This window comes from Myxocyprinus asiaticus, chromosome 13 (assembly GCF_019703515.2).
Source record: "Myxocyprinus asiaticus isolate MX2 ecotype Aquarium Trade chromosome 13, UBuf_Myxa_2, whole genome shotgun sequence".
NCBI lineage: Eukaryota > Metazoa > Chordata > Actinopteri > Cypriniformes > Catostomidae > Myxocyprinus > Myxocyprinus asiaticus.
This window is the reverse complement of record NC_059356.1, coordinates 3303431-3591788: the sequence shown is the minus strand read 5'-3', so window position 1 is coordinate 3591788 and position 288358 is coordinate 3303431. Positions and strand designations below refer to the sequence as shown.

The following is a 288358-nucleotide window of genomic DNA, read 5'->3' as shown; positions in this document are numbered from 1 at the left end:
GAAATCAGAGTGGCTAAAAGGAGATACTCTGAGAAGCTGAAAAACAAGTTTTCAGCTAAGGACCCTGCATCAGTGTGGAGTGGCATGAAACAACTCACAAATTTCAGGACTACTACCCCCAACCCTGTAGGGAACCAACAACTGGCTGACAACCTGTATGTGTTCTACTGCTGATTTGAAAGGCCCAATCTCACACCCCACACCCACTCTGACCTTCACTTCACACAAACACCAACACCTCCTGCAACCCCCTCCTCCCCCTCCTGCTACTCAACCTGCACTTAAGGTCTGTGAAGATGATGTGAGCCGTGTCTTTCGGAAACAAAAGACGAGGAAGGCTTCAGGCCCAGATGGCATCTCACCAGCGTGTCTTCGATTCTGTGCTAACCAGCTGGCCCCCATCTTCACACAGATCTTCAACAGATCACTGGAGCAGTGTGAAGTCCCATGCTGCTTCAAACGCTCAATCATTATTCCTGTCCCAAAGAAACCAAAAATCACAGGACTTAATGACTGCAGACCTGTTGCCCTGACGTCTGTGGTCATGAAATCATTTGAGAGGCTAGTGTTGGCCCACCTGAAGAATATCACTGGACCCTTTCTAGATCCCCTTCAATTTGCTTATCGTGCAAACAGGTCTGTGGATGATGCAGTCAACATGGGATTGCATCATATCCTGAAACATCTGGACAGACCAGGGACATATGCAAGGATCCTTTTTGTGGACTTCAGTTCAGCTTTCAACACCATCATCCCAGCTATACTCCAGAATAAATTACACCAACTCTCTGTTCCCATGTCAAATCAAATCAATTAAATCACTTATATTGTCACACAGCCATATAAACAAGTGCAATGGTGTGTGAAATTCTTGGGTGCAGTTCCGATCAACATAGCAGTCGTGACAGTGATGAGACATATACCAATTTACAATAACATCAAATTAACACAACACAATTTAAAGTCTAATATACACATAATTACACACAACACAATATACAAATAATAACACACTGTACAGTATACAATACACACAATATAGATACAAATTATTCAATAAAAAAAGTATATATAGTATACATAGAATGTACGGTAGGTTGTATTGTACTGTATTGACATTCAGGCTGTCGGTTGATAGTAAGTTGTTAAGAGAGAATATAATATAATAATAATATAATTTATGACAGTCCGGTGTGAGATATAAGAGTAAAAGTAATAAAGTGCAGTGCTGATGTATTTAGATCGTGGGAGATCAAGAGTTCAAAAGTCTGATGCTTGGGGGAAGAAGCTATCATGGAGTCGGCTGGTGCAGGTCCTGATGCTGCGATACTGCCTGCCTGATGGTAGCAGTGAGAACAGCCCATGGCTCGGGTGGCTGGAGTCTCTGATGATCCTCCGAGCTTTTTTCACACACCGCCTGGTATATATGTCCTGGAGGGAGGGAAGCTCACCTCCGATGATGTGTCTGGCAGTTCGCACCACCCTTTGCAGTGCTTTGCGGTTGTGGGCTGTGCTATTGCCGTACCAGGCGGAGATGCAGCCAGTCAGGATGCTCTCTACAGTGCAGGTGTAGAACCATGTGAGGATATGGCAGTTCATTCCAAACATTCCTCAGCCGTCTCAGGTAGAAGAGACGCTGATGAGCCTTCTTCACAATAACTTCAGTGTGGATGGACCATGTGAGTTCCTCAGTGATGTGGACACCCAGGAACTTGAAGCTGCTGACCCTCTCCACTGGTGCTCCATTGATGGTGATGGGACTGTGTTCTCTGTCTTTTCTTCTGAAGTCCACCACAAGCTCCTTTGTCTTACTGATGTTTAGGGAGAGGTTGTGCTCCTGACACCAGTGTGTCAGAGTGTGCACCTCCTCTCTGTAGGCTGTTTCATCATTGTCAGTGATCAAACCTACCACCGTCATGTCATCAGCAAACTTAATGATGGTATTGGAGCTATGTGTTGCCACACAATCATGTGTGTACAAGGAATACAAGAGTGGGCTGAGAACACAGCCCTGTGGGGCTCCAGTGTTGAGGGTCAGTGATGAGGAGATGTTGCTGCCTATTCTAACCACCTGGCGCCTGCTTGACAGGAAGTCCAGGATCCAGCTGCACAGTGAGCTGTTTAAGCCCAGAGCCCGGAGTTTCTCATCTAGCTTGGAGGGCACTATGGTGTTGAATGCTGAACTGTAGTCTACAAACAACATTCTCACATAAGTTTACTTTTTTCCAGGTGGGAGAGAGCAGTGTGTATTGTAGATGCAATGGCATCATCAGTAGAGTGGTTGTTGCGGTAAGCAAACTGCAATGGGTCTAGAGAGAGAGGCAGCACAGAGCAGATGTAATCTCTGATTAATCTCTCAAAGCATTTGCTGATGATGGGGGTCAGATTTTTGATTGCTTTGGAACAGGCACAATGGTTAATGTTTTAAAGCATGTGGGGACTACAGACAAAGAGAGGGAAAGGTTGAAAATGTCCGTAAAAACACAAAGCTGGTTTGTGCGCTCTGATGACGTGGCCCGGAATACCGTCTGGGCCCGCGGCTTTGCGGATATTCACCTATTGGAAGGATCGGGTTACATCCGCTACAGAGACAGAGAGTGAACTAACCTCTGTAGCTTCGGCTGCGAGAGCTCTCTCCATGAGGGTGGTGTTATTTCCCTCAAAACGAGAATAAAAAGTATTTAGCTCATCCAGGAGAGAGGCAGCAGTGTTCATGGCGGAGTTTTTATTCCCTTTAAAGTCCGTGATGATGTTAATTCCCTGCCACATGCTTCTAGAGTTGGTGGTCTTAAACTGTCCTTCAATCTTGTTCCTGTACTGGCGTTTTGCTGTTCTGATAACTGGCTTGTTTATGCTCCTCCGAGTTCCCGGAATTAAAAGCGGAGGTCCGCACATTAAGTGCCGCGCGAATATTGCTATTAATCCATGGCTTCTGGTTCGGATAGATCCGTATTGTTCTGGTCGGAACGACGTCCTCTACAAACTTTCTGATGAAACACATTATGCTATCAGCATAAAGCTCGATGTTGTCATCAGAGGCGGAGCGGAACATCTCCCAGTCCGTGTGATCAAAACAGTCCTGTAGCGTAGAGTCTGACTGGTCCAAACAGCACTGGATCGTCCTGAGAGTGGGTGCTTCCTGTTTCAGTTTCTGCCTGTAAGTGGGCAGAAGCAGAATGGAAGAGTGGTCCGATTCGCCAAATGGTGGGCGGGGGAGGGATTTGTAGCCATCCCGGAAGGGAAAGTAGCAATGGTCCAAAACGGTCCCCTTGTGTGTTGAAACTAATGTGCTGGTGGTATTTTGGTGCGACTGATTTGAAACTGGCTTTATTAAAGTCCCCGGTCACAATGAACGTGGCCTCAGGGTGTGTGGTTTCCTGTTTGCTTATAATCCCATACAGTTCCTTGAGTGCCCGGTCTGTGTTGGCTTGTGGCGGGATGTACACAGCAGTGATAATGACCGCTGTGAATTCCCTCGGTAGCCAGAATGGTCGACACAGAAGCATGAGAAATTCCAGATCAGGAGAGCAGAAAGACTTGATAGAATGTACGTTCCTCTGATCACACCAGGATTTGTTGATCATAAAACATACACCACCACCTCTGCTTTTACCTGAGAGGTCTTTTGCTCTCTCCGCTCGGTGCATGGAGAACCCCACGGGTTCAATGGCTGAGTCTGGAATCTCCGTAGACATCCAAGTTTCCGTAAGGCAGATAATGCAGCAGTCCCTCGTCTCTCGTTGGAAAGAGATCCGTGCTTTCAGCTCGCAGAGCTTGTTATCCAGAGACTGAACATTTGCCAGTAGAATACTGGGTAGCGGGGGTCGATTTGCGCGGCGTCTTGCTCTGATGAGAACGCCAGCTCTGTTTCCCCTTTTCCTCCTGTGTTTCCGCGGCCGTGCAGCCCAGACAAAGGGCTCCGCTTGCGTGTTTGTAAACAGCGGGTCGGCATTGAGGAATTTGAAATCTGGTTTACGGTGTGTAATTGCTGAACCAATGTCCAAAAGTGTTTGTCTGTCGTAGACAATAATGCAGACAACATCCAAGACAAAAAACATGAGAATTGTAAACAAAACAAACAAAACACTACCATGTTGTGTTGGAGCTCGCAATGCAGCAGCCATACTCAGCGCCATCTTGAGTCCAAGTTGTCTATCTGTCAGTGGATTACCAGCTTTCTGACGGAAGCTTTCTGCTCTCCCCAATACTCTTCTCCCTCGACACCAATGACTGCATCGCCAAGGACCCCTCTGTCAAGCTCCTGAAGTTTGCAGACAACACCACTGTCATCGGCCTCATCCGAGATGACGATGAGTCTGTATACAGAAGGGAGGTTGAACAGCTGGCTGTCTGGTGCAGTCAAAACAACCTTGAGCTGAACACGCTCAAAATGTTTGAGATCATTGTGGACTTTAGGAGAAACACCCCAACACTGACCCCCCTCACCATTCTAAACAGCACTGTGGCAGCAGTGGTGTCATTCAGATTCCTGGGCACTACCATCTCACAGGACCTGAAGTGGGAGACCCACATTGACTCCATTGTGAAAATGGCCCATCAGAGGTTGTACTTCCTTTGCCAGCTGAGGAAATTCAACCTGCCACAGGCGCTGCTGATACAGTTTTACTCAGCAGTCATTGAGTCTGTCCTCTGCACTTCAATTACTGTCTGGTTGGGTTCAGCTACGAAATCAGACATCAGAAGACTACAAAGGAAAGTTTGGACTGCTGAGAGGATTATTGGTTGCCCCCTGCCCCCCCTTCAAGAACTATACACTTCCAGAGTGAGGAAAAAGGCTGGAAAAATCACTATGGACCCTACTCACCCTGCCCACTACCTTTTTGAACGGTTGCCTTCTGGCTGACGCTTCAGAGCTCTGAGCACCAGAACCGTCAGGCACAGGAACAGTTTTTTCCCTCCGGCTATCCATCTCCTGAACAGTTAAATTGCCCCACTGAGCAATAACTATGTGCAATACACAGTTTAGTCTTTTTTATATTTATCCAATACATCCAATCTCTTCTGCCATTTCATTCCTCTGAAAAAACAAAAACAAAAAACATTTGCACTGTACATAACAGATTTGTATTTGCACTGTACATAACAGATTGTATTAGATTTACACTACCCATGTGTATGTGTGTATGTATGTATGTGTGTGTCTGTACATATGTGTAAAATTAGTTTTATTTTTTATTTTTTATTATTATCTATGTCTTGATGCTGTTACTGTATTGTTTTTGTATTGTTGTACACTGGAAGCTCTTGTCACCAAGACAAATTCCTTGTATGTGTAAGCATACTTGGCAATAAAGCTGATTCTGATTCTGATAAAAGGAGCTGGTATGCAACCACTCATTCAGATTTTCTCTTCGGAGCTGAGCGGTTGTATTCAGTGCACTGAATTCAATTTCCCTCCAAAGACGCACCTCAAACTGCTGGATTTAGGGCGCATTTCAGCGGCTTCTCCCCCTCTGCACCCGGCTGCGTTGGCACATCAATTACCTAGAGTTGTTGGCAGTACTGCTCACCCTGCGGAGGTTCCAGCTGTTGATCCAGGGCAAGCACATATTGGTCCTGACGGACAACACAGCGATGGTAGCGTACATAAACCATCAAGGCGGTCTATGCTCCCGTTGCATGTCACAACTCGCCCGCCTTCTCCTCCTCTGGAGTCAACAGTGCCTCAATTCACTACAAGCCACTCAGGTGTACACTACAGGTGTATGTAGCTGCTATTTTGTCTCATCATGATGCAGTAGATGGTAAGTACTTGGAGAAGCACGACATGATCATCAGGTTCCTGAGAGGAGCTAGGAGGTTGAATCCCTCCAGACCGTGCCTCGTCCCCTCATGGGACCTCTCTGTAGTCCTTCAGGTTCTACGGGGAGCTACCTTTGAGCCCTTGGAGTCAGCTGAGCTTAAGGCACTCTCTTTGAAGACTGCCCTCCTGACTGCACTCACTTCCATCAAGAGGGTAGGGGACCTGCAGGCGTTCTTTGTCAGCGAATCGTGCCTGGAGTTCGGTCCGGGTTACTCTCACGTGATCCTGAGACTTCGACCGGGCTATGTGCCCAAGGTTCCCACGCCCCCTTTTAGGGATCAGGTGGTGAACCTGCAAGCGCTGGCGTTGCTGTGTCTGGTGCGAGCTTTACACATCTATTTGGATCGCATGCAGAGCTTTAGGAGATCTGAGCAGCTCTTTGTCTGCTTTGATGGACAGCGGAAAGGAAGCACTGTCTCCAAACAGATGATCGCCCACTGAGTCATTGACGCCATCGCGATGGCATATCAGGCTCAGGATGTGCCACCCCCTGCGGGGTTACGAGCCCATTCTACCAGGAGTGTGGTGGCCTCTTGGGCCCTGGCCAGTGGCGCTTCTTTGGCAGACATCTGCAGAGCAGCGTGCTGGGCAACACCCAACACCTTTGCGAGGTTCTACAATCTCCGTGTTGAGCCGGTCTCGTCCCGTGTATTGGCAAGCACAAGCAGGTAAGTTCTGGGACGGCTGGCCGGGTGTACCGCTTGCACATAGCGCCTTTCCCCTCCCTTGAGGTGAAGACGTTCACTCTTGACTCCCAGTCGTGTTCACAGACTGTGATCCCTGAATGACTTTCCTCCTTAGCCCTCTGGCAGTTGAGTTTGCAGAGAATCTCACTGCCGGCCCAGTACGTGCGCTAATGAGGCCCTGTACTGAGGTAAGTGCTCCACATGTGCTGGTTCCCCAAAGGCAACCTCATGTGATATCTTCTGCAAAATCGTTTCCCTGTCGGTAAACTGCGTCTTCCTTGGGCAGAGGCCCCTCTGCCCCCTGTCGCCATGCTTTTTAGAAACTCCTCCCCCTTCAGGTAGGACCAACCATGGGACCTCTCCACATGACATACTTCCGACAAGACTCGGTAAGACCATGCGACGTATTCCACTCAAAATATCCCCCCACCCTCCCTTTTTGGGCGGGGTGTGGTCTCCACTGTATCTTCCCCTTGGGAGGGATACCCCCCGACGTAGACACTTATGGCTCCCAGTCGGTTAACAAATTCCACTCTTTTTGGGGAGAAAAAAGAGGAAAAGAGGCCTCAGCTGGGCTAGCCTGTCCCTATTGTTGGGCAGTCGACTTGTTCCTGAAGGACCGTTTGACGCTCATAAGAGCGTTGGGGGAGGTTACGTGACGGCCTGGTGCTCTGGCTATGAGGCACACAGCGGTATGCCCGTCACGCACCGCCAGTTCACGTAACACAGTTCAGATAGTCGTGGCATTTTGTATAGGGACCCCTAGTGTCACTACATCGACACAACGTCGAGTGAGTGACAGATAGGGAACGTCATGGTTACTTTTATAACCTCCATTCCCTGATGGAGGGAATGAGACGTTGTGTACCTCTTGCCACAACACTGAACTACCCGCTGAACTGGCCGGGACCTGGTCTCGGCTCCTCAGCACAAAACCTGAATGAGTGGTTGCATACCAGCTCCTTTTATACCCATATGTCCGGGGGAGTGGCATGCAAATTCCACTCGCCAATTCCCATTGGCCTTTTTTAAAAAAAGCAGAGGTGTTTGGGGCTCCCAAGAGTGACTTCTAGTGTCACTGCATCGACACAATGTCTCGTTCCCTCCATCAGGGAACGGAGGTTACGAAAGTAACCATGACATTAAATCTACACAAAGAAATCTACATACTTTCACATGCTGACTCAAAAAGTTTTTTTAATCACTAACATGTAGCCTACTCCTGAAAAGACCTTTTGAAATGATTGGACAAATGTGGTTTTCTTTTCTGTGATTTCCTATTAACGGGGCAGGATATATCAAAATAACATGTCTCTTCTTTTTACTAGTAAAAAGCCTTTAGTTTACATCACAGCCCAGAAAAAAAACAACAAAATAACACATTGGACATTTTGTACAATGAACAAAAACAATGAAGACACTGTCAAAATTCTAGTCACGTCCTTCTCAACCAGTTGGTTGGGAAAGAAAAGAAAGTAAATAAAAAAGTATGTAGTATTGAACAAGAGTGAGTTTTGATTTTGAACAATAGGTTTGATAGATATATGTATATAAAAAGGTGAATATTGTTTATAGTTATGGAATGATACAGCCACTGAAACTTAATTCAATTGGCAGTTTTTGGGAGTTCTGTTACAAAAGCTTCATCTGTCTAATGAAGAATTTGCATGACTTAGAGGGACATCTAGTGGCTACATCAACCAAATAAAGTCAAACAGCTAGTTAACTCTGCTCCAAAGAATTTGACCCTGGATAGCTTAAAAAGCCTCCAGTTACCAACATAAGACCAAAACAGACACAAAAGGTTTGAGTCAATAAATAAGATCATTATTGACTGTACTTGTGAACACAAAGCCATGAAGCCCACACTGTAGATAGAAAATAAATGAAAAGGAACATTTCCACTGTAAATTAAAATCAACTTCTTTTGACCTTAAGATTTCTGGGCAATCTGGAATACTTTTATATATATATATATATATATACCATGAGAATTGTATATTTTGTTATGAGATCTTTTATTGATTCCATGTGGGAAATTGTGGAAAACCAAAGCATTGATATTTAACACTAATCTTTGTTTCTTGTTGAAAATAAGATGTTGTGTGCTGAATGTTGTCCTTGTCATGTTTAAATCCACTGCAATTACACTTTGAAATTGTGAAAGAACATGGACTTTATACATGGACCTATACTTTAACAACCAATACAAATCAATGGCTGTATTTATACTTCATCATTAAGAAAAAACATGTGTCAAGCTCTCAGATCTGTGCATTAGACCTTGCAGTTTAAATTCAGCCATTTATTAATATAAGTTGTTTTAGAATATCCCAGTGCCAATATTGTTTCACAAGTTCAACTTCATAGGCTATTACATGCCTGGACCTGCCCATTGAAGGCACCAGAGAGCCTCATTACAGGTGAAATATACAGTCACCAACCACTTTATTAGGTACACCTGTACATCTACTTATTAATGCAATTATCTAATCAGCCAATCGTGGGACAGCAGTGTAATGTATAAAATCATGCATATATGGGTCAGGAGCTTCAGTTAATTTTCACATCAACCATCAGAATGGGGAAAAATGTGATCTCAGTGATTTCAACCGTGGTAATATTTTATTGCCAGATGGGCTGGTTTCAGTATTTCTATAACTTCTGAACCCCTGGGATTTTCATACACAACAGTCTCTAGGAGGGGGTCGGGCGATCTCACCCTGGGCCCTATTGTGGCTACCCACGCTGCCCTCCCATTACTTACGCCCCTGTATCTCACTCATTCATGATTCAATTTATTGTTCATTGTAGAAGAGGTGTATTCAAATCACTGTCTGCATTAATTGCTTTACGTAACAAAAACATAATGAGTGCTATCATTGTATTCAGTGATGTTCAAATTGTACATATCTGTTATCATCTCAAATTTTTTATTTTTATTTGTTCAGACCCTTTAAGTTGAGGTCTAAAAAGGAGCTTGAGTTGAGATTTTACAAGACTTTGACTTCTTCGTTAGTACCAAAGTACCTTGTTTTTTTATACTTTGCATTAAAGTAACTACATTTGTTCATTATATTCTTCTATGCAGATATTTCAGTGAAGGAAAACTGTGTTGAGCACCCATTGTCCACAGAGGCGGACTGGCCATCAGGAGAATATGGACTTTTTCCAGTGGGCCGATCACAAAACGGGTCCATGATATGCCAAAGTATTTTTGCCATCATAATATTCTTCCCTTGTTTTCAGTGTTTGTACTGCAGCACACAAGGACAGGTTTTTGTTTAATAGCATCTCTTGTTGTGAATGATGCTAACATGTCCACACAGCACTGACCAACTGCAAAAGGGAACTAATGAGAACATATGACTGACCTGAAAGCACACTTCACTGCTCACTGACTCATTCACTGTTTTTCTCAGATAAAACACCCATGTAGTATGCAAAGAAATCATGTTAGCGAGCTTCACCTCATGACTGAATTTAATAATGTCTATATAATTAACTTCAGGGTGTTGAGAGCTCAATCTCTTTAATAATGTGACCATCTGGCATTATTTAAGAGCTTCACAGAAAGGATTTATAATTATGTTATTCATTATTAATATGAGTAAAACAGCTTTTTCTTCTGTCATCTAGTCATGTGAGTTTACATAATTTTAAAGAGATTTGTCAAAAGCATCGTTCATTTCTTTACGTGTGTCTGTGTTTTCTTTCACTCAAGTTCATTATTAATAATTAATAATGGAGAGGGTGAACAGGAGTGTGTGTGTGTGTGTTTGCAGACAAAAGATTCATTGTGGAATATAAGAAAACATGATGAACATGATGTTGCTTCACATATGAAAATAAAATCTAAAGGTGAGTCTCCTTCTTCAGTTCAGTTTATTCAACATTTAAATGAATCATTTCATCAGAGAAATGAATCACCCTCACAACTGTATGAATCACTCAAACAGTGATTTAATTCACCTAGTGCTCAGGCGTTTATGATATTAAAAACATATGAAAAGATCTTTACAGTGGAGCAGTAATTAGACGCAAATGAAAGGAGTGAATCTGGAGCGGGAAAACCCAGAGTGGAGTTGGAGCGGAGTGATTACAGAAATGTTGAAAGTGCTGCCAGTATAATCCACTCACATACTCTGTGCACAACTCATATTTACTACAGTCAACAGTTTGACAACTAGCCCCAGACTCACCCGTTATACAAGTTGTCATTTAAAACTATGAATATGAACAAACACTGATCAACCACAACATTAAAACCACTGACAGGTGAAGTAAATAACATTTATTATCTCGTTACAATGGCACATGTCAAGGGGCGGGATATATTAGGCAGCAAGCGAACAGTCAGTTCTTGAATTTCATGTGTTGGAAGCAGAAAAAATGGGCAAGCGTAAGGATCTGAGCGACTTTGACAAGAGCCAAATTGTGATGGCTAGGCAACTGGATCAGAGCATCTCCAAAACGGCAGGTCTTGTGGGGTGTTCCCGGTATGCAGTGGTTAGTACCTACCAAAAGTGGTCCAAAGAAGGACAACCGGTGAACCGGCGACAGGGTCATGGATGCCCAAACTCATTGATGCGTGTGGAGAGCGAAGGCTAGCCCGTCTGGTCTGAACCTACAAAAGAGTTACTGTAGCACAAATTACTGAAAAACTTAATGCTGGCCATGAAAGAAAGGTGTCAGAACACACAGTGCATCACAGCTTGCTGCGTATGGGGCTGCGTAGCTGCAGATTGGTCAGAGTGCTGACCCCTGACCCCTGTCCACCGCCGAAAGCACCTACAATGGGCACATGAGCATCAAAACTGGACCATGGAGCAATGGAAGAAGGTGACCTGGTCTGATGAATCACATTTTCTTTTAGATCACATGGACGGCCGGGTGCGTGTGTGTCCTTTACATGGGGAAGAGATGGCAGCAGGATGCACTTTGGGAAGAAGGCAGGCCGGCGGAGGCAGTGTGATGCTCTGGGCAATGTTCTGCTGGGAAACCTTGGGTCCTGGCATTCATGTGGATGTTACTTTGACATGTACCACCTACCTAAAGATTGTTGCAGACCATGTACACCCCTTCATGGCAATGGCATTCCCTGATGGCAGTGGCCTCTTTCAGCAGGATAATGCGCCCTGACACAATGTGTGTGAAAATCCTGTTCAAGTTATATATTTGATTTTGTGTCTGTTGTTTAAATTGATAAAGAGACACTGATGAGTCATAATAAACCCAAAATCCAGCATAGAGGGATTCAGTGAATGTGTGTGTGTGTGTGTGTGTGTGTTAGAGAGAGATACAGTGAGTGTCATTCAGTTGTGTGTGTTGTTCACTCTGACACAGAGACACTGACGTGTTATCAGAATGAAGTCTAAATCCAGCATAGAGGTTTTCAGTGAATGTGTGAGTGAGTGTGTATAAGTGTGTGTGTGTGTGTGTGTGTGTGTGTGTGTCAGAGATGCAGTAGAAGGACAGAGTGCCAGCCGGACAGTCCAGATACACTACTCTATTAGAGCCACGTGAAGGAGCAGATGTGTCAGTGCTGTTATTATTGTGTCTGACAGTGAAACGATCAGTACAGACCACCAGACTCCAGGACTTTTCATTGCGTCCAAACTCACAGTCATCACTCGCTCCTTTCCTGTTGATTCCTTTATATGTCACTGATATTTCAGCCCATCCACTCCATTCAACCTCCCAGTAACTCTACACATAACCTGAGACCAGAAATCAAATCTGCCTGGATGATCAGGATAGGACTGACTCTTTAATACTCCCACATGTGTCACCTTTCTGTTCTTCTCAGACAGAACGAGACGATCATTTACCGTGTTTGGATCCAGTGTGAGATCACAGGCATCTGAACACACGAAGAGAACATTTTACAACACATTTAAACTCTCCCTCATGATCAACACTATAAAACATAAACACACGCAAACATGAACATGATGTCAAATTCTGCGCCAAGGAAAAACATGAGTCAAACTAGAGTTATACAAATGCATGGATCTCCTGACCTCTTCACACACATGTTCTTGACGTGCACATCCACTGTTGTTGTTTTTACCTTTTTCTATTGTTGTTTACCAGCAATTACATCTTCTTTTGCATTTCTTAGTGACAACAATGGCACAAATGTGAATACTGCCACCTTCTGGATCCACTAATAGTGGTAATAAATCCAGGTGCATGCGCATTCTGCTCATTCAAAGATGCGCGGTTAGACAAACCGGGCTGCACACGTTCTGTGCTCGAGCAATCTGTGATGATGAGATTTGTATCACACTTCCTGTACGCGAACGCTCAGCATTCACGTCTGACTGAAGTATACTATGGGCTTTACCCATATAGTGTGGCAACTAAGCTTGGGGTCCATACCTTTTTCAAGCATCCATAGTCAGAAAATGTTCCCTAGATATAAATAGGGCTGCTTGTTGCACAATAGTCTTTGTCATTTCAAACATTTTTCTCAACACAACTTTAGTAAAGTGTGAGTGGCAGGGTAATATAAACGCATCTAGTGGATGGCATGATGCGTTCTAAAATTCTAAACAATTATTTTCTTTGAAAGTACGCACACATACGACACACCTATGACACACCTACGACTCCCAGCAACTCGGTAGTCTGCTGAAAAACTGTCAACTTCCGTCATGATGTGTTTTGTGTGACAGTAATCCCTGTGCCTTGTCCTTCCCGTGACCAGCTTCAGTAAATGTTACATCACCCCCTTTTTGTCCCCCAATGGTATTACACCAGACTTTTTAAATGGAAGACCAACTGACAATGAATTGGAAAGCACACAAATTAGGCTTCTAATTTAAATGTCGGCTATTGTAAATATATAGATGCCTCAAAACGTACTGATAAAATAACTAGAGATCGACGATAATCGTATTTTCTGATATATTTTTTCAAGCACATTTCCTTAATCAGATATCGCTTTTGTAATATCGGAATAACCAATAACTAGAGTCATCTGGCGGGAGTTTCTAAAATTGCTCTCAAAATCACCATTACAGTAGTGCATGTGAGAGGAAACAATGCTGAGTGTTGTCCACAGCTAAAGTAACTTGCTTTAGCAATGTTTTGTTTGAATTAATAACTTTTATTCAATGCAACAGCTATTCATGCTCTAGTGAGATGTGTTACATAAATGCTTGATGTGAAGTTTAAGCGCTAAAGAAATGGACACAAACTCACGTAAAGACGAATCCTGCAAAGTCCCAGAGATGATACATTACTTCGCATTAACTCGAAGAGCCTTGGATGTTGGTAATAAAGCGGTCTGGTCTGCATGTCGAAAATAAAATGGTTGAATTTAACAGAGTGTCTATTTACACCAAGTGCAAATAGCCCATTTTGTTGGCAGAGGCTATTTACACTAACTTCGCCCACCACTGCTCACACCAAACTCAAGACAGTCACAACAGATTTATTTGGGTTCAACTGCTGATCAAATGTAGGCAGGCATATTTGAATTTTTCATGATGGGGCAGAGACATTAAACTGGTTAACGGGCAGTGTTGGGAGGGTTACTTTTGAAATGTATTCCACTACAGATTACAGAATACATGCTGTAAAATGTCAGTTGTAATGCATTTCATTAGATTACTCAAGGTCAGTAAAGTATTCTAAATACTTTGGATTACTTCTTCAGCACTGGTAGATTTTTTCACTTGTTTTAACTATAAAAACTCTGCCAGTACAGTAAGACAATATACACATGTTAAAAATACATTCTCTGAAAAACCGAAATATCTTGTGCAGTGTTGTTTCTAAAACAAGATTAATCTAATTGATCTTGTTTTAAGGATTTTTAGACATTTTTACAGGAAAAAAATAAAAAAATAATTATCAAGAATACGATTTTTGCCCTAATATCAAAGGTCTTACTAGAAAAAAAGAAATTATGATCCAACGTGAATTTTCTTGATAAAAAAAATATGATCGTGCTTGGTAATGTGCATGTAAAATGGCTAGAAATAGCATTTTAGCTTAGCGTAAAGCTGACAATTTCCACAAGGTTTATTTCTATTTCTTCTGCTCCAAACTTACTTCAAACTTACTTCTCTGTCTGCTCGTATGAATGTAACACATCATAAGAAAGTGTTTCACCGCTGTTCAAATGCACTTTGGATCTCTTCATTTATATGTATAAATGTTTTCCATCTGAAAGGACTAAATATTAAATGAAACAAATGACAATAAAATGCAAAGTAATCTCTTCAGTAATCAAAATACTTTTTGAATGTAACTTTATTCTAATTACCAATTATTTAAATTGTAACTGTAGTGGAATACAGTTACTTATATTTTGTATTTTAAATACATATTCCAGTTTACTTGTATTTCATTACTCCCCAACCCTGTTAACGGGTTAGACATTTAGTGGACTATGAGATTGGATAACGAAGTGACTATTTGCGCACCACAGGATTTTAAAACAAACAGCATCCTCATGTACAGCTGTAGTAGCTCTGGGTGTAACTTCAGTATTTGTGTGTGTTGTCACACTGGAGTTCTGGGTTTGAATCCCACCCCTTGACATACTTTTCCCATGTCTCTACTCTTAATATTTCCTATAGTACTACTTATAGTAATAAATAAAAGAGATTCCTCGCAGTGATTTGGTCACAGTGAAGGTCGAGGAGTTGAGAGAAGGACTTGATCCGGATGAAATTAACCACGGATTTACTGTAGTAATATTGTTGTAAACATGTGTTTTGGTGGAAACTATATTTCTGATGTTCTAGCCATGGTGTTACTGCAGTAGCATGATGTTAATAGTAGTTAATAGTAACCATGTTTAATTTTGTGGTTACTATGATTTTACTAGAAAAATCCCATAGTGATAATATGGTTAATGTAGTAAAACCATGATTCATTTTTGTAAGGTAGAGTTAGGGGTTGGTGTAGGGTGTCTGTGAGTCTCCAAATAAACACAATAAAAATGCTGAAGTATACACTATGTTAGTATATAAACAGGGGTTAAGAGTATCTGCCTCAATTTACACTAGAGTGCAAAACCAATGCTATTTGCACTTTGTGCAAAGAAGATGCTTTTTTATTTTTTTGCTTTGCACACTAAGTGCAAATAGCCTCTGCCTTAATTTAATTCTCTGTTGGCTCTAGCTATGCTCTTTAGTCTTATAAATGTATAGATCATTAGGTTGATTCTCATACAAGTTCCAACAGAAAGACCACCATATACCAGTGAAGCTTTAAACAAGATTCACTTGTTTATAATTCCCTAAATTATTTTAACATTTACTATTAAAACATTATTTTGCTATGAATCATCTACATAAATACAGCTCTGTAGAAATGATCTCCACAACACCGTTTGAGCAAACGTTTTGCATAAACACAGAGATATTCATGAGGTAAAATACTCATGTCACAATAAACGTGTCTAAAATTGCTTTGTGTCAGATTACAATAAGAGCATTGATGAGATATGCATGTCATTTGCTGCGAGATAAAATGCAGACACGCTGCTCACTGTAAAACACAATACATGTCAGCTCTGTCAGCATCTGCTATAATCTAGAGACTGGCAAAACATCATTAACAATTCTGATGCCATTCAGGATGGATTCTGTTTTTTTTTTTTTTTCACTTTCCTGAGAATGTATACTTATTCCAGCAAACTTTAGCCTATTAAACAACACCTTAACCTTTTAAAACTGTAGTTTAAAATGGAAGATTACATTCATGCAATGTTAGTAGACTCCCTTATTGTTTATTCATGTTCTCTGTTTGAATTTCAATTTATTTAGCCTATTATATATTAAATAGATTATTATTGTTGTAGTTATTATATAAAAACATGGTATGTTGAAAGTCAGCTGCAGTGCCCCATTTCAGGAGTGGTGCATGGAGATGGGGAGGGTGGCGGTGTATGAGGAAGTGGTATTTAGTAGATTAAGTAATTTGGATTTGTTTGCTTAGATATGGGGCAAGTGTTTGGCGTTCTTGGAGGGCTCTCGGGGAGAGGTAGCGGAGACAGAGGTTTAGATGTAGATGTGTGTGATTATTATATGTTTCTTTTTTTTTTATTATTATTATTATTATTTTTATTTTATTTATTTATTTTTGTGTGTATATGCTCATGTGACCACGGGAGTTTTTGTTGGGGGTCGGGGTGGGGGTTAAATGATAAATGTTGATTCCATGTATATATGTTTTGCTTTTCGTGTTTTCTGTGTGAATCAATAAAAATCACACACACACAAAAAAAGGTATGTGATTATTATTGTAATATAAATTTTTGCAAATTTTTTTCTCTGTTGAATATTTTCTCTGTAAAAAAAGATGAAATTTTCATCTCGTCTTGGTTTTGCATATCGGTTAAAGGACATGTAAACATACAAATAAGCATACAGTTGTAAAATAATCGATATTGGTCAATCTCTAAAAAAAAAAAAAAAACATGTCAATCAGTATATCAATATTTTATGACATGCCTAGTGACAACATTATTACAACTATGACAACTATTAGCTTTATCTTTTTTAAAACTATGAAAATCTTCAACAGCTTTTTTTGTTGCCAAGATTTCAAAGCAGAGGTGCTCACACTTTTATGGCATGAGATCTGTTTTTTCATAACGCTATTACAGTAAGATTTACCGTGCACAATTTAAATGTACATTGTAGGCAGTGTTGTCATGATACCAACATTTCCGTAGTCGGGACCTATTCCAATGAAATTTGATGATTCTCGAAGCAAAAACTAATACTGACAAATTTGTTAATTGGGTAAAGATTGTTTCAAGTTCTCAAGTAATTATTTAGACAAGGAAACAGTCAATAATACAATAAGAACAAAGAAACAAATTAAGAAAACTTACAATTTCTCACAGCAGTATCAAGTATTCAAGGAAACATTCTTACATTATCATGGATTATTGGCCTTCACTGCATGATTATAATACATTAATATTTTATTTTAAAACTACTAAAGTACCCCCATATCATGAGGCCTGGCCCCCCCAGTGGCTCCCCTAAATTGGTGTCGTAGAATGGTAAGAGTGGTATTCTCATTTTACATCCTACAGAGAGTTCAGTGACCCCAAATCATTATAAATAGACCATGTTTAAACAAAAAATCAATGCATTATGACTGCATAATAATATTTAGTGGTGTAAAGTTAAACATTTATTAAATATTTGCTTATGGTTCATAAGAGATCGTTTATCACACTGTGCTAAAACATTACTGGTGTCCAAGATTTCAATGCAACTGCCTTGCATGTTCTGTCTTAAACACTATTATTAAAAAAAAAAAAAACATCTACACATTCTAAAGATTGTAAATTGTATGCATAACTTACACTTTAATTTGATTAATTAATTAATTAATACTTGGACATCTCTGACGTTTTAGTGCTGTGGGTGGAACTTTCAGACGGTCCCTTACAAGCTCTAGTCAATGAAAGCTCATTGGAGCATTTTTAGGCATAATTCTCCAGCTACAACAAGCATTGGCCATTTGAGTTCAATGTTTTATGCCTATATGATATAGACATATGTTCTTTTTTCTAACCTAATTGTATTAATTATATAATTGTAAAATTTTCAGCTCCAGAGAGCGCGTGTAGGAGAAACTGAATGTCAAACGAATAACAAGCCAACAACTTCTAGAGATAAGGTAGAAGTTCAGGGTTAGTTTCGCATCTTTGGACGTGCCAGCTCCAGTTTCAGTTCTACTTAATGTGGATTATATGTGCTGTTGTAAATGTAAGTGTAAGTTAAGTTACTTTTATAGCACAATTTCCCACGTTATCATGAAACCCGATCTGGATCTGATTTTCTGACTTATTGAATGCACCTGAGCCCAACTTGTTAGAGATCGCTCTTACTTGGCAAGCATTCATTATTAAATATGTTTTGTATGTGTATCTGTCGGGTTTTCATTTCTGGAACAATATTCAGTACACACGTATGTTATTTATAATGAGTTTTTTTTCCCACTGTCTTTAATTTAATGTTTTGCACTGTACAATGCAGAAACAAGACAAATGTACTGCAACAAGTTTAGCAAAACAAACGATGAAGCGACTGATGAAACAGCGTGCAGGAACAGATGTAAAGAAACAGGTATGAAGAAACCGAAGCTAGCATTAAAGAAGGCCACACCACACCTGCAATGGCAAATTTATTATGAATACACTTAAAAACATAAAATTGGAACCCTTATAAACCACCCCACTAAAGCCCAAATAAATGTCTTACCTTCAGTGATAAAAGCTCTTATACACTAAGCTCACCACATCAACACACTTCAACACTTCAAATAGTGGTCATATTGGGTTCAGATGCAAGAATAAAAAGCAAACGTGCAACTCACTGGGAGAGAGAGAGAACAAAGCTGCAGTGTTGATCCTGTTGTGCAAGAGAAGCACTAAATAATTTACAGGGAAGATGACAAACACAACATCCTCTTTATAAACACCATTTATCATCAATTTATCATCATATACTTAATGCGCAGCACACCAATCTCAAGGGAGAGGCACACATGCTCAATAACAGAGAATTGAGTGTACTCAGCAAGGAATGCGCATAGACACTGACAGACATAATAATGATGAAAAAATTTAAATTTAAAAAATAAAAACACATTAAATGCATCTTTTTGGTTACTTATAATTACGATGCATGCAACTTGTTTAAACTCATAGTAATTGAGAGAGATACATGCATTTGAAAATTCACTTGTTACAGTGGACCATTTAAAATGAACTAGTGAATTTAAAAATGTGCTCAAAAATTCTTTAAAAATCTTAAAGGAAATGGTGACCATTTACAGGACCTGTACATGCTGATTATAGCCTTCTGATTAAATTCTAACCTAAAATCTTGATGTGTAGCCTATCATTCATTTTACCCAAGAATATTACTGCATTAGTCATTCTAAAGAACTGCATGGAGAGTAACGTGACGCCATGCGAGGTTCGGACGTGTGAACGGCAAGCTCTGTGCGCTTTGCTGGTTTTAATACTTTTTATGTCATAAACAGGTGAGATTCAATACACTCTGATCCTTAACTGTTCTAGGAAGACAATATGTCAAAGAATTCAAAATCCTCGGGCTCTGAAGACGTTAAAAGACACTTACATGCTCAAGCTGATGCCCCTGACAAGGCCGCGGACCAGGGAACTGATTTGGCCGGAGAAGTGAGGGAAATTTGGCGAAAATTGTTGAACTTGTCGGCAATGCTGACGATGGTCATTGCTGACTTGGAGGATCTTGCTGTAATACGTCGATCGATCACTGCCATGGAGACGAAATTCACTGAGGTGGTTAAAAGAGTGGGGGATGTCGAGAAACGGATTGATTATCTAGTGTCATCGGAGAGGGAATTATCTGCTAATCCGCTAGAGACCAAGGTGGATTTGGAGTGCATCTGGGAAAAGTTGGAGGATATGGAAAACCATAGTCGCCGGAATAAAGTCCGGATTGTTGGAATTCCTGAGGCTGAAGAAGGTCGGGATATGGTGAAATATGGTGAAGCTGGAAAATGAACGAGCTCACAGGGTTGCAGTGGCGCATAAGCTTTTGCTTTACGCAGATGATATTTTATTATTCGTTTCCGTCCCTACTAGATATATGCCTTGCCTCCACAGAATTATTAATTCCTTTTCTAAATTCTCAGGATACAGAGTTAATTGGTCTAAATCCGATGCTTTGGCTCTGACAGCGTATTGCCTGGTAACAGCTTTTCAGCTGGGCACCTTTCAGTGGCCCAAACAGGGCATTAAGTATTTGGGCATTTTCTTCCCAGCATATTTGTGTGATTTAGTTTTGACCCTTTAATAAAAAGGTTTTCGAGCGATGTGGACAGGTGGGCTTCATTACATTTATCTATGATTGGGATGGTTAATGTTTTTAAAATGAATTGTAGTCCAAAATTCAACTACCTGCTATAGTCTCTCCCTGTAGATGTCCCCCTCTCTTATTTCAAGCAATTTGATAGCATAGCGAAGCCCATCATTTGGAATGGTAAACATCCCAGATTACATTTCAGTAACCTGCATAGGCCGATTGACAAAGGTGGGCTAGGCCTACCCAAGATTTTGTTTTATTATTATGCATTCGGGCTCAGACATTTGGCTAATTGGTCGCTTCCACCTGAGAGAGCCCCTCCCTGGTTTTGTATTGAACAGGAAGTTCTTGCCCCTATTTTGCCATTGCAAAGCCTTTCTATTAAACTAACCAGAGAAGTTAAGTTACACCCCGTTATCTCGCATATGCACTCGGTATGGACAAAAGTGTCCAGAGTGTTTAATTCAGACATTTATTTAAATGTTATTTAAAAATTATGTATTTATAAGTCCCCTTCTGCTGATCAGAGTGGATTGTGAGAGGGGTTACTACACTCGGTGACCTATATAGGAGCAGAGTGTTAAGATCCTTTGAAAATTTCCCAGATCTCCGTTTTTTAGGCATTTACAGCTGTGCCACCTGCTCTGTACTATTTTTGGGAGTAGCGGTCATTGATGTAGAGAATAGACACATAAAGAGTTGGGTCCTAACCGGTATCATGATTGCCAGACAGATGGTTTTAAGGGGATGTTGTCAGTTGGAGCACCCCCATTTCAGGAGTGGTGCTTGGAGTTGGGGAGGGTGGCGGCTTTTAAAGAAGGGTCATCTAGAAGACTGGGGAAACTGGACTCGTTTGTGGGGCAGATATCTCACATTTTTTGAGGGCTCTTGGGGAGAGGCCGTGGAGAGGGAAATATTGGTGTTAATATGTGTGATTTTATATATATATATATATATATATATATATATATATATATATATATATATATATATATATATATATATATATTTTTTTTTTTTTTTTTTTGTGTGTGTGTGTGTATGTGTGTGTGTGTGTGTGTGTGTGTCTATAGTCATGTATGACCACTGGGATGTTGCTGAGGGTCAGGGTGGGGTTGGGGATTAGGCGGGGGAGGGGTAAAAGTGGGGGTTAAATATTGATTGTGTGTATATATGTTTTTTTCTGTGTTTTTTCTGTGTTTAATATATGAATCAATAAAATTTTTTAAAAAGGGTGTGTTGACTAATTGAAACATTTGTCATGGGCCTGTTTGTTTATATATTTTAAAATTAAAATTTTAAAAGTTTTACTAAAATTTGGTGAATCTTTGGTTGTCCACAAATATTAAAACAGTAAATGATGTTTTATTTGTGTACAGGGGACATTTAAGGTATAATAAAGTTGCCCCCCCTATAAGCACACCTGGCCCCACCCTGGATTCCCCCCCCCCCAATTCCACCCGAGAGGCTGTGTCTTTAGCCTCTTTCAAAAAAAAGCAAAAGACACATCTTTTTTGTGAACACCTAACCCATTCATTCTAACGCACTACCTTCATGCTCTTTAAAACAAACAAACAAACAAAAAAACTTTCCTTGCTACACTATAGTGCCAAAAGTATTCGCTCACCTGCCTTTAGACTCATATGAACTTAAGTGACATCCCATTCTTAATCCATAGGGTTTAATAAGACGTCGGCCCACCCTTTGCAGCTATAACAGCTTCAACTCTTCTGGGAAGGCTTTCCACAAGGTTTAGGAGTGTGTTTATGGGAATTTTTGACCATTCTTCCAGAAGCGCATTTGTGAGGTCAGACACTGATGTTGGACGAGAAGGCCTGGCTCACAGTCTTCGCTCAAATTCATCCCAAAGGTGCTCTATCGGGTTGAGGTCAGGACTCTGTGCAGGCCAGTCAAGTTCTTCCACACCAAACTCGCTCATCCATGTCTTTATGGACCTTGCTTTGTGCACTGGTGCGCAGTCATGTTGGAACAGGAAGGGGCCATACCCAAACTGTTCCCACAAAGTTGGGAGCATGGAATTGTCCAAAATCTCTTGGTATGCTGAAGCATTCAGAGTTCCTTTCACTGGAACTAAGGGGCCAAGCCCAGCTCCTGAAAAACAACCCCACACCATAATCCCCCTCCACCAAACTTCACAGTTGGCACAATGCAGTCAGACAAGTACCATTCTCCTGGCAACCGCCAAACCCAGACTCGTCCATCAGATTGCCAGATGGAGAAGCGTGATTCGTCACTCCAGAGAACGCGTCTCCACTGCTCTAGAGTCCAGTGGCGGCGTGCTTTACACCACTGCATCCGACGCTTTGCATTGCACTTAGTGATGTATGGCTTGGATGCAGCTGCTCGGCCATGGAAACTCATTCCATGAAGCTCTCTACGCACTGTTCTTGAGCTAATCTGAAGGCCACATGAACTTTGGAGGTCTGTAGCGATTGACTCTGCAGAAAGTTGCCGACCTCTGTGCACTATGCGCCTCAGCATCCGCTGACCCCGCTCTGTCATTTTACGTGGCCTACCACTTCGTGGCTGAGTTGCTGTCATTCCCAATCGCTTCCACTTTGTTATAATACCACTGACAGTTGACTGTGGAATATTTAGTAGCGAGGAAATTTCACGACTGGACTTGTTGCACAGGTGGCATCCTATCACAGTACCACGCTGGAATTCACTGAGCTCCTGAGAGCGGCCCATTCTTTCACAAATGTTTGTAGAAGCAGTCTGCATGCCTAGGTGCTTCATTTTATACACCTGTGGCCATGGAAGTGATTGAAACACCTGAATTCAATTATTTGGATGGGTGAGCGAATACTTTTGGCAATATAGTGTATGTGTACTCCTCTAAGCTATGTAAGACCTTGTATAACATCACTTATATTGTTGCCACTTTTGTTGGGTGAATTGCTTCTATTGTTCTCCTCATTTGTAAGTCACTTTGGATAAAATTGTCTGCTAAATTAATAAATGTAAATATTTGATACACCTTTTAACAAAATATACTTATATTTCTCATTTACACAATGGGTATGTTCCAAAACTTATTGAGCTGCCTCGCTGTCTCCTGCATACATAGGCAGCTGTCTTCTATGGCAGAATCTTTACTGAACTGGTGCCTCATAAGAGAGCGATTTGGAACATTCTACATAGGCGGCAGCTCCGCGCATCATTCAAATAGCGTTCCTCATGCACAGCAAATGGCACGCTCGACTCGCAACTGATTTCAATACATGTGACAGGAGAGGAACGACATGATCCTCTAATGAGCATAAATAACCGCAGCACACTCACTTTTTGGGTAAAATAATCAGTTTTGTATCTTATTAAACTGTTACTTATCAATATTTTCAGTATTGAATGGATTATAAGTATTTCTCTCACTTTGTCTGTCATCTTGGAATAATTTTTCCGCCGAGCTCATCATGGTGCATTCTGGGATTGCCTACCTGGGGAGACTTGTGGAAGTTATTAGTACATATTCCCTCACATGATCAAATCCTGCTTTTCTTATCTTGTTTGTTTGTTTGTATGTGTGAAAAAGTAAAATGCAACCAGCCTTTATTGCATAAATACACATTTGACCATGTATAAATAGGAACATTTGATATTGTTTCAGTTAATTTCAACATTCAAGACAATTGTAGACATTATTTCAGCACTGCATGGTTTTTATTTGCATTTCATTCCATTATGCGCTGTGGCTTGTACTGACACTGTGTCCTTTAAGATTACTGTTGGTCATTTGGTTTTATACTGTATATAATTTATACATTTACTCCTATATTTGTTGCCACGATTGTGTTTTAAAAGGTAAAACTGTAGTACAATAGCATAAGGTGGCAGCGTTCATGGTTACATGATAAAGATTATGGTTCAGCTTAATTACATTAATACAGAACAATAGTGTGAGGGTACCCTCACTTGTATTTTTCCAAAGATCCAGGTGAAAATCTACACGTACAAATCTCCTTTAATCTTTTGGAGTGTCACAACTCCCCACTTCACCTTTGTCTGTGTTTGCATGGGGGACGGGAAACACCCAAAGTAGATAATAGTCACCTTTAACACCCACCTCCAGCGTTCGATTGTGTCATCAGAGAGTGTTACCTCATCTTAACTTGAAGTAAAATGTACCCAACAGACATGTGACATATGCCTTTATTGTATATACATATTTATTCATATAAATATTCATATTTGATATAGATGTCTTAAAAGTCAATTAAAACATTCAAAACAAATGCTAAGACATACAGTATTTTCAGCATTTACAGGTTTTTATTTATTAAGCCATATTTTTGTTAATGTTTATCAAAGGAAGGGCGTTTTCCAAATGGCATTTTTGCACCCTTGAATGGCACTTTGGGAAGGGGATGCCACTCGAAGGGTCATTTCAAACAAAAGTAAGAAAGTTCTTTTTTTCACAAAGGGCACTTTCACAATACCCACATCAAGAGATATGCCCTTCGTAGTTAGACGTTAAAGAGAAAATAAGGATAATTATAAAATAATATATTGAAATAAACGATATTGGGGAAGTAAGCCCCATTATCCTCTGGGAAGGGACTAAGGCAGTTAAATGTGGTGAAATTATAGCAATTACAGCATATAAAAAGAAACACAGAGATAAAGAAACAATGCAAATAGAAAAAAATATTAACGATTTAGAATTTAGTCATAAGACAAATGGAAATTAGTAAATATTGAAAAGATTAAAAGAACAAAGGAGCAAATTAGATAAATTATTATCTGAAAGAATACTGATATTTACTAAACAAAAGAATTATGATAGTGGTCCCAAGGCACAAAAGTTACTAGCATACAAATTAATAAAACAAATAAAAAAGGCAACCGTAGTAAGAGTTAAAAATGGGAATGGGAAAACTGTTAGTGGAGGAGGAATTTGTTCATTATTATAGAAAATTACACTACCGGTCAAAAGTTTTGAAACACTTGACTGAAACATTTCTCATGATCTTAAAAATCTTTTGATCTGAAGGCGTGTGCTTAAATGTTTGAAATTAGTTTTGTAGACAAAAATATATTTGTGCCACCATATTTATTAAAATTTAATAAAAAATAAATAAACATTAAAAAAAAGAACAAAGAAATTGATGACTTGGACCAAATAATAAAGAAAAACAGCCAATAAGTGCCCAACATAGATGGGAACTCCTTCAATACTGTTTAAAAAGCATCCCAGGGTGATACCTCAAGAAGTTGGTTGAGAAAATGACGAGTTCATGTCTGCAAATTCTAGGCAAATGGTGACTACTCTGAAGATGCTAAAATGTAACAGTTTAGTCACAACATAATTCACATAGTTCCATTTATGTTATTCCATAGTTTTGATGACTTTACTATTATTATAAAATGTAAAAAACATTTTTTTTTAATAAAGAATGAGTAAGTGTTTCAAAACTTTGACTGGTAGTGTATAAACACTGGAAAATGGAAGTCCAAATGGAAAAGAGATACAAAGTTTTTTACAAAACCTTTATTTACCTGAAATGAGTGAAAGTGAACAAAATATAGAGCTTATTAAACCAATAACAGAAGAATAATTAAAATGATCCATAATGAATTAGAAAAATAGAAAATGTCTGGGTTGTGATGGCTTTACAAATAAATATTATAAAGAGTTTATAAAAGATCTTATACCTAGTCTTTGTAAAGCCTTTAATTTGGCATTAGAAAATAATGAATATGCTTCCACCTGGAATTCCTCCATCAATAATACATAAGGAACAATTTCAGAAGAATGTGCTTCATACAGAGCAATATCTTTATTAAACACAGACCAAAGGTTGTTAACATTATCAAGAGGAAGATGGATGGCTCAGTATTTACAAGTGCACAAGTGAGTTTTGCTACATGTCTATCGCAAAAGTAGTTGCAAAAGTCAAGGCTTGAAGATATAAAGTTGCAGTGCCAGATTTGAGAGGTTGTAAGTGCTGATTTGTGGTTGTACTGCGAAAATGAATGAAAGTACAAAAGTTAAGTTGTAATACAAATTTGTGTCTGTAGTTGTATTTATGTGAATGTCATTTTACACATTTCTGACTACTTTTCTGCAATTGTGAATTCAGAACACAAGCTTTGAATTATTATCAGTGAGTGCAGATTGCAACATTCAATTTAACATTTTTATTTTACAAGTTTTCACATTGGTGCTGTAAGTGTAAGTTTCAACTTACAAGTACAAATATTTGTTGTACAAGTTATAAAATCCAAATATGCAAGCTCTCGAGTTTTGCTACTGATTTACCTTCATAGCACTCCATCATAGGGGGCTCTTGCAGAGCTCTTTTGAGGCTGTTTGTTTGCCACGAGTCTCTGATTGGTGGATCTTTCATCCGCAGGATCATGGGCAATGCAGTTCTTAACCAGGAATTGTGCTATTGAACACAATTTTTAAACAACGAAGTGAAAATAACGCAGACTGATGACTTCAGCAGAAGTATATACCATCAATTAACTACCTCAGAGCTCATGGTAGGTCTGTCTTCAAAGGTTTATAAAGTACTTGTTAAAAAGCTATGGAAAAAATGAACGGGATTTTTACTTCCAGAACCAGACTGTTGAGCTCTATTTGCTGTTATTCCAGGTAATTCATTTCTTACATACAGTAGCTGCTTATTTTGTGATAATGACTGGTTAACTGTACATTATACTTTACTTATTATTCATTGAAGATCACTAACTCTTGAGATCTATAGGGCTGCAACAACAAATCGATAAATTCAGTAATGGAAATAATTGACAAAGAAGTTCATTATTGATTAGTTGAGTTTGTGCTCTGTGCATTGAGGACCTGCATCAGTGATGTGACTTTACACTAATGGAAAGATAATTTCCATGATAGAATATCATTTGAAAAATGGCAGTGGTGAATGTCAGTGGAAAAAGAGAATGACACAAGTTGTCCAAAACATGGGAGCTTTTTATATGATAGGAATTATAGAAACAGTTCACCCAAAAATTAAAATTCTCTCAAAATGAACTCACCCTCATGTTGTTTCAAACCTTTATGACTTACTTATGCAGAACACAAACATTTTAATGTCAATCATCGCCGTCTTTTCAATACAATGGCAATAGATAATGCCTGAATAGAAAGTTTAAACAAGGACAAAAGTATCATAAAAGAAATCCATGTGGCTTGTCGTGCATCATATTTAAAGTCTTCTGAAGGCATACGATACTAAATCATTTTTCAGTGAAAATCTTAATGTTCATGAGCGCTGTAAGAGAAGCTTGTTCACAGTGGCTTACATATTTATGCGAGAATGTCATGGTTACTTGTGTAACCTCCGTTCCCTGATGGAGGGAACGAGACGTTGTGTCGATGTAGTGACACAAGGGGTCACTCTTGGGAGCCCGAGACACCTCTGGTCTTTGATAAAAGACCAATGAAAATTGGCAAGTGGTATTTGCATGCCACTCCCCCGGACATATGGGTATAAAAGGAGCTGGTATGCAACCACTCATTCAGGTTTTATGCTGAGAAGCCGATATAAGGTCCAGCCATTTCAGCGGGTAGTTCAGCGTTGTGGCAGGAGGGACACCACGTCTCGTTCCCTCCATCAGGGAATGGAGGTTACTCAAGTAACCATGACGTTCTCTGTCTGTCACTCACTCGACATTGTGTCGATGTAGTGACAGTAGGGGTCCCTACACGAAACACCACAATTGGCTGAACTGTGTTACATGAACTGGTGGTGTGTGGTGGGCAGACTACTGTGTGCCTCATAGCCAGCACACCAGGTCGACACATAACCTCCCCCAACATAGTTATGAGTGTCGAATGGCCCTTTGGGTACAAGTCGACTACCCAAGAGATAGAGACAGGCTTAACCCAGTCGTGGCCTCTTTTCCCCTTCTTATTTCCACTCCCTAAAAAAGAAGGGGGATTATCCGACTGGGCCGCCAGGTCTAGTCGGGGGATGTCCCTCCCAAGGGGAAGACACCGCGGAGACCACACCTCGCCCAAAGAGATGGGGGGATATTTAAGTGGAAAAATACGTCACATGGTCTTTCCAACCATGTGGAGAGTCTTCAAGGTAGATCCCACCCAACGGGGGAGGAGTTACTACAAACATGGAGACTGGGGCAGAGGGGCTCTGCCCAAGGAAGACACAGTTTGCCAACAGGGAAACGAATGAGCGGAAGATATATAATCGCATGGGGTTAGCCTTCCAGGGAACCACCACATGCGGAGCACCTACCCCAGAACAGGACTCTTAGTTAGCACGTGTACTGGGCCAGCAGCGAGTCTCTCCAAAAACTCAACTGCCACAGGGCTCAGATGAAGTCAACCAGGGAACAAACTTGTGAACACTACTGGGAATTAATGGGGCACATCTTCAGCTCAAAGGGAGGTGGAAGGCGCTATGTGCAAGCGATACGCCCGGCCGGCTATCCCGGGCTTATCCGCTTGTGTTGCATGCCACTACCTGGGACGAAACTGGTTCCACCCAGAGGTTGTAGAACCTTGCAAAGGTGTTGGGTGTTGCCCACCCCGCTGCTCTGCAAATGTCTGTTAGAGAGGCACCCCTGGCCAGGGCCCAGGAAGCCGCTACACCCCTGATAGAATGCTGGACGTGATATGCCATAGTTATTGCGTCAATGAGCCAGTGGGCGATCCTCTGCTTGGAGACAGCGCTTCCTTTCCGCTGTGCACCAAAGCAGACAAAGAGCTGCTCAGAGATTCTAAAGCTCTGTATGCGATCCAAATAGATGCGTAAAGCGTGCACCGGACACAGCAACGACAGGGCTGGGTCTGCCTCCTCCTGGGGCAGCGCTTGCAGGTTCACCACCTGGTCCCTAAAAGGGGTGGTGGGAACCTTGGGCACATAGCCCGGTCGGGGTCTCAGGATCACGTGAGAGAAGCCCGGACTGAACTCCAGGCACGTTTCGCTGATAGAGAACGCTTGCAGGTCTCCTACCCTCTTGATGGAAGTGAGCGCAGTCAGGAGGGCAGTCTTCAAGGAGAGTGCCTTAAGCTCGGCTGACTGCAAAGGCTCAAAGGGGGTTCTCTGTAGACCCTGAAGAACTACAGAGAGGTCCGATGAGGGAACAAGGCACAGTCTTAGGGGATTCAGCCTCCTGGCACCTCTTAGGAACCTGATGATCAGGTCGTGCTTCCCTAAGGACTTACCGTCGACTGCATTGTGGTGTGCTGCTATGGCGGCAACGTACACCTTCAAGGTGGAAGGGGACAGTCTCTGGCGGTCTTCCTGTTGGGAAGAACACCACTTAGCGAACAGACGCCACTTGAAGGCATACAGGCGCCTCGTAGAGGGGGCCCTAGCCTGAGTGATCATGTCTACCACTGCAGCTGCTCCGTCCCTGAGATAGAAGGTCCTTCCTCAGGGGATTTTGCCAGGGGGGGGGGCTGTCACGAGGAGCGTGAGGTCCGAGAACCATGCCTGGGCGGGTCAGTAGGGTGCTACCAGGACGACCTGCTCCTCGTCCTCCCTGACCTTGTACAGGGTCTGTGCAAGTAGGCTTACTGGGGGAAACGCATATTTGCGCATGCCAGGGGGCCAGCTGTGTGCCAGCACGTTTATGCCGAGGGGGGCCTCGGTCAGGGCGTATCAGAGCGGGCAGTGGGGAGGATTCTTGGGAGGCGAACAGGTGCACCTGTGCCTGTCTGAATCGACTCCAAATCAGCCAGACCACCTGAGGGTGGAGTCTCCACTCTCCCCTGAGGGTAACCTGTCATGACAGCGCGTCCTCTGTAGTGTTGAGGTTGCCCGGGATGTGAGTGGCTCGCAACAATTTGAAGTGCTGCTGACTCCAGAGGAGGAGACGGTGGGCGAGTTGTGACATACAACGAGAGCGCAGACCACCTTGGCAGTTGAGATATGCTACCGTTGCCGTGTGTTCTGTCTGAACTAACACGTGCTTGCCCTGGATCAACGGCCGAAACCTCCGCAGGGCGAGCAGAATTGCCAATAACGCCGTCCACAAGCCGGCGGCTGTGTGCCCATTGCAAACAGCGCCCCAGTCCGTTTTGGAGGCGTCCGTCATGACCACGACGCATCTGGAGACCAGTTCTAGGGGAACACCTGCCCGTAGAAACGAGAGGTCGTTCCAAGGACTGAAAAGATGTGACAGACCGGCGTGATGACCACACGATGTGTCCCACGGCGCCATGCCCATCTCGGGACTCGAGTCTGAAGCCAGTGCTGAAGCGGTCTCATATGCATCAACCTGAGCGGGGTGGCCACCGCTGAGGATGCCATATGCCCCAGGAGCCAGCAAAATGGAACGGGAGATCTGTTTACTGTTTATTGCAATGGACGTTCCATGGTAGATAGCATCATTGATTATAATGGACTCTATTGCTTTTGACATGACGCGCCTCTGTTGTCCGGTGTAGACAGGGTGTGAGTGTTAACAGTTGTGCTTGAGATGAACGGTTTAGTCTATTTGGATACAATGTGTTGGATCTGTGTTATGTGTTGTTCATTCTCTTCCGATTGAAATTCAAATATGGCTGTATTTGAGGGCTGCATGATGTTAGCCTGTCAGAACAGTGGCCGCTTACATTGAAGTTTAAAGGAGGAGCTGAGGCCAAAACTGAGCGTTTCAGACAGAGGGCCAGAGACAGGGTGGAAGATGATCATATATTACGAAATGATGACTGTTTTGGTGAGGAAATACTTCACTAACATTATCAGTGGACCTCAGGGAAGATAATAAAACTATATATATATATAAAAAAGAGCATTTCATGACCCCCTTAAATGATTATTGTATGTACAAACGAATGCCTGTGGAAGAAATCTTTATTCACGTCAAAATTTTGTCAGAGTCACATTTGTTCTGCTATATGCGGCATCCAGTGCTGCTTCGGAGATCATGCTCATAGGGAAGGTCCAGCACCAAGGGAAAGCATGGTAATAAAAACTTTGTAAAAATTCATTGCAACAACTTCTGTGCAGTTAACATTTGCCAACTATGTCTGATCTCTGTGGAACAGTCAGTCTGTGTTTTTATATAATCTAACATAGATTACGTTTATGTTTTTGTTTGATCGATTGCTGTTCACTTACTTTAAATGCTGAAATGCATTTGACAGGTTTTGCGGTGTCTTCCCAGATAGCACACGTACATCGTGGAGACGTCTGTGCGATGTCGTCATTTTCATCTAGAAGATGTATATATTAGAGCCAGAGGTGGGCCATCAGGGCTAGCAAGGCCTTCTCTGCTGGCCTAGAGATTGTCAGAATCAGAAAATTATATTTTTATAATTTAATATATATTTCATTAATCCTATATGTATTTTACAAAGTTCGTTCCCATCAGTCTATTAATAGTATTAACATAATTTCATTGCTACTCTCTCCCTCAGTTGTGCAGCTCATTTAAATTAGAGCTTTTATCCAGTCAGATTTTCCACTGTGCTGTCTCCGGGTGAATGTGCTTTTTGGAATACTGCAGATCAAAACACTCGATGAACAATTCTGTCTGGCAAGAATGGACGAGTTTTGTGACACTATTGAGAGGGAGAGAGGGCAATTTGGTGAGATTTATTAATCTACTTTGCACGAAACAGGTGCGCCAAGCACATGGAGAGGCCAAGCGCAGGGGGCATTCACACAAGGTACCAGAAACTCCATAGCGATATTTTGGACAACATCATTGCCTAGATACGGAACCGGTTTAAAGACCACGAGAAAGTCATGTTTCTCTCCCTCCTCGACGCTCAGCAGTTTCAGACATACTGGAAAAAATTCCCGGTTGCGGCCTTCTCCAGCTTAACGCAGAGCCACAGAACTCTCTTCGACCTGCCCTGGCTTAAAACAGAACTGACTGTAATGTATGCCATGACTGATTTTGAAGGAAAAAGCCCTGCTGACCTCCTTGCTTTCCTTCAGCAGAAAGATCTATGCAGGATCATGCATCAACTTTACGCATTGGCATGTTTGGCGGTGACCATCCCAGTATCTACTGCCTCTGTCGAGTAGACATTTTCAGCCCTAAAACGCATTAAAACATATTCAAGAAATAAGACTAGGCAGGCTCGACTGTCAGCACTGGCCTCCATGGCAATCAAGAAGGACCTTTTATTGGAACTGAAAGGCACCGATGTACTGTACAACCGTGTCATTGAACTCTTTATAAAGAAAGAAAGGAGGATGGACTTTGACTTCAAATGATGAGCGGCTTTGGTAAGTTTGATGGATTTTTATGTATCGTTACTAGGCTGGCTGTAAAGTTGTAGGTGCTGTCCATAGGACTGAAATGCAGCAGAGCATATCGATAGACAGACCTAGTATTTCATCCTGGCACTGGGCCTGTTACTAGCTATTTATTATTATTATTGCTTGCTTTAGATAATTGCTGCTGGTATGAATGATGTTCAGATTCAGTGGCCTGTCTATGCCTTTGAGTGTGTGTGAGTGTGGCATGTGTGTTTAGGCACAGCAGCTTGGCTGGAATTTGGGAAGCCTGTTGAATCCTGATTGTGTTATTTGTGTTCTGTGGCATTTTTGCTTGCTTGGTGGTTGTATGAGTAAATGTGACTAGTTGTTACTGGTAATTACATTGATTTGGGCTATGTGATGTCTATTTGTGATGCAGCATCATTTCATACTGCGTAATAGTGGTACATCCTTGATGGTTTGATGGTATCCTCCCACAATTAAAATTAAAATAGCGGCTTTGGGGTGGTTACGTCGAATGACAATAGCGGCTATTGATTAGGTTATTCGAAGGCGGTTTAATTGCAGGAGGATAGCACTGAAGGCCTAGGTGTAAAATGCATGGCCCGCCACTGATTAGAGCATTTGCTCATCGTCCATACGTCGCCTAGATGTCCCTGCCAGCTGTCAGAGCGACGTCCAGCGGACATATTCCCGACGTTTATGATTTAGAATGTTAGCGATCCGCTCTTTAAAATATGTTTAGCAGATGTTCAAACAGCTGCGAGACATCTGATGTATGAAGCTCAGATGTCTTTTTATTATGACATCCCTCCCATTATTGCCATGTGACAAAAATAATTGATTGCTCTAAAAATACAGCCACTAAATATAATCTTCCATGAAGGCACTTTACAATTACCAAATTTGGAATAATCATCAAGTATACAGAACACGCAATTTTTGTTTTGATCAAATACATTTATTAACAATATACAAAGAAATCTATCAATTTATTCTAAAAATGCTATATTAACGTAATACTATGAAAAAAACGTACAACATACTTTTATAAACAAAACATTAAAAACATTCAAATAAAACTAATTACACCCTCCCTGGGGCCAAACGTAGGAAATCTTTAATATATTTCTCCACCTCTGCTTCAGTGGGAGAAAGAGGGATGGGATTCTTCATAGATGAAGCTGCATGTTAAAAGATACAATTACAATAAATTAATCAGGAAACAAACCAACTCTTTTCCACTTACATTGAAAATAACGTCAAGTATTGCTTTTTCCACCTGGTGCTTCTGAATAACTCGGACAAGCATAACAAAAAAGAATAAAAGTCATCAGGAAGTTTATACATGAGGTCACTGATCAGACAATCTGCGCATGTGCGTGTAAAGGTGCGTAAAGCTCTTCCGGCGTGATCATAAGTAACACGTGCTGTTTTGCCATCGAATCGAATCGAGAAGGATGTGGAAGACACCTGTTCTAATGAGTTGTGAGGGAAACTTTGCCATATTTGGCTTAAACTAGGTATCAGCTACAAATATATTTTAATAATAATTGTTTGATGTGTGATCGGTTAGAAATATAATAACTTTGGGTTGATTGGGTTGCTGATTGGCATCGCATGTTTAGAAAACTAGCTAGTTTGCTTAGCGCACGTATCTTTGGTTGAACTAAGGAAGCTTTAAAGGTTTTAACTGATGGTTTAGGCCTACTTTAAGTTCTTAACAAGCTACATTTGCTAATATTTTTTGAAAACAGCATGTGGCTGCTGGTATTAGCACATGACTGGTAATTAATTGTGTAACCTCATTTGTAAAGCGTAGACTGAGTAGTCACGTACTTGACTTAGACTGTAATGATGCGGTTATACTAACAGTTTCACCATTAAATTTAGTGCATGCATATTATACAACATTTGAACTTACCTATTAAGAGTGCTCCGATATTTGTTTTTTTGGATTCGTCGCTTTTCTCTCTTCCCGCACCAGTTCAGTTGTCTGGCTAGGTTGATGGCGAAGACCTTGGAGCAGATTCTCCATACTGTTCTTTTTTTTTTTTTTTTTTTTTTTGTCCGCCACTGATGGATAATCTGTTCACCTTAAACACATACATTTACGGTAATATCTATTTTAACCTCTTCAACATAAAAAAAAAAAATGAAAAGAAGAGGCACGATTTATGTTTACATTTTATTTATAGTTGTTGGTTTGGCATTTCCAATGATTCTTGCCACTGTCTGCAGAACTGCTTTGTCTGACAGACTTTGTTCTAGCCTGTCAAAATCTTGAAAAGATGTGAGAGGAAAGACACCATCCTCTTCCTCGCTCTCCATCTGGGGAAAAAAAAATGCCTGTTTCCCACAAGAGACTGGACCTTTCTTTGAGTGAGGAGATACAGCGTAAACTTGTCATTGTTATCTCGGCAAATGTCATTGCCTCGTATGCAATCTACTTATTTTAAATTAATGTTTGTTACGTTAGCTACATCTGTTTCTGTTCGAAACTTTACTGTTTTTCATTCAGATGTTAAAGTAACATAAGCATGTAACGATGCACAGATTTCTCAATACGATACAAAGCAAAAGTGTCCACAAATGTTCCAGTTAAACTTTATTGAAACATTTGAACATAAATTAAATGTTTAAATTTAATTATTTATGTATGTTTACCAGTTTGATGATGTCGTATCGAACGCTACGATGCAATTCGATTTTTTACATCCCCAATCTGTCATATGAGCATGCTTTATTGCAGCCAGTAAAAACTTGTTAAAAAAATATGGCCTTTGTCATTTTTTGTTTGATGACGTGTTTTATTATGTGTTTGATTTATGGCATGTCGGTTAACCGGTTAATGATGCCGGTTAATCAGTTAAGTAAATTTGCCAAAATTTGCATCCCTAGTTAACACACACTAATACTTAAAGTAGGCTATTTTAATTTTAGAAAAGCATAAAACATAAGAGGGAAAAATATTTTTTGTTTCACTTATAACAGTAATAACAAAATGCTTTCAAAATACAACAGAAGCTTCTTTGACAGGTTTTTATTTATTTTATTTTTTTTTTACTTTGCGTTCTTCCTTGATAGGTACTGGGGGATCTCAAGTCTGGATAGGGCCTCAGGACGGAGAATGTGTTCTCTATTAATTGTACAGAAAATGTTGTATTACCTTGTGTTAGGCTGTGATTTGTGCAGTGAATGTGTTTCTGATTTCCTCCATATGCTAATTAATGCCCTTTTACCGTGAATATTAGGTGGCTGTTCACTCCAAGAATGTCCTTGCTCTTCTGCCTGAGTGAAGCCTACTGGGGCAACTGGAGCTGAGAAAGGTGGAGTTCACACACACATTAAAAGATACATTTCAGAAGTTGTACAGGATTGTACATAAAATGTTGTATTACCTGTTGTGGTCATGTCCAGTTAATAATGTTTCTGATTTCCTATGTTCATTTACCTTGAATGTTTGGTGGGTGTTCACACCAAGCATCCCCTTGGTGGTCAACCTGAGAGAAGCTCACTGCAGCTAAGAATAGAGGAGTTGGTTAGATGAGCTTGCTTGATGACATAAAGCCACTCATTCTCCTGCTGCAGCTGAATTGTGCTGTCTAGCTTTGCATTTTAGCTTATTTAGCTTTGTAGTCCTGATGAGCCAAATGACTTATGATTTGAGTCATTGGCTTTAAAATATTAAACACATTTTATACAGTACGACTAGATAGAATCATAGTCGGTAGTGCTGGGCAAAATTTTATCTTAATATTTTTCCAAATTTTGACGATATTTGATATATATCTCGATATTTTTGCATTTGCTCTGAAATAATAATTATAAAAAAATTAAATCAAACACGTGATCAAACAAAAATGACAATGACCATTTTTTTCAGCAAGTTTTTACTGGCTGAAATAAAGCAGGCTCATATGACGGATGTACATTAGGGGTGTTACAAAAAAGCTAATTGCATCATATAGTTCGATATGACGTCCTCAGTTCGGTACACCATTCGATACATGAAGTACTTGAAGTGTTTAAAACCAATGAGCATTAGGACACTGCTAGCTGCGCCCACCAGGTCCTCTCAGCGGAGTGGGAACACGCTCACAGGAGAACAGAGCAGACATCCTAGTGTGAGACACAAATTCGTTTGCTAGCCAGGAAGTCTAGAGAGACAGTTTAGATGGCAAGTAAGCCAGAACTAGAAGATCCCCGATACATTGTTGATCGGGTGTTTGGGAACACTATGGTTTCCATGTAACCATTGATCACGATGGCAAATGGCACATCCAGAATATGCTCATTTTTGTGATTCTGATGATCAGATTGCCTAAATTAAGTTAATGCTAAAAAAACTGATGCAGCAGGAAACTGAACGCAGTAATTTACACTTTTCATGGTTTATTATTTAGAGCTATACCTTAGTAATTACCAAAAGTGAGACTTATAACTTATGTTGTGTTCTTCCTTGCTGTGAACCTGAGGGTCTCAGGACAGAAAATCTGTTCTCTAATGGAATGTACAGAAAATGTTGTATTACCTAGTGTTAAGCCGTATGTAAATGAGGCTTTCGGCTTAAAATTGGCTGAAAACTCGGCTGTTGAGACACAGGCTTTAGGCTGTCTTTCATGTGCAGTGATTGTCTGTCTGGTTTCTTCTTCTAAATGCTAATTAATGCTCTTTAACCTTGAATGTTAGGCAGGTTATCACCCAAAGCATCCTCTTGCTCGTCTGCCTGGGAGAATCTCACTGGTACAACTGGAGCTGAGAATGGTGGAATTGGTAAGGTTTGCATGTAATTAAGTAATTTTACATGAGATGTAATTTATTTTTAAAGACTGGTTTAAAGTTGATTAATTTATTAAAGAGGTCTGCAATTTTCTAACATCAGGCAGAATGTTAGCACGTGACTGAACACATGTATATGTCAATGATGCCTATTCTGTATTCATGGAGTCAACCTCACTTCTGAGTAATCATAAGTGCTGTGTGTTTACAACTTTTACATGTGGTTAGATTTGTATTCTTGTAGAGCCAATTACCTTGATAGCTGGGGAGAGTCTCCTGATGTTGCTGTTCCATGGCCCTTTGGTGGTGATTAACAAATGCTGTTGAAAGAATTGTTATGTAGATGTGTGATGTCTGCCTCCATCAAAACAAGATTACTTTGTACTGCACAAAGCCCTACTGGTAACCAAAAGCTTGAGAGTGCAGTTGTCCCTGATTAGCAATCATATGTTTGTTATGCCTGATGTTTAATTTGTTAAACTTAGGGTGGGTTGCACCAATAAGGATTAATCTTAAATCTGGATTAAATCAAGGTTTATCTAATAATTATGTTTCAACAAACTTTAAAAAACAACCAGGCTTACATTTAAACCATCATTTTGATCCTGGTTTTAATTTTACAGTAAACCTAGATTCACTTTAACCCTGTTGCTCCATTAAACTCAGATTTAAATATCAGTTAGGGATTAACTTTAAACTCGCATCTAAGGAGGTTTAAAAAAATAAAATAAAATTGGACCTCCAATTAAAACATTTGGCTGACTGAGCAAAGACAGACATGGTGGGTGTGGCGTCAGGTCTCAAAGTGGTGTTTATTATAAATGAAAATGAAAGTGCATCGGGTCAGTGGCGTGTAAGGGTCATGGTGGCTCATCAGTCCAGGTGCAGATGCGTCGGCTTGTCTCGGTGCACTACGAAAAAAGTGGTCTCTCGCGGAGAGGCATATGCAGCATTTAACGGCAGCTGTGCTGAGGTGATCATTACGACGCTTCTCCTTTCTCGTGCCCAATCCACGCAGGACTCATGAGCAGCCTGGCTACAGGGCGGCACTGACGTGAGCAGAGGCAGTCACTCTGTGAACCATGCCTGTTCTTACCATCACAGTATCTGCCTGTTCTTATGCCATAATTTATGCTGCCATATTACTCTATTAATCTATACTATAAATATTTTCCTGTTTTATGAAATCTGTACGCGCTGGTGCAACATTTTCTCTGCCTGCTTGAACAGCCATTTATACTAGCAGTCTTTATACGCTGCAGCTTATGACAATTTTACAATTTGAATTCCTTAACTTGCAAGAGCTACTTATGACAGAGCCGGTAGTCAGTTAAAAGGAAGGGAAGTCGTAACATTGCTGCTTAGTTACAATGGCGAATCCATCATGGCAGACAAAATGAACTGCAGGTGAAGGTTTTAGTCATAGGTTAAAGTTTTAATCCCTGATTTGTTAATCCGTGTTTAAAATAAAGTGGTGCAACACAACTCATATTAAAATAAAACATGGATCAACAAAACCTGGATTAGCTCTTTGCTGCTTTATTTAATCCTTGTTGTTGCATCCCACCCTTAGAGTTATGAATTTAATAAGAGTAGCTCTGTCCAAACTGTTAAAATAACAAGTGGAACAGAATTGGGCCTAGTGTGAAATTGAAAAGGAAAAAATTTTACTAAACCAACAAGCCATGGAAGCCTTTGCATTATGGTGATTTTACCACAGGTAAGGAGTGTTCTTGGGCATGGCACGAAGTGCTCAAAACATCCAGAACTATTGGTTTTATAAATTCAAACTCACATTTGCTGAAAGAGTTTACTGCTCTACTTTTTAGCACTTAGCAGTTCCACACTTATGTATAGCAGTCATATAACTAGTTTTATTGTACTGTTACCTTTTGTCTTGATGTGTTTTGGGGGTGGTGGAGCTTTATGGGGGGTATCTTGAGGCTCATCATCTGATGAGTACATTTTCTTTCTTAGAACAAAAGCAGGACATTATGATTTAAGTCTTTAAAAAAACCTCTTGTTTAAATCTGGTGTGCTTCTTTCTTTGCATATTGCAAGAAGAAGAGCACAACTGATGGCACATAAGAAACCAAACGTACTTTGTTTCGAAGTGTGAATGTGATGTGGAAGCTAGGGCCACTTATTCACTGATATGCAAGATTATCAGTGAATAATGAAATTTCTCTGTGCTCCTCACACAAACTTATTGTATGGCTTTAGAAGACTAGGAATATTGCTCTTTTTGTATTATTACTTTAACAGTGCTTTTATTGTACTTTTTTGTTGTTTTTGGAGCTTGACATCCACCCATTCACTTTTGTTGCATGAAAAGCAGCAGCCCAGAGATACAGAACTTACTTGGAAGTAAGTTACAAAAGAAAAAAGATTTATTTTTCCAGGTGTTTCCGATTCTGAGTTTATGTCAGAAGTGTAGCATGCCTTTTTCCATTTGTTGGCAATATTGTCAAATGATGCTGAAAGAAATGAAGTGCCTGAATTTCATTAAAAGCATTAAGCCATGAGAGGTCATGTATTAGTGACTTTACTATCTGTTTTATTAATGTTTATTTACAGTGTAATTTACTCTGCTTACCCAACCCGTGCAGAATTCTGGCCTGATGTTTGGTCCACCCTTTCTCCGTCGTCCTGACACTCTTCAGCAACCGGTCCAAGTCTTTGTATGGAGGCCACCATGAGTGGCCGTCCGAGTACCATGATTTTGAAACAGGTCCAGTTGTCCCTTCTCCCACAAACTCCACTATCAGGTACATGTCAACTACAAATTAAAGTGCAGACTGACCAGAATTCATCTGAACATTTTTTTTACAGGGTTGCTGTAATTTGTCACATCGCCAGAGCAATTTCATGCCAGTTTGCAGCTCTTAAATATGAGGTATGTGGGGGTTAGGGTGGAGTTGGTGTTTGGGGAGGGATATTAGTGGGGGTTAAAAGTTAAATGTTGATTTGGTGTGTATGTGTTGTGTTTTTTCTTTGAATCAATAATAAATTTTTTTTTTAAAAAATAGGTGAGGTATCTCACAAAACTCCATAAAAGGAAGCAAGTAAAATCTGGCATACAAACAACCACATTTGATACATTTAATATAATTTACAAGTAATATTGTTGTGGCTTTTGACCAGTGGGTAAGACAAGAGTTTGAATGGAGTACCATTATGAAATTGCAGGTGTTTGTGTTACATGAAAGTATTGTTCAATTAAATGAAAGTAAAATTAGAAACAAATGTTTATTATTTTATTTTCCCCACAATTGCCTAAACAAATGCAGTTTTATCAGTCATATAGCTAATATAGCTGTAGATACGGGTCATGTACTGGGGGTTTAGTTTCGGGAAAGCAGGTCCGTTCACTTCTGGTATCCTGATTAGAGGCGACACACAACAGACTTCGTAAATTTTATTACAGGTAAAATAAGTGCATTCAGTTTCATAGCATTGTTTTCCTACATAGATGGCTATAGTCATGGTATGAAACCATAATTATTATTGAGTCTTTTATTAATTCGAGTGAACGGAAAAGGCTGATGCGCTTCCTCATAACACGTCCCACAATGATTACGTGTAACGTGGGTGGGCAGAGAGTAGGGCGGATAGCGTTCCCACACTGCACAGGTGTGGTCACATGCGACTACCTGACCACTCCCTCCATATGTGGTTTCAGTGATCTCACATAAAAACATTTTGGACGCTGTTTCCACCAGTTTTCTGCGCTGACCACTTGTGATCGGATCACCAAATATGCATCTTTAATATCAGGTGGAAACGGGACAGCAAATGCGCGGTCATGGGAGTTTTATCTGAAAGGTAATCATTTGAACATGACCGGTTTACTATGCAGTTTAACAGTACGAGTGGGTCTTCGTAATGATTAAAGTATATTACTATTGTTAGTTCAGTGCTTATTAAACTTAATCAATGCAAGCCTTTGTCATCCAGGCCGCTGCTAAAGCTCCTGTACGGAGCCGCGTGTACATGTTACTTTTCTCAGCGCTGGTGAGGCTAAACCAATCACCATTGTTTGATTTTCTTGAGCGCTTCAGATTTTCCTGCCCCGAGATGTAGTTGGTGCATGTCGGTAAAATGACTAATCCCTTGTGTAAATGCAGTGATGTCAGTCAGTTTTTTATCTCAGGGAGAATTAAACCATAAATGGTTTTTAGTGAGTTGGTTAGATATATGATTATAATACTATTTAGTTGTATCTATTACATAATTCTTGCTTTGAACATAAATAAAACATATTCAAAATAACAAAAAGTGTCAAAGATAATAGCTGCATTAATACTCACCAACAACACGACTTACTAACTTAAAGACGACTAGAAGTAAAAAAGAGTAAATTTATAGCTATGAATGAACAGGAAATTGATATGTACAAATGGTAGTATTTACAGGTTATTACTGAGGTAAATTACAAAAAAATGACTGGAAAATAGGTCAATCGTAACGGACATCTGATAAATGGCCAACGGTCACTTGACTGTAGTGGCCTCGCGACATGTCACACTGATCATGTGCTCTCATGAGGCCATCATTCATGCACAGATCCCAATGTGATGTAATGAGCCTATGGTAAGACCGTTTATTAATATTACTACATTGATTAAAAGAGCATATGTTTCTTCTCCACAGATCCCCTGGGAAAACCCTGGCTCTATAATTTTTGTAGTATGTATGTATGTATGTACACTATATTGCCAAAAGTATTCGCTCATCTGCCTTTAGACGCATATGAACTTAAGTGACATCCCATTCTTAATCCATAGGGTTTAATATGACGTCGGCCCACCCTTTGCAGCTATAACAGCTTCAACTCTACTGGGAAGGCTTTCCACAAGGTTTAGGAGTGTGTTTATGGGAATTTTTGACCATTCTTCCAGAAGCGCATTTGTGAGGTCAGACACTGATCTTGGACGAGAAGGCCTGGCTCGCAGTCTTCGCTCTAATTCATCCCAAAGGTGCTCTATCGGGTTGAGGTCAGGACTCTGTGCAGGCCAGTCAAGTTCTTCCACACCAAACTCGCTCATCCATGTCTTTATGGACCTTGCTTTGTGCACTGGTGCGCAGTCATGTTGGAACAAGAAGGGGCCATCCCCAAACTGTTCCCACAAAGTTGGGAGCATGGAATTGTCCAAAATCTCTTGGTATGCTGAAGCATTCAGAGTTCCTTTCACTGGAACTAAGGGGCCAAGCCCAGCTCCTGAAAAACAACCCCACACCATAATCCCCCCTCCACCAAACTTCACAGTTGGCACAATGCAGTCAGACAAGTACCATTCGCCTGGCAACCACCAAACTCAGACTCGTCCATCAGATTGCCAGATGGAGAAGCGTGATTCGTCACTCCAGAGAACGCGTCTCCACTGCTCTAGAGTCCAGTGGCGGCGTGCTTTACACCACTGCATCCGACGCTTTGCATTGCACTTGGTGATGTATGGCTTGGATGCAGCTGCTCGGTCATGGAAACCCATTCCATGAAGCTCTCTACGCACTGTTCTTGAGCTAATCTGAAGGCCACATGAACTTTGGAGGTCTGTAGCGATTGACTCTGCAGAAAGTTGGCGACCTCACCGCACTATGCGCCTCAGCATCCGCTGACCCTGCTCTGACATTTTACGTGGCCTACCACTTCGTGGCTGAGTTGCTGTCATTCCCAATCGCTTCCACTTTGTTATAATATCACTGACAGTTGACTGTGGAATATTTAGTAGCAAGGAAATTTCACGACTGGACTTGTTGCACAGGTGGCATCCTATCACAGTACCACACTGGAATTCACTGAGCTCCTGAGAGCGGCCCATTCTTTCACAAATGTTTGTAGAAGCAGTCTGCATGCCTAGGTGCTTCATTTTATACACCTGTGGCCATGGAAGTGATTGGAACACCTGAATTCAATTATTTGGATGGGTGAGCGAATACTTTTGGCAATATAGTGTATGTAATTGTTTTTAACCTTCTTAATAGGTAAAAAAAAAAAAAATGCTTTTTATTTTATTTTATTTTTTTTACATAGATTTTTTTCAGAATGATATTAATGTGTCCAGGGAGAAGAGTAGTGGAGAGAGTACGCATCCCTGGGGGGCACCAGTAAATGTGACCGATGTTACTGAATATTACTGTTCATGAAGTGTATATATAAGAAAATGAAGTGTGAATTATAATAAAGTATAGAAAGAGTTGTTGTCAGAAAGCAACACCAAATGCATGATGTCCGATTTCATCATAATTTACTAACTAAAATCAGATAGCACACGTAAGTATCTTGTCCACTGACATTCATTCAAAAAGAATGTCCTCTGGTCTCCTCGCCAGTTTACGGCCACGTTAGACATTATTTTGCTAACCTTGATGGCTTCCCCTGGAGGAGGGACTCTGATATAGCCCCACTTACACCTTGCATTAACATGTGTTTCATAGCCGGATAGTATCTGGATATTCTTTAGCTGGATTGTATTTACACCTTGCAGTCAAATACATCTCCACTGTATTAGGATAAAGATTCGATCAAAATGATCCTGCAAAATGGAAGATGTAACTTACATATTATATCAGAGGCTGTTGTAACTGAAAAGTCTCTATCTTTTAGCAAATTTTAAATATATTGATGGATAATTCAAATGCTTTCCATCACTTTGACAGTCAGGGTTTTTCCTTTTTTTAGCAGTCTCCAAAGCTAAGTTTCGGGTCACCAAAGCAAATTTTATGATATTTGTCTCATGTTCTGTGCTTTTTCAGTGCTAAATATGCTTCTCATCTGACTTACCAAAACAAAGCTTTTATTTACTGCTGTTGATACTTTCAAAGAAATTGTGAGTAAAACCAAAGTCGTTCTAGCAAGTCAGTCCACTGTGGGCCATCTTTGGAACACTCTCGGGAGGCTATTTCCAGTCAAACCAGTGCAGCTCCTATCTACTTGAATGGAGAAAGATCAAAATCTCAAAAATAGTTGGTCAAGATTACGATCAAAGAATATATTTCAAATCAGAAATTAAATTCGATAATATTGGAATCATAAATTGTGCTTCTTTATCTCATATTACGCAAAAAAACACGGCTTCCCGGCTTGTAAGAGTTGATTGACAGGCGATGTCTATATCTAAAAGGTGATTGGCTCTTTTACCTGTAAGGTGGAACTTCCTTTCTACATCTGTTGACCGTTGGGCGCTCAAAGCTTCTTGGTTGGGCGTTCCAATCTCTCCCATTCATTTAAATAGAAGTGGCCCATCTCTGCTAAATAATCTCTGGTAAAACTGACCTAAAATCTTTTGCTTTCAAGAGACTTAACACATGTTCAGTTCACACTTTCTTTCTGATAATATAATTAAAAACTATTTTTTTTTTTTTTTTTTGTGTATATGATAACAACTGTATTTCAACAAAGGTTTTCATATTCAAAGTGTTTTTCTGTATTTCTGTTTTTTTATTTTTGCCACCATAATATTCTTCCCTTAACAGTGTTTTGATAGCTCAATCTCTTTTTAATAATGTGACCATTGGACATTATTTGAGAGCTTCATAGAAAGGAGCATTTCATTATTTGATTATTGAGTAAACAGGCCAATTATTTAATTATCACCATTTTTAATCAAATATAAATAATTAAGAAATACATGAAGTATTTCTGTATTCATCATGTTATTCACTCTTGAACATATTGTAAAAGTAAACTTACAGAAACACACACACCTTCAGACCACAGTTGAAGTTTCCTTTTTTTGCTCAGTCTAAACCACAATAAATGTTTGAAAAACTAGTAGCATGTCATATGTTTAGGGATTTAAAATGTCAATCATTCAAATAAGATACATTCAATGTAGCTGTCAACATAGACAAAATTTGCAATAATCCTTTAAGGATACAGGAAACAAGAGACAAATATGAGGGCATGCTGGGAATTAAAGCCTCTCAGGAGGTTTACACAACAGCACACAGTTTCATTTATGGGATGAGGTTTACAGAGCCATTATTATCCTTTTTAGGAGTTTATAACCACTTTTCCAACATCATACTTAATGTTTACTATTGCAGAATTGTGTTAAGTTGACACGAATTAATGCAGCATTAGAAACATAGATAAAAATCACTGCTATTTCACATGGAAAAAAAAATCAAAAGAATGAAAGTGAAAGAAAAAAGGTATTGTTAAAACGTCAGATTTTAACAGGTGTCATCATGGGGACTCTTTGTCTGTCCATCAGTCTGTAGCTGGTTGCCAGTGATTGTGTGGTCAGCGCTTAGTGTTCCCACAATGAATTGACATCCACACTGAGGCCATCACCCATCAGTGTGCCTCCCTGATCTCCACGCAGGTACCTGCCATTTTGAGCCTTGATGGCGACCCGCCCGTTCTCCACAAACTCAAAGACAAAATCCTCAGGCTTGTCTCCATCTGTGCACACCAGACCGCTGCTGGAAACATACCAGAATTTTCCATTTCCACCTATAAATAGAATTAAACTGAGAAATATCAGGAGTTTCCGACTAAAGAAATAGAGCGCATCCCTCAGTCCCTTACCAGGGAAAAATCAGTACTATGGCACATTCAGGGAACTAATGTTATGTGAGTATCCGAGATGTTCTCTTTTAAGAAGGTAACTTCAATGCTGCGACAGAAGCTGACACTATGGGAGCCATATACCAAACCGCCATAGCTCTGATTAGCAATACCTACTATCCATTACATGGTTGTCAAAAGCATTGCTGTAGTCACTAGTGTTGTCATGATACCAAAATTTCAGTAGTCTGTACCGATACCAGTGAAATTTCCTGGTTCCCGATACCAATTTCGATACAACAGCAAAAATATGATAATATGCTATTGAACACACCAGTTTAGTTATTTTTAATAATTTAATACTAATTTTAATAATAATAGTTTAATAACAATTATTTTCCAGAACTCTATGTTTTAAAGTTAATTTTCATTTCATCATCAAAATGATGTCTAATCAATTCATTCTTAAAACCTTTTTTTTGAAAATCAAACTTTTCATCTTGTCATTGCATTTTTGATTTTCCAAACTTTTATTTAACAGCAGTCTTGCTAGAGATATATTGCTTTATTATTATTATTATTATTATTATTATTATTATTACAGTGAATATTACATTTTACTATACAGGTGTAATATATTTCTCTCACAATTTCTTACATTTCAGGCATCTAGCCTTTATTATGAATCATGCTTTTATTATGAAGTGTGTTTTTTGCTGGAAGCTTCACTGTTCCGGATAAACAATTCATGACACAGCCCAGTGTGTTCATTGAAGAATTTTAAATCATGTCTGAAATCTCATCTCTTTACACTGGCCTTTTGAGTCTGACAAATGAAATGTAGGATGCAGTTTTGGAGTGTTTGTATTTTAGATTACTGGTGTTTTTGTATGTGGTAATTTTGAAATGTTATGTTTGAAATTTTATTACGGTGAACAGACTTTGCTGTGAAGCACTTTGTTCAACTCTGTTGTTTATAATTCTATATAAATAAAGTTGAGTTCAGATTAAAGTGCAAATGTTGTGATTTTATTAAATAAATATATAGTTTACATGTGCTGCGTGGTTTACAGGGGTGTAGTGCTCTGCTTTGTCATCTCAGGCAACATGAATGATTCTCAATGTATGTGGAGTTTCCAGTGAATGAGCGGTCGGATTTATACATTCATTTAAAGTATGCAGCTCATCTACACTAAGATTGCAGCCTTTAGCAGTTTAATAAATCACACTAGGACATATCACGATTTTAATTAGATTAATTGTCCATTTCAGTGTAAATAAGCCTGTGAGCTGTCATACTGCACGCTGGTAACGGATAGAGTCGGTGCTCAGTACTACCGGTACTGCAGAAACACTGGTATAGTTACATCTTTTTTTATTTTAGTAACGACTTGGTACCGAAATACCAATACTTTTGACAACCCCTTTGTATTGAGAAATAGGAAGGAAAGTGGGGACAATAAACCAACGGGCAACGGATCGATGCCCAGACAGAGAAACTAGCCATGCCAGGTAATGGAGCAATGTCTCAACACATCTTCCAGGTTAGCAGGAAGGAGAGGAGCAAAGCGATCACTTGGCCAAGAGCTTTGGCACAATGACAACAGCCGAAAGGGTAGTGTAACATTGCACAAATGCTCCCTTTCATGGCAGTGGGAATGGAATATCTGTAAAGATTTGGGAAGAGAGTGAAGATAAATGCAGGTTATAAAACCTGGCAAAGGTGTCAGGGGAAGCCCAACCTGCAGCCAGATATGTGTTATATAAGAGATACGCCCTTTGCCTATGCCCAGGAGAAGGCTGTACTCCTGGTAGAATGAGCTTTTATGCACACTGTATGTCTTGCAAATCACATGCTAGCTCAATTGAATGCATGACACACTGGGTGACCCAGTCTTTGTTTGGAGATGGCAAATCCCTATGATTTGCCTCCAAAGCAAATAAAGAGTTGTTCTGATACCCTCAGTTGACCTCATTTTTTCAGTGAAAGCAAGCTGCAAGCGCAGCATCCTGAGCTTTCACAATGTCATGGCAGACACACCTATGTATTGTTCACAAGGTGGAACACATCTGTAAAACATTGGCCTACTTTAAAAAGACATGTTTCAGCAAATATAACTCTTATTTTACATCAAATTTTCTCTTTTTATAAGTGCAATATAACACAGTGCAAACACGGAAGTGCTTTTGAAGCAGTGCTTCTTTTGCTGGAACAGGGAGAAGAATATAGCTCATTCTCACTGACTGGGTGCAGATCAACAATGTGTTGGTTTAGGGTTCCAGAGCACGAGAGATTTCTACGCTGCCCTGAAAAAGGGAAATTCTGATGACACTGGGCTCTGGCTTATATGCTCACAATGAAGTCAGCATAGGCCAGCCAATAATACTAACAGAAGCTAGGTTTCACCAGCCAATTAAATTGCCGTGATGGTATAGGGTTTCGAAGTCAATGACTCCTGAAGGCTGCTCCCATGGCATCACATTTTGAGGTAGCATCGAAGTTACCTTCTTGAAAAGGAATCCCAATTTAACCTGTGGCTATGGGTTATGTATGTGTTGTATCTTGCATAATTCCACCATAAGGTGGCTCTCTAAAATTGACTGCTAGATGTAATAAGAACGCTTTAATCTTCAAAGCACTTTGATAGTTTTATACAATATTACCAAAGTATCAATACACATAGTGACAATAAAATAAAATAATGATTAGTCATAATGCCAAAAACAGAAATAAAATAAGGCGCAGATAATAGTAATAAATAAAATAATAAAAATACAATATTTAATCAAATTAACATTTCATATAAAGAATCATTATTTTAGGATGAAAATCACACTAGGTATTAAAATCACACTGGTTACACACTAGAGAAAGCTCCGATGGAACGTTTGACGTGTGGGACTGCGAAAGGTCCGTTAGGAAGGTATATACCACAGAGGATAGAGGTGTTCTTGGAAAGAGATGTCTTTTTAAAAAATATATTTTTGACAATGTGCTAGTAAACACTGAAAATCTTCTCCAGGCTCTCTCTCTCCACAATTACCATCTTTTTAGCCAGACAGAGAAAGATAATTGAGGACAGGGAATGAATACACTGCATATTTGAGTTTGACCACCATGTTTTTGGGGGTTTTTTTTCGATTTCACAGCGCAACTAGTCCCACCTCTATGAGATTCCCATTGGTCAAAGGATGACTACATCAGAGTGTGTTGCAGCAAAATGTGAAAATGTATCAAATTTTGGTCACATGAGGGAGCTTCACTGTCGGAAACCCTTGCGTTTTCCCTCTCCATCCTTCCGACGCACCATCCCCTTTGAAATCAATGCATTCGCAGCATTCTCTGATGCAGCGTTAACTCTAGTGTGTATGCGCCCTGAAGCATCCATTGCGTAGCATCACGGTGACAGTAAATGGGTGTCCCGTTCCATTTTGTGCTGCACGCACTGGTGCTACTCCTGCCAACAGCTAGTGATGGCCGCTTTCGAAACACTGCTTCAAGAAGCTTCAAAACCTTTACAAATCATTTGTTTTGAACCAATGCTTTGAACCATGTATCAAACTGGGGGGAGGGTTCAGGCTGTAAGACCAAAAAGTGACTATTCTAAAGAGGTATGATGATTTTCTATAGGCACTTGTATTTGGTCACAGATTTCCATCGGAAACATTAGAGGGGTGCTGTGGGGTTCAGGTGGGCTGCAGATTCTCTGCCCCACACGCACGTAGCTATTGTTCAAAGATGCACAGATGTTTCATCTTCATTATGTTTTCAAAATGTAATAAAAACTTTTAATAGGCCTACTCTTTAATGCATTTGTCATTACTTTGAACACATTTACAGTTTAACAAGTTTATAGTAATAATCTATGTTTTAAAGAGGGTGAATATTTTGGTATTCCTGACCTCGCTACTAAATGGCACGTAAAACATAAACAAACTGTGGTTGGTCGCTGTACATGTTATTTAAATGACATGTGTCTAAGTGGTAGAAGTCTAAATTCTTGGACAGAATTAACAGCTGTGAGGACTTCATGAGACAAAAGCTGTGTCCGAAATCGTTCACTCATTCACTATTTCCTATACAGTGAATGGCAGTGAGTGAATGAAATGAGTGAATAAATTCAGATGCTGACGTATACACCAAGTGTTGGTGCTCTGGGGCTGTCGCAGAAACAATGTCACATATAAACTTTTAAAATACTTGAGCCTTTACTTGTTATTCTTATTAAATAATAAATTAATACAATAAATCTTCATTCTGTTTTTCATTTTTAGTATATACAGTGCATCCAGAAAGTATTCACAGTGCTTCACTTTTTCCACATTTTGTTGTGTTACAGCCTTATTCCAAAATGGATTAAATTCATTATTTTCCTCAAAATTCTACAAACAATACCCCATAATGACAACGTGAAAGAAGTTTGTTTGAAATCTTTGCAAATGTATTAAAAATAAAAACGAAAACAAAATCACATGTACTTAAGTATTCACAGCCTTTGCTCAATACTTTTTGAAGCACCTTTGGCACCAATTACAGCCTCAAGTCTTGTTGAGTATGATGCTACAAGCTTGGCACACCTATTTTTGGGCAGTTTCTCCAATTCTTCTTTGCAGGACCTCTCAAGCTCCATCAGGTTGGATGGGGAGCGTCGTGCACAGTCATTTTCAGATCTCTCCAGAGATGTTCAATCGGGTTCAAGTCTGGGCTCTGGCTGGGCCACTCAAGGACATTCACAGAGTTGTCCCGGAGCCACTCCTTTGTTATCTTGGCTGTGTGCTTTGGGTCGTTGTCCTGTTGGAAGATGAACCTTCGCCCCAGTCTGAGGAGTGCTCTGGAGCAGGTTTTCATCAAGGATGTCTCTGTACATTGCTGCATTCATCTTTCCCTCGATCCTGACTAGTCTCCCAGTTCCTGCCGCTGAAAAACATCCCCACAGCATGATGCTGCCACCACCATGCTTCACTGTAGAGATGGTATTGGCCAGGTGATGAGCGGTGCCTGGTTTCCTCCAGACATGACGCTTGCCATTCAGGCCAAAGAGTTCAATCTTTGTTTCTCATGGTCTGAGAGTCCTTCAGGTGCCTTTTGGCAAACTCCAGATGGGCTGTCATGTGCCATTTACTGAGGAGTGGCTTCCGTCTGGCCACTCTACCATACAGGCCTGATTGGTGGAGTGCTGCAGAGATTGTTGTTCTTCTGGAAGTTTCTCCTCTCTCCACAGAGAAATGCTGGAGCTTTGTCAGAGTGACCATCGGGTTCTTGGTCACCTCCCTGACTAAGGCCCTTCTCCCCCGATCGCTCAGTTTGGCCAGGCGGCAAGCTCTAGGAAGAGTCCTGGTGGTTCCAAATTTCTTCCATTTACGGATGATGGAGGCCACTGTGCTCATTGGGACCTTCAATGCTGCAGAAATTTTTCTGTACCCTTCCCCAGATCTGTGCCTCGATACAATCCTGTCTCGGAGGTCTACAGACAATTCCTTGGACTTCATGGCTTGGTTTTGCTCTGACATGCACTGTTAACTGTGGGACCTTATATAGACAGGTGTGTGCCTTTCCAAATCATGTCCAATCAACTGAATTTACCACAGGTAGACTCCAATCAAGTTGTAGAAACATCTCAAGGATGATCAGTGGAAACAGGATGCACCTGAGCTCAATTTTGAGTGTCATGGTAAAGGCTGTGAATACTTATGTACATATGATTTTTTTAGTTTTTTATTTTTAATAAATTTGCAAAGATTTCAAACAAACTTCTTTCACGTTGTCATTATGGGGTATTGTTTGTAGAATTTTGAGGTAAATAATGAATTTAATCAATTTTGGAATAAGGCTGTAACACAACAAAATGTGGAAAAAGTGAAGCGCTGTGAATACTTTCCGGATGCACTGTATGTTAATATAAAGAGTAAACACATTTTATCAAATGTACATTATTGTATTTATTTGTTATACTTTAGTATCTTTAAACTCCAATACAAGCTGGGTAGCATTTCTGGGCGCATAGCACCCTCATCTGACCATAAACAGCACCAAAGTTATCATGACCTACATGTTATAATGGAATATTTAAATCATCCACAGAATTATCATTTCCACTTTGTGCAGTCTACTGGGTTAAAATAATATCACCTGTTATTATTATAATTATTTAGTAAATAAAGAATTCTTCAGCATAATGGCAAAATACATGTAAAATGTATCTGTATGTTTTGCCTCTCTATATGTTATAATGTTATTTTAATCAAGTAATGATTCGTCAAAAAGTTATTTAATATATTCAGCATGAAATAAAACATTGCAGGAGTGAAGGAAGCAGTAAACTCCCAGCTCGTAAATCTTCCCCGCAGTGGATTATGGGCAATTAAACGTCATCAAGTGTACATTGAACGTACACTTGAAATTAGAGTACATTATGGGTAAGAATGAGTGAATAAAAGTAGGGAACGAGTGGCTCACTAATAATTCGGACACCACTACAAAATGGCTGACACCTGAGATAGTGCACTATTAAGTGGATAGGGGGCGGTTTCGGACACAGCTAAAGACAAACAAACAAAACTACAGCTCAAATCCCTTACAGAAATGAACTACAGTTAAACTGCAGCCTGATTGCAGTATTACTGCAATCTATGTAGTAAAAAGTGCAGTTTTGTGTAGTACAATGATGTTGTACTGCACAATGATAAACTGTCCTGCACATACAATGCCTTTTAACTGCAGTACTTATATAGTGCACTACAGTACAACTGCAGGTCAGTGAAGTATATCTGCATTCCACACTAGTTTAACTGCAGTACATTGCAAAATAATAGCAGTTCAGTGTACTGTCAAATCAGTGCAGTAGAGCTCTAGTTCCCTATCTGTCACTCACTAGACATTGTGTCGATGTAGTGACACTAGGGGTCACTCTTGGGGGCCCTGAGACACCTCTGGTCTTTGATAAAAGGCCAATGAAAATTGGCGAGTGGTATTTGCATGCTACTCCGCCGGACATACGGGTATGAAAGGAGCTGGAATGCAACCACTCATTCAGATTTTCTCTTCGGAGCCAAACGGTCATGCTTATTGAGCTGAATTCTACTGTTCATTCACCTCTGCTGGATCTGACAGCGCATTTCAGCGGCTTCTCCCTCCTCTGCACTGGTGCACTGCAGAGAACACCCCTGGGCGCTTCGGTAGAAAACAAGAGAGTATATTTTCTGAAAGAGCTTTTTTCCTCTAAAAGAATATATATTTCTCTAAAAGAGCAGCACACACGGAACGTCTTTTTAAAGATGCGTCTTTTTAAAGATGCCTTTCCAATTGTGTGTTATTCCTGGTTGCGGTCGTTATCTCTCAACTTCGGATGGTCATGATCGCTGTCTTTCATGTCTGGGCGCGATCCACACGGAGGCAGCGTTTGTGGATGGTTCATGTTCTCATTGTGAGAACATGACCATGGCAAAGTTGCGGTCGCAGCTTTCTTTTGTAAGAACCTCCCATTCCCCAGCACGCTCGTCTGCCCCAATCGGGCTTCCGGATGAGTTCGCCGGTTCGTCTCAGGCGAATCTGGCTTCTTGTTCGGAGCCTGTGAAGATGATGAGTCAGCCGAGCTTAAGGCACTCTCCTTGAAGACTGCCCTCCTGACTGCGCTCACTTCCATCAAGAGGGTAGGAGACCCGCAAGCGTTCTCTGTCAGCGAAACGTGCGTGGAGTTCGGTCCGGGTAACTCTCACGTGATCCTGAGACCCCGACCGGGCTATGTGCCCAAGGTTCCCACCACCCCTTTTAGGGACCAGATGGTGAACCTGCAAGCGCTGCTCCAGGAGGAGGCAGACCCAGCCCTGTCGTTGCTGTGACCGGTGCGTGCTTTACTCATCTATTTGGATCGCACGCAGAGCTTTAGAATCTCTGAGCAGCTCTTTGTCTGCTTTGGTGCACAGCGGAAAGGAAGTGCTGTCTCCAAGCAGAGGATCGCCCACTGGCTCATTGATGCCATAACTATGGCATATCACCCCAGGACATGCCACCCCCGGTAGGGCTACGAGCCCATTCTACCAGGGGTATAGCGGCTTCCTGGGCCCTAGCCAGGGGTGCTTCTCTAACAGACATTTGCAGAGCAGCGGGCTGGGCAACACCCAACACCTGTGCAAGGTTCAACAACCTCCGGGTGGAACCGCTTTCGTCCCAGGTAGTGGCACGCAATACAAGCGGATAAGCCTGGGATAGCAGGCCGGGTGTATCGCTTGCACATAGCGCCTTCCACCTCCTTTTCAGCTGAAGACGTGCGCCATTAATTCCCAGTAGTGTTCACAGGTTTTGTTCCCTGGTTGACTTCCTCTGAGCCCTGTGGCAGTCGAGCTTTCGGAGAGACTCGCTGCCGGCCCAGTACACGTGCTAACTAAGAGTCCTGTTCTGGGGTAGGTGCTCCGCATGTGGCGGTTCCCTGTAAGGCTAACCTCATGCGATATATATCTTCCACTAATTTGTTTCCCTGTTGGCAAACTGCGTCTTCCTTGGGCAGAGCCCCTCTGCCCCAGTCTCCATGTTTGCTGTAACTCCTCCCCCATTGGTTAGGATCTACCTTGAAGACTCTCCACATGGTAGGAAAGACCATGTGACATATTCTTCCACTTAAATATCCCCCCTCTCTTTGGGCGAGGTGTGGTCTCCACGGTGTCTTCCCATTGGGAGGGACACCCCCCGACTAGACCTGGCGGCACAGTCGGATAATCCCCCTTCTTTTTTAGGGAGTGGAAAAAAGAGAAGGGGAAAATAGGCCACGACTGGGTTAAGCCTGTCTCTATCTCTTGGGTTGTCGACTTGTCCCAAAGGGCCGTTCGACACTCATAACTATGTTGGGGAGGTTACGTGTCGACCTGGTGTGCTGGCTATGAGGCACACAGTAGTTTGCCCACCACACACCGCCAGTTCACATAACACTGTTCAGCCAATTGTGGCATTTCGTATAGGGACCCCTAGTGTCACTACATCGACACAGCGTTGAGTGAGTGACAGATAGGGAACGTCATGGATACTTGTGTAACCTCCGTTCCCTGATGGAGGGAACGAGACGTTGTGTCCCTCCTGCCACAACGCTGAACTACCCGCTGAAATGGCCAGACCTTGTCTCGGCTCCTCAGCATAAAACCTGAATGAGTGGTTGCACACCAGCTCCTTTTATACCCATATGTCTGGGGGAGTGGCATGCAAATACCACTCTCCAATTTTCATTGGCCCTTTATCAAAGACCAGAAGTGTCTCGGGCTCCCAAGAGTGACCCCTAGTGTCACTACATTGACAAAATTTCTCGTTCCCTCCATCAGAGAACGGAGGTTACACAAGTAACCATGACATTTTCAGTACTGCAGTAGAAGTGTGGTAATTTGGACGCAGTATTCCTGCAATTTCCAGTATTGCAGTAGAATTTTGGTGATTTGGACGGGTTATTCCTGCAGTTTTCACTACTGAAGTAGAAGTGTGGTAATTTGGACATGGTATTCCTGCAGTTTTCAGTACTGCAGTAGAAGTGTGGTAATTTGGACATGGTTTTCCTGCAGTTTACAGTACTGCAGTAGAAGTGTGGTAATTTGGACATGGTATTCTTGCAGTTTTCAGTACAGCAGTAGAAGTGTGGTAATTTGGACACAGTATTCCTGCAGTTTCCATTACTGCAGTTCAAGTGTGGTAATTTGGACGCAGTAATCCTGCAGCTTCTAGTACTGCAGTAGAAGTGTGGTAATTTGGATGCGGTATTCCTGCAGTTTCCAGTACTGCAGTAGAAGTGTGGTAATTTGGACATGGTATTCCTGCAGTTTCCAGTACTGCAGTACAAGTGTGGTAATTTGGACGCCGTATTCCTGTAGTTTCCAGTACTGCAGTAGAAGTGTGGTAATTTGGACGCAGTATTCCTGCAGTTTCCAGTACTGCAGTACAAATGTGGTAATTTGGACTCAGTATTCTTGTAGTTTCCAATACTGCAGTAGAAGTGTAGTAATTTGGATGCAGTATTCCTGCAGTTTCCAGTACTGCAGTAGAAGTGTGGTAATTTGGACGCAGTATGCCTACAGTTTTCAGTACTGCAGTAGAACTGTGGTGATTTGGACGTGGTATTCCTGCAGTTTCCAGTACTGCAGTAGAAGTGTTGTAATTTGGATGCAGTATTCCTGCAGTTTCCAGTACTGCAGTTCAAGTGTGGTAATTTGGACGCAGTATTCCTGCAGTTTCCAGTACTGCAGTAGAAGTGTGGTAATTTGGATGCAGTATTCCTGCAGTTTCCAGTAATGCAGTTCAAGTGTGGTAATTTGGATGCAATATTCTTGCAGTTTTCAGTACTGCAGTAGAAGTGTGGTAATTTGGATGCAGTATTCCTGCAGTTTTCAGTACTGCAGTAAAAGTGTGGTCATTTGGACCCAGTATTCCTGCAGTTTTCAGTACTGCAGTACAAGTGTGGTCATTTGGATGCAGCATTCCTGCAGTTTCCAGTACTGCAGTACAAGTGAGGTAATTTGGATGCAGTATTCCTGCAGTTCGCAGTACTTCATTAATACTGTGCCCAATTTATCACACTTGTACTACAGTTAAAAAAAACTGCAGTTATTTTTTGTTAGGGATACCTTCAAGAAACACCTGAAGATGCACATCTTCGGTGAGCACTTTAAAAATCCATAACCAAACAAAGCTATTGTGGTACTAAATGCATGGTCCACATTCAATATTACATTTTCATGACCAATAACAATTTGTCTCCACAATGATTCTTTGATGAACTTTTTCGAATATACTTTCCCAGCGTAATGTGCAGAGACAACAATAAGCCAGATATTCATATGTTGATATCCCTGGATTGTGTCACAGCTGTGGCTTTGTGGATCTGTTTGTTTTACCAATGGAAGACAGGGGGAGTGTTTGGGAAACCTGACTGAAAACAATCATTACTCTTGCAATTCCGTTTGGTGACACTAAAGGCACCTAAGTTTCCAACTTGTAACGATGACATTGTGGTGTCGTTTTTGTGCGTTCATCTCATACATATATAAAAAAATGCTTCAACATTATTTAAGTAAATAAATAAAGCAATGGCTCACTTTTTATCTGGTATGCTCCATCGCTGAATACCAATGAGAAGATGTCATAAACAGAGCGATTGGCGTCCAGTGTGTTGGAGCTTTTGTGGTGACACACAAAGCCATTCTCTCCACGCAAAACCAGGATAGGACGATTAATCAGCTTTAGCACAAACATCTCATCCTCCCCTGCAGAAAAGACAACAGAGCATTAATCTGACTCATGTTACATGGGCACCATTAGTGACACTTGAGGAAAATAATATGCAAAAGACTAGAAAAGTAAACTGATCCCTTTGCACTCACCTAAAGTATCACTGACAGCAGCGAGCTGCCCATTTTTCTTCGTGCAGACATATTTTCCATTACTTGCCCTAAAAGCGACACTCCGACCCAGCCACTCAAAATCAAACATGGTATTTTCCTCTCTATTGGATACAAGAACACACGTTGCATCTTTACTAAGGATTTTTTTATGTATCATTGCTAAATAGTTTGATTTGAAAATTTGAAAATGTAGGAGACCACTAGTGAAAGTGTCTCTATTTTGCTTTTTTTTAATTAAATACAATTGTACAGTTATTTTATTAGAATAATAGTTAAAAAGTTGACTTGATATTTAAAAAAAAAACAAAAAAAAAAACATTAATTTCAGAATTTTCTGCAACTGGCATGGATAAAATCTGATGATCATGATATGATTTGAGAATGTTACAAAGATCATCTTGTGTGCTTCAATGGAAGTAAGGAAATCTGAGTTAAAATGGTCAATGTCTCAAATTCACTCACATTTGATTAGTAACTTTGAAATAGTACAGAATCTATTTCTTCCTCATCCAACAATATATTTTGTTTTAATTTGTCAAAATCCTAAAACTGTTTATTTCCAGTTTTGGATAAATAAATAAAGAATCCATGATTTTCAATGTGGTCCCATACTTTTGAGCCCCACTGTATTTCTTTCTCCATTTCTCTCCATATCATATATTTTTTTTAGAATAATTTTCTTTTATTATGAACGTTTTGTCTGGCTGACAAAAAAAGATCTTCAATGTGGTCTCATATATTTTTAAATCTTAAATTTTTTTATAGATCATGCTTGATTTTTATTATGAAAGTTTTCCGCTGCAGATTTCTCATTTTATTTAGTTATGTAGATTGAAGAATGAACTCCTTACGGTTCTGTGGCCGTGGACAGAATGCCTCCGTGTGTAACAAGTGTCCAGTAATTTCCACCATTGGTTCTGAACATACACTTCTTACTGTCTTTGTCAATCTCCATCAGAAACGTCTCTGTGTCTGTCTCGTCATCCTGATTTGCAGAGATGCTAACACCTAGAAAGACAAGTCATCTGTCATAGCAAATAAAACCATCTTAAGCTGGTCTAAGGTGGTTTAACTTAGTCTCGCTGGTCTTCTGTCCTGGTCAAGATGGTGTTCAGCTAGTTCAACAGTTCAAGAAGCTGGTTTTCCAGTTCAAGAAGTGTTCAAACCCCTCTAAAAACAGTCAACAGACCAGCCTGGCAAAGCTGCAAGACCAGCCAAGACCAGCACACCATTTTTGGCTGGTATAAGCTATTTTTTTCTCATTTTTATCCCTTACAAAAATTGAGAATTCTGGCAAACTTGCTGCAAACTTGTCACAAATTCAAGTTGGTCAGAACTCTAGATATTTTTGTGAGGGCTTTTAGTTAATTTTTTTTATTTTTCTCAATTTTATCTTGACATCACAAAATAGTGTCCAGGATATTGCTCTTGCTGTGTACAGTAAAACTTGCTTGTAGCAATAGCAATATTTCATTTGTCAGCAAATGGTTCTTTAGAGCGGGTTCTTTTCAATGAAACGGTTGATCCAGATCAGAAATTGGTCTGAATGATTCATTAGCAAATTGAAACGAGTTTGAATATTTTTAAAATATTCTTAACCATTAGGTCTACCATTACAATCAACTGCAAAGGTCATGGAAATTAATCACAACCCTGCTTTACCCACTATTACCACCTGATCCAGTTTTAGCTGTACCTGTGGTGCGACACTCCTGTTCAGAGTCTCGCTTAACTAGTAATTGCTCTTTTGTCTTCGTCACGTTCTCTGAATCTGTGGTTTAAATAACATAAGCATCAATCAGACGTCTATTCCAACTAGTCAAAGTGACCAGACTGTGTGAGCTAAGATTCAAATGAGATACTTTAGAAATATCCTTCAACCGTCTTTAGCTGGAGTAATCCCTAACACTCACCCCAACAGCCTCAGGATTATTTGCCTGCTGGCTTAATTCCTTGAGTGGTGAAATGCAATTCTGCATGTAGTGGCCTAATAAACAGCTTTTGATGTCTTGCTCTAGCCAACAAATTTTGTTTTTGGTCACACTTTTGCTGTATTTCAGTGCAAAATCTGTCTAGATGTCCTGTAATGCCGTTTCATAATGTGGCCATTTGTGTTCAAGTTCCAATGGTTTGTACTAGTTTGTTAATATAAAGCATGAAACATAAGGAGAGGAGATTGTTTGAGATGGCCAGTATGTTTGATTGCATATAATCTAATTTAATTTTATTTATTTATCACACATTATACATTTGCACATATACAGTGAAATTCTTTTTTTTTTTCACATATCCCAGAGTGCAGGGTCAGCCATGATACGGTGCCCCTGGAGGAGATAGGGTCAAGGACCTTGCTCAAGGGCCCAACAGTGGCATCTTGGCAGTGCTGGGGCTTGAACCCCCAACCTTCTGATCAGTAACCCAGAGCCTTAACTGCTATGCCACCACTGCCCCTTTTTTTTTTTTTTTTTTTTTTTTTAATTAATTTTTTTTTTTTTAAAGTTAACAGCAATTTTTTACTGCATCCTAACACTAGATCACCATAAAGCTTCCCTCCTAAAAATACATGAATTTCCATGCTGGTCAAAGCTGGTTAGCACTGGTTTGGTGCTGGTCTAGCTGATGGACTATGGTTTTCACCTGCAAAGTTGCTGGTTAACCAGTGTGGTCTTTCTGGTCAAAGTGGTTGACCATGGAATTCTTGCTGATTAAGATAGTTAAGAAGCCAGCACAACAGCATCCAAAAACAAGATATGCTGGTGACCATCAATATGGTCTTTTTAAGCGGGTTTTTATTAGTTTTGAGCCATGCAGCATGGCCGGGCGCTCCCTGGATTTTCCTTGTTCCCCCCCCCCCCACCCCTCCAAGAAACTTTTTGACACCCCTCACTATCCCCATCCCCACGAATAGTTGGCCACCCTAAAGATCAAAATGTCCCCCACAAAGTTTGCATCCTAGTACCATGACATGTCAAACACATGCAGACTAATTGCAGAAGCATTGGTTACCTTGCCGAACTGACACGTATCTTTTGTTGGCTGCCTGGAAAACAACTTGTGGGTGACTCTCTTCCAGATCAAACAGCTCATCCTTCCCTGGCCTCGAACAGCGCCCAGACTTCAGGGTACCTGTGGGTCCTGTTGGGGTTAGGTACTTCCCCTCACAGTCCTTAAAAGCCAACTTGCCAGACTTGAGCTCCAGGGTAAAACTGATGTTAGGCCCATTGTCAATCACCAGCTTGCCATCGTTGCTGAGAAAGCGGTTGTCACAGGTCTTCAGACTGTATTTCCCATCCAGGTAGACCAAGGTGACCAGGGAATCCACACCCCAAGGTATGTTGCTGTCCATGCAAAGCTCGTCAACTTCGGTGGACAGGTGAGCATAGCGTTTGCGAGCTACACTAAGCAGGCTAGCTTGAGGGTGAAGTGCAAGATGCATGGACCACAGCTCAAACTCCCCGATGGTCTGGGCAAAACAGGACAGGTATTCTGCAGAGCCTCCAAAATAACGCGAGTATGGCTCGGACTGCAAAGCCCAGCGTCCATCTGACTGGATCACAATCAAAAAACGGCAGTCAGTGTCTGGCACTTCCGCCTCGCAGCTTACCTTGCCATCTTTATCTGAGGCCAGATAACGTCCAAGGTGACTGCGCAAGAAAACCACCTGGCTGTCCTGGTCCTGCTCCAGGGTCCAGATCTGCTTCTTCTTCATGCTGGTTCCAGATGCATTTACCTTGTAACCAAATGCCTCTGCGGTGAGGTAACGATTTCCATGATTGATAAGTCCAAACTGAAGCTTTAGAGCTGTGTTTACTCCATTCGTGGACATTTTGACTATGCAGTTCCCAAAGGATTCCCAAAGGATTTTATAGCAGAATAAAAATAGTAAAAAGGTTAAAATGCTTGATAATAAGAAACTATGACCTGAAGAAATGAGAATCTCGCCTCAGCTGCTATTAAAAGGTCATTTGAAGTTCATATAGTCCTGTAATTTGAAAATTACCTTGTGACGTATCTCCACTTGATGTTGTTATCCTTCAAGATTCCTTGTTTTGAATTATTTTGCATTAGACCAACAGTCACACCAAGTTACCTTTACCTACTTCTTGGTATTCACACAGGTGACTGCTTGCTGTTTCCTAATCAGCCGGGATTAAATTTAGCAGGACTCGGCAGCTCAATCCAACAAGCTGGTGACATCACACACTAAATCCCTGACTCCGCCCCTTCGTCCCCTCACAGATTTATCTTGCATCTCCTCTCTCTCTCTCTCTCTCTCAACCCAACCACCCCACCCTTGTCTCACTCTCTCTTTCTCCTAATTCCTTACACATATTATGGCTAGTTTTTCCTGGAGCATCCCTTCCCATTATATCTTGATATGTTTAGCAGATGTGCAGTTAGATAAAGATTCTGTTTCTCCTTACCTTTAAATGGTATTGTCACAGCCTCTGAGGAGTTTTTCAAATGTTGCTTATTTGACACTCCTAATTTGCCAGTCAAATGTGTGTTTTGTAGCCCTTAGCTCAGGTAAGTATGATAATGACAGATTACTTCTCTTATAGCACCTGCCGTTCTCTGCCCCTATAAGGGCATTACTGACCTCACACTACTAGGTTTCAGGCATTTCTGCAATTAGGGTACAAATTTCCATCCCATTACTCTTATTTTATACTGCACTACCGGTCAAAAGTTTTGAAACACTTGACTGAAATGTTTCTCATGATCTTAAAAATCTTTTGATCTGAAGGCGTATGCTTAAATGTTTGAAATTAGTTTTGTATACAAAAATATAATTGTGCCACCATATTCATTTATTTCATTATGCAAACTTTTGCAATGGATGACTTGGACTAAATAATAAAGAAAAGCAGCCAATAAGTGCCCAACATAGATGGGAACTCCTTCAATACTGTTTAAAAATCATCCCAGGGTGATACCTCAAGAAGCTGGTTGAGAAAATGTCAAGAGTACATGTCTGCAAATTCTAGGCAAAGGGTGACTACTTTGAATATGCTAAAATACAACACAGTTTTGATTTATTTTGGATTTTGTTTAGTCACAACATAATTCCCATAGTTCCATTTATGTTAGTCTATAGTTTTGATGACATTACATTTATTCTAAAATGTGAAAAAGAAAAATTAAGTGTAAGAGTAAGTGTTTCAAAACTTTTGACCGGTAGTGTATATAGCTGCAACTCCCAAGTTTAAGCAATGAAAGTATTAGAAATGTTACATAAATTATTATGTAACCCTTAAAAATTATGTTTTTAGCCTCTCCAAACTCACTGGTCCTGTCCTCCTCAACTGTACCCAATAAATACAGTGTTCCTGTAGCTCATGGCACTAACAACAACAAGGTCTGATTCCCGGAGAGCACATGCTGAAAACATGTGTCCTCTGAATGCACCATATAAGTCACAGTTTTGGCATAATCTGTTGAATTGTCATTCAATTATTTGTAGTTAAAAATTAGTTAAAATATTTTCAAATATTAACAGACTTTAAAAAATGTTTATATTTAGCTGTGTCCCACATTGTGTGCAACCCTGTTACTGCATGATTAATACAGTTTGATTTAACTTTGATGTTAATTATATGTAATGAGTGTTTACTGTCAGAAATTATTATTATTTTTTTTTTTAATTATTTTATTTTTTGCAAACATGCTTTCATCCCTATTACCCATTTGTTTTTATTGTGGTTTTATTATAACCCTTTGACCTTTAAGTAATGTTTTTTATTATTATTATTTTCATATTTATGACATTTTTATTTGCTAGAAAAAAATTTTAAATCACACAAAGCAGTGTTTTGTAATTAGCCTGAATTCAGCCATGTCCCATGTTTTGGTAACAAGTTTGCAAAAATTGTGAACCGCATACAGAATAAATGTAAAACAGCATATACAGTATTTAATTACAACACCTTGGGAAAAAAATACTATGGTCAGTGTTGGGTAAGTTACTCTAAAAAAGTAATTAATTACTAACTATGAATAGCATCTTCTATAGTGTAATTAGATTACTGTACTAATTACTCTGTCTGAAAAGTAACTGCATTACTTATTACTAATTACTTTCTAAAACCCTGATCAACCTCGACCAGATGAACAATACAAGGATAGACATGAAACTGTTCTTTTAATTCTTTCAAATAAATCATATAAAATCAAATAAATGAATCATGAACTGGCCAAAGAATTTAAGGGGGCAGCGTTAAATTAGAAAACAGATATTTTAACATTAGATTTTAAATTCACTATTGTTTTATATAGAATTGTTCTAGAGTCTGTACAGTATTTAACACAATTACATCAGAAGTAACTAATTACATTACTGAAAAAGTATGAGTAATCCCTTACTTTACTTTTTTCAATGAAAATGTAATTTAATTACAGTAATTCATTACTTAGTTATGCATTACACCCAACAATGACTATGGTAAAGCAAGGAAAGGAACAACAAACATTATGGTAATATCTGGTAAATAAGGCAAAGCAACTCCTTTCACTAATACTTTGAAAAAGAGCAAACATTTGAAATCGTTTACATTACTTAGCATTTCAAGTCCTATTCTGTACTCTATTCAGGGAAAAAGCCACCTGCTGCCATTAAGTGCATCTTTACAAAAAAAAATACTGACAGCAAAAAAACAAAGATAATCATGGATAAAAGCAAGACCTACTATAGGTCAACACAGACAAATTCAAAAGCAATGAACAAAAAAGAGGATTTCTCCTGAATAAAATGATCAAATATTTATACATAATCTATGTAATATAATCCCCCTGGAAATATATTACATAAAAGCAATGCATTTGTAGCCTTTCTTCAGCATTGTCCTCAACCTTTGTAGTCTGATGTCACTTTACCAGCGCCCTTCATTTTACTGTATAACCTGTGAATTATTCTGATAATCAGATAGCTACGCATCCCATATATAATCTGGCTAAAACTTCTTGTATTATATTAAATAAGGAATACTTATAGGATTATTCCGGGTTCAGTACAATTTCAGCTCAATCGAAAGCATTCGTGGCATAATGTTGATTACCACAAAAATTAATTTAGACTCATTCCTCCTTTTCTGTAAAAAAAAGCAAATATCTGGGCACTTACAATGGAAGTGAATGGGGGCCAATTTTTGAATGTTAAAATGGTCACTGTTTCAAAAGTATAGCCACAAGACATGAACAATATGTGTGTAAACATTATTTTAATGCAATAAAATCACTTATTACACAGCTCTCTAGAATACTCGATTCTGATTGGACAACGGCGCCATCCAGTGGTCAGATATTGCTCTGTAACTATCGCACATCTGGGGATTTAGACGTATCAGACTGCTCATCCGGCTTCTGCGAGTCATCTTTCTTGCTTCTCAGCTCACTGAGCAATCTCTACAAGCTAATACAATAATTAAAATAATTATGTCCATTTATTTATTTATTTGGCAAGTAGTCTCTGTAACACTGCTGGCAGCAATGACAGGCAGACAAAGACTATGATGATGTGAAGAACCCAAGTGCAGTTTATTTACATAAGTGATAACCAAAAACGTGAATTCAAAACATAACAAACATAAACGACTTGACTTGACAATGTTACATTAACAATACCTGACCAGAGACAATGGCAAACATGAGGGCTTAAATACACAGACATGGGTAACAAGACAACCAATGAACAGACAGAACTATAAACAAGATAACAAGACTAATAAACTAAACCTATGACAAACTAAAACTGATAACAAGTTAACGAGACAATAAACCAATGAAAACAAGACACATGAACATGGAGGGAAACATGAAATCACATGACCAGGGGACCACATGACAAGATCACCTGACAGGAACAAACATGACATGGAACAAAACACATACAACCCTGACATAAGCTGGATAACGAGGAGTCAGACGGTCATTTTTACAAAATAAACACCAACAGAACTCTTGATGCAAACCGGAGGTGGATTTCAGCTGTTCAGTTATTTCTTCTCACATAATTACATAATTTAAATGCATATCAATATTTTATGTCCATATATTTATTTATTTGGTTAGTAGCTGTGTAATAAGCTGGATAATGTACAGTCAGTTGGTGGTTATCGCAAAATAGTGATGCAAGAGTCCTCTGCTTTACGTCTGGGTCTTGATCACCCTGTCTGGGTTTATTGTGCAATAACAACCGGCTAACTGTATATTATCCCTTACATACAAACCATTTCTGTGTAAAGTTATAGCCAATTTTACATCTTCGTTACCATGACGATGTAATGTCAACAAACCCTAAAATGACTATAAAAATGACAATTTAAACAACTTTACAGCTCAAATAATACATCAATTTTAACAGAAGAATGAATGTAAGTGCTTTTATAAAATAAACTTCACATTGACTTCAACTGTAAGCGCCTCACTAACCTCAATTTTTGCTTTTTTTTAAAGAAAAGCGATTTGAAATAAATTTTTGTGGTAATCAACATTGTGTCACAAATGCTGTCGACTGAGCTTAACTTGTATTGAACCAGGAATATTCCTTTAAAATCCATTTACAGTAATATTCAAAAATTTGGCCTCATTTCAGTGAATTTAATTTGAGTTTCAGATGATCTTAAAATCCATTTGATTTAAAGGTTTACGCTTAAATGATTGAAATTAGTTTTGTAGACAGATATACTGTAAATTGTGCCAACATAGGAATTTCTTTACAATAATACAATTTTAATTTTAAAGAAATACAATTATAACCATACATTCATTTGTGCAATTTCATGTTTTGGTGACTTTACTGTTATTCTGAAATGTTGAAAATGCTATGTCCAGACAGTTCACTGGTCGTGTATGTATGCTTACCAGGACAGATAGCAAGTAAAATTACATTTATTTATCAAGAGCACAACTATACACAGTGTTAGGTAGTAACAGATTACATGTAATCTGTATTATGTAATCAGATTACAAAAATTAAATTCATAATCCAATTACAGTTACTTTTTATGGACTACATGATTATATTTGTGAGGCCTGAGGGTTTGAAATGACTGCAGACACACAAACGCATGCTGTCTCACTGTTTTATTGTAGAAATCACACAGCTTTCAAGCACTGTCTACACAATGACATGAATGTTTTGAAGTCATGATGGCTGCAATGTGTAACTTTCAAGAGTGCACTGAAAATATTGCAAAGGCTTTATTTCCCTGGTCACCACCCAGCATGTCTGAAATCCTTGTTCGGTTTTACAAATGCCACCTTTGCATACTTTGCAGCTCAACTGTGACGAAGCATTCTAGCCAAAACTGCACAGAAAATATCCACGCCTGGCCATGAATACCGAGTGTTTTTGTGGCCTTTTTTTATTTATCTACAACCTCAAGCTAATGTTATATAGTGTCTTCAAGGGTCATGAAACACTGAACCTCATTTTCTGAGATGGTAACAGAGATGGATGTGTTGCACATGAAAGAAGACAGTGTTAGCACCCATTCATTAAAATTTTAAGAGGAAAGTCAATAATTTAGGGATTTTTTGCACTATTTTTGTCTTAAAATCAACATCGAGTCAACAGCACAGGATGTGACGTTTCCCTGTTCAGTGCATCATCTTTCTGGACATCAGTGTCTCATAATTATTCATGAAACTGCATGGCTTTATTCAATGAGAAGACGCTATCTCATGATTATTCATGACACCACATGACATTCTCAGAAGACGAGCGCTTCAAATAAGGGTGTTCGATTTCAAGTTTTTTGGAGTTGACTCTGATTCCCAACTCAAGCCATTGGAGTCCATTGATATCATATGCCTCCATAATATTCATAAAATATGATGCACGAGTCACATGGACTACTTTTATGAAATATTTGGGTGCTTATTTTAAGCTTTAAAGTGAGTCACTATCAACTGCCATTGTATGGAAATCAGGGATTGGAACATTAGTGATGTCTGGCTCGTGAACAAATCGTTCTTTAAAACCGCTTCTTATACAGATCAGACTGAATTGGTTAAAACAGTTCAAGTCTTAACACAGATTCACAAGTCACTGAATAAATGAACTGGTCTCTCGGATATGACCGACACTTGAGAAACAAACATATTATGATCCTAAGATTATGATGTCTGCTTTTGCTAATGCTTCTTTGCAATGAACTGCTTCCACCAGTTCATATCCTCATGACATCTCGTAATAATTCATACCAGATGATGAAATTGGAAGATATCATACGACATGTATTGTATGAAAAGTTACGACTTTTAGACCAATCAATCAACAAACAGAATTTCAATTCGATACAATACAGGCATCACATTTTCTCTAGTCTCCTATCCAACATCTTAGTTTTAGAAATAAACATCAGTGAACAAATTTGGTTACTCATTCGATATTTATTTATGCAATTCAAATGAGTGATTTATGTCAATGACCTGTAATACGCTTCACTTGTCTTGTTCCAAACCCCAATGTTTTCTTTCTAAAGTGGTACACAACAGTTATTTTCTATTAATTGTCAGGTTTGGGATTTGGTAAGTAGTTACACTTTATGGTTGTGTAGGTTTGAGTTACAGGTTACACCTAAAAATAAAAATGTTACGACATTGTCCATTGTTCTTTATGGGAGTTAAAGTTGTAGGTTTTTGTATAAGGCAACTCGTACGATTTTGCCATCTCGTATTATTATCGTCTATATTCTTGTCATTACTTGTTTGACTGAGAGGGCAGATCTTTATGTTTCTAATGCATGTAGATGAACAGCAGAAAGTTTATTTTGATTGTTTGACAGTTTTATCAGCACGCAATCGAAACTGGTTTTAATAAATAGCATTTTATTAAAACATGCAAAAAAAATTCTGCAAAGTGTTGTTTTATTATTGTTAATTGTAAATGCAAATCATATTTAGGTTCTGACTTTAAGTTGTTGTGAGCTGGATCTTGGCTGCTGTAAAAAGGGTAAATTGATATCCTTATATGTTTTAGGGTGTTTTCACATTTGGGCCGTTTCAGGGGTCTAGGCGCTGTTCGCGGGATTTTGGGCCCATACACTCCAAATAATCTCAAACCCCTTAGACACATAGCCTAGACATTGTATGATTTATTTAGACAGAACATATATCTCCACATTTGTGCATAACTGTCAAAACTGTAATGTAGTGTCCAAGACCTGATTTATGTCAGTTGTGTTTAACGTGCAGGAAAATCATTGAATTTAGCACTGGTGACAGTAAACACCCTTATGAAATTAACTTGATAAAAAAAAGTGATATACAGCAATATGTGCCAACATATGACTTTATTTGAATGTGGTTGAGAATGTATGCCATGATACCGTTCAAGAAATCACAGGTGTTTGGAACAACACGAGGGTGAGTAAATTATGACATAATTTGCATTTTTAGGTGAACTATTCCTTTAAGATTTAGTTAAAACTGTTAGATTTAGATTTTACATTTAGAAATAATTTATATAATTTATAATTAAAGAAAAAGTCACTGTATTATTAAAATATATTTTAATAAAATCTATCTTTAAATAACTACTGTAACCAAAAAGTCTAAAAACTTAAGTTAATTTGTAAGCAGTTCAGTGACTAATGCCCCATTGACATTGTAGATGAGGTTCTGCCCAATACAGATGCAGTGTGTTTTTAAAAGATGTCCATATATGGCACTAGAGGCTGAGAGCTCTCACTCTGTCATTGCTATTTCACACATAGAAATGGAAACATTGAAACATCCTCCTAATTTACCCCTCAACCCCAGAGAGTCCTTCACAGGTGACCTTTTATCCTTCAGTCTTATATGTATATATATATATATATATATATATATATATACACACTGGCGGACAATAGTTTGGAATAATGTACAGATTTTGCACTTATGGAAATAAATTGGTACTTTTATTCACCAAAGTGGCATTCAACTGATCACAATGTATAGTCAGGACATTTGTAATGTGAAAAAGTACTATTGCAATTTGAAAAAAAAAATAAATAAATACTTCAAAGAGTTCTCATCAAAAAAATCCTCCACATGTAGCAATGACAGCTTTGCAGATCCTTGGCATTCTAGTTGTCAGTTTGTCCAGACACTCAGGTGACATTTCACCCCACACTTCCTGTAGCACTTGCCATAGATGTGGCTGTCTTGTCGGGCACTTCTCACACACCTTACAGTCTAGCTGATCCCACAAAAGCTCAATGGGGTTAAGATCCATAACACTCTTTTCCAATTATCTGTTGTCCAATGTCTGTGTTTCTTTGTCAACTTTTTCTTTTTGTTTTTCTGTTTCAAAAGTGGCTTTTTCTTTGCAATTCTTCCCATAAGGCCTGCACCCCTGAGTCTTCTCTTTACTGTTGTACATGAAACTGGTGTTGAGCGGGTAGAATTCAATGAAGCTGTCAGCTGAGGACACGAGAGACTTCTATTTCTCAAACTAGAGTCTCTGATGTACTTATCCTCTTGTTTAGTTGTACATCTGGCCTTCCACATCTCTTTCTGTCCTTGTTAGAGCCAGTTGTCCTTTGTCTTTGAAGACTGTAGTGTACACCTTTGTATGAAATCTTCAGTTTTTTGGCAATTTCAAGCATTGTATATTCTTCATTCCTCAGAATAATGATTGACTGATGAGTTTCTAGAGAAAACTGTTTCTTTTTTGCCATTTTTGACCTAATATTGACCTTAAGACATGCCAGTCTATTGCATACTGTGGCAACTCAAAAACAAACACAAAGACAATGTTAAGCTTCATTTAATGAACCAAATAGCTTTCAGCTGTGTTTGATATAATGGCAAGTGATTTTCTAGTACCAAATTAGCAATTTAGTATGATTACTCAAGGATAAGATGTTGGAGTGATGGCTGCTGGAATGGGGCCTGTCTAGATTTGTTTCCTTCCGAAACAGCAAAATCTGTACATTATTCCAAACTTTTGGCCACCAGTGTATATATATTATGCAAACAGAAATCTATGGATTATCTTAAATGAAATAGATCCAAACTCTTTGAAATTTTAAGAAAGTCTTAAAAAGGCACATTATCAAGCTTATTGGTCTTTTTTGTAGACATAAAAAATAAAAGAACCTTTATGGAATAGAATGGTTCTAATAGTTCTTATTTTATCAACACATTTATGTGAAATTGTGCATTATTGGAGGTAATGGATACATGTGCTTGTCCAGATGTTCTTTGGTTTGAATCTATTTCGAGAAAGAGCAAAAATTATCATTGAGTCAAAAATTGGGCCATGGGGTTGTGGTGTCAGGTTGCAAGAAGCTAAGTGGATAAATTATGCACAAATTATTCTTGAATTGCAAATCGACAGAGTGCTCTGGTCTGGGCTTATTTTCCTGAACTCAAAGCACATGCAAAAAATAAAAAATAAAAACAGCACCAAGACAGCACCATGGTCCATTGATTATATCAGAGGGTAAGGATATATATTGTACAGTTTACTGAATGATCTGGATCAACAACCCCCAAGAGTGCTGATACAATTTAAACACTGCAGGTGTCCACATGCCATGTTGTTTAGTATTTCCCTCTGGTTTTTAAGTGCAGTAACTGGTTAGGGTTTGATTTAGGGTCAAGGCTGTGTTTGTTTGACAGGAATGCTATTCCAGGGGAATAAAGGGTATTGCTTCAGGAATATGACCTACTTGGCAACATCACGGTCCAATGTACTAATTTCTTCTTTCTTTTAGGGTGTAATGGTGGGGATGGGTCAGAAAGACAGCTACGTAGGGCTCAGAGTAAGCTTGGCATACCCACCCTCAAGTACCCCCATTGAGGATGGTATTGTCACAAACTTGGATGACACTGAAAAGATCTGGCATCACAGCTGAGATAACACAGGTGAGACGCGAGCATTTAGGACAATGCATTTAGTTGTCTTTGACTATAACAGCACGTATCCACTAGCGTGGAAGAAATCCACACAATGTAATCCACACAGGAATACCGCCTTAAAACACCAGTGATTGGCCGCTTCGGGGGTGTGTCTGTAAAATGAACAAGTGTTGTCTTCATTGTGGTCTATGATTGTGTTCAATGCAAAGTGAAGAGTTTTCAAAAGTTTCATTGGTATGCAGAGTTACTGCTGAAAAATCCTAATTGTATTTCTGAATGCCCAACAAATACAGAGAAATTTTTTTACAATTTTGTGAACTTACAGCCAAGCAACAACAAAAGAATACAAACCAGGGATTTGGCCTGTATTGTTTCTCAATTTGGTTTGTCTGGCTTCCGGCATTCCGTGGCCTCTTTTTGGTATATATACTGGAAAAAGTTTCAGTTCTGGAGAGACTGTTTTTACAATTTAGGATTTGTTGCTGCCAAACTGGAAATTTACAAAAAGAAAGACATTCCAAAAAATGCACATTGCTTTTATCCTTTCAGAGCTTTACAAACCATATTGGTCACTGAAATAATGTAACTTATTATTGTACGGACCTTTGCTGTGAAGGAAATGTAGAGAACAAACCTCCTGAAAATGTATTTGAATATAGAGTACTCCAAGATGCTTTAAAGAATACCATGGTATTAGTATGGTACCATCTCCAAAGAGAAAAAAGGGCTATTAGCATGTTTTTTTTATTTGTTAGTTGGATGGATTTTTCTCTGCAGGTCATGGGTTGTTATTCACCACAAATCCTAATTGTATTTTAACCGTGAACATGATTTCTGGCTCTCACGCTTATTTAAGTATAACCGTATATGATATTAATGAGACAGCAGGCAGAAATTATAGCCAGCTTGCAAATTGTTGTTAATTTTCAATATAGGCTGTGTCTACAGATGACAGCACACTCACGGCGTGAGTGCTTCTTCATTCTTCGCTCAGTCAAATGAAGTTGAGCACTGGCATACTGTTTGCAAACATTCAGACACCAGCAACGCTGCTTGTGGAGGCATTTAGATAAGCATTTAAATAAGATGCACAAATCATGTAAAAACGTAACTAATGTGACAATAAAATGTGTTATCAATGACTTCATGCCTCATTCTACGAGTAGAATTTACATGAGATCAGTAAAAGTTGTTTTAACCACTTGATGATGATTTAAAGTCATATATATGGAGTAGATAATATGTAATTTGTCTTGTTTACATTCTGAATTCATGGAGCTAATGAGCTTACATGATATTTGTGGCCATAATATGGACCGATTAAACTTTGTTATTGTAACTTATGATGATACTGATATTACTGCAAAGATGGGTGTATAAAAGATTGTTAATGGGTAGAATACAGATAAAACCACCAGTATTCTATTAATAAAACACTCACAGTGGCTACAGTTTCTCCAGAAGGGACGATTTCATTCTTTTGAACACCCTTGGATGGAAATGCGCACATTGTTTTTGTGAAAATATAGTTTTTCGCATAAACTAAATTCTTGGATGGAAACATAGCTATTATCTCTTGCTAGGGAAAACTAGATGCCATCTCTACCAAGGGTTCACTGGCTGCCAAGGGGAGTATTACAGTAACCCACCGTGTAGGGAGAGCAGCTCAGCAGTAGAGCATCATAGATGTACTGCTCAACAACACTCACCAACGAAACAGCCACAAGTGGACAAACTAGACAAGGAATCCAGGAGACAAGAGGGCTTAAATACATGTGAAACTAATTGACTAACCAGACACACCTGGTAAAATAACAACAGGAAGCAGGAACAGGAAACACAAGACTTCAAAATAAGAGTTCATGAACAACACTATCAAAATAAGAGTTCACACAAAAAGGACACCATAAACATCACAGGGTGTTTCTTTAACTTTGGGCACTTATAGCACTTTGAATGTCTAGAAAATCAAATCTTTTCCAAACTATTTTACACTCTCACTTGTTTATTTAATTTGACTACTTATAATGTCCAACAATGTCTGTACATGCATCAGAGATTTATGTCATTTTCGACATGAAAATTCCCAGCACAGTGTCATTTCCAAAATCTCAAATTCTGTTTTGTGTTTAATAGAATTCTGTGCTGGAAATGACGCTGATGGAAATTACATTTTTAATGTTTTTTAAATACAATGGCCAACTCCTTTATCTTGCTAAGGCTAAATAAACAAACAATCAATTATATTTTCACACTTTTTTCAAAAACTTTATTAGGGTTAAAATTTTGGGGGTGGTGGAAATGACTCCCGTCATGCGGGACAGTCGTAAATTTAGAAAAATGGAGATAAATCATTTTCATACAATAAACATTGAAATGGTTTGTTTATTTCACTTTTTGTTAAGATGATCATAGTTTTAATCAAGTAATCATTTATATTTTTATAATGGTTTAATACTGAAAGTCTGGGAAAGGCTAAAATAGTCAAATCTATTTAAAATTGACTGGTAGAGAAATTTGATTGAGATTGACATTTCTCTGGCCTCGGTTACCATCTTGTATGAGCTTGTTGTATTGCATTATGCCTTTTCAGCGAAGGATACCTGTGATGCTACCTTAGAATTTGGCCAAAATATGGTCTTAGGTGGCAGCATAATTAATTATTAATTCAGTATAATTATGCTGCCCACCTTTTGGAACAGCCTATCCCCATCTCTCTTCTGACATGAATAGTAAAGCTCATTCCTTTTGCAGATCATTGATCCACCTGAGCGGAAATACTCCATGTGGACTGGTGGCTCCATTCTGGCGTCTCTCTCCACCTTGTGGATCTGTGGATCTGTACGTCTGAATATGACGTGTCCTGTCCTGCAGTTGTCCACCATAAATGCTTCTAAAAACACACTCTCTCATAACAACACACTGTTCTATTTTTCAGACAAACAAATTGTCCTGCTCGAAACTCACGCCATTGGTTGAGCTAATGTTGCTGTGAGAGGATGTTCAAACAAACACAGCAATGTTTTGATACCACAGTCTTTACACTTTTTTATTTCAGGATAATTAATGTCCAAATAGTTTACTTAGCTGTCTCTGTATATTACGCTGAGGTACAAGAAAGTATTTTAACAGAAAAAAAAAAAAGAAAAAAATACACATAAGCTTTAATATACAGTATGACTACAGATGTTGGACATTTTATGAACATAAATTGAAGCTAGAAATCGTCTTATAAATATGTAATAGGTAATAATAGGTAATAATATTCAGAATATAGCATGTCCTCGAGTGCCTCATTGCTTTTGTTAAATGATTACTTTATTATAAACATATTAAAGATACTAACCCTTTAGATTAAGTTGATTTGGGAACAAAAACACTGAACTTATTAAAGATGCAAGAAAAAGAAAAAATCTGAAACGTGATTAATGGTTCAATATGTGGAGCGCTTGTCATGTGGCTAGCAAACAGCATTTTTTTTTTTTTTTTACACTATCCTTTTAATTCACAATTAAATGCAATTTCTTGTGTTTTCAAAATAACAACAAAGTGAAGTAGAATGACATGTTGCCATGCTGTACTCTTAACTTAATATATATATATACACATAAACAGACTGACATACATTATATTTCAGTGCAGGCTTAAACTAAGATTCTGTGAGCTCCTGCACTCTGGCAGTGGGGTTTGCACCTGTTCTGAAGTTTTCATTCACACTGGAGAACTGAACAGTGAAGCACCAGTAGATGGCAGTGCTACTGCTTACATGTTTCTGCTTAATTTCTCAAATGACCACTTGGGGGGAGTGCAGCCTGCAGATACTTTTGATTTATAACAAAAGCCACAAAATGAATCATTTAATAAAATAAAAAAAAGAAGGTGAATTTGATATGAATGGTAAGAGGATTTAGAGCAGGAGAACTCAAAAGGCAATTAAACTTTGGCATATATATCTTTTCTGTATTGACATATTTCCTGAAACAGGAAGTAGGTGCAGTAGCAGCAGTAGGCGACATGTGGAAGGGCTTGGCACTGTTTTTAAAGTGTTAACTCCCCCAAAATGAGCCCAGCTTGTCATGGTTTGTTGCCATCCAAGACAATTTATTAAAATTAATATATTAATTAAATATTTATTAATTGCATTAATTTATTAGGAATTATTTATTCTAAATATATTAATTTATTGAATTTATTACAAATTCATTTATACTGAATACAACTAGTCAATATGAGTCAAAGAAAACAGTGATAAAAAGCTGCAATTAAAAATTTTGCTTAATAAAAAGATGAAATGATGGGCTGAAGTGAATCAGTGAATCGGTTATTTGAAAAGTTTTACAATTGTACAAATTGAATTGTGTAAATATTTCAGCTTCTGTATAGCTACTGTTACTTCCCAAAACTGATGTGGGACACGGCTCATCTTGTCGAGCTCGACCGCCATATCAATCCATCCACCACTGGCCAATAGACATTAAATAAAAGCATTCAGATGGTTTAGAGCAAATATGAAATAAATTAATGACAAATGTCTTTGAAACAAAAAGCACACAGAATTGCACTAATTGAAAAATAAACTATTGGGATGCAATATCATATGGTTGTATACTCAAGCTGTGAATATTTCAATTGAAGACATTTCACACAAAATGTCATCATTAAAAGTTCAATAATAAATATTCACATTCCAAAGTTCAATTCCAATATGTATATATATTTTTTTACTATTTCATTTTATTTGACAGGTAATATTCAGTCCATTATCTTTCACTCTAAAATTATAGTGGTTCAAATTAGTTTGAAAATTCAACCTTGCACATCCTGGCATTGCAGTAAAAGTAGTAGTGTCGATGCACATCCTCACGAATTTAAACCACTGAAATTTTTGAGGTGAATTTGCAAAGCGAACTATAATGGACCGAATATTACTTGTCGAATAATAAAGATCGGAAACAATATATATATATATATATATATATATATATATATATATATATATATATATATATATATATATTATATGAATATTTTGGAACTGAACTTTGGAAGGTGAATATTTATTATTGAATTTTTAATGATGAAATTTTGTGCAAAATGTTTTCAGTTGAAATATTCACAGATTAAACATTCAACCATATGAAAATGCATCCCCCAAAAAAGCAAGCACTGTAATGCGTTTATTTTTAAATTAGTGCAATTCAGCGTGTTTTTTTTTTTTTTTTTTTCAAAGATATACTCTATGTCATTTATATACTTTCATTAAGCAGACAGTTAACTTATTACAGTCAGTGCACACTGAAGCCATGAATGATCAAAGCAGTCTGTGCACGGCCTCATGAAACACGACTCCTTTTAGTATGCAAGTATGCCTGTGCTCCTGAGACTGTACTCCCAAAACCATAATTCTTCTGTTCACTTTCTTGATAGCATCAAAGAAGCAGGACTTTAACTGTAATTGTATTATGACCTGTTCTGTGGTATGGCAACTAACTGCACCTTCACCAACACATCCAGATAGACTGCTGACAGTGGCTGACAGCACACATGCTTTGAGTTACTGCTGTGTCACAAGCCCTCTCTATAGCAATGCTAGTAAATGTCACTGGCTGGTGAAATGACATTAAATGTAACTTTTATTTGTTTACTCAGGCACTAAACATCACAATCATGTGAGGCAATATAAGATTATATCTCTTTGCCATTATATTGATATATGATTGATTATATATCAGTGTATTGATTTACATACAGTCGGTCCAAAAGTCTCCAATTTTGCATTGTTTTTAATTTTTCAATCAGCATAAGAATTTGATTCAGAAGTTGAATGGAAAAATCTAAATGAATTTGTGAATTACAAATGCACTTTAAATAACTACTATGAAGTTATGAATGAATAAAAATGAATAAAAAGGGTGCCCATTGGTGAGCATTTAACTTATATGTTATAAATGCTTAATAAATACACTTATTCATACTTATATTAATCAAGAGCATAAAATACCCTAATTCATGATTTGTCACAATGCAGCAAAAACAGACTATTATAGTAAGATCAAAAGGAGGGATTATGTCATTTCATGTTTATATTCATGACTGTAATGTCTTGACTCACTTGTGTCGTCACTTTCAATGTCACGTTGATGTCAAAAGAACGGAGCTACTCTGAGAGCTGTCCCAACTTACCCCGTCCTAGTTACATAAAGTCCTCTGCAAAAACACTTTTCAGCTCCTCATGCTCATTCACAGCAGATATCATATAATAAAGCCTGATGAGCATTAAACCATACTGAACTTTATGTACAGATGGATTTTTACACATTTAAAACAGGTTAAAATGTGTGGTAAATTAGCTCACTATTTGGCAAGTATTCCATGAAACTCACCCTTTTATGCATGTTGTTATAACCACATATCAATAATTTATAATATGTTTGTAAATGACTTATTAGTCATTAATTAACCCCTTTATAAACCCTTAACAAAGGGAACATTAATATAAAGTGTTACCCACTTTACAATCAGTTTCCATTAGTTAACATTAGTTAAATATATTAGTTAGCATAAACTAACAATGAACAATAGTTTATCAGCATTTATTAATCTTGGTTAATGTTAATTTCACCATAGACTAATACATTTTTAAAGTCAAAAGTTGTATTTGATAACATTAGTTAATGCACTATGAATTTACATGAAATAACAATGAACAATTGTATTTTTGTAAACTAATGTAAACAAAGATTAATAAATGCTATAAAAATATATTGTTCATTTTTAGTTTCTGATACCTAATGCATTAAGTAAGGAATAATTGATGACAGACCATTGAATTGTTTAAAAATAATACACTGGCACCTCAGGTGTGCATTATTTTTCAACAATTCAACGGGCTGGAGTCAATGATTCCGCTTATACCACGGTTATCACACATTAAGACATCGTTCAAGGTTTTACCTCAAGACATTTTCTGGTTTTCATCCCTAAAATGCTCTTATGAGAGGAACTACTTTGTTCCACCACGGATTCAGCGTCTTGCTTTAAAACAGTCTGAGCCTTCGTTGCTAATTCGAAAACATCACGTTAGAACTAACAACGGAGGCTTGCGCTGCTTTACTGCAGCACTTACTGAAGTAACAAGTTAGTACATTTGTGTGTGTGTGTGTGTGTGTGGGGGGGGGGGGGGTGTTTCCCACAGATATTTCAGATAATATAGAAACTGTTATATTGATCAAGTGTACATAACTCTGATACAGCTCAGTCATTTGTTGCTAATTCAAAAACGTCACGTTAGAACTAGCAACGGAAGCTTGCGCTGCTTTACTCAAGGACTTACTGAAGTAATGAGGTAATGCTTTTGTGCATGTGTGTGTGTGTGTATGTGTGAGCTTGTGTGTGAGTTTGCATTTGAGGTATCGAAAGAGAGAAACTGAGAAAATTAGATATCTCGCTTCTGGGATTACCTTTTTTTGTTGCAGCTCTCGTCAGAAGTAACATCGCTTCAAAATCGCCAAGATGTCACCATATTCCTGTTGTAAATCTTTATAACTTTTTTTCATCCCCACTGAGATGCAGGAGTGCGCTGACATAATGACTCTGTTTTTCTCTCACGAGTATGTTTGGTCCTTAAGTTTGTGCATTACGCATATAATGTGTGTCCACGAGTGTGTGTGTGTGTGTGTGTGTGTGTTGGAGGGGGGGGGGGGGTATTTACAGATATTTCATATAATATAGATACTGTTGTATTGATCAAGTGCATCTAGCTTTGATACAGTTCAAGCCTTCATTGCTAATTTGAAAATGTCACGCTAGAACTAGCAACGGAGGATGTGCTGCTTTTCGGCATTGGAGTAACAAGGTAGTGCGTGCGCGCGCGCGTGTGTGTGTGTGTGTGTGCGTGTGTGTGTGTGTGTGTGTGTGTGTGTGTGTGTGTAAGTGCAGGGGAGACAAGGGAGCACGAGGGCTCCTTGAAATAAATGTAGGATATTTTAGACATTGTTTTGATGTTCTTAACCAATTTACTTTAACCAATGACTTTGTTTTAATTTGTTATTTTGTTGTGGTAGCCTGTAGGGCTCTTTTAAATAACTGAAATAATTTGGCGAAATTATATGGAACCGTTATGCGGTCAAGACATGGAACTACTTTATAGCCGTGCGTTCAGAATCAAGCATTTAGCAGATCTGTGGTATAACTAATGTTAACGAATGGGACGTTATTGTAAAGTGTTACCCAAATATTTCTTATTCATGTATACAGTATTTTAAAAATTCTGTTTATGTTATAAAATTCTATTTTGAATTCTAGATTATCATTGTGGACTTTTGGTGCCCACAATATATTCACACTTTTCCTTTAAATTTTTGTTATTAATCACATTACAAGTGTGTTTGATTTCCACTGGTCTTTATAGCTTCATTGTGCAAGGTTCATTGATAAAAACAGCAATATTTCCGGAAGTTGAAAGTATCTCTTTGTTGTAGGCAAATATAAGGGGAAAACAGATTTAACAAAATCACTGCACTCTCATAGACATCTGATTATATTTATGTGTTTAGTAAGTGAGAAATACTAATACACTTATCAAGGATGGGTAGGACTCGCTGCCTTACAGGGCAAATCCCCACCATAACAATGTACTCTGACAGTCAAAAGTGTGGAAACTCCTACTCACACTCATACTCCTGCATTTTCCACATTTTAGAATAATATATACACACGTCAAAACTATGAAATACCGGGGACCCGGGTAGCTCAGCGAGTATTGATGCTGCCTACCACCCCTGGAGTCGTGAGTTTGAATCCAGGGCGTGCTGAGTGACTCCAGCCAGGTCTCCTAAGCAACCAATTTGGCCCAGTTGCTAGGGAGGGTAGAGTCACATGGGGTAACCTCCTCGTGGTAGCGGTTAGTGGTTCTCGCTCTCAATGGGGCGCGTAGTAAGTTGTGCATGGATCGCGGAGAGTAGCATGAGCCTCCACATGCTGTGAGTCTCCGCGGTGTCATGCACAATGAGCCACGTGATAAGATGTGCGGATTGACGGTCTCAGAAGTGGAGGCAACTGAGACATGTCCTCCGCCACCCGGATTGAGTTGAGCAACCGTGCCACCACGAGGACCTACTAAGTAGTGGGAATTGGGCATTCCAGATTGGGAGAAAAGGGGATAAAAAACATTACAAAAAAATATAAAAAATTACAAAATAATAAATAAAAATGAAATAATACAGGGTTTTTAAGATCATAAGAAACATTTCAGAGAATTAGTGTGTGCGTTCAGAACACAGATAAATGTTTCCAGAGCTGCTGTTTCATTTCTAACTTCCTGGAGCTCTCAGATGAGTCCATTCCTCAGGCTGCCATCCATTAACACCACACACTCACATCCATTAGGCTGCTAAACTCACAACAGTACACATTCATAGGGCCAGTGTACCTTACTTCTGAACCATCCATACCTTCATAATAACATCATCTTATCTAAATAAGAATATCACATTAATATGTAGGTCAACAGAATTCATATGATAATCCAAAAATATGGAATATGCAGACGTGTTAATAAGATTTGAGATGTCACAATTTTCACCGAAAAACTATTTATAATTACGGCTGTCAATCGAATGCAATTATTTTATCAAATCAATGACATAATATGCTGATTAATTATTAGAATTAATTGCACTTATTAATATTGAAAATATTTGTAAATATAATACATTTATTATTTTAAGACATTACAATATTGTGACAGATGAGTAAAGCATTGATTAGGTAACACAAAAAGTGGCTTTAGAAGATTTTTTTTTATGTCTATATCACTGAAGTCTATAACTGGCCTACAGTCCACAGCGATGCATTTTGCACTTGAGTTTGTAACTAAGTTCGTCGATCCATCTAAGGGAGACTTAGGTTGGTTCCACAGGACACGTTCTTTGCATTGGTCTATGTGCACATGCGTAAGATGGACGCTTGTGGAGCGTCTCACTGAGGTCACATTTCACTGGTTTTCAGCGTCTTCGGCCATAAATGCTTTTAGGACAATGTATCGAGTTTGAAACTTAAAAAAATGGGTCTTGAACAGCTGCCGGTTTGTTGTCTGAAACCGCACTGACTGCCCCCTGTTGACTGTGGCTCGCAAAAACATGAGGTAGTACCTCAAGCTTGTATGGTAAGATTGTTTATAAGGGAATTTAAATACAGTCAGGCTGCATGTTTAATTGCTCTATTTTTTTTAAATGTGTGTTCCAGTGTGGATCAGAGGAGTAAACATAGCTAAATCAATGCGTTTTCAAATGAAAGCGTATTAGTGTGGACGTGACCTGAATCAGTGGCTCTTAATTTTTTTGTGGACAAGCCCCCCTTTAAAACTAACAAAACTTTTGCAACCCTAAAAAAAAAACTTTTTTAACACCCAATACTGTATGGCAGGTATAGCCCCCTGAGACCCAAGCACGACTGCTGTGTGCATTTTTCATTTCCCTTTTTGATTTGTATCTAGTAGCACTTAATAAACATGCAAAAAAAGAAAAAGAAAATAGTTTTCCTAAAAATTGCTGTCCTCATATGGGGACAGCAAGACTAAGTAGAGACATTTTAATAATACCAAGCTATAGAAAGTCAGATTTTTTTATTTTTTTCATATGTTTCCAGGTGTGTTGGTTAGTCATGTTTTTGAGACATTATAGATATTACAGCTGATTTATAGGATGTGGAATCGCACAAGGATAGCAAAAGAAGTCTTACAGGTAAAAGAGCCAATCACATGACATCACCTGTAAGCGAACTCAAGAATGTTTATGCACATTGGTTGGGCCAGCCTGAAAAAAATAGCTGCTTGATTTTTGCTTGATCTGTAAAACAAATTCAGATACCATTGTTGTCAGATTTTACTGCTGATTTGAAATGTTATTTTTTAAATACTTTTGACAAACCATTTTGGAGATTTTGGTCTTTTCCCATTCAAATAGAAAAGAGCTGTACTTAAAATAGCTGCACGTACATGTCCAAGATGGTCACATAGTGGAACTGACTTGCCTTGAAAGGGGTATTTGACACACCTACACCTTACTACAGCCTGGCCATGCTGTTTCACGCTCCATCTGCTCTAATAGCGACTCCTTGTTAGTCATTAAAACAAACCACTGTAAATGTCACCTGCTCAAAGCTCTAAAGCTGCACACGCACCAGCAATTCACATATCTCTGTTTCCTGTTTGTACTTTACAAACTGCTGGCTGTTTCTTCCACTATGGGCACAATAAGAAATTAAACTCGCTTAAAACATGTTTTAAAAATTATTTGTTTATGAACAATGTCCAATTGTGGATATGCATGCATAACACGAGAATTCAGCATTTTTTTTTTCATAACATTATTTTTCTTACAAAATGACATTTTTTGAATATCCCAAGCATGATCTTCACTAACACCACTGTCTATTTGGTAAATAAGTATAATAACGTTTGATAAAACTAGCAAAATTGTTGATAGTGATGGAAATGACTCTGTCATAATTTGTCTAAAAATGTATAAAACTTATTTCAACGTAATAAAAATTGAAAATGGTTCATGTTTATTTCATTGTTTGTTTGGATTATCACAGTTTTGTGATACATGTAATATTATTTTCATAATGGATTTTTATAGATTGAATGTCTGGATATGGGACAAGGGTGAAACAATAAATCCTAAAATGCATTTCTAAAAGAACAAAAAGTAAACAAAGGTATATGACCTTCGTAAGATAACAAAATGTTGCAATCTCTTTGTTATAATGAAAATTAAACCCCGGTACATAAAGTGCTGCTGTTAAAGAAACACTTTGAAAATACATTATAAAAATACTAATTATTACCTGTTTAAAACTATGATCATCTAAACAAAGAGTACAATAAACATAAACCATTTCAATATTTATTGTGTGAAAATTATTTCTATCCATTTTTCCAAAATTACAACTATCCGAAAGTTGTGTAAATTGAGGCGTAATTTCAACCGAACAAAAACCCTAACTAAACCTAATATAATTACAGTGTTAACTTTACCCCTAAACCTAAACTGAAACCAACACAAACCCTTGCCCTAAATACTTACCCTAACCCCTAAACTAATCTTTTGTTTTGCAGAACAATATGTAGTTACACAATAAATATATTAAGTGCATGTATTTTAATGTTAGTATATATTTACACCTAAACACCTAATATAAAGTGGGACCGAATATTTTTATTGGGCGTCATTTCCAGTCAAGCTGTAATTTTGCCAAATTACACAAAAGTGTGAAAATATGATTTTTCATTTTATATACTTATATCATATATATATATATATATATAAACATTAAAAAAAAATCATTTCCAGCACAGAATTAAATTGAACACAAAACAGAATTTGAGATGTGCAAGAAATCACACTGTGCTGGGAATTTTCATTACAAAAATGACATAAATCTCCTGTGATATATGTACATACACTGTTGGACATTGTTAGTAGACATATTAAATATTTGTTAAATATTAAATATAAATGTTAAATTTTTAACCAGACTAGTGCCAGAAGTCGAAAAAACACATTGTTATGGATTTAATGGTGAGATAGATAGATTTATAGAGAGAGAGAGAGAGAGAGAGAGAGAGAGAGTGAGAGAGAGAGAATTGATACTTTCTTTCCCTGACCCCCTCCTCAAGGTCTTTGCTGGAGTCGGGTGTCCAAGATCCTTCCCACAATTCGAGGGGGCATTATAAATTCTACTCAGCCGCTCCGGATGTGTCTCTGTGCGACGACTTTTACTGCGTTCCCACACACAGAGGTGGTAAAAAAAAAAAACCATTGACTTACTCACTAGATGATAAATATGTCAGGCCAGTCACACTGTAGGTCATTTTATACACCATGGCTGGTCAAGAGCAAGAAGGAAATTGCTGACAAACGCTTGACCAGTGTTCCCTGAACAAGTGCTAGGAGGTAAAATTAATGTGTGTGAGTGAAATAGGTTGAATAGGGAAGTATAAATGTTAAACGGTGTAACACACCACTAAACATCCTGGAAAGCAGGACTCTTTATGCAGTATAGCTTTAATCAACATAGTATCATGATGACTCGTAATAATTCGTACAAGATGGCGAAATTGTAAAATATTGTATGACTTGGCACGTACGAAAGGTACAACTTTTATTCCCATAGAGACCAGTCAATCAACAAACAGCATATGAAATCGATACAATACAGGTATCACATTTTAGCTAGCCTCCTATTCAAAACTTTATTTTAAGAACAAATTTGGTTACTCTTTCCATATTTATTTATGCAATACAAATGTCTGATGTATGTCAACAACCTGTAATACGCTTCCCTCGTCTCATTCCAAACCCTCATGTTTTCTTTCTTCCATGGTACAAAAAAGTTATTTTTCTATTAAAACTATGGTTAGATTTAGGTTTGGGTAAGGGGTTACACTTAGGAAAAATAACATTAACATAACATCATTCCTTAGTACGTCAATTTTTTCTATATTACGGCTATGTTCTGTTACTGTTTTAAGAAAATACCACTTGTGTCCTGTAGCCAGAACTACTGGATATGTGATGTGAAAATGTAACATGAGGAGTAGAGTTCTGAGTAAAAGAGTGAAAACGTGACTGTTTCTGCGTGCTTTCTTCCTTCAAATACTGCAGTTTAACAATTACTCATATGATTTTTTTTTGCAGTTTCTCCATCTCGTACTATTATTTCAACTTCTCATGAGACTGGGCTGCATTTAATAGTGTTTGTTACCATAACATCACAGATTAGATGTCTCTTAAAGGATTAGTTCACCCAAAAATAATAATAATAAAAAATCTGCCATTTACTCAGACTAATGTTGATCCTAACCTGTATGACTTGTTTTTTCTTCCTCTGTAGACCAGAAAAGGAGAAATTCTGAAGAACCTTCACACTTCACAGCATTCGCCTATTTCCGAACAACAAATGCAAACAATGCCAACGGTCTGTAACGCTCCAAATAGGACAAAAAAAAGAGCACCATAAAAGCGGTCTGTAATATCTTATGTACTGTATTCCAACCCTTTTGAAGCCATTAGATGACTTTGTATGAGGAACCAACTGAAATGTACTGATTAGGGCTGGGTTCCCCGATAACATTGCAACTTAAGCATTTATGATCATCTTAACTAACGTCGCTCGTTATTTTACAATGGAGTAACGCCTGTTTCCCAAACAAGCACGTAGATCACTCGTTATGAAGTTGAACTTAAGTGCTTCGTTACGGGAGCTGTCCAGTCCAAATTGGTGCTGATCACTTTGGCAAATATGTCCAGAGTTTGTCTTCTCAAAATAAAAATAATGTGGAAATACTGACAAACATGGAAGTTGTTTGTAACCTTGTCGAGGCGCCGAAATTTATTAACTTTTACAGAATTTAATAAAATAAATAATGATTGTCACAGTCTGTCTCCCTTGTATTTCCTAGGACTCTTATTTTGATGTGTTTTCCCCGGACTACATTTCCCATCATGCACTGCCCTCATCACTGCCATCTGTTCCCCATTGTTCTCACCTGTTTTCCTTTCCCTCATTTGCCCTTGTGTGTGTATATATATACCCTCTAGTTTTGCATTTCTTTGTCAGTTCTTGTTTGTTGCTTTATGAGTTCATGTTTGTTTGTTTCTCTATTATCATCTTCATTAAAAGCCTGCATTTAGATCCAGAATCTCCCGTCTCATCTCAGCAACCATTCGCTACAGAAGAATTGACCCACATGGATCTAGTGGCTGTCAGAATTCTGCTTCTTAAGCAAAGGGACCATCCAGTTGACGATCACGTCCGTGAGTTTTTGGAACTAGCGAATTTAGTGCACTATCCAGACCAGACTCTGGTGGTCGGCCCTCCGGCTGATCCTCACTGGACACTCTGTGAATATGTGGAGAAGGTTCTGGTACCTTGCGGTTCCCATTACACAGTGGATTATAGCGGGAACCCCGGGCCAAAACCTGCATCTTCGGCTCCTTGCTCCAAGTCCACCACGGCTCCTTGCTCCAAGCCCTCCACGGCTCATGCCTGTAGCTTCAACCGTCCCAGAGCCCATGCCTGTGGCCTCGCCTGCTCCCGTGACTATGCTCACCTGTATCTTCCTGCCCTCCTAAGCCATCTTTGGGGCACCAGGAGTCGACCCTTAAAGTGGGGGTTATGTCACAGTCTGTCTCCCTCGTGTTTCCAAGGACTCTTAATATGAAGTGTTTCCCCTATAGTTTTGCATTTCTTTGTTAGTTCTTGTTTGTTGCTTTATGAGTTTGTTTGTTTGTTTGTTTGTTATCATCTTCATTAAAAGCCTGCATTTAGATCCAACGTCTCTTGTCTCATCTCTGCAACCATTCGCTGCAATGATGGCTTTCTATTCCGGAGTTTCCAATGTATTGATGCTCAATCATGGAGATTAATGAAAGTGACATAATAATTGCATGTAACGTGAATGTACGCGAGGTGAATCATAAGGGGCTCTCACGTAGCCTAAATGTTTTGTCTGGAAACTGAACAAATGCACACAGAACAGGATTAAAATGATGGACATCAGTATTGAACTACTCATCGACCGGTCTAAATATTAATAAATCATCTGGTTAGAGTTCAAGGCGCTGTGTACATGTAGCTTTACTGCCATTATGCATCATGCAATTTACTGCCTTGTTAAAAGACTATAGGCAAGCCAATTTGAACCAGCCATTGGAGGAAGAAAGAAGAGGAGGAGGAAGCTCTTGTTAATTTATGAACGTATTTACAAACTAGTTACTGTAGATAACGATGCTTTTGGGAAACGCGCCTTAGAGATTAAGTACTACTTAAGTGCAACTAACGTTCTACTTAGTCAAGTCATTTTTATTTGTATAGTGCTTTTCACAACACACATCTTTTCAAAGCAGCTTTACAGAAAATCATGCTTTAACAGAAAATGAAACTGTAATATCTAAAAAGTCTTAGAGTGATCATTGTGCAGTTTGATAAAAATATTATTCTAAATTGTGTTTAATAATAAATAAATAATAATTGTATTTAGAACCCCAGTGAGCAAGCTGAAGGCGACTGTGGCAAGGAACACAAAACTCCATAAGATGTTGGTTAATGGAGAAAAATAACCTTGAGAGAAACCAGACTCACTGTGGGCGCCAGTTCCCCTCTGGATAAACAGCATGAATATAATGCCAATATTAGTTATTTGTGTGCAGTGCAAGTCATGGTTTAAAATTTGTAAACTAAGTAAGTGTTAAGGTCCAGTGTTTAAAAAAAGATTTTTTAATGAGCTTTAAGATTAATGACTAATGTCTTTGAAGTCTATCCTGGATTAACTGCATTAATTCATATAGATGCAATTGTCCTTTTTTGGTTGGCTGATGAAGGCTTTTGTTGCCAATTAAATGGTAGTCTATATATTCCATTTCAAGAGTGTAGTCCATCAATAGACAAAGGTGATGCAGGCAGAAATCAGTGACGTGCATCGCAGTTCAACCGGCAGGTCAATTCGGTGAGGTCTATCCTAAATCCAAAGTTCAGGCAGTGGCATATGAAGTATCCCATGTTTTATGGTTTGAGCTGGCATCAGTTCATCCCTATAAATCCATTGTAATAGACTGAAGAGATGGCTGGCACTGGCTGAATTTAGCCGTCATCACTCAGAGACACGTAGCAGTGGAGTTCGACACCAAGCAGGAATGGAGCTGGGCTGGCCGGCTCTGGTAACCTCGGGATATGAATCCTGAGGTTGAGACATGGAAACAAATAAAGTAATATTAGCGTAGATGCCATTTAATTCATTGCAGAGTTATAAAATATGAGAAGTGTTTCCGGTTCCGGCAGACCTAACTAAAACAGCATAATTGTGAGTTGATGGATAAATTAGGTGTATGCCAGGATAATTAGATGAGTCTTTAGTCTAGAATTAAACTGAGTGAGTGTTTCTGCGTCCCAAACAGTGTTAGGAAGACTATTCCTTAGCTTAGGAGCCAAATAGGAAAAGGATCTACCTCCTTTTGTAGATTTTGATATTGTAGGAGGTATAAACAGGCCAGAATTTTGTGATCGTAATAAATGTGATGGAATATATGTAGAAAATTAGAAGGTCACTTAAGTACTGTGGAGCTAGACCATTCAAAGCTTTGTACATACAGTAGTTAACAGAATTCTAAAATTAATATGGAATTTAACAGGTAGCCAGGCTAATGTTATCATATTTCTTGGTTCTAGTCAAGTGCTTCAGAAAACCCAGCCAATCTTCTCCTAAGCTGTAGCTCTTAAATCCCATTTGGGTTTAGGCAAATTCAAACTTGCCACATTCAGATTGATGCATTGTGCCAGGTTTGATGTCAATGACACCAAACGGCAATGGTTATCGCATGTCTTATTATCAAACATGACACGTCAAGTTTAAATATAATGTTCACTTTGAGAGCTACACTAGAAGGAAGGATTTCACGTTTTAGCTGTGTTCCTCAAGAAAGTTATCATATGGCTTCAGAAGACTAAGAATATACAACACAAGTCATGTGTTCTACTTTTAAGGATACATTTTTATCCTTTTTATAGGTGAGTAAATGATGATAGAATTTTCATTTTTGAGTGAAGTAATCCTTGAAGGCGAATTTGCTTCTCCTACATTTTGAGAAATTGGAGGGGAATGTTGTGAAAGCCCTGTGTCAATTCAGTGTACATTTGTATGGAAGAAGCCATGGCTGACTCTGCTCTGATGTCTGTGTTTACGGCTGTCTTATCTCTGGGAGCTTTACAAATGTGTTTGGCAGACGTTCCCTCTGGCACTCGGGCACAATGGCTTGGTGTGTGTCAGAACTGGAGTATGCTGCATTCTCCCAGAGCCAGTGTAATTCTAATTTATGTGCTCTAGAGATCCATCAACTTCCAAATAAAAGCCATTTAACAAATGATTCCGGCTGTGTTTGATTGCATTCAATTCGTGCCTAGTTAGGGGACAAAATCATTTGGCAACAGTGCTTTACAGATAGTAATGTCACAACTTTTTGATATACTTGCACTGATGGTGTGAAAGTTAAAGGAATATTCCAGGTTCAATACAAGTTAAGCTCAATCCACAGCATTTGTGGTATAATGTTTATTACCACAAAAATGTATTTCGACTTGTCCCTCCTTTTTAAAAAAAACAAAACAAAAATGGAGGTTACAGTGAGGCACTTACAATGGAGGTGACTGGAGACAATATTTGGAGTGTTTAAAGGCAGAAATGTGAAGCTTATAATTTTATAAAAGCACTTAAGTACTACTAACAGGCCAGAATTTAGATTTTGCGATCGTAATGAATGTTAAGGAATATACATAGCAGATTGGAACTTATGTATTATTGGAGCTGTAAAGTTGCGTAAATTGTCATTTTTACAGTCAGTTTAAGGTTTGTTGACATAACATCGTCATGGTAACAAAGTTGTAAAATTGGCTATAACTTTATACAGGAAAGGTTAGTAAGTACATTTATCACACTAAAATCATGTGAACACACATATTGTTTACTTCTTGTGTCTATACTTTTGAAATAGTATTTTAACATTCAAAAATTGGCCCCATTCACTTCCATTGTAAGTGCCTCACTGTAACCCAGATTTTTGCTATTTTTAAAGAAAATGAGGGATGAGACTAAATACATTTTTGTGGTAATCAACATTATGCCACAAATGCTGTCGGTTGAGCTTAACTTGTATTGAACCCGGAATATTCCTTTAATTTTTTTTACAGGCTTTTCATGGTCTTGACAGGAGTTGAAAGATTGGAAATCTTTGCACAGGCAAGGTTAGTAGGCAATTTTGTTCCAATATTGTAGTCTTATGCTAACATGTATAAAATGTCCTGTGGTTAAATTTTCAAAACTGTGTGTATGTTAATGTTTATCCCGATGCAAAGCCTTGCCCCATAGACTTTCATTCTTATTGTATTACTGTAAACACAATATTTGTTTGTTCTTACAAACTGAGGGACAATTCGAAATTCTTTCTGTGGTAATCGAGAGTATGTAACAGTTGCAGTACATAGTAGAGGTCGACCAATATGTCGGCTTTGCCTATTATACATTGCTGATCAGTGTTGGGGGTAACGTGTTACAAGTAACGCCTGTTACATAATCAGATTACTTTTTCAAGTAACAAGTAAAGTAACAAAATATTTTTTTTTTATTTTAGACCATAATATCAGAGTTACTTTTTAAATAAAGTAACTTGTTGCTTTTGTACACCTCTTCTTTCCCTGTATTGTGAGAAATCAGGAGTAAAAGTGTGCAAACTTCGGGGAGGAGTCATAGTGCATGATGGGCATTGTAGTTCTATAGAGTGTGAGGCCAGAGACTATTTAGCAGAGAGAGACGAGTCACTTCTATTTAAATGAATGGGAGAAATTGGAACACCCAACCAAGAAGCTCTAGCACCCAACAGTCAATGGATGTATAAAAGGAAGTCCCGCCTTGCAGGTAAAAGAGACAATCACCTTTTAGATACAGACATTGCCTGTCAATCAACTCACTAACTCGCATGCGCATTAGCTATGCAAGCCAGGAAAATTGCGTGTTTTAGCATAATATGAGATCAACATTCGGTTGAGTGAAATGCGATTGATTCATGTGTAAATACACGCTGCATTAAAAAAAAAAGCAGTAAACGTGTTTAGGTAGAGGGATTATAAGACTAGTCTTCCACTGGCCACGACATGATACAAAGGGTGAAATACTTGCTCAATTCACTGACTTATGCAGCCGAACATCTCTGTGTTACAGCTCCCCGTAACTGGGAGAATGGGATGAGAAAAGCTGACTCTGGATCAGTGGCTCTGAGCAATGTTCTACATCGATTGTGTATGCAGAGAAAACGTCTTAAAATTCTTAAAATATTTGAAATTTTTGTTCTATAATATACAAGTAATTTGATTTGTGAAACAAAGTTTTGAAGACATTTTGGTAGCATTAAAAACGATTCCATTCAAGTTGTATTAGTATGCGTCTTTGAAGTTGTATGCGATCAACCAGTGGCGTCTGTACACACCATGGATCAACTTAAAACAAGTGTGCACTGAGATGACTTAAGTGAAAAATATTCATTTATTCATCAGACTTATTCCTTGAACATGTTAGGCTGGCATTTTATCCTGACTTTTGAAAAACATCTTAAGTTGACTCTGGCATTGCTGATGGGCACCGCACATGATGACATATATGATGCATGTGCAAGTGTTGGACTTTGCTGCTTTAGGTAAGTGGTTATTCTTCGTTATTCATATTGGCTGCTTTTGATGGGAAAAACAAATCATGCATATTCATGTTATTGATTTTGTATTCATAAATATGATGAAGAATTACTTTCTAAATATCTGTTTGTTTACTATGTTGTTTTGACAAGAGTGTTGTACAGTAGCTAGCATGACCTGTAATGTCTCTTGAATGCAATGCATGGCTTATTTTTTATGGAATGCATAACATAGCAGAAGAGAAAACATGGATGTGATAAAACGCAAAAGTAATGTAACGCTTTACTTTCCATATAAATTAACTTTTTAATTGAGTAACACAATAATCTAATGAGTTACTTTTAAAAGTAACGTTACCCAACACTAGAGCTGATAGCTACTTTAGGAACTATCGATTATTGGCAGGAAGTAATGTTGCCACAGCTTCTAGAAGTGAAAAATAAAAAAATCACTGACACCCTGTTGTGATTTGCTGTGCTAAATGTGTCTTCACTGACCATATTTAGCCATATTCATCCCCTTACTGTAATGCATATTTCTTTATTTTGATTAGATAATAAAATGTTCTAATTGTAAGCAAGGCCATGCACAGCAAAATCCAAGTATACAGTCCCCAACTTTATATCTGGTGAATCATATTTTAAAAAGTCATCTTGTGTATGTAAATGTATAGAAAAACCCTTCATCTGTTAAATACCATATAATATAGGCTGTAAATACAAAAACTTAATCTGGTAAATGCTTACATCTAGTGCATTGTAACAGAGCTACAGTATGAACTAATGCATGATTATTAATATGAGATGACATTATAGAAAATATGGATCTCTTAAGAAGACACTGATTAAACCACTGGAGTCATATGGATTACTTCATGCTGCCTTATGCTGATATTTGGACCTTCACAGTTCTGATCACCACTCACTTGCATTGAATAGATCTACAGAGCTGAAATATTCTTCTAAAAACCTTTGTTTGTGTTCTGCTGAAGAAAGAAAGTCATACACATCTGGGATGGCATGAGGGTGAGTAAATGATGAGGGAAATATATATTTTTTTTTTTGGTGATCTATCCCTTTAATGATTGTTGAATTTTAGTTGACTGATTGATGAAAGAAACCAAAAAAAAAAAAAAAAAAAATCTGTTTTAATAAAACCAGATTACCGGACTGACTAACTGTGAGCAGTGAGCACAGATATTTCAAAATAAGAGTCCCTGGTGTATTTTGATTTTGTGTATACTTAAAACTAAAAGTCTTGTAAAATACAACACAGTCTTCTTTTTTCAGTTTTTTTTATTTTCGATTATGGTTGCACAATCAACTGCATATGGTATCTTATTTAATTTGGACTCTTACAGCCTCTGTGACTGTGCCCGTCACAGTAAGGAAAGACTAAGAACATTTTGTTAGAAAGAAAACATTAAATAATTTGATTTTACAAACTATCAAATGATTAACCGATTATCAGCTTTTCCCACCACATTAGTTATCAGTATCGGTAGAATCTAATATTTGTCAACCTCTAGTACATTGAGTTTAACTAGTATTGAACCTGAAACATTACTTGAACAAACATAGAGGCTTTTGGGCAAGCAGTGTTAGGAAGCTTATAGCTTTTTTCATAACTCTTATTGTTGTTTTGTTTCTTATTGAATCAAATTCTAATTTCTTCTAAAGCACTGGTTCTAGTGGGTCCTGACCCAAATCTGGGCTGCAAGTCTGTTCTGATAGGGTCACATACACAAGGGATAAAACAATGCTAGATGCAAATATAAAAATGCAACTGTATGCAGTAATCATGCATAGTTAGAATAACAAAATAATTAGGCTCAGCAACTTTTCAAATGGAGGAGAAATGCTTCCCATATCTTTTGTTTTTGATATCAAAAGCTGTCCATCCATTCAAACTCAGCAGTCTTTTGGTTTTGATTCTTCAAATTCATCTTTCACTTGGTTGAGCTAGCAAAATAAGACAGACGCCAACATGGACAGGTTGTGTGACATGACCTCATCCTCAGGTGAATGTCTATTATTTCCACATTTCACTTTAGTGTTGCTAGTGACACAAAAAATGAATTCACCTTTACAAGACACTGAAGACTAATTTGGTTTGTCTCCCTCTATAATGGTTTCCGATTGCATTTCACATAAGCATCGTGTGTGAGCATCTGCAGGCTTAGATTAGACAGCCACATGAGAGGTCAAAGGTTAATAAGTGCACTTTTAATCCCTGAGCTGATTGTTTGACTCACTTCCTTCCTGTTTGTGCAGCTGTGCAGAGAGAGATAGAGTGAGAGATCGAGGGAGAGAGAGAGAATGGGAAACATGCGAGAAGTGAAAGGGGATATGAGCATCTTGAAGGTGCAAACAGAAAGTGTGACCTCTGATCTTAGAGATGGAATGACACGGCCAGCAAAGGGTGAGGAGCAAATAACCTCCAGTGATTGGTCAGCGCTGAGGTGTTAAGCCCTCGGGGACACAGTGAACTCTTAAACACTGCAGCTCCTTTTCATCACATCCACTAATTATTCTGAGGTTTTGGAGAGACAACAAGAATGCTGCCATTCTATGGTATTTACTAACTACTGTGTACATTTGAAATAAAGTTGAATTGATACTTTACACAGAATTTGTAAAACTTGCAAAACAATGACTTTAACATTTACTCATTAAGCAGATGCTTTTATCCAATATCAGAATCAGAATGAGCTTTATTGCCAAGTATGCTTACAAACACAAGGAATTTGTTATGGTGACAGAAGCTTCCAGTGCAAAGAGAATGCAACCTTATGTGTATATATATATACACAAACATATACATTTAAACATATATACATATATAGATATAGTGACATAAAAAAATGAGATATAACAGATAAAAAAAGAGAAATATACAATAGAGCAATAATGTTGTTCAAATATTTTATATACAGATATACAGTTATGTGCAGGTGATGTAATGTATTGAAGAAGAGGTAGGATATGTTAAAGAATATAAATGAAATATGGATATAAGTAGGAATGGATGGATTGAATATTGCACATTTGACAAAAGGAAAGTATTTGGGGGCAGTTTTAACTGTTCATGAGGTGGATGGCCTGAGGGGAAAAAACTGTTCCTGTTCCTGACGGTTCTGGTGCTCAGTGCTCTGTAGCGCCGGCCAGAGGGCAACAGTATGTGCATTGATTTACATGCACAGAAGAGTGCATTGATTTACTGACTCGTTCTGAACTTCTGCAACTTACTGATAAGCACATTAACACATGACTGTCTACATTTACAGATCAACAATATTAAATGGGTGTTTTTCTTGGGGGCATTACTAAATGTTATTTTGGTGACTGTGTATTTTGTACTGCTCATAACTGTATATATCATTAAATGATAAAATGCTATTATACCAACCCCCTTACACCAAAGCCTGCTTTTACTTGTACTTGATACACAGCAAAAAAAAAAAAAAAAAAAATCCCTTCTCAGCATCTTTGTAATTTTCCAGTAAGATTAATAAAAAAAAGTTACATACTGTTGCTTGCACAGAATATGTTTTAAACTGATAACAGCAGTTCCTGTTTGAAAAAAATATTTTTTTCAGGATAAATATATTTGAGAAGCTTAATGAGGTTAAAAATAATATATACATATATATATATATATATATATATATATATATATATATATATATATATATATATTATTATTATTATTATTATTATTATTATTATTTTTAACCTCATTAAGCTTCTCAAATATATTTATCCTGTTTTAAGGATATTTAGACGTGAAGAAAAAAGACAAAAAATGGTAAAACTTTACATTAATGTTTCCTTTGCTAAGACTGATAAAGGGGTTTATTAATGTCTAATAAGCCTTTTACAAATGCATTATAAATCATTGATATGCGACTCTAACAACATGAATAAAAAGCATGACTTTTATGCAATACTTGCCCATTAGTAAGCATTTTAACTTATATGTTATAAATTCTTAATAATTACATTTATTAATACTTATAGTAAACAAAAACCTAAAATGTTTTTTTATATAATTTATGTCAGGATGCAGCAAAAACAGACTATTATAGTGAGATTAAAAGAAGGGATTATGTCATTTCATGTTTATATTCATGACTGTAATGTATTGACTCACTTGTGTCGTTACTTTCATTGTCACGTTGATGTCAAAAGAATGGTGCTACTCCGAGTGCTGCCCCCAACTTACCCCATCCTAGTTACATAAAGTCCTCTGCAAAAACACTTTTCAGCTATTCATGTTCATTCACAGCATATATCATATAATAAAGCCCGATGACCATTAAAAATGTATCTACATTAGTTACTAATGTTGGCAATTCATTAATAATTGCTTCATATGAGTCTACTTTACACTAAGGTATGTTTTCATAGGTTATTAATGTTAATGGCTAAAAAAATGGCTCGCTATTTGGCAAGTATTGAATGAAAGGCTCCATTTTTATTCATGTTGTTATAACCGAATATCAATTATTTATAATGCATTTGTAAATGGCTTATTAGTCATTAATAAACTCCTTTATAAACCCTTAACAGAGCACACATTAATGTGAAGTTTGAGTAAGAAAATTATTTTTTGAACTGTACTTTTAAATGTACTTTTAAGTACCATGATAACACAGGAGCAACAATTGAATGCAATGTCAATGATTTTTAAATTCATTAGTTCAAATGTGCTGTAAATACATTTTATTCTCACAGTCATATTTAACTGTAAATAACAACACAAAAGTGCAGTTCAAGCAGTGGTCAGCTGGAGGCAGTGTATCTTGAGTGTTGGCACAGGAGACATGTGAGAGGGTGTAATGGTTTCTAACATCCCTCTTAAACTGCCTGAAGACAGCATACAGGTGGTGCAAGTCACAGCTCAATTTAACAAGTGTGTGTGTGTTTGTGTTTGTGTGTGTGTGAGAGAGAGATCACATTACATCATCCTTACAGTCTCAAAGGGTTAAGAGCTGTCAGGCACTGTACTCATTAAGTCCTTCAGAGGAACACGATAAATCAAAGGAGAGACCTCCACAGCTGCTCCCATCACACACTCAAGCCTCACTAGTATGTGTGTGTGTCTGTGTGTCTGTGTGCACGCACTACAATATCCTAAAGCTCACATTATTAATATATTCTCAAAATGCAACTCATATTGACACTTAAGGAGCTGTCCTTTTGACAAGATATTTTTTGTTATTTAGTTGTTCAAACATATCTATGGACTAATATATGATTGTTTTATTAATTATTTACTAAGAATGAATGCCCATTAATTAAGCAATTTTTTTATAAGCAGTCATTCTGCACTGCTGTGATTCGGCTGCAGATAACAGCGTGACTGCTGTTAATTTTTGTCACAATATGACCATTTGTTGTCTATTTTTGCTCCACTAATGACAATAACTGCTAACAAAGCCAAAGCAGGATGAACCATTGTGTGTCGCTGAGCAACACACAGACTGACAGCCTGTCTGGAATGCATTAAACAAAAAAGCAGAGTGATACGGACAGTGAAGCGCCCCAGTGCTGTTATTATACTGCTTTGTTAACATCATGCTGGAACTACTATAATTGCAAGTTTCCGACTTGTAAACACTGTTTACATCTTTGTCCAAGTTGGAAACAAGGATTTTAATGGCAGCTCAGACTTGACTGTCTTTGTCAATAAATTGGAGAAATAGAGAAAGAAATATGAATTTGCCAAATGCATCCAATTCCTTCTGACCAAAATCACTTGAGTGCACATCACGTAATAGTCAAGTCAAGTCAAATTTATTTGTATAGTGCTTTTCACAGCAGGCGTTGTTTCAAAGCAGCTGTACATGAAATCATGCTATAACAAAAAATGAATGAATATAATGCCAATATTAGTTATGTTTAGAACTATTAGTGGTTAAAATTAGTAAACTATGTAAGTGTTGTGGATCAATGATTAAACAAAATGATTTTATATTAACTGAGGAAATACACGTTGATGCATTGCCGATGAAGGCTTTTGTTAGTGGTTTATTAATTTTCTATGTAGTTTAAGAGAATGTTGTCCCTCCTTTGACCAAGTTGATATAGGTATCATTCAGTATATATAATAATCTCTTAAAAGTGCAGTCTTATATGCATATGCGTTTTTCTTAGGAGAGGCTTTCAGGTGCTTAAGCCTCCCCAAAAAAGTCCAAAAGCACCCCCATAGCAACCCTTTAAAAAATTTTGTTAGCCTATTTATAAAGATGAAAAACATTTTCCCTGACCATTTTACAGAAATCATGTCCAGTCTACAGTCAGCTGTTTCAATCACTTTCTGTCCGTGAATAACTTGGACAGCTTACACACTAAAACATTTGGAGAGGTTTCTCACACACTTATACAACAAAGTAACCAGAACAGAGCAAAAAGAGCACTGGAAGAATTGGATATGTGCATACAATGAGCTGAAACACGACCTGAAAATGCATCCAGTCGTTTGCCTTAATTATGTGCAAGATCTGCTTGTGCAGCTTTTGTAAAACACAAGGTAAACAGCAACCAAACTATTGCTTTCAGTAGATTAAAATTTTTAATCGCGATTAAGCTCGTCATTTTCTGTAGTTAATCGCAGATTTAGAAAATGTTGAAATTTTAACTCTCATCCACAATATTAATCAGCCGGTAGACTGTGTCTATCTGATTTCCTACAGCAACCGTGAAGCTGTGTTCATGATTCGCATCAGAGCATCAACGCCAGCGTTAAAGGCCGCTTTGAACTCTACACTTGCAGACAAAAACGTCTCATTATACATTTTGGTGATAGTTAAGACTTGACGTGCTTCTGTGGTAACTAAAACGCACCTTACATAAGTCCAATCTAGGCTTTTTTATTTTTTTTATTTTATCCCCTTTTTCTCCCAATTTGGAATGCCCAATTCCCACTACATAGTAGGTCCTCATGGTGACGTGGTTACTCCCCTTAGTCTGGGTAGCAGAGGACAACTCTCAGTTGCCTCCACTTCTGAGACCTTCAATCCACGCATCTTAACTCGTGGCTCGTGCATGACACCGCGGAGTCTCACAGCATGTGGAGGCTCATGCTACTCTCCGCGAGACACGCACAACTTACCACGCACCCCACTGAGAGTGTGAACCACTAATCGCGACCACGAGGTGGTTACCCCATGTGACTCTACCCTCCCTAGCAACCAGGCCAATTTGCAGATACAAGTACAGTCACAGTAATTTATTCAACAAAAAAAAATCAAAAAAGCACAATAAACTAAATTTTTAAATTTACAATTTTCATGCTGCATTTAAAGTCTCATGAATCCATACAATAGCTCCTTGTGAGAAACAGAGTGAAACTGAAGGTTTTAATTGTTGACAATCGTCCTCTATGTGAAGGCAGTCACATCTCATTTAAAAGTACACATTCAAACATTAGAATCTCGCAATCGGTCACATACGAGAGCCAATAGCACTTGACATCACTGACGTCAAATGTCATAACATGACAGCTCTTGAGGTGCCAATTTTTGCATGTTTAAATGAGCGCGGGTCGGGAAATGACCGTTACGGCTTACAGGAATGCTGATCAATAAATAAAGACTTACATTTAGATCTGTTACTCACACAAAACGCTCACTCAACATTGGAAGATCTGGATTATAGTGCATGAATGGAGGACTACTCTTTATGATAGTTTGTATGGTGCATTTCTCATTATTAGATTCACAGTTCTGAGATTCTGAAAGCTCCCTTTGTGTCTCACGGAAAACAGAAACAAAAAAACAAAAAATGATAAAGCAATGATTAAATTCTCATTTTTAAATGTTGCCTTGGGGAAAGCAATGGAATGTTCTGAAATAAGTTGAATATGACATCTGAATAACATTTAATATACAAACAGATATTTTGGTGGTGGAGACAAAAGTTGCCCCTGTGACGTTTCGTCATGAGAGTGTATTGACTTGTAAGTAGAAGCTTCACAGGAGGAATTGAAGGCAACACTAATTCGTTAAATCGGGTAAAATTCCAGGCAAATTGTAGGATCCTGTTCATGTGTGCTCATTTCATAAATACAATCATTCCGACATGGCTTGAAGGCTACGATAGCTTTTATCAAGGTAAAAAAGACACTTAATAAAGTTTTAAAAAACGAAAATAAATTAAACAAAATATCAAAAATGTCCTGTACATACCATTATTGATCCAGGAAAGTCCACAATACAGATTTATCAGCATCAGCTCTGTGAGTGTTAGTGCAGAAGATAAGCAGTCTGGATGTGTTTAGTGATGTTGGCAGGCAGTGCTCTGGGTTTGGCAGCAGATTACCTTGTTTTACTCTTCACACTGAGCAGTAGTTTTATGGAAACACAGCGCTCTCCTCTTCACTCCTCCAAAACCAACACACACACCGCAGACACATCGTTCATTCTGCATGAGGCTGCTGCTGCTTCCTGTGTGTGTATGTGTGTGTCCTCACCCAACTCTCTCAGCCATTAGTGCTCTGAATGAGCCACCTGAGTGTTTCAGTTGGGCAGTAACCCCATCTGCAGCCCCTCTAATGTACTCACAGAGGGAAGAATAAGATAGGGTACACTTAGGTGTCTTATTACTTTAAAGAATTAAAGGCACAAATCTCATGTTTTTAGTTTGTTTTTGTGTTGTATAAAATATATATATATATTATATATATATTTTATGAGGTATATTATTAGGTACAATTAGTTACATCTGACAAACTACATATCATTGCAGTATGTAGTTTCCAACACATTAAATCTGTGCACCCCTTAAAATTGTGTTTTTGACCAGTCCTACCTCAGAGGTCTTGACCTTCTTGTCTGTATCCAGCAATTAAAATCATACAACAATAGCCCTGTTCAGATTGTAATTGTTTCACATAGAGACGTGGGGTAATTTCATTGTATTGTTGTCCGAGTCGGAGATGTCTGTGTTTTTCTCTCCACCCTTTAGAAAATTCCTGGCGAATTACCTACTGTATTTGAACAAACTCCAGGGTCATGTGGTAATTTAATTTCCATCCGAACCGACATCACTGAGTTTACAAGGTGGAAATGGATGCCTTGTGCCATAGCCTGAAGACTTTGTGTGGTAATAAGCAGTTAGATATTTTGTGTACTGTATGATGTAGGTTTATATCAGAGAAATTACTGAAATGAAATTTTCGATCCCATGCTGGAATATGAATTTGGGTAAGTTTCAGTCAGCTATACTAAATTAAGTAAATCATATTTATTTTCAAATTTAAGAGCAACAGTTATTTGTCACCAAACTTATGGGTTACGAGAATAATTATAATATATTTTATATGAGTACACATGAATGCATTATATACATTTATATATATATGAAAGTATAGCAATTTATAACGTTTATAGGCATTTACAAATGATATCATCTTACTTAAAACATGTAATCTGCATGACACAAGCATTGTCTGTGTTTAAATTTGTCAAGTGAAGTGAACTTTAATAGATATACCATTTTCAGTGTGCAGGAAGCAGCATTTTCCCAAAAACTAACTGTAACAGTATTACACATTTTGTTTGTAACCTTGTTACCACATGAGTTTCCCTGTACTAAAATAAAAAGAACTGTGGCACTCTTAAAATTGTGGTACTCAGGAAGTGACATGTTTGGACCCTTTCTGCAGCATGACAGGAAGACAAGTAAATAATCTCATTCTATTTTCTCAATTTTTACATGTAGTTTTGACTGGATTCATCTGGGTCAACCATTCAGCCATATTACAAAAGTAATTGAAGGAAAATGATCAAACAAATATTTTTATGGAAAATATAAGTTTATCAATAGCTAAACCAACCTTCTGGCCCAAACAAACCACTACTGAGTGATGTAAAATCTGCAACCCTTTTAGCCATTCTGGCCTTTAAAAAAAAAATCTGTTTAATTTAATTTGACATTTCAGTCATGACAACTCTCAATTTTAATGTTCTAAATTTAAGATGTTATAATGGACATAACAAGTTGGTAGGTTTGGTTTTGCCGGACTAGATCTGCTTATGCAGCTGCAGAACAAGTACGAAGACTTGCTACTGCTAGAGAAAAAAGATATGCTGTAGACCAGTGGTGCTGGGGAGGAGGAGGGTTTCAGAGAAAAACACTCTTGTAGTGCATAGCAGTGAAACAGGCTTACCTGCAAACAACTAAAGCAATTTAAACGTTCATCAAAGAGAAAGTACACAAGTGATTTGGCAAGTTAACAGATTACATCTCAAAGAACCAAAGGTGTAGATTTAGGTACCTTCAGAAAATTGAAAATGTCCCGACCAACATTTGGGCAATTTTACCACTTAGAAAATACTTTAACTTTATCATATGTTTTTTGTTTCATTGTAATGACTATTAAAAAGTGTCTGTATAATTATTTACTGTCCAACATCTTGTGAAGCAGCACATAAACGGCATTATCACGTGGCACCTTTTACTTTTCTTGGGATGCATCATTCACAGGGCTTTTTAAATCATTCTCTGGAGATTACATGGGCGGATTTCCATTTGTATCTTAGGTCCAATCCTTTAAACTAATAGATTTAAACAGGCATGCTTTTCAAGTACAAATATTTCTTATATGAATTATTGAATTTGAGCGACTGTGCCAGGTAAGGGAATGGATTAAAGGTACAGGAGGGCTGCACAATATATTAGGTGTGTGTGAGATAGTCGAGCAAGCAGATTGTCAAAATGAGGCAGTCTATGTCAGTGCAAGGATGTTTGCATTTTTAACTAATATTAAATTTTTTCTGCACACAATGTATAGAATACAGGTGCATCTCAATAAATTAGAATGTCGTGGAAAAGTTCATTTATTTCAGTAATTCAACTCAAATTGTGAAACCTGTGTATTAAATAAATTCAATGCACACAGACTGAAGTAGTTTAAGTCTTTGGTTCTTTTAATTGTGATGATTTTGGCTCACATTTAACAAAAACCCACCAATTCACTATCTCAAAAAATTAGAATATGGTGACATGCCAATCAGCTAATCAACTCAAAACACCTGCAAAGGTTTCCTGAGCCTTCAAAATGGTCTCTCAGTTTGGTTCACTAGGCTACACAATCATGGGGAAGACTGCTGATCTGACAGTTTGTCCAGAAGACAATAATTGACACCCTTCACAAGGAGGGTAAGCCACAAACATTCATTGCCAAAGAAGCTGGCTGTTCACAGAGTGCTGTATCCAAGCACGTTAACAGAAAGTTGAGTGGAAGGAAAAAGTGTGGAAGAAAAAGATGCACAACCAACCAAGAGAACCGCAGCCTTATGAGGATTGTCAAACAAAATTCAAGAATTTGGGTGAACTTCACAAGGAATGGATTGAGGCTGGTGTCAAGGCATCAAGAGCCACCACACACAGACGTGTCAAGGAATTTGGCTACAGTTGTCGTATTCCTCTTGTTAAGCCACTCCTGAACCACAGACAACGTCAGAGGTGTCTTACCTGGGCTAAGGAGAAGAAGAACTGGACTGTTGCCCAGTGGTCCAAAGTCCTCTTTTCAGATGAGAGCAAGTTTTGTATTTCATTTGGAACCAAGGTCCTAGAGTCTGGAGGAAGGGTGAAGAAGCTCATAGCCCAAGTTGCTTGAAGTCCAGTGTTAAGTTTCCACAGTCTGTGATGATTTGGGGTGCAATGTCATCTGCTGGTGTTGGTCCATTGTGTTTTTTGAAAACCAAAGTCACTGCACCCGTTTACCAAGAACTTTTGGAGCACTTCATGCTTCCTTCTGCTGACCAGCTTTTTAAAGATGCTGATTTCATTTTCCAGCAGGATTTGGCACCTGCCCACACTGCCAAAAGCACCAAAAGTTGGTTAAATGACCATGGTGTTGGTGTGCTTGACTGGCCAGCAAACTCACCAGACCTGAACCCCATAGAGAATCTATGGGGTATTGTCAAGAGGAAAATGAGAAACGAGACCAAAAAATGCAGATGAGCTGAAGGCCACTGTCAAAGAAACCTGGGCTTCCATACCACCTCAGCAGTGCCACAAACTGATCACCTCCATGCCACGCCAAATTGAGGCAGTAATTAAAGCAAAAGGAGCCCCTACCAAGTATTGAGTACATATACAGTAAATGAACATACTTTCCAGAAGGCCAACAATTCACTAAAAATGTTTTTTTTATTGGTCTTATGATGTATTCTAATTTTTTGAGATAGTGAATTGGTGGGTTTTTGTTAAATGTGATCCAAAATCATCACAATTAAAAGAACCAAAGACTTAAACTACTTCAGTCTGTGTGCATTGAATTTATTTAATACACGAGTTTCACAATTTGAGTTGAATTACTGAAATAAATGAACTTTTCCACGACATTCTAATTTATTGAGATGCACCTGTACATGTTTTATTTTGCACATCGGAGAAGAACATCAGGGTAGATAGGAAAAGCATGTTTTATCAATAAAATACAGGAAATAAAATTAGTATTATCAAAATAATACTAGTAAAAAACAGGCTAATATTTAATATGATGGGGCAGAAGAATAGAAAATAAGACTTATTATATGAAGAAATATTGTGCCTAAAGACACTATACTTTCTCATTCTTAATATCAACATTTTGAAAAATGTCCTCCTTGATGCCACTACCAACATTCAAACCAAACCTGTGCCCTTGCATAGAACCTATCAGCTTTTTTTTGGTAATATAGTTGAAAATCTCATACGAAATAACTGTAAAACCGCTTGTGGTGAGCAGGGCGTGGCCAAGCAGTAAGGATGGACACCTAGCGGAGAATTATCTTAATCAGCCGGGAGAGAGATAAAGAGGAGCCAGGTGTCCATCCTTACTGCTAGGCCATGCCCAACTCGCCACACCGCTCATATAATATTAAATAAATTATATTTATTTTTCACACATTTGCACATATACAGTGAAATACTTTTTTTCCCACATATCCCAGCTAAGCTGGGCTCAGAGTGCAGGGTCAGCCATGATATGGCACCCCTGGAGCAGATAGGGTCAAGGGCCTTGCTCAAGGGCCCAACAGTGGCATCTTGGCAGTGCTGGGGCTTGAACCCCTGACCTTCTAATCAGTAACCCAGAGCCTTAACCCCTGAGCCACCACTGCCCCTAAATACAACCTCCTGAGATAGAAAATTCCTGACAGTTAAGCACCTCTTTTTTTTAAGGCTATATTTTGTACCCTATTTGTGGGAAGTGTCAGAGAAGACACATAGACAGAGAGAATATCATCTGGGAGAATGGCAGAAAAATTACCAGAAAGGGGAGAAAAAGCTTAAAAGAAACAGAAAAACTGGAAAGATATCTGGAGAAAGAGAGGAGGAGAAACAAATGGAAGGACTGCTGAAGCGTCTTACAATGTGCCATTCATCTACTCTAAGTGTCCTCATTGAGCAGATGTGGTGGGTGTATCTGCACTGCGTGGCACAATCGCTGACTGAGGATATGAAATTCATGTGGATAGAAGGAATAATAGCCTGGATGAATTCCAGAACTCCTCCAATGTGATTTGGCCTCAGTCTACATGTTAAAAGGCCCTTGTGTGGCGACATTTAGCTGCTGTTACCATGACGACAATGACATTATCAGTCACCTCATACAAGAGGGTAGACACATAATGAATTGATCAAACAATTCTGCACTTTTTTTCTTTTCAAGGCACAACATCATATTGCCTGTAGAAGTATGTAAGGAAAATAAGGGACTGTTGGTTTCTGTTACACCAAAATTACAAATTTTTATCCACATTTTGCTGGACAATCAAAACATTTTAAAGCCATTTTTTTTTTTTTTTTCAGTTACAGTGTTGGCATAGTTACTGCATTTTGCCTTTGCAAGGTATCACTTTAATGCAGATTTACACTTCACAAGTACAACAAAGTACAACACAACATTAGTATAACAAGTACATTAAAGCTGAAGTGTGTAATTTTTTCGCTACACTAGCATCACCAAACTTAATTGCAAAAAGTTTTTTTATTTATTTATTTTTTTTTTTGCAATTGTAAAAGTGACTTTTTCACTCTTTCACTATAAATCTTGACATCAGCAGTCTCCTTGGAGATCATGATTTCAAGCTCGATTACACTTCCTATAGCGCCATCTAGCACTCTGCACATGCGTCAAGCAGTAGAAAGAATAATTGAGCTTGAAATCATGATCGTGCCTAGAGACTGCAATGGCATGATGTACAGTGAAAAAGGAGTTATATTTTGGTCTTGAGTCTTTACTCAAGACATTGATTTAACCACTGGAGTCTGCTGGAGAGTATGGATTACTCTAATGTTGCCTTTATCTGTTTATTGGACCTTCTAAATTCTGGTCACCATTCACTTGGATTGTATGGACAAACACATGATATCTCCATTAAAATATCTTATTTAGTATTCTGTGGAAGAAAGAAAGTCATATGAGTTTGAAACGACACAAGGGTGAGTAAATGATGAAAGAATCTTTTTTGGGTGAACTATTCCTTTAAAATATATTGTTTCTATGCTTATACTTAACAACATTAAATCAATAGTTTTATATTTTCCATTGTTTTTAATTTGATTATGTAATTATAATATATTAAAACAGTACCTTTGTTTTTTATGTCTGATTTTCAAATACTAGGGCCTGCTTTTCATATGTTGCTTAAAACATCAGAAATGATTTGATGTATACCAGATCTTGTAACCTTGATAATTCCTCTAGCTAATTCAGCTCTTCAAACGCACACATGGATTTGATTAGTATATCTGGATTGAATTGTCTGAGATAATTGCACGCTTTTGTGTTTTTCTAGAAAATGGCACATGCAGGGATATTGTTCCCTATGCAGTCTGAGTAGGGCATCAACCCCCTATGGGGGTCCACTGTGTGCACTTCGTTGCACGTTATACATTAATTAATGACCCGATATCAGTCGCAGAACGTTCTCCCTGTCGGACAATTGCCTCGGCACATACATCAATACTCGAAACCATGGTTGGCGACTCGATAGACCAATGTAATTACATCATAAACTTTTGTAAAAATATAGATTTAATATAAATCATATAAATTGATATAAACAATTACAATGGAATTCGAACACTACTGCACATGTCCGGTCCTGATGAACTTCTGGTTGCTGCATTTTTATAACCCAGAACTGTCAAAATAAAATGACTAGCACATACTTTTAGAGTCAAGCTAAAACAGAACAAATTATATGTGCAAAAGCTGAAAATAAACAATGAGGTGTCATTTCCGGTTCCTTCAAATAAGACTCTGAGTCAACACTTTTTCTCTAAGAACATCAAACGTTTACCTGAAGTGATTTGTCCAGACGTGACCCAATATCTTGTTGATACTGAGCATCTATGCGAGAGAGGTGATAAAAGGGATTGTAGATTAGATTAGGTGTGGCTAGTCAAGCTGGTTGGCATAATTTCTAACAGCAGTTTCTCATTACAGTGATGGTGGAGAGAGACCTTTAAAAACAGCCAAACACGCCAGAGAAGGGAGAGAGAGAATGAGTCAAGTGTGTTATCTATTGAGTGTTTGAGCTATCCGAGTGTTATTGAGAAGTTTACGTAAATTTTGAGAGTGTTAATTTGTTGAGCTGAGTGAAACGCCAGAGAAGAGTGCATACACTGTACAGAGAGGCAAAGAAATAAAGAGCCTTATCTGACTGGGTCACTGCTCCTCCCATCTCCTCCTCCTCATCCACGAACATTGAGAGTGCAACACACTGCAAGCACGTGACACACTTTTCTTCTGCAGTATCTTCTCGAGTTACTCGAGAATTTGTGAGTGCAATACTGCAGATATTGTTGACTTTTGTATGACAAAATACTTATGTTGCTCATTTGAAGGTCGTTTTGGATAAAAGTGTCGGCTAAATGACTAAATGTAAATGACTTCATTATAATGGGAGTGATCTATAGTCACTTTTAGAGCCTGTAAAAAAATACTCTGACTTAACTAGCCAGCTAAACTCTACCCATCAAACTTACCATTATTTGGCAAAAATGTTGTTCATGTACCGCACATATCCAGCTGCTGCTGTTAATGTGTCCATTTGTGGTTGCTTTTTCTGAAAAAAACACTTTAATTTCCGTTAGTTCCAGGCATCGAGGGAACATCCAGCCACTGAACAACATGATCCACATTTTAGAAATGACATTAACAATCGTATTAACGTTATGTGGCGGGGTGAGCAAGAGACAGACACAGTGGGTATGGCGTCAGGTCTCGTAGAGGCATTTATTTTACAAACAACATAAAACCAGGGCTGTAACCAGGGTTTGAAAGTTAGTGAGGTCCGGGCTGGGGTGCCAAGAATTGTACCAAAATTACAATTATGTTTTTACCAATGACATTGTGAAACATCAGCTACTAAAATGAATGAAACAGCATAGCCTTCAGTATGGCCAGGGTTCGCATATTTGACATATTTCATACTGTAATCTGCACTACAGATGGTGTACTAGTGTAGTGTGCTACTGTTTTTGAACATTTCAGGTAATATCATGATGATCATCAGGGCCGGATTAAGACCCCTTAGTGCTCCTGGGCATGAAGATATAGAGTTTTCTTATAGAGGATATGTTTTTTTTTTCAGTGACTCATGTGCTATTTTACATGTTTTCTAAAGTTATACAATAGCTGTGTGTGTGGAACCGAAATTGCAAAACTGTTACCTTTGAGGCACAAACATTTCTTCCACTAGGGGGCACTTGATGGTTTAGAAAAATCCATTGATCCGCAATCAAATCTCAGGACATTTTTACAGTATATCTAATTGTAGACATTTTTAAACTGGATAGTAATTTTTGAATAAAAAACGATAATTGCAATGATTTGTAACTGTGGTTCCCTATCTGTCACTCACTCGACGTTGTGTCGATGTAGTGACACTAGGGGTCACTCTTGGGAGCCCGAGACATCTCTGGTCTTTGATAAAAGGCCAATGAAAATTGGCGAGTGGTATTACATACCACTCCCCTGGACATACGGGAATAAAAGGAGCTGGTATGCAATCATTCATTCAGATTTTCTCTTTAGAGCCGAACGTTCGATGTTTACTGGGCTGACTGTTCATTCACCACTGCTGGATCTGACAGCGCATTTCAGCGGCTTCTCCCTCCTCTGCACTGGTGCACTGCAGAGAACGCCCCTGGGTGCTTCGGCGAAAAAAGAGAGTATATTTTTCTAAAAGAGTATATTTCTCTAAAAGAGCGGCACACACGGAACGTCTTTTTAAAGACGCTTCTTTTTAAAGATGCTTTTCCGATTGTGTGTTATTCCTGGTTGTGCTCGTTATCTCTCGCCTTCTAACGGTCACGATCACTGTCTTTCGTGTCTGGGCACTGCTCACGCGGAGACAGCATTCGTGGATGGTCATGTTCTCATTGCGAGAATATGTCCATGGCAACGTTGCGGTCGCAGCTCGCCTTCGTAAGAAAGCGAGCCACCCCAGAGGCTCCCGCCTCGGTCCTTTTACCCACGGGTTTGAGGCCAGCGCGGCTAGCACTGGGGGCGATTTGGGGACCCCAATGGGACCGCCTCCGCCGGGTATCCCCCCGCGGACCTCCCATTCCCCAACACGCTCGTCTGCCCCGATCGGGCTTCCGGGTGAGTCTGCCGGCTCGTCTCACGGCGAGTTGGACCTCTTATTCGGAGCCCGCGAAAGTGATGACCTCTCGAGCGCAGCATCGGAGAGCAGGCTCATCCAGTCGGAAGCCTCAGCTGGGCTCTTCCCTTCGGGGTCGATCGCCCAGTCACAGGCTGACGCGGAGATGACGACATGCTTTCCCGGGCAGCCGCGAGCGTCGGTTAGAGTGGATTTCACCGCTCTTCCCTGAACCCTCGCGGCTCGGTGATTGGTTCCTGGGCTCGCGGCGCCGCTCAAAGCCACGCCCCGCCCCGTTCCTTTCTTCCCGGAAGTGCATGAAGAGCTGACAAGGTTGCGGGAGGCACTTTTTACTGCCAGGTCCCGATCTTTTCAGCTTCCCCGCTCTCACTACCCTCGATGGTGGGGCGGCCTAGGGTTATTTGGCAATCCCCCGGTGGATAAAGGCGCTCGCGGTGCACCTATGCCCGCAGAGCGCCGCCACCTGGCGCGGGTGCCCAAAGCCCCAGTCCAAGGCCTGTAGGTTTACGTCGTCTCTGACGGCCAAGGCCTACGGTGCCGCTGGACAAGCCGCCTCCGCCCTGCACGCCATGGCTCTCCTGCAAGTCCGCCAAGGCGCTAAAGGAATTGCACGAGGGTAGTTCCGCCCCGGGATTGATGCAGGAATTGCGCTTGGCAACCGACCTCGCTCTCCGAGTGACGGAGGTCACGGCGCGGTCTCTCGGGCAGACGATGGCCACACTAGTGGTCCAGGAGCGCCACCTTTGGCTCAACCTGGTCGAGATGGGTGAGGCCGACGAGACACGGTTCCTTGCTGCCCCCATTTCCCAGGCGGGCCTATTCGGTGACACCGTCGAGGACTTTGCCCAGCAGTTCTCGATGGTAGAGTAGTAGATGGATGCTAGCCGGCATATCCTGCCCCGGCGCGGCTCAAGATCCTGCACCCCATCTACTCATCGCCAAGGGCGTCCCCCTGCGGTGACTGCACTGGCTCCGCCGCAGCCCGCCCCTTCGGCCTGGCCCCGGCGTGGAGCCTACCGTAGGAAGAAGATGCCACCCATCTCGCAGCCGCCCAGAACCCGTGAAAGGCTTCAAAGCGCCCTTGAGACGGGCGACCCAGGGACAATGAAACCCGCTGCTCTGGAGCTGGTAAGCAGATCTTCATCTTTTTGTTACCTTTTGCATTTAATTGCGCTGCATGCCCAAGTGGCTGCAGTACTCAAGAGCTCAGCAAGACTGGTTTCCTTGTTCCCTGGGTCACGTATCCGGTGTGTACGGCTGGGATCACGACCACCGTCCACCACTTCATTTGGCAGGTTGGCGCTCCAGCAGCGGTCTCCCGCCCTGAGCGCCCAGCTGTGGCACAAATCCGCCCCCGATGTGACAGTCTCCACGGGTCACGAGGACAGGCCTCTTCCTCCTCGTCCCAGGCTGTTCCGGGGGTGGTCACAAGGAGTCAGGTAAGTGCTTCTATGTCCTCGGACTCAGCACGGCCACGACGTGGTGTGGCACCTCGAGCTCCGCCCCGCCGCGAGGCCCCACCTGCCGGTACATCCGATGACATTGTCCCTTTGGTCCCCCTTGCGCGGAACTTGGACGCATGGCTTGCTCCTTCCAGTCCGTCACGAGGGCTGGTCCGGAGCGTCTGACTCGGCTGCACGATACACTTCGCTGGGCATCCGCCCAGGTTCAGCGGTGTCCACTTCACCTTGGTGAAAGACGAAAACGCTGCTACCTTGCGCGGAGATTGCTACCCTCCTACGGAAGGACGCGATAGAACCTGTCCCTCCAGCCAAGATGAAGAAAGGGTTTTACAGCCCCTACTTCATTGTACCGAAAAAAGGCGGTGTGTTGCGGCCAATCTTGGACCTGCGAGTACTGAACCGGGCTTTACACAGACTCCCGTTCAAGATGCTGACGCAAAGACGCATTCTAGCGAGCGTCCGGCATCAAGATTGGTTCATGGCGGTAGACCCGAAGGATGCATACTTTCACGTCTCGATCCTTCCTCGACCCTTCCTGCGGTTCGCGTTTGAGGGTCAGGCGTATCAGTACATGTCCTCCCTTTCGGCCTGTCCCTGTCTCCTCGCGTCTTTACGAAGATCACAGAGGCTGCCCTTGCCCCGTTAAGGGAGGTGGGCATTCGCATTCTCAACTATCTCGACGACTGGCTAATCTTAGCTCACTCTCGAGACGTGTTATGCGCACACAGGGACCTGGTGCTCTCACACCTCAGCCGACTAGGGCTTCAGGTCAACTGGGAAAAGAGCAAGCTCCTCCCGGTTCAGAGCATCTCTTTTCTCGGTTTGGAGTTGGACTCAGTCTCCTTGATGGCGCACCTTGCGAACGAGCGCGCCCAGTCGGTGCTGGCCTGTTTGAAGACGTTCAAACAGAAAACAGCGGTTCCACTGAAACTTTTTCAGAGGCTCCTGGGGCATATGGCATCCTCGGCGGTGGCCACCCCTCTCGGGTTGATGCATATGAGGCCGCTTCAGCACTGGCTCCAGACTCGAGTCCCAAGACGGGCATGGCACCACGGGACACACCGCGTGGCCATTACGTCGGTCTGTCACTGTCTTTTCAGCCCTTGGACCGACCTCTCGTTTCTACGAGCTCTGGTCTCCAGGCGCGTCGTGGTCACGACAGACTCCTCCAAAACGGGCTGGGGCGCTGTTGGCAACGGGCATGCAGCCGCTGGCCTCTTGACGGGTCCGCAGCTGCATTGGCACATCAACTGCCTCGAGTTACTGGCAATTCTGCTCGCCCTGCGGAGGTTCCGGCCGTTGATCCAGGGCAAGCACGTGCTAGTTTGGACAGACAGCACGGCAGTGGTAGCATATGTCAACCGCCAAGACGGTCTGCGCTCCCGCTGTATGTCAAAACTCGCCTGCCGTCTCCTCCAACGGAGTCAGCAGCACCTCAAGTCGCTGCAAGCCATTCACATCACCTCAACACTTCGGCGGACGCGCCGTCACAACAGGCTACCCTCAAGGGAGAGTGGAGACTCCACCTTCAGGTGGTCCAGCTGATTTGGAGTCGATTCGACAGGCACAGGTGCACCTATTCGCCTCCCAAGAATCCTCCCCACTGCCCGCTCTGGTATGCCCTGACCGAGGCCTTCCTCGGCATAGACGCGCTGGAACACAGCTGGTCCCCTGGCATTCGCAAATATGCATTTTTCCCCCAGTGAGCCTGCTTGCACAGACCCTGTGCAAGGTCAGGGAGGACAAGGAGAAGGTCGTCCTGGTAAGCACCCTACTGGCCCGCCCAGACATGGTGCTCTAACCTCACGCTCCTCGCGACAGCTCCCCCCGGGCAAATTCCCCTGAGGAAGGACCTTCTTTCTCAGGGAAGGGGCACCATCCGGCACCCGCGCCCAGACCTCTGGAATCTCCATGTCTGACCCCTGGACGGGACACGGAAGACCTAAGCTGTCTCCCACCTGCGATGGTAGACACGTTCACTCAGGCTAGGGTTCCCTCTACGAGGCGCCTGTATGCCTTTTCAGTGGCGTCTGTTCGCTAAGTGGTGTTCTTCCCATCGGGAAGACCCCCAGAGATGCGCAGTCAGATCAGTGCTTTCCTTCCTGCAAGAGAGGTTGGAAGGGAGGCTGTCCCCTTCCACCTTGAAGGTGTACGTTTGCTGCTATAGCAGCACACCGACGCAGTCGACAGTAAGTCCTTAGGGAAGCATGATCTGATCACCAGGTTCCTAAGAGGCGCCAGGAGGCTGAATCCCTCCAGGCCACGCCTCGTTCCCTCATCGGACCTCTGTAGTTTTTCAGGGTCTACAGAGAGCCCCCTTTGAGCTTTGCAGTCAGCCAAGCCTAAGGCACTCTCCTTGAGGACTGCCCTCCTGACTGCGCTCACTTCCATCAAGAGGGTAGGAGACCTGCAAGCATGCTCTGTCAGCGAAACGTGCCTGGAGTTCGGTCCGGGCTATTCTCACGTGATCCTGAGACCCCGACCGGGCTATGTGCCCAAGGTTCCCACCACTCCTTTTAGGGACCAGGTGGTGAACCTGCAAGCGCTGCCCCAGGAGGAGGCAGACCCAGCCCTGTCGTTGCTGTGTCCGGTGCGCGCTTTACGCATCTATTTGGATCGCACACAGAACTTTAGAGTCTCTGAGCAGCTCTTTGTCTGCTTTGGTGCACAGCAGAAAGGAAGCGCTGTCTCCAAGCTTTTGAGCTGAAGACGTGCGCTGTTAATTCCCAGTAGTGTTCACAAAAGTTGTTCCCTGGTTGACTTCCTCTGAGCCCTGTGGCAGTCAAGTTTTTGGAGAGACTCGCTGCTGGCCCAGTACACGCGCTAACTAAGAGCCCGGTTCTGGGGTAGGTGCTCCACATGTGGCGGTTCCCTGTAAGGCTAACCCCATGCGATCTATATCTTCCGCTAATTCATTTCCCTGCTGGCAAACTGCGTCTTCCTTGGGCAGAGCCCCTCTGCCCCTGTTTCCATGTTGTAGTAACTCCTCCCCCATTGGGCAGGATCTACCTTGAAGGCTCTCCACATGGTTGGAAAGACCATGTGATGTATTCTTCCACTTAAATATCCCCCCCTCTCTTGGGGCGAGGTGTGGTCTCCGCGGTGTCCTCCCCTTGGGAGGGACACCCCCCGACCAGACCTGGCGGCCCTGTCGGATAATCCCCCTTCTTTTTTAGGGAGTGGAAAAAGAGAAGGGGAAAGAGGCCACGACTGGGTTAAGCCTGTCTCTATCTCTGGGTAGTCGACTTGTCCCCAAAAAGGGCTGTTCGACCCTCATAACTGTGTTGGGGGAGGTTATGTGTCGACCTAGTGTGCTGGCTATGAGGCACACAGCAAGTCTGCCCACCACACACCGCCAGTTCATGTAACACAGTTCAGCCTTGTGGCGTTTTGTATAGGGACCCCTAGTGTCACTACATCGACACCAACGTCAAGTGAGTGACAGATAGGGAACGTCATGGTTACTGGTGTAACCTCCGTTCCCTGATGGAGGGAACGAGATGTTGGTCCCTCCTGCCACAACGCTGAACTACCCGCTGAAATGGCCGGACCTTATATCGGCTCCTCAGCATAAAACCTGAATGAGTGGTTGTATACCAGCTCCTTTTATACCCGTATGTTCGGGGGAGTGGCATGCAAATACCACTTGCCAATTTTCATTGGCCTTTTATCAAAGACCAGAGGTGTCTCGGGCTCCCAAGAGTGACCCCTAGTGTCACTACATCGACACCAACGTCTCGTTCCCTCCATCAGGGAACGGAGGTTACACCAGTAACCATGACGATTTTTGCCCTAATATCAAAGGTCATACTAGTAAAAAAGAAATTAGGATCCATGTGAATATATGATCGTGTCTGGTAAAGTGCATGTAAAATGGCTAGAAATAGCATTTTAGTTTAACGTAAAGCTGACAATTTACACAAGCTTGTAAGCTTTATTTCTATTTCTTGTGCTCCAAATTACTTCAAACTTTCTTCTCTGTCTGCTCGTATGAATGTAACATATCATAAGAAAGTGTTTCACCGCTGTTCAAATGCACTTTGGATTGCATCATTTCTATGTACAAATGTTTTCCATCTGAAAGGACTAAACATAAAATGAAACAAATGTCAATAAAATGCAAAGTAATCTCTTCAGTAATCAAAATACTTTTTGAATGTAACTGTATTCTAATTACTAATGATTTAAATTGCAACTGTAGTGGAATACAGTAACTTATATTTTTTATTTTAAATACGAAATCCCGTTACATGTATTCCGTTACTCCCCAACCCTGGTTACTAACGTTAATCGTGTTATTCACTATGAATGAAGTGTGTCCCACTGTTGTTTTGGATAGGTCTGACAACTAGCTAGACATGTTCAAGGAACAAAACGTCACTTCCTTAAACTGATGAATGGTCTATGAAATGGTCTATATTAATAGTTTTGTTATTCATAAAAGCTCTCTTTAAAAGTGTATGTTGTAACATGGTTAAGAAAAAATGAAAATCATGAAAGATTTCTATTTATGGAAGAGGGCTTTGTATCATGATACGTATGGCATTGTGATGTTGTTGGCAGTGCTGGGTAGATTACTTTTTAAATTGAATATAGTTCTGATTACAAATTACATGACTATTTTGGAATCAGCCTTGCAAAAAACAAAAAAAATTCTCACTAATGTAGCGAAGACTCCGGAGCAGTAGTGTTAAAATCCATGTGCAGTTTAATAAGGCAAATAAATATTAAAAACAAAGTAACAAAACAAAGGAGCAAAAACAAGGGCAGGCAAGGGATCGGTACACAGATAGGCAGTCCAGAAAGGCAAACAAAGTAAGTCCGATAGGCAGAGGGGTAATCCAATAAACAGGCAGTAAATCCAAAACACTCACAAGAAGGCTGGGGAATTTCAGAGAACAGGCAGGAGTCAAACACAGGGTAATCAATGATAGTAATAACACTCAGAATTGTAGACTAGCAAACAAGACTTTGCGTTGAGTGCGTGAAAACTGGGAACTTAAATAGACGGTTAAATGTGATAAAGGTGGAAGAGTAATCAGTCTGACTGGAGGTTTATGGGAAATGTAGTTCGTGAAATATTAAAACTCAGGTGATGGCGACCGCTGGCGGCATTCGGGGGAGATGGCAGGCGCTGCGTGTGTAACAGAGCACCCCCTGCGAACAGCTCTTGACGTGAGGAGGTTGTCTATGTCGGGGTCTACCTTGACCTCTGGGAGCGGGTCGATGAGGGAAATTGCGGTGAAACTCAGTGATGAGATTAGGGTCCAGAATGTTCTCAGAATTAGTCCAGGAACATTCCTTGGGACCGTAGCCTTCCCAGTCTACCAAATATTGAAGTGTCTGACCCCGGCGTCGAGAGTCCAGGAGCTTGTGTACCCGAAAGGCTTCTTTTCTGTCAATGAGGAATGGAAGGGATCTCTGAGGGTCTTGAGAACCTTCCTCTCTCAGAGGTGCCGCAGGTTTGAGCAGGGACACATGTAATGTACGGGAAATACGGTAGTTAGCAGGGAGCTAAAGTTTAAATGATACAGGGTTAATTTGATGGAGAATTTTGAAAGGGCCAACATACCTGGGACTTAGTTTCTTGCACGGGAGTTGTAGATGAAGATCTCGGGTTGATAGCCAGACCCATTGTCCAGGAGCATAGTTGGGACCTGGGCGGCGATGGAGATTGGCTTGTTCACTTTGTTGACGAATGGCATGTAGTAGGTGGACATGAGCTTGGTCCCAGATAGCCTCACTGCGTTGCATCCAGTCGTCGACAGCGGGAACATCAGAAGGTTCCCCGGACCAGGGAAAGAGTGGTGGTTGAAACCCTAAGATGCATTTGAACGGTGTGGTTCCGGTGACAGGTTTGAACAGAGAGTTCTGAGCATATTCAGCCCAGGGTAGGAAACGTTCCAGTCATGTTGGTTGACTTGACAGTAGGCTCAGAGGAATTTACCCAGGTCCTGGTTTAGCCGTTCGACTTGACCATTAGATTGAGGGTGATAACCAGAAGTTACTCACATTGACGTTGAGTAATTTGAAAAATGCAGACCAGACTCGGGAGGTGAACTGGGGAACACAGTCAGAGACAATGTCCTCAGGAAGGCCATAAAGGCGGAAGACGTAATGAAACAGGCTCTCTGCACATTCCATGGATGAAGGTAGTTTGGGCAGAGGGATGAATCTACAGGCTTTAGAGAATCGATCCACCACGGTTAGGATGGTAGTGAAACACTGCGAGTTGGGTAGATCTGTGACGAAGTCCACTGCGATATGGGACCAAGGATGTAGTGGGGCAGGAAGAGGCTGAAGGAGACCAGATGGGAGCTGTCGAAGAGATTTAGTGGTGGCACACATATTGCAGTTTTTAACATAGTTAGCTACTTCAGTGGCTAGGTTTTCCCCACCAAAACCAGTTTTGCACTAACCTGCATGTAGCTTGAGTGCCTGGATGTCCCGAGCAGGCCGAGTCATGAACTCACTGAAGAACCCTGTTCCATAAGGAACTGGGGACAAAGACTTTGTCAGGAGGGCGGCCAGCGGGAGTGGGTTCTTGGTTCTGAGCTTGGGTAATATCAGCCATGATATTCCACTGTACGGGAGCAACAATGAGAGTAGGGAGTGGGATGATGGAAGTCACAGGGTTGTTGTCACTGGAGGAATCATAAATGCAGGACAGAGCGTCGGCCTTGGTGTTCTTAGACCCAGATCGAAAAGTGATGGTGAAATCGAATCTGGAGAAGAGAGACCATCGGGCTTGGCGAGGATTTAGGAGCTTGGCCGATTCAATATATTCTAGGTTACGATGATCCGTAATCACCAGAAATGGATGGTGAGCTCCCTCTTGCCAGTGTCTCCACTCTTCGAAAGCCATTTTCATGGCCAAGAGTTCTCGATTGCCGACATCATAGTTTCTCTTGGCCGAAGATAACTTGTGTGTGTAGAATGCACAGGGATGGAGTTTAGCGGGAGATCCTTGTCGCTGGGAGAGTACCGCACCTACTCCAGAGTCAGAAACATCTACTTCTAGCATGAAAGGTCAAGAGGGATCAGGATGATGGAGAATGGGGCAGTAGTGAAGCGACACTTGAGATCAAAGGCTTGATGGGTGGAACTCACATTTCTCCATCTTGGCATAAAGCAGATGTTGAATAAGATGGTTGAGTACCACTCTGACGTGTTGAACGTGTTCATCGAGGGAAGACAAGAATATAAGGATGTAATCAATGTAGACTAGAACCCACTTGCCAATACTGTCATGGAAAATGTCATTCACGAAGGCTTGGAAGACAGAAGGACTATTGGAAAGTCCAAAAGGCATCACCTGATATTCATAGTGGCCAGTGTGTGTAGAGAAGGCCGTTTTCCATTCATCCCCCTCCCGCATGCAAATCAAATTGTAGGCATTACGAAGATCCAGCTTAGTATAGATTTTGGCGTTTCTTAACTGCTCTAGCGCAGGTGGTACGAGAGGAAGGGGGTAGCGATACTTGATGGTGACAGAGTTCAGGCCTCGATAGTCAATGCATGGACGAAGACCCCCATCCTTCTTTCCTATGAAGAAGAAAGCCGCCGAAGCTGGAGAGTTGAATGAAACCCCTTTCTAGGGATTCTGCTATGTATTCTTCCATAGCTTTAGTCTCTGGCTCAGATAAGGGGTAAATTCGTCCACGTGGAGGAGAGGAGCCTGGCAAAAGGTCAATAGCACAGTCACAGGAACGGTGAGGAAGATGCTGGGTAGCTTTAGCTTTACTGAATGCCTCCCGGAGATCTGAATAACATTGTGGCAGGGTTGACATCTCCTTTTCTGGGAGGATAGTCGTGGTACATACTGGAGGGAGAGAGATGGGTTCAGGGAGGTTGAGGCAAGACTGGAAACAGGAGGTACTCCAACGAGTAATTTGTTAATCTCTCCAGGAAATCTCAGGGTTGTGAAGTCTCAGCCATGGTAAGCCAAGAACAATCTGGTTTTTTGGAGAGTGAGTGACCAGGAACTGAATTTCCTCATGATGAAAGAGTCCAACTTGGAGATGAATGGGTTGAGTTATCTGCTGAATCTTGCCGGAGCCCAGGGGTCGTCCGTCTAGCGCTGTGACATGTAATGGGACACAAGGGACAAAAGACAAACTTAGATTCGTGGTGAGGGCCAGGTCAAAGAAATGACCAGCAGCCCCAGAATCTAAGATGGCTGACATCTGCTGTTCACTATTCTGAACATGCAATATGACAGACAATTGAAACTGATCAATATGAATCAAATTAGAGAATTCAAAACTCACTGTTGCACCCCCCTTCCTATCTTCCTTCATCACGACATGCTAGTTCCGCTTGAAGGTCAGGGTTTAGTCCTTTACGGAACAACAGTTTTAATGTATCCTCCACCCACACGGTTTGTGCTGCTAGAGTGCGGAATGACAAAGCAAATTCAGCGGCTTACATATTATTCTGCTTTAGACACAACAGAAGTTCTCCAGGAGCCTTACCACCCTCGGAGTGCTCAGTCCGTGACCCAGTCTAGAGCTTTGCCTGACAGCAGTGATAAAATGAAGGAAACATGAGCTTCATCGTTGGGATACATGTGATGTAAATGTGACAGAAAAAGTTCACATTGTAACAGAAATCCTCGACACTTACTGGGTGATCCATCAAACTTCTCTGGAAGAGAGAGTCGAGAATTAACAACAGCCGTAGAGGGCGTTGGGCTGCAGGCAGAACTGCTAGTGGAAACCCACTTCAGAGATACACATGGGTTGGGTTGCACAGATTTGAAGAGTTCTTCTGTGATAAATGTGAGCTTGCACAGCTGCTGATGGTGACTAGTCAGCATGGCTGCTTGCACTAAAACAAGCTCGTGTAACTGTTTAAAAGCTGCTGGATCTAGGTTTGGCGAAGTCTTCTGTGGAGAAGACGATGGGGCAGTAGTGTTAAGATCCATGTGCAGTTTAATAAGGCAAATAAATAGTGAAAACAAAGTAACAAAACAAAGAGCAAAAACAAAGGCAGGCAAGGGATCGGTACACAGATAGGCAGTCCAGAAAGGCAAACAATGTAAGTCTGATAGGCAGAGGGGTAATCCAATAAACAGGCAGTAAATCCAAAACACTCACAAGAAGGCTGGGGAATTTCGGAGAACAGGCAGGAGTCAAACACAGGGTAATCAATGATAGTAATAACACTCAGAATTGTAGACTAGGCAAACAAGACTTAACGCTGAATGCGTGGAAACTAGGAATTTAAATAGACAGGGCTGAATGTGATACAGGTGGAAGAGTAATCAGTCTGACTGGAGGATTATGGGAAATGTAGTTTGTGAAATGTTAAAACTCAGGTGATGGCGACCTCTGGCGGCATTCGGGGGAGATGGCAGGTGCTGCGGGTGTAACAACTAAAGCAAAAGCGCATTCATGTACTTTTTTTAAGCCTAGTACAACAGCAATTTGCAAAACTAAAACTAACTTTACTGCACTAATGCAATCAGTTCAGCATTTGTGTGTGCATTACCACTCCATCTTCAGTGTAATTATAGCCACCTTCTTTTTCTATTTTAAAAGCAGAATTATGAACAATTTTATTGCAGTTACTTAATGTACTGCAATACATAAAAAGTAACTGTAATTTGATCACAAGTAATTTAATCTAATTGCAAGTACTTGATTTTTGTAATCTGATTACATAATCCAGATTGCATGTAATCTGTTACTACCCAGCACTGGTTGTTTGTGATATACAGCCCTATAGCATACTGCTGTTGAACTGCTTAAATTAAAATCTCTTTTTGTGGTGTTTGATAAAAACAAATGAACAAACATCAAAATATCAGCACTGATGTGCAATCATCCGTGTCTCTCTAGAACCTTGCAGCGTCACCATGAGGAGGCTCAAAGCACTGCTGCTGTGTCAGAGCTAATACTCAGTCCCATGACAGCAGAAACTCCCTAATCCACAACTAAACGTGCAGCACCAAACAAAGGTTTCATTCAAGACCTCACTTTCATTGACACAGAGGAATAGGGCAGTTTAGTAACAGCGTTGCAGATAGATGTGTGACATGCAACGGCTGGTCCTGCTTTGACTTTGTTTGGAACTATTAAAAAGTATACAAAATAACATACCACATTGTGTGGTGCTAAAAGTGAGTTAAATTTAATCCCAAACTTGAGGTTTATAAGGTTAATGCTCTATCAAGTTTTAAATCAACAAAACCGACCTCCCTACCCTAAACCTTAAACCTAAACCTAAAAAAAAAAGCAAATGTGAGATGAAAAACACTTTCTGAAGCAACCACATCATTTTGTGGTGTTTTTATGACACTTTCATTTAATGTATCAACTTGCGTGATCTTCAGGACTCGTACCCCAATCCTTTACATCTCAAGTGCAACGCTTTATCAGTTGAACCACTGCACAATTTGATCACACTTGAACAAGCTTTAAATGTAGTTGGTTATGTAATGCAAATGTTAAAATAAGTCATGTGCTATGGTGTTTAGATGTCATAAAATAGCATTGTGTGAGGAACAGGGCAAAAAATATGTTTATTAACTGAAAATCTTCCGTTTAACTCTTGATTCGAGTGAAAGGGAATAAGAGTCATTGTTGTTTTAACACCTCTATTGTTCATTTCACCAGAAACTGCTGTAATACAAAAAACAAGGCATTAAAAATCATTTTGAAAAATGTAGTTAACGTTATTCTATGAGACCAGGTTGCAATATTAGACAATAAAAGTTACAAAACTACAAAAGAATTAGCAAAATTTTGTATAAATAGTTTTAGATGGAGTACAGCAGTGACACTGCAGGACATGTCAGCTTCCCAGTATTTGGTTAACTACCCTGTATTTGGCACAAAGATTTTTTGTTACCTATCTGTCACTCACTTGACGTTGTGTCGATGTAGTGACACTAGGGGTCACTCTTGGGAGCCCCAAACACCTCTGATCTTTGAGAAAAGGCCAGTGGGAATTGGCGAGTGGAATTTGCATGCCACTTCCCCAGACATACGGGTATAAAAGGAGCTGGCTCGCAACCACTCATTCAGATTTTTTCTTTGGAGTTGAGCGGTGTTCATTCATTGAATTCATTCATTGAATTCCACTGCCTTTCCATTCACCTCTGCATATGCTGTTGGATATATGGTGCATTTCAGCGGTTTCTCCCCCTCGTGCACAAATAAGTGCAGAGAACGCCCCTGGGCACTTCGACAGCTAAAAGAGAGTATATATTCTAATAATAAGAGTATATTTTCCTCTAAAAGAATGGCACTGATGGAGAGCGTCTTTTTAAAGATGCCTTTCTGTCTGTGTATATTTCCTGGTTGCGGTCGTTACCTCTCCGCCTCTGACGGCCACGATCGCTGCCTTGCGTGTCTGGGCTACAGACACTCTAAGACAGCGTTCATGGATGGCTCATGCTCTCCCTGTGAGAGCGTGACCATGCAACGTTGCGGTCAGGGCTTTCCTTCTTTAAGGGGAAAGCCACTCCAGCTGCTCCCCGCCCGGTCCTTCTACCTACGGGTACGAGGCCGCGTCAGTTAGCGCTGGGGGTGATTTGGGGACCCCAGTGGGAGTGGTTCCACTGGGTAATACCCCATGCACCTCCCATCCCCCAGTACGCTCTTTGCCCCAAGTTCTGGGATGAGACACGGCAAGTTTGATGTCTCATTCGGGGCCCGAGAGCAGGATTAGCTCTCGATCGCAGCATCGGAGTGTGGGCTGATCCAGTCGGACGTGGAGGACTCAACTGGGCTCCCACCTTCGGGTGTAGTCGCCAAGTCTGAGGCCGATCGGCTATGCGATTCAGTTCGCCAGGTGCCTGCCTGGGTTCAGCGGTGTCCGCTTCACCTCGGTGAAGAATGCCACTGCCCTGCGTGCAGAGATCAGGATCCTTCGGCAGATGGACACGATAGAGCCTGTCCCTCCAGCCGAGATGAAGAAGGGGTTATACAGGCCAATCTTGGACCAGCGAGTGCTGAACCAGGCCTTGCACAGACTCCTGTTCAAGATGCTGATGCATAAGCGCATTCTCGTGCATCCAGCATCAAGATTGGTTCGCGGCAGTAGACCTGAAGGACGCGTACATCCACATCTCGGTTTAACCTCGGCACAGATTCTGCGGTTCACCTTCGAGGGCCGGGCGTATCAGTACAAGGTACTCCCCTTCGGTCTGTTCCTGTCACCTCACGTCTTTACGAAATTCGCAGAGGCATCCCTTGCCCCGCTAAGGGAAGTGGGCATCCGCATCCTCAATTGTCTCGACGGGCTGATTCTAGCTCACTCTCGAGACCTGTTGTGTGTGCACAGGGACCTGGTGCTCAGGCACCTCAGCCATTTGGGGCTTCGGGTCAACTGGGAAAATATCAAGCTCTCCCTGGTTCAGAGCATCTCTTTTCTCGGGATGGAGTTAGACTCAGTCTCTATGATAGCGCACCTCACGAATGAGCGTGTGCAGTCGGTGAACTGCCTGAAGTCATTCAGGAAGAGAATGGCGGTCCCACTGAAATAGTTCCAGAGGCTCCTGGGGCATATGGCGTCCTCAGTGGCAGTCATGCTGCTCGAGTTGATGCATATGAGACCGCTCCAACAGTCACGGGCTCCTGGAAAGGGCCACGACTGCATTGGCATATCAACTGCCTCGAGTTGCTGGCATTTTTGCTGGCCCTGTGGAGGCTTCGGCCATTGATCCAGGGCAAGTACATGTTGGTCCGGATGGACAACATGGTGATGGTAGCGTATATAAACCACCAACGTGGCTTACACTCACGTTGCATGCCGCAACTCGCCCGCCGTCTTCTCCTCTGGAGTCAGCAGCAACTGAAGTCATTGCGGGCCACTCACATCCTGGGCGACCTCAACCGCGCAGCGGATGCGCTGATGTGACAGGTTATGCTCAGTGGAGAGTGGTGACTCCACCCCCAGGTTGTCCAGCTGATTTGGAGTCGACTTGGCGAAGCACAGGTAGACCTGTTTGCTTCCCAGGAACCCTCCCACTGCCTGCTCCCTGGCAAGTTCCTATGGGGGAGGACCTCCTCTCTCAGGGACAGGGCACAATCTGGCACCTGCGACCAGACCTCTGGAATCTCCATGTCTGGCCCCTGGACGGGATGCGGAAGACCTAAGTGGCCTACCACCAGCGGTGGTAGACACGATCACTCAGGCCAGGGCTCCCTCTACGAGGCACCTGTATGCCTTGAAGTGGTGTTTGTCGTAAATGGGTGTTCTTCCTGAGGTGAAGACCCCCAGAGATGCGCAGTCAGGTTGGTGCCTTCCTTCCTGCAGGAGAGGTTGGAGGGGCGGCTGTCCCTCTCCACCTTGAAGGTGTATGCGGCCGCTATAGTGGCGCACCACGACGCAGTGGATGGTAAGTCCATTGGGAAGCACGACCTGATCATCAGGATCCTTAGAGGCATGAGGAGGCTGAATCCTCCTAGGCCACGCCTCATTCCCTCGTGGAATCTCTCCGTGGTCCTGCTGGTGTCTGTGGAGAGCCCCGTTTGAGCCCCTAGAGTCAGTTGAGCTAAAGGCTGTCTCATTGAAGACTGCCTTCCTGACTGTGCTAACATCCATCAAGAGGGTTGGGGAACTGCAGGCATTCTCTGTCAGCGACACCTGCCTGGAGTTCAGTCCGGAGTACTCTCACGTGGTCTTGAAACCTCAACCGTGCTATGTGCCCAAGGTTCACACGACCCCTTTTAGGGATCAGGTAGTGAGCCTGCAAGCGCTGCCCCGGGATGAGGCAGACCCAGCCTTGTCATTGCTGTGTCCAGTGCATGCTTTGCACATGTACTTGGACTGCACGCAGAGCTTTAGATGCTCTGAGCAGCTCTTTGCCTGCTTTGGCGGACAGTGGAAAGGGAATGCTGTCTCCAAACAGAGGCTTGCCCACTGGATTGTGGATGCCATCGCTTTGGCATACCAGGCCCAGGGTATGCCCTCACCTTTGGGATTACGAGCACACTCCATGAGGAGTGTGATGTCCTCATGGGCACTAGCCAACGGCACCTCTCTAGCAGACATCTGTAGAGCAGCGGAAGGCATCACCCAATTCTTTCACGAGATTTCATAATCTCTGGGTTGAGCCGGTTTCGTCCTGTGTGTCAGGCAGCTGGCCGGGTGTGCCGCTTGCGTACAGCACCTTTCCCCTCCCGGAGGGGAAGACGTGCGCTTTTTCCCCAATGTGAGTTCACGAGACAGTGAACCCAGGATGTCTTTCCTCCCTAGCCCTGTGGCAGGTGAATTCAGCGGAGGAATTCGTAGCCAGGCCCAGTACATGTGCTAGTGTGCCCTGAACTGGGGTAGGTGCTCCACATGTGCTGGTTACCTGTGGTAATCCCTTGTGATGTATTTTCCGCGGTACGGTTTCCCTGTTGGTTAATCCGCATCTCCCTTGGGCAGAGCTCTCTCTGCCTCTGGTCACCATGTTTGTAGATCTCCTCCCCGCGGGATTTCTTCCACATGCGATACTGCCGGTCAATAAGTCCATGTGATGTATTCTCCACTCGTTACTTCCCCTTCGGGCAGGGTGTGGTCTGACCCCCCCCCCACCCCCGATGCGGACGCATATGACCTCAGCTGATTGATTTTCCTTTTGTGTGGGAGAAAAAAGAAGAGAAGAGTCCCCACTATGAGTTCGTCTTGTCTCCAGGGTGTGAGGGGCCGTACGACACTCGTGGGGCGTTGGGGAAGGTTACATGGGGGCCGGGTGCACTTGCTACGAGGCACGCAGTGGTCTGCCCGCACCTGCACCACCAGTCCACGTAACACAGTTCAGCTGGTTGTGGCATTTCGCATAGGGACCCCTAGTGTCACTACATCGACACAACGTCGAGTGAGTGACAGATAGGGAATGTCTTGGTTACTGTCGTAACCTCCATTCCCTGATGGAGGGAACAAGACATTGTGTCCCTCTTGCCACAATGCTGAGCTACCCGCTGAAATGGCCGGGACCCTGTCTCGGCTCCTCAGCGCAAAACCTGAATGAGTGGTTGTGAGCCAGCTCCTTTTATACCCGTATGTCCGGGGAGTGGCATACAAATTCCATTCGCCAATTCCCATTGGCCTTTTCTCAAAGATCAGAGGTGTTTGGGGCTCCCAAGAGCGACCCCTAGTGTCACTACATTGACATAATGTCTGGTTCCCTCCATCAGGGAATGGAGGCTATGACAGTAACCAAGACGTTTTTACTTTTGACATCCACAGACACACTAAGCGCTATTATTTATCTATACTGAGCATTTCATTACTCAGAAAATGGAAATGGAAAATGCTAATAAAAACAAAAATGAGTTATCTGTAACATCTATTCACCCTGTGAGATATTGAAAGCATTAAAATAACACATTGTTTTATGTGAATTTAATATATATATATACATATATATATATATATATATATATATATATATATATATATATATATATATATATATATATACACTAATTTCAAATCAGATGATTGCAACATGCTCCAAAAAAGTTGGGACAGTCGAGTGTTTTCCACTGTGAAACATCAGCATTTCTTCTAATAACACTTATTAAGCATTTGGGCACTGAAGACACAAGTTTGTTAAGTTTAGAAAGTGGAATTTTCTCCCATTCATTCATTATGTAGGTCTTTAGCTGCACAATTGTACGGGGTCTTCGTTGCCATATGGTGTGCTTTATAATGCGCCACATATACATATTCTCAATTGAAGACAGTTCAGGACTGCAGGCAGGCCAATCTACCACCTGCACTCTTGTCATCCGAGCAGTATGTTGTTTGGCATTGTCCTGCTGAAAAATGAAGGGACATCCATGGAAAAGACAGTGTCTGGATGGATAACACACATTCACAATCACTGTGTCCTCCCTCAAAGAGTATATGTTTACATTTAACGTAGTTTCAACAGGGTTTTACTGCTTTGAAAACATTTCTGAAGTGGGTTTCAAGCTGAAATCCTTCACAAACGTCTCTCTTCACTCATTAGTAATGAATCTGCAGCGTTTGCTCCATCAATACTCAGCTCCAGTTTTCCACAAACTTCTCCAGCAAGCGAGATCATTAAATTCCCATTAAAGTTCAGTTAGTGTGTAAGTTGAGTGCTTGCCCTGTTTGTGTCTTCTAGCACCTCACTGAGCTCTCAGAAGCCCTCCACATGCCCAGGGCCGAAGGGTCAAACACAGGGCAAGATATTTATGAAGTGAACATATTTGCCCTGGATGGCATTTCCCCTATTGAAACAGGCAACACACTCAGTACGTTAACATGCGCAGATATAATCGAGATCAGGTTTTTGTATTGTCAAGCTACAGCCTTCATCCGTCTGTCCAAGTAAACGTGACACAATGCGTAATGGAAAATTTTAAAGAAGGACATCAAATTCGTTGGGTGAGAAACATATCAATACTTAAAAGGATAGTTCACACAAAAATTCTCTCATCATTTACCCACCCTTATGCCATCCAGATGTGTATGATTTTCTTTCTTCAGCAGAACACAAATGAAGATTTTTAGAATAATTTCTCATATCTTTTGGTCCATACAATGCAAGTGAATGGGTGCCAACATTTTGAAGCTCTGAAAATCACATAAAGTCAGCATAAAAGTAATCCATAAGACTCCAGTAGTTAAATCAATTTCTTCAAAAGTGACATGATAGGTGTGGGTGAGAAACAGATCAATATTTAAGTCAATTTTTACTATAAATTCTCCTCCCTGCTCAGTCAATCTCCACTTTAACTTTAACTTTCACTTTCACATTCTTCTTCTTGTGTTTTTGGTGATTCACATTCACATCCATATCGCCCCCTAATGGGCAGGAAGAATTTATGATAAAAAATAACTTAAATATTTATCTGTTTCTCACCCACACCTATCATATCACTTCTGAAGATATGGATTTAACCACTGGAGTTATCATTTTTGGGTGAAATATCCCTTTAAATAAACATGACGTATTGTGGTCTGATTAACATATACATGCTGGACGAAGTTGAGCTACAATTGCATTATCTAGATCTGTTAGTCCGACATCTCAAAATTCTGACTATGATTTCAGTCTGACATTTACAGTTCATGACATTTAAAAAAAGACAAATTATTGTTTTAGTCCAACTGAAATCCAACTACAACCTGTCATGACGGCACCGGGCTCTCCCTCACCATCAGTCACTCGCCTGCATTTTAATCACTCACACCTGCAGCTCATGTTCACCTCGTTTGGACATGCACTTAAGCCGCACTCTCACACCCAGTCAGCGTCTAGCCTTATATAATTATGATTATGAATTATTATTACTGCTGTTTATTCAAGCAATGTTCTGTTATGCACAAGAGTAAATGTGTCCTCTGCCTACCTGTCCTTAAAAGTCACCACCCTCCTTGACTCCGGGGCCGGGGAACTTCATCGCAGACGACCTCTGCCGCAAGCTCCGACTCTCAAAGGTCCCCTTTGACACCGACCTCCCCATACACTCCGTGACTGGTCACCCGCTGGGCAAGGGGTACATCTGTTACCATACCACCCGATAACATTACAGGTGGGTTTTATGCATATGGAGGACATTGAGTTTATGGTTCTGGAGGGCTCAACCATGGATATCATTCTGGGCCATCCTTGGTTGTGTGATCATTCCCTGGTCCTTTCCTGGAAGTCTGGTGAAATCCTACAATGGGGACAGAAATGTTTTAAAACCTGTATATGCCCACTACTTCATCCTCACAGGAGAGAGGAGGAAATCTCTTCCATTGTCAAACCCGTGAATGTCTTCTCTATGACCATCGGGAGCCCAGCTAGCGACGGTCCCCTGGATATTCCTGATTGTTATCAGCCATATCTTGATGTGTTCTGCCCCAAGAAAGCTTCCCAGCTTCCTCCACATCGACCATGGGACTGTGCCATCGAACTCCTACTGGGTGCACCACTGCCCAGAGGAAGGATATACCCCTTGTCACTCCCAGAGCAGAAGGCAATGGAAGGCTACATTGAGGAAGATTTAGCCCAAGGTTTCATTCAACCATCCTCTTCCCCTGCCACCTCGAGCTTCTTCTTCATTCAAAAGAAAGATGGAGGTCTGAGACCATGCATTGACTAACGGGGCTTAAACAACATCACAGTCAAGTATCGTTATCCCCTTCCCCTCATTCCTGCTGCCCTGGAACTGCTGAGAAGAGCAACTGTGTTCACTAAGCTTGACCTCCGCAGTGCTTACAACCTCATTCGTATATGGGAGGGGGATGAGTGGAAAACGGCCTTTGTGACACCAATGGGACACTATGAGTACCAAGTTATGCCATATGGCCTGGTCAACGCCCCCTCCGTATTCCAGGGCTTTATGAATGAGGTGTTCCGGGAGTACCTCCACCATTTTATCCTTGTCTAAATAGATGACATCTTGATTTACTCCCGGAACCTGACCGACCATCGTCAGCATGTGGCCTTGGTGCTAGAGCGTCTGCGCAAGTTCCAGTTGTTCCTCAAGGCTGGAAAGTGCTCTTTCCATCTGAGCCATGTCCAGTTCCTGGGTTACAACATTAGTCCGCAAGGAATCCAGATGGACTAGGGAAAGGTGGAGGCTGTAAAATCGTGGCCAACTCCTAAAACTGTCAAGGATCTTCAACGCTTCCTGGGATTCGCAAACTTCTGTCAAAGATTAATCCGTGATTACAGCTCCATTGCCGCTCTTCTGACCTCCCTACTCAAAAAGGGACCCAAGAACCTATCCTGGACCCCAGAAGCCTCTCACGCCTTCCTCAAATTGAAGAAAAAGTTCACTACTGCCCCTGTACTAGTCCACCCAGATCCTGAACTCCCCTTTGTGGTTGAGGTCGACGCTTCCTCCACGGGAGTTGGCGCGGTACTATCTCAGCGGCAAGGGAACCCTGGAAGTTATCTCAAGCAGAGCAGAACTACGATATTGGGAATAGAGAACTACTCGCCATAAAGTTGGCCTTGGACGAGTGGCGTCATTGGCTCGAGGGTTCCCGTCATCCCCTCTTAGTAATCACCGACCACAGGAACCTGGAATACCTCCAAAAGGCACGCAGGCTGAACCCACGTCAGGCCCAATGGGCCTTGTTCTTCACCCGCTTCCAGTTCACGATCTCCTACCGCCCCGGATCCAAGAACACCAAGGCAGATGCATTGTCTTGCAGACATTCTCCCAACACCAACCCCATGGAAATGGAGGTTATCCTGCCATCAGAGATTTTCATGTGCCCTATTCAATGGGCTTTGGATGACCGGATCACCCAAGCCTCCGCCACGGATCCTGCTCTGCCTGAGTGTCCCGAGGGTAAACTCTACATTCCTGTCACACTTCGAGCCACCCTTCTTGAATCAGTTCACTCCTCTCTGGGCACTGGTCACCCTGCTTTCCAACAAACCCTCTCGCTCCTCCGGTCCAGATATTGGTGGTCATGCATGTCTCAGGACGTACGCCGTTTCGTCCAAGGATGTCCTGAGTGTGCTATCGCCAAATCTCCTCACCTCTTACCAGCCGGCAACTCCTCCCGCTGCCCGTACCACAACGTCCATGGTCACACTTGGGAGTTGACTTCATCACCAACCTACCTGAGCCCGAAGGTAACACTTGTGTTTTAGTTGCGGTGGATAGATTCTCCAAGGCCTGCCATTTGATCCCCCTTAAACAACTACCCACTGCCATGGAAACAGCTGAACTGCAATTCCACCATGTATTCAGAAACTTTGGAATACCCGAGGATATAGTGTCGGACAGGGGTCCGCAATTCATCTCACAGGTATGGCGCAGTTTCTTCAATCTCCTAAGTGTGACTGTGAGTCTATCTTCTGGTTACCATCCACAGACTAACGGGCAGATGGAGAGGAAGATCCAGGAAATTGGTCTCTTCCTGAGAACACACTGTCACGCCAATCAGCACAGCTGGAGCCGGTTTCTACCCTGGGCCGAGTATGCACAGAACTCCCTGCGGCAGGCAGCTACTGGTCTTACACCCTTTCAGTGCATGCTCGGCTTTCAGCCTCCCCTGTTTCCCTGGACAGGAGATCCATCGGAGGTTCCAGCTGTGGACCAGAGGTTCAAGGAGAGCGAGAGGGTATGGAATGCGGCTCACGTCCACCTGAGCAGGGCAGTACGGCACCAGAAGAGCCAGGCCGATGTCAGGAGATCAACACCACCTCAGTACCAACCTGGGCAGAAGGTCTGGCTCTCAACCAGGGATATCCGGCTATGTCTACCCTGCAAGAAGTTCTCGGTTTATTGGCCCATTCCCTATAGTCAAACAAATCAATCCTGTCACCTACCTGCTCAAACTCCCCAACAGTTATCGTATTCACCCCAGTTTCCATATTTCACTCTTAAAGCCTCACCGACCTTCTTTGTTTGATTCCCCCACAGAGTCCGGTGCTGCTGATGGTCCTCCACTACCGCTTCTCCTGGATGATGGACCAGCCTATTTGGTCAGTGACATCCTTGACTCCTGATGTTGTGATAGGCGCCTCAAATACCTGGTCGATTGGGAAGGTTACGGCCCTGAGGAAAGGTTGTGGGTTGCTAGAGATGATATCCTTGATCCTGCTCTACTCACCAGATTCCACGCCCTACACCCTAACTGCCCAGCGCCTCGGGGAAGAGGTCGACCCCGACGTCTGGATCGTCGGTCCGCAGGAGCAGCCTGTGGAGGAGGGGGTACTGTCATGACGGCACCGGGCTCTCCCTCACCATCAGTCACTCGCTCTCACTCACCTGCGTTTTAATCACTCACACCTGCAGTTCATCTTCACCTCATTTGGACACACAATTAAGCCACACTCTCACACTCAGTCAGTCTAGCCTTATTGTAGGCATCATGGACTCTCCCTTGGCTCTAGCCTTATTGTAGGCATCATGGACTCTCCCTCGGCTCTGACAATGTGACTTTCAGCATCTCTGCAATTCGTCTACCTGTGCTTCGATGCCCTGTTCAGTTTCTCAAGATAAGTGACTTTGTATATACCGAGTGTATGGCATGCCGGCTTTACTAGTATTCGCCCCACTCGTGTGTTGATGAACTGCTTGCTCTTACAAGATTAACGACAAACATGAAGCCTGAGTGATTCCTACATATTGACATTTATGAATGACTACTTGCTCGAGTGTTACTTCCTGGTTACACTTCACCCTTTATGCCAGCTTGAAGCTTAAGTTCTCTGTTTTCGGCAAGTGCCGTGTTTTGTGTTTCCTGTTATGGATCCGTGCCTACTACCATTGCCCTGTGTTTGACCTAAGTCTATTGTCAAAGACATTATTCCTATCCTGTGGTTCCCTGTATACACAACTTACCTGTTTCTCCTGAGTTTCCTTTAAATAAACTCCCGCATTTGGGTTCATCACAACTCCTGCATTGGTGTTGTTACACAACCAGAGGCTGTCAGGTTTTTTAAAAAGACACAAAAAAAAAAGCATACAACTTGTGTGCTACGTTCCAGGTCTTCTAAAGTCATGCAAGAGCTTTGTGTGAGAAACGTACATTTATTCACTTAAAATCTTCCCCCTTCAAATTTCAGTAGGGTTTGTTCATATTCAAACTTGCACTTCAAGTCACGTCACACCAGCTGTGCTGTAAATGATTTAAAACGGCATTGGTTCTGGTGCATCTCGTGACTAACTGTGACATGCAAACACATAGAATCATACTGGCTACTCGTGGTGCTTTTATGGAGCTTTTTCTGTCCTTTTTTAGAGACTACTCCTGGTCACTATATACTTTCATTATATGGAAATGAGCAGACTGAACATTCTTCAAAATGTCTCTTTTTTTTTTTTTTTGGTTGGAAAAAAAAAAATCTTATGGGTTGGGAATGCCTTGAGTGTGAATAAATGATGACAGAAGTTTCTTTTTTTGGGTGAACTATTCCTTTAACCAATCAATGAACATATCTTAAGTATATACTGATATTAAAACCTTGTAAATCATGCTGAAGTCTCCTAAACTTCCCTTTTGCACAGCCACTGTTCTAAGGTCATGACAGAGCTAAACAATAAATTAGAACAGCAAACAACTAAGACTGTAGAGAACTGTTGGAATTTCATTAAACTGGGGTAGGACACAATACACTACACAGTCCTGCAAACACACACAAACACACTCTTCAGGACTCAGGGAAGGTCATTGACCTTTATTGTGCTGTCCGATTGTGCAGGTGCATCCACTACAATGAATCAGCTTAAGCAGGCCAGCTATTGTCTATGATTCACTGCAACACAAATACTGCTGCCAGAGGGTGGGGATGCTGCACTGATGAATCTCATGTAACCCAATGGAAGAAAAGATATAAAAAAAATTTGATTTCAAAAGTAAATCTAATTGATGGATTATGTGCCTCTATAGAAGTGCCACAGCCACGCCAGGGTGTTCAAATGCTGTGCAAGCAAATGTCTTTTTTTTCTTCTTTTTTTTTCGTGACACTTAATAAAAGGGGTGTAATGCGTCATTGTCAAATGATGAAAATTTGATACATCGATTACGGAATTTAATAATTTCATATAATGATTATAATATTACCCAATGTGTTACAGAGGCCACCTCAGATTACATGCGCGTTCTCGCAACAGTCATGGAGCACCAGAGTTTCTGCGTCATTACTCATTATTGTGCATGTCCCCATTTGAGCAACAGAAGTTAAAGTCGTTCCTTTCTTTTCCAATAACGATAGGTTATTTATGTAATATTTGGAGAATACAAGGACTGTAACACCTTTTTTCATTATGATTAGGCCTATTTGTTCATAACGTGTCATATGCCTACTCTATTTGTTAATTCTGTGACCCTGCTTGATTTAAAATAATAGGCTACTAATTTGCTTGTATACAATACATGCCAGATTCCATTTATTTTTCAATTATTGGTTCAATTATAGCTTAATGTTCTTGTTAGATTAAATAAAACGTATTTTTCATCATCAAAGGTCAACTTATCGTTTGTTTGTGGAAATAATTCAGGTAAAATCAGTATGATTTATTCTTAATAAATTTGCAATCACACATAAACCAAACCTCCCTGTTCTCCCTATATGCAAATCATGTGTATTTATTTTCCAAAATAAGATTTTTTTAACCAGCGAATATAAAACCTGGTATGTTTTTTGTTATATTCCCAAACAGTTCAAATTGTCCTCCTGTTTACATTTGTGTATAATATTGAAAATATTCCAATATATAAGCCTAATATTAACAGGGCTACATCATTGAAAACGACTGTAAGCGCAACACACTCTCTGGGTGAAATCGTAAGGATTCATCTGACTTTTTTAAATTTGGCTAATTTGTATGAATTCCTACGACTTTCACTACAGCCAGTGATGTCGCTGGACATCGTTTCCATTAAATATGCGACAATTACTTGCTTCTATCACACATAACAACTTCCTGTTATGTTTACACACTCTGCTTAATGGTTAAGTTTAGATAAGGGGTAAGGGCATAGTATTAATAAGCATGTCCTTAATGCCTCATGCATGAAACTCGTGCTTACTTCCACATTAGACATCCGGACATTTGCACGTGATGAAGTTGTACGAGTTTATGCAAACAGCATCGTGCAAGACCATAAGAAATAGCCAAATCGTAAATTATTTATTTTCATGAGATCGGGTTGGTCTTTATAATGTAACCGCGTAAACACACACACACACACACACACACACACACACACACACACACACACACACACACACACATATGTTGGTGCAGCTATCCTTATGAGGACTCTCCATAGACATAATTATTTTTTATACTGTATGAACTATAGCTTCTATCCTCTAACCCTACCCCTAAACCTAACCCTCACAAAAAACTTTCTGCATTTTTACATTTTCAATAAAACATCGTTTAGTGTGTTTTTTAAGCAATTTAAATTATGGAGACACTAGAAATGTCCTCATAAACCACATTTATAGCATAATATCCTTGTAATTACCCGTTTGTAACCTAAAAAAAGTCCTTGTAAACCACATAAACCCGTCCACACACACACACACACACACACACACACACACACAATAAATGGCAAATAATATGCACAAGCCTTTTTTGTGTTTTTCTTTCAAAAAATCTATTTCTCTTCATTTGTCATTTGTTTTTCCCACGGTTGCTGTAAAGGCCACGCCCCCTTATTATCATATGAGGACAAAGAAATGCAGAAATACAAATAATAATAATAATAATAATAATAAATAAATAAATAAATAAATAGATAGATACGTAAAAAAATAAATAATTCAAGAATAAAAACAGAAATGTATACGTTTAATCATGTATTACAAGCTATTATCTAATGTCCCGCCTCCTGTCAGTCATCGTACAGCTTGCGCGCGGCAGCTGCTTGAGATGAGGTATGCAGGAGAATTTGCAATTAAAACTTACAGGTTTTTAAACTTAAAGTCATTACACTTGTATCATTTGTATCAGTTTATTGTTATGTACAGTGGTAAATATGTTGCTGAAGTCGGAGTTTGAGCTAAACGTTATGAAGACGAAGAAATCCTGTCTTGGTGAGTTGCTAATTGGCCTGTTACACCTGTTGTTAGTTTCCCTTCATTAATAAGGTAAAAACATCACGCAATATAGTGATATTATGTACAAAAATTGTACTAAACATTTTTATTTGACATAAGATATATATTATAATATTGGCTAAAGAAAGTGAGCAAAAGTAGCTAATGTTTATCACATTTCAGGTTATTGTTTGCAGTGTAGCCAATTTAATATATTGAATTTGACTGTTATACAGCATATAAAATATTCATCTTGAAATGTAATGTTTTGTTTTTGTAAATGTAATTGTGCATGCAATAGTCCTGACATGACAAAACAAGCAGGTATGCTGATGTTGTGGCCTGATAAAATGTATTGTTAAACAAAGTGTCTAGTTAGGCCTTGTCTGTTCAGTGCAGGCCAGTGTTTTTGTGGAGACTCAAGCCTTTAAAGGTGCAGTATGTAAGATTCAGAAACCCTTGTTATTAATAACATCTGTGGCCGTTAAGTGAACTGTAGCCAGCTACCTGATGCTCGTGCTCGCGCTCGTGCATAGGGACACGAGCATCAACCACAACAATGACGTAACTTACAAAGAGACAACGTGATTCACTGGCATCATGCTGACAGATGAGGGAGCATAATTAAAATTACACAGTTATGATTGTTTTACTACAAACTTTGAGACTGTATATTATATTTGACTCTCCAGTGCTGGAACAGGGCTAAAACAAAGTGTGGATATAGGTCTGACTATGTGAGACTGTAGTTTGTAGTAATCACTTTTCTTTGCATGATACATTGACTGCATTTATACGATACCCTATTTCGGCATTAGCTAGCTAGCCAGCTTTATCAATAGCTGTTAGCTAAATTTGGTGGATGATGACAGTAGCTGTTTATAAAATAGACTGTACATTATAAATATGTTGACACAATTCAGTATTGATGTGATTCCATCACAACTGTCATTTTGATATATCGATGAACTATTGTTTTATAATAATAGATTGTATATATTTTCTGTATAACCAAGTTACGTTACACTAATGAATGGAGCTTTCTGCATTATCTTGAACATTGTCTAGAATTCATTTCATGTGTTATTGTAGTTTAGCTAAAATGACACAGATCAATCCTTATGGCACTATATTTCACATGTTTTGCAGTTATGTAAGCTTACCTGTCCAATAAGAAGAACGGCAATTCAGGTTCGGTTTTGATCCCTAAAACCGAACGAAGTTCCCTCCAGGAATCAAATGCCCTGCCGATGTTCACTCTAGTTTTTGCTCGACCATGATCACGTTCCCGCTTAGCCAGAAGGGATTCAGTAGATACATTTTTTTTTGGCTTACTCGGAGTTTGTGTAGGAGTCGGTGTTGTGCTGGGAGCTGGCCGTTTGCTGGATTCCATCTCTAAGATAACGTTACCCAGTGTTGCAGTTTGTTGTCGCTGTTTAATAGCGGAAGAGAAGCACTGAGGCAAGGCTCTCAGGAGCACGCATAAACGGCACATCCTTTGGATTTTCCCGCCAAAAGCAACCCACTCCCTTCGCATGAAAATCAGGCTACAGGCTTTAATAGGCAACCTAGGAAATCCGGGAAGGGCTCATTTTTTAAGTTGTGTTATAAGCCGTTCACACATTGGCAAAAAAAAGGGCGAATATTACATGAAAATTGTTACATATTGCACCTTTAAAAAAGTGTTCAGTTCACTTGTATTGATGATGAGCCAGCAAACTTAATCTGAAGATGCTGTAAAGCTCTAGTACAATTTATCTGGAGTCCCAAGCTTTGGATGTGCTAACCTTGTAGAATGCAACACTCACGTTTATATTTGGTAAGTCAACAAGCAGTCAAAATTGAGCCCATGTTCTTTTATAATGCATGCTCCTACTTCTAGTCTTACGCCTGTCTCACACTGCACACCACAGCACCGTGTACGCGAAGCTACAGCAACTATACTTGTTAATGCAACAGCAGATTCGTGATATGCTTTCATTAGAGTTAATGCTACATAATGTGGTGTTTTCTCACAAAAACTGTGTTCTGGTCATATTTAACCCCAAATCAATACAAAATAATATGAAAAATAAATTTAGCATAAAACATTAAGCTTGTTTGCATTGTGACCTTATTTTCAGGACTGTACCGCCCAGTTATCATTACCGTAATGCATACTATATTATAGTAAATTAAAAAAGATGCTGTTGTACAATGATTTTTAAAATTAAAATCAGCAAAAATGAAAGGCAGTACCAGAGGAGTACAACTATGATCTATTAATACTTTACAATATATATAATACTTTTTTTTCTCCACATTGTTCTAATGCAAATATTATTTGACCATCTTTTTTTGCATTGCAGTAATGAGAATTGGTGGATAAAATGTAACTGTCATGAAAGTAATGTCACAATGTAAAATGTAAAAAAACTAAAATAAAATAGGCCTTATGTTCTATATGAAAATAATAATAATAATAATAATCTTATTTGTTTCTTTTGATTTTGGACTAAAACTTGACCACCCAACAGATCTGAGGCTCTACACAAAAAAATAAAGTGGTTTCCAGAATACAATATTGAATATTTCCTTTAATAACAACAATCATTTATAATATGATTATCAGGAGTTTACCATTGAGAATTATTATATACTTGATTGTTGTGAAATCTAATTGAGTTAAGGAATCACATTACATCCAAATGGTGATTAATCTAAACGTAAGTGAACACGAACCCCAAAGTGTAACTATAAACTGCTTAAATCATCCAGATTCATTCAGATATACTATTGACTTTTCTTTAGCTAAAATCGAACTGTGCTTACGGAAATGTGAAACACTGCCCCCAGTGGCCAAAGCAGTAAGTACTGCTGGGTGTATGAGCTCGTGTGAGCTCCATTTTCCAGGTGAAATGTCCACAGAGGAAGTTGTAAAGCGAGTTGTTTTTTGAGCTGTACAGGCTGTAATACAGTGCTTCTGTATTTACAGTGAAGAGGAATGCATGTTTTATAAACCCCCCAAAACCAAACCCCAAACCTAAACCTAACCATTAGTGGAGTAAAAATGTATGTTAGAGGGAAAAATGCAACCTCCGAATCACACTCGTCATTGATTATGATTACTTCCTGGTTATAAAGTGGGATCCAAACACAGGTCTCCCACACTGCAGACGCAACGCGTTTCCGGTCACACCACAAGGAATGGTAAACACGTTGCAGCTGATGCAAAATGTCTGATAGGAGATGGAACTTTTGGAAACGACATGCTAACTTCCTGTGATCATGCTGGAACCTGTCACTGCATGTGGAACTTGCATTAAGCCAGACAGATGCATTTTTTCAGTGAGTGAGTAGTTTGGTCAGTATTGTATGTTGCTTCATAAAAGCTTCATATTGCAAATGATCATGTTGATAAATAGGTTAATAGCCCATTTTCAGTGTATTTTCTGAGTTCAGTGCGCTATGGGTGGCAATTATAGGCTCAGCGCCTACATTAGCAAAATGTCTTTATGGACCTCTCTTTATGCACAGGGGCTTTGCATTTTTGCATTATAATTCCCTCATACTTTGCGATCTACATCACCTGAAGTTATTTGGAAAGTTTAGCGTTCATCTGGACTGTGAGCTGTGTAATTCTTCCTCTCCTCAGTCAGGCATGAACTGCAGTGCTGCTCTCGCACGTCATCATTAGAGTTTAATGTGATCTCACGTTACATTAAATGAGATCAAACGACTATTCGACAATTAACATTTTTGTAGACGATGTTTTATTGTCGATGTTGTCGATAACATCAACTAATCGTTTCAGCCCTAGTTGCAGCCCTAGTGCTGGATGATATGGCAGTTATCGTAGACTTATCCTGACACATAGCGGCTTAAATGCAGCATCACACAAAAGCAGCTGGTCATGTGATGTCTTCCTGTCACCCCCATGCAAAATTAGAAATCTTAGATTAAAGAACTGGAGTCTTCATCTCATGTGAGTGTACGTGATTTTAAACATTTTCAAAAGTACTATTAATTTATTAATGTGTAAAACATTTACATATCACACGTCAGAATGTAGTGGCCACCTGTGTTGGGTGTGATCTGATTTTATAAGTAATTATTACTGTAATACAATTACTTTTAAAGTATGAAAAGTAGTGTAAGACATTAACAAATTTACTTTCTTGTAAATTCTGACTTTCAAGCAAGTTAATTACTTTAAATTACATTAATTTGGTAACATATTTCCAGAATAATATGTAAAATACTGTAAATGTAAAATATGAATTATGTTAAAATATACATCTTTTTGTATTTCTGTGATAGTTGAAGAGCGTGCATCCTATAACGAGTCATTGAAGGGAGAAACGTGTGCCACTGACGAGTGTCTATTGTGTGACAATGAATTTGTTGAGCAGAAAAGAAAACTTCTGTGAAAAGTGTTTTAAAAAGTATCGGTAACACTTTACAATAAGGGGTGTAAATCGGACGTTTGGTCATGATACAATCTTATATCGATTCTCTTGGCCTGCGATCCGATATTTGCCGATACTTCAAAAAGTCTGCTGCGATACGATTTCAATTTGATTCAGGGCCCTGCGATCAATAGTATGTGCCTATTTTACACAATCAATTACTTATTTTTTTTTCCCTCAGATGCAACCAAAATATAATTTGAATATTTTATTGAGCTCTCTGAAAAGTGCACATTAGGACATCCACAACAAAATAAGGTACTTCAGATGTTGAAATAAAATGATACAGATAATAATATAAAACGTCACACACAAGTGATCATCAATCGTTTGATTACAGCTTATTTTTCAGTTTAATCAAACTCAAAGTACTTACATACCCATGACTTGTTTCCAACTGTCCGTGCTATCCGCGGTTTTCTTGGCTACAACTTCCACAGTTGTAATGAAAAATTCTGTTACAGTTAACTGGAATAAATGTTAGTAAGGGTGTTGATGTGTACGGTTCTCTTTCCCTCATTAGTGCTGATGTTTCACATGATGGTTGAACTGCTCCATGGTACTTTAAAATAGCAAATTCTCATGTAAAATTCAAATGGGTCGCATGCGCAACGATATCGATGGAAGCCCGAGAGCTCGCATATTAAGGAGTGCCCAGTTGACACATGCGCATGGATAGCAGAGCACAATTTGGCTTCACAGACCCCGCTCACATCGCTCATAAAGTGACATTTAATAAGGTTGCTTCATGGCTTGACAGAAGTGCGAACGGATGTGGCTGACATGAGAGTATTAAAATAAAGGTGCATCTTAAAAAAATGTCTATATCGATATTTATGCGTTGTATCGATAACACTGGATTGTTGGTTATTGGATTGAGGCATTGATCCAGATCGATGAATTGTTACACCCCTGTTTACAATAGGGCTGCACAATAATGGTGAAAATGAGTATCACAATTGCTCAAAATTTTAATCACAATTATTAATCACGATTATTCTGTAATTTGAAAACGTTTGAAAACATAAAATTACATTAAACAAGTAGCTCTCATGTTGAACAAGTTGTTAGAACTACAAACTAGTAAATTATCCCTTTTGACCAAAATTAAGTCATGTTTTGCCCATTCATTGCTGCTAATAGAAACTGTTACTCTGTAAGGTGTTTACACTGGCATCCTTTTTAAACATCCATTCTTTAAATTATTATTATTAACATTATTATATTCCCATACATAATAGCAATATGTTTCTGTAATAGAGCACACAGAATTGCTGTACAGTCTCAACCCTTTATTTTGAAGGAAGCTTATTATTTAAATGAAGCATTTTATTTTAAAAGAAGACTTTCTGTGTGTTACTAGCAGATATCACAGACTTTGTGCTCCTTCCATACATTGTGAAATGCTCTTATCTCCTCCACGCTCCACACAACTCCAGTGCCATGGAGTTACTTTAGATTTGGTTACACACTTGTTATGGCCAAACATATTTGGAATTATGCAAATGTGCAACTAAAGTAAATCTGGAGCGATTTAAATATAACGTTGTCAGCACACGTTAGCGATGCGCACGAACCGAACTGAACACAGAGCATGTTTGTTCCGTATGTTACATACATTATGAAAGCATGATATGGAATTAATTGAATGTGCATCAAGCACAGATCCGCTTTGAGAAAGCTATAACACCGTTTCATTATCATGTGTGTAATATGTAGTTAATAGTTAATGCACTTTGAATTAACATTGAACAATTGTATTTTTATTAACTAACAATAAAATATTAATTTATTCTGTAAAAAATAGGCTGTATTGTTAATTGTTTTTTCATAATACCTAACGCATTAACTAATGTTAATGAATGGAACCTTATTTTAAAAGTGTTTGCAAAGTAAATAAGTCAATTGATTTTATTAATTAATAAATACATTGATTTTAATATTTATTTTAATATAAGTAACGTGATTACTTTTTGAAGTCAGTAATCTGTTTACAACTTTTAGTGAAGTAATTAGTAATCTGTAAGGATTACTTTTTGAGTAACTTGGTGGTCACATACACTGTAAATAATCTGCAGTTGTAACATTAAGGAGCTATTTCTAATTTATCTAACCCTAAAAATTTGTTTTGTTGGTGGAACTTAATGTAGTCAAGTTGATTGAGATATGCTATATAATACTAGTTAACTTAGACCATAAATTTTTTTTCAGTGTACTTTTGGACATGCATGGTATGTTGTAATGTGTTATAAAAGCTGTTTTGCAATATTAACATATGGACTTGACGTGTGCAATGAAATTGTTGACAATATGTTTTATATTATTGAAATATTAATAAGTTATAATAATAGTACCATTGTAAAATCACATTAAAGTCCAGTGATTATTTTAAAGTGATATTTATTTATAAGCCCTCTATAAAAAATTGTAATACTAAACCACATTTACAGTTGATACTCATAAAGTGTTTGTTTGTTTGTTTTGTTTTTTGGTAAAATGTTTACTCTAAAACCAAACCTTACTTTACACATTTACAATCTTTACAACATTTCAGAGAAAAGAAAGAAAAAATACAATAAAAAAAATAAAATAAAAAGAAAATATAAAGATTTACATCATTTTTCATTAACAATGTTAGAACATCTCATACTCAAAAAGAGACTCTCTGACAAGCGGAATAGAAGTACACACCTCGCAGCTTTTTTTGCATATAAAGCAAAACAGACATTTAAAGAAAGCCTGTTAAAAAGGACAGACGTTCCTGCGTCCTCCTTGTGATTCCTGTTATCAATCAGCCTTTGCAAAAAGCCTCAAAATGTCGATATTTAGCCAAAGTAGTATTGCACCTTTGCCTTGGGCAAGTGACCTGCTCTTGTAATGGATCAGACGTGCTGATCTGAATATCTACGTTCCCTTACAACAAAAACACTGACTTTCATTTGGGAACACTAATCACACTTCTCCCCTGAATGGAAAGGAGATTGTAACCAACAGCAACTCTGATTCTGTTTGTAAAGACTTACAGACAGGTCTTAAGATAATACACATGCTTAATTTATGCAAAGTACATTCATGACTCTATCCAGTTCCCTCCTGTGTCAAAACAGTCAAACATAAAGGCGAAGTACAAAAGGCACACATACTTGCTCACACACAAACACACAGACCTTTTTTTATATAAACCTTGTTCTGATTAATTGAGGAGTTTTATAAATAATCAAACATAATCAAGTCCTAATACATATCAATCATAGTCTAATGTCATAAACACAGGCCTTGTTCAGAATGGAATATTAACTTACTACTTACTGAATACTGTTTACATTGCATTTGTTAATATTACGTGGTATTGCAGCAGTTCTGTGTCGAAATGTCCACTGTTAGGTGCTAAAAGCAAGTTTAATGTTCTCCCAAACAGATGAGGTTTTTATGGTTAATGCTCTATCGAGTTTAAAATCAACAAAACCGACCTCCCTACCCAAAACCTTAAACATACAAGTTGAAGTCAGAAGTTTACATACACTTAGGCTGAAGTCATTAAAACTCATTTTTTAACCACTCCACAGATTTAATATTAGCAAATTATAGTTTTAGCAAGTAATTTAGGACATCTACTTTGTGCATGACACAAGTAATTTTTCCAACTATTGTTTACAGACAGATTGTTTCACTTTTATTTGACTATATCACAATTCCAGTGGGTCAGAAGTTTACATACACTAAGTTAACTGTGCCTTTAAGCAGCTTGGAAAATTCCAGAAAATGATGTCAAGCCTTTAGACAATTAGCCAATTAGCTTCTGATAGGAGGTGTACTGAACTGGAGGTGTACCTGTGGATGTATTTAAAGGCCTACCTTCAAACTCAGTGCCTCTTTACTTAGCATCATGGAAAATCAAAAGAAATCAGCCAAAAATTGTAGACCTCCACAAGTCTGGTTCATCCTTGGGAGCAATTTCCAAAAAGCCAGAAGGTACCATGTTCATCTGTACAAACAATAGTATGTAAGTATAAACACCATGGGACCACGCAGCCATCATACCGCTTAGGAAGGAGACGCATTCTGTCTCCTAGAGATGAACGCAGTTTGGTGCGAAAAGTGCAAATCAATCCCAGAACAACAGCAAAGGACCTTGGGAAGATGCTGGAGTAAACAGGTAGACAAGTATCTATATTCACAGTAAAATGAGTCCTATATCGATATAACCTGAAAGGCCGCTCAGCAAGGAAGAAGCCACTGCTCCAAAACCACCATAAAAAAGCCAGACTACAGTTTGCAAGTGCACATGGGGATAAAGATCTTACTCTTTTGAGAAATGTCCTCTGGTCCAATGAAACAAAAATTGAACTGTTTGTTTGGTCATAATGACCATTGTTATGTTTGGAGGAAGAACACAATCCCAACCATGAAGCATGGGGTGGTAGCATCATATTGTGGGGGTGCTTTGCTGCAGGAGGGACTGGTGCACTTCACAAAATAGATGGCATGGTGAGGAAGGACAATTATGTGGATATATTGAAGCAACATCTCAAGACATCAGCCAGGAAGTTAAAGCTCAGTCGCAAATGGGTCATCCAAATGGACAATGACCCCAAGCATACCTCCAAAGTTGTGGCAAAATGGCTTAAGGACAACAAAGTCAAGGTACTGGAGTGGCCATCACAAAGCCCTGACCTCAATCCGATAGAAATTTTGTGGGCAGAACTGAAAAAGCGTGTGAGAGCAAGGAGGCCTACAAACCTGACTCAGTTACACAAGTTCTGTCTGGAGGAATGGGCCAAAATTCCAGCAACTTATTGTGAGAAGCTTGTGGAAGGATACCCAAAACATTTGACCCAAGTTAAACAATTTAAAGGCAATGCTACCAAATACCAACAAAGTGTATGTAAACTTCTGACCCACTGGGAATGTGATGAAAGAAATAAAAGCTGAAATAAATCATTCTCTCTACTATTATTCTGACATTTCACATTCTTAAAATAAAGTGGTGATCCTAACTGACCTAAGACAGGGAATGTTTTCTATGATTAAATGTCAGGAATTGTGAAAAATGGAGTTTAAATGTATTTGGCTATGGTGTATGTAAACTTCTGACTTCAACTGTAGATCTAACCGATATTATCAGAAAAGGCATATGTCAGATAAAAAACACAATTGCTGAAGCAACTAATAATTCTGTGGCACTTCTATGACACTTTCGGCTTGCGTGATCTTCAGGACTTGTACCCCGGTCCTTTGCAGTGCAAGTGCAGCGCTTTATCAGTTGAACTACTGCACAATTTGATCATGCCAGAACAAGCTTATAAATGTAGTTGGTTATGTAATGCAAACATTAAAATGAGTCATGCGCTCTAGTAAAAGTGTTTAGATGTCATAAGATAGCGTTGTGATGAACAGGGCGAAACGTGTTTCTAAACTGATAATTTGCTTAATTTTTACTCATGATTTTTGTGAAAGTGAAAAGTTATTGTTGTTGTAGTGCCTCCAGTGGTAATTTCTCCTGGAAACTGCCGCAATACGTACAACGATGCACGACAAAATCATTACAGTAACGTGATTCTATGAGACCAGGTTGACAAATATCCTCATATTTGGCAGTCTGAAGAGATGTTAGAAGATGTGGTATATATTTCTTCTGGTACATTACAGTATATTCCACTGAAAATGGAAAATCAAGTCGAGCGCCAATATATAAGGTTTTGGAACAACAGAATTTTCATTTCTGGGTGAACTATTCCTTTAAACAGATCCCATCAAATAAGACATTTTCATTAATATCTGTTGGTTTTATGATGAAACAGCAACACTGACAATAAATAAACATTAGTGATTAGAAAGGAACATAAAAATAAAAAAATACATAAAAAAAAAAAAACTTGTACAGTGAACACTGCATAATCAAAAAAGATTTTTTTTTTTTGCCACAAACAAAGAAATGCTGTGATTGCGTGAGCCTTTCAAATGGTGGACACTCTTTCATGAATGAATGCGATTGTCGCTCACAGTGAGAAATGAGTGCATGAGATACAGTCTGACTGTATACCAACTACTCTACCAACTCCAGCAGTGCCTAGTGCTCAAACAGTCCCTTGTTTTAGTGCCCTGACCTTGGGATACTACAGGTTTAGGTCTCACTCACCCTTAACCGACATACCACTTTTTGATTGATACTAAAATAAAAAATGTGGTCAAAATGGTTGAAAAAGCAAAGCAATACATAAATACAGTGCAGGATGCATTTGACAACAAAAAATGCATCAGATACAGTAATAACACATGTTGGAAGTGAAATATACTTTTTCAGGTTCTTCTGGTACTCCATACCAGTATTTCGAGTTAATCTCACAAAACCAGTCATGAATATTTGCATGTCATATTTCAACATAAAATCAAAAGGAATAATAAATTATATTTTACATAAAGAAAAAGAAACCTATTTTTTTTTTTTTTTTTTTTTTGCATTGTGACATTATTTTCATGACAGTTAAGTATATGTTTCTCCCAAATGCTCATTATTATTTGACTTGGTATTGATCCTTTTTTTTTACGCATCCATAATCAGAAATTTTCCCAGATAATTATCATTCTATGTTGCCAGTTTTTCAAATATAAATAAGTCTACTCGTTGCACACTAGTTGTTTTGTATCTTAATACATATTTCTCAACACAATTTTGGTAAAGTGTGAGCGGCAGGGTAACTTAAAAGGGACGCATCTGGCGGACGATATAGCACGATCTAAAATTCGAAACAATTATTTTCTATGAAGGTACACCCAGTGCAACTCGCATAGTTTTCCATTCAATTCACTCTATCTATCACTGGATGATAGATTGTTTCTGTGTATTTTTCATATAGCCTACACAATGTATTTTCGTGGTTTGACAGCTTGAATGAAACCTATTCAAGGCTACGTTCAGAAAAATTGCATAATAAATGTCGCCATTTCTAATCGTTCAGTTTGAGCAGTTACACCAGTTTCATCCACTAACCTGCAAACTCATCAACGTCACTTTGTTCCTTCTTGAATAAGTACAAACACCTTCATAGCTTTTGTGTGTATGGTGAGTAGATTCACAAGTTTGGGCCACCTGCACCGCATCAATGCGTCCTCCAGTATTAAGTTCAGTAAATGTTATATCACCCCCTTGTGGTCTCCCAAAGCTATTACGCCACACTACATTAAACAGAAGGTTAACTGTTAGTGACTTGGGAAGCACATAAATTAGTGCAAAAAAATCTCATTCTCATCAGGGTTCACTGTCTGCATGGGCATTAAGTTGAAGCCCGTACCTGGGACTGTGGGACCCAACCCCAAATCATTCACTCTTTTTATAATTTCTTCTCCAAGTAAGTAAATGTTTTGCAGTAGTCTGTATTTTATTTAAGCATTGTAGGCAACATTCGTAACAGTAAACATACACAGTTTTCATAAGGCAGTAAAAGGCAAAAACATTAGTTAACCATTTTTTTTTTTTTTTTAAGTGCTGAAACTTTGCCGGGTGACAAACAATCTGAAATCATGTGTAATAGTCACATGAAGTCCTCTTTGTAACCTGAATTATTTTAGAATGTCGAATTGACAAAAAAGCTAGACGCAGCACAACAAATTAAACGGAAAGCAGAAGTCTCGAAGTTATTTTTAAAGGTGCACTCTTTTCCCCATTAAAAAAGTTTTACTCCTAAGGAAATTAATAGTAATATTGAAACATATGAATAAAATCATGACCACTCATATGAGATGAGGACTCTAGTAATTTCAGTAACCTTCTAAAAGCTGTTTTATTCTACATGGGGCAGGGGCGCCCTCATGGGGCGGGGGCTGCCATTTTAGAATCACATGACCAGCTGAATACTACTCGCTTAATCTCACTAACCGTCTTGTTATTGGACACTTTGTGAATAGTGAATTTATACTATGGCATCTGAAACTGAAAACTATTGATTTTAAATGATGCTGCATCCACACCACTAGATGTCCAAGATGACATGAACAAAAGGTTACTGAGTGCACCATTAACTTTACACAGTGTCTAAAACATGTGGCGAAGTTATGCTGTTTTTAATCAAATATATTGTGTCCAGAGAGGAAGATTTTGATTACTGTATTACAATGATGAGACTGAGATCTTTGCACATTAGAGTGAAAATAATTTTGTGGGAATAACAGACTGTTTTGCGTGAAAATCCCAGGAGATCAGCAGTTACAGAAATACTCAAACCAGCCCGTCTGGCACCAACAATCATGCCACGGTGCAAATCACTGAGATCACATTTTTTCCCCATTCTGATGGTTGATGTGAACATTAACTGAAGCTCCTGACCCATATCTGCATGATCTTATGCACTGCACTGCTGCCACACGATTAGCTGATTAGATAATCGCATGGATGATTGTTGGTGCCAGACGGACTGGTTGGAGTATTTCTGTAACTGCTGATTTCCTGGGATTTTCACGCACAACAGTCTCTATAATTTACTCAAAATGGTGGCAAAAACATCCAGTGAGCGACAGTTCTGTGGACGAAAATGCCTTGATGAGAGAGGTCAACAGAGAATGGCCAGACTGGTTCGAACTGACAAAGTCTACGGTAACTCAGATAACCGCACTGTACAATTGTGGTGAGAAGAATATCATCTCAGAATGCTATTATGACATGCGGGTTGGTGCTGTTTTGGCAGCACGAGGGGACCTACATAATATTAGGCAGGTGGTTTTAATGTTGTGGCTGATCGGTGTATATATATATATATATATATATATATATATATATATATATATATATATATATATGTATATATGGGTGAAATGACATGGACATTTCTTAATTTCTATTCTCTGTATAAGAAGAGAATTGTCATATGAAACACTGAATCAATTTAATTATTGATAGCAGAATCCTACTGGTAGGTAATATAAATTTTGTGGAACGATTTTAAAGTGTCACATGACATTTTCCCTTCGTTTTAATGCTAAAGTGTTTAGAGTCTGCAAATATAGGCAACAACAAACAGGAGTAAGACATTAGAGGAACAAACGGCAAAACTGCAGCTGATAGTGGGATGCCGCCCCGTAAGAACAGGGCGGGAACCCAAACCCCCTCACTGTCTCAGCAGGCCATGTGCAGTGCAATACATACATATTCAGCTCACCCTCTCAGAGAGAAATCAACAACAACTACCATGTCAGCCACTTATACAAAAATAAACCAATCAAAACATGGTAAGTTTAGCCTCTGTACATTACACTTATATAAAATAGTTTTGTATATACATATAAACAAACCATGACAAAAATAACATTAAAAAAAAAAAAAAAAAAAAAAAGTGACCTGTACAATATACACCTGAATAAGAAGTCTTGTTAAGAGGTACTGAAGTGTATGGCTTAATAGGAAATAATTCCCTATATACTGTATATACAGACATAAATGAACTTATTATATCTTAAATATCCCTGGAATCATGAAAGTGGCGATAACGCTCCACACGTCTCCACCTATGACATGGCTCAAGTCTTTTCAGTTAGACGCCATGTTCTCCAAACCAAGTGTTCTGCTTTGGGGATCGAAAACCATAGTCTGTTAGATGTTTGTTAGGTGAACTCAGAAGAGCATTAAGACCATGGACAAACTGCATCTACTGGTAAAGTATCGCTAGTGGAAGCATCCATATTTCTCCCCCCGAGTAGACAGAGTTTTTGGGTATGTGGGGTGGTATGCTACCTCCTGGTCCGTGTCCAGTGCACCACAGCTCAATTTTGAAAACATCCCTGACACCGAACCACAGACAACTCAGTAGTATGCTTGGATAAGCAAGTGCAGTTCTAACAGAGTAAGGACATCCCTTCCACAGTGAGCAGCTGGCTGTTGGTGGGGTCGTAGGTGCCGGCCAGGTAGTACAGGTCATGATAGCTTCCATTAGACTTCCTGTTGCAGGTCAAATGCTCATATTCCTCACGGGTAACAACCTGACACTTATGAGAGATCGTCTGGACGTCATTCTCATCCTCATGGCACGACTGGTACAGGGCATGCTTAAGACAATGAAAAACTCATTAATATTCTCCAACAAAATTTCAGAAGTCAGTAGCAATACAGTGAAATCTGACAATTTGAAGTTCAGAGAATGCCCTGGTTCAAACTGATACTTCTGAAAGTTGAAGGCTTTCAACTGAATTAAGCTGGCGTACTAATACTGCTGAAAGCTAGTGTTACATTTTTCCAATTTTGGCATTAATTTGGCAATGAAAAACTGGTTCTTTTAACATCTCTACTACTGTACCTGCTATTAAACACAGTTAATTATTTCAGCAAAGTTCTCCAAAAGCAAGAGTTTTTATGTGGGTGCTTCCTTTTTTACTAGACAGTACCAATAACAGCTAAATTCCAATCTCAGCAAACACTGTAAATCCATAAAACGCTCCAAGTTCAGTTCATCATGACCTGTGCACAGATCTATGATTTCTGCAATGCTGAAGGCTTTACTCATGAATATTTATCAGGTTTCATGACGGAATGCTCCAGGAAGGTCCCAATTTAACCTTATTAATATACAAGAAGCTAGGCCTTCGGCATAGCAGGATTCGTACTTTTGCAGCTGCAAATCAAATTGATTCAGTTCTACCGATGCCATAGAATATTTTCCAACTATATAATGGAGTTGGTACTGAACTATCTGTACATTTGACATCCCTGCCACCTGCAATTAAGCACATTTAATACCTTACTCATTGCAGCATATTTTGTTGTTCTCCTAAAGCCCAACTCTTTTTTTAAAATATAGTCAATTACTCTTGTTATTTTATCATAACTGTTCAAATATTTTCATAAACCACTTGAAATCTATCATGACTGACTGGCCTCCAAAAATGTGGATACGTACTTTGCCATCACGGTGTCTGTTGCCAAGCTTGGTCTCTTCGGGGTGGTAGAACCACTTGACCTTCACAACCATACTGCTCTGCCACGATTCCCAGAAACTCTCAATGCGTCCGATTAGTGGCAGATGAGGCTGGCCAGCTGAAAGGAACACGGCACAGTCTCCTACACGAACCATGTCCTTGCCTCGTACTATGGCCTTGTAAAAATGCTTCTGGGCCTTCCCCTTCGATCCACGGTGCTAATGGAATAGAAGGAGCTTCAGATGTTTGTACTTAGTGCACTATAATAAATGAATCTGCTTTAAAGCTGCAATGTGTAAATTCTGCGCCACTAGTGGCAACAAAAGTAATTGCAAAAATAATGATTGCTTCCAAACATGTTACCATCTTACAAACAGAAAGTATCGGTACTTCTACTCTGTCTCTAGAACATGGTATCAGTGCATTCCCAGTTGAGCCATTCACAATGTTTACAATCTTCATGAAGTAAACCTATGAATGACTGATATGGCTGTCTCTGCACTTTCAACTGGGATTAGAGATTGGTATTGGCAACTGTTATCCTGTCAGCAATTTGTAAAGATTTATGCAGTAGGAGGCTTACCTGTGCGGGGTTTCCAGACCACCTCCACAGCTGTCTAGATGGCAGGATGGGTGACAGTCTGGGCTTGGTCTGGTCTGTCAGAAGCCTTTGCCTCTTAAGAAGCTCCTTCGAGGTTTTGGAGAGTGAGCTGGGACACTCTTTCCTCTTCTGAGGCTTGCTGCTAACACTGTTGCTACCACCTTTGGCACTGGACACGGCCACAGCTTTGGCCACAAATGAGTGTCGTGGAGGTCCAGAAGGGGGTTCAGGGGTCTGGATCAGAGAGTGGTGTGGGGTCAAGCAGCTCTGCAGCAGCAGTGTGGAGCTCTCCTCGTCCTCCGAGCTGTAGGATGAGTCGTTGTCAGAGGAACACAAGCTGGAACTGGAGAGAGAACCTGAACTTGAGGAGCTTGAGGAACCTGAAGAAGATGATGACACTGAAATGCTCGAGAGAAATCTGTCAGCTGTCCTTAAACCTCCCGAGGCTGGAGTAAGTGCTGCACTGCCTGTTCTTCTTCTTTGGTCTTCCTCATCCATGTCCGAGTAGGAGCTGTGGCAGTCTCTATGGCAGCCAAGGTTCAAGTCTTTATACTCATTCATGCGCAAGGATGGCGATGGCTTCCTCTGGCCCTGCGTCCCTTTCAGCAAGAGCTCTGCTCGGGAGCCATCACCTTTCCTATTGTCCTTGACCAGCAGGACTGGGTGGGAATAAACCTCTGTCCTGGGCAGACCACCTATACAGTTGGAGCCAAAACCAGAAGCTCTGAGCAACAGAAGAGCCTTGCTACTCTTAGTCTTTGGAGATGTTACACCTTCATGGTCCAGTTTCACTAGAAATTCTGCTTTCCTACCCCGAGTTGGTGCTGGCTCCTTAGTCCTACTCTTTTGAACGCAAGAGTTGCTTTTGCCCTCCAGTGACATCCTGAAGCATGAATAACCATTGGCTATGCTGCTGAACGAGTCCACCTCAAAGGAGCTACTACTAAAGAGACCTTTGGCTGGTGTCATCATTGAGACTGAAGGTCGAGGAGATGTTTCCACCACCCTGCCTTTCAAGGCTTTCTTCGAGTCTGAGCCATTAAGCTGGAAAAAATTCATCTGTGTTCTCCTCCTTGGTGCATCTAATGATGACCAGGTCAAAGAAGATGCTGAGCTCTTCACCACATTGTTTGAGATAGACTTCCTCAGCCCTGAACCCTTAGGCCTCCCTGGGAAAAAAAAAACATTCAAATGTCTGTGAAGAAACCTTAGGATCATAGGTTTGCTGAAAAAGATTATACAAGTTTTACCTTTCTGAAAAAAATAAATACAGGAGAGTCTCAAAACCTAATGAGCTACTAGAAGTGGTGGAAAAATCCATATTTTAAAGTATTGTAATATTTGACTTGATGTTACTGTTTCAAAATTAACAGCAAGAATAAATCAATATTTTTAGTTACATTTTTCACATTAATATTTTTTGGGAAAAAAACATGGAACTCCATATAGAGCAAGTGTGACAGAATATGAAACATACTGCAGCATTTAGATTGATCTTCACTGTAGGCGACAATAGGTCGAAAGATCTTCCGCTGAAATCGGTCTGTGCTTACCGAAATTCAAACCACTGCCCCCAGAAGCCGAAGCGGGAAATGTTTTTGAATGTATGTGCACGTGTGAGTGTTGGGTATAGGGGTGTGGGTTCTCTTAAGTGTTTTTGGATTTGGACACCCCAGCCCCACTTTTCCAGTCATCCATAATAAGTGGATAAAGATTTTATAAAATTTATTTTATAAAGATTGTGTAACCATTTATGGAAATTAAAATCCAACTAAATATTCAGACCTAAGCTTAACTACAAAAATGTATACTCAATATAGAAATTTCTATGACTTTTCCAGGCCAGAATATAATTTTTTTTTAGGTTTTCATTGACCTTTGGTGATTTTTTATGCATACCTGGTCCTCTAACTGGTTTTTCCTGACCTCTGGATCTGTCTGTACTTGTCGTCCTCTCACTCAGAGTCCCATTCTCTTGGGTTGAGCTGCTTCTGCCAAACTGTCCATCAGAAACAAGCACAGTGTCCGACTCGGCACCTGACAGAGTGGAGGAGGTGAAACTTTAATTATATTACAGTGCATGACAAGTATATGAGAAAAATCCATGTCTAACAATCAATGATATTAGCTCTGTTCCAAAACCTAGTGAGCTGCCTACCAGCATTTTCCCCATCATAGGCATCATAGCCTTTAAAAAAAAAAAAAAAAACGCATCATGTGTATCAAACATGGATGGAAATGATAGAAATGTAAATTATAAATGTATTGCATAAATAAGTTTATTCAGTACTGGAAGCATTGCAGTACATGAAAATAGTTCCATCTAATTTAAAATAGACTTTTATCCAAAATGAGTGTGTGTGTGATGTATTTTTTTTTGTGCTTAACAGAATATTGTGTTGTACTAGAGTCAGCTGTGAGCATTAGTCTCATGCGATTTTCATAAGGATCGCTGCTCGTGTGATGTGCATTAGGGACTGTTAAACAGAGTTTCCTTCTATTAGGGATGCTCCGATCGATCGGCCACCGATCAGTATCGGCCAATATTCACGTCCTATGGCTCGATCGGTAATTTGATCGCATAAACCGATCACTCATGTCGCAAAACAAGTGCATATTCTTTAAGATTTCAGCAGCACTGTCATGGCATGACGGAGTGTGGGGATTCTGGCATATTGTTGTAAGACTACAAACTTGATTTAGCAGTTAAGAATAATGCAGTGGGAGTGGTATGGCGAATATGAAAAGTTTGTGTACTGTACTGTTAATGTGCCGTTTCACACGCGACAAGGCTCCTTTCCTTTCATCTCTTGCCCACATGAGAGAGCATGTATTCCCCTCATTAAAGTTCAAGCAGCAACAAGTGAAAAATGAACTATTCATACAATCATCTAATTAAATGAAAAGGCAGGGAAGGAATTTATAAATATAATAATTCTTTATACAATATTAAGATAGCATAAAATAATGTATTAATTATAATGCAAAAATAAAATAGAAATAAAATAAGGAAGAATAATTATTAGGCTATATGAAATAATGACAATGAATAATTAACCAAATATGTCACATTAAGTTTAATTGCACCTATGGGTTATCAGTTTGTCTTTAGTTTGACACTAAACTTAATTTTTTTATAGGGCTATCTATCTTAATATACAGTAGATAATAATCTGTTAGCCTATACTTGTTTTAAAGTGTTATTTAAAAAAAGATTTTTTAATAAGCCTTTTAAACTTAAAAAAAAAAGAAAATTGTTAGCAAAAACTAGGCAAAGTGATATTACTGGGAAGAGGAAAATTCAGTTAATAGTGACCGTGTGCAGAAAGCTTACATACAGCCAGTTATGACAGAGATCTTTATAAAAGTTGAAATGATCGGTATCAGGATTGGTATGGGCCGATCAGGTGACAAGAAAATCGGTGATCGGTATCGGCTGTAAAAATTCTGACTGGAGCATCCCTACTTTTTATGTAGAGTGTTTTAATCAGTCTCCATTTCGGTTAGGATGCTGCCTTAAATGGTAGATATCTCACCAGGTATTGGAACAGAGCTTCTCTCCAGAATCATCAGAATCACATTTGAACATTATAAAACAATGTGGGACCTACATTGGATTTGATAATTGGGTGGAAGAAAGCGAATATTAGAAAGAGATATCCACCCTCTGTCCCCGTCATCAAATTCCACCATAACTCCACCAGGTTTACCTGCATCACCAGCAACACCTAGAAGATTACAAGAATCAGTCAATTTAACCCCTTCCATTGACCCAAGAAACAGCACCCAAACAGCATTAAATTTGACCCACAATGAAAATCGTTAAAAATGTATCAAATTTAATCAAAGATTAGTGTACAACAGGCCCCTTTAATTAAATATATATTTGTTTCTATTTTCAAAATGTTTTGTTAGTGCTACAGAGTCACTTTTTGGGGGAAATCAGCCTATGAATGGCGTACTTAAGTGTTATCACTGCATATTAAGCTTGAACAAGAGAAGGAAAAAAGCTTATTAGAATATTGCATTTTAGCAACATGTGCCATCACTGGAATCAACTGTTAGGGTTAATCAAGTCTCATAATGACTGGAAAAGGATTTAACTTCCCAAAAAAATTACACACATCAACTTTGATATTTAACTTTAACATTTGATTAAAAGAACTGAAATAGACTTGTGATTCCAAGGGAAGAGAAAGTTATGTCTCACCCCTTCGCACATATCCTGGGTAAAGACATCGCGAGCGCTCGCTCCAGTATGCACACACTCTAGTACCCTCTGTAAGCACAGCCTCGCTTTCAGGGCGTACGTCCAACACCTAACACACACACAGACGGAAACAAACTTCTGTCAGTCAGTGCCAATGAAAGAGGTTTTTGGGCTTCCAAGATAAAAAATTAACACACACACACACACACCGAGTGAAGCTCTTATGAAAGCGTCACTTATCTCATGCCAGCATGTTCGGGCTGAGAGCCGCGGAAGCGGAGGTGCGGTAAACAGTAAGTTGCTGAGTAATAATGAGCGCTGTGTGAATGGAGTGACTGTGATTGCGGGTTTGCATCATTTCTCTGGATAACAGAGCGTCCAGATCCCCCCATTCACATCCAAACTCTTTCAGGTTTCTTTAATTTACTGTTGCTATGGTGACGGGGGCCTCTGACTGATGAGGTGTGTGTGAAGCTGAAAGCTTGTGTGTGTGTAGATTGGTGTCAAAGGTACATGAAGGAAAAGATGCCTGTGGAAAGTGGAAGTTGTGTAATTACAGACAGCTGCTGTTTACATAATGAAACCGCTGAATAACAAAGTGTGTGTGTGTGTGTGTGTGTGTGTGTGTGTGTGTGTGTGTGTGTGTGACCCCACCCAAACAAACGTGACATTTTTTTGTGAATGTTTTTTTCTCCAGGAAATATAAGCAGGAAAGGTTTAGAGGGAAGCAGTAACAATGGAATATTTTATTCTAGTCAGCGCACTTAATACAGCAAACTATTATGTAGTTTAAGTAAAGACTTTTAACATGGTCTAAGCAAAGTTTTACACATTACAAATTTAGTTGATTTTACAGCATATCGTGGTCTGTGCTGTATTTGACCACACAAAGGTGTCAAAGAATACAAAAAAGCGATAAGCATCTAAACACATGTAGTCCTTGTAAACACAAATGTGTAAGAAATGAACATCCTTCTGAAACAGAACATTTAACGTAGGGGTTCCCAAACTATGGCCCTCTGAAAAATTTTGACTGGCCTGCAGAACCATGCCTGTCACACGTTTGGACCGGCCCGCAGAACCATGCCTGTCACACATTTTATCCTACACACTACTCCGTAGACTCATCTACACTGTAATTAGTGTGACAGTCATGGTACATTCAGTGTAATATTAATAACCATGTTCCAAACAGCATAACCACAACGACAGCAAAAACAAATGATGGCAAAGAAATTAGGGAAAAGAAAAATTAATTTAGGGTGTTTTACGAACAGTGGACATATCTATTCATATCATATTATCTATTCATGCAATGCAAGGAAAAGGCCATTTGTCTGGTCCGTCAAGAGTCTGTGTCAGTTTTCAAAGAGTATAACCTCCGCCGTCACTACGAGACCGAACATAAAGACAAATATGACTGCATTCAAGGACATGCGTGAGCAGACAAAGTAAAAAAACTGATTTGGAAATACAACAGAATACATTCATAAAAAAAAAAAAAAAAAAAGCACAACTGAATCATTCATCTGTCCGGGCCAGTTTTCAGGTTGCAAAACTCAAAGCAATCAGTGGAAAACCCTTCACAGATGGGGAGTTTGTGAAGAGCTGTTTGATGGCGGTTGTCACTGAAGTCTGTCCCAAAAAGAAAGAAACAATTAATGGAGTGAGTCTCTCTTCTAGTACCATCACGAGAAGGGTAGAGGAAATGGGAAGAAACATCCATCTTCAGCTGTAATCTCAATGTAAATCGTTTTGACTGTTTTTCACTGGCGGATGATGAAAGTAATGACGTTCAGGACACAGCGCAGCTGCTTATTTTCATACGTGGAGGTGATAGAGCCAATTTTAAGATCTGTGAAGAGTTTGCTGCCTTACAAAGCCTCAAGGGGACAACAACAGGACAAGATATTTTTGAGAAGGTTTGTGAAACATTTCAAGATTTGGGACTTGACTGGGCAAAACATATCAATGTAACAACAGACAATGCACCAAGCATGGCTGGTGAGAAACGGGGACTAATAGGGCTCATCAATAAAGAGATGGATAAATGGCCACTACATATCCACTGCTTAATTTACCAGCAGGCGTTATGCTGCAAAGTTGTGAACTGGAACTCTGTCATGAAGGTTGTAGTGTCATGTGTAAACTTCATCAGAGCGAACAGACTTTACCACCGACAATTCCAAAGATTCCTGTCCGAGAGAAACTCCACTCATGGTGACATACCATACCATACTGAGATCAGATGGTTGAGTCGTGGCATAGTGTTGAGGTGTTTTTTTGAACTGCTTCCCAAGATCAACACCTTTCTACAGACTAAAGGAAAATCTGTCCCAGAACTGACCGATCCAGAATGGAAATCGAACCTCGACTTTTTAACTGACATGACACATTTGCTGAAAGGCCTTAATCTGCAGCTGCAGGGCAAAGGACAGTTCATCTGTGACATATTTGCTCACGTGAAAGCAAACATGTCACAAAGTCAAATTGCTGTTGTTGCTGCTGAAACAAAAAATGGGAGAGAAATTTCAGTAATTTTCCTGTGACGCTGAAGCTATTGACTGAGAATCCAGCATTTGCATTCCCAGCCACAAAATGCATTGAAGCATTGGAAACGCTTAAGTCAGAGTCTGAGAGGAGATTCCGCGAGCTTCAACTTCACGCAAAAGGAATTAGTCTCTTCCAAAACCCATTCACTGCAGAGATAGATGAATCCCTCCCCTGTTATCAGATGGAGTTGTTTGAATTGCAGACTTGCGATGCTCTGAAAGATGAATTCAAATCGAATACCTTGATTGTCTTTTATGTCTCCTTGCCCAACTCCACCTTCCCCAACATCAAAAAGCATGCCCTCAAGATGTGTACAATATTTGGCAGCACATATGTATGTGAGCAAACCTTCTCCAAAATGAAGTTACTGAAAACACCAATGAGATCCAGGCAGAGTGATGAAAACCTACATCAGTCATTGAGACTTCGACCTTGACCTTCTGATCAGTCAAATGCAAGCCCACAGCTCCCACTGATGTAAGATTGTAGTTACTACAACATTGTTGTACACATAGTTTCACACACATTAAGTATTTATCATTAGCTTATAATAATAATAATACAAAATTTAAAGTTCTGTTGAAATGACTGGACCTTTTCTCCCCTTTTGATGCCTTGATATGCACGCATCAAAGATAGCATGTATGCAATGACAAAGTAGGCCTATCTTAAGGCAAGTTGCTAAGAAATGTATATATACAATATAGTTACAACATTCAAATCATGTTCTGTGGATGGATTAATAATCTTCATGTTAAAATACTGTAGGCTCACTCCGGCCCCCCTTGAAAAAATTACAGAGTGACCTGGCCCTAGCAGCAAAAAGTTTGGGGACCTCTGATTTATCCATGGTGAACCGACTAAATGGTCAAAAGTGGTCTCTATTTGCATTGTTGGGTAGTAATGGACTACATGTAATCTGGAGTACACAAATTGCAGAACACAGTCGTTGCACGTCTTGCACGGTCACAACAAAATAGAGGCCTGACACTCTTCAATATTTTAATCACAGGAAGAGCACCATGTTGTGTTAATGTGTTGTAAGTGTGTGTAGTCTTGTTGGTTAGGTGTGAACGGATGCAGAGCTTGATGTGGTGTGAAGACAACAGAAGCAAAAGGTGTGTTGGAAAATGCTGTTGTGGAAAGAGGATATGATTTTGTGTAGCTCTTTAATGGCAGAGGAGATTTTGGAGATTGTGTTGTTGTGTGTGTGGATCCTGAGAGGTTAGAGCTCAGAGTGTAGGTGGGTTTGTTTGCTGTTTGAGTGGGAAACTTACAGCTTCATGCAAGAGCTGCTCCAGGGAGTAGATTCTGGGCCGGTTTCCTCTCTCACCATTGATAACAATGCTGTAGCTGCAGAGAGTACAGAGGAGAGAGTACAGAGGAGATATTTTCAGTGGTGTGTGCAATGCTTGGTCGTACAGGTCAAAATCCTGCAGATGGCTGCACTTTCATTGGTTGTGACAGATTCTCTTCACCGTTTCTCAATGCTAAGAATGCATTACTGTTCTTGCGTTCTTGTGAAAATCGGTCTTGCCTAACTACCCTGAAAGAACGAACTCGGAAGACACGTGGACGTAAAACACATCTATGCGAGTTTTGAGATGTGTTGCCATATGTTTCAACAACCTCTTAATATTTTCTTTTTTCAGAGATGGGTGATGGCGTCAAACAAGTCCTCAAGCACATAAGAACGCAAAAAGAACAGACATTGAGAAACAGTACTGGCAAACAGAGGGCTCAGAGGAAGTGATGTCACATTTCAACCACTAAGGACTGTGGGAAACTAGTGGATGATGCTCAATGCTCATTTAACTGGCTACTGAACATAGGCCCCATTTAAACCTCGTATTAAGATGCGTTGTAGGCGATCCATTTGACAAGACGGGGTCCAAAACCTTTTGACATTTGTCCACACCGACCACTTTCGGAGGTGGTCGAAAATGCATGTGACCACATTTGGCTCGTAGTGTAAACGTTAATCTTTTCGAATGCGTTGAAACAGCAGCAAATAGCTGTTTAGAAAACAAACCACACTCAGGTTTGCTTACAATCATGATGAGAACGCATTTTTTTAAACAGCTGGACAGAGCACAATTTTTAATGCAGGGATCTTGATATGTGTTTTTCTAAGTTTCAAACTACTTTTGTCTTGATACAGCAACCTAAAAATGGTGTGTTTATGACGTGATGCAACCAAAGTGAAATGCTCCAAAAGTGTCCGTTTGATGCAGGTGTACACTGATGTATCCTCAGGAAAGCCCTTATAAATAGATATGTCTCTGACAGATTGACAGATTCAATTGCAAAATGGAATGCTGTGGACTGTATGGCAATGTTCAATAAAATGTCAATAAACAACACGTTGCCTTATACAGGGACTTTTTGTATTGTCTAATCAATGATTTACTTTTCTGCAACAATAATGCAAGCCATGTTAATTATATAAATTACTATATTGATAATATATATATTATATTTTTTTAATTATTTAAATATAACTTTATTTAATCATTACATATTTAATTATTGTTAATTGAGGGCCTTTCTCAGCAAATATTTATATATGCAATTAACTGAATGAACTGAATTTTAATGCATCTTAATCCTTTTCGAGTAGCTTTAATCAAAGTGTCTTGGTGTGAAAAGTACACAATACTCAATAGGTACACATCCCAAAAGCAGAGTTTTGCTTGCAAAACTCGAAATAAATATCAGCAGAATGGAAAAGCTCATTATTATTTTTGGCTAATTTGATTTTCACCTACCAATGAAAGTTTAGTACTTTCAGCTCTGTTTACAGTGGCTGTGTGTAGTTTCTGTGCCACTAGCATCACCAAACAACACATTCCCAAACACTCCCTCTAACTTCCATTGGTCATACAAACAGACAGTCCTGCCCCAAACTCACGGCATTGGTTGAACCACTCAAAAAACAGGATTATGTTTTGTGCTGCTAATTCATTCAACAGAATAGCACATATTTTCCTCATAATCGAAATGGGGACAACGTTTGCAAATTCCTACTGGGCCTACCCATAAGCTCAGTGAAAAACAGTAAATATGTAGTAAGAGTGGGTGCGGTGGTCATACACGTACACATCTGGAGACTCCACAGGACTCACACGAGCCGCATACAGAAGCTCATCTTCTTTAGAGATCAGAATCTTCAGTCCATCTGTCAGCAGTTCTTTGGTCAGCACACAGTTTGGAGGCACTGAAAGACAAAAACAACAACTCAGAATACACAAACACATCAAACAATATGTACATATTCAATATAGTCCAGTCCTACCACCAGTTATATTATCCAAATGGCTGACTGTTGCAAAGCAACGTAACAACTTGGCACATTATTACGGAATTCTGTGAATGAGCGATCACATTATAACAATGACAGTAGAATAGTTTTGAAAGTGGCTGATCCAATCAGATGGAAGTATTCAGTTCACCTGGAGGAGTTCTGGTATGAGATGAACTCTTCTTCTCCTCATCCTCATCTGAGAAGCTGCTGTCTTCACCCAGGTGGAACCCATCGTCTGCCGCAAAGCTCTCTAGCAGACGGTTGACCGCTCGACCCTTAGACTGAACCACAGACACAGAAGAGGAAGTGAATCACTTGAAGAATCTCTTCTCTACATTCTGTTCTCACATCTCTAAATTCTCACATCTCTAGACTGAACATCAGAGGGTGAGAACGTCACCTTTATGTTAAGATATATCTTAATCAGCAAGAGGAAGAGACAAGTGCTAAATTCATCAAACACTGGGAATGTGTTTGTATTTGTGTGCATGTACCTCTCTTAATCTGGTTCTCCGAGTGCTGTTGTTATCATCGCTTTCTGGAGACTGAGCCCCAGTTGACCAGTAACTTCTCCTCTACAGTATAAAAAGAGAAAACATAAAAGATTAGAGTATTTGATTCTAAGTTCAATCACGAAATTATACATGGCGGAAGCTGATTGGTCCATCGCCATGTCAATCAACTTGCATGCTCTCTCTTTCTAACATTTGAACTATTCAGTTGTTTTCAGGTAAGCTGGTTTCAGTGTGCAACAAGTGCTTTCTTGCTGAAACCGTCCTCCTCATCAGCGCCACTTGTCTAGATCTGCAGCATGTCTTCATATTCATAAAAACACCTTACATTTATTCAGAGAGTTTTAATGTACACGACCAGTCAAAGTTGTGACATAGCTATTCTTTATTATTACTCTTTTCCACATATTAGCATAATAGTAATGTCATCAAAACTATGAAATAGCACAAATTGGTAGTCTTATATATATTTTTTTTTTCTTTTTTTTTTTCTTTGTCTTGATTACTGCTCTGCACTATGGGGTTTTATAATGGGAGTTTTGGATTTATTAGTAAAATAAGATGACGATACGTGGATGTTTTGTTCTACAACATAAACTACATACTTTCATACCTCAACCGTTAATTTTAAAAATCATACGGCAGCTTCGAAATTTACGTTTGAGGTATAAAAGTGTAATATATGTTGTAGAAAAAAACGTCCACATATCGTGAAGTAATGTTTACCACAGAGTTATTTTACTCATAAATCCAAAACTCCCATTATAAAACCTAATAGGAAAATCCCAAGGGAACCCATGGCGAATTAGACTTCCGGGTTCGCCTACAAATTGACGTCATGGCTGAACAGCTCTATTTCTTGTGCCATTACTGAGCGTCAATATTGGTGTACTCTTAACCTTGTTGGGAAACACAATTCTTCTTCAAATGTTTCATGTACCAGGGGTTGATTTTTCTCAAAACAAACAGATTTAAACTTTTTTTCTTTTTGTTATATAAAGGTCACATTAAAACTGAACTGGAAACTTGTTACCAGGCCTTTATCGTTTATTTTTTGGTACTTTTCAAATGCTTTTTATGTATATATTTGACTCTTTTAGTCTTGTCCCAGACCCAGACTTTCAATATTATACTATGAAAATCCATTATAAAAATACAAATTGTTCCATGTTTAAAACTATGATCATCTAAACAGAGTGAAATAAACAAACCATTTCAATATCCATTTGTTTTGCTTTTTTGTTTTTTTAATTATGACTGTCCTACAGGCATCATTTTCACCACACCAAACAATTCTGCCCATAATACATTTTTGTTTTTCAAAAGTTAGTGTACTTGTAAACCAAGTGGACAAAAGTCTCAAAAGTTTCAAAAGAAGAGCATGCTTGAGATAAACTGAGAAAAGTGACAAGGTAAAATTGGAAATCACACTTTGGTTGACATTTTCTTGACAAAAATGACATTAGTCTTCTGTGATGCATGTACAGACACTGTTGGACATTATTAGTAGACAAATTAATATATATATTTATATACAGTATATATAAATTGAAAGTGTAAAATATGTTTAAATTACACTTAATTTTCAATAAATCCACAGTGATAAAATTGCCCGAAGTAGAAAAAACACCCAAAAATGATCGCTTGCATGTGATCGGTAATGGAATTGCTGCCCATGTTGTCCACTTAAGTTGCTTACCGTGGCTCTCAGCATTGAGCTCTTCTGTGTGGCTCTCTTTAGTCGCTCACTGGTGCTGCTGGAGAACGAGAGGAGGCCGCCACTCTTTCTGTAATGACCTGGCCTGCCTGTGATCCCAGACCAGCGTTTGTCCTGCAGTCTGGGCCGACCCGGTCGTCTTCTGTCTGAAGGTTTGGAGACAGGGATGGGTATGGCTCGACAGGGGGCCCGCTGCTTCACCTTCACATCACCTTCTGTTACAGAGCGAAGCTGGGATCCTGAGCAGTATTCACAAAATAAATTAAATAATTTACAAAACAGCTGCACCACTTTTGCATGCAGGATTTCCATGCAAAAACCTGTTTTATTCACTATCCACCTGCAATCCAGTTTAACCAGGTGTCAAATGTACTGAAACAGTGCTGCGCTGCATGTACATTAAGTCGCTGTCATTCTTTTCAGCAAAACATGCCTCCTTTTTATGAAAATGAAGCTTATTACAGATTGTGCCTTAGTCACAAAACCAAGCGCTTTTTGTCTGCAGCAATTAATGTTACGCTATCACAGAAAGCACACATAGTTTCGTTTAAGTGCTGTTTGTGTATTTTCTAGTGTATCATTGCAGCAGTAATTCATCAAATTATGATCAAATAATGGAGAATACCCTTTGTTGTCAAGCACACTTTCAACTTTTCAAATAAACAACGACATCAATGGGCGCAGTTCATTCTTAGTGATTATCATTAAAGATCTGGAGAATGAATAATTCCTTTATTACAGAATTAAAGGGCTATACCGTTAAGTTCCTGACGTTCCCGCTTAATCTTTGCCTTCTGATTGGCTTCCAGTTTGACAACAGAAAAAGGGGAGGGGCCTGTGACAGACGAGCTGAAGGATAAATCCCTGAACACTGGTGCTTTGATGTCTTGGCCTTGCTCACTGCCATAACTGCCTTCCTCTTCATCTTCCTCTGTATCGAGAAAACGACATTTCAATGTGACTGTTCACATCTGATAGCAATATATTTAAATATTCAAACATAACATTCTGGATTCACAATAAAGAGGTGGTTGCAGTAAAACACCATCTTGAAGTCACTTGTAAATCTCTCCCAACGCAAACATTTGTCCTCCATATGAAATGATGAGTTACTGTGTGTTTTTGACAAGTATTCTGCCTCTGAGTTAGCAGTGAGTGGCCATGTACACACTGCAGCTAAATATGACTGTCACTCCTCTGTTCAACTGGTCATTAGATTTGTCAATATTTACATCGGTTATGGCATCAAATCTCTTTTTATATATACAAAGGCAAAATGCAGTAACTACACCAACTCTGAAACTGAGAAAAACTGTTTCAAAGTTACTTTTAGTGTGGATTGTGTGGTTACTGCAATTTTCACACTCAGTTTCTTCTGAATCTGAGCTTAGTTGAGCCAAACCAGTCTGTCACGGGACAGATCGCAGTCAGAAGGAGCCAATTTCGGAAGCCTGATCTCATGTAAAATGACATGATGTGGTTTATACACGTTTTGCGGCAGTTCCGAGGTGAAATGACCACTGTGTGGCGCTTAAAACAAATGAAAAGTTCTCCCAAATAGATGAGGTGTTTAAGGTTTTATCGAGATTTTAATCAACAAAACCAACCTCTCTACCCTACTCCTTAAACCTAACCGATAGAGTCATAAAAAGCAAATGTGAGATGAAAAACACAACTGCTGATTTTGTGGTGTTTCTATGACACTTTTGGCTCATGTGTCGACTCGTGTCCTCTTCAGGACTCATATCCTGCTCCTTGCATTGCATATGCAACACTATCAGTGCTTACTTTGCGGCACACACGTTCCTTCTTGTGCAAGAGACAAACTGAGAAGGTGTTGAATAACTGTAACGTATTAGAGACATCGTAAAGCTTTTCTTACAGACATACAGCATTGACACTCACCTTGCTCAGAGGACACACTCTCTGGGGGGGACGTCTCTCCTTCCTCGTCCACGTCCTGTCCCCTGCCCTGGGGGGTCCGGGCCCCTGGCCGCTGCAAGCATGCTGCTGTTCTACAACCTTTCTTCCTTCCTCGTTTAACAGCTGCAGGTTCATGTCTCTTCCAGCACAACCGAGTCCCGCTGTCCCCACTGGTGCCTGGACAAGAAAGCAAGACACAGTCATTTGCATGCTTTACAGGGTACCTACACAGAGTTTTAATATATGCCAGAGAACGGGGTGAATGAAGCATCGCACGAACATTTGTAAGTGTTTATGAAATTGATGCTCTGTCATGCAACAAAAAGTTGAGAGGAAAAAACAGCATTCAAAGTCATTGGGGTTTGTCTTCACCAATGCTGGATGATGATGCTTGATGCTTTAGAAATCCATTTCAAATTTTGTATATGATTTAAAACTGATGATGATTTATTTTCTTTATGGAACCCACCAGTGTTTCCTACAGAATTCAGTTTTTGCAGAACCTTATTTTTTATATATATTTTAATATACTTTTTTTTTTTATAAAATGCCATTTATCAGGGCTGGGCGATATATTAAATATTCACAATATATTCACAATGATTTTCCTCGCAATATAAAATTAACCAACATTATAAATATTGCAATGATTAATGCACTTTTTATTGGAGCATTAAACTTCGTAAAGTTAATGCATTTTAAAAATATTAGTTTTGATCCCTCCTTATTTTGTGACTCTCAGGAGAGTGTTAAGAAAGATGTTTAATAGTGTCTCCAGTGTCTTCCCCCCCCCATAAACAAAACAAGCAAGTACAACCCCACCAATATTTATAACATGATCAATGGAAACATATAGGTACATGCTTCAAGCTGCAAACCCCACCCCTCCCCCCCATCTATGCCCTTGATTGTCTCTGATTTAAAATTCAGCAGTAAAAACGCAGAGTTCAAATTTGATTTGTTTCCATGAATTAGTTCAAACTCTCTGATTCAAAGAATTGATGTTCATTTTAGCTAAAAATTGATGTATGTAATCTGTAAATATAGCTGAATAGTGTTGCAGGAAACACTGGTACGCACCCTCAAAAAGGCTCTTAAGCATTTGTCAAACGCTCTGCTTTCTCTAGTGACACATAATAGAAACTCATGATAAGACACAGTGACGTCATGTAGGATGAGTTGTACCTGTATCGCTCAGGCTCTCAGACTCGTTGGTCGTGCTGAGGTGTGTGGACTCTGCTTTGGAGTTACTCTGGCTGGAGTACAGGCTCTTAGAAGCTGAGGAAGACTCTCGGTCCCGTGACGCAGCTCCAGAGGTTGTTTGTCCACCTGTGATCTTCTGCTTGAGTTGACTCATGTGTTGATCTTGCAGACAGCTCTTTGGACAACACTGTGACTTAATCTAAGAGAGATCAAAAGAATGGTAAAGAAAGCAAGAAAGAGCAGAACAATGTTATGACATACAGATGGCACACGATTAACATCAAGACCTGTCTTGGGCCCTCTTAAAGAAATAGTTCACCCAAAAATGTAAAATTTTGTTGTCATTTAACCTCCCTCATGTACAGAGCCCATTAGAGGAAAGGTAGAAAATTCATTTTCTCAAATATTTCCATTGCAATAGATTTGTGTTCTTTTGCAATAAGTTTTGCATTCCGTCACAGTGCATTTTTACATCACAATAACTTTTGCGATCCCTAGCAATAAGCTTTGCTTTCCCTCGCAATAAATTATGCATTCTCTTGCAATAAATTGTGTGTTCTCTTGCAATTATTTTGGGTTCCCTCGCAATACCTTTATCTGTCCCTTATTTACATTTACAATTGTTTCATTACAGTAACCATAGTAACCATACAATGGTAGTATATTTGCAGTAACCACAAAATCCACTACAGTAAATGTTTTTACTACGGTATTGGTAGTAAAACCATGACCACAAAATATTTTAACCATGATATTCATAGTAAAACCACAGTAATAATAAAGAAAAATCAATACAATAATAATTAAAATCAGAATCGTAAAATAAGCAACACCATGATTATGGTTCTTACCACAGAAATGGTTACTGCAGGTTTACTATATTGAAACCATGGTAATGTAACATTTTTGCTGAAAAACATAGTTTTAAAACCATACTTGTACTACAAATTAACTATGGTGTGACTATAGTAGTAACCATGTTTTTAGTGGCAGAATGTTTGATTTTTATTGCCATAGTTTTATTTTTCATGTTTAATTAGTATGGTATTACTACGAACATCATGGTTAAAATATGGTTCCTGTAGTAAAACCATGGTAAATTTTGTGGTTATGGTTTTACTACAAATACCATAATTGAACTATGGTTACTGTGGTAAAACTATGGTTAATTTTCATGAGGTGTTGCGTGGAAACCCAAAATAATTGCGAGAGAACACAAAATGTATTGCAAGGAAACAAAAACTATTACGAGGGAGCACAAACTATTGCGAGGGAACGCAAAAGATTTTGCAAGGCAATGCAAATTATTGCAAGGTGACGCAAAGCTTATTGCGAGGGAATGCAAACTATTTCAAGAAAATGACAAATGAGGGACCTGGGTAGCTCAGTGGTAAAGACGCTGGCTACCACCCCTGGGGTTCACTAGTTCGCTAGTTCGAATCCCAGGGTGTGCTGAGTGACTCCAGCCAGGTCCCCTAAGCAACCAAATTGGCCTGGTTGGTAGGGATGGTAGAGTCACATGGGGTAACCTCCTCGTGGTCGCTATAATGTGGTTTCGTTCTCGGTGGGGTGCGTGGTGAGTTGAGCGTGAAGCCTTCACACGCGCTACGTGTCCGTGGCAATGCGCTCAACAAGCCACGTGATAAAATGCATGATTTGACGATCTCAGACGTGGAGACAACTGGGATTCGTCCTCCGCCACCTGGACTGAGGCGAATCACTATGTGACCATGAGGACTTAAAAGCACGCTGGGAATTGGGCATTCCAAACTGGGAGAAAAAGGGGAAAAATCACAAAAGAAAAAAAAAAGAAAAGAAAATGACAAATGTATTGCAAGGTAATGCAAACTATTGTGGGGAAACAGCAAACGTATTGCAGAGGAACACAAATCTTTTTGCAAGGGGAGCGCAAATTATTGCAAGGAAACGCAAAACATATTGCGAAATGTATGCTAAATGTTTTTTGTTTTTTGAGGGAAGCGCAAAATGTAATGCCAGGGAGCGCAAACTGATGCAAAGGAACACAACTTTTGAGAGCAATAGTTGAGATGAGGAAGAAACAGCTACAGAGGTAGCTAGCTAAGATAGCTAGCATAGTTAGATGGCAAGTCAGTAGCCAAATAGATTATTCATAGGCTTTTGTCAAGAAATAAACTGAAGTAACAGTGGAATTTTAACATTACTTGTTTCTTTGTAGCAGAAGAGACAGCTTCTCCAGGTAGGCAGAAGAGACTTTCATAGAGAGATAGACATTCAGAGAGGGGCAGCGGGGCAGGTACTTCCCATAAGGGTAGCAGGGGAGACAGCCTCCCCTGAGGGAGGAACAGCATGTGATTTTGACAGCAGAGAAAGGGGCAGTAGGTCACAGTAGTTTCAGTTCAGTTTTTAACTGCGTTAAACTCTGTCTCGTTTATCATGCTTTGTGGGTGTGACTTTTTTGCCATGTCATCACCATTCATATCTATACAACCAATGTGTTTATGATTAAATTACTACTAGAGCACAAAATAGTTTACAAAAGCACAAAGTTCTTCATAGATCTAGCCTCTTAATTTTGCTCTCAAAGTGCACCAGATTGATGCATTTGACTATAAAATGTACAAAATTTTCTTATGGGGGAGCATGCCCCATAATGTTGGAATCAACACAAAGGTGTGTAAATAATGACAGAATTTTCATTTTTGGGTGAACTATCCTTTTAAGACCCAATGATGGGTTGAACAGAGGAGAGAAACGAGGAACGCAGGGATACTGACCTGTGCAGAGTTAAGACGGCCAAACCCTGGACTGGACAGTTTTTTCTTCTTCCTCTGAGAGTCTCCGCCTCCCCGCTGCTCCTCCTCCAGTGGACTTAGCCCCGCCCCCACCAACCTGTCAATCAAACAACAGCAAAGACTATCAGTGCAGCTCAAACAGTGGCGGTACAAAAGGAGAAAGCAAAAAAGAGATGAGAGAGAGAACTAGGCAGAACTGCCTCTCAGCAGGCTCAGATCACTGTCTGCAAAGACAAAACCGTGGTCTCCACACCTCACGCTTGAGGAACTGCGATCAAACGGCCATCCTGCCACTGTTTGAGGGCAGTTGCCGGATAAAAAGCACTGCATGAACTACCATGGGAGATTCCCACTACAAAAGAGGGGCTGGTGTCTTTGAAAAGACAGAGTGAGCCGATTGAGTGCACTATGTTTGTATTTGATGTTATTGTATTTCTTGCCGTTGTACTATCAGCAAGGCAGCGCAAACTCCCTCGGCTCTGAACGCGGGCTGGGGGAGAATGCCCTTGAATTTCCCTGGAAACCTGCCCAACAGACCGCACAAATGCAAGACAGGCTGCTCTCACATAAAAGATTACCTTTCATCCTCCAGCAGGGCAGAGCTCTAGTGTGCAGTCAGTCACATGAGCTGGAAGAGCTTTGTTTAATCACCGTTAGACATAATATGAAAGATTGTTTGATTGAGATTTGGTTTGCTGTAAAGTGCTTCTGCTTATATAATCCCAGAAGAATATACTATTTCTCAGATATCACTCTTTCTGGAGGTCTAAGTTCTGTTTCTTGGTAACTTTGTCTTAAATGTTTCACCTAAAATTCCTTTGAAGAAATAGGAACTGACAGAAATTAGATAATTGTTGACAAACAGTAAGAATATAGTAATGTCAAATTGATGTGGAAACAATAACAATTTGATCTTGGAAGAATTTGATGAGGTCATTTGAGTTCATATTGAAATCTCTAAGGGAACTCACTAAAGATATATAGCAGCCACTGATAGCATTGTCTGTTTGCACATGCTGTCTGCATTGTTTTAGCACCTGATTCACTAAAGGAATTATGTAAATCAGGTAATACCTCAAACATGCACACAAATTAGTGCTGAAAGCAGTTTGCATAATGCAATAGAGCGCAACAGTGCCCATTCACTTTTTTTTTCCCATTAATTTTTTTCATAGGCATTTTATAAAATCCTTCATAAAAGAGCCATGAACTAAAGCTCTGAAGTGACCACAACCAACTTTGTTTTAAAGCAAAAGATCAGAACTCGGACAAAAAAACAAAGGTACAAGACTGTGTACTTAACGCCTTTAATGAGGGAATGAACTAAAATCCCATGAGGCATTGTGAATGACGTAATTGAAATAAAAACAATGGAAAAATATAAATCTATTGATTTATAGTTGATTATAAGTATAGAAACAATGTATTTTCATTTTATTGCAAAATATTCAGATACAATAGTTTGAGAGTGTAGGGAGACCAACTCAGTTGCTTCTTACACAGTACGTCATGGAAGTGAGTTGCTGCAGAGCTCTTTTGGTGCACATTGTTTGTCGTGATTCTCTAATTGGCTGATTTTCCCTTTTGGATTTTCCCAGGATCATGGGTAGTGTAGTTCTTCACCAGAAATATCACTATTAAACATGATTTTCTTTTTTTTTTTTTTTAAATGAAGTAACTGATGGCATCAACAGAGGCATATACCATCGATTAACAACCTCGGAGCTCAAGGTATGTCTGTCTTTAAAGGTTTATAAGTTATCGTTAAAAATCAATTTGTCTATGGGATAAATGAATGGTATTTTTACTTCTGTAACCAGACTGTTGTGCTCCTACTTATTCCGTGTTCTGGTTCAGAGTGCTAAGTTCTGATTACATAATAGAATCAGACTGGCTGCGTTTTGTGCTGGGAGAGCATCTGTCTACTGGTGCCTTTGTGTTGTAGCAAAATGCATGTGTATGCGTAAGAGTGTGTTTATGTGTGTGTGTGATTGACAGGCGAGGGGACAGAGGCAGCCGTTGAGTGTGTGTTCGGGCCACGTGAGGCAGACCCTGCCGCGACACAAACTTACAAACACAAAGTGACACGGCCCCTCCCCTCGGTGCATGCTCACGGCAGCTAATTAAACAACTCTCTGTCTCTCTTAAACACACATACACACATTGGGTTTCTATCACCATAAAGAATAATAAGCACAGATACACACATGTCAGACAAACATACACACATACAGGGTGTCAGCTAGAGTTATTACCTACTAACCCACTGCCCTCACTCACATGAGTCTCAATAGAAAACAGCAAGTAACAATTGCATGTCTTTGCATAGCACCAGCACCGACAACATGTACGATCATAGAACAAACCAAAACAGCACAATAGCAGAACATTGTCCAACGATGAAGATTTAGGCTGTTAGCCTGTAAAATGCTACACACATTGCAAACAACTTTATCATTGCAAACACATACACACAGAATTCCAGAATTCTGAAGAACAGCAGTTATTTAAAATAAATTCTATTTTAATTCTATTTCCTTTGAAATCCAATTTTTTGTGCAACTAGAATTTAAAAGGCACTCTTAATTCAATTCCAAATGGTACACAACCCTTACACACACACACACACACACACACACACACACACTAACACAGCCATTGGTGAGGGCCTCTGGCAGCGTGCCTGTGTGTCTGGGTGTCACTGTCATATGGAATCATGTCGTGGCGGTGCAGTGGTTGGCAGGAGGACAGAGACAGAGGGCGGAAAGAATGAGAGGTGACAGCCGTGAACACAACACGCGCGTTGAGAGAGAGAGAGGGGGGAAGGGTTTGGGGTGGTTTGAGTGTCATTAACCCACTTGAAAGATCTGATGAGATATCTAACATTGACAAATCCACTCTACGCCACAAACGCTTACTCTAAAGGTAGTCACTAAAAACTTTATGGCTCTGTTCCAAAACCTAGAGAGCTTCCTTCCCATCTACTGCTTACATAGGCAGCATCCTACCCCCAATAGAACCTGATTTGGATCGCTCTACATATACAGCAACTGCATGTCACACAAATAGCGCTCCTTGTGTGAAGTGCATGAAGAGTTTGACATTAGTATGTTGCTAACAGTGTTGGGTAAGACACAGTAATCCACTACAAATTTCAAATTACTTCTCTACATTTAGAATCAGTTCACTTTACTGATTACTTAATGAGAAAAGTCATCACATTACTAATTAATTTACTTTTTAAGGTACTTTCTAAAACTATTTTTACAAAGAAAATTCTTAGTTTTTGATATAAATGATATAAATTTTGGCTAGCCTTTCAAATTATACTTCATTTGAGTATGTGCGCTCACACAGGAGGTTGGCGCATGCACGCTACGACTGCTATGAGATACTAGACTATTTCTCTTCAGGAGTTTAGACACATAAAGATGTCTTTATTTTCCTTCAAACTCAAGTTATACAAATGCAGGTATCTACTGACCTCCTCACACATGCATTCTTAACATGTACATCCACTGTTGTTGTTTCCACCTTCCTCTCCTGTTGTTTACTGGCGATTACATCTTCTAGCACTTCTTCTTGACAGCAATGGCTCAACTGTGAGTGTTGCCACCTTGTGGACTATACGTCGACCGATAGTGGATTTTGTCGATAACAATAACTAAGGTGATAGAAAAGGCAGATAACTTATTAATGGGCCAAAACACTTTTTTAAATCGATTTACTTAAATGTTAAAAGATTTTATTGGCCTTATCTTGCTAAGACAAGCACAAATATAAAGGCAGCAAGAGTCCAGAATGAAAAATTGAAGATTTGGTGCATAGTGTAGGACTTTTAACTATAAACAAGCCCAAAACACAGGGACTGTTATTTTGAAATGACAGATACTTGGTGCCATTACAATGCTTTATAATTAAGTATATACCAAAATTTAGCTTTTTATAGCCAATATATCCACCAGATGAATGGTTGTGTATGTACAGTTGAGTCAGAAGTTTACATACACCTTAGCCAAATACATTTCAACTCAGTTTTTCATAATTCCTGACATTTGATCGTAGAAAACATTCCCTGTCTTAGGTCAGTTAGGATCACTACTTTATTTTAAGAATGTGAAATTTCAGAATAATAGTAGAGAGAATGATTTATTTCAGCTTTTATTTCTTTCATCACATTCCCAGTGGGTCAGAAGTTTACATACAATTTGTTAGTATTTGATAGCATTGCCTTTAAATTGTTTAACTTGGGTCAAATGTTTTGGGTAGCCTTCCACAAGTTTCTCACAATAAGTTGCTGGAATTTTGTCCCATTCCTCCAGACAGAACTGGTGTAACTGAGTCAGGTTTGTAGGCCTTCTTGCTCGCACACCTTTTTTCAGTTCTGCCCCACAAATTTTCTATCGGATTGAGGTCAGGTCTTTGTGATGGCCACTCCAATACCTTGACTTTGTTGTCCTTAAGCCATTTTGCCTCAACTTTGAAGGTATACTTGGGGTCATTGTCCATTTGGAAGACCCATTTGTGACCGAGCTTTAACTTCATGGCTGATGTCTTGAGATGTTGCTTCAATATATCCACATAATTTTCCTTCCTCATGATGCCATCTGTTTTGTGAAGTGTACCAGTCCCTCCTGCAGCAAAGCACTCCCACAGCATGATGCTGCACTCCCATGATGGCTACATGGTCCCTTGGTGTTTATACTTGCATACTATTGTTTGTACAGATGAACGTGGTAACTTTGGGCATATGGAAATTGCTCCCAAGGATGAACCAGACTTGACTGATTTCTTTTGATTTTCCCATGATGTCAAGCAAAGAGGCACTGAGTTTGAAGGTAGGCCTGAAAATACATCCACAGGTACACCTCCAGTTCAGTACACCTCCTATCAGAAGCTAATTGTCTAATTGTCTAAAGGCTTGACATCATTTTCTGGAATTTTTCAAGCTGCTTAAAGGCACAGTTAACTTAGTGTATGTAAACTTCTGACCCACTGGAAAAGTGAAACAATCTGTCTGTAAACAATAAAAAATTACTGGTGTCATGCACAAAGTAGATGTCCTAAATGACTTGCCAAAACAATAGTTTGCTAATATTAAATCTGTGGAGTGGTTAAAAAATTAGTTTGAATGACTTCAGCCTAAGTGTATGTAAACTTCTGACTTCAACTGTATATATTTCACCAGATTAAGTTTAATGAGGAATAATGAATATTGTCAATGATGAAATATATAGATACAGCAAATCCCCATGAGACTGTTTTTATTTCACTTCTAGAGGTTGCTGTTATACTGTAGAATCCTCCAGCGCTGAAGGAATAAAAAAATAAAAACAATCAGCAACTATCGTCTAATATAAGCAGATGGTCGCTGATTGTTTTTTTAAAAAAAAAATATTATTATTATTATTATTATTATTATTATTGTTTTGTTCCAAAAAGCAACTATTGGCACCAATGTTTTATTTTATTTTTTTCATTTATTTATTTTTTAGTTCCAAAAAACAACTATCGTCACCGATTAATAGGTAAAACCAATATATCAGTCTACCTCTATTTTAGACCCACTAATTAGCATACTGCGTTCAGAGTACGTGCCGTTCAAAAAATCGGGCTGCACACGTTCAGTGCTCAAGCACACTGGTGATGAAAAAATTTGTGTCACATGTCCTGTATGCAGGCGCTTAGCATTCATGTCTTATCAAAGAATACTTTGGGCTTTACACTACAATCGGACTTTAAAAGTCAACGTAATTACATTACAGTAACTAATTCCTTTGTAATCAGATTACACCCAACACTGGTTGCTATACTAAAGCCGTGGTTATACCACGGTATATGAATATGCTAGTCATTCATTACCATGGTTTGTATCTGCACACTGTATTATGGTACTGGCACAGTACTTTTTAGTAAGGGTTATTACAGTAGCAACCACTGTGCTATACTGTAACTATGATATGGTGGTGGAAACTATAGTTACCATGATATATTTTTGTCAGGGATGTTTACACTTATTACATGTTCATATAATACTGTAAACACAATAGCAGCAGCTGTGTAATTACAGTTCCTCAAATAATTAATATTAATTACATGTTGTTCATTATTATTATTCAGTAATTACATATACTATTACACTGCATACTTTATAGCAAAATTCCCAAGACTGAAAGCAGCTGCCTGCTTATATTTATAAACACACAATGACACATACAGTGATTAATTCCAGTGTGTGTGTGTATTGTGGCCTGCGCTGACCCCAGTGCTAAATGACAGAAATCTGTCACATCTCTGGAAATTCAGTAGACTAGAGGAGAATTCACAGCGCTCTAATTACAGCCACAGCCTGCTGAACCCCTTCGGGTGCTGCGGGACAGTCATGCCATTTACATCAGTGATCGACAGACACAGAACAAGTTTTTGTACAAAGCTCAACAGTGACCGCCCACTCTTTCAACTGTCCTGATTCCGGAAATGTTTTTCCCATTCATTTTTTTCTATAGGGATTTCTAAAACTTCTTCATTTAAGAGTTCTAAGCCATGAACTAAACCAACCAGCACTGAGGTGAAGCACAACATTACAAAGTTTGTTTTGAAGAAAAAAGGGTATATCAAAATCTTTTATGACGGATAGGCCTGTCACAATTATTAAATAATCGCCTGATAATTATTTGAGATAACCGCGATTATTGTGCACTGCAAAATATACAATATAAAAACATTGATTACAGTCATTCATTCTAAGTATAAAATATATTTGTTTAGTGCAAAATATTAATATATATATATATATATATATATATATATATATATATATATATATATATATATATATGTGTGTGTGTGTGTGTGTGTGTGTGTGACAAATATATAACTCTATTATGTACAGTAATTTGTCTATGGCTGCAGAGCTTTTTTGCTGTGGAAGCAGTGACCTCTCTGATTGGTGGAATGCTCTTCACGATTATGGATAGTGTAGTTCTTCGCTGGGAATTGGGCAGACATGAACTACAATCCCATGAAGCATTGGGAATGACGTAATCAAATTAAAAACTATGGAAAAAATAGAAAATGCTCTATGACTTGTAGCTTTTATAGAAGCATACTGTATATCATTGCTTAACCTTAGAGTATTTTATCCCCTTAAAAAAAAAAAATCTATTTCCATATGAAGAGAATGAATGGAATTTTTACTTTCAGAATCCTACTGTTGCACTCCATTGACAGGGACACACACAGTGTACACACACAGATTTTAGATACTGTCCTAGTTCACAAGCTTGGACAGACTATGCACATACATACAGTGGATCCTTTGCAGAAGATACAAAGACACAGCCAACTGCTTTGTGCTGCCAAATGCATGTAATGCAATTCAGGTCCAGTGCTGATTAGGAAAGATACGACATGATTGAACTTCCTCAGTGAGGTCATATGAGTTCTCTTATATCCTGTTTATGGTATGAGTCGTCGTCTGCTGGGTTGTGCTGATATGGGAAGTTTATCTGATGTGTGTGTGTGAGAAACAATCAAAAGGAGGACAGAGGAACAGGAGTTACTTACTTGACTTTTTTCTGGGGTTCTGTAAGGGTTCCGGGGCCAAGGCCAGGAGCTGATTTACGTTTGCGTGGTCTGCCAGGCCCTCGACGTGCAGGACTACGAGGTGTCTCCTCTTTTCTGAAGTAAAACATTGTTAAAGTTCACTCAAAAAGAAGATTCTCAGATTTTTACTTACCCTTTTGTTGTTCGAAACTCTGAATGCCATAATTTTTTCAGTGGAATTTTTTTATTTGTAGAAAAAGAGAAAAAAAAATGGCATACTGCTAATGTTCCAGTTTATTTACAACGTTTAGTTAATATCAGTAACCTTACAAAAGCTGTTTAATTCTACATGGAGAGGGTTCCTTTAATGGGGGCTGCCATGTTAGAATCACATGATCAGCCGAAAACGAATTGCCCTTTTAGTGGACACTTTCACTCATGGATTAAGTTAATCATGACTGATTCTGGGCAGTGAATTTCTGCAATGGAATCTGTGACTAAACACTTTTGTGTTTGAAAGATGATGCATCCACACCACTAGGTATCAGAGTCCAAAACGTCATACAGTACATAAAAAATGACTGAGTGCACCTTTAAGCAAAGATGACAATATTTTTAACATGAGGGCTTGTGTTCAAGGGTAAGTTCACCCCTTACTGTTTTTTTAAAGGTTGTTATTAATCGATGTTTTAACTTTTTAATAGTTCAGAAATAGTGAAAAGAGTCTTTAATCTGCTGCTTACTGGTGATCGTGTTTCCTCTGAAGTTTGGCCAGTTCTTTCTGTTTCTCTTTGTAACGCTGTTGCAACTCTGCTAACCTCATGCGCATCTCCAGCTCGGGACCATCCATACTGTCCATAGCACCTTTCACTGCACACACCTGGAACAATCAAACAAAACAACCTTTTAGATTAGTGGCTCCAGCCTTGGATGATCTCTGGACAGATTCCAACTCTGAGAAAACACATCCTTTCCAACTACCCAAATTTCCATTGTGCAAGAGACTAAAGACAACATGAAATTAAATATTCTTGTGTTCATGGATGTGATACCGGCTCGTGGCGTGGCGTCCAGCTGCATTTTCTGCGCAGATTGAGAGTTCTTCGAGCAGGATACTGTTTCTCAGCATCTGTGGCACTGCTCTCCTGTGAGTTTAATTCAAGAGCACGAGCTGCTGCCAAAGTAGCAAGACTTTGTAGGTCAAAAATCCATTGATCCTCTACATTGAGGGAAAAAAACACAACAGGAATCTCCCATGTAAAACAGATTTAAAGGGTTAGTTTACCCAAAAATTGAAATTCAGTGATTGTTTACTCACCCCTCTATTGATATAACCCCATTTGACTGTCTTTCTTTTTCTTAACACAAAGGGAGAAATTGTGAAAAAAATGTTGTGCGTACGATAAGGTTTAGTGAGAAACAAACCGAAATCTAATGTATTATTTAGTGAAACTGTTGACCAACCATTGCTGTCCTCTGCACGTTGATGAGACCGCACGAGACCAGTAGTTCACACAGCCCACTGGCGAAAAGGTGTTTTGTTTATCTAAAAACAGGTCCACCACAGTTATACTAAAGAACAGAACACAGCTGCACACAAGCCAGAGAACCGAACTAACAAAACATGTCTGAAGAGTTTGTAGTCCAAGAATAGATGCAATTCTATGCCCAGCCTTATTTTTTTTTTAAATTTTCACCAGAGTACACAGTCAAACTGAGAGAGATAACGTAATCAGTTAATGGCTTAACAGACAGGGTTTATGAATGAGTGGATCTCTTAAAGGAACTGGTCTGAGGACAGTTTGAAGAGCACCTTATTTTCATCTTACCTCTGTATATAAGCCTCTAAAGGCAGCATTTTCCAGTTTTCTGAAGTAGCCATAGACAGAGGAGGCTGAAGGAAGCCACAGTCACACCGTTTCCTAGCCTGACGGCAAACGACACGCAATAAAAGGTATATTTTCTATGTAATTCAGAGTTTTGTCCTAACTATCTGTGACGAGTGATGATACATTCTATCATTCGCTTGGTTTCGATTTTCGGCATCATTGCGCTGGGTAAGCCCACCCACTGTGAACTGGCAACGGTCCAAAAACGTTCTCATTACAGTATATTGAAAGCCAGCATCTCATGAGCCGGTTAAAAACGACTTGATTTTGGCCGAGGGTGTCACACCAACCGAATGTTTCACTGAGGTATCGCTCTCTTCAGACTTCAGAATGGAGAACAGGTGACAGACATTCCTGCCTACTCTATATCTGTTTGATTGAATATTCCGGTTAAAAAAATTTAATAAGTCTGGGCATAGAAATGCATCTATTCTTGGACTACAAACTCTTCAGACATGTTTTGTAAGTTCAGTTTGCTGGTTTGTGTGCAGCTGTGCTCTGTTCTTTAGCATCACTGTGGTGGATCTATTTTTAGATAAACAAAATACGTTTTTGCCTGAAAGCCCCTTTCGCAGCGGGCTGCGTGAACTACTGGTCTCATGCAGTCTCATGAATGTGCAGAGGAGAGCAATGGTTGGTCAACAGTTTCATTAAATGATACATTAGATTTTAGTTTGTTTCTCATCAAAGCTCATTGTATGCTTTCATAACAATCATGAGTCTCACAGAATAATTTATTACACTTCTTTATTATACTTTTGCGTCCTTTTGAAGCTTGAAGAGGTGGTCACCATAAACTGCCATTTTGTGACATCACTGAGCACAAAATGTTTTTCTCCCTTTGTGTTGAGAAAAACAAAGAAAGTCATAATGGGTTATAACAACAAAGGGTTGAGTAAACAAAGACTGAATTTAAATTTTTGGGTGAACCATCCCTTTAATTAGTTAGCTGTTTATTTTTATTAGCTATTTATTTGATAGCCTTGTTATCAGGAAGCAAGTAAATCTTAGAAATGAAATTGTGCCATGTAAATACAGTGTTGTCTTCAAGAAAAATCCTCCTGAACTAGTAAATGAATCAGTATGCTCTGTCAAACACCAATCATTGTCTTGCATTAACAATAAAAGCATGTTAATATGATGGAAGTTAAGAACAAAAGGTCAAATAGCTATTAGTCTAGCCAGTGCTCTAGAGTCAGACAACACATATGCTTTTGTGATTTCACACAAACTACTCACAAACGTGTCCTGACACAGACTTCATCCTTAGGATGAAGCGTGACAGTAAAGGGTTCGGTTTTAGTGCTTTTTCCAAGAATTGCCATCATTAGGCTATTTTATTTATTTTAGGCATTTCACATTTAAATTCATGCATTTGTGTTGTCTGGGATTCTAACCCATTCATAACCTTGGTGTTGCTAGCACCATGCTCTATCAACTGAGCTCCAATGCAGCTACTCTAAAGCAGTAGTCTACAACTGCAAGTGCCATTTTTTATTTTCCTGGTCAATGGCTGTGCCGATTTTCCAAAGTTTGAGTCCACTTGTAAAAATTTTTCTATTTTAATCATATATTTTTAATTACAAATGATATTATCAGCATAACAGTTTGAGTAAAAAATTTGTGCAAAACCCAATGTGATAAATCTTGCATGTGAATTCTCACAGAGCATCTTGTTAAAGTGCTTTAATGAAAGAAAACCTGTCCTTTTGTACAAAATGAGTTAACACAGTTAATGTCACAAATTTGCTTATTTGATTACTGATCACGAATTTGTGTGGAATCTCAAATATTTCTCATATTATGTCATACATTTTTCACACAGAGGGGTAATCACTAGCATGCAAGCAACAGCGAGAGAGGAGCAGTCTATTTTTTTTAAATGAAGTTTTTCACTCATACATTCTAATCTACATCTTGATGTAATCCTTCCTCATGATCATGCAGCGTATTTTCATCGGCTGAATGGGAGACTAAACACTATTAAAGTGTGACGAGACTCGCGCTGTGCATGCAAGCCATTTGTGCATCACAAGCCGATCAACTATTTAGCCCTTTTCGGTAAATCGCACCTGCAAAATCCTAAAATTTTATTTCCAGGTTTAATTAATATTTTGAATTGACTTGATTTTTGAACCCCACGATGTGTGTTTGTTTTCTCTTTTAATCATTTAATGTAATTTTGATTGTGACTATGGTTTAAGGAGGGTGTACCTGTATGCTGGGTTGGAAAACTCAAGGATTAATATCTGCGTTTTCCTTATTACATCACGTGTTGTTCTGAAAGCAAAAAGAAACAAACGAAACACGGGATGGAGGCTGTCAGCTGCGTAGCCTGACCAAAGCAAAGCGGGCGCATTTACTCGTGCAATTACCAGAACATGAAACGTTGCCGGCTCGTGATGCGCGAATGGCTTGCACACGCTGCATGAGTCTGTTGGGTATACTGGAGTCTCGTCACATTTTTACTTTTTGTTTAGCCTCCCATTCAGCTTATGAAAATGCGCTGCATGATCATGAGGAAAGATTACATCAAGATGTAGATTGGAATGCAGGTGCGGAATTTATATAAATAAAATAGTCTGCTCCTCTCTCGCCGTTGCTGGCGTACCAGTGATTACCCCTCCACGTGCCATTGCTTGCACGCATGCCATAGGTTGCCGACCACTGACATAAAATAACTCTTTCCTAACTAATACTGTAAGTACTTAGCAACCGTTGTTTCACAGACAAAAAACAAAGTGAATCAAGACTGCTAAAATTTTTAATAAATATTAAAAACTCACAGAAACCCTCACAGACATTTAATGATTTAAATGGTTATAATGGCAATTGTTTTGGTTTAAATGAAAATTATAATGGTCCCTGTGTGTCTCTACTGGTAATGTGTTGGCTTCCATTGGTGGCATGTTATGTCTAGTTGATACCATCAGGGACCAGTACATATCTTTAATGGAAACCAATACAAACCATTAAATCCTAATGGAATATGGCCCAAAACACACTACACTCATAATGGTATATGTAGGAGAACCCATTAGAATCTATTCTGATGATTCTATTGGGTTTTTTAGCAGGGAATTCTGCTTAAGAATACATTTTACTTGCTATTTTACAAGCTTAAAAAAACTATGCATCTTTCAACGGTTTAATGCAACAAATATAGAAAACTATGGCATATCCAGAGATAAGTTTCTCAGAAGCGTTTGTAATATCAGCCTTGTACCTTTTTAAACACTGTTTTGTTTCCTGGCGGACTGATGCAAACCTGTGCATTTAGAGTCCCAGAAGTTGTGCAGTAATTCAGACAGTCTGACTGGAGCTTGCAATGGCATACTAACTTACCTTGAGCTTTACCACAACGTTGCCGATACTGTTGCAGTTCCAGATCAGCCAGCTCACTCAGCAATTCCATGCCATGATATGTGGAGTTGATTGGGCCACCGTATTTCTGGTATGGGGAAGAGGAAGGTGAAGAGGGTGGAGGACAGTCCCCACAGAAGGCTGCAGCAATCAGGAGCTCCAAACTCCAGTAACTTGACACAATTCTCTGGGAGCAGGCATTCAGCAACGGAGATGGTATCTCCACACAGTTTTTCTGTTGATCATCTACTTCCATAACTACAACCTCTGCCTGAGTGGTGGTGTTTGGCAGCTGGTTGGGTAAACAATCAGTAACGCTTGTTTGTTCTGGTAATGGAGCTCCCTGATCTTCTAGTGTCTCAATGTCATCGTTCTCTTGAGGAGTTACGTTTTCACTCTTTTCTTCTTCACAGGTAACAGTTGGGTCACTATGTTGGATTTCTTCCTTGGATGGTATGATAGGTCCTTGTCCTACTTCACAAACTGGACCTTCATCTGGTGGGCAGATGAGCAATTCTGGCTGCTCCTTTCCCTGATCAGCCTCTACTGGTTCACAGCAACCCATGGCCATAACTGTCTCCATATCTTCCCCTTGTGCGAACTCCGGCTGTTCCTCAACCAGACTCGTGGCATCTTCTTTTACCATTGGTACTTGTGGCTCTTGGAGTGGCCTCACCATTGCATGACATTCCAGGCCTTCTCCTAAAGTGGAGAGAGCTGGAGGGGCGTGCTCAACGGGTTCAACCTGAACAGCTTCCAAATCATCGGGCTCTGCCAACTGGACATCTTGAGGCATGGGTCCATTCCGGTATTCCATGCCGATTTGCGGATAGGTGTATCCAGGTGGCAGATCTGTGAGAGGGAACATGAACGGAATTAAAAAGGAGGATTAAAAAGATATCCGAGGTAAGATTAGCTTAAGATCTGTGCATCAGGTCACATTGTATTTGGGCTTGTTTTAATCGTGAGCATCTGCTGTTTTTATATTCAGTTTATGTTTCATTAAGTGAAAATATGATAAAAAGATGTATCTGTTTTCAACTTATTAACTCTGTGCTTTCATGGCTTTTACTTGATCTTTGGTCTGTGAGTGAAACAATATTTGTTGTATTTTACTCAAGACCTTTCCCATCTTTATTATGTTTTGACTGTATGTTTGGCTGTCTGGTGTACCATAAATAGACATATTTCATAATTTATGAAAAATGAACACTTGTAAGTTGTAAAGTCCAGCTTCTAAGCTTTAAAATGACACCCATTTTGTGTTGTTCAAGTGAGTAGTTAATTAAAGCTGAAGTATGTAATTCCTGTGACACTAGTGCCACCAAATGGAATTGCAAAAATAAACTTTGTTTTCAAAACTGCTTTCTGAATATGCTCCCCATCTGCTGTTGGTCAAAAAAAGAGGTAGCCCTGCCCCCAACTTGTGCCATTGGATGAATAACGTTGTTTTGGGGCGGGTCTAAGCGCGTCACTCCAAACAAACAAACAAACAGATATATTTTTTATAGTGCCACAGAGACACAGTGCTTACAGTTTTCGAGATAATTTACCTATTAATGGCTTACTTTATGGTTGTCTCTGCATATTAAGCTTGGATAAGACAAAGTATTCCAACACAGAAAAAGTTCCATACATCAGCTTTAGTTTGATAATATTTTTTTTCCAGCACAGAGCATCAATGTATGCCAAAATATGTTCTATGCACTACGATTTCTGCGGCTCTACGATGAGGTAAAGTAGGAAGCTCAGCAATTGTTGCACTAAGCACCATAGTACAATGACAATGAATGAGAAACAAGTAAAACATTGCAATATATTAGTTTATAATCGCAACTAACTAAATACTCGCAATATTATTGAACCACATCCCAGATTTCGATATAATGTCGCTAATAAGGTCCCTGCTGATTCCAAGACTAACAAAAACGCAGCATTAAAAAAATATTAGCAAATGCAATATATTTTGGCTTAGTTTCACAATTTTGACAATCGTGTAAGGAATTGTGACATGTTTAATGAGCTTTGCACAAGAGGTTTGAACAAGAACACAATTCATTATACATGACAGTGACACGACGCCTTGATCTTAGTTGGACTTTTGAAAGTACATCTGTTAGGGGATAAATCTGAGGTAAAACAAGGCTCTGTTTCTGAGACTGCTATATCCCCTGGCATGCTATAGCAGTTAGCGAGGTGTTAATGATGATAAAGAGGGTGTATGCTGGGGTATGGAGAGTCTGGACGAGGTGTTTCACCATCATTACTGATGTGATGGTGCTGGGGAGCTGAGCTGGCTGAAATTTTCTGCATCTATCAGCAGCTTAGTCAATCTTGATGTTGCCTATATTACCGCCCACACAGAGCCGCAAAGTCTTAAAACAGACATGATTGTTTCTGCATGAAGTGCTCAGCATAAATAACAATCAAAATGTGGCTCGTGTGCTTCTGAGACTTGATGAATTCTAGCAGGCACCTCAGCTTCAATAAACATTACCCAAAGCAAACCAAGACCAAGTCCAAACACCGAAATACCAAATCTCTTCATGACTAGGATTGTGCAAAATTACATATGTTCAAAATCGACTAGTAGGTCTGCTGAACGACTAGCCGACTAATCGGTCTTAAGGAAGCCCTATAATGTGGCTGGTTTTGGGTTCATATGACCACAATCAGACGCGTTTTTAGGGTGCGTTTACATAAGATGTGGTCTTGTGTTCAAAAACAGCTAGAAGGAGTGCAACGGAATGCAACCAAATCCAAGGAATCCAAGACGTATCTAATCAAATCAAAGCTTTCTCAAACGGAAAAGTATTAATGTGGATGTGGCCCAAAAGTTGGACTGTTTTTAAAAGTGACATGGTACCTTAAAAGATGGGCAAAGACATCCATCTGAATATGTGTTGCTGTAGCACCTGTGATTTAAAGTGGATTAATTTAAACCTGCATCTTTTCTGAAAGGGTTTTTTCATACAAACTAGAGGTTGACTGTTTAATTATTTTGGCCGATTAATCATTTTTGCCAATTAATTGGCACCTATTTTTATTGAATGCATTTGGCTGTAGTGGCTGTGTTGTTAAGTGGATAGATTTCAACTTGCAACTTTTCTGAAAGGGTTTTTTATATATATATATATATATATATATATATATATATATAAAAAAGAGGTCAACCGATTAATCATTTTGGCAGATTAATCACTTTTGGCAATTAACTGGTGCTGAGAGTTGTTGAATATGTGCTGCTGTAGCAGCTGTGATTTAAAGCGGATAGATTTAAACTTGCAGCTTTTCCGAAAGGGTTTTTGTCATACAAACTATAGGTTGAACGATTAATCGTTTTTGCTGATAGTTACTATTTTTTCAATACTGGACATTCATGTCAAGCGATCGCTAATGATCAACTGTTGATGAATTATTTTGTTTCCCTTAGCTGTTTGTGTGAGCAAGTAAGCAGGTGAGCACAGGCATTTCAAAATAAGAATCCCCGGTGCATTACGTGCTTGTTTATTGTTAAAGCAACAAAACAACATTGACCCAACCAATGGCGTGAGTTGGGGCTGGGACTATCTGTTTGTTTGACCAACAGCAGATGTGGGACGTATTCGGAAATCTGTTTGAAAACAATGTTTATTTGTGCAATTCAGATCGGTGGCACTAATGGTGCAGAAATTACACACTTCACCTTCTATTACACACTTCACTTATTTCTGATAATTGTTGGGATTTTGGGTGCACAATAAATGGTATCTGGGATTTCATACATTTGGAACACCTGTTAGCCTCTATAATATGGGGTGCCACATCACAATAAGGAAAGACTACGACATTTTTTTTATACATTCAGTATCAACTAATTGGTTGCTGGACAAATAGTAGACTTGTTGACCATTGAGACCCATCCTTACTCTTGATATGACACCAATAAAGACTAAATTATTTGTCAACAAGATTAGCATTTTATTGAGTCTATTGTGGGTTTGTTAAAGAGAATAGTTCCTTACCAGGCTCCATGGACTGAGGGTAGTCCTGGGGTGGCTGCCCTTCCACCCTCCTGTCCTGGGAATCTGCAGCTTTGGACAGTTGCATTGGGGAAGGGCTGATGGCGGGTGAGCAGGGCGTTGCAGCTACTGGACTTGGGGCGGGGCAGGGGGTAGAGGGTGTGCTTTTAGGGTGAGGTTGCATACAAGGGGACTGACAGCAGGGTGACAAGTGGGCAGTGGAGCCTTTGGGAGGTGAGGAGACCTGGTCCGATGGGCCGTAGGTGTAGCACTTGGCAGGTTTTGGAGTCCTGGGGTCGGACAGGATGTCTTCTAACTCCATGCTCTGTTCTTCTGGTTTCTTCTGCACCTAAGCGTTGAAGAATGACAGGATTAGGATGGGTAAAAATCCATGAAGAGGTTTAAAGAATCTTAATGAGATTTGGACAGTTTGGTTAATTAAAGTAAACTGTCAAATATCCTGAAGTCTGCCAGGATGTGCAATCTCTAGATCAACGGGAATGCAATTTGGCACCCCTGTTTCGCTGAATCAGGCTTCAATTTAGACCCTAATAGCTCAGATCTATTGATTTTGACACAGTGCTTGGTCCACTAATGCCAGAGTCTGTTGTAGACAGCAGTTTGTTCTGTATTTCTGGAATGTAACTAGACCTTGGAGGGATTCTAGAGAAGTTATGGAGCCTAGGGAGTGGTAGACAGTTGTGGTTTCATAGGGGGATTTTTGGGATGATACTCATGATTTATTGGATCTAAATGTTGTTTACTTCCCTGCAGAGAGACGGCTGTATCGCTCCATGGAGAAGAGCACATCCTCTCAGTGTTAGGTGTCAAGCATGAGCTTCCTGATGCAAAGCTCATGCTCACCCAAAACATTCTGTCATAATTCACATTATTCACAAATCCTCCCCACTAGAGAGCTGTTAACTGTTACAACTTGATCATTGAATCTTGAGTTGATTCTGAGAACCAGATCAGTCCGTATTGTGAACAAATCATTCAGACAGAATCAGAACCGAATCATCAGCAGTTACAGAAATACTCAAATCAGCCTGTCTTGCACCAACAATCATGCCACAGTCGAAATCACTGAGATCAAATGTTTTCCCCATTCTGATGGTTGATATGAACATTAACTGAAGTTCCTGACCTGTATCTGCGTGATTTTATGCATTGCACTGCTGCCACGTGAATGACTGATTAGATAATTGCATGAATATATAGCTGTTATATCTAAAAAGTGGTCGGTGAGTGTTAAGCAATAGTCAATGAGTTATCTGATACAAATGTTTTATGTATTATCATAATATGTAAACTGTGAGTTCTGTTGTGTAGAGCTGAAAAAAGAAGTGGGAAAAAAAATTGTTTTAATAAGTGCAATATAACCTCTCTCTCTCTCTCTCTCTCTCTATATATATATATATATTTTTTTTTTTTTTTTTTTTTTTTTAAATACCAATATTTTTGTAAGTGTGTGTGTGTGTGTGTGTTACCTGGCTGTGTCCAGCTCTGTGCTGTAGCTCCATGTTGTTTGGTGTTCTATGTGATGGAGGTGGAGGCTGATGACTCGAGTGCTGCTGATGGTGTTGCTGGAGAGCATAAAGCTCCTGTTGCCGTAGAAACTGCGAGCGGGGATACACAGCAGGATGCTGCATGTGGGAGTGGGCCCCTCGGGCCCTATAGACTGGGGGCCACAGACCAGGTTGCTCCATCATGTCTAATGAGAGAGAGAGAGTTTGTGATAATGTTATAGAACATAAAGATAATATATGGATCTCACATAGTGATCATCACCTCTATCAGAAGCACTTACACATCACAACTGATTACACACAGACATATAGAGGTGAGACACCCTCCCCCTTTATGCAAGGGTACAATATACAGATCTGAAATGTAGGTGGCGCTCTAACACTTTTTTGCCCATAGACATTCAGTCTAATTTTCAGTTTATGCACCACTCTCATTGTATCATTGAATATCTCGGCCTCTGAGTGGACTAGAAGCTCAATCTAGGTGTCATTTGAAAGCTCATATTCTCTTCATTGTGATGATCTATAACATTTTATCATCAATATTCAAAACCACATGATTTGTTTAGCATGCTTTTACAGCTGGATGGCATATTTTGTTCTGGACATCTAAGATATAACATTGGATTATTCAGCCAAATAAGCTATATACGGGGACTTTAACATTTTAGTGAAACAAATTTTAGCGATATAGTGCCCTCCTGCAGGTCCACAGAATTTAAGGGGTTTTAAGGAAACAAAAAATAAAATTGTAGGAGGTAGGTTCAGCGATTTGTTTAGATTACACAGATTACAAGTTAATAAAATATGTGCATGTAAAGATACCAGACAGAGGTACATTTATTTAGAGGTAGATTTAATCTCAAACACTGACATTGTGAACGCAGCCTGACATTGCTCCCTCAGTCTTTTTCACACTGTGCAGCCGTGTGAGCAAAGAATGATACACTTTTCCAAGGATAATTATTTGAATATGATGAACATGAACATAAATGGTTGCAGTTCCCATTAGAGTAACTGTAAGCATGAGAAGCTTGGCAATCCGTATCCTCCCCCTTGAAAAATTCCCTTCTTTAAAACCCACAGTGGGCCAGTGCAGCAGCATGTAGTCTAGTCAACTTTTTAGTTCCCATGTCAGGATAAACTCCTGCCGTTCCCCTGGCAGTATCAAATAGAGAACTGGCCACGCACATCCAGCATGACATATGACCAGACTCATCATTCCATATGATGACAGTTTACATTTATTCATTTAGCAGACGCTTTTATCCAAAGCGACTTACAAAATAAGTAAATCATGTATTGCTTATTCTAAATAATAGTTTAGTTTTGGATTATAGTTTTTATGTGAATAAAAAAATAAAGGTTCTAGTTTCAACATTATTTGTACTTCAGATCTTTGTTTTGTTGGACAAGAAAAACTAGCTTCATACCATGTGACCCTCATTTGGTTTTCAACCATTGAAAATGGGTAAAATTTAACAGTTCAAGGATGAAGCCACATTGAGAGCCCCATATCTCTGGGATTTAACCATAGAGGGCCTTAAAAATGAAGATACAAAAAGGAAAGCTTGTTCAAAACCAGAATCTAAAAGAACATTAAAATATCTTTAATATTTCTGGAGTTATAGGCACTCCAACTTTAAAAAAGAAAAAGGGAAAAAAAGTGTTTTTTCCCCATTGGGCTCAAATCATTGGCATATAATGCAACAAGGGGTGCTGAAGTCAGCTGATTTTGTTAATAGACCTACCTATCTCTGTGGCAATATAAAATAATGACGCTGCCTGCTGTAGTTGTGGTACAAAATCATAGGTGGAAATTGTAAAATGGCATTTTATATTTTGGCTTTCATCATTTATGTTTATCTAAAAAAAAAAAAAAAAAAAAAAAATGTAGGTCAGAGACCTCTGTTTGAGTTGATAGAGAATGACCCAAATTGGACATCACTACATCTCTCATGAACTCATAATGAATGTGCCACAGAGAGCTATAGTGCAGATGTCCTATAGTGCAGATGATATTCAGCGAGTAACGACTTAAAATTTGGTCTGTTCCTCACTGTTGTAGAACTTCTGACGTCTTGGATATAGCATGCAAGTTGTATGGGCCACTTTTTTTTTTTTTTTTTTTTGAGCAATCTATTTCTTTAATCCACCCCTGTGCTTGCCTTGACACCCCATGGACCTTTCCTCTGGAACATTAACCCAGCTTAGCTAATGTTTCCCAGGGGAAAGCTTTTGAGCAGAGTCTTGTGTACACTTACAGGGGTGGAGGTATTCATACTGCAGTGTGTTTTAAAGCACATATGGCATTGGTTTTGAGTGAGTTGTGAGAGTATTCTGACCCAGAGCATGTGGGGGTGGAGCAGGTGGTCTACAGGAAATAGTGAGTGTGTGATTTTGTGCACATCTGTTTCATTTTATGCCATATTTTCCAACCTTGCTTTATCTTTTGTAAACCCACAGCCCCATCAGTAAGGCTCAAGTACCCCTTCATCAACACCAAACCTGAATTATATTCCTTTTAAATGACTTTGAGTTCAGCCATGAAACTCTACATTCCACAAGCTGATAGGCCCTTTGACAAGTAATCTGTTAGCCAATCAACTTGTGTACTGCTTCTTTGTATAGTATTTAAATTGCTTCAGTTGTTTGCAGGTAAGCCAGTTTCACAACAGCGACAAGAGTTCCCTATCTGTCACTCACTCGACGTTGTGTCGATGTAGTGACACTAGGGGTCACACTTGGGAGCCCCAAACACCTCTGATCTTTGAGAAAAGGCCAATGGGAATTGGCGAGTGGAATTTGCATGCCACTCCCCCGGACATACTGGTATAAAAGGAGCTGGCTCGCAACCGCTCATTCAGATTTTCTCTTCGGAGCTGAGCGGTTGTGTTCACTGAGCTGAATTCCTCCGCCGATCCATTTCACCTCTACAAGCTGTTGGATTTACGGCGCATTACAGCAGCTTCTCCCCTCTCGCACTGGTGGAGTGCAGAGAATGCCCTAGGGTACTTCAGCCAACTAAAAGAGTATATTCTTCCTCTGAAAGAGTATATTTTCCCTAAAAGAGTGGCACTCACGGAGAGCGTCTTTTTAAAGATGCCTTTCCGTTTGTGTATAATTCCTGGTTGCGGTCATTATCTCTCCACTTCCGACGGCCACGATCGCTGTCTTACATGCTTGGGCACTGCCCACGCGGAGACAGCGTTCATGGATGGCTCATGTCCTCACTGCGAGAACATGACCATGGCAACGTTGCGATCGCGGCTTTCTTTCGTCAGAGGGAAAGCCACCCCAGCGGCTCCCCGCCTTGGTCCTTCTACCTACGGGTATGAGGCCATGCCGGTTAGCACTGGGGGCGATTTGGGGACCCCAATGGGAGCTGCTCCGCCAGGTAATCCCCACGGACCTCCCATTGCCCAGCACGTTCGTTCGCCCCAGTCTCATTTGGGGCTCTCGAAGTGGTTGAGCTGTCGATCACAGCATTGGAGAGCAGGCTCGTCTAGTCTAACGCTGAGGACTCAGCTGGGCTCCCATCTTCGGGTGTGGTCACTCAGTCGCAGGCCGACGCGGAGCTGGCGGCTGCGAGCGTCGGGCTGGAGTGGAACCCTCCACTCCCCCCTGAACCCTCACGGCTAGACAATTGGTTCCTGTGTCCAGAGCGGCGCTCACAGCCACGCCACGCCCCGGTCCATTTCTTCTGGAGGTGCATGAGGAGCTTACGAGGTCGTGGCGGGCACCTCTCACTGCCCGCACCCGGTCTCTCAGCTCCTCTGCTCTCACTACCCTCAACGGTGGGGCTGCCAGGGGGTACTCGGCGATACCCCAGGTGGATAAGGCGGTTGCGGTGCACCTGTGCCCGCAGAACGCCGCCACCTGGCGGAACCACCCGAGACTCCTGTCCAGGGCCTGTAGGATTACGTCGTCCTTGACGGCAAAGGTCTACAGTGCCGCTGGACAGGCAGCCTCTGCCCTGCACGCCATAGCTCTCCTGCAAGTGCACCAAGCCGAGGTGCTAAAAGAACTGCACTGAGGTAGTTCTGAACGAGGACTAATGCAGGAGCTGCGTTCGGCGACCGACCTCGCTCTCCGGGCAATGAAGGTCATGGCGCAGACTCTCGGGCTGGTGATGTCCACCCTCATGGTCCAGGAAAGCCACCTTTGGCTCAACCTGGTCAAGATGAGGGAGGCTGACAAGGCATGGTTCCTTGATGCCCCCATCTCCCAGGTTGGCCTATTTGGCGACACCGTCGAGGACTTTGCCCAGCAGTTCTTGGCGGTTAAGAAGCAGATGGAGGCTATTCAACACATCCTGCCCCGGCACGGATCAAGATCCCGCACCCCGTCTGCTCGTCACCAAGGGCGTCCCCCTGTGGCAACTACACCGGCTCCACCACAGCCCACCCCGGCGGCCCGGCCCCAGCGTGGAGCCACCCCCAGGAAGCAGACGCCCCCCGTCTCACGGCCCGCCACTAAGAACCCGAGGAAGGCTTCGAAGCATCCCTGAGACGGGTGACACAGGGACGTGGAGACTCACTGTATCAGAGCTGGTGAACCGACCACTCCATCCCCTGGTGGAGGGCCGGGAGGAGAATCTTTTGTTTACTTTTCATTTCTCCGCACGCCCGGAGGGCTGCGGTACCCACATTGTCAAGAAAAAAGCGGTTTCCTCATTCCCTGGGTCACACACTCGGTGTCACAACATCATGACCGCCAGACACCGCACCTTTATGGCAGGCATGGCCCCCATCCGTTTCACCTCAGTGAAGACCCTGCATGCGGAGATCGCAACCCTTCTACGGAAGAATGCGATAGAGCCTGTTCCTCCAGCCGAGATGAAGAAGGGGTTCTACAGCCCCTACTTCATCGTACCGAAGAAAGGCGGTGGGTTGCGGCCAATCTTGGACCTACGAGTACTGAACCAGGCATTGCACAGACTTCCGTTCAAGATGCTGACGCAGAAGCGCATTTTGGCGAGCATTCAGCATAAAGATTGGTTCGCAGCAGTAGACCTGATGGACGCGTACTTCCATGTCTCCGTTTTACCTCGACACAGGCCCTTCCTATGGTTTGTTTTCGAGGGCAGGGTGTACCAGTACAAGGTCCTCCCCTTCGGTCTGTCCCTGTCGCCTCATGTCTTCATGAAGTGAACATTCGCATTCTCAACTATCTCGATGACTGGCTAATCCTAGCTCACTCTCGGGAGTTCGGACCTGGTGCTCAGGTACCTCAGCCGACTGGGGCTTCAGGTCAACTAGGAAAAGAGCAAGCTCTCTCCGGTTCAGAGCATCTCTTTACTCGGCATGGAGATAGCCTCAGTCTCGATGATGGTGCGCCTCGTGAGCGCACGCAGTTGGTGCTGAACTGCCTGAAGTCATTCAGATGGAGAACGGTGGTCCCACTGAAGCAATTTCAGAGGCTCCTGGGGCATATGGAGTCCTCGGCTGTGGTCACGCCGCTCGGGTTGATGCATATGAGACCACTGGCACTGGCTTCAGACTTGAGTCCCGAGATGGGCATGGCGCCCCGGGGCACATCGCGTGGGCATCACGCTGATCTGTCGCCACTTGTTCAGCCCTTGGACATGCATGGCATTTCTACGGGCAGGGGTTCCCCAAGAGCAGGTCTCCAGGCGAGTCGTCATCACGACAGACGCTTCCAAGTCAGGCTGGGGCGCCATGTGCAATGGGCATGCAGCCACCGGCTCCTGGACAGGGCCGTGACTACGTTGGCATATCAACTGCCTTGAGTTGCTGGCAGAATTGCTTGCCCTGCGGAGGCTTCGGCCGTTGATCCAGGGCAAGCACGTGTTGGTCCGGACGGACAGCACGGCGACAGTAGCATACATCAACCGCCAAGGCGGCTTGCACTCCCGTCACATGTCACAACTTGCCCACTGTCTCCTCCTCTGGAGTCAGCAGCGGCTCAAGTTGTTGCGAGTCACTCACATCCCGGGCGACCTCAACAGCACTGCGGACGCTGTCACGGCAGGTCACGCTCAAGGGAGAGTGGAGACTCCACCCCCAGGTGATCCAGCTGATTTGGAGTCGATTCGGTCAAGCGCAGGTAGACCTGTTCACTTCCTGGTAATTCTCCCACTGCCCGCTCTGGTACGCCCTGACCAAGGCTCCCCTCGGCACAGATGCGCTGGCACACAGCTGGCCCCGAGGGCTACGCAAGTATGCATTCCCCCCAGTGAGCCTGCTTACACAGACTCTGTGCAAGGTCAGGGAGGATGAGGAGCAGGTTGTCCTAGTAGCACCCTACTGACCCACCCATACTTGGTTCTCGGACTTCACACTCCTCGCAACAGCCCCCCACAGACCGCACCTCATTCCCTCATGGGATCTCTCCATGATCCTATGGGGCTTGCAGGGAGCCCCCTTTGAGCCCCTGGAGTCAGCTGAGTTAAAGGCACTCTCTTTGAAGACTGCCCTCCTGACTGCGCTCACTTCCATCAAGAGGGTAGGGGACCTACAGGTCTTCTCTGTCAGCGACACGTGCCTTGAGTTCGGTCCGGGATACTCATGTGGTCCTGAGATCCCGACCGGGGTATGTGCCCAAGGTTCCCACAACCCTGTTTCGGGATCAGGTGGTGAACCTGCAAGCGCTGCCCCTGGAGGAGGCAGACCCAGCCTTTTCGTTGCTGTGTCCGGTGCGTGCTTTGCACATCTATTTGGATCGCACGCAGAGTTTTAGATGCTCTGAGCAGCTCTTTGTATGCTTTGGAGGACAGCAGAAAGGGAGCGCTGTCTCCAAACAGAGGATCGCCCACTGGATCATTGACACCATCGCTTTGGCATATCACGCCCAGGACGTGTCGCCCCCCATGGGGCTACGAGCACACTCTACTAGGAGTGTGGCGGCCTCCTTGGCTCTGACCTATGGTGCCTCTTTAGCAGACATCTGCAGAGCAGTGGGCTGGGCAACACCCAATAATTTGTGAGGTTCTACAATCTCCAGGTTGAGCCAGTCTCGTCCTGTGTGTTGTCAGGTACGAGCAGGTAAGTTGCGGGACAGCTACCGGGTGTACCGCTTGCGTATAGTGTATAGGCGAAGACGTGCGCTTTTTATCCTCAGTCGTGTTCACGAAGTCGTGGACCCTGGATGTCCTTCCTCCTTAGCCATGTGGCAGGTGAGTTTGCGGAGAAACTTGTTGCCGGCCTAGTGCGTGTGCTAACTTGGTCCTGTACTGGGGTAGGTGCTCCACATGTGCTAGTTGCCCATATGTAACCCCTTCTGGGTAGGACCTACCACAGGGACTTCTCCACATGAGACACTGCCGACAAGACTCGGTAAAACCATGTGACGTATTTCCACACAATTTCCTCCCCCTCGGGTAGGGTGTGGTCTCTGCGGTGTCTTCCCCTTGGGAATGGACCCCCCCGATGCGGACATTTATGGCCCCCATTCGATAAACGATTTCCATTCTTTTTTGGGGAGAAAGAAAGAGGAGAAGAGGCCATGGATGGGCTAGCCTGTCCCCATTTTTTGACAGTCGACTTGTCCCCGAGGTGCAGGAGACCATACGACACTCATAGGGGCGTTGGGGGAGGTTACTTAACAGCCGGGTGCGCTTGCTAGAAGGCACGCAAGGGCTTGCCTGTCTCACACTGCCAGTCCACATAACACAGTTCAGTAGTTGTGGCGTTTCGTATAGGGACCCCTAGTGTCACTACATCGACAAAATGTCGAGTGAGTGACAGATAGGGAATGTCTTGGTTACTTTGTAGCCTCCGTTCCCTGATGGAGGGAATGAGATGTTGTGTCCCTCCTGCCACAACACTGAACTACCCGCTGAAATGGCCGGGACCTTCTCTCGGCTCCTCAGCACAAAACCTGAATGAGTGGTTGCAAGCCAGCTCCTTTTATACCCGTATGTCTGGGGGAGTGGCATGCAAATTCCACTCGCCAATTCCCATTGGCCTTTTCTCAAAGATCAGAGGTGTTTGGGGCTCCCAAGAGTGACCCCTAGTGTCACTACATCGACACAACATCTCGTTCCCTCCATCAGGGAATGGAGGTTATGAAAGTAACCAAGACATTTTCTCTGAATACCTCCTCCTCCCCAGCAGCTCATGTCTAGATCTGCTTCATGTGAATTGCATGTCTGATTGTTCAGCAGCAGCATGTTGAAATGCTTTAGACAGCATGTCTGCATGTTTAGCAGTATTAAGTTGCATTTTCTCTGCAGCAGTAGCAACGTAAGCAGATCTAGTCCACCATGACCAACTACTAACTTGTCATAGCAATTTTAATTCTTTAAAACTTATTTCTGAGCTGTCATGACTGAACTCATATTTTACTGGTAATCATTAGCATTATTTAAGTCATTTTTTAAACAAAAGCAAAATAATCCATTTTGTGGGTGACAGACTGACCTCAGTAGTCCACATTCAGTTGCAAGTGTGATCTAGACAAATTAATAAAACTTACATATGTAACGGGAGCCAGTTGGTATGTGATAGCTGTGCGGTATGTGTAAACCTCCCTCCCTTGGCCTTAAGAGGCACACAAGAGACTGACACTAGAGGCTGTAGCCTTAGTTTCTCGTTAGCATGCCCACCTCCCATGCAGGCTGACGCCGGTTCGAATCCCGCTCGGACCGGGTCAAACAAGATCGATTACACATTACTTTGTTCACATTACATTTTCTGTTAACATTGTTGCTAACATTTTTGCACTTTTTGTGTTTAAGAAAATAAATAATATAATTTGAGATTGGAATAATATGAGGGTGAATAAACGATGACTATCCTTTTAAGTACCCATGGTTGGGAATCACAGTGCTTTGCTTGCTTTGTGCTAGTTTTGTCAGTAGGCTCACTTTAGTGAACACAAAATGTTTTTTAGAAGAAAGTGAACTTATAACCTTGAAACCTGAGTGGAATCATTGTTAGCTGGCATAATTCCTCAGGCTTGGCAGCCTACACTAAATTATGAAGGAAAAACTCTGGAGAGCTGCTGTGTGCATCGCAAAATGAATGAATGCTAAATCTGACAAATGGGTCATGCACAGCAGGTCAAATAGATGGAGAATAAGGAAGGAAAGGAGGATACATGGCAGAGAGCAGCATGGCATACCAAGGTGGCTGGCTGGGTGTGTGGCAGGTTCGCTGGGCAGCACCACCAGTTGGGCAGAAGGGTCTTGGGGCAGGGGCAGGACCGACTGAAGGGGGGTAGGCATAGCTGCAGAGAACCCTGGGGGCAGATTCTGATGCAAAGCTGTGTGGCCAATGCCTAAAACATCAAGACAGACATTTTAGGATACAACAGAGTTCATCATTATTAAATTTAAGGCTGGACAGTATTACAGTATTTACTGTGTCAACCAGTAGAGATATTGCTATACTGTTTATATCATGGTACATACTTGCTCGGCTATTTGTAGGCATGACTGCTTTACATTATTTTGACATGAAAGCAAGAAACATTGAGCAATGTGAAGATACAGAGCAGGATGTGTCACAAACAAGTCAAGACAAGGAGGCACAAAAACAGTTTTGGTTGTTTAAGGTTTACAAGCAACTTTCCAACTTGGCACATTAATATAGAATTCAACTGACAAGCAACCACAGATTTGCATATCAGCTACTTGACAATGGCTTGGAATGTGGGTCACCCAGTCAGAATTTGTAATCTTGAACAATCCATTTTATGATATTTTATTGTTTTGAGTCATCTGTTTTTAATTAAAGTGTTACATAATGTGAAGCTGTTGAGTATTTTTATTTTTATATCATACATTTTTTATGAATAATCATATATATTGGTTTGCGCCCAAGTTCTAAATAAAAACAGAAATGTATCAATTGAGATATGGGCTATTTTACAGTGGCTTGGAATGTGGGTCACCCAATCAGAATTTGTAATCTTGAACAATCCATTTTATAATATTTTTTTGTTTTGAGTCATCTGTTTTTAATTAAAGTGTTACATAATGTGAAGCTGTTGAGTATTTGTATTTTTATATCATACATTTTTTATGAATAATCATATATATTGGTTTGTGCCCAAGTTCTAAATAAAAACAGAAAAGTATCAATTGAGATATGGTACCTCCAATTTAATTTACTGGATTTTTCAAAAATATGTATTACCACATGGTTATACAGTACATGTATGTAAAATAATTCTTTGAATTTCCAGCAAAAATAACTATATTGGGATACTAGTGTTACCACTCGTACCGTTATATCAACATGAGTCTTTCTGAAGCTTGTGTTTGGTTCTGATTCACTAATTACTTATTTTAACAGGAAGACATAAAAATTACTGGAGATTGAAATATGGATTTTCCCCATATCTAATTTTCTGCTCAATATTACTGACCGTAAGAGTGACCCGTCATCCAGAGGGAGGGACTTCCTGTGCGTGGCATCCAGTGGTGGTGAGCGGAATGCGTATGTACAGTCGGGTCTCCTAACTGGCTCGGCTGCATTGACGTGCCACCTGGCACCATGATATGAGAGGTGAGGTCACCATGGCAACTGTTAGATGGATGGATGTGTGTAAATCCCACTCTTTTATTGTTATCCCTGCAAAACCATATGGGAGGAGGGAGAAAGGTCAGGGGTTGAGAACGTATGACAAAACAAAAAGTATGTGGGGGGGATGGGTCACTCACCTGATATAAGTGTCTCGTTCTCTGTCGAGGCACAGATGGCCCATTTGCTCTTCACTCATCCTTTTCCTCTCCTCCTCACCAGGTGAGTCTGAGGGGTACATGGAGCTTGGGGTACCTACAATATGGTAAACAACATTACATCTACTACTTTCTCTTATCTGCAAGTTATTCAAGTAAAGCCAAGTGTGCTACTTTCAAAACCTCAAAACCTTCACAACCTTAAATTTAAGTGTGAACTTCTTGAAGAATAATAATTTTTGCATGAAAACATGTGTACACACATGGTCTCTGGTACAGTGCATCTAAACAACAGCAGAACAGCGTTTCTCTTTCTATACAATGGCATATGTGCTCAATCTTTTCCTGTACCAGCATCTTTGGGAGTGAAAAGCTGTTTCCACTTTGGGCCTCGGCATATTCTGCTATTTATTTTTCACCAGTGAAGTCTTCCAGATGTCATATAAACAAACTGCTTTGTTTCCCCACCTGATGTTTGTTTAAGAAGGCCCTAACAGATCAAAGGTCAAGCTTACCTTTCATGGTAGACTGCACCCGCCCCTGACGGCTGCCGGGATGGTTGCCTGATATTTGGCATGCTGGGTCTCTCTGTCGTGCCACAGCAACTGCAATCCCCACTGGAGGCTGCCGCACCTCCCCTTCTACATGTGGGGCCTCTCCTATCTCTCTGCCCTGTCCCCCACAATCAGCTCGCTCGTTTTCATGGCTTTGGCCTTTTCTGGAGGGTAGGGTTTGCTTGCCCCCCTGAAGAGAGCAGCTGGTGCCATTTGGCCCTGTTTTGAGGCTCCCCAGCCCTCCAAATGGGCTCTTCTGGGACAGAAGGAGAGGCTGCTGATTACTGTACTTCAGAAGGTTCTTCATGGCACTGTTCTCTCCCTGTGAGCCTGTGACCTCCTGCTGGTTTTGAGGAGGGGCTGGATGAAGCAGAGGAGGAGGGGGACCCATTCCTGATGCCTGGTGCTGTTGTTGCTGTGTAGGCTGTATGTTGTTGGCAGCTCCACTGTTCGATTCTATGTAAGATTTGTGCTGGTCCTCTTCAGAGTGCATGTGGTGAGGTTGCATGGCCCAAGATGGCACTGACGGCTGCTGATGTGGGTGATGCTGCATGTTGCTGTTGTTATTATAGCCGTAAGGAGACATATTCCTCTTCATCTCCTGGTTCCCATTAGCCTGGTTTAGGTCAGCACCAGTTGTATCTGGGCCAGCCCTACCATGCTGTTGGTGGCGAATTCGGGCAACCTTTTGTCCATCTCTTGGCATAGAGCAGCTTCCGTGTCCTCCTGAACCCGTGTGCTGGGCTATGGTCTTCCCAGAAAGAGGTGAAGGATTGGTTGGAGGCCCAGAGTGGGAGCAGTCTCTGTAGGCTTGGGGGTTGGCGTTGGGTTGGTTGGGTAAGGGATGAACAGCTTTTGGCTCATGGGCCAGAGTAGGTCTATAGATGTCTGTTTCCATACTGTTGATGCAATCCGCACTTCTGGAACGCACAGTCTGGTGTTGCTGTGAATGGTTCTGCTGCTGCTGCTGTTGTGGCTGCTGCAGATGATGCTGGTGGTTGTGCATCCAATCTGGGGCTTTTTCAGCTTTTCTGTAGGGATGTTGCTGCTGGGTTGGAGTTTGCTGCTGTTTCCTGGGCCAGTTCCCATGATGTCCCCCATTGGAAGCCTTTTCCAAGGCCTTCTCCTTGATACTATTCCCTCCACCCCCAACCCCCTGGCACTCAGAGCTGCCCATCTGGAAGGGGCCTCCAATTTTTTCCCCAAGTTGGCTAACAAATGGTACAAATGTGGCTCCAGTCACTTTGGGGTCTCTACAGCCACCACTATTGATCCCTTTATCATGCAAGGAAGGGTTTCCAACGGGGGCTGGCGGAGGAGAGCAGAAGAAGTCTGGGTGATGGTGTGAGTGCCGGTTGTGGTGTGGGTGATGAGGGTGGCTGGGATGAAGCTGCCAACAGTGGAAGCCACCTGGATGCCCACCTCCATTAGCAGAGCCCATGGGCATTGGAGGAGGAACTGAGTAGGGCAGGGAATGCTGCATTGCCTGACTCCGCTCCAGACAGTCCATAGGGGGCTGCTCACTGATCCGCATCTCCCCGCTTACCGCCTCTTTGGTGCAGCGCCCGTTACTGCTGCCCCCTACATGCCTGCTTTGGATACTATTGGAGCCTACATTACCTCTACCCACCCCATCCCCACCACAAGCAGTCATAGAGACCTTTGCTCCAGTACCCTGGACACCGTTCTGCATCTTTCCGTTAAGTAAACAGGCACTAAGAGGCTTTCCCATGCTCTGTAGATGATTCTTGTACTCCATAGACAGGTTAGCTTTGTGTCCCCGGCTGTTCATCTCTTCCATAGTGACTGAGTGTTGTGGGTGGAGCTGGGGTTGATTCGGATGATGATGGGGTAGTTGATGGTGACTGTGGTGATGGCGGTCTTTAGAGTCCTGTTTACTACTAGGCCTGTCTTTTTCCTTGGAGCCTGATACCACACCTCTGTCTATGCTAGTCTCTTTAAGGCCTTTGTGTAGGTTCACCCCACTTCCTGCATCTCTGTCCCTGCTACATGAGCCCTGGGATTGTCCTGGCCCCACCCTCGACATAGGCTGGATGCTGTGATTAGTTGAGATGAGTGGGGGCTGGGATGGAAGGCTTCTTAAATAGAAGTTCTCTGTGAAACACAACAAATGGATATATGAATAATTTGGAATTAGCACTAGCAGAGGCGCTTCCACTGTAGAAATGAATGCTCCAGCTTATCAGTAAATATTAAATATGATTGTTTGTTATTTTTACATATGCGTCTTCAAGTATCAATCCTAAAGTAAAAAAAAAAAAAAAAAAAGTGTAATATTTATTCCCTAATTTGAGTACATTTCATTGGTAAATAAAATAAGTAAATTTTACTATGTTTTAAAAGCTTGTGTTCCCAGCATGCAACAGGCTTGAATAATTAATTAGCTTGCATGATTTCACTGTTTGCCAGATAAATTTACACTGTTATTATTGTTGATTTTGCGGTCAAATTTGGAAACTTGTTTTGTGAAGTCATTTTTTACTAAAAATTATCCATTTATACTCAATTTTATCCATTGATTGTTATTGTGTTTTTTGCACAAGTGTTGAGTTCTGTGAGTGGCACCATCTTGTTTCTTTCACTCTAATGCAAAGTGATATTGTCTCAGGCAACACTGCATGCATTACGCCTTCCACATGACAAACCATGTGTTTTAAAAGAAAGTTATTTTAAGTTAATTTAAGCACCATCTCTGTATGAACTGTACTTTTTTATGTTAGATTTACTCACTCGTTTTATTCAATATTATGTCATGAGGTTAAGTAGATTTTACTTAATTTTATACCATTAAAATTTACTGAGTGCAAAAACTTATAAAAGAAATTCTAATAAAATGTCCAAGTCATTTTTTTCCAGTGTATGCAACTTGGCAATCAGTTTTATTTTACCCACCTTTTTGTGTGTCATAGAAACGGTGCTGCCCATAGAGCACCCCGCTGTTGGCATGGTGTTCCAAATGGCTTATGGGAAGAAAGGTGTGGGCTAGACTCCCTGAGAAGCGAGGATACCCTGGGACTGCTGAGAGAAAAGAGGAGGAAGAGCACATCAGTGGAGAGAGAGATTAATTCAGAAATGGATTTTGATGGAACTGTAGGAAACAGAAACAATGTGGAAGAGTATGAGAATGAGAGTGAGAGAAAAGAGTAAAGCCTGTTTATTTTCAAGTGTCTTTCAAGTGGTGTGCATGCAAAAGGTGACATTACAGCGGCACTTGCGGCAGTGCAGAGTGTCTCCGCAAGGGTCTGTAATGTGCAGCCGTGCACCTCTGAATTTTTATAACCTTGTGTTGCATTGAATGAGCAGATGCGCCTTTTTGAAGCAGAGAATAACTACTGCGAAAAATATTAAAAACACTGAATGTTCACACGACAATGCAATGCTAAAGTATAAACAAGTTTAAAAGAGGAGAAAGTTCTGGAAACAAGAAAAGCTCTGATAACAAGATGACAATCACTGAGCCACATTTCCTCTGGCATAAGCTTTTTGGTCCAGATCTAATCCCCCTGTTCCAATGCAGCTGGTGCTCCATATTCACCAATAACCACAGGCTTTGGATGTCATATTTGCCATCGAATTTGGGTTTGCAATGCAAACAAGACAAGTTCAGTCTTGGGGATTTGGGGTAATGGATGAATGCTGTCTCCCAAACATATGGTTCTTGCTGTACTAATCTCACCATGTTCTCAGTGCTGAGGTAAGAGGTAACACAGAAAAACAGTAAACATGGAGTCTTCAGTGGAGTACATGCAGGGATTTCAGACAGGGGCCAAAGATCAACTTTATTTCAGCTGTCTGGACCCTCCAACATCTGCCACTAGCACAATAAAACCATGTGGACAGAATTGAACACCTTTAAACACAAGTCTTTGAAGCTTACCCACATGTAAATGAAAAGTCTTTAACCTTAAAATATGTGACAAATTTTAGTGTGATATATCTCATCCAGAAGTGTTATGCTGATTCGAGATTTTTAAAGCCAGAGGAGTTTGATTGCAACTTCCAAAAACATTTATATGTAGCTTTGATTACTGAGCGTGATTACTGAACGTAAACAAAATTTGGTCTAAATTTGGTAAGTCCAATTACACCTTCAGTCACACCTTCCATAGATAATTTGCTTTAAACTGTGTTTAAACTTTGTCACTCGAAAATCACTTTTATTTTCCTCTGGAAATGTTATTAAATCTTCGCTTTTCTATTTAACAAAAAAAAAAATCCATCCAATCAGTTGCAATTTTTCATTGTATATATATATATATATATATATATATATATATATATATATATATTTTATTATTATTATTTTAAAGATTGTAAATATATGGCTATGTATGTCAATGTTTGTGTGTGTGTGTAACCAGGTCCCTAAACAGAAACTGTACCATACCCTGTATTTACACTACATAGAACTTACTAAGTTGTTAAAATGTTTTTTTGTTTTGTTTTTTTCTCACTGAAGGCACCATATGAGTCAGGACTGCCCTTCAAAAAAAAAAAAAAGGTGCATGATCTCATTTGTCAAACCGCAGTATGTGACATTATTGAAAAACAGATACGTTTTTTCCTGATCAACCAAAAACAGTCAGTTAACCTGCTACAACCTCTTCCTTCACAAATCTCCCTGACACACACTTGCTCCAGAAATAGCTACAGTAACAATACTATATATTCATCATTAATGTGAGTGAAGTGAGGCCACAGAGAATAAAAGATGGATATGAGGGAACTCGAGGGTTTGGAGAGAGAGAGCTGCTCTCTCCTCACTGTACTCGCTGCACCTGTCTCAAACACACTCGTGTTTCACTTCTGAGCCATGGCCAAATTTCGGGATTATAAATGAAAAAAGAAAAGATGAGTCAGAAACATAAAGGCAGAAGTATTTATGTTGGCGTGTGTGTGACCTCAGAAATGTACATTTACTTGGACTGGTTGTGCTTTAAAGACGTGTGGTGGCAGTATGTTGAAAGCAGGTTATAATCGTTAACAAAAACTATTCTGAAGATGTAAAAAAATGCAGTAAAGTGTAAACTAAAATAGTAAAAAAAAAAAAAAAAAAAAGAAAAGTTTTGGGCCATCTGACTCAAGATCTGAGTGGATCCTGTCTATGCTGCTGGATCCTGGAAATGCCCTGGAGATGCCAGACTGATGGTAGTTACAATTTACAGCTAAATGTAGCAATGATGGCACATTTATTGCACATTTCCTTGTCTGTAAATACTGCAGTTGTGCTGTTGTGAGTTTGGCAAAAACAATTTGGGATTATTCTGAGTTTGTTGCAGTTTTAGATTTTCAAAATTACCTTTCAACTGCATCTGACAAGCGACAGACGGAGGACAAAAGTCAGTAATTTCCAATGGAGAGACACACGAGGACTGCAAGGAGTTCCGATCATCTGCGGATGTGGATTTTTCAGATCCAGTTTGAGCTTCAGATGTGTTGAAATTGTTTAACTTCTGCGACTAGACCATATGTGACTGCCCGACTGGATATGATGTTTTCTATTAAAAACTAAGTGAGAATCGTTTTTGTCTTAAACTTTATTCTAAACGCCTGCTACTTTGGCTGATTAGACCTTTATGTATGTAGAAGTCAGAAATGATCACTTCTGTTGCAAATATATCACACAAATTTGTAAATAAATGTGTGATAAAATGTGTACGTGTCATTTCTTTCTGCACATACAAAACCTTTTTAAATTTTACATCTGTGAATTTGTACTCCCTATTTGTTGAATTATTATTATCATCATTTTTGTTGTTATTGTTAATTATCATGATAATAACTACAGTAAAAAAAAATATTATTAGTAGTAGTAGTAGTAGTAGTAGTAAAAATAACAATAATAAAAATACTGAGTGGATATTAATCACTACTTTAACTGAATTCATCCATCTGCTCAACAAAATCACACACCGTAATGTATTTCTGAGATTTGTTAGCAAACCTGAAAAACCAACAATCTTACTAACTTTCTTCAAAGCTTCATTTTAATTTTTTTATTTTTCTACACGTCTCAAGGGATGGGGTGTTCTGATATCGTGATTCGTGAGTGCATTCTCCCTTGTAACAAATACAATCCATTAAGAAGCAAATTGAAAATTAGTCACAATTACCACAAGGGGGCAAAATGCAAATTTATGCACATTTTGGCCACATGATCACATGGGTTCAGCATGTTGTTTCTGTGAGTTCCAGTACTCTAGGATCGGCCACATTATGCCGACTTACTATCAAGCAGCAACTCCTGTCAGACATTTTTGCATCTGCTTCAGTGTGTTTACCTTCCCCTGTGTTGCGCAATCCCAAGAGCGTTGCGTCAGCAGCGAGGGAGACCCGGGTTCTAAAGAAAAGTCAACCTACTGTTTCCGATTTCACTTTCAGATCAGACTGATTTCAGAATGTTGTATGGTATATGCCATTATATGCAGATGTAAAATTTTTGTTTTTATGTTTTAAGGGATAAAAACAAAAACTACTGAAATGAAATTAAACTACAAAACTAAACTCACAAACAAATTAAAAATTATTACATTATTACATTTAACATTTTTAAAATGAACTAAAGCTCAATGAAAACCAAAATACAAAATAAAAACTAATGTTCAAAACTAGTAACCCTAGCTGAAAGAGAGAACGAAACTGATAGCAGTTCTTATGTATTGAAGAAACAATTTACAGACCTTAATTAATACAGTTCAGTCTGAAGAATATAAACATCCCTCCAATCATTTGGAGGCTCGGTTTTCTTTAGATGCACAGAGGAAAGTGATAATTGCATCAACTCCTTTTCTACTCTCACTGCCTGTCAGCATTAATAAGTGCATTCTTTTTTGCCAGTTCATATAAGAATAGAAAAACTAAGGCTCCTTTTAAACAACACATTACTGGTCTGGGTTTTAAAAAAGGGAGTGATACAAGCTTGAGTTATGCAAATCAGGCTTCGGCTAGCTTTTGGGTTGTGTTTGTATGCGTGACACTTGGCAGCATAATCCCATTTCACAGCGCCGTCTGCCTGTGCCAGATAGTGCCGGGCTCTCGGGGCAGGTGAGTGGGCACCGCCGGGCATCACGCTGCACATTCAGCTGTTAATCTGGCCAGGACAAGGGAAGGTGCTGTGCCAGCAGCCTAGATGAATCAGGTTTAACTGTGCATTGCTGACGTGAACGCTGCTAACACCGTTGCGCTCTCAGCAATGGCAGCTCTCTGTGAGTGATTGGCAGCAGCCCACTCAGCACATACACAACCGTTATTATCTGTGCAGGACGATAATGCAGCTCATCGCAGGATATTCACAGGCAAAAGAACCTCAGGCTTTTTTACCCAATCATCAAAAAAGATGCTTAAAGGCTCAGAGCTTTGCATCCATAACTTTCATGCAATGTTGCCCATGAACGTCTTTGAGGAACAATCTCCCTGGAGCAACATGGGATTAAATTCCTTGCTCAAGGGTACAATGATGATACCTCATGGCTGGGATAGAACCAGCAAGCATCTAGTTACCACCAATACACCACACCAACTCTGAGATGATCTAAAGTCTGACGTGCTGCCATTGCAGCTCTGCATGCGGGCGTAAATAGAAGGGTCTCCAGCTCGGGTTCTTCAATGGCTGATGCCGATATTCCAATATAGAGAGCTGAGAGGCCGATGGCTGAAATAATACTGATATGTACATAATACAATTTAATAGGAATGGGTTATTATATACAATATATACTGGTTAAATCGATATACTGGTAAAAATTTGTCAACCGGTAGTAATTAAGTTATACAAATAGTTTTAGAAAAAGCCGCCCATGGTACAGAATGAGCATTTCATTCTGAGACTGCACTACAAAATAAAAACTTGAGTTGTAAAATTGCTGTCATGGTATAGTTTTATCTGTCATAAGTTACCTTCTGTGTGTTTTTATTGTATATAAATATATTACATATTTTTGAATGTAAAAATGCCTTTTCCTCTGCAACTTTTTGTCAGAGGTCGCTCTAAAGTTAGCGTAGTAAATTACCTTAAATAACACCTTTGTTAACGGTGCAATTACTTCTAGTATATAGTCACCAAAAAGGTTTCCAGTGTTATATGGATATATTTTCAAAACAAATGCGTGATTGAAGTGTTTACTTTAAAAGCAAAGCAAATGCTTATAATGTTCAACCAGTCAGCTTAGGTTTTTTTTTTTTTTTACAATGAAAAAATTATGCTGAGGCAAAACAGATAACACAGTATTTTTAAAAATAATTCTTTACTGCTAAAGTTTGTTTTATTGCAATGTATGTGACTGTTCAAAATGTGTGAAACGTTTGGATGCGTTAAAGGTTAACTTTGGGTGTTGTTTTATATACATAAAAGGATCATTAATTATCTTTTCAGAAAAATGTGTATATATCATGTTATATATATAGTTATCTTTTTCAAAATATTTACTGTGACTAACACAATTCACTACATTTTTTTCTTTCTTTTTTTAAACAGATAATGAAACATTTTCTATATATTGGTAGATTTGGTACTGACATAAAGGGAACTAGAAATACTGTTAGTTGGCCAAAAGGACAGTTCCAATTAATTGGAAGATTAAGTATAAACACAAATATGATTAAACTTAAACTTCAATTTGTGTGACTTTCCAATAACATACATATAAGCTCCAAATATATATACATAAAAAAACTGTTTAATTTAAATAACAACTGAATACACCGTTAAGAGAACAGAACAAAGAGGACTTTTGGAGAATGTCTTCACCCAACAATGTATTACATGCAATGTTGCATTAGTCTCTCACTGTCTGTTTTAATGCATGGTGGTCTTCTGTTAGAGAATACGCTCTTCATTAAATAGGCAATATCCATATGCTATTGCTATGTATAAGGGAAGATGGTGGCGACAATTTTGTAAAATGATCTTCAGTGGTTCATTACACCTATTGCAGCAGTTTTGAGGTCAAATTTTACAAAGCACTTAAAGCGAGTTAAATAATCTCCCAAACAGATGAGGTTTTTAAGGTTAATGCTGTATTGAGTTTCAAATCAACAAAACTGACCTCCCTAATCTTAACATTAAACTTAAACCAAACTGATAGTGTCAGAAAAAGCAAAAGCAAGATGAAAAACACAATTTCTAAAGCAACCACGCTGATCGTGCTCAAATAAGATTGTAAATGTATTTAGTTATGTAATGCAAACATTAAAATGTAGCACTTTAAAGTTCTGCACTAAAATAAAAGTGTTTAGATGTCATTACATATCATTGTGTGAGGAACAGGGAAAAAAAGTAAGTGTTTATGAACTGATACTCTGCTCTTTTTTTTTTTATTATTGTAATTTGTCTGAAAGTGAATAAAACTCCTTGGTGTCGTGCCACTTTTGTACATTTCACTAGGACACTGCAGCAATATGAACAATGAGCCATGTAAAATCATTTCACAAAAATTTATGTATATTAACATGAGACCAGGTTGAAACATAAGATGCATCCCAAACTGGTTTGTAGCTACTTCCATGTAGCTATTAATTATAGCTACTTCCCACATGCTAGGTGAGCAGTGAACCATTTGAGTTAATTCCATACAATCCAGCTTCTGTTACCAGGGGTGGTGTTTATGAAGAAAGTGGGGTAATGCTACACAATTCGTCCATTCCCACTAATCCTATCTCTCAATCTTCCTCTTCACACAGACAGCCTATCGTTCTCCCAGTGTCTGCTCATGACAGCTCATACAAGCATGCATTTGTAAACAGCCCAGAGAGACAGAGAGAGCCAGATAAAGCTTCCTGTCGAGACTGCTAATTGAGAAGAAGTGACAGAGCAATGTTAAAATGGCAGAGGAAGGAGAGGAGGATAGGAGGAGGTGAACAGTACTCGTCAGGACTGCTAATTGAAAGGAAGTGATGGAGCCAGGACGAGGAGGAGGGGACAACCTGCATACCTCAGCGAGAGTAAAGACATGCTTGGATGGAGAGAAATGACAGAATGTGTGAGGACTATAAAGAGACAGAAATAGGGGGAATGAGAGAAAGCAGGAGAGGAGAGGATGGCAGCCTCTGTGTTTGGCAGTGAAATCTGTAATCTGGACCCAGACCAGCTGGCAGTGGGCCTGGTGGGCTTTCTGTATTTTCCTGTATTTCAATTTCCCCCTTTTAAAAAAGAAATGGAATATAGCTGGTGTTTATGGGCTGAATTGATCAGAATGGTGATTTCATAAACCCTATATCTGAGTTATATGGTCATGCATCCAGAGACTAATACAGTTGCAGTCAACTCCATTCAGAGTCCAAACAGATACCCTGAGCAAAGACACAATTTCAGACAGGAGTTTACTGAGGCATAAAAGAAAGGTTTTATGTTATGGATCTGCTTGTATTAAAGAGGTGTAGCAAAGTTTTCATTTCAATCAGTGCTACAGGTTGTAAAGTCCTGGTGTAATTACAAGTACAGATAAATGCAAGGTCAGGACTCCTCGTGTACAGGTTAATATGGAACATATACTATACTAGGGGTTGGGGAAAAATCTATATTTTTGGGAAAAAGAGATTGTACTGTACATACTGTAGTGTTAGACCAACAAATACTCAATTATTTCTATTCAACCAAAATTCAAACTCAGAATGAGCTAAGAATGTCATTGTGCAAAGCACTCAAGTCTAGTGCAGAAAGAAACAAGTGAGGAAAAGTTCAGAATATTTTCTCAGTTTTTAATAACTATACACAAATAATAAATCATTTTAACATTATTGTATCATGACCCAGATACTGTATTGTGACGAGTAGGAGGGCACGGCCGGGCTGTGACTATGCACGCCCAGCCCCCAGTCAGGCTAATCAGCTGAGGAGAGGGATAAATGCAGCCGGATGCGGCAGTTCGGGAGAGAGAGAGCCACACGCAGCTGCCATGTGTGTTTATGTTTGTCTTTTTAAGTTTTAATTAAACATTATTTTGATGGTTTGTCAGGTTCATGCCTCCTCCTTGCCCATTTTTACCCATTACATTGGTGCCGAAACCCAGGAAGGAGGAGGAATGCACTGTCGTGGAGTCCTCGCCACTGCCGTCTGTCCAAAGGAGCAGCCGCGGCCATCCGCCGGGGGGCGGAGGAGTCGCTGCTGGCCGCCTGGACACGGAGGAACGGCCGCCATCCACGAGGGGAGGAGGGGCTCGCTACTGGCTGCCTGGAGAGGTGGAGCCAGAACACGGAGGGGCGATTGGGTGAGTAATTAAATAATATATGATAAATAACAAATAGTATTATATTTAAAATAGGGCTGTCAATTGATTAAACGTTTTTTATTGAATTAATCGCAAACATCATTATTTGCTGAGAAAGGCCCACAAATAAAGATAATTCATATAAAAATGCATATGCTAAATATAATATGTAGGGCCTACAATAAATATATATCATACGGATTGAAATTCAATTTGAAATAAATTGCATTATAGTGCAGAATAAAGCATTGATTAGACAATACAAAAAGTGGCTTAAGAACTCAATAAATTGTTTGTTTTATTCTCATATCATTGAAGAAGCCTACAGTTGACAGCAATCTGTTTTGCATTAAGTTCGTCAATGTGTCCAGTTCTCGCAGTATGCGTTTTTGCTCAAGCTGATGCCCCCAAGCAGGCCGCAAGCCCGGGAGCCGATTTGGTCGGTGAAGTGAGGGAAATTCGCAGAGAATTGATGAACATGTCGGCAATGCTGTCAAAGCTTGTTGCTGACTTGGAGGATCTTGCTGTAATATGTCGATCGATCACTGCCATGGAGACGAAATTCACTGAGGTGGTTACAAGAGTGGGGGATGTCAAGAAACAGATCAATTATCTGGAGTCACCGGAGAGAGAATTATCTGCTAATCCGCTAGAAACCAAGGTGGATTTGGAGCGCGTCTGGGAAAAGTTGGAGGATATGGAAAACCGTAGTTGGCAAAATAACGTCCGTATTGTTGGAATTCCTGAAGCCGAAGAAGGTCAGGATACGGTGAAATTCCTGGACGGGCTCTTACCGAGTCTGCTCGACATAACAGGCCATAAGCTGGAAATTGAGCGAGCTCACAGTGTTCCGGCTCGGCAATCCGCTGAGGGAGACTGCCAATTCTGGGCAAATTTCTGAGATCATCTGATAAAGATCTCGTGTTATGCGAGGCAAGAAGTAAAGGAAGGCTTTCTTGGAAGAACCACAGCATTTTCTTGTTCCCAGACTTTGTGAATTCGATGACAGAGACATGATCGATTCAAGGAATGCAAGAAACTCTTACATCAACGGAAGGTCGCTTTTGCACTGATGTTCCCAGCCAAATTGAGAATAGATGCTAAGGATGGCCGTAAAATATTTACATGTCCCCAGCAAGCGATGTCCTTCATAAAGTCAATGGACTGAGTAAGTTATTTTTGCAGCCAAGTGGACCGACTCACTGAACCCTGAACCTCGGTCATTTACCTTTTTGGTTTCTTTTTATGCTGGTTCTGCCTAGCGGCTGGAGTTTGTTTTGTGTAGTAACACTCCTTCGGGACAGTGTTGCGGATGAATCTGCACATTCTTTGTGCTTATGCCTCCTGTTGGTTTGTTTTGTGGAGTATTTCTTGCAAGACATTGGAGTGATTAGGTCATTTGTTGCATTCATGTAGCAGTCGAATGGGCCGGCTCACTGAACATTCGTTCGCGTGTTTAATGCGCACGTTTTTCTTTTCTCTGTTTGTCTGGTTCGGGGGAAAGTATGGGGTTTGATTGTTGCACTAATGTTGGAATGTGGTCTTTATAATTTTGTTTTTCTAATATGTCAAAATGTCAAATGTTAATATGAGTGGATTGTCTCTCTCCACGTGGAATGTGAATGGGTTGGGGCACCCCATAAAAAGAAGGAAGGTTATTTCTCTTCTTACATATAAGAAATATGATATAGTGTTTCTTCAAGAAACACATCTTTCCCTGCAGGAAGCTGAAAAATTTGGGAAGATATGGGGTGGACATGTTTTCTTTAGTGCTGGCTCAAGTAAGAGCAGGAGAGTCATTACACTGATAAGTAAGCATCTACAATTCAAACAGATTAAAGTAAATTAGGAAGAGTCATTATTGTTTTAGCAGAAATTCAGGGGCAAAGTTTTATTTCAGGGCTTTTTTATAGATCCTGAAGGGATGTTGCAAGCCGCTGGCACCCCTCATGATATAATATTGGAAGGAGACTTTAATCTGTTGATGGACTCAGTCTTTGATCATAGTGAAGCAAAAGTGTGTAAGCCCCCTAGAGCAACACTGACGCTTCACAGGATGTGTAAAAATCTTGGTCTTACAGATATTTGAAGACTTTTGAACCCATCTGGTAGTGACTATCTCTTTTTTTTAGCAGTCTATAAGATTTATTCAAGAATAGATTTTTTATATATATAAGTCCCTCATTTCATCTGTTGTTGATTTCTCAATTGGAAACATCTTAGTCTCAGATAAAACCCTGGTGAGTTTAGAGGTGTTACCACATATGGAGAAAAAGAAATCATATAGTTGGCGCTTTAATGTATCCCTTTTGCAAAATCCTGAATTCCAACAAATGTTAAAAGCTGAAATCAATGTTTATATGGAGACCAACTGGTCCTCAGTATCCTCTGTGGGCGTGGCTTGGGAGGCACTTAAAGCAGTTCTTAGGGGTCGGATCATAAAGTATGCCTCATTCACCAAAAAATCCAAAGCACGAAAACTCGTGGAGTTGGAAGGGAATATTAAAAGTACAGAGGCAGAGCTGAAGTGCCGAATGTCATCTGATGGCTTCAGAGAACTGACCCAATTGAAATACATATATAATACTATTTTGTCGCAGAAGGTTGAGTTTTGGCTATTCAGGGCAAGACAGTCATACTTTGAATCGGGGTACAAAGCAGAGAAGCTTTTGGATAGATATATAAAGCAGAGAGAGTCTTTTTCTACCATTCCCTCAGTCAAATTTGCTGGTGGCAAAATATTTACCTTGGCCATTGATATTAATAATGCTTTTAAAGAATTCTATCTTGATCTCTATAGTTCCATGTCTTCATTTACTAATGAAGATATTAGAAACTTTGTGGAACCATTAGAACTCCCTAAACTGACAACTGAGGAAAAAAATGATCTTGATTCTGAGATAACCTTGGAGGAGCTTGGTGAGGTAATTAAGGCCTTGCCTACAGGCAGTTTGATATGGTAGAATGGGATAATCTTTTTAAGATTTTGGAAATATACAGGTTCGGGAACACTTTTATTGGATGGATTAAGTTACTTTATAGACACCCGGTAGTGGTGGTACAAACAAATTGATTAATTTCAGATTATTTTACTCTGGATAGGGGCATCCGGCAGTGTTGCCCTCTTTCCCCATTATTGTTCTGTCTTACCCTGGAACCATTAGCAGCCACGATAAGAAAAGAAGATGATTTCCCAGGGGTGGTGGCGGGAGGTATGGCGCATAAGCTTTTGCTTTACGCAGATGATATTTTATTATTCGTCTCCGACCCCACTAGATCTATGCCTTGCCTCCACAGAATTATTAATTCCTTCTCTAAGTTCTCAGGATACAGAGTCAATTGGTCTAAATCTGAAGCTTTGGCTCTGACAGCGTACTGTCCAGTAACGGCTTTCCAGCTGGGCGCCTTCCAGTGGCCCAAACAGGGCATTAAGTGTTTGGCCATTTTATTCCCAGCAAATTTGTGTGATTTAGTTAGAGTTAATTTTGACCCCTTAATAAAAAGTTTTTTGAGCGATGTGGGCAGGTGGGTTTCATTACATTTATGTAAGCATCTCAGATTACATTTCAATAAGTTACATAGGCCGATTGACAAAGGTGGGCTAGGCCTACCCAAGATTTTGTTTTATTATTATGCATTCGGTCTCAGACATTTGGTTCCACCTGAGAGAGCCCCTCCCTGGTTTTGTATTGAACAGGACGTTCTTGCTCCTATTTCGCCATTGCAAAGCCTTTCTATTAAACTAACAGGAGAAGTTAAGTTACACCTCGTTATCTCGCATTTGCACTCGGTATGGACAAAAGTGTCCAGAGTGTTTAAATCTGACATTTATTTAAATGTTGCCTCGAGCATATGGCTGAACCCAAAATTATGTATTAATAAGTCCCCTTTCTGCTGGTCAGAATGGATTGTGAGGGAGGTTAATACGCTCGGTGACCTATATGAGAGTGAAGTGTTGAGATCCTTTGAACATATGGTTCAACATTTTAGGATTCCCAGATCTCAGTTCTTTAGGTGTTTACAGCTACGCCACCTGTTCTGTACTATTTTTGGGAGTAGCATACACCCCCCCCTAAAGCGGCAGATACTCTGGGAGTGTTGATTACTGCTTTTGGAAAAGGTCATGAGGTATCAGTGTATTCCTCCCTGTTAATTCAGAGTCTGGGGGACAGAGCTTCAACTTCTCTCAGGATATTATGGGAGAAAGATTTAAACTTGGTATTGGAGGAGGGAGTGTGGGCTAGGATTCTAAAACACATCAAGTCTAAATCTAGAGATGCAAGAGGGCATCTGATGCAATTTAAGATTTTACATAGATTCTATTGGACCCCCTCTAGATTGTACAGGCTTGGTCTTATAGACACACCCATCTGATGGCGATGCCAGTCAGAAGACGGGGACACAACCCATGATTTTTGGTGGTGTGTTAAGATCCAAGAATTTTGGTTGAGGGTTCAGAGCTTAATGTATGACGTATTGGACACTCAATTTTCATTTTGCCCCAGACTCTGTATCTTTGGCGAGGGGGCGGTCATTAATATAGGGGATAGACATTTAAAAAGTTGGATTCTAGCTGGATTTATGATCGGCAGACGGATCATTCTCAGGGGATGGAAGTCGGCTGGAGCACCCTCATTTCAGGTGTGGTGCAAAGAGATGGGTGGGGTGGTGGCATTCGATGAGGTAATTTATAGAAGGCTGGGGAAATGGGATTTGTTTAACAGGAAGTGGGGTAGATATTTGGCTGTTTTGTAGGGTTCTCGGGAGGGGTAGTGGAGAGGAATTTGTAGTTTTTTGAAAGTATACTTTTTTATGTTTTTTTATTTTTTATTTTTATGTTCTAATTAATTTTGACCACTGTAGTGCATGTTTGTTTTGGGGGGAGGGGCTTAATGAATATTATTTGATTCCGTATTTTATGTTATGTTTATTTTATGAATGGAATCAATAAAAACTGTTAATAACAACATGTTATTTTTTATATACAGTACTGTGCAAAAGTTTTAGGCACTTAAGATGTTTCACACCAGACCTTTGTTAAGACCTTTGTCTTAAGACGGTTATTTATATTTTCAGCTTTAGTGTGTCAAAGGGAAAAATACATTTTAGACTCTCAAACATTACTTTTGCAAATAGAAAAGATTAGAATATAAGAACAGGGCGCTCTGCAACAGATGGCATTGCCCCCACAGAGCCCCCAACTGAACACCGAGTCAGTCTGGGATTACGTGAAGAGACAGAAGCAATTGAGACAGCCTAAATAGATAGAAGAACTGTGGTGAATTCTTCAAGAAGCTTGGTAAATCCTATCTGCCAACAACCAAGAAAAACTGTGTCCAGGTGTACCTAGGAGAATTGGAGCTGTTTTAAAGGCAAAGGTGGCCACACCAAATATTGATTTAGCTTTTTTATGTTTACTGGACTTTGTATGATGTTAATTGATAAATGAAAACTAATTATGGCATTATTTTTGAAGACATCCTCACTATGCAACATTTTTCACAAGTACCTAAAACTTTTGCACAGTACTGTAATTAATCGCGCTAAGTTAACAGATTAAATCGACAGCCCTAATTTAAAATGTTAAAATATATAGTTTACTCACTTTCCTGCTACAATAAAACATGCAGCTTTAAAATGAGTGTGCACTGTATTGAGCCTAGAGGTCAGCGTGCGATCTTCTATAGGTCACGCGTCCTCTCATGGTAAGAGTTCACCAAATTTAAAACTCTTGTATGCAGCATAGTATGAAATTTCTTCGCATGAGCTTGCGTTTATGGTTTCCTGTGTATGGACGCATTTGAATGGGAGTGAATGGAGCTGGAAGTGTAGTGTGGACACCCCATAAGGGAGATGGTTTTCTGCAAGGGAATAGAATCTAGCATCCATAATGATATAGGATGGAATATGAAATGGGAATTCTACGACATTGAGGCAAGAGGAATTTCATGAAATCTCAAAATGCACTTGCATATACGCTACCGGTCAAAAGTTTTGAAACACTCATTCTTTATTATAATTTTTTTTTTTTTTTTTTCACATTTTAGAATAATAGTGAAGTCATCAAAACTAAGGAATAACATAAATGGAATTTGGGAATTATGTTGTGACTAAACAAAATCCAAAATAAATCAAAACTGTGTTATATTTTAGCATCTTCAAAGTAGTCACCCTTTGCCTAGAATTTGCAGACATGTACTCTTGACATTTTCTCAACCAACTTCTTGAGGTATCACCCTGGGATGCTTTTTAAACAGTATTGAAGGAGTTCCCATCTATGTTGGGCACTTATTGGCTGCTTTTCTTTATTATTTGGTCCAAGTCATCAATTTCAAAAACTTTTTATTTAATTTTATTAAATCTTAGTTTTATAATGAAATAAATGTATATGTTGGCACAATTATATTTTTGTCTACAAAACTAATTTCAAACATTTAAGCATACACCTTCAGATCAAAAGATTTTTAAGATCATGAGAAACATTTCAGTCAAGTGTTTCAAAACTTTTGACCGGTAGTGTACACTTGTGCTGCTGTTGGCGGGAAACCCATCCTGCAGGCTGCAGGGGATGGGCTGGGTAATTGTGCTCTTCATTTTCATCACTTGCTTTTTTATGCAAACCAGAGAAAAGACAATTTGCAATTATCTTAAAGAGGAGAGAATAGAATGATGCTGATGGCAAGCCAGGATTCAATCATTTCCACTCAGCGTTCTAAACAATTAAACTGCAATAGAGATAATAGCCAGCTATAATAATCCCACTCATAATCAGCCTTATTACTTAGTAACATAATCATTGCCATCATTCTTTTTAACACTGTTCGGATTCTTTGGGAAAATTATTGATATGCCATGTCCATTCTCTGGCCATAGGAACAGACCACAAAAAACATCTCTTCCAAGTATGGTACATAGTGCACTTACTCCAACAAGTTGTGTGGAGGGGTTTTGTGGGTGAAATTTCTGGGTAGTTTATTTCTGGGTAGTCATCACTTGACTACCTGGTGAGCTAGTCCTCTCCTAGTCTCATCCTCAAAAGCACACCCATGGAGCATCTGATGCATATTGCACATAAGATTTGCAGGAGTTTTCTCCAAATCGCGATCTGACTGCCCAAATTGATGCAATTTCCAGGAGGTACATTGGTACAATCCTTGGAATTAATAGATGTAAATGAATACACTTAATGGGTTACAAATATCTCCAAAAAGAGATCCTGAAATTTGCACCCCCTTGAAGAAGATCACTTTGTGCATCATGAGTTAGCAAGTAACATTTGACACCCAATGCGTAACACAGGTACAGTGCATCCGGAAAGTATTCACAGCACTTCACTTTTTCCACATTTTGTTATGTTACTGCCTTATTCCAAAATGGATTAAATTCATTATTTTCCTCAAAATTCTACAAACAATACCCCATAATGACAACGTGAAAGAAGTTTGTTTGAAATCTTTGCAAATTTATTAAAAATAAAAAAACGAAAAAAATCACATGTACATAAGTATTCACAGCCTTTGCCATGACACTCAAAATTGAGCTCAGGTGCATCCTGTTTCCACTGATCATCCTTGAGATGTTTCTAAAACTTGATTGGAGTCCACCTGTGATAAATTCAGTTGATTGGACATGATTTGGAAAGGCACACACCTGTCTATATAAAGTCCCACAGTTAACAGTGCATGTCAGAGCACAAACCAAGCCATGAAGTCCAAGGAATTGTCTGTAGATCTCTGAGACAGGATTGTATCGAGGCACAGATCTGGGGAAGGGTACAGAAACATTTCTGCAGCATTAAAGGTCCTAATGAGCAGAGTGGCCTCCATCATCTGTAAATGAAAGAAGTTTGGAACCACCAGGACTCTTCCTAGAGCTGGCCGCCTGGCCAAACTGAGCGATCAGGGGAGAAAGGCCTTAGTCAGGGAGGTGACCAAGAACCCGATGGTCACTTTGACAGAGCTCCAGCGTTTCTCTGTGGAGAGAGGAGAACCTTCCAGAAGAGCAACCATCTCTGCAGCACTCCACCAATCAGGCCTGTATGGTAGAGTGGCCAGACGGAAGCCACTCCTCAGTAAAAGGCACATGACAGCCCGCCTGAAGGACTCTCAGGCCATGAGAAACAAAATTCTCTGGTCTGATGAAACAAAGATTGAACTCTTTGGCCTGAATGGCAAGCGTCATGTCTGGAGGAAACCAGGCACCGCTCATCACTTGGCCAATACCATCCCTACAGTGAAGCATGGTGGTGGCAGCATCATGCTGTGGGGATGTTTTTCAATGGAAGGAACTGGGAGACTAGTCAGGATTGAGGGAAAGATGAATGCAGCAATGTACAGAGACATCCTGCTCCAGAGCGCTCTGGACCTTAGACTGGGGTGAAGGTTCGTCTTCCAACAGGACAACGACCCTAATCACACAGCTAAGATAACAAAGGAGTGGCTACGGGACAACTCTGTGAATGTACTTGAGTGGCCCAGCCAGAGCCCAGACTTGAACCCGATTGAACATCTCTGGAGGGATCTGAAAATGGCTGTGCACCAACGCTCCCCATCCAACCTGATGGAGCATGAGAGGTCCTGCAAAGAAGAATGGGAGAAACTGCCCAGAAATAGGTGTGCCAAGCTTGTAGCATCATACTCAAAAAGACTTGAGGCTGTAATTGGTGCCAAAGGTGCTAAAACAAAGTATTGAGCAAAGGCTGTGAATATTTATGTACATGTGATTTATTTTTAATAAATTTGCAAAGATTTAAAACTAACTTCTTTCACGTTGTCATTATGGGGTATTGTTTGTAGAATTTTGAGGAAAATAATGAATTTAATCCATTTTGGAATAAGGCTGTAACACAACAAAATGTGGAAAAAGTGAAGCGCTGTGAATACTTTCCGGATGCACTGTAACAAATCTCAACAAACTGAGTTTTGTTTTTTTTAGATCAGAGCTTAAAACTAATTCTTAAAACTAACTTTACAAAAAATTATCATGACTCTTTCATGCCTTTCAAGATTTTAATAATTTCCTATTAATGGTTTCCAAGGATTGGAAATCCCAAATTTACCTGATATTTGCAGGTTTACCATGAACATGGGAACCCTGAATATTAAACATAAACAGTGGCTAGTAGCTGTACACGTAGGTTAGGCGTTCCCTTCTTTTCTAAGGAGGCAGTTCTTGGCCGGAATGAGCTGCAAAGTGAACCCGACTTTATGCTAATATTCAAAAGTGAGCCTCTACACAAACACTCCCTCCTTGTGTAAACTTCAAAGGGAACAGGGATTTAAACACCATACCAGAAGCAGGGCACAGGAAGAAAGGAGTGAAAATAGACTAGGGTATAGTGATAACTGGCATGGGGATAGTGTGGCGCTCAGAGATGCTGAGTTTCCGGATTACACCAACAACACACGGATGAGTTCCTAATTCTTTACGAATCATTTGGATGTGGCCCGGAGGAGACTTGTGTGTAAATACATGCCGAGTGTGCATCGGGCATGCCTGGGCATCTCCTACTCTTGCCGTCCCTCTCGATATTCCTCTCTCTGCAGAGTTGTAGTCTTTCATTTGCAGTGATCTGGAGCCAGCTCTGGAAGAGGACAGCTGTTGGTTTGGCAGGCTGGGGGTCGGGTGTGGCTCAGACTTGGGCCAAGCTCGTATAAGGGATGGGAAAAGCCACACTGGCTTTTACATGACAGCTGCAACCCCTGTTGACCGTAAACTTTTTTCTTCCTTGAAAGTTTTGTGTCTGTGTTATGCGACATTTGTGTGTGTTGTGCACAAAAATTCTCGTTGATGCAGGCAGAGACCACAAGATGTTTTGGCTGAACTTTTGCCCCCTTTGTGCACTGTGGAAACCACTGGGGTGGTGCCGTTAACAGAGCGGGAAAGAGAGAATTACTTCTACTTTCTGAAGGCAAAAACACTTAGATCAGAGCAATTCAAATCCGGTCCTGGACAGCTACAGTACTGCAGAGTTTAACTCCAACCCTAATCAAGTACACTTGAACAAGTTAAGCAAAGGGTGAATCTCAATTGGCTCCCTAGTTCAGAAGGCAGTGCACAGGGTTGTGTCTAGAAAGGAACTGTCTCACTAGGAAAGTCTTGTAAGAGTCGAATTTGCTGTTACTAAGGTTTGGGTTGTGGCAAACTTGCGACAAATTGTCCATTGTTGCCAAAGGTTTGCTGCAGGTTCACCACTATCAGTGAAGAGCTGCAAACTTCTGGCAAAAATTTGCAGCAAATCACAAGCTCATTTTCATGTGAAAATAATAAGTGGCAAATTTGCTGCAAATTTGTGGCAAGTTTGCCAGAACTCTTTTTTTGTAAGGGTCATCTTTCGTAGCATGCATGTAGGCAACATTGATGGCAGTCAGATTAAGGTGTATACATGTTGGATGAAGCTGAGCTATAATCTCACTGTCTAGGTCTGTCAGTCTGACTTCAAAAAAATTGGACTGCATGTAAATGTACTGAGCATCCCAGTGTTTAGTGGATCAAGACACTTGCTAGTGCCTAAATTTGTGTTCACAATATACCAATTAAAGACATAGGGAACTAGGGAATGAGATGATGCACAGCCAAGGTCTTAAGGATTCCTTGAAAATTACAGGCAGGGTGGGAACTAAATGTGGGGTGGATTTGAATATTTCTGACATAGATGGACACAAATTCAGACAATAAGATTAGCAGGTGAGTCGCACTGAGCTGTCTTACCTTCATGTGTGTGGGGGAACCAGATCTGAGAGGTGCTGGAGTGTGGACCCCCGCGATAAGAAGGAGAGGAGGGAGAGGACGGAGGTCTGGAGGGGTGTGGTGGGTGCGATGGAGGGGAGCCTAGACTGCTGGCCAGGAATGTCCCCATGAACGAGGCAGAGGAGTTGCCCATCAGTCCACTGCCTGTGCAGAGAGGGAAAGGAGAAGGAAGCAGTTAAGTGTGCAGACTGAAATGTTAGCTCTGGGTTGTGGCGTGATGGTTGGCACGTCTGAGCACAAGAATTCATCCACTGTAATTGGATGATTCAGCTTTCTTAAAACGTCCTACAGTCAATACACTCTTGGCTCAGTTTTGATGCCAGTTCAGAGTGTTATTGGGTAATCTTGCATAGCCTGACATTTAACTACGACTTTAAAGTGTAGCCCACTTTTACAGGAAAACTGACATATAAAATGGCAAAGCATTTTGTGGTGTTCAGGGTTGTAAGGTAAATATGTTGTTTAGGGTCAATTCGAAATTGGATATAACCCTAAAAGCAAATATTTTAAAGTGTTCAAGAGTATATCCATTACTTGCAGCTAAGTGCCACAAACAAAACTCCTGAAATCTCTCAATAATTCAATGCCGTGAACCTTGAAAACCAGGCAAATCCACCGATGTATCAATGATTAGTTCTTCCTTGAGAGCACATATTGTAGCCTGTAGCCTCTTTTCCCAATAGACTGATAGAAACCTCTGCTCCCTGACTCCTGGAAATTGTGCAAAGCCAGCCAGCCAAATTTCAGCTTGCTATTTTGAGAAAGGTCTTACCTCTTTTGTCCACAGTATGCATCAGACAGTGTGTGACCGGATTTAGGGTGTGCCATCTGAGGCAGAGACTTGTTGTTGGGTAACTTTCCAAGTAAAAAATATCAAACTGACTGACCTGTACCCTGAAAACATGTCTGGTCGGCTCAGAGGTCAGCTGGTAAGTTCATTGTCTACAAGCAAGAGTGGACGCCATCCATCCAACACACATACACTGCTGTGAAAAAGTATTTGTCCCCTTCCTGATTTCTTCTATTTTTGTGTATTTTTCATACTACCTAAATTGATTTAGATATTCAAATGAGATATAACATAAAAACAAAGGCAACCTGAGTAAACACAAAACAGAGTTTTCAAATATATATATATATATATATATATATATATATATATATATATATATATATATATATATATATATTATTTATTTATTTATTTATTTATTTATTTATTTATTTATTTATTTTAAAGAAAAAAAGTTACTCAACACCTATATCACCCATGTGAAAAATGAACTGCCATCTTAAACTTAATAGCTGGTTGTGCCACCTTTAGTAGTAACTGCAACCAAATGCTTCCAATAACTGGAGATCAGTCTTTCACAATGCTGTGGTGGAAATTTGGCCCACTCTTCTTTGCAGAACTGCTTTATTCAGCCACACTGGAAGGTTTTTGAGGATGAACTGCCCATTCTGGCCACAGCAACTGCCCATTCCTGCCACAGCATCTCATTCGGGTTCAAGTCAGGACTTTGACTAGGCCACTCCAAAACTTTAATTTTGCTTCTTTTGAGCCATTCAGAGGTGGACTTACTCCTATGCTTTGGATCATTGTCTTGCTGCATAATCCAGTTGCGCTTGAACTTCAACTCACAGACTGATGACCGACGTTCTCCTTTTCTGGTAGAGAGCAGAATTCATGTTTCCCTCAATTATTGCAAGTTGCCCTGGCCCTAAAGCAGCAAAGCATCCCCACACCATCACACTACCACCACCATGCTTGACTGTAGGTATGATGTTATTTTTGTGGAATTCTGTGTTTGATTTATGCCAGATGTAACAGGACCCCTGTCTTCCAAACAGTTCCAATTTCAACTCATCAGTCCACAGAACATTCTCTCAAAAGTTTTGAGGATCGTCAAGGTGTGTTTTGGCAAAATTCAGATGAGTCTTAATGTTCTTCTGGGTTAGCAGTGGTTTTCGCCTTGCCACTCTTCTATGGATGCCATTTTTGGCCAGTGTCTTTCTGATAGTGGAGTCATGAACAGTGAACTTTATTGATGCGAGAGAGCCCTGCAGTTCCTCGGATGTTGTCCTTGGCTAGATGAGTCGTCGCTGTGCTCTTGGAGGAATTTTGGAAGGTCGGCCACTTCTGGGAAGGTTCACTACTGTGCCAAGTTTTCTCCATTTGGAGATAATGGCTCTCACTGTGGTTCTTTGGAGTCCCAGAGCCTTTGAAATAGCTTTGTAACCCTTCCCAGACTGATGTATTTCAATCACCTTTTTCCTCATAATTTCTGGAATTTCTTTTGACCTTGACATAGTGTGCTACTTTTAGCCAACTTCATGCTGCTGAAAAAGTTATATTTAGGTGTTGATTTGATTGAACAGTGCTGGCAGTAATCAGGCTTGTGTGTGTGTAGTCCAGCTCAACCCCATTATGAATGCAGTTTCATAGATTTGAGGATTTAGTAACTAAGGGGGCAAATACGTTTTAACTCAGGCCCAGTTGGTATTGGATAACTTTTTTGCTTCAATAAATAACATTATCATTAAAAAACTGTATTTTGTGTTTACTCAGATTGCCTTTGTTTTATGTTAGATCTTGTTTTAATTTTTGAAACAATTTAGTATGAGATATACACAAAAACAGAAGAAATTAGGATGGGGGCATCTCACAGATGAATACACATTCTTCTCTGTCTCTCTTTCTCTTCTGTGAATTCCCTTCCCAATTTTCCTCCTCTTTTCTCCATTACCATTCTTTTTTCTGTCACTCAATATCACACCCTCAATCTCACCCTAAACTCTGTTCTCTTTTTCTCCATTTCAATCACTGGCCTCCTCTGCTGTGGTACCTTCTTTGGTTCTGCTGGAATTTTCCACCATCCACCAGTTTCATTCTCACACACTCTGCACACCAAAGCTCTGTTCCACAACCTAGTGAGCTGCTTCACTGCCTACACAGACAGCTGACATCTTAGGCAGCACTATCATGGAACCTCATAAATGACCCCTTCGGAAAGCTCTACATAAGCAGCAGCTCTGCAAACCACACAAGTAAGGCTTCTCACGGGAGACTTGACTCGCAATTAGATTTCAATAGAATTTGACATTAGCATGTTGCTAAGCTAGGTGTGTTTTAAATAAGCAGAAAATATAGAGCATACACAAACACTGGAAGAAATAATACATTTGTAATTACAATTAACAATTTTTTTTTCATGAAGTATATTGATTTCAGTACAATTTGATGTTAGCATGTTGTCAAACTAACAGTTTGATGCTCTAATTAGCATAGAAAAACAAACATTTAATTACACTGAAAAATATTGAGGTAGCATGTTGCTAGGCTAATGTTTTTTTTTCTTTCTCCCAATTTGGAATGCCCAATTCCCAATGTGCTTTTAAGTCCTTGTGGTCGTGTAGTGATTTGCCTCAGTCCGGGTGGTGGAGGACGAATCCCAGTTGCCTCTGCATCTGAGACCGTCAACCCGTGCATCTTATCATGTGGCTTGTTGAACACGTTGCCATGGAGACATAGTGTGTGGAGGCTTCATGGCATCCACTGTGGCAACTATGCTCAACTCACCACGCACCCCCACCAAGAAGGAACCACATTATAGTGACCATGAGGAGGTTACCCCATGTGACTCTACCCTCCCTAACAACTGGGCCAATTTGGTTGCTTAGGGGACCTGGCTGGAGTCACTCAGCACGCCCTGGGATTCGAACTAGCGAACTTCAGCGGTGGTAGCCAGCATCTTTTACCACTGAGCTACCCAGGCCCCCATTGCTAGGCTAATGTTAAGATACTCGAATAGCCATAAAATACAAAGAACATACAAATATTTGACAATACATTTTTAATTGCTCAAACATTTTTTATCAATATTTTTAATTACTGAATGAAATATAACTATGTATAATCTGTATTTCTCTCACCTCAACCACCATCTTGGATTTATCTTGTCACTTAGCTCGTCAAAATGCATTCTGGCACACATATTTAGTCACATACACCCTAACCCCCACATATGATCAGATCACCCGAGACACATCTTAATACCAGGTATAAATGGGGTCTATGATGCCTTAAAATGCTGCTTATGTATGCAGCTCACTAGGTTTTGGAACAGAACTCACAAATTCATATTGCATTCAGCTGTAGTTCGAGCTCAGAGTTACAGCAGCAGTATGAGGCTCTCCAGAACACCACTGTGTTTATCGCTGTGAACCCATGAGAATGTGCAAAAACTGTTCCTCAACCACTGATTTGGAGAGAATATTGGCATGACGAGATCTTCACAAGCATGACCTAAACAATCTAACAATGTTTACAGCTTTGAATGGTTTAACATGCCATAGTAAATCAACATTTTAACTTTTGACCCCACATCTTCACTCTGACATCATAAATCCTACAGTCTTGGCCTCTTCATCGTAATTACAAGAGGAAGTTTGACATTAACTACAAAACGCAGCAAGTCCTTTCTCTGCTGTCACCGTGACCCTGTTTATTTTAGTGCGTATAGATAAATGCTGGTACATTTTCAACTCTTGCATTTGTCTGTACTTAACTAGACAAATTTGAGTAATTGACCAACAACAGTAATGCTTCAATAACTGCTTGCTGATGAGCTATTATTCATTATGGAATGAGACAGAGAAAGACACACTGATTAAGCACGTTTTAATTGTGCTCCCAAGTTGCCGATGGCAGGTCTGAAGAAGAGGTCTACACACCTGTGCATTCATCCCTTTAAGCTGCAGTACTGGATACATATGCATAAGTGGGAGCAGCAGACATGCATGGACATGGAGCAGATAAGAGCCTCAAGACTGAACAAAGATCTTGCCTTGAAACTGAAAAGGAAAAATAGAGCTGTTGTTTATATGTCGTTTCATTAATTGGTTAATTGGTACGGGCAAGCTGTTTTTGGAACAAGAATTAAGTCCGTCTTACTCTCTCACCCACACATTGTAAAATAAAGCCCATGCCAAGTTGGAACAGCCCTAGTTTTAATGTCTCTACTTTTAACACATCTACGCAATGCAGACGTCCTCTTCAAGCAGAAGCTACCGCGCTGATCGGTAGAGGTGTACACACACACACACAGCCAGGAGCTGCTGCCAACCAAAACGGGCACTGGAGTGGATCTGGGATCCAGGGCGTGAGAACACAGACCAAGTCCTTGCCACTGTTTATTTAGCAGGTCATTAAAAATAAGACGTGGCTCGGCTCAGCTAAGCCAGCACTCGTAATGTGCTGTTTTCTCTGACCTGACTCTGTTTACAGCTTTGCTAAAGGATCTTAGGCCATGCCAGTCAGGCGCTTCCCCACATGGTTAAGAAAATCGGGTTATGCACATCCTAATCGGCACCGATCCCTGACAGTGAGAGATATTAATCCTATTAGAGAATTTAAAAAGACGGGTTGTGCTGCCTACATCAACACACACACAAACGCATGTATCCATGTATCAATGAGATCGCGTATACACCCACACCTGAGTACTGCAGCATCCTGTTTAAATATAGAAATTGTAAGTACTGTTTTTATTGAGGTTTTGATTCTGAGTCTTTTATTGATTTTTCTGATTCCGATTAATAATTTGATTCAATTAATTATTATTTGAGTACTTTTGAGGAAGCAATATATAGGAACTACACATCGTTTAAAAAACAACCAGTCAGTAATTTACACAAGTTTAAGTCTCAAAAGCCAAAGTGGTGTTTTATTTTCAACAAAATTTCAGTGGGACAAAAACGGGTATGCAACAAATGCAATGCATACAAGCGCAACGCAAACAGGTTGGATGGCGAAACTTCAAGGGGACGCCAACGTTGATCTTGCATACAGCCCATGCATTCCTGCATAACACAATAACAATTCTCAGTTCAACTAGGACATGATGAAAAGAATGAATTGCTGTTTAGTAAGTGAGACTTATTCTAAACTTTAAAGTGAGATTCAGTAATTGCTCCGACTAATTCAGAGGTGTTTTTGATTCACCGAAAAGAACCGGCTCATAATAGTCATTCACTCAGGAATCAGACCACATTGGTCACATGGAAAATATTTCACGATTTATATTCAGTAGCGATGCAACTGTCAGAGTTCAAGTTGGACATGACAAAATGTATTAACTGCAGTTCAGTAAGTGAGTCTAATTCTAAACTAAGTGGTGTTTAGTAAATTCAGTAACTGCTCAGTAAATGTGTTTTTGATTCACTGAAAATAACCACAAAGGAATTTGGGAATCAGACCACACTGGTCACACATTACATTTTGTGATTTAGAGTCAGTTAGCCACCATGGGTCCGAACAGTTCTGAGCGATTATGTAATGGTTTCAGTAGCATTTCTACTTAAGTATGGTTCGGTACAGTCGGATTACAAACTGTTCCTGGCCCAGAGTTCTCAGCACGGTTAACAAACCATACTCCACCATGCTGGTGAATGTGATGGTGACAGTGATGTGGCAACACATGATTGGTCACTTGCCCAATCCATTCTAATACTGATTTTGCAGCAAAATGATAAAAGAAAAACATAACTGTTTCTTATAAGCACATATTGGAGCGGCACAGTTCTGCATCGAGAACCATTCGACCTGATGGTGGAAAAGCATCTATTGTGTACACATTGAATGTCTTGCGCAGCCATAGCACATGCCTCCCATCAGCGGACGCAACAAGATTCATTTAACTCCCCATCAGCTCAGTGGGAAGCATCTGATGGATGCTGTTGTCATGGGGATGGCAGGAACAGGAGCGATGGGTGAGAACAGAATGGCCTCATCCAAACCAGACGCACTGTGGGCAGCACCAGTCTGGAGTGTTGGTAACATGCACCCTTTCAAACTGATCACATGTCAGTTGAAGAGTATGTCTTCTACTGGAGGAATTTACAGTTTGAGTGTACTAACTGATCATAGGTCAGTGTTAAAGGCAGTAAGTAACACTTAGACATTACATCATCAGTTTGGACTTGCTGGCGGGATTGCTCATATGAACCATGGAATCGTACCACATCACTGTTGACAGTGAAGGCACAGAGACACTTTTCAAATTTGAATCATCACTCTAGTCTAGATATGGTAACACAAGACCACACAGCTTAGGACTATGGGTAGGAGGAAATGTCAATATTATAAGGTATTGCAATATCATAACTCACAATATTTTATCGATATTCTAACACCAAGAACTGATATTTTAGTAAAAATGTTCACATAAATTTTGTATTCAGAAAAAAAAGAGATTGAGCACCTCTCTGTGAAGCTTGTCCATTACCAAAAATCTAGAGTTCTGGCAAACTAGCTGCAAATTTGCCGCAAATTTGCCAGAAGTTTGCAGCTCTTCACAAGTAGTGGTGAACCTGCAGCAAACCTTTGCAACAATGGACAATTTCCCGCAAGTTTGCAGCAAAGCTAATTTGCATGTGAAAATTGCAAATTTGCCTATGGTGAAAATGAATGGGATTTTTGCTTCTGGAACAAGACAGTTGTGCTTTATAGTAGTCTTAATGTAACAGTTAAACAAATCCCCCCATTTCCTTCACACAAACATAAGTACACCCATAAAATAACTAACGAAAGAATTGTAGTGTCTGGTTTCTTAGGAAATTGTGTCTAAATGGCTTCATCAACAATAACGTGAAGCTGGGAAGCTCTCAGTAAGAACTAGTGGTCAAAAGAAAAACAGCTGTCCTGTTTCTGTACGCATTGAGTTCCATGCAAACCACATCACTGAGCAGCAGGCTATCGGTATAGAAGCGATAAAGTCTTTCAACTGTGAGGAAACGGTCTCACTTTGACTTACCTAATAAAAACATCCCGTAAAGGTCGCTTGAGTGCTACGTCCTTTATCTTTTATATAAAACAGATGTTAGATGTAGAGTTCAAGAAAGCAGAACTCCAGCCTCCCATAACGAGAACCTCAGCACCTCTTACAATCCTGGCATAGTGAAGGATAGCAACAGAAGCGATTTTCCAAGCTCCCAAGCCTCAGACAGACTGAAACTCATGGCTGGCTCTCGCCCTGTGACTCAGAAAATGCTTCCTCACTGTAAAAAAGGAGCAGGAATTTCAAGTGGCTACTGAAGTGGGGGGATTTCCTTATAAGAGTCAAAGTCATCTTGAAAACATTAGAAGAACTAGTAGCCAAACATTCCTATTGGTTTGTAGACAACTGGGATGGCGTTCTTGTTTCACAACGCTGGAAGGACACGGAGACCAGGAAGTGGCGGGCGGGACCCTCAGGGGCCGAGGTGGATGAGTGGGTGAGTGTGTAAATTGGAAGGGGTCGGTCAGACAGCGGTCTGTGGGTCGTTCTGACCAGTATCAGAGTGAGTCAAACTGAAGCAAGTCCAGAGCTCATGTGGGAAGAGGACAAAATATCATTTCCACATGTTTTCGACATGCCACACTTAGCGTTCTTGTCAAGTGAGTCCGGTGGATGTGGTCGGTCCGTGGGTAGTGGTGAAAGACAGAGAAAAAGAGAAATGAAAGGGTGTGTACTTAGACGACAGTGACTGAAAAGTGGAAAAGGCAGCCGAACAGATAAGGACATAGGAAGTGGATATAAAAAGGATGTGTGTGTGTGTGTGTGTGTGTGTGTGTGTGCCTAAGGTGGCAGCCAATGTTTGTTCAGTGGCTTGGTGGTTAGCCACTAAAACTCAAATCAAAGTATGTGGGGTGACGAGCATTTTTTTGTCCAAGATATCTTGTCTAATGTAAATCAGACTGACACATACTTTCTACCAAAACTAACTAGACTTTTTTACACAAATTGTTTACTTCAATTGAGCCGACATGATGGGTATAAATCAAACTAAACCTCAGTGAGTAAACAACTGTCTTTGTGGGCTCTGAATTAAAAACCCTTCAAATAGCAAGTGCATCTACTTAAGAAATGTATAAAAGCTTGTGCATATTCAAACTTGGCACCTCAAGATGCTTGAGGTGGGGAAAAATCTATTATTTCAAAGTATTGCAGTATTTTACCGATACTTACATGATACTGTATTGGCATTCTAATGCCAAGAATCATAATTTTTAGTTTTAAAGTTTTTTCATATTAATGTGTTGGGAAAAAGAGATTGAGCACCATTTAGAGTAAGTGTGTGAGAAGACAAAACATTCGACCAAAATGCAAACTCAAAATGAGCTAAGAATGTCAATAAGTTGTTTCATTTTAAGAATGTTCTAACAGATCCTTCATACAGCTAGACTGCAAAGATTCTGTGTAATGATAAACATGCTGAAACCAAAGTACGTTATTCCCACACATTATTTTCTGCCATTGACATGCGACTTCTATGGCTCTACAATGAAATAAAGCACAAGGTTCAGCACTTGTTTTGCCATGTTGCATCAAAGTCCAATGAAAATGAATGATGAATGAAAAATGCTTAATATCAATTCTGAATCGCAATACTTAAAAAATCTAAATATTACTGAATAGCAATCCACATCTTATTTCCATGTCCCTGCTGATTCCCAGCCCAACAAGATATGTCACAGCAGGTTGTCAATTGCTGAAGCACCTAGTTTTAATGTTGCTTATGCTGATGAATATGGCATTTTGTTTTGTTTTTCAAGGAGTTTGACAGACGTTCATGGAAGAAAGAAAGTTATATAGCCTTGAAGCAACACTAGGGTGAGTAAATGATGACAGAATTTTCATATTGGTATGACCTATTCCTTTAAAAATGAGGGATGATTTGATCTCAGACAGCTGAGCAGACGAGAGTCCAAATAGACACAAACTTAACTCATACAAACCGAATGTGAAAAATGTGTGACAATTTGTGTGAAATTGAAAGAGAATGATGAAATAAAAATCATCTGTCAGCCTGATAGAGGGACTGAAGGAACACATACTGTGTTCATACCTGCTGCGTCAGCCTCGGCCCCGGGCGGCACAGGGCTTCAAATTTACAACAATCAATCATCTCTAGCGGTCTGTCTGCACACAGTTTACTCATTGTAAGGGGCTCAAACCTCAGAACTCCTGTACTAGGAGCCAGGACATACCAGGCAAACAGACAGCTGACGGATGGCTGTTTGAACGTCAAACCCAGCAGAAGACACGTTTTATGGGCACGGTAAATAACAAGGCCGGAGCGAGCAGGAAGTCCAGCGGCTTATAGACAATGAATGCTTTCACCGAGATACCCAGTCAACACAGGTCTATACTGGGTGCTATGTGTGCGTGTTGAAAGAGAGAGCAAGAGAAAGGCATACAGAGAGAGAGACTGTGTGTGCAAACAGCTAAATAGAAGTGGGGGGACAGGGTGGGGGTGCAGGTTGCTGAGTCATGACTTGTTACCATGGCGACTAAGGTAAATTTGGAAATTCATTAAAATATCAAAAGAATAGAGAAGGAAGTTAATCCTGGCCCTTTCTCTCTCACACGTTCCATTTAAAGTGATCGTTTAACCAAAAATCAGAAGATTTGAGATTTGAACATGCGGACATGTGTGATTTTCACAAAACTTGACAAGAAAATGCCCTGTTCAAAATGTAATTGCAAATCTTTTTTTTTTTTTAAATGAAGCCTACATTGAGGACCTTTAAAATTGTTTGCATTGTAACACTATTTTCAGGACAATTAAGCACATTTTAGCCCACAGTTCCAATTATCATAATATTATTTTACTGTATTGCAGTAAAACAATGCTGTTGTACAATTATTTTTAATTAAAGTCTGCGAAAATAAAAGGCAGTACCAAGGGAGTACTCTGATAAATAAATACTGTTTACAATAATTTAGATAATTGGAATTCATATTTAAATAATTAATTAATGATAAAACAATTATAATTAATAATTTAAATAATATAGCATTTGTTTACATTACGGTAATAAGGACATGGTAATGACATATTAAGAATATCAACCTTTTTTGCATTGCGGTAATGAAAATCGGGGAGTTAAATGTGCATAGCTGTCGTGAAAATAATGTCACAATGTAAAAAATCTTAAATAGCCCTAAAAAAAGGATTCATTTTCTATATGCTAAATTTAATTTCTTACTTGTTTCTTTTGATTTTGGAGTAAAATAGGACCTGGGTTTTGTGAGCATCACCCATAAATGAACGAGATTTGCTTACAACTAGGCCTAGATTGGATGACATTTGTTTCATTGACGTCAAACCTGGCACATCTTGATGTGCTTCCATGAATGAGATGTGAGTGGAATATTTTTCAGCGACTAATGTCTTAAACTTCAGTCTGTTCTCCACACAAAGCTATCATATGACTTCAGAACAGAAAACTTTGGCTCATGAGTTTTTGTCCTTTTTTGGGACTTGACATTTTCACCATCACTTTCATTGTATGGAAAAGAGAAGCCTGTACATTCTGCTAAATAACTCCTTATATGTCCCTCAGAAGAAAAAAAACAATGTTTTGAGCAACATGAAGATAATTTTTTGGTGAACTATTCCTTGAAGTGAAGTCTAAAGGGGGTCGCACACCGGACGTGTCTGGTGGACAACATGGCGCGTTCTAAAATTCAAAACAACTGTTTTCAATGAAGGTACGCACACTGCCGCCACTCAGCGTCTGTCGGCAGCACCCAGCTACAACTCCAGAGGCTGTTCAAATTTCTGCCGTGCCACGGAGCACAACTCTCATATTTTCCATTAAATTCAACCCAAATCATTATCAAAGGACATAGATTATTTACTTTAGCATTCTTCATTCTTGAACAAGGGAAAAAACCATGGTAACTTTTGTGTGTACTGTCTGCAACCTGAACCGCATTGACGTGACCCGTGTTTGATACCTGTGCCATGTCTTAGCCACGACACATTGTGGCGCTTCTCGTCTGGTGTGCAACCGCCTTAATGCTGAGCCACAGCAGCGAAAACACATTCAGAACCAGCCAACAAAACCCAGTTCTCAGTTCTCCAAGCTTCCTGAAAGCTTCACTACTTACATCACCTCACAGGAGCCACACTTCAAGCCAGACTCCTGCCATTTGGCTTGCAGAGGAGCACACTCCCGCGACACACTGTTTTCTCTCCAAACACCTCATGTTGCTCTTTCTTCCCACTCTTACTTTATTAAATTCCACTGTTCACCACCAGCTAACAGCCCGTCTACACTGAGAGCGAACAACGCAGCATGACAAAACTTGAACATTCTCGTTTTAATCAACAAAACTGTCTACAGTGCAAGTACACGTCTTAAAACTTCCAGCGTCCAAAAAAATGTACAGCCAAACAAAACATATTTCATGTTTAAAGGTGAAGTGTGTCTAGTGTGTACTTTCCATGCCACTAGCATAATCAAACATTATTATAAATGCATGTGGAGACAAATTTTGGACCAATTCGATTTTGCTGGGGGCGGAGCCCAATGCAGCACAACAAAATTAGACACTGATTTGAACAAAAACTCAGACAAACACAAAATAGATTTATCACTTGCCACTTTATCGCATCGGGGGACACATTGTTAGGCTACTCTGTTTTTCCATTCATGCTGTTGTACTAAACCACATGAAAGACAGCAGCTCAAGAGAGATTTGAATATGAAAACATGAGAACAGGATGTTTTTCTTTATATCTCTGTCTAACTGTACTCATCTAGATGCAATTTCAGGATTCAGAGTCTGTTTCAGCAACATACAATTTACATTATTATGTTCTGTCTCTTCCTTCACATTCTCATACTCACAAACACATAACAAGTTGCCCATCACAGCATTGGCTCAACTCCCTACAATCCAGTCTGCTCCCCTTTCCCATGATGCTACCCACTGGCACAGTGGAGAGAAAATCAGATTTCTTCCCCCACAGGGCCTGAGCAGTGGAGATGATATGGAAAATGATTTCAGATAGCTGCTCAGACTCATAAAGCTTACTGCAGTCCGCTAATGAGACGCTGTCTTTCTCACAACTGGTTTCACATGACAACATATTACATACTTGTATTATGTGCAACAGGGAAGACAAAAGTAATTCAGTCCCAAGTCACTACTAAAATTTTAAGATGTAACAATATTAGCCATTCTAAGTTACTGGTAGAAAAATATGCATGAAAGTGCTCTAAGCCATAAACCAAACCAACAAGCGCCGAGGTGAATCACAATATTAAAAACTTTAAAAAGTATTTGAAAATACCACAAATTTCTCGAATGGCATTTGTAATCAAAAACTATTGACTAAAAAACTATGCTGCATCCACGCCACTAGGTGTCAGTAGATGACCAAAATGACAAAAACACAAAAGTTACTGGGTGCACTTTTAACGTCTTTCATGAGGAAATTAACTACAATCTCATGAAGCATTGCGAATGACATATTTGAATTAAAAATGATAGAAAAAAAAACGAAAACTATTGATTTAATGTTGTTAATTATAAGTACAGAAACAATATAATTACATTTTGCTGTAAAATATTCAGATATATACAAATATATAAGTAGTTTGAGAGTGTAGGGAGACTGACTCAAATGCATCATTCACAGTGCGTTATGGGAGTGGACGGTTCATGCTGAGCTCTTTTGATGCGCTTTGTTTGCTGCGACTCTCTGATTGGTGGATCTTTCTCTTCAGGCCCATGGATAGAGTTGACATTTAGCAAGTTTAAAGTTTAAAGGCATATACCACTGACTACATTTACATGGACACCTGAAAGTGGCTTATTGCGAGAAAGTGGCACTCCCATTTACATGCACTGTATAAGTGCCGTACTCTTTACTCCCGTACACATTCATTTTGGTCAGTAAGCAGCTTTCCCTGCAGCAAAGTAATTTCCCTGCAACGCTCGTGTAAATAACAAACATGGTGTCTGAGGACGACTTCGCTATTTTTTTAATTCTCAGTTGCTTAGCTTTTTTCCAGATATTTTAGAATTGTTGCTGTGTTTGTTTCCTTAACTTTCCATCGTGACCTGCAGCAGAATTGCGCTGCAATAGTGGGGTTTCTCTCTTACATAAAACTCCGGGATTCCCCCAGTGTACTTGAGCACATATGTGTGAATGTGAGGGACAGTTGATATTTTATACTGGTATGCATAAATGGATATAGTTTATAGTGTATGTGCTTTTCCAACTGTATTCCCAGAAATGTTGAATTCTTTCCGCTGCGTTGAATTGTTGTTGGGCTCCATCCGATGACATTTGTTATCCGGTCTGTTCATGCACATGTGCCACTTATGCATTGACATGGCAATATAAGCAGCGTTCCCCGGGAGAAACTCAGGTGTGCTAAACCGCTTTCTCTTAACCTCTTATAGGGCATAAGGAAATCTGAGTTCTTGTTTATGTTTCAGAATGCTTAAAAACAATGGAACAAACAAATTTCTTAGATGCAGGTAAGCATGGAGACTGATTAACAACCTCGCAACTCATGGCAGGTTTGTCTTAAAAGTTTGATAAGTTGTTGTTAAAAATGGATTTGCCTATGGAATTTGTTTTTGAGATTTTTACTTCTGGAACCTGACTGTTGTACTCTATTAGGCTGTATTTACACAAATAAACATGGGTAGAGTGACATTTCCTTGTGTTATACTTGGGTAAAAAGGATTGTAATTGCCACAGTTTTTTCTCAAAGACCCTTATGCTCACCCTAAACAGTCAGGAGCTGTGGTAAACAGAAACTGAACAGTGTTAACTTCTATCAGGCGTGTTTTTCACAGGCCTGATGCCAAGCAGGAAACAGGGCTGAAGTACGGTGTAGGTGGTGTGGGCCATCTCATCTGAGACTCCAAGAACAGATCTCTCTCATTGTTAAGAGCTGCCATCTGTTTGAACAGAGCTGCACTTGAGTCATCGTGCCTCTCTTTCCATCCAAACGGGATTTAACATCATGACTCCCAAGTTTGGAAAAGCACGGGGAATTTTTAACGGATCTAGTTTGTTCCGACCACTGTTGCTCAATCCGTTGGTCTTTAATTTCATGTAAGGGTGAGTAATAATATGTCCCGGAAAGCATTGGACATCAAGTGGGGATTCAATACAGTGCCAAAATAGTTGTGTGTCCTTAAAATCCTAACATGACAACATGTTAATATTGAATAAAATAATATAATATTGATCTGGGCTGTCAGTAATTCACAACGTTTATTCTCAATTCAAGAGAACCCAGATTAGTCTGGGTTCAGATTTGTGTTCTTTTACCTTGATTGAGTTTGATTGGACACATGCCCTTTAACAGGGCAGTGGTAGCTCAGCAGCTAAGGCTCTGGGTTACTGATCAGAAGGTCGGGAGTTCAAGCCCCAGCACCGCCAAGATGCCACTGTTGGGCCCTTGAGCAAGGCCCTTGACCCTATCTGCTCCAGGGGCACCATATCATGGCTGACCTTGCACTCTGACCCCAGCCTAGCTGGGATATGTGAAAAAGAAGAATTTCACTGTATATGTGCAAATGTATAATGTGTGATAAAGAAAATTATAATTAAATTATTATAACGTCAACAACAAAAGATTGTTTTTCTGAAAATGTTTCTTCCTCCATTTAAAAAGTTGATAAGCCTACTTATTTTGTTATCCTATAATTATATGCTTAGTTACATTTTATTGTTTGCATTTAGCATTGTCCATGGCCCAATCAGAACAGACCAGCAACCCATTTTCTCTGGATTCGAAGTAAAGCAACTGTGAGTCCAGCTGAAATATTTTTTTTTTTTTTTTTTTAAATGTTTCTCCTAAACTCGGTTTAATTGAAAAATCGACATTAATAGTGTAATGTCCAGATTGCGTACTTATTTCTCTTCCAATAAACTGACCACAGGGTCCAAAAGTGTGCAAGAAAAATGCTGTGTAGTAAATTTGTGTGTAACACAAGCCTTTGACTACATACACTGACGCCACTCGGAGGCTGTAAAAGTGTGTGAGTGTGTTTTAAGAGGGCTTCATATCCACAGCCCACACATTTACCCTTGCCACATCAAACGTCCCCCCGCAGTAAAGAACTGGGTGGTCTTTTTCAGCTGCGCGACCAATAAGAGCAAGAAAACAGGTAACCACGGACAACGAGACAGTACGATCAGACTAAACTGAGAAAGTGAATCTTGATAATCATATCTGTTGTGAACAATCATGGGCTTTGTTCTTCATGCATATTTGTTTTTCTTGAGAAATAGGATGAAATATAATTCTGACATGTTCTTAGGTTTCATGAGATTCACCCGAGCGTGTACACACACACGTTACACACTGCTACAGTCGCTTTAGTTTCTGTGATAGGTAAGGATCTCTAGAGAGGCTATTCTATGGTTAATATATGACACATGAAGCAACACTGTATAAATCTACTCCACACTACTGCAGTAAGTGTTCCACTCTTCAGGGTTGATTTACTCCTCAACGTTTTTATGTTTCCTCATCCCACTTCTTCCATACATCCTTTTCCCGCATGACTCCATCACTCACTCCTTTACAGATTTTCTTCACTTTTCATAGCTTCATTGTCTTTCTTCCAGCTTATTTCCCATTAACCTGTCCTCCCAATCACCTCCCTACTCCTCCTGTTTCTTATCACCCTTCAACTTTCAAAGTCCTCTTCCTTTATAAATGTCTTGTTCTCATTGTCTTTGGCCCTGTAGACTCGTTCATCAGTCGAGAGAGGATTAGGGGGATGTGTTCTTCTCTTACACATAAATCACATTCCCAGTACACCAAGAAACGTCCTGTTTTGCTTTCACCTCCTTCACTTATAATGAAAGTCAAAGTTTCTTGCAAGGAGGTCTTTGATACCTGGCAAACTTGATCACACGTGAAGTCAGCCTGTTGTTTCTGAGAGTTCCATTATCTTCGGATCAGCCACATTATGCAGACTCATAAGTGCCATCTCCTATCAGACATGATTGCATCAGCTCCATCATGCTTACTTTCCCCTGTGAAGTGACCTGAAGTGTGCTGCATCAGCAGCATGGGAGACCTGGGTTTAGATCCCGTGTTGAAACCAGGACACACGATTTGGAGGTTGCATTTTTCCCTCTAACAATACATTTTTACTCCACTGATGGTTAGGTTTAGGTTTGGCATTTGAGTTGGGGGTTCAGTTTATCAGTTTATAAATATGCATTCCTCTTCACTGTATTACAGCCTGTACAGCTGAAAACAACTTGCTTCACAACTCGCTTTTGGTGCCCCTCCGGAGATATTTCAACTGGAATATAAAAAACAAATGCAGCGCTTTGTCCAATGGGGGAAGTGTTTCAAATTTTGGTAAGCACAGACCGATTTTAGCTAAAGAAAAGTCAACCTACTGTTTCCGATTTCACTGTGAGATCAGCCTGTACCTGGAGAGAGCTATCCGTTAGCATTCCCATTCATCTCAAAGGTAGTTGCACGGCTGGCACATGCACTACCAGAAGAATGTGATCTAAAATATGCCATCTTCAATCCGGTCTCATGAAAAGTTGAAACTGGTATTGCAAGATGGCAAAATCGTAAGAATCAAAAAATCGTATGACACACCTAAACCTAAACATACTGTAAAGTCTAACCCTTACCCAAGCCTAGCCATAATTTTTAATAGGAAAATTATTTTTGTGTACCACAGAAGAAAGAAAACATCTGGTTTGGAATGAGACGAGGGAAGAGTATTACAGGTTATTACCGTGCATCAGTCATTTGTATTGCATAAATAAATATGGAAAGAGTAACCAAATTTGTTCTTAAAATAAAGTGTTTGATAGAAGGCTAGTTCAAATTTGATGCCTGTATTGTATCTATTTCAAATTCTATTTGTTGATTTATTGGTCTCTATGGGAATAAAAGTCATACCATGTTGTATGAAGCCAGCCGTACTTGCATCTTGTACGAATTATCATGAGACTGTGTTGGCCATCTTTGCTTCATGGGCAACTCTCTCCTCTGCCTATCGTATTCTGATGCAATCAAGGTCACCCAACTCACAACCACCTCAAAACACAAGCTGCATCTGCCAGGGTCAGCTTTACACTTGAGTTATGCCGCTCATGAACAGATCCTGATCATCCATGGAATGCCACTTGGAGTCTGTTTAACATCTGCCTAGGTTGGGCCTTCAGTGGGGGATGAGCAAAATTAGGAGGGTTTCCTGTGATCTGTACAGAAAATAGAGGTCATGATTGCTAGCAGAAGAGCACGTGAGGAGAAACATACAGCAGAGCCACTCATAAAAATGGCTCCAGCGTGTTTGGTTGCGCCTGTGTGAATTTAACAGCACAGAAAATCAGGAAGAACACAAGCCCAAGGTTGAGATGCTATTTGGATGGATGGACTGACATTCTGGAAATCTCATATCACGGGATGAGTAATTCAGCAATCATTTTCTATATGCAAAATATAATTTTTCATTTCTTTCTTTTAATTTTGGAGTAAATTAGGACCAAGACCATTTTTACAGGTTTTGTGATAATCACCCCATTGCAGATTTTTTTTTTGTGAATTTAAAAAAAAACTTTTTTCCCCCCAAAGATTTAAGAATGAAAAAAGAAAAGAAAATAACATTATGATGTAAAATGAAGAAATATTTAAGATTCTTTCATTTGAATTTAAATTTGTTTGCACTAACCAATTGTAAGTACATTTACAGTATGTACATTTTACTCAAATTACATACAGATAATATAAGTTGTAATGAAAACTTTTGCTCTCTTTTTTCTGTCGATAGCCGCAAACGAAACAATACAACTATTCATAACAGATGTATGGAAATCTGGCATAATACAGCTGCGAAAACAACTGTTTCACAATATCAAACAGAAAACAGTACTGTTACTCAAAATAGTAAAACTAATATTAGCAAACAGATAGTCGAGACTCAAAGTTATGATTGGATTAGCCACATTCAAAGCTGTTGCAAAATAGACGAATATGCACATCTGTTAAATTTTATAATAATGTGCCACACTATGGCAAAGTTGCTCGGCAACCCTAAACAAGTAAACTCTAACTCGGGTTACCTCCCTGAATAACAAGTTAATCGTTTTAACTAACGGCTGACACATTTCTACCGTTGCACAGCATGTACTGTCATACTGCCAGGCCTAGGGTGGACTCATAGTTTGTGTCTTGTGTGATCTGACAAATTTATCTCCGTTTGAAAAGTGTTTCTTTTAGAGGATGAACAGACTTCTAGTTAACATCCTTTGAGACAGAGAGAGAGAGAGAGAGAGAGAACAAAACACAGATGCCTGACAGCTGGACGAGGACAAAGATTGCTACTGCTATTACAGCATCAAGTTCTGAGAGACAACACACACAAACACACACACACAGTACTATATTACAACAAACAGCGACGTAGATTATAAAAAAATGTACACCAGTATAACCTGTTCTCACAGAATCACGCAACTTTACCTACATTTTACGTGGATGGTTGTATCGCGGCAGTTTCCTGGTGAAATGAACACTAGAGGCGCTATAACAACAATGACTTTTATTCACTTTCACACAAATCACAAGAAAAAACATTCATAAACACTTACTTTTCACTCTGTTCATCACACAATGATATCTTATATTATATAAACACTTTTACTATAGAACATGAATTATTTTATCATTTGCATACATAACCCAACACTTTTACAAGCTTGTTCGAGTGTGATCAAATTGCTCAACTGATGCACTTGTGATGTAAATGAGTGGGGTGCGAGTCCTGAAGAGCTTGTGAGTCGACACTTGAGCTGAAATTGTCGTAGAAACACCACAAAATCACATGGCATTTTATGGCAATATTGGTCCATAACAGACAGGGTAAATCAGACTTATACTAAAAAATGTATTGAACTATAACAGTGAAGTTTGTTATGGATGCAATGATTTGAACTTTTAAATTTAAAATCTAATTTCTTCACCAAAATTATTGTATAGAACTTTTCTGTTTCTCCGAACTCACATGTCAGACGTTGATGATTTTAGTTCTTTAATCTTCCCATTCCGACAAAATGACAGATAATGATTATTTGAAGCGCAACCTCTGAAAGCGTCTAATAAACCAAGGCGCCCCTGCATTACACTCTGTAAAAACATTGAGACGTGGTGCGATGTCCGTCTAGTACAAGTTTACATCGGAAAACAATTAAAAAATCAGCACAAACAGACACAAAACGCATTTGGTGTAAACAGCCCCTAAGACAACTGACAATATCACACAGGCCACTGAAAATTTTTAAACGGCCTGGATTTGGCCCGTGGGCAGCCAGCTGAATAGGCCCGAGTTAGATGCATTAACTTGATAGAGTATTAACCTTAAAACCTCATTTGTTTGGAAGAAAATTTAAAGCTGAAGTATGTAACTTTTTCTGTGTAAAAGGGGTCATGAAATGGAAAATGTAATTTTCCTTGATATTAAGACATATAAGAGTTAACTGCACTATAAAAACATACTGTAAATTTCAGAACTTAAAACTTCCTCCCCAGTCTAAAAAGAGCATTTATAGTTGCCACCTTTTTGAAATGTCTCATTTTCAAAACTGTGTGTTCATGACGTCACGAGACACTGGTCAGTTGTATTTACACGCTCCACAACATGTGTCATCGCCCGCCCACTGCCGTTCAGTTTGTATCGTAAACAGAGAGGGGGAGAAACAGGCCTAGTGTGACCAACTATTCCTGAACACCAAAGGGGACCCATCTGGACTATTTTGAAGTTTTTTATGCATATAACATGCATTACACGGACGTCTTTGACCGTTGTCAGAAAAGGAGACTCAGTTCGGCTTCCTTCAGCTGCTCTGCGTCTTGCAGTTCTTGCACCCATCTGCACTTTTTTTAATTGTTGGTGTATGTAAACAAGCACTTGCTGGACATCTTTGACTGTTTGGATATGTTTTGCCGATCTGCTTCTCAGTGCACCAGTGTGTGTGCGTTATGTTTTACCGTGCTATGGACTGTGTGTTTATGTGTCTAATATCAGCGTCGACTGCTTGTGAACCAGTCATAATACGATTCAAGCTTTGCAAAGGAACTGTTATTGAAGAATGGGGAAGTTAAAAACACTTGGACTTGACTGCAAAATCATGAGTAAACAGTTTAATTCATGAATATTTCAAATGTCATGACTGTCTGATAGTTTATGGGGCTGATGTGCTTGAGACTTTAATATATTCAGATTAAATATGTTGGATGTGCATTATGTGTAAACCCTGAAATTTAGTTTTATAATGTTGTGAAGAGTTTGTTTATTCTCTTCCTTTTGAGTTTCAAATATGGCTGAATTTGAGGGGCTGTACGTTGTTAGCCAATCAGAACTGTGGGCATTTACATTGAAGTTTAAATGAGACACTGGTGCCAAACTGAGCGTTTCAGTCAGAGGAAGAGAGACAGTGTGGAAAATGACCATTTATTATTAAACTATGACAGTTTTGGTGCAAAACCCTTTACTGACATTATCACTGGACCTCAGGGAAGATTATAAAATTATTAAAAAAAATTGCATTTCATGACCCCTTTAAAATACTTTCGCCTCTCCAAATTTAATATGCAGAGACAAATATTAGTAAACCATTCATATGTAAATTATTTCGATAACTGTAAGCACTTTGTCTCAGTGGCAATATGAAAATCTTCTCTCTGTTTTGAGCGACTCGCTTAGACCTGCCCCAACAATGTTACTTAACCAATGGCATGAGTCGGGTGTGGGACTATCTATTTGTTTGAGCAATGGCAGAAACATGAAAACGATGTTTATTTTTGCAATTCTGTTTGGTGGTGCAGAAATTCAATACTTCAGCTTTAACTCACTTTTAGCACAACACAGTAGACATTTCACCTCGGAACTGCTGCGATATGTGTAATAAACCATGTAATGTCATTTAGCAAAAATGCCGACACAAGTCACTTCAGTTTTATGAGATCAGTCTGAAAATGTACTTGTTTTTCACTAGTTTATAAAGGTGCTATATGTAATAATTTTACTGTACTAAATCATAAAATGACCATAATATGTCATTAGGGAATTAGGAAACATGCTAAGTTGAAATACTAGCTTCTCCGATAACAATGCTACAGCCAGTATATTCTACTTTTGAAGTTTCCATTCCGGGCCGGAATTTCTGTTTATGTTTTGGCCTGTGTGATCCTGCCCACTGCCCACTCACCAATAGTATTTAGACACTGCCAGATTTGAACAAGTTTGCAGGCAAACAACACTGTGTGCTGCAGCCATGGAAGCCAGCAAACGAACTGGATCAGAGATAACAGATTCCAACTGACATAAAAAGCCTCGCCATCCATCTAAAACCACCATGACCAGAGGCGTAGTAAAACAAGGATAAATATTGGAGATGCCTTTGGAAGATGGAGACAGCTTAAAGCCCAGAAATCCTTTAAAACGGATGCTGAGTTGGCTAATTTTCTCCTTAACAGGTAAGCATTGAGCGTCACCTAAAATTAGCTATCTAATTTATCTCGGCTACTAGTAGGGATGGACATTTTGAGTAAATTCAACATTTGAGTACTTGCATTCAGTGTTTCATGTGCAGTCTGGTTTCAAGGAAGTGAGACAGTGAAGTGATCCCAAGTAATGCGGTGGAGTGGACGAGTCACGGCTGTTTACTACCTCGACAACAACGAGCGTAACAGAAAAATATGACAGAAACCACAAGCTTGACTCAAAATATACTCAATTTACGAATGTGATTACTCTATACGTTTAATGAATACTGACGTCCAAATCGAGTAACGTTACTCATGCCCATCCTTAGCTACTTCCTACAGTTTTTATCCATCTAATCTAATGTAAACCGTACATCCGTTTTAGAAGAGTTTATTGTATTTTGTGACTGAATCAATGAATGTGGTGAAATGTCGCTAGCGTTAGATTGCTAGATAGATATTTTAGTTCAACAATGTATAATTTTCTGTGTACATAGGTTGATTATGGCATATTCTTTTTAGCTACAAGGGTCCAAGCACCTCCACCCCTAGCAAGAGGGACTGGAAGAAGCATCACTTGATGGCCACGGAACTGTCCAGTATTGGATGTCTATCAAGAGGAACACTTTCAGACCAGTCAGTATCTGAATCGATATTCTTTTTCAACCCTCATTGTGAAGTGTATACTTAAGTATGTAGCTGAAACTAAGGAAGTTGATGTAATGTAATTTAAACAGTTTCCTGTTGCAGGTCCTCATTCTGGCAATGCATGACCTTCGAGTCTGGGGCAGGGCAGACAACTCTCCAATATTTTTCATTTGGACTGCAGTACCCATTACAAACGCAAATTGTATTGTTTATGCGATTCTTATAGCAAATTGGATTGTTCAGACTAATAATTTCTGTTCAATTTATAAATTTTGAAAACTGATTCATGGATCCATATTAAATAATGTTCCCAGAAGTCTCTGCATGGTCCTCCTTTTTGATAGAATTTTTTTTATTTGTATATACCTTATTTACATATAATACATATAAATACAGTAGTTAATTTGTTGTATGTATCGTAAATTTACGTGTTCATGTTCCACTGGCAGTGAGCGAAGCTGAACGGGTGTTTTCAGAGGAGAATAAGCAGTTAGAGTAGTGGTCGACCGATATGGGTTTTTTAATGGCCGATGCTGATATCCAGAGAGCAGGGTGGCTGACAGACCGATACAATGCCGATATAAAACACAATTTAATATAGTAAATAACATAAACATAAAATTGCAAAAAAAAAAAAATACAAATAAACTCTTATTTAGCACTATATTTACTCAATTTCACACAAAACTTTAACTTTGTAAAAAAGAATTTAAAAAATAATAATGTATTTCAAATGGTAGCTAGCACTTTTTTTGTTTAGTCATCAAACTGTAGTAATTTATTTGCACATGAAGAAATTGTTAATATATTAGGAAGAAGGACAGCAACCATAGATGGCATGTCCACGTTAGCAGTCAAAAAATACAGAATCAAACCAATTGTACATACAGTGCATAGTAAATAAGATATTTACTTATAGCACACGTGAAGTGCTTATACTTTGAAGTTGCCCCAGAGACTATTTAGCAGAGACGGGCCACTTCTATTAAAATGAATGGGAGAAATTCGAATGCCCAACTGCAGACAGCGGTCAACGGATGTAGATAGGAAGTCCCGCCTTAGAGGTAAAAGAGCCAATCACCTTTTAGATACAGACCTCGCTTGTCAATCAACTCAAGAACGTGCGTGCGTATTAGCTATAAAATCTGGGAAAATTGCGGGTTTTTTATCTGAGGTACAGAAGCACCATTTATGATACCAGTGTTGTCAGATTTTACTGCTGATTTGAAATATGTTCTTTGATCGTAATCTTGGCCAACCATTTTGGAGATTTTGGCCTTTCTCCATTCAAGTAATGGACTGACTTGCTAGAAAGACTTTGGTTTGCGCTTGTGCGTATCCAGCGCGAGCAGCAATCTCCTGACAGTTTAAATGGCCTGGATCGCCTGCTTGGGTTATCATGGACTGACCGTCATGATTTGTGACTCTGAGGAACTTTTTATCCTGATCCTGAAGTTTTGATTCTGGCTGATAGAATACGTGCTTCAGAGGAAGACATTAGATGAGCGCTCGACGGGAAGAAAACACTGGATTTTCGTGAGGTTCGTAAAATACATCTGTTTAAACGAAATATCTACATATTTGCAGATGGTATTTTATAGAAGCTTTACTGATATTTGCCTTTTATCATTAGAAAATAAAGTTAAAGGTGACAGGGAACTGTTGAGGAGAGTCTGTTAGAATACGTGCTTCAGAGGAAGATTTATATTAGTTTGATTGACATTTGCCTTTTTATCATTAGACAAGACAGTTAAAAGTTACATGGAACTGTTGAGGAGAGAGAGGGAGAATGAAACAGGCGAGTACTCTTACATTATGAGCTCAAACGCATCTGCCTCTGATATATGGACCGTTTAAATTAGACTGTGTTGCACACTGGTCTATTATTGTAGTAACACGATGTCACGTAACAACAAAACGAACCGTGACTGGTCGTTTACGTGTGTCAGTCACTTCACATGCAAGCAGCCGATTTTCAGTGCCCTCAGGAAAAAAATTGGCCAAATGGGAAAATTTATCAGCTGATGCCGATATAAAAGTCTGAATATTGACCGATTTATCAGTCGACCACTAAGTTAGAGCATCAAAAAGTTGGGAAATGCTGAACTTTATGCAAATTAGATATGAAAAATGGTGTCTGGCAGCCAATAACTGTGTACTGAAAGCAGTGACATCTGTCATAAATGCTTTAAAATAAAGTTTCTGCTGGATTCAGTGCCTAAATCACATCATTATACATTACTATATTATATATTATATATTACTATAAGTCTGTCTAGATGTAAATCCCTCTCCGTACAACACTTCTGATTAAAGGGGGAGAAACTCAAGGGTTGTTGTGTCAGCATGTTGAAGCAAATGTCACACAGCAGTTATATTCCTAAAATGAATGTGTGCAATTCTGATTGACTTTGTGTTTCTACAGAACACACTCACATGCTGAGGTGTGAGCTCTCTTCGCAACCTATTTCTTTTATTCTCTAAGCCAGGGCAAAAAACAGCACGAATAAAACAACTTTTCCAGTTAGCACCATTTATCTGAAACGAGATTCATTCTCCTTCCTCCGGCATTAAACGCAGAGCGACAACGGTGTGGTTCAGCATGTACTGTATTAGCTGAGCCTCTTTTTACATTGAGCTCTCATTGCCATAAAACTTGTCAGGCAGCCTGGCTGAGTGTTGACAGAGCATTTGGGAGGAAAGCAAGGGTCCTGCTAGGGATCTTGAGAATATTTCAGGATTATTAAATGAAAAATGAGAGCAGAATGAAGGGGGAAACAGGGCAGAGTCTTTTGACAAGCGTTCTCACACGCAAAAGCCAGAACAACTTGTTTCACATTGCATTTTGGCACTGTACGGAGAAGTTCTAGCATCTTCCAGCAGGGGCTAATGGGGCGATGCTAACCGGCCAATTCCTGCCCCCCTTGTGTGGACATGCATTGTGAGCATTCAGGATAATGTGACCTGCTAAGTTGTTTTGACATGAAATAATCAGCAAATGTGACTCTCTACTCTAATCTTGCTTCCTCCTCTTCATTGTGTCTTTTACTCACCCCAGACCTAAAGCCCAAAATATACTTCGGTCAGACGCAGACGCTCAGTACAGGATGCCTGACGCAAATTTCGTCATCAGAAGAGTGCGTGAGCACTGAACATGCACAGCCCGATTTTACTGCGCGTCTTTGAATGCACAGAATGCACATGCATCTGGAATTATTTGTACGAATTAGTGGGTCCACAAGGTGGCAACACTCACATTGCTGTCACGAAGAAGCGCTAGAAGAAGATGTAATCGCCGGCAAATAACAGGAGACGAAGGTAAAAACAACTACAGTGGATTTGCAAGTCAAGAGCGCATGTGAGAGGAGGTCAGGGGAAACCTGCATTTTTATAACTCGAGTCTGAAAGACTATAAAGACATCTTTATGGCTCTAAACTCTAAAAAGAGAAATGGTCCTGTGTCTTATAGCAGTCGTAGCACACATGCGGCAACCTCCTGTGTATGCGCACACCGTCTGACGGAGTGTACTTTGAAAGGCTCGTGTTTGACTGTACGCAGATGCTGAGCGATCGCATCAAAATCGAAGTATACTTTAGGCTTAAGCTTTGAAGACCCCACCAAATCAAAATCAACATTTTGTGAAATATAGTTCATGTCCATTAGCTTTGAAGTCATCTATATCCTAGCTAGTGCACCACATTACAGTCTTTCTCTGCAGGTAATAAGGACCAAAATACTGATGACTCATTTGAGAACTCATTTTGTCCAATCAAAAGCTCATCTAGAACGAGAATGTCCCTCACGCTAAAACCACCTACCTATGATTAGAGACAGCAAGTAGCAAAAAGCTGAAAGCTATTGGATATTTTCAAAAAAGTGATAAGCTCTTCAAAATGTCCTGCTCAGACTTCCTGTTTCAATCTGAAATACATCAGGAACACAGGAAAGAAAACTGCACTCGTGGTGAGGAATTAAACAAGGAGATACTGGCTACATTATTCTCCATTCACAGTGTCAACCTGGTCTCTTAGAATCACCTTACTGTACCGTACATTTTTGCAAAATGATTTTTACACGCCATGTACAGTATAAAACTCGATAGAGCATTAACCTTAAAAACCTCATCTGTTTGGGAGAATATTTAACTCACTTTTAGCGCCACACAGTGTACATTTTACCTCAGAACTGCCGTGATACGTGTAAAGAACAATGTGATATCATTTTGCAAAATGTCAAAACATTAATTAGTCCTATAAAGCCATATATTGGGAGACATGTACAGAGCGAGATACAATATAACATATAGTCTGACCATCTCACACACATACACACACTGCATATACTGTACATACAGACTGATTAACACACACACAACACACTCTCCCCAGATGGAGCGTGATGGAATGGCGACCGGCTCACTGTGAGTCCGTGAGTTGGTGGGGTATGCTGGCACGTACAGTACATAAACCACTTACAGTTATAGCAGTCTTTCAGAGAGCATTTTTACACAACCACACAAACACACACACAGACTGTGACATAAAAACAACTGTCACACAGATTTGAGGTGAGAAAAACAGCTGTCACATACTGCAACCACATACACCTCACCTTCATGCATTATATTTACATTTATTCATTTGGCACAGTTTTGTACAAAGCACCTTACAGTAAGTAAAAAAAAAAAAAATAATAATTTAATCAGTTTCTGTTCCTTGAGAATTGAACCCCTGACCTAATTTCCACTGTTGAGATTTCAACCAGTTGAGATTTTGCTATACCATTTACAGTATATTGCTATTCGGTGGCTATTATTGGGCAGGACTGCTTTACTTTATGATATATACTGTGTTTATATATAATACTGTATATTGTATAAATGTGTGTGTATGAAGTACCTTTCATTTGTAAAGTATGTAAAGTAGCTGTATTCTGCAAAAATATTATTTTCCACTTTTTATTCAAGTATAAACCACTTATTTGTTGCAAAAATAACTATATTGCCATATACTGTAATATAACATTTTGTAATAATAAAATAATAAATTTAATGTACCCTGAAATCAACCCCATTCTGGTGAATTACTGACAAGTGTCGTCCCAAATCAGACATTTTTATATAAATTCAGAAGTGATCACCTTTCTCTCTAGTGCTACTGATAGCGTATTGTGCGAGAAACCTTCAAGAAGTTATTGTGTTTGCAAAAACAATGGCGAGCGTGATTCGGAGTTGCATTCTCCCTCTAAAAATGTGTTTTACTTCACCAATGATTAGATTCAGAGTTTATCTTAGGGGTAAAGTTAGTACAATATGAATTCCTGTATCAGATTATTTAAAACTAAAAACAACTCACTTTTGGCACCACTTTGTGGACATTTCACCTCAACACTTCCAGTTTCAGCCAATGGGGACAGTGGTTCAGCATTTCAACGGCAGGACTTTCAACATACTGTCACGAAATTCACAGTGAGATCACTCTGTTGATCATACCTCTCACCACTACTGGGAACAATATGTATCTGCACCTTATAAACACAAGAAATATAGCTCAGGGATTAATCCATTTAAGTTCAGAATTTCGAATGAAATTAAATATTGTAAGAGCATCCAATTCTGAGGTAGAACCAGGGGCGGACTGGCCATTGGAGCACTTTGCGTTTTCCCGGTGGGCCTCTGGGTAAATTGGGCCGTTGCTGCACAAGTACCAGCCCGTCCTACAGGCGATATATCTTGCTGAATAATGATAAAATGCAGAAAAAAAGTCATGAAAAATATTACTTTGTGGCTATTTGAGTCTTTGAGGCTTACTTTGTTTAAAGGATAGCAGAAACAGCACCTGTCAAAGCATTGGTCTTTTCACTTTTTCTCAAGAAAAATCTGGGGAAGGAATTAAAACACTGCAGATATAAAGATGCAACAAACTCACATAGACTGAAAATATGAGCAATTAATATGCAAAATATGTATGTTTTTTGTTTTACATATATTTATATTTGTTTATATTTATATATGTACATATTCAGCGTTTGTAGGCGGCCAGGGGCTATACAGCGATTCCCCCAGTGGATAAGGTGCTCGCAGTGCACCTATGCCTGCAGAGCGCCGCCACCTGGCGCAGATGCCCTAAGCTCCCGTCCAAGCCCTGTAGGCTCATGTCGTCCCTGACGGCTAAAGCCTACAGTGCTGCAGGACAAGCCACCTCTGCCCTGCACGCCATGGCTCTCCTGCAGGTCCACCAAGCCAAGGCTACACAAGGGTAGTTCCGCCCCAGATTTGATGCAGGAACTGCACTTGGCGACCGACCTCGCTTTCTGAGTGACGAAGGTCATGGTGCGGGCTCTCGGGCGGATGATGGACACACTAGTGGTCCAGGAGTGCCACCTTTGGCTCAACCTGGTCGAGATGGGCGAGGCCGACAAGACACAGTTCCTTGCTTCCCCCATTTCCCAGACGGGCCTATTCGGTGACACCGTCGAAGACTTTGCCCAGCATTTCTCAGCGGTGAAGCAGCAGATGGAGGCAATCCGGCACATGCTGCCCCGGTGCGGCTCAAGATCCCGCACCCCGTCTGCTCGTCGCCAAGGGTGTCCCCCTGTGGTGACTGCACCGGCTCCACCACAGCCCGCCCCTTTGACCCGGCCCCAGTGTGGAGCCCACCGCAGAAGGCAGATGCCACCTGTCTCACAACCGGCGCCTAAGAACCCACGGAGGTCCTTAAAGCACCCCTGAGACGGGCGACCCAGGGACGAGGGAACCCACTCACGTGGAGCTGGTAGAAAGACCACTCCATCCCCCGGTGGAGGGCCGGGCGGAAAATCTTTTGTTGCCTTTTTGTTTGATTTCGCCGCATGCCCAAGTGGCTGCGGTACCCAACAGTTCAGCAAAAGAGTGGCTTCCTTCCTCCCTGGGTCACACACCCAGTGTGTACGGTCGTCACCACGACTACCGTCCATGGGTTGTTTCTTGCAGGATTGGCGCTCCAGCGGTGGCCTTTCCGCCCCTGAGCACCCAGCTGTGGCACACAGCTGCCCCCGATGTGGCAGTCTCCACAGGTTACGAGGACAGGCCTCTTCATCCCCTGTCCCAGACTGTTCCGGGGGTGGTCACAAGGAGCCAGGTAAGTGCTTCAATGTCCCTAGACTCAGCACGACCACAACGTGGTGTGGCACCTCGAGCTCCACCCCACCGCGAAGCCCCACCTGCCGGTACATCCGACGACGTTGTCCCCTTGGTCCCCCTTGCACGGAACTTGGACGCGTGGCTCGTGCTTTTCAATCCATCGCGATGGCTGATCCGGACCATCCGACTCAGCTATGCGATTCAGTTCACCAGGCGCCCACCCAGTTTCAGCAGTATTCACTTCACCTTGGTCAAGAGCGAAAATGCTGCCACCTTGTGCATGTAGATCGCTACCATCCTACGGAAGGGCGCGATAGAACCTGTCCCTCCAGCTGAGATGAAGAAAGGGTTTTACTGCCCCTACTGCATTGTACCGAAAAAAGGTGGTGGGTTGTGGCCAATCTTGGACCTGCGAGTACTGAACCGGGCTTTACACAGACTCCCGTTCAAGATGCTGACGCAAAAACGCATTCTGGCGAGCGTCCGGCATCAAGATTGGTTCGCGGTGGTAGACCTGAAGGATGCGTATTTCCACGTCTCAATCCTTCCTCGACACAGACCCTTCCTGTGGTTTGCATTCGAGGGTCAGGCGTATCAGTACAAAGTCCTCCCTTTCGGCCTGTCCCTGTCTCCTCGCGTCTTTACGAAGATCGCAGAGGCTGCCTTGCCCCATTAAGGGAGGTGGGCATTCGCATTCTCAAATATCTCGATTACTGGCTAATCCTAGCTCACTCTCGAGACATGTTGTGCACACACAGGGACCTGGTGCTATCACACCTCAGCCGACTAGGGCTTCGGGTCAACTGGGAAAAGAGCAAGCTCCTCCCGGTTCAGAGCATCTCTTTTCTCGGTTTGGAGTTGGACCTTACAAACGAGCGCGCCCAGTCGGTGCTGGCCTGTTTGAAGGCATTCAAACAGAAAACAGCGGTTCCACTGAAACTTTTTCAGAGGCTCCTGGGGCATATGGCGTCCTCGGCGGTGGCCACCCCGCTCGGGTTGATGCATATGAGACTGAATCACTACTGGCTCCAGACTCGAGTCCCGAGATGGGCATGGCGCCACAGGACACATCGCATGGCCTTCACGCCGGTCTGTCACCGTCTTTTCAGCCCTTGGATCGACCTCTCGTTTCTACGGGCAGATGTTCCTTTAGAACTGGTCTCCAGGCATGTCATGGTCACGACAGATGCCTCCAAAACAGGCTGGGGCACTGTTTGCAATGGGCACACAGCCGCCGGCCTCTGGACGGGCCCGCGACTGCATTGACACATCAACTGCCTCGAGTTTTTGGCAATTCTGCTCGCCCCCTTTGAGCCTTTGCAGTCAGCTGAGCTTAAGGCACTCTCCTTGAAGACTACCCTCCTGACTGCACTCACTTCCATCAAGAGGGTAGGTGACCTGCAAGCGTTCTCTGTCAGCGAAACGTGCCTGGAGTTCGGTCCGGGTTACACTCACATGATCCTGAGACCCCGACCAGGCTATGTGCCCAAGGTTCCCACCACCCCTTTTAGCGACCAGGTGGTGAACCTGCAAGTGCTGCTCCAGGAGAAGGCAGACCCAGCCCTGTGTTTGCTGTGTCCGGTGTGCGCTTTACGCATCTATTTGGATCACACGCAGAGCTTTAGAATCTCTGAGCAGCTCTTTGTCTGCTTTGGTGCACAGCGGAAAAGAAGTGCTGTCTCCAAGCAGAGGATCACCCACTGGCTCATTGATGCCATAACTATGGCATATCTCGCCCAGGACATGCCGCCCCCGGTAGGGCTACGAGGTAGGGCTATAAGCCTGGGATAGCTGGCCGGGTGTATCGCTTGCACATAGTGCCTTCCACCTCGTTTTGAGCTGAAGACATGCGCCATTAATTCCCAGTAGTGTTCACAAACTTTGTTCCCTGGTTGACTTCCTCCGAGCCCTGTGGCAGTCTAGTTTTCGGAGAGACTCACTGCCGGCCCAGTACACGTGCTAACTAAGGTTCCTGTTCTGGGGTAGGTGCTCCGCATGTGGCGGTTCCCTGTAAGGCTAACCCCATGCGATACATATCTTCCGCTAGTTCATTTCCCTGTTGGCAAACTGCGTCTTCTTAGGGCAGAGCCCCTCTGCCCCAGTCTCCATGTTTGTAGCAACTCCTCCCCCGTTGGGTAGGATCTACCTTGAAGACTCTCCACATGGTCGGAAAGACCATGTGACGTATTTTTCCACTTAAATATCCCCCCCCCTCTCTTTGGGTGAGGTGTGGTCTCCACGGTGTCCTCCCCTTGGGAGGGACACCCCCCGACTAGACCTGGCGGCCCAGTCGGATAATCCCCCTTCTTTTTTAGGGAGTGGAAAAAGAGAAGGGGAAAAGAGGCCATGACTGGGCTAAGCCTGTCTCTATCTTTTGGGTAGTCGACTTGTCCCCAAAGGGCCATTCGACACTCATAACTGTGTTGGGGGAGGTTACGTGTCGACCTGGTGTGCTGGCTATGAGGCACACAGTAGTCTGCCCACCACACACCGCCAGTTCATGTAACACAGTTCAGCCAGTTGTGGCGTTTCGTAAAGGGACCCCTAGTGTCACTACATCGACACAACGTCGAGTGAGTGACAGATAGGGAATGTCACGGTTACTTGTGTAACCTCCGTTCCCTGATGGAGGGAACGAGACGTTGTGTCCCTCCTGCCACAACACTGAACTGCCCGCTGAAATGGCTGAACCTTATATCGGCTCCTCAGCATAAAACCTGAATGAGTGGTTGCATACCAGCTCCTTTTATACCCGTATGTCTGGGGGAGTGGCATGCAAATACCACTCGCCAATTTTCATTGACCTTTTATCAAAGACCAGAGGTGTCTCGGGCTCCCAAGAGTTACCCCTAGTGTCACTACATCGACACAATGTCTCGTTCCCTCCATCAGGGAACGGAGGTTACACAAGTAACCATGACGTTTTCATTGATTCTTTTAAAATAAACATTTACACATATTTATGTGAGTAATTGACATGAAATTGTAAGCATTGTCATCAGTGTTCTGCTGTGTGACACTTTCTTCATCTAACTATTTTAAACAACATTTTATGACCTTGTATAGCTATACATATAAAATATATGAATATCGTACTCGCTGTTTCTACAATCTCGTATTAACTAAGACAATAGTTTATTTGCACTTCTAGAAAAAAGTTCTTAAAGATCTTTAAAAAGATGAAAAGAAGAAATGCTGACTTTTCACAGCACCTAAAATACACACTTTCCCTTGTACTTTCATGTACATTTTAACCTAACATCTATATGCTGGGAAAAACGTTTCGGACATGTTATTTGTCTGAGCTATAAAGTGCTTATTTTAGTGCTTTCTCTAAAAAATAAATAAATAAATAAAATCCACATCACATTTACAGTGTTTTTTTTTAATGTTTTAAAGCCCGTTGTCATGACTAGCAGTCAATAAAAATGTCTTTTTTTTCCAACACAAAAATTTTAAATTGAGCCTGGAAATGAAATAATGAGCTAGTGTGTTATGGTGTGGTGTGTTGTGGGCCGGTTTGGTGGGCCGCTCTGGGCCAGAAAGTCCAGGGCCACTTTTTAAGTCCCAGTCCGCCCCTGGGTAGAACTGAATACTTCAGAGTATCCCATTTATTCGACAGTCTGCCAAGGCAAGATTCATTACCTATCCTAAAGAACTAAATAGAAATGAAAGTAACCACAGCCATGTGGTGAAGTGATGATAAAGAGTGAAGGACTTCTTATGAGTGTTCATTATGAGAAATGACCATCTGTTCAGAGGTGGTACAAATGTGTCTAACTGAACAACACTGCCAGAGATTAGATAAGTGTGTGTGTGTGTGTGTGTGTTTGTGTGTGTGTGTGTGTGTGTGTGTGTGTGTTATTAAAAGGACAATCATAATAATGACAATTAGCTCTCGCTTCCCATACAAATCCCAACTTTCATCATGACTTTTGAAATCTCCTCCAACATATGCATATCATATCACAAAATACATAAAGTGTTGTGCTAATTTAACAGCAACAAACCTGTCGGGGGCCAAACTGATCAAACTAAACCCTGAAGCCTGAACTCTGTTCCAAAACATGGAAAACATGGGCTTGTTCCCGATGCAAAGGCTGTTTCAAACAGTAGGCATCCAAGCATGAAACAGTGATGTTGTCTTACACCGCATTTCAGCCAAATTCTACAGCAACATCGCATTTATCTTTCGCAAATTATGCTATCCTAGAACTCATTGCTGTGAGATTCATCCAAGATGGCACACAGAGGCCATTTAATACTGGAAAGTATCAACAAAATGTTTTCAATCTTATTAATAATTTACTAATTAACACTATTTTCCTTAGTAGTGTGTGCCAAGTATTTTTAAGCTTTTAAAAGTATCGAGTTAGCAACATGCTAACATCAAACACTTTTTATTAATCTGAGTCATGATTCTTGAGTGTTTCACCCAAGGAACAATTACTTTTTTACGTGCCTAATACCGCAGCAGTTTTCTGGAAAAATTGAACACTAGAGGCGCTACAACAATAATGACTTTTATTCCCTTCCACACAAATCACGAGTACAACGGCAGATTATCGGTTCAGAAACATGTACTTTTCACCCTGTTCCTCACACAATGCTATCTTATGACATCTAAACACTTTAACTGTAGCACATGACTTGTAGAGCGATAAATTTTAATGTTTGCATTACATAATCAATTACATCTACAAGCTTGTTCAGTGCAGTAGCTCAACTGATAGAGTGTTTGCGATGCAAAGGAACTTAAATATCTCACCTGTTTTTCATTTCATATTTAATTGTTATGACAATATCAGTTAGGTTTAGGGTAGGGAGGTAGGTTTTGTTTATTTAAAACTCGATCATACTCGATCATCTGTTTGTAAGAAAATTCAACTCTCTTTTAGCGCCACCCAGTGGATATTTCACGACACAACTGCCACGATATGTGTAATGAACCACACAATATCGTTTTGCAATAATGTCACCACAGTCACGTTATTTTCATGAGATCAGGCTGCATAAGTCACTTTTTAGGCTTAAATAGACAGTAAGGAAGGTGGAATGACCCCTAAATGCCCCAGGAAGTGATCTTGTGAAGCTGCCTGAAATTGAGGCAATTTTTGTGGACCATACACAGATTTTACTAGACTTTTCTGATTTGGTTCTAATTCACATTAAAGATACAGCCTTCCTATAAATGTGGGGAAAAGCGTTTTCTGCCGGGATAAACTATTGATCACTTCATTTGATGGAATATCATAAAAGTTTCACAGCGTGAGCCATATCGTTCTGAGAGCTTTTCTAATGTTACTTCATTTATAGCAGCATGTCTGGACTCATTGGCAGATGTTATAGACTGATAGGCTGTCTTTGCATTTTCTGTGATGATTTCGGTAGAGAATCTGAATTCAAACATGGTAAAATGCAGTGGCTGCCCGTGCATTTTAAGTCTAGGCCTTCAGTGCGAATCATGCCATTAAGAAAACACCATTTCAAAATGATTAAAGGTGCAATATGTAATATATTTACTGTAATAAAGCATAAAATTATCATAATATGTTATCAGAGATTTAGGAAACATGCTAAGTTGAAATACTGGCTTCTCCGAAAACAATGCTAATGCCAGTATATTCTACTTTGAAATGTCCGTTCCGGGCCGGAATTTCTGTTTGTTTTTTGGCCTGTGTGATCCCGCCCACTGCCCATTTCCCAATAGTATTTCAACACCCTAGGTTGCCAGATTTGAAACAAGTTTGTGGGAAAACAGCGCGTTGCAGCCATGGAAGCCAGCAATACATCTAGCTAACACTGACAGAGTTATAAAAAATCCACATGAGCTGGTTTATAATTTTCAAACAATAAAAACATTGCAAATGTATACATTAGCTGATCAACTTACAATGTAAGGCTCGTCGTTTGCCAATGTCAGTTAGCCCGTTCCTGTTGCATGTCCTGAACCTGGCAACCCATGTGTGGGAAGGAAGGGCGGGGGAGACAACTCTCTCCAATATTTTGAATTTGAACTGCAGTACCCATTTCAAACATTTGATGTCAATGTTACATATTGCTCTTTTAAGACACCTTTTGGACAACATACATTACATCGCAGCCAACTAATAATACCAATTGACATTTTAAAAACTTAAAAGCCAAAACTTGAAATGACAATGGTAGCCTAGGTAGCCTAATCTTAACTGCAGCATGATTGTTTTGTGAAATATTTTATTAAATAAAGAGTTGGATACGTCTGTCAGGTCCTTACAATGCAAGTACATGGGTGCCAGCACTTTGATGGTCCAAATGTCACATTTTGACAGCATAAAAGTAATCCACATAACTCCAGTCGATCAATGAATGTCTTCTGAAGCAAATCAATACGTTTTTGTAAAAAATAAAATAGATAATTAAAACGTTATTAACTTTAAAAAAGCGCTTCCTGCCAGCAGTTGACGCATCATGTAGCTGTCATTTGACGTAAGTGCGTCGGGGAGTTCACGCAAGAATTTGGAACGGTGCTTATTAACAACAGAAGAACGAACGTCACGCAAGAGTTCGGCCATTTCATACAGCATCAGAGCCCTGGACAGAAGCGCCGATTTAAAGTTAAAAATATTTTAATTATCGACTTGTTTCTTACATAAACCTATCGATTCAATTCAGAAGACATTCATTGATCGTCTGGAGTCATGTGGATTACTTTTATGCTGCCTAAATGTGACTTTTGGGCCGTCAAAGTGCTGACACCTGTGTACTTCCATTATAAGGACCTGACAGAGCTCTATCTTCTTCTAAAAATCTTTATTTGTGTTCTGCTGAAGAAAGACAGTCATACACATCTGGGATGGCATCAGGGTAAGTGAATAATGAGAGAATTTTCATTTTTGGGTGAACTAAGGAGCCTCATGAGTTGCTTATTCTTAAGTAATGCATTCGTGGTATATCATTTATAGCCTATGAGTGTTCCCTGGTATTCAAACTTATGACCTTGGCATTGCTAGCATCATGCTCAACTTGTTAAGTTACAGCAGTGGTTCCCAAACCTTTTACAGTGGCGTACCCCTCCAAACATTCAATATCCATTCGCCTACCCCCTCTCTTATGCATAGATAACATTCACATAAGGTATTTTGAAAATATGTATATTTAACACAATTATCTTTGTGAAACATCACCCTAAAATTAAACATGTTATATTTGTACATGTTTTGTACATGTTATATTAATCATAGACATACTGAATAAATGGCTTACTGATTGAGAAGTGTATGCTAGATATGATATAACTGCATAACTTGAAAACTCCCCCCTCATTGCATCACGGTACGCAAGAATAGCGTTCAGTTCTGTGTCTGTAATTGCGCATCATTGCAGGTACAGCATTGCCGGCCGACATCAAGCATTGCGGGTAAGTATCTGTGCAAATGTGTGGCCAGCTCAAGGTGCTTTTTTATGTCACATTAGACAATGTTAGCAAGGTTGAAATGATTTGCTGAAAAAACATCATGCGACAATGTAAAAACTGGTCTCTAGCGTGCGAACAAATGTAAGTGAAAATTACTGCGTGTGATTGTTGGAAATTATTTGGCCACACCGGACGTCTGACACCTGTCATCAAAGCTTAAGAATTTATACCATCAGAATCAAAACTACCTATGCATTTAACCTTAAATACAAATTACGTTTTAAACTGCAAATAAAAAAATAAACAAACTAAATGTGCATGTGTGACTGACATGTGCGAGTCTGGTAAACAATGATGTATCAATTTTACTTGCTATCACTAAGCTTCGTCACCTAGCAGTGTGCTGGGCTGGCAAAAAAGATACTTGTGTGATGCACGACCATCTGCAAAAGATGGCGTTATTTCATTGCATATTTAAATGACCTTTATGACACAACCATTTTGGTTTTCCTACACTAGAGGGCACACAAAATTATTTTTGCCAGTGAGAAATACATGAACTGGTTTTGAATGTTATTTTGGACAGTGATGAAATCAAAAGAATGATAAATCTCAGAATTGTATTAGCGTACCCCATTGTCACCTCACATACCCCCAGGGGTTAGCGTACCCAGTTTGGGAAACACTGAGCTACAATAACTCAAGAAACTCAAGCAAATGTGAGCATCAGTCTCTTGTCTAAAAGCAGATGAGTGGCACAGCATAGCATAAACCAACAAACAGCCTGTAAAGTAACCAAACACTAAACACACCCATCTTCACAAAAGAATGGCCAGAGGCTCTCCGGCACTTGAGCAGCTCCTGACACACTGACAGAGAGAGAAATAGCACCAGGCAGCTTGTAATCATAGCCTGACCTCTCTGCAATTATCACCTTCTCGAAGTAAACAGCACGCTGTCCTGCAACTAATACATAACTCACAACTCGCAGCCAAGCAACACACACACACACACACACACAAAAATACATGGACCAATAGCAAGTGCGTGTCCCTTCCAAACCCAGTTTAGAGCCTGCTGCCTGCTAGCAACTGCCACTTTTTACGAATATGGTACAAAATAGGGACTGAAAATCTGTCGGTTTTATTTCTCAGTGATAGCATTTCCTGCTATGCAAAAACTAGCCAGAGTACATTTCATGCTATTAAATAGGGTGACCATCCAAAAAGAGGACACTCTGCCCCATATATTTCATACATTTGCTCAATTGTAATATTAATACATTTAATGATTTACATTTAATTGAGTTGCAAAATTTCAATCATGGTCTATTTTTATACATCATATTAGTTTATATTTCCCTGATATGTAATATATTTGATTTTGTCTCGATAAACTTAAAAGTACTTTGAAAGCTCTGCCGCTCTCAGCCAGAATAATCATATAAGGACATGTAAACACATAAAAACTGAGGTGCAGTATCAAATGCACAGAATGTATAATAGTCTTAACTGTAGAAAGCACATCAATATGAAGACCTCTTGAAAAAGAGGACATGTCCGGGAAAAAGAGGACATCTGGTCACCCTATAGGTATATTTCATGCTATGTTAAAGCTACCTACTTTTGTGTTAAAACTAGCTAGCCTACATTTTATGCTCTGTTAAAACTAGCTATATTTCATGCTTTGGTAAAACTAGCTCGCCCGCATTTCATGCAAAATTAAAACTAGCCAGCCTACATTTCATGCTGTTAAAATGAGCTAGCCTGTATTTCATGCTATGCTAAATCTAGCACAGTGTTTCTCTTCTCATAATAACATAAAAGATCCCTAACTTTGTGTTTTGCGTCATTGCTTCGGCAAATCATCTCTCACTCCCAGTCAGTCAAGTTGGCTCATCATGTAGCGTTAGGCTATTTGTAATGTTAACTAATCAAACTGAAGTAACGCTACTGTTTTAACTCCTCTTGTTTACCATGCCTCGAGTTGCTGGCAGTATTGCTCTCCCTGTGGAGGCTTTTGCCGTTGATCCAGGACAAGCATGTTTTGGCGCAGCGACAGTAGCATATACAAATCGCCAAGGCGGCTTACACTCACATTGCATGTCGCAACTCGCCCACCGTCTCCTCCTATGGAGTCAGCGGCGACTGAGATCGCTGCGGGCCACTCACATCCCAGGCAACTTCAACGCCACAGCGGATGTCCTGTCGCGGCAGGTGACGCTCAGGGGAGAGTGGAGACTCCACCCCCAGGTGGTCCAGCTGATTTGGAGTCGGTTCGGCAAAGCACAAGTAGACCTATTTGCCTCCCGAGAAACCTCCCACTGCCCGCTCTGGTATTCTCCGACAGGAGCCCCCCTCAGCCCAGACGTGCTGGCACAAAGCTGGCCCCGGGGGCTGCGCAAGTATGCATTCCCCCCAGTGAGCCTACTTGCACAGACCCTGTGCAATGTCAGGGAGGATGAGAAGCAGGTCACCCTCGTGGCCCCATATTGGCCCACCCAGACTTGGTTCTCAGACCTCACGCTCCTCGTGACAGCCCCTCCCTGGCGAATTCCCCTGAGGAAGGACCTTCTTTCCCAGGGATGGGACACCATCTGGCATCTGCGCCCAGACCTCTGGAACCTCCATGTCTGGCCCTTGGACGGGACGCTGAAGACCTAAGTGGCCTACCACCAGCAGTGGTAGACACAATCACTCAGGCCAGAGCTCCCTCCACGTGGCAGCTTTATACCCTGAAGTGGTGTCGGTTAACAAATTGGTGTTCTTCCCGAGCTGAAGACCCTCAGAGATGTGCATTCGGATCAGTGCTTTCCTTCCTGCAGGAGAAGCTGGAGGAACGGCTGTCCCCCTCCACCTTGAAGGTGTATGTGGCCGCCATAGCGGCACACCATGATACAGTGGACGGTAAGTCCTTAGGGAAGCACAACCTGATCATCAGGTTCCTGAGAGGCACCCGGAGGCTGAATCCTCCTAGGCCACGCCTGTTCCCCTCATGGGATCTCTCCATGGTCCTCCTGGGCCTTCGCAGAGCCCCCTTTGAGCCGCCAGAGTCAGTCGAGTTGAAAGCCCTCTCCCTGAAGACAGCCCTCCTGATTGCGCTCACCTCCATCAAGAGGGTCGGGGACCTGCAAGCATTCTCTGTTAGCGATACCTGCCTGGAGTTCGGTCCGGGTGACTCTCACGTAATCCTGAGACCCCGACCGGGCTATGTGCCCAAGGTTCCCACAACCCCCTTCAGGGATCAGGTGGTGAACCTGCAAGCGCTGTCCCAGGAGGAGGCAGACCCAGCCCTGTCGTTGCTGTGTCCGGTGCATACTTTGCGCATCTTCTTGGATCGCACGCAGAGCATTAGACGCTCTGAGCAGCTCTTTATCTGCTTTGGCAGACAGCGGAAAGGGAATGCTGTCTCCAAACAGTGGCTTGCCCAATGGATCGTGGATGCCATCGGTATGGCGTACCAGGCCCAGGCGGTGCCCGCCCCTTCAGGAATATGAGCACACTCCACAAGGAGTCTGGCATCCTCGTGGGCACTGACCCATGGCACCTCTTAGCAGACATCTGCAGGGCAGCGCGCTGGGCGACACCCAATACATCCGCGAGATTTTACAATCTCCGGGTTCAGCCGGTTTTGTCCCGTGATCTGTCAAGTACGAACAGGTAAGTTCGGGAATACGGACAGCTGGCCGGGTGTATCACTTGTGTATAGCGCATTTCCCCACCAAAGAGGCGGAAATGTGCGCTTCTTTTCCCATGCGAGTTCACGAACCCGTGAACCCTGGATGTCCTTCCTCCCTAGCCTTGTGGCTCGCGAATTCAGCGGAGGAATTCACAGCCGGTACCAGTACGTGTGCTAATATGCCCTTGCTGAGGTAGGTGCTACACAGGTGCCGGTTACTCTGGTAACCCCCTGTGATGTATTTTCCGCAGTACGGTCTCCCTGTCGGCAGACCTGTGTCTCCTTTCGACAGAGCCCTCTCTGTCCTGGTCGCCATGTTTATACAGCTCCTCCCCTTTCAGGCAGGACCTATCACCGTGCCTCTTCCATGTGCAGCTCTGAGCCCACATGACGTGCTTGCCACATGTTACCTCCCCTCCGGGCAGGATGTGGTCTCCGCGGGGTCTTTTCCCCATGAAAGAATAGAATAGGAAAAGAACACCTTCCCTGGCGCATATATTGAGCGTTAAAATGGCCCCAGCCTAATAACTGAATACTCTGTGGAGAGAAAACATAGAGAGAAAAGGCCACGGCTGGCGCGGCCTGCTTCCATATTAGATACGTCTCCACCACCCACACCCCCCCCCCCCAGGGATGTGGGGAGCTATACAATGTTTTTGGGGGCGTTGGGGGAGGCTACGTGCAGACCTACTACGTACAGAGCAGCTTGCTTGCACCTGCACCGGCAGTCCACGTAACACGGTTCAGCTAGTTGTGGCATTTCTTATAGGGACCCCTAGTGTCACTACATCGACACAACGTCGAGTGAGTGACAGAAGGGGAACGTCTCGGTTACTGTCGTAACCTCCGTTCCCTGATGGAGGGAATGAGATGTTGTGTCCCCCCTGCCACAATGCTGTACTACCCGCTGAAATGGCCGGGACCCTGTCTCGGCTCCTCAGCACAAAACCTGAATGAGTGGTTGCGAGCCAGCTCCTTTTATATCCATGTGTCCGGGGGAGTGGCATGCAAATTCCACTCGCCAATTCATTGGCCTTTTCTCAAAGATCTGAGGTGTTTGGGGCTCCCAAAGGCAACCCCTAGTGTCACTACATCGACACAACGTCTCGTTCCCTCCATCAGGGAACGGAGGTTACGACAGTAACCAAGACATTCTCACTAGGGGTGTGCAGCGAAGCAATTATCTGTATTTGTATATGTATCTGTTCATTTGACAAAATGATCTGTGTCTGTCTCTGTATTCGGATAGAACTGGGTGGAGCTTAAAACTAAATGAAATGCCAATTTTTTTTATTTTACTCTTACATTTATCGTTTTTATTAATAAAATATGCCTTGTATATGCCTTTTCATAATAAAAGCCTAATAATAATAATAATATTAATTACTATTATTATTATTATTATTATTATACAACTATTATTTAAAGAAATATTATTTTATTCTTTTTTTTCTTGAAGCTGAATTTGTAGGCTATATTAACTGTGGAATATGTTGTTAACTTTGGTTTCTCCTGGAATTTCAGATATTAATATCTGCATGAAACAGATTTTCGTTTGTCTGTTCATGTATAACAACATTATTCTGAAGGCAAGTGGTGTCAAGCAAAATGTGAAATGTCAAGTACACATTTTGCAGTGAATAATAAATACAAATTCAAACATTAAAATAAATCTAAATAAAATCAATATAGCCTAAAAACAGGTGAAAGTCCCATAAGTCTATCAGGAATTTTTACAACAGGACACCATTATTTGGTTAAAAAATAATAATAATGTTCAATTTATATAGCGCCTATCTAGAGTTCAACAACTCTTTCAAATTAGCACATTTTCAAATTTAGCACAGTTTAAAGATGAAGAAGAAGAATGCATTATGCATTTTACATAAGCAGGATTATTCCTAATAGATGAATACTCTGGGCAGCATTTAAACCTTTATGGAGCACTTTAACTTTTTTAAAAAAGTTAAAAGTTTTTTAGTGAAAGTCTTCACTAGATAATTTTCTTAATTGTTGATGTGGATATATTGTAAATGTGGTAAACTTTAAAAGACTTCTAGTTGATCTCCGACGTGAAATCATCACTTCAGGTCAGGAATTTAACATTGCACTCAGGTTTAGGCTATAAATAAATACATGGGAATCACGTGTGAATCGTGTGATACATTAAGAAGTGGAAAGTGTAAGTGATGTCATATCTTAGATAATGTTACACTTGATAAGCTCCAGAGATGCACAATTAACAGAGACTGCAAACAGAGTCGAGACCGCGCCCATCCGATCTGAAATCACAATGTGCTCATGTTCATTCATAAGGTTTACACTTTAGAAATATTGGCTGCACAGATTCATAAATTCATTGTAATTTTGGATATATTTATTTCAAATGTTGCTTTATCCTTATGCCTCTTGGATGTCATACAAATATTTTTTTAAATTATTCGGATGAATCCGTTATTCATTTTGAAGTCATTATTCGTGCCTTTCCGAATAAGGTATTCGGCTTCAGGCACATCCCTAGTTCTCACAAAAATATGTGCTTTGTGCCTTTAATGCTTTAAAAAACGGCACAACAAAGTGTCATCTATGCATGGTAAGTGCAACACACGTTTTTCTCTTTTCATGTTTTGAGAGCCACAACTTTTTTTGAAACAACTGGCCGGTTTATGGAGCATGACAAAGAAAAATGCCAGCAAAGTGTGAAAAGATGAAAAAATAAAAGCGTCATTATTAGCGTACAGTAATGACGCCTGTGGTGGAAAGAGATCTCGCTGAAAAAATGTGCACTAATAAAGACTGAGGAAGTGAAACACACTAGCACCATAACCCAGTGTGTCGCTGTGCTTGGGTATCACTTCAAAGCATTCCCAGCCATTAATCAGATCCTTTCCTACACCCCCACACATTCGCAAATCCTAACTCGCCCCTCACCCCCACACATACACAATCCACATCCATCAACTGCACCCCCACCCCCAGAAAACACAACAGAGTCATCATTATTACACTTAGCTCCCACCTTGCCCAGAAACACACCTTTATCCCTCCATCAGCGCCAATTAATTTACCTACTAGTTGAGCCATTGAGACAAAGATACTTGGGTGGAGAAGCAAAAAATGAACGTAAACTGTCCTATTTCTCTTATATGTACAGTTGGAAAGTCCTATTAATTCTATTGAATCAGTTTGTTCAGCCATTCAGTCAGTTTTATTAAAATGAAGAATTAAAAAAATGATTTACCACTTCAAGTCCCTGTGCAGAAATCCCTTACTGGTCTTTTAGGCCTACCTCGTTGTAGCGAATCGTGTAGTTAGAAATTAAGGTGTATTATACTTTTTGCAGTTGTATTCAGTGTAAATTTTCCTGTTTAAGTTGTTCATTCATTCAAAAACCTCATTGTGGTTCTAGCACATGTACATTTACTTTTGCATAAACACTGATATGTACAATATTGACACATTGACAGCACTTAAAAGGTAAAGTGCATATTACGGATGAACGAACTTAGAGATGTACAAAAGTTTATGAATTCTTATTGAATGCATGAACATTGAATTCATGGAATTATTCGATTGATTATTTAATTTATAATCAATGAGATTAATTAAATGTTCAGTGTCATTACATTTATTTAACGCAGTTGATGCATTTACCAGTTTTGGCATTCTGATCTGTGCGCTGACTTTTGTGAATAAGGCGCATTCTATAATAAGCCTAATTCACACCGAAAATACAGGTGTTTGCGCTGTCAACAATAACAATTACTTAATTTGAATACTCGTGGCACAGCTCTATACCAGCACAGAAGCACCTGTTTAAACTCAATTGCAGGTGGTTAGTAAATAAGATGCTGTTTTCACACTAAAATACTGCGCACAAAAGTGCCACAAGTGTTTAGTGAATTGGCCCCAGAGGGAGGGAGGGTGTTGACACCTGGTTCTTGTTGCGTACAGTGGGCTCAGTGCCTGGATGCACAGCCGTTTAATGAAAACACCTGCCACAGTGAGGCGGGAGGAATGTTGATCCATCCAGGCAGGCCCAGCGTGGGTCCGTTCCCGCCACACTGCACCGTCACGACCATAAATCCAGTCTGGATCTCCCAGCAGTCTCCAGAGAGGAATCATCAGTACTCCGGCCCCATTGCACAGGATTAACTCCTGGACCGCAGCTGTCTCTTTAATTTTAAATAGATTTTATACAAGTCTAATCCCTCGCATCAACCGCTTACCCTCTTTTTACTAACCGATGTGCTTTTCAAACAGATCCTAGACGCTCAGGGTCACAGGTGAAACCACTGTTTAAAATTTGTTTAAAATCACTGTTTAAAAATATAACTACATTTTCCTAAAGAACATGTGAGTGGAGAATACAGTGATTTCCCGTGGAAAACATGCCACCACAAGCACAATCCTAAAGTGTTGAGGTGGTTGCCAGTGGTTGCTATGCGACTCTTAAGGCCACATCCACACTAATCTGTTTTTATTTGAAAAGTTCATTTTCAGTTTCCTAAAGTCACCGTTTTCCAAAGTATGAAGTTATGGAGAGCGTTTTCCGAAAGTCTCAGATCCGGTGGAGGAAAACACCATTCTGGTGTGGATGAGAGGCATAAATGTAGCCAAATTAATGTATTTTCAAATGAAAACGTATTAGTAGGTCACGACCACACTAATCTGTTTTCATCTGAAAACTAAGTTGTCGGTTTCCTAACGTCATCGTTTTCCAATATATGCTGCAATGGAGAACGTTTTTGAAGTGCTCTGTTTTTGGTGGATGAAAGCGACATTTTGGTGTGGATGAGGCAGAAATATAGCTAAATCAATGCGTTTTTAAGCAAAAACTTAGTGTGGATGCCTTACCATTTTCGTCTGAAAACTCCTATTTTCAATTTTCTTACATCATCGATATTTAAAGCATGCAGTTATGGAGAGTGTTTTTGAGTTCTCTGTTTTCTGTGGAGGGAAACTCAGTTCTAGTGCAGATGAGAGGCAAATACATAGAAAAATGTATGTATTTTTAAGTGAAAATGTATAAGTAGGCCACGTCTACTTTAATCTGTTTTCATCTGAAACCTACATTTTCAGTTTCCTCATAGTTTTCTAAAGTAAGCAGTAATGGAGAGCATTTTCAAAGTGCTAAATTTTCTGTGGAGAAAAATGATGTTTCAGTTTGGATGAGAGGTGTAAACCGTTTTTTTTTTTTAATCAATGCGTTTTCGAAGGAAAATGTATTAGTGTGGATGTGGCCTTACAGTTTTCATATGAAAACTCTTGTTTTCAGTTTTCTAACGTCACCATTTTCCAAAGTATGCAGTTATGAAGAGGGTTTTCGGAAGTTTCAGTTTCCAGTGGAGCTAAAACACCGTTCTAGTGTGGATTAGAGGAATAAATGTAGCAAATTTAATGCTTTTTCAAATGAAAATTTTTCAGTTTCCTAATGTCTTTATTTTCCAAAGTAGACTGTAATGGAGAGTGTTTTGAAGCGCTCTGTTATTGGTGGATCATCGATATGACTCCAATGGTTTACTTTTGGTGCAAAAAAGATCAATATTTAAGTACTTTTTAACTCTAAATTTTCTTTTTCGCACTAAAAGCAATCGTATTGCTTTAGAAGACATTAATTTAACCGCTGGAGTCGTATGGATGACGTTTATGCTGATTGTCTGTTTTTTTGTTTTTTTTTTGGAGCTTCAAATGTCTGATCACTATCCACTTGCATTTTATTTTTCTTCAAATGTGTTCTGGTGAAGAAAGAATGTCATACACAACTGAGATGTCATGAAGGTGAGTAAATAATGAGAGAATTGTTATTTTTGGGTGAACTATCCCTTTAAGGGTTTGTTTAAATCCCTAACCCTTAGTATGACCAATAGCAACAGGGACACTTGCCACTACATCCAATAAATTCTTTGCAAAGGTTTTCAGCATAAGCGAATAAAAATGTGTCAGGAATTTATATCTCAGATGTGTTCAATTTGCTTTCTGTTACAACATAAAACAAGACTGGCATGCTGTTTTGTACCTAACAGAGAAAACTCTCAAAAACAACACATTATTACTGGAGAGTGTGAGAAAGAGGGAGAGAGAGATAGGAGGCAGTGTACCCTAGTGGTGAGAATGAGCACAAAGAGGCTATGCATACTATCATTCTACAATTATACTACTTACTGTTCCTGCAGTTTTGAGTAATACAAAGTATAAAACTTTTCTGTATGCTAGTAAATAAGTGAGAATTCAGTACATTTTGTGCAGTATGTATTATGCTGGTATTCCATTCTGAGCATAGTCAAAGTCGTATCTGATAGGTACAAAACCCAATAATTTTTAAATGTCAAGAACTGACGCACGTCTGTATATGCGAGAGACGAGCACAGTTAAAACCATGCAACTCTATACACTCACTCCGAGTGCAACAAGTCATTGTACATTGAGATGCAGGCCACTGCATTCAGGATCCCTCAAGACTGATTAAAATTACATTTCTCAAGCTAATCTTTGATTTTAAACAAAACAGCTGTAAAATCCTTGAGAAGAATGCAGCATGTATATTTAATGGCACAATTCTCGCTCAGTACAAATGTATCAGTGTGGTATGTTGCTCTGATGACTTACACAACCACTGTTCATTAGATTGGCTTTGTGTTTGCTTTTGCCTATGAATAGCAAAAAATTAACATAAGTAAATTGGATTAAGAATTTTAGAATTATTAACAGCCAACATGAAATGGCATTCGCAATGCATTTAACTTCTGTAATATGACTTATTTCTGGTTGAAACTGAATATTCATTGGGAATTCATGTTGGATTGATTTGATTTTTTCATGACAAGTAAGCTATGATATAATTGGTTAATATTAATAAAATTGAAAGTGTTTTTTTGGTTTAGAAGCAGGTTGAAATTATTTTCTGTGGTAATTGACAGAAATTATCATGTCACAGATGCTGTCCATAGAGCTTAACATATGTTAAACCAAGAATATTCCTTCAACATTTACATTTAATGTCCAGTTAATATGCACTTTCTGCTGTTTGGCAACATTTTTGGCATTTCCACCACAAGCCCTCTCTCCAAAACCCTGCTCTCTAAAGACATGTACGCTAACTGAATGTTGGCAAACCCTAACGCAGATTTCCAAAATGAAGGGTTGGCAGGGGAAGACTCAAGATTCACATTTATGAGGAAAGTGCTACCTGGTTGGTTAGGTTTAGGGGCCGTTTACACGACAACATTTTCAACTAAAAACGGAAAACTTTTTATGCGTTTTGCCTCTTCGTTTATACGACAACGGCGTTTTGGGGCCTGAAAACGCAAACTTTTGAAAACGGGTTTCAAAATGCACGTTTTTGAAAACGATGCCCTTATCGTCTAAACATACAAAAATGCGAATTTGTGAAAACGATGACGTGTTCAGTCTATAGGCATGCGCGCGAGACATTCAAAACTACAATGGCAGACTACAGGACTGTGTTCGTGCTGCTCAAGATTTTGAGTTTATTGACACTTCTCCAGCAAAGTGTAGATTTACTGCATCACTACTACGACCAGCGATCGCCATCTTCATTGTTTGTATTCACCGCTCTGTGGAAGAATGCTTATGTGCGCAGGCGCGTAGTGTTTCTTTACAAAGTGACATCACCAACTACTGGCCTGCCATGCATAATACAGCGTTTTTAGTCGTATTCGCGGATCCGTGTGGGACAGGGATCGTTTTGACAACGTTGTCATCTGTACGTGAAACTTTTCAAAAATGCAAAGGAAAAACTTTTCCGTTTTTAGTACATCGTTGTCATGTAAACGTACCCTTAGGGTTACAGTAGAGTTGGGTTAGGTTTATCCAACCAATCAGGTAGCTCTTTCCTGATGAATATTACTGATTTGTCCAATCAGGTATGGCTTTCTGCATGAATATAAATACCATATTGGATTTTATATTCATATCCAACTGCCTAGTTTTCCGATTGGCTAACAAAATGTTGGCCGCTCCCCTGACACTTTGCTGTTTGCAAATTCTAGTGCTGTCAACAGACACACGAAACCTGTTGTTGCCATCTTTTGAATATATATGAAAAAAGTCCTGCTTGACCTGCTCCAAGCAGGATTCGAACTGGCGTTACTGGCATGGGAGGTGGGTGCACTAACGAGGAGGCTAAAAGCTACAGCCCCTAGTGTCAGTCACTAGTGCGCTTTTTGAGGCCAGGGGAGTGAGGTTTACGTACTGCACAGCTTTACATATGATACTGTTTTATGATGTTTATTTTCACTTGGATTTTAAGAATTGTATCAGTTTTATTTCTGTTTTTTTATTTTTTTATTTTTTTTATTTTATTTTATGTAATATCTGCCCTTTTTAATTTTTATCTCTGCTTTTTTTATGGAATACCTGCCCAGGGACTATAGTTGAAAATTAGCTGTAGTAGCTAAACTGGTGCATATAAAGAAATGTTTATTGATGTGCACTGTCCCTGTAAATCTAAATTGAATAAATAAATAAATAATAAATACAATTTATTTCACTGTTATCTGTCAGGTAGTAATGACATTTTATGTGTGGTATTCCAAAAAAAAAAAAAAAAGAAAAGAAATTGCTTACATCAGCTTTAATAATCATCATCATAATAATTAAAGCCCCAGAAGGTTCTTCATGAGGCGGCACATTATTGAGGTCAGTCCTGGCTGCGGGGCGTCCCTCAAACAGACCCACATTCCACTTCACCCCTAATCACAACATGGCTTTCTCTGAAAGATTACAATAATAAAATTGAAATTAAAAACAAGTAATCTGGATTTTCTGCTTGAGCTGTTAATGATGTCTAACAGCTGTCACATTCAACACATGGCGGTTCGCCTGCGGCTGCCTGATGAAGAAGTGACAGAGAAAGAGACATACAGACAGACAGAGAGAGAGAGAGAGAGAAAGCGAGAGAGAGAGTTCCCTTCACCTGATTTTAGTTCTCTAAACATCGCTTTAGCTCATGTTATCGAATGTTTTTTCTTGGAGTGCTGCTGTAGTTTGAGGGAAGTGTGAGCTTCCTCAGCTCAAGTGTAACACACACGGCAGGCTTTTAAAATGAGATGTGGGTTATGTGATACAGGAAGCTATTGCCCGCTCGGCTTGTCTTCTTTGTGTAAGGTTGCTGTGCCCGCCTGACCCACAGTCTGAGGGGATGCCACAGCTGTGTGGCACAGTGCCACGCTACACACACATGCATACATTTACTGAGCTGTCTAAACATACAATATAGTTCAATTTATGTCTATATATACATATACAGTATATATATATATATATATATATATTGTGTGTGTGTGTGTGTGTGTGTGTGTGTGTGTGTGTGTGTGTGTATTTTCATATACAATAAATTGTAACTACTAGCCACAACTCTACCCCACATTTTGCATATTTATAATAATAATAATAGGGCGTTCCCCCCATTTATTTTGTGAAAATGATTTATACATTTTTAAAAGTTGTGACTGTCCCACAATTGTGCCTTCATTTCCGCCACGCCAAAAAAAAATGTAAGGACATGCTTGAGATGAAATATGAGCAAAATGATGGTTGAAGAAAACAAAGAAAAATCAAGGGAAATTTTTATTGGCAGTCATTTGCAATCTAGCTGTAATTTTGCCGATTTATGCAAAATTGTGAAGTGTATTTAGGATACATCAAATGTTAGCTATGAAATCAGCTTTAGCAAGACAAAGGAGTCAGCCATTTCATATCAAAAACTTTAAAATCGTCATTTCCAGCACAGAATTAGGTGCTGGGAATTTTCATGACTTTCAGAAATAATGACATAGAGTAAATTTCCTGTAAAGCAATGTCCACTGTTGGACATTGTTAGAAGACAAATGAAATAAATGAGTGAGAGTGTGAAAAATGTTTTAACTACACTTACTTCTAAAAATTCACAGGGCTGAAAGTGCCTGAAGTTGAAGGGGAAAAAAAAAACAAATATATATATATATATATATATATATATATATATATATATATATATATATATATATATATACACATACATACAGTTATATTTTTATACAGTATATATATATAATTTTTGGTCGATGTTCCAATTGAAAAGAGAGGCTTTGTCAGATTTATCTCACTTGGGCAAAGCTTGAGGAAACACACACACCCACACTGACCGATCAGAAAAGCCAGAAGCTAAAGACACATCTTTTCCACAAGGACATTACCATACACTCATAAAAAAATTAATTAATACTGTAAATAGATTTATAATTCTTCTTCCACTCTAATCTGTCTTGGATAGTATTTACTGCTGTCTCCTTAAGATGAATCGCTTATGTTGTAATATTCCTCTTTTTGTAAGATGCTTTGGATAAAAAAGTCTGCTAAATGAATAAATGTAAGTGTAGCTAAATCTGCCCCAGCACAGTGTGCAGCTGTTGACCATGTCAATAAATAAGCACAAAAAACATACACCACCTAAATATGTAGCGTATGTATAATTCGGGTATGATTTCTGACATAATCAAAATTGTTGAGAGAGAGGCCTATACACACTGATCTCTGACCAGTTTGTGATTTCTTGTAATTGGTAAAAGGTGAGGTGGCAGTACAGTCGTTCAGGTGTTGCTTTCAGTCGGGTCGAGGTTGCTATAGTAGAGCCAGTGACATCATGTCTGTTCTCTGGTCATGTCCTCAACAAACCCACACACAAATCAAAATATCAGACCTTGTGTGACCCCTCAATCCTTATTCAACTGTCAAACAACCACACGTCTCTCTGGACGTATTTAGTTCCTGTTTAAAAACTGATTAAAAGAGAATGTTTAATATGCAGTTTTTGCACTAAAAATATAAATAAAAGAAAATGGCTTTACAACCAGCAGCTCTCAAATCTCATAAACACCAAACACACTTTCAGAACACCACTACCTGTATCTGCATTCACACCCCCTTCTGAGAGATTCACACAATCAACTCTTTAATAAAATCTCTCAGCTATGATACTTATTTTAACACAACACAAGGGAAAGAGTCAGCCAGTAGGGTTAACCTGTAAACAGAGGGGTTGCTGGAATATCCAGGCAGGATATAGGAATGAGGGACAAATGGGGACATTCTGCCCCTCCAAGAAAATAAAAGAGGAGTGAGGGTGTGTTTTTATCTTTCAGCAACATGCTGTAAAACACATAAAGCTGCAGAAACAATGGTCCTGGTGTGCGTGTGTGTGTGTTGGGGGAAATGCAGGAAGGAAGCCACATCAAACCCCACCAAACAAGACATGAACTAAAGAACAGGAAAATCAAGGGTTTGCAAGGAAATGGAGACTACATGTGTAGTAAATAATAAACATTATACATAACCATGCAAATTAAATTTTAAATTAAAAAAATTAATAAGAAATAAAAAGTTTTATTCCTAAAATATTACTTAAAATGTTCCTTAGGTAAAAATAATATAAATAATAACGGAAGATTGGGGGAGATTTTGGGAAACCCTGATTTTTGCAATTCCGTTTGATGACGATAATGGCAAAGACTTCCCTAAGTTTAGGTTTTAGGAATTATTCAGCAGATATTTACGGAGCCCCTTAGAGGACAGGGAGGGAATTTATATTCTGAAATAGTTTTGCATTACCTCTCTAAATGTTCCATTCCCTCACAATACATTTTGCGTTCCCTCACAAAGTTTTGTGATTCTTAGCAATAGTTTGTGTTCCCTTTCAAAAAGTGTTGTGTTCAGTCGCAATATGTTTTGAGTTCCCTGGTAATAAGTTTTGCATTCATTGTAAAAAAAATTTGCTTTCCCTCACAAAAATTTGCCATTCCCTCGTGATAGTTTGTGTTCCCTGACAAAATGTTTGCGTTCTCTCGCAATAAGTTTTGCATTCCCTCGCAATAGTTTGCATTCCCTTGCAATACTTTTCGTTCCCTCACAATACGTTTTGCATTCCCTGGCAATATATTTGCGTTCCCTCGCAATATGTTTTGTGTTCCTTCACAATGTTTTGCGTTCCCTCGCAATAGGTTTTGTGTTCCTTCACAATATGTTTTGCGCTGCCTCACAATAAGTTTGTGTTCCCTCGCAATATGTTTGCGTTCCCTCACAATATATTTGCATTCTGTTGCAATATGTTGTGCATTCCCTCGCAATATGTCTTGTGTTCCTTCACAATGTTTTGCGTTCCCTCGCAATAAGTTTGCGTTCCCTTGCAATGTTTTGCGCTGCCTCGCAATACGTTTGTGTTCCCTCACAATATGTTTGCGTTCCCTCACAATATATTTGCGTTCTGTTGCAATATGTTCTGCATTCCCGCGCAATATATTTTGTGTTCCTTCACAATATGTTTTGCGTTCCCTTGCAATAAGTTTGCGTTCCATCGCAATGTTTTGCGCTGCCTCGCAATGTTTTGCGCTGCCTCGCAATATGTTTTGCATTCCCTCGCAATATGTTTTGTGTTCCCTTGCAATATGTTTGCGTTCCCTCACAATATGTTTTATGTTCACTCACAATATGTTTTGCCCTCACTCGCAATCTGTTTTGCGTTCCCTCGCAATACGTTTTGAGTTCCCTCGCAATATGTTTTGCGTTCCCTGGCAATATGATTTGCATACCCTCACATTATGTTTTGCGTTCCCTTGAAATATGCTTGCTTTCCCTCACAATGTTTTGCGTTCCTTTAATATGTTTTGCTTTCCCTCACAATATGTTTTGTGTTCCCTCACAATATGTTTGCATTCCCTTGCAATATATTTGTGTTCCTTCATAATGTTTTGCGTGCCCTCGCAAAAGGTTTTGTGTTCCTTTACAATATGTTTTGCGCTGCCTCACAATAAGTTTATGATCCCTCATAATATGTTTTGCATTCCCTCGCAAAAAGTTTGTGTTCCCTCGCAATGTTTTACGCTGCCTCGCAATAAGTTTGTGTTCCCTCGCAATATGTTTGCTTTCCTTCACAATATGTTTTGCGTTCCCTTGAAATATGTTTGCGTTCCATCACAATGTTTTGTGCTGCCTCGCAATATGTTTTGCATTCCCTCGCAATATGTTTTGTGTTCCCTTGAAATATGTTTGCGTTCCATCGCAATGTTTTGCGCTGCCTCGCAATATGTTTTGCATTCCCTCGCAATATGTTTTGTGTTCCCTCGCAATATGTTTGCGTTCCCTCGAAATATGTTTTACATTCACTCACAATATGTTTTGCGTTCACTCGCAATCTGTTTGCTTTCCCTCGCAATATGTTTTGAGTTCCCTCGCAATGTTTTGCGTAACTTTTAATATGTTTTGCTTTCCCTCACAATATGTTTTGTGTTTCCTCGCAATAGGTTTGCATTCCCTCACAATATATTTGCGTGTTCCTTCACAATGTTTTGCGTTCCCTCGCAATAGGTTTTGTGTTCCTTCACAATATGTCTTGTGCTGCCTCACAATAAGTTTGTGTTCCCTCATAATATGTTTTGCATTCCCTCGCAATAAGTTTGCGTTCCCTCGCAATGTTTTGCGCTGCCTCGCAATAATTTTGTGTTCCCTTGCAATATGTTTGCGTTCCCTCACATTATATTTGCGTTCTGTTGCAATATGTTCTGCATTCCCTCGCAATATGTTTTGTGTTCCTTAACAATATGTTTTGCATTCCCTTGCTATATGTTTGCGTTCCATCGCAATGTTTTGCACTCCCTCGCAATCTGTTTTGCGTTCCCTCACATTATGTTTTGCGTTCCCTCGCAATATGTTTTGCGTGACCTCACAATATGTTTTGTGTTCTCTGGCAATATGTTTGCGTTCCCTCACAATATATTTGCGTTCTGTTGCAATATGTTTTGCATTCCCTTGCAATATGTTTTGTGTTCCTTCAAAATATGTTTTGCGTTCCTTCAAAATATATTTTGCATTCCCTTGCAATATGTTTGCGTTCCCTCGCAATATGTTTTGTGTTCCTTCACAATGTTTTGCGTTCCCTCGCAATAGGTTTTGTGTTCCTTCAAATATGTTTTGCGCTGCCTCACAATAAGTTTGTGTTCCCTTGCAATGTTTGCGTTCTCTCGCAATATGTTTTACGTTCACTCACAATATGTTTTGCGTTCACTCGCAATCTGTTTTGCGTTCCCTCGCAATATGTTTTGAGTTCCCTCGCAATATGTTTTGTGTTCCCTGGCAATATGATTTGCATTCCCTCACATTATGTTTTGCGTTCCTTTGAAATATGCTTGCATTCCCTCACAATGTTTTGCTTTCCCTCACAATATGTTTTGTTCCCTCGCAATATGTTTGCATTCCCTCGCAATATGTTTTGCGTTTCTTCACAATATGTTTTGCGTTCCCTTGCAATATGTTTGCGTTCCCTCGCAATGTTTTGCACTGCCTCACAATAAGTTTGTGTTCCCTCACAATATGTTTTGCATTCCCTTGCAATATGTTTGCGTTCCATAGCAATGTTTTGCGCTGCCTCACAATCTGTTTTGCGTTCCCTCGCATTATGTTTTGCATTCCCTCGCATTATGTTTTGCGTTCCCTCGCAATATGTTTTGCGTGACCTCACAATATGTTTTGTGTTCCCTGGCAATATGTTTGCGTTCCCTCACAATATATTTGTGTTCCGTTGCAATATGTTTTGCATTCCCTCGCAATATGTTTTGTGTTCCTTCAAAATATGTTTGGCATTCCCTTGCAATATGTTTGCGTTCCCTTGCAATAGGTTTTGTGTTCCTTCTCAATATGTTTTGCACTGCCTCACAATAAGTTTGTGTTCCCTCGCAATATGTTTTGAATTCCCTCGCAATATGTTTGCGTTCCTTCACAATATATTTGCATTCTGTTGCAATATGTTCTGCATTCCCTCGCAATATGTTTTGTGTTCCTTCACAATATGTTTTGCGTTCCCTTGCAATATGTTTGCGTTCCCTCGCAATGTTTTGCGCTGCCTCGCAATAAGTTTGTGTTCCTTCACAATATGTTTTGCATTCCCTTTTAATATGTTTGCATTCCATCACAATGTTTTGCTCTGTCTCACAATCTGTTTTGTGTTTCCTCGCAATATGTTTTGCGTGACCTCACAATATGTTTTGTGTTCCCTGGCAATATGTTTGCGTTCCCTCACAATATATTTGCGTTCTGTTGCAATATGTTTTGCATTCCCTCGCGATATGTTTTGTGTCCCTTCAAAATATGTTTTGCATTCCCTTGCAATATGTTTGCATTCCATAGCAAAGTTTTGCGCTGCCTCGCATTATGTTTTGCGCTCCCTCGCAATATGTTTTGCGTGACCTCACAATATTTTTTGTGTTCCCTCGCAATATGTTTGCGTTCCCTCACAATATATTTGCATTCTGTCGCAATATGTTTTGCATTCCCTCGCAATATGTTTTGCGTGACCTCACAATATGTTTTGTGTTCCCTGGCAATATGTTTGCGTTCCCTCACAATATATTTGCGTTCTGTTGCAATATGTTTTCCATTCCCTCGCAATATATTTTGTGTTCCTTCAAAATATGTTTTGCATTCCCTTGCAATATGTTTGTGTTCCCTCGCAATATGTTTTGCGTTCCTTCGCAATATGTTTTGCGTTCCTTCGCAATATGTTTCGCGTTCCATCGCAATATGTTTTGAATTCCCTCACAATAAGTTTTGCATCCCCTCATAATATTTTTTGTTTCATCGCAAATTTTTTGTGTTCCCTTGCAATATGTTTACGTTCCCTCGCAATGTTTTGCATTTCCTCTCAGTGTTTTGTGTTCCCTTGCAATATGTTTGCGTTCCCTCGCAATGTTTTGCATTCCCTCACAATAAGTTTTGCATCCCCTCATAATATTTTTTGTGTTTCATCGCAAATTTTTTGTGTTCCATCGCAATAGCCTAAGTTTTGCATTCCTTCACAATAAGTTTTGCATTCCCTCAGAATAGTTTATGTTCCCTTGCAATACATTTTGCGATCCCTAACAATTATTTTAGGTTCCCTTGTAATGCCTTTATCTATCTCTTACAAAAATTAACCATGGTTTTACTACAGTAAATATTGTTTAATTATAGTATTTGTAGAAAAACCATAACCACAAACCGTGGTTCTTACCACAAAAAAATTGTTACATGGTTACTGCTTGTTTACTATAGTGAAACCATGGTTAATTTTCATAAGGCATGATTTCTGGTAGAAACCAAGGGTTTAAAAACCATACTTGTACCTCATATTAACCATGGTGTTACTGTAAAAAAAACTGTTGTAACTATTTTTTTTAATATATATATTAAGTTTTCCTGTATTATTTATATGGTTTTACTAAGAATATTATTTTTAAAATATGGTTACTGTTGTAAAACCATGGTTAATTTTGTGGTTATGGTTTTACTACAAATGCCATAGCTGAACTCTAGTTACTATAGTAAAACCATGGTTAATTTTCATAAGGGGTGGATAAAGCTATTTCAAGGGAACACAAAATGTAATACTTATTTCAAGATAATAAATTTCCTCCCTGTCCTCTAAGGGGCTCAGTAGAAGCCCAATATCATATTAGCCCAATGTGAGTGCAAAAGTGTAACTTCCAATGACCAAAATAACTGAGCGAGGAGAAGTGAAATTGAGTTTCCTCAGAAACGTGCCCACATTTCATAAGTCTATGAGGAACAAGAGAGAGCGTTGTGACAGCAGCCTGAATAATGAAACCACTGAAAGACACCATAGAAGGTCTTTCACTGAGCCCCGGTCCAAACCTGCATCTCAATCCAGTTCTATATCAGTTCCCTGAAATATTCATGTTCTGTGTAAAGAATTAATGAGGCCGCGAGGGAGGTGAATCCCTGAGGGTACAGAGTGAAGGGACATCCACTAACACAGTATTCACTCGCTTTACGCCTGTGGGACGCTATTGACCGGTCCATTTGCTTAACCAGAATAAAAAAAAAAACTGGCTTGGTGACTGTCCAGTGTGGTTTGCATGACCATGGTGCTTTTCTTAGCTTTCCCTTAATTAACTAAATAGTATTTTTTGTTTAGTTAATTTACAAATACATTAGTGACTGACCAATATCTCATTTTTAATCAAGAGAGTAGGGTGGCTGATGGCCAATATTTACACATAACGGCCTCAAAAAATATTTGAATGCTAAAGTATGTCATATGTATGTATGTCACTGGATTAGACACAAAAATACCAAAGCACAAAGAAAAAGAAGACAGAACAATAGCGCCACATGTGTGCTTTTAAATGTAAATATTTCATTAAAAAAATTCCTTTGTTTAGGGTATATCCGTCTATCAATATTTTCATGGTTCAAATTCCTTTCTTCCTTCTTGATACAAACAGGCGTCTGGAAACATGCTTTTTTTCAAGCTCAGACAATATAACATTGCTCTACGTTATCCTATCCTGGTCTAAAATAAAGGTGTAGTGGTGGTGGTGGGTAATAGTACACAAGTTGAAAGCTGCCACATGAATCAAGCAGGAGACATGGCTGAGACGGTAATGTTCCTATAAAACACTGAGGTGGGAGAATTTTATTTCTAGGAAGAATACAGTCGCTCACCTGTCTCACTCATTGAGTAGTGATGACAGCTAAGGGCAAGTCAGCATGGTGGCAAAACCCAAAGACATGACATATCTGGTTAACAGCACACCTGTACCCTTTAGCTAACATTAGCCTAAATACTCATTCCCCAAGACCAAATGGACACATCTACAACTATAAATATCAGTGCATATCAGTGTGCTGCTGGAACGATGTCTCATTGCAGATTTGTATTGTGTATTTGGTGCAAACAATTTCTTTGTAATAAATTCTAGATAGATTACACGCGTGCATGTGGTTTCTAAAACGTTCCAACAAATAAACACAAATCCTTTTTTTAGTAGTCTGGATTGTGTGATATTAATCCTATCCATATAGATTCATCATTATTTTGACAAAAAGATTTGGTGGATTTCCATTTGAAAATGACCATATTTTTCAATTAGCTTAATGGTTTTAAATGTATCATTTGTAAAACATTCTGTTGTCTGTGAATTATTTGTCATGTATTGCCTTACTGATCAATAATGCAAATTTTGTGCAATGTGGATCTCAGTTCAAGACCTCACAAAACCTCTTAAAACACTGAAGAGACAACTGCATACAGAAATCTGATATATGACAATATATGCTAAACACATATATGAAATATGTGTATGTTCATATATGTTTAACTGATATCATAAAATCACATATATGCACATATTTGCTCAAATATATGAACTATATATATACTATATATATATATATATATATATATATATATATATATATATATATATATATATATATATATACATATCTAATTTCTGTATAGATTTTAATGTTTATATTGATACTGTAAAATTTGGTTAAATAGGTGGAAATCTTGTATTGTAACAGTTACATTAAAAAAATGAGCAAACTGTAATAGACGAAAAAATTAAGTAGGCCTACTTCAAAAGACAGTGATATATATATATATATATATATATATATATATATATATATATATATATATATATATATATAACTTTATGGTAAAAAAAAAAAAAAGAAAAAAAAAACTCACCAAATATATGTCTATTTTCCAACCGTAACTTGAAAATGCATTTGACATAATTTGCACTTATTTTACAGTGGCATTACAGATAACATTAGCAGCTATAAAAAATAACCTCCTCATAACCGTTAACAAAAGGATTTGATAGACACTCAATATGGCATTTTTACACCTACAGACTTCTTCTGTTCATTTGGAAACAAGGATTTTCAGTTTAATCTTCTGCAAAGACTCAAGCACAAGCACGACCATTAATATAGTACAACATAAGGAGCAACTGTTCATACATAAACCCTTAGACTATCGACTGCATTAAGTAAATGCATTGTAATCGCGTTGTTCTCTTATGTATATGGCCTGAGATTTAGTATATACACTTATCTGGTGTAAAAACACTGTATTGCCACTGTATGAGGGGAAAACGCAGCAAACCTGAATGCGCCGCCATTGGTAAATGCGATGGATAATATTTCCCGGGTGGAAAGTGCGGCGGGTGTTGCACCGAGCCGTGGCCGCTGGATGAGATGCGAGAAGCGGCGCGATGCACCAGAGTGGCCCGCTCTGAAAGGAGATGTGCTGGAGCGGAGAAATCACGACCCTCCATCCCGGAGAATATAGCCGATATAATCCAAAACCGAGCGGAAATCAGATGAAATGTATGTACTGTAATCCGTATGGGGTGTTGGTTTCAGTGGAAAGCTCGCCTCTCCTGCTCACGCTGACGTTCACAATCATCTTTTCTACAAAGAAGAAAGAAGACACGTTATAATCTCGCCGCAGCTGGCATTGAGCGGCGACAGTGCTGTAAATATCCGACAATGTGAAAGACCAAGTCTGATCGGCATTCAATTAAAAACTGCATTGGGATTTAAACGGCCACTGAAATGATGTGAAAGTGCAGATGGTTGAGATTGAATGGGCCTTATAGAGACAGCATTGCACACCTTTTCCACAGTAATGTATAATAAAATATCATGGTTCAGAAGGCCAGGCATATACACATTTAATGACAAACATTCAAAAAACAACACTATAGTGGGCCAAAAGTGCCATATTTATTGTTTCCAGCATTTGAATGTCTCGAATTCGACCCCCATCCATCTGTTGTTTTCTTTTGTTGTTCCATTTACATATTCACATCTAATAAAGTAAATGATATTGTTTTAAGAGTGAGCATGATCTGGCTTTTTGTGTGTTTGTGTGTTTGTATGTGTTTGTGTGTGTGTGTGTGTGACATATTTATAATTTGTTATAGATGTATTTTATGAATGCAGTCAAAAACACGACCTGACAAATATTTGTAAGATTAATAATATTTAATTATGATATTTATTGTATACAATAAATGTTTTGCATACTATAATTGTATTTACTCTAAATAAAAAGACCATCAGTTGACTTCAGATTTACAAAACCATTTTGATTAAAATAAGAAACAACAATATATATATATATATATATATATATATATATATATATATATATATATATATATATATATATATATATATATATATATATATAAGAAATTACTAGTACTGAAACAATCAGTGCACTGTCTTTTGGTTCAGAATACATTGAATGACACTGGTCATGAGTGTGTGTGTGTGTGTGTGTGTGTGTGTGTTTGTGTGTGCACTTTCATCTGGTTGACCTGTTTTGGCTTTTAATTGGGGCATTTAAATTTTACAGAATATAACACAGGAGCCTAAGTATCGAGTATCCTGCTGAGACTAGTATGCATCTTCTTTATCAACATGAATTAATATTTTCTTCTCAAGCCTTTTGTGCTGCCTCTGGTTTAGACTAGTAGCCCATATTGGAGAAAATGCTAAATGTAACTCAATAAAAGATGAAGATTTCAGTATTTCCCCCCATTTATGTGCAAACTCGTATCAATTATAGCATTTTCAGGAAATGTACAATTAAAATAAATGCAGTATTTCCCGTTTCAATCAAATTATTTTGTAAAAGGCAATGCATTCAAACCGAGGTGGCCTTTACAGCAAGTAGCTTTTGTCTCCCCGTGAGGAAGCCATTACAAACCAGCCGTCCATTTCGAGCTCACAAACATGCAATCCCAAACTACAAGCTTTGTTTTCATGCAAGCATTTACATGCAACTGAATGCTAATATATATGCGCAATCTTCAGGCAGAGAAAGCAATTGTTGTCTCGTGCATGACAATGCATGAAGTAAAATGCTCGAAAATGCCTTTATGTTTATATGTCAAAGCTACAGAGGGTCAGATAAACAAACCGCATTATTTTCATTAGCTGGATTTCGGCAATGTTATTCGGGAGGGAGAATTAACGCGCTGCCAGAAAAGAGCCCCTCTCCTGCCGATCTGAAATTCATCAGAATTGATCATTACAAATAAGACTGGATCGGCGATGAAAAAAATGCGAACACTTAATTTAATAAAAAAAACTAGACATTTGGATGATGATGCACGCTCTTTTTATGTATCAAATGGGCGACTGTGATTAAATATATTTAGGGACAAATCCCCAAAATTAAACATAACAAAAAAAAAAAAAAAAAAAAAAAAAAGTTTAATTTGCCGTTTTAAGACACGTTATTGAGCGGAATAGCGCAAACATTGATATTATAAAGGAATTCTCATATGTGGTCTACACGTGTACGCCGTTACAGATTTTATGAAAATGCAATTAGTAATTTAAGTAGTTAAATGGACATGGCCGGAGCAGGTTCAAAAATACATTTATTTAAGACAAATTACTAACTGTCCAAAGACTTTGTAAATATATATTTCAATGTTTATATGAAGCGATTATGCGCGCTATTGCACGGTGACTAATTACTTAGATTTATTGTTTATTTTCTAAGGCATATATATTTTTCCATTTCAGCCCCAATTTGTACATTTTTATTTGTTTGTGTTTCTGTCATTAAGTCTTGTTTTGTCTTGTCTTTTGCAATTACAGGAAATCACACCATGACATAAAAAAATTAATTACTTACTGGTATGTTATATCCTTGCATAACAATAACTTATTTTTAATAAGAAATAAAGATATTCAGATCAAGTGTGTTGCTCATTTTAAAAAGCATATTTCAATGGTTCAGTCCAAGTATCCTCTTGTGCGATTGTAGCAGTTGTCGCTCGCCGGTCTCGGGCTTCTACAGGCCACTGAAGTCGCGGATCGAGTCTCCAAACGGCGCCTCTCTTGACCTGCGCCGCTCGTGCCTCTCAGCTCAGAGAGAGTAAACACAAGCGCTCATTGGTTAGCTTCACGAATGATAATGAGCTGACGTCGCTCGCCCGCGGACACTCCACGTTCTGATTGGTCTAAACGAGTGACCAATAGAAATTCGACATGGAGGGCGAGAGCAATGAGGCGAGCGGCAAATTCAAGCTGAATACTAAAAAACGTTCATCGTCTGGAACACTCTACACGAATGTAAGAGCGAGACGAATTTATAACTGTGTCGAGCCCTTTTTACCCCGTAAGTATGATGTGTTTTGCGTTTTATTAATTTACTAATTAATTTAGACTGCAGTCTTTCAACACATTTAAAAAAAAAAAAGCCCCGTCCTTGTCAGTGAAAGATTTGATTGGCTGGCGCGTTGCCAGCGTACTGTCACTCACGGAGTGTAAACAAGACCCTGATTGGCTGCTCGCCAGTCCGCGTCTGAAAAAAATAAATAAATAACTCTAGCTACGGTTTCAAGGCGTCCCAGGGAGGAAAACAGATAAGAAGGGACAGTTTTAAGGCGCACCCACAGGCGCCCTGAAGCAACACGCGAACAACATGGAGAAGAAGTGAAATGTTAGTTGTTTATTGGCGTGCGATTCCTTCAGCTCTGAAACGGATAAACGCGATATAATCACAAGGCGGATCGCGGTGCACATTGGTAAGAGTGAGGGGAAAAGAGGATAAGAAAGAGTTTGGATTAGATTGAAGATCATCCCAATGCTTTACCTATACGACGTAGGCTTTTATTTTTTATTGTCCAGGTGTTTTTTGTCTTTCCAAAGATGACAGCGATCCACAGACAAGTTTGAAACATTGCAATATAAGATATTTTATGAAGCAAGGCTCTGTACGTCTTTTTGAAAATATATTTTGTTTATATGCTATTCTAACCGAACTAAGGCTATCTTGATAGGCTTTGTGCCCAATGAATGACTCATTTTGGATGTACTGTGAAATATTTTTGTTGTTTTTTTTTTCTTCATGTGCACTTTAGATAGAAAGCGTACTTTATATTGTGAGTAGGCATATCTAAAATGTGTATATCAGAATACAATATATGGGTACTGAAAATGCATTTCCCGCCTTTACATCCCTAAGAACTGAATAGGGGGGAAAAGGATTTTGTTGTCCAATGTTTTTTTATTATTTTTATAAATGTTCTATTTTTTACAATGATAAAAAATATGTTTGGTGAGAAAGGTACAGCTTCTTATTTTGTATTATTATTATTATTATTATTAAAGCTCAATATTTAAATATTAAGCTACCAATTCACAGTTTAATTTTGGCTGCAATCCCCATGTTTTCTAAAAATTGGTTGGCTCAAGTTTGTACTCCTCAAGCACAACACTCTGGTCCAAATTCTCTTGATTTATATGTTCAGTGATGTCATTTCTCACATGTGATCTGAGAAACAATTAATACATTGCATGTTTTTACTAAAGCTCTTTCCTACTCGTTGTTGACTATATGCCAGTGTAAATGATATATATGGGAGCACAGTAAAAATGTCCACAATGACAGCGATGATTTCTTTATTCACAGAGGATCATTGATTGACAGCCAGCTCCAGCTCCAGGGAAACTCCTCTGAGAAACTGGACATGGTGTAAAGGATTTTGGTTTTCATGTCTGTAGTGTTACACTTTTATACCAATTAAATGTATTCTTTGCCTTATACAAAACACTCAAAAAGTGATTGAATTTTTCATGACTGCCACAGCATGCATATATGGGCCCAGGCATTACAAAGTAAGTGTGGATATTGTTTGCCATTTCTCTGGAAGTCAGTAAATCTGTGATGTAAAGATATACAATTCTTGAATTCAAAAATTGCAATAAATGTGTTTTGCTCATGTATAAATAGACAAAGAAATAATTCAACATTTCTAAATAACCAAATATACTGTACTATCAAGACAAAACATGTACAGTTTTGCCTCCACAATTAAGATTTTGGTGATTTAGAGTGATTAATCATGTTAGATCATTTATGTATATAATATTATCACCTGAAAAGTCAAGCAACATTGAAACATCAAAAGCTTTTTTCTTTGTGTCATTCAAACTGAGTCAAATTTGCGATAAAATACCGGCAGCTGTGGTTGCCAGAAATTAACCGTAAATATACCATGTTTCAGGCTTTACAGGGTGTAATTTTGATGCCTGTAAATTTTACGATTCACTACCGTTTATATTATTAAATGAACAACTTGACATGCTAACCTTCTGGAAATATGAAAATTAGCTTTTCACTTTAAAATATATTGTTAATCACTGTAGTAACTACAAAAGGCTGTATAATGATTAAAGTTCATCAAGAGTGACCCTTCCAGGAGCAATAATTAATACAGGTGTAGACAGTGCGCAGTTTCACTCACCCAAATATGAAACACCATCAGGGTATCACATGCAAAAAACATTAACTAAACTACATCAAATATATCACAGAACACTCTAATGTGTAACTGATATTAAAAATAAGAAGTTACATAAATATTCCCATGAAGTATAATCAGATGTGATTGGTCAAGCAGGGTCTTCTGGGAATGGCCGGTTATTGTTTTTCATTCAAATAGTGTATTTATTACATATTGCTCTCTGCGTATAGGTTGGGCTATAAATCATGTTCATTGTTTTATTTTACAATTTAACACAAGCGTTATTCGTAACGCATCAGCCATGATGTTAAAAGGCTCATCCCTGTGCCCTAATGTTTTTAGTTGACCAGAGGGCCAAACTCTGTCCTGGAGAGACAGTGAATTCTGATCCTGAATGTTTGTGTGCAACATGTGTTTTTTACAGAAGAGTGTATGGACAGGACAAGGGCTTGTTTAAAATACATAATTTTTGATGCAGGGTGCAAATACAAACAGTTTGGCATTTCTTTTTGCATTAATTTAGAAACTTAATTTAAAACAGAAACCAATTGCCTGTGTGGATATGTGATTTGTATTAAGCACTTCCAATGCAGCTACTTGTATAACCGGTGCTGCTTGACAGGTTCTGAGCGGGATTCGAACCGTTGTTAGCCAGCATAGGAGGTGGGTGTGCAAATGAGGAGGCTAAAGGCAGTCAGTCCCTAGTGCACCTCTTGAGGCCAGGGGAGTGAGGTTTACACATACCACAGCTATCACATACCAGCTGGCTTCCGTTACACATGCACAGATAGCTAGATGATATACAGAATGATTATTAAAATACTTTATATTTAGAGAACATATGGCACCTCCAAATGCTTCTTAAGATTGGATGTGGTGTCTTTTTCAATGGATAGCATTTTTGTATACGTGGATGTGTAATCGGAAGTTCTGCATGCGAGACATTGTGTACATGCTTATTTATTTTGTCTTAATTCAAACCCCATCTCTAAACATAACATAGAGTCTGTAAGGATGATTTGAAGTGTAAAGAGTATGTTGTGTATGATGGAATAAAGTGATTGTCGCGTTTTAGAAGGAGACGTGGGATAGTCACCTGATTGGCTGTTGTAAAAGTCAGACAAATTCGTACGATTTCATTTAATTTAGCCAACTTGTATGTATCTATGATATCTCCGTGAGAGTGTGTTGGTCAAGCAAGACACCGCTGTTTACACCTGTTCGCTTAAATGCGTCTTCTGTCACCACTTGTATTGGGATTTCGAGGGGAGGGTCCCTGATTTCATGATGGCACACATCTGTCACTCTATCAGTGTGTTACTGCCTGATAATAAACCACAGAAAAGTCATAAAAGACAAAGAAAGTGCAAATAAAACTGGCACGCTGTTTCAACCAGATGCAGTTAAAATTTAATCTAAGCACAAATGCAACCTTTTGAGCAGAATTCTAATTTATGTTAAAGGAATATTCGGGGTTCAATACAAGTTAAGCTCAATCGACAGCAATATTGATTACCACAAAAATGATCGAATCGACCACATGTGATCGAATCACCCGAAACATCTCAATACCAGGTGTAAACAGGATCTGTTTTTGGCCTAATTAGATTGGTTTTGAAATAAGCTAACGTGTAGGATCTGATTGTTCTCTCAGTTTCTGTGGACAGATTTCAAACTAGTGAAGCATTTCCTTTAAAATAATTCAAGACCAGTGCATATTGCTAAACACAGATGTCTTCTATGTAAGAGAAAAAGAACTGTCAGCTGGTCATAAACCCAGACAGGGTGATCAGGGATCTAGCCGAAGGGGTTTATTTAGAGATAATGACCAGCTGACTGTACATTTTACCACTTATTACAAAGCTAATTAGTTTATTATTTCAATAGAAAGAGAGCATAAAGTGATTCAAGAGACATGAAACTAGCTCAGCTATGTATGAAATTGGTTGCCAGGGACAACAGTCAATTATACAGTTTAGTGGTCATAATACAAAATAATTTGACTGCCACAGTTGACCAATCACAATCAAGTATTCCAAAAAACTGTGTTATAAATAATGATATGCGGTTGCCCATCTCTCCTCTCTATATACATGCTATATACAGTATATGCTGCATCATTGGCCAGCAGCAGAACTAGAGCAGTTTTGAACATCAGTAGCTTTCTAATCTATAAACAGACCATGTCTTCTGACCACAGAGTCATCATTCTTAAAACATCACAGTGTGCCCATTTTACCCTAAATCAGCTGACTAAATCTGAGCAAAGGAGACAAATGGTTTGAAAGCCACATTTGTGAATGTGAGGTTGTTTCGGGCTCTGCTGACTGCCCGAGGAAGGCCCAAAGAGCTCCGCAGGGAAAACTTTGGCTAGTGAGCTGTGACACATATTCATTTACACCTCCATTTCAGTCCATTGTGTGTGAGTTGAGCCATAGTCTACCATTCCATCTTAAACCTTTAAAGAGCACACACACACACAAGGAGAAAAACAATGGAAAGGAATATTTCTTTGCATTTTGTAGTTCTTTTGGGCAATAATTAT

The 288358-nt window shown here is 40.1% G+C and overlaps 2 protein-coding genes across 2 annotated transcripts; both read right to left on the bottom strand.

The window, feature by feature from the left end:
* Nucleotides 1–44886: 44886 nt before the first annotated feature.
* Nucleotides 44887–61343, bottom strand: LOC127450340 (fascin-2-like). Its single transcript, XM_051714389.1, has 5 exons — nucleotides 60216–61343; nucleotides 58061–58217; nucleotides 57189–57310; nucleotides 56904–57071; nucleotides 44887–45782 (listed from the first exon to the last, which is right to left on the bottom strand). Exons 1-5 carry the CDS (start codon nucleotides 61033–61035, stop codon nucleotides 45577–45579), a joined length of 1473 nt encoding a protein of 490 aa, XP_051570349.1. The 5' UTR covers nucleotides 61036–61343; the 3' UTR covers nucleotides 44887–45576.
* An 80379-nt stretch (nucleotides 61344–141722) lies between these two features.
* On the bottom strand, nucleotides 141723–283412 carry LOC127450313 (BAH and coiled-coil domain-containing protein 1-like). Its single transcript, XM_051714303.1, has 29 exons — nucleotides 283197–283412; nucleotides 280644–280951; nucleotides 220486–220668; nucleotides 201464–201589; nucleotides 198512–200665; nucleotides 197979–198093; nucleotides 197684–197889; nucleotides 196436–196591; nucleotides 187310–187533; nucleotides 185823–186168; nucleotides 181801–182670; nucleotides 177619–177785; nucleotides 177310–177446; nucleotides 176588–176701; nucleotides 169004–169118; nucleotides 166230–166446; nucleotides 165027–165221; nucleotides 163879–164052; nucleotides 163104–163360; nucleotides 161387–161467; nucleotides 161041–161173; nucleotides 160688–160805; nucleotides 158866–158941; nucleotides 155036–155144; nucleotides 154437–154553; nucleotides 152725–152862; nucleotides 150808–151994; nucleotides 150206–150442; nucleotides 141723–149357 (listed from the first exon to the last, which is right to left on the bottom strand). Exons 2-29 carry the CDS (start codon nucleotides 280813–280815, stop codon nucleotides 149148–149150), a joined length of 8334 nt encoding a protein of 2777 aa, XP_051570263.1. The 5' UTR covers nucleotides 280816–280951; nucleotides 283197–283412; the 3' UTR covers nucleotides 141723–149147.
* Between the last annotated feature and the right edge of the window lie 4946 nt (nucleotides 283413–288358).

Coding starts and splice junctions, on each gene's coding strand:
- LOC127450340 (XM_051714389.1), bottom strand. CDS start 61,035: ATGTCCACGAATGGAGTAAACACAGCTCTAAAGCTTCAGTTTGGACTT. Junction 57,311..58,060: donor CTGTCCACGGCCACAGAACC/GTAAGGAGTTCA, acceptor TGTATCCAATAG/AGAGGAAAATACCATGTTTG. Junction 45,783..56,903: donor TGGAGCATACCAGATAAAAA/GTGAGCCATTGC, acceptor TTCTATTTATAG/GTGGAAATGGAAAATTCTGG.
- LOC127450313 (XM_051714303.1), bottom strand. CDS start 280,815: ATGGAGGGTCGTGATTTCTCCGCTCCAGCACATCTCCTTTCAGAGCGG. Junction 200,666..201,463: donor TTTCTATGACACACAAAAAG/GTGGGTAAAATA, acceptor TGTGTTTCACAG/AGAACTTCTATTTAAGAAGC. Junction 166,447..169,003: donor GCCGTCTTAACTCTGCACAG/GTCAGTATCCCT, acceptor GATCTCTCTTAG/ATTAAGTCACAGTGTTGTCC.